General features: G+C 41.6%; 1 protein-coding gene and 3 long non-coding RNA genes across 10 annotated transcripts; 1 reads left to right on the forward strand and 3 right to left on the reverse strand.

Moving 5' to 3' along the window:
• Positions 1–36,697: 36,697 nt before the first annotated feature.
• RAPGEF5 (Rap guanine nucleotide exchange factor 5) lies at positions 36,698–179,425 on the reverse strand. Of its 6 annotated transcripts, none has more exons than XM_015853736.1 (26): positions 173,707–173,934; positions 150,717–150,767; positions 149,570–149,676; positions 148,441–148,562; positions 146,911–147,079; positions 140,818–140,884; positions 135,787–135,835; positions 121,865–121,941; positions 117,317–117,442; positions 94,997–95,106; positions 94,589–94,677; positions 70,877–70,955; positions 69,805–69,949; positions 68,597–68,694; positions 67,918–67,948; positions 66,890–66,968; positions 63,853–64,002; positions 61,133–61,230; positions 59,310–59,432; positions 58,006–58,184; positions 54,652–54,742; positions 52,914–52,964; positions 51,716–51,803; positions 48,567–48,631; positions 42,903–42,957; positions 36,698–40,237 (listed from the first exon to the last, which is right to left on the reverse strand). In XM_015853736.1, the coding sequence occupies exons 1-26, from the start codon at positions 173,917–173,919 to the stop codon at positions 40,119–40,121; spliced, it is 2,631 nt and encodes an 876-aa protein (XP_015709222.1). In that variant the 5' UTR covers positions 173,920–173,934; the 3' UTR covers positions 36,698–40,118. The 6 variants fall into 6 exon arrangements, with proteins under 6 accessions (XP_015709222.1, XP_015709225.1, XP_015709224.1 ...); XM_015853739.2 differs by lacking the exon at positions 173,707–173,934 and adding an exon at positions 179,201–179,425 and having other exon boundaries at positions 39,985–40,237; positions 94,997–95,103; XM_015853738.2 differs by lacking the exon at positions 173,707–173,934 and adding an exon at positions 179,201–179,425 and having other exon boundaries at positions 39,985–40,237.
• A 112-nt stretch (positions 179,426–179,537) lies between these two features.
• LOC107309177 lies at positions 179,538–181,031 on the forward strand. Its single transcript, XR_001553103.2, has 2 exons — positions 179,538–179,735; positions 180,764–181,031. It is a non-coding gene; the product is annotated as an uncharacterized LOC107309177 (long non-coding RNA).
• Positions 181,032–184,535: 3,504 nt separating this feature from the next.
• Positions 184,536–209,196, reverse strand: LOC107309178. The gene is made up of 4 exons (XR_001553104.2): positions 194,536–209,196; positions 193,982–194,057; positions 193,769–193,871; positions 184,536–187,688 (listed from the first exon to the last, which is right to left on the reverse strand). It is a non-coding gene; the product is annotated as an uncharacterized LOC107309178 (long non-coding RNA).
• Positions 209,197–210,995: 1,799 nt separating this feature from the next.
• On the reverse strand, positions 210,996–213,515 carry LOC107309139. Of its 2 annotated transcripts, XR_001553087.2 has the most exons (4): positions 213,003–213,515; positions 212,600–212,731; positions 212,042–212,159; positions 210,996–211,953 (listed from the first exon to the last, which is right to left on the reverse strand). It is a non-coding gene; the product is annotated as an uncharacterized LOC107309139 (long non-coding RNA). The 2 variants fall into 2 exon arrangements; XR_001553088.2 differs by lacking the exon at positions 212,042–212,159.
• Positions 213,516–223,159: the final 9,644 nt, after the last annotated feature.

A 223,159-nucleotide genomic window follows, 5' to 3' on the forward strand; every position in this document is an offset into this window, starting at 1 on the left:
AGACTCATTTTGCTGTTTGCTGTGGCTTGTTAGTAAGGAGCTCATCTTCTGTGCTGAGGGATGCAGTGGATTCAGTGCAGATAGTGTGAGCACTGTCTGCCTGTATGGGAACTGCTGAATCATGGCCTGAACCACTAATTAATCACCTGAGGCAAGGACTGGGTTAACCGTGGGAGCACGGGTGAAGGCAATTCATCTGTGTGACCAGAAGACCCATTTAAGGGCTGATTACCACTGGGGAGGATCTCTTTCTGGAGATCCCTTCTTTTTGGAGTTTTCCACAAGCCTAGATCCTTGACACAGGTAAGCAACACTTCCTTGATAGTTTCTTTTTCACCAACAATAATTAATCTTTCCAGCCGTAACACTTGTAAAGAACTACCCTAACTGCGCTATTCTTTCAACCATACACTGTCTCACCAATTTCTGTCAATCAGGCTGGTTATATGGCTTTTACCTGTGCTGCCAGAGTGCCCTGAAGCCTTGTCTTTTTTAGGCTCTGTTTAAACATGTAGGGGTGTTGTCTCTGTCATAAGAAGTGCTCTTGACTAATTCAGCATAGGTAGTGCTGTAACGTGTAGGCAAAGCATGAGCCAAACACCAAGGATACATAGCTGTTCTCTTCAGGTTTTGTGTTCGAGTTTCCCTCAAACCATTCCCCTTCATATCTACTTCTCTGTGCTCCAGGTTTAGCCTACACCAGCTGCCTAATAAAAAATCTGCTTAAAAAAATATCTGTGTGGTATTCTGTACGTGTATGGACACTGTGGACAGCTGAGCACTGTTAATGTTGGGTGAAGGCTGGTGTATGAAAAGGCTTCCCTTGGCAATGCATCTGTCCTGGACTCCTATAGGGAGAACTTCAGGATTTGGAAACATAAATGGGACTGTGACCTCTTTGAATTGTCAGATTCCTTGTTCTTACTGCATTCCTTATGGTGCCTCCTTTTTTCACACCGTGGGTGACAGAATACGTAACTGGAGTTTCTGGGAAGGATGAATGTAGAACACCTTAGTATGTCCTTGAGCCCAGGTCTGGACCTCAAGCAGAGTGCAGGAGATTAGTTTGTTAGGGGAAGCAAGCCTTTCCCTCATCAGTGCTCTGAATTACACCTCCAGTAAGGGCAGGTGAGAATGCGCATAATTCATTTAATTACTACCTTACTCTCCTCTGAAGTGTAGAACGAGATTTGTTTGTAATGAGTTCACTCCTACAATAACTGCCAAAAAAAAACCACCCTGTTCTTAACAAATGACAGAAACTCTTAAATACAGAGTAGTCTCCAAATTGTATGTTGGTATAAACCAGTATCTCTGTAGTAGGTATGCCCATGAGTCTTCCAACTAATGGTTTATCTGTTTATATTTGCAAAAGATAGGGTCTGATCTGGAGAGTCTTTGCTCTGTTACAACAAGAAGGATAATTCCAGTAATTGATATGTAGAAATAGAAAGAATGGAGGGGGGTTGGCTGTTCCTATACTAGGCTTGAATTTATATTCTTGACTTCCTTGAGCCACAGTGCTATACTGACTTGGGAAGGAAAGGATTTTAAAAGTAAAATCAACTTTGGGAGGTGTAGTTTTGTGCTTAATTAGACAAGGCAGAGGATCCCCTCGTGCTCACTTATTTTAGTCAGTGAAAGCACCCACTCATTTTCCCATAGGATCCTGCCCACTGTTGGTGTCAGCAGTGTGCAGAGCAGTTGTACCCCAGGGTTGCTACAACTTGATTTGAGGAGAAAGTCAGTTGTTGCTAATATTGCAGTGCGACTAACGGTATCAAAAGATTTCCCTTGCTCCATCAGTTCCTTGCCTCTAAGAGAGAAATCTTAGTGGTATGAGAGCACAAATGCAACCAGGACATCTCCTGAATCTGTGGCTCTTGCTTTCATTCCCCATACTGATCTGCATAGTCTGTTTCTTAGGCAGCCAGTCTTGCCTACCAGACACTGAGGCTACACAATCTTTGTCCTCCTCAGTGACAAGGTATAGGAGGTGGTGGCAAATGCTTTTTTGGTGCTGTGGCTCTAGCCAGCTCTTGGAGGTTTTAAGGCTTTTTGCTGAGCTGAAGAATTAGGCAATGATACTTGCTGAGGGAATGCCCATCAGACTGTAGCCATAATCTACATCTTCACCAACACAGGCTGCAGGGCAAAGAGCTTAGATGTTTTGTGTGACTAGGTGATACTTCTAGAAATGGACAAGAAGATTTTTTTGGCCCATGTGGTTGTAACAGATTCAGGTGGATGTGGCCAGAAGTGGAATGTGCCTGTCCAGGTTGTTACAGATCCAAGCTAATTGGTTTGCAACTGGCGAGTCACTCCTAAACCCATAGTTATGGATGATTGCTGGGGGTATTTATTGCTTTGGTTCATTTGCAGGTGGAAAAGAAGGGCAATATTCCTAAAGTACTTCAGGTTTTAGAAACCTGCAAAAGGGCCACAGAGGGCACACGTGAGCCCATTATTCACATCTCTCTGGAGATTGCCAGCAGGAAAGAATGTAACTCAGATGCTGTACAGGTGGAAAGTTGAGAGAGGTTTATGGATGCATACCCATTGGCTGCTTCAAAGTGCTATGAAATAATATCTGAGATGCAGCTTTTTTGCATGCTGGTAGTTTTTTACTGTTTGATTCTTTGGAGTATGTTGAGACGCTTTGAATTGCAGACATGCAGTTTTATGATGCCCTGAGCAGATGTGTGGTGCTGGCAGAATGTCACTTGACAATCCTACCCAACCTATGAGAGAAAAAGTGGTTATGTATTATTTAGTGTGTAGCACAATTTGCAGTTTTGCACTACTGCTTTCATTTCCTGTGTGGCCTCCAACAGAGACAAGGCCAAGAGAAGGAAAGGCGAAGATTTCAGAATAGAGAAGCTGCCTCCTTCTGCTGAAATGTAAACAACCTGGACAACAAAAAAACCCCCAGTCCTTCCTTTCTCCTTTCACTGTATACTCAGCAGTGATGTGGAGATGGGGATATTCAGAGGCAAACTCACAGAGTTAAGTGGCACAGTATGTGATGCTGAAAAATACACATATGTCCAATACGGGCTGAAGCTGATTGGTCCTCTAGACATATCCTAGGCATAGTATGGAAAAGAAGTGAGTGAGTCTTTTAGGGTTTAAACGAAGTAACATAATAGAGACTACCTGCTGTAATGTTGGCTGCATGAAATACCAGTGTAAAAATTATCTCAGAAGAAAGAGGAGGGGCTTTCTCAGGGGTGTCAGTGCAAGCATAGAACCAAGACTTCAATTGGTTCTGGATGTAGAAAGTAATAAGGACACACCACGAATGGAAGCTACAAGATAGGAAATGAACTCTAGTTTTGAGCAGACAACTGGATTGAATGAATGAACTGAGTTGTGCAGAATAAAATAGTCTATTTTCTTCCTTTTTTGTTTTTTTCTAATTTATTAAAGAAACAGGTCTCCAAGTGCATTGTTCGTAAAGGTAATGAACCAAAGAAACATCTCACTACATACATAGTGTTTATCTTGCTCCACAGCTGCTGCTCTGAAGTTTTTCTTGTATTCCCACACATACATGCCTTCATTTTCTGCATCTAAATGAAACAAGTTGTAATTGCCTGTGATTTTACTTACTGATTGAATCTTGCAGGTGATTTCCAAACAAGGCCCAGAAGCTGAGAGAAAAACTCATTGAGTCAAGATGCAATTCTGTTGAGAGACCTCTCAACTGTCAAGTTGTAGAAATGTTTTCAGAACTTAAAAACTGACCCATATTTGAAAGTAAAATTGAAACAGAGTTTACCAAAGGTAATAAAAATAACAGCCTGAAGCATCCCGAGTGATGGTCACCATTCATATGAGAGAAAAGCACTGACACAAAGATTTCATTGGGTGTAAGAAGTCAGAGCAGATTGCTCTCCCAGTTTCAAATATAAAGTGGACTGACAATTGATAAAGGCAGATAAGATTCTTGGAGGAAATCTAGGTTGCTAACAACAGTGATCTCTAGCAGGATTTACCAAACTGACAAATCAGCCTCCAGAAGACATTAGAAGGATGAGAGATCATAGGGGAAAGAATCAGGAAAACTCCCTAGAGAATGTGGATGGAATGGCATGTTGCCATACGTTCCTGGCCTTTTTTTAATCTATGGAAAGGAAGAGGGAAAGGTCAGATGATCCCAGCTCACACCATACAAAACAACACTTCCTCTGAAGAGAAAATCCAAAGTTCATTCTCTCAAAGAATAAGGCTCATTTGTCCCAGATGAATAGCTGGGAAGGTGGGGTACAGAAGGGCATTTCCCATATCCAGCTGAAATGACCAGCTCTGCTGATGCTGTGGAACTCACCAAGGAGGAATTAGGTAGTACTAACACAACCCTGCCATGTGCAGTTTGGAAGAAGGCACCAGTCAGAGTGGGTTGAAATACAGCCGGAAATTACTAAAAACACAACATACCCAAATAATCAACAAGCAATTTTAGGATCAATGGACTAGTGCTACCAAGGAGTGGTACACTGGCTGCTTACCTTGACCTCAGACTTGTAGAATAGATCAAGACAAGAATGCTAAGTATGGTTCCACAAACCTGGAGCATGGATTTATTTTATTTTATTTTATTTTATTTTATTTTATTTTATTTTATTTTATTTTACTTTATTTTATTTTATTTTATTTTATTTTATTTTGCTGTAGCAGTAATATGCTGAAAAAGAAACCCCCCAAAAAAAATCTTTTACTATGAAAATAACCAGTCCAATCGATGTCTGTACTTTACATTGGTTACAGAGAAATGAGAGCATAATACATGTGCTTGTTCTGTCTAGCAGGCAGCAACCCTGAGCCAAACAAATAAAGCACATGTTTTAAAAAGCCTTTTGCTTCCTGTAGAATACTGCTTTGTTTGCCATCATTGTTTGGCAGGTAGGAAAGGCCTTATCTCTCCTTCACAGAAACTATTGCAGCTATAGAAGAGCTCCAGAAACTTGTCAGTCATTACTAAGAAAAAAAATATATATACATATTGGTCTAATTGCATTTGCCAGGATATTATCTGAACCCTTAGAAAGGGAGAAGGTGTACAAATCAGTTTACTGGTCTATGCCATTCTTCCCAGTTTTTTAGCATTCCATCCAAAGTTGAAGATCTGATCAGGTACATTCTCAAAAGGCAGCTCCAGTAACCTTTATCATTAGGCCGTTCCCCTATTAGGTATTTTTTGGTTTGTTGCAAAATTAGCGTGCCCCTCTCCAAAGCAAAGTGTGCCTTATTTATGCTTGATTAATTTGTGATTAAAATTTAAGTGATTACGTCTGGTTTCTAGCAGATGGAGGTAAAGGCACAGCTTTGACCCTAGTTACAGTTTTGTTTAACCCCCTCTAGGGAAACATAGTCACCGTGCATTAATATACAGCCTTTCACCACCAGGCCTGTTAGTGTACATTATGGACTAATAATAATAATTATACTGTCAAAGAATTCAAACTGCATAACAATACAAGCTCCTCTGAAATGTGAAGCACTATAGGTAATGAAACCTACTTTTCTTTATGCAGTCAGCTCAAGCTTCTTTCTGAACAAACTGGCATTAAATAAATAGTAGGCCTGGTTGCTCCCTCCTCCAGGAGAAACCACAGGAGGGAGCAGAGTGGGAGGAAACCTCCAGGAAGATCATCCTTGTTGAGACTGTGCTGGAGCTTTTCTCCTCCCTGCATTGCCTTCTCCTCACATGCGTGTGAATGGGAGTGAAAAAAGGCGGCCCACCTGAAGGGGATGCTGGTGGGCACATTGGGCAGGTTGAGAGACACACTAGAGTGCAGTGCCCCAGCTCTCTGCACCACCCATCACATCAGTGTACCCAGATGTTCCTGTGATCACTTTTAGTTCATTTAGCCCCTCGTTTAAAAACAGAGCTATGAGAGCAGGCAAAGCTCACAGTCTCCTGTGACTGCAGTTCAGCAGAAGCCAAAGGAACTTGGGAGCCGCTTTCTTAATTCCGGGCACACATGATTCATTTTCCACCAGGACTCCATACCAAACCTCTCTCTCACGTACACCCAGGTAAGCTCAGCGTACCGGGTCAATCTCCCGACCCTCACCCCGCTGCCCGGCCCGCAGCCGTTCCGTGCTGCAATGGCACCATCTGCAGGAGCGCAACCGCAGCGCTCTGTGCCTTAAAGCCTTGGGCTGTCGCTGAAACCTTGGCTGCTGGTGTCCGATGCTCTGTGCCCCAAGAGAGAAGGCTCTGCCAGACTCGGCCGCTGGTCCCTGGGCTTCTCCTTCCCCTCCCTATGGAGCTGCCTGGCCGTAGTAATGCTGCACCAGGGAAGGAGGGTTGGCCTCGATATAGCAGTGAAGCCAGGTAAAAAGATCCACTCCTTCTTGAGCATGAGGCAGATGGAACTACGATCACTACTAGGCAAGGAAATAACCACTAACTGAAACACCTCAAAGAAAAAAATAATAAAAATCCTGTAAAATAATAACTAAAAGTACCAGAGAGACTGATTTAATCCCATCAGCACCCCGGCAGTCAGAGAAACAACAAAAAACAACTTGTCCTGCAGCACACTGCACTGTACAGTATGGCTCCAGTTTCTCCTCCTACTTATAATGGTATAAAATCAAGAAGGCAAGGGAATTACACAGGTATAAAACCAGAGTTATCAGCTCCTGGGCCTCTTTAAATATTACCAAACCCTACTGCTGATCCTTCTTTGTCTGCCTGTTAGACTGTTGAAAAGGCACTTGCATTTATCCATAGCCTGCTGTATCCTGTGAAGGGGTTCTTTTATTGGCTTTGATTTTTTTTTTTTTTTTTCCCCTTTTATTATTTCTTTGAAGAAATGCAGGATTATTACCTCAATCCAGCCGGCCTGCTGGGGCTCCCTTTGCTACATCAGGGATTTCTCTTTTTTTCTAATCCCCTCTTTATGGATAGTCCTTCTCTACCTTCTAACAACTCTTGGCTAAAGAGCATATTTTGTTATTACTACCTGTTGTTTAGAAATTCATTTTATTTGGTGTAGGTGTTGTTAATTGTTTGCTAATGAAAACCTTACTACAATCCATGCAGGTCAGGATTATGCTGGTCTTCATAGCAAATGACCTTTTCTTCCCTCCTGTTCTCACTTAGATTCCCTCTATCACTTCCCAGTTTTTAGATATCAAACCCATTTCTACTTTTTTGGGGGACCAAAGTTCCTATGCAACTACATGCAGCCCCATATGAGAATTTAGAAAGGCAGAGATGGATGCTTTGTAATTTGCAAGAAGTTTGTGAGTAAGATACATTGATGTCAAGGTACATCCTGGAGCAAAATGTGCAGGACAAGCCTACAGTCTTATAAGAAACTGAGACTGGAAATGTAGATAACCTCAAGGCAAGGAAAACTATGTACTCCTAAGGATTCCGTGTATTCCTCTATCTTATAGATGCTATTCAGATACAATACGCGCCCCCCACCTCACCCCCTTTACACATGTAGAATGATGAATATGCCACGCTTTGTAAAGTTTACCACATAAGAGAATAAAGGCATATCAACAACATTAGAAAGACAAAGAACAACAGCTGTACAATGCAGTAGAAACACAAAGCTTGTCAGGTATCATTTTCTCCTCTGTGCATGACCTTGTATCTCAGGAGTTTCTTTACATCCATGTCATCGAGAGGATGAATGGATTTAGGCAGGTGAATGTCCTCAGCCCACATGCTGCTCAGGCTATAGGATCTGTTCACATTAAGAAATACATTAAGGTAAAAGCTTTCAGGAGGAAGGTGCAGCACAGGACACATCTTCTGAGGCAGACATGCCCGAGCAGCAGTTCCCTTCTGTCTTTGCTTAGGAGTGGAGTTTTGCCTCCATTTTGCAACTGCTGGTAAAAGCATGAAGCTCCAGAAGCAAAAAGAGGAAGCTGGCTCTGCCACCCTCACTCTGACCTTACAGAGAGGAGAAGCAGCAAGACACTGATATGGGGCAGGCTCAGGGTTGCCTAGGGAATCAGCAAGCCAAAGCCCTGATCTTTCAGCCTGAACTGTGCAGGTTACTCATCAATGAAGGAATCACATACCTTACTTCCAGCTCTGCAAAGGGTGGTGACAGCTCAGCTATGGCCTCAGTATCATTCCTACACTGAGGAGCATCAGAGCATTTGTTTTTTTTACCTCAAACAAGATCTGTTTGTTTGCTTTTTAAACAGAGCCAAAGTATAACAAAGTATAATGCAGCGTATATTCCTGATCACAGGAAATGGCTGAAGTAAAACTAGGAATACTACATTCTGCTTCAGGAATATTGCTGCAAGCAAGGAAAAAATTAATATTGAAAAAAGAAAGAGAGAGAGAAAGGGTCATATATTAAAGGCCATATAGTCTTTATAGTTTGTTTGCTTCAGTGTTGTCCTGGATGCTCAATACTAAATACTAATACTAGTGCTTTAATTAACTCTAGACCTTCCTGAGTTCCTCTGACAGCTGATTCTGTAAGACTAAAGCATTATGTACATCACTAGGATGCTATTCAGCTGATCTCTCCATAATAAAAATATAAATGTCTTTATTATTTTTCCAGCCACCACTGCCAGTTTTGCTGGGTGCCAATAACACTGCTGTGTGTGATTGATGGCACCCTGTCAGTCTTGTGTAACCATATTACTCATTTAGGCTCCAAGCAAAACCAGGTTGGCACTACACAGAATCGCTCAGGTTGGAAAAGACCTTAAGGGTCATCAAGTCCAACCACAACCTAACCATACTACCCTAACTAACAACCCTCCACTAAATCATGCCCCCAGGCACCACATCCAAATGGGTTTCAAACACATTCAGGGATGGTGACTCAACGTTTCAAAGCTGGCTTCAGCAAAGGCTCCTTTCTTAGAGCAACTAGTGCAGAAGGAGTAAAAGGAAGGGCAGAAGGACTGTGGCAAACCAAGACTAAAACTAAATAACATCTCATCACTATGTTTGGAACGTAACTTATATTCACCACTAGTTCTTCTAGTCATCAGAACGTCTTTAAGATCTTGTTAGGTTTCTTTCATCTTCCTCTACTCATTACTTTTGATATTTCCTTCTCACTCTCCTCTACCCCTTCAGCTTGTCATTGCTAGGGCTCTTTTCCTCCCCCCACTCAAGCTTTACCTCAGCCTAGTTTCAGGGTTACCGCCTGCGTGCCCTAAGTCTAGACAGACATCCTGTTATGGTGTAACTGCTGCTAAGGGTACTTCAAAGGGGTCCTGCTTCTTTCATTACACCTGCAGCCTATTCACCCTGCTCACTTGTGGTCCCAGCACAACTAACAGAAACCTACAGCAAAAAGAGCTCAGGGAAGTGCCAACCTGTTTGTGTTTGGAGCTCTTCCCCATGCAGGCAACAAATCAGTGAAAGGCAACTCTGTTTAATGGCAGGGAAAAAAGACATGCGCAGAAAACCAAAAGCAAAAGCTACTTTAAAGCTTGAGTTTTGTCTTTGAGGATCACTAAAGCAACCAAAAAAACTGTAGGTAAGTTAATCCTGGCCTGATTTGCTCATTGTTCTGTATCACTGAAACTTGGGGTGCTAATTTTGGCACTGCACCAGCAAAGCTGCAGATACATTTGGGTACCTCATCTCACCAACTGCCTAATGCTCTTGCATTAGAAATTGACTGTTTGTTTTTAACCAAGGCATGATCGTGCAAACAGGATGCTGAAATCTTAATGGGGGGGAACAGTTGTTATTTTGTTGTTGCTTTAAAGAGTTTGCTTTAAGGGTATGATATGTCCTGCAAGGTATAGCATAAAGGCATCAGAAGCAGTTGCTGGTTTAATAGACTTTGGTTGGACCTCCTGTCAGGACCTCCTGATCAAATAACATGATCAAAATAATTTTCTTTTTCCAATGCTTTCACAATTCATTTGTCTGGATTTAACTCGATTCTTTCTTCTGAAGTTTGTAGTTCATTTTGGGATGGCCCTTAGAAGACCCTTAACATGGTCATTACCAAGAAATATTTGTCCCAGTCTTTCTTCTTTGTAAAAGAGATGTATTTTGGAACTCAAGCAGTAATGCCTGCTTGGGCATTCATAAACATCTGATATCTTTTTCATAAGGCATTGCAAAGTCAGTGGGAGCAGTATCTATGAAAGCCTGTACCTTTCAATCTGGTAAGGAGCTACATGGCTTATCTTCTACCAGTTTGCTCACTGAGAGTAACTATTTGTATTGTGGGAACTATAGTACAGAATCAGAAATCCAGCCCAGGACACACAAGGCATGAGTTTAAGCTCCAGTTCTACCTAATGAAAATTAGTCCTGGGGCTGATGCTGAAAGCAGGGATTATACTATTTCTTCCCTATTTTATCTATCAAGCTTGAAAACGTTTCAGGGCACGTACAGTTGTACTGCGCATTAGTGTGCACCAAACCTTGTCAGAGTAAAAACCACAGCTGCAGTAGGAACAGCCAGCTTGAGCAGTCACTGCAGTCAGTCTTTCTGAAGACTGACACAAGGCACATTAAGAAGTCAACATATAGAATCACAAGGACCTACAAGTCCAACCATCCTCCCAGAACCATTGCTACCAGAAGCCACTAAACCATATCTCATAGCTCCTCATCCAGACACCTCTTGAACACTGCCAGGGACAGCAACTCCACCACCTCCCTGGGCAGGCCATTCCAGTGCCTGCTATATATACATTTAGCACCTGGAAGCAAAGGAAAATGGAACAAGAAAATAGAGCAGCAAAGTTCCAGGCTGCAGTGAGCAATGATCTACTCAAACACAACAGCGGGCACAGAAATAAGGGAAAGAATCTGCTTGAAAGCCTGTAAGGTTCTCGGGTAAGTAGGGATCTCCAGCAAGATACCCTTATTTCCATTGCCAACCCTTAAATAAAGTCTGGAAAGGAATGGATCCTGGCTCCTCCCGTTCCAGTCAATCAGGTGCCTTGCATGCACCTGAACTCCCCTGGGTTGGCCCTGCCTTCCCACCAGGTGCTCAGTCACTGGTTCAAGCTGTGTGTTAGCATTTCCACCACAGCACCTAAGGGTGAAATTCCATATAGATGTCAGAGGGTTTTTTAGATTGCGTGCAAAATAAAGCACATAGGAAATGAAACAGGAGTGGTATCTGTGAATCCTAATTTCCAGGAACTTTAGATAGACATATGAACGCAAAAATCTAGCAGTAGTGGTGCTGGAAATAAAATGCAGCTAATTTAAAATACCTTTTTAATCGCATTGTCGGCCTTCCTATGTGAACACAAAGGCTTCTGAAAGGGGAGATTTAGTTTCCCATAATAGTAATTTTTCTTTTGCTATTAACTGCTCTTTTCATCCTTCTCCACTTCTGGATTAAATGAGTGATGTGGAGACACATGACTGGCTTGGTGAAATCAGCCACTTAGCAACACTAAGACCAGATGCCCATGCAATAGAATGCCAAAGGAAAGTGCTGGCATCCTCCATGGCTTGGAAAAATGTCTGAGTCTAATGATTCCATGGCAACCTCCTCTGCGGAAGTTTCAGGACTATAATCATGGCCCATGGAGAACTGCACCTAGCAGGAAACCCTCAGGTTGCAAGTCTGTGCTCTGCTGGCTTTAGTCCAGTTACTTTGGTGAAAGCATTGGGGTCTTTTTGCACATGTATCTGCAAAACAAAAAACACACCCCAAACCACTGTTTTTCTGTTCACCCCTTTTCACTAATGGGGTGAATTAGACCAAAGCAAAATAATATTTAAAAGTATCAGCGCTTCTGCTGTCAGACTGGTGACAACAAAGCAGTTGTACCACCTGGTTGGTGCCAGTTTCATATTTTGTCACTTTGAGGTTTTCACTGTTTACTCCGTACCACAACTCGCTTCATGTAGTAGCTCAGCGGCTTAATGTGATTGCTTAATATGAGCCGCTTACACAAACAGAAAGGTAAACTTTCAGCCTTTCCCTCTCAGAGGGTTGAAACTGTAACTAAACTGAATCCACATTTTCAAAGTGGAAAGGAAATACAAAAGCTCAAAGGATATTTTGCTTCTAAAGACTTAGCATTTAAGCCAATTTCTTGAGCCTTGGTGGTTGAGAAATGGTTTGTGAATACTGGGTGACAAAACTCTAGCATTAAGGGAAATTAACACATGGCTAAAAGATCCAGTTAACCCTTCTGTATGCAGGTTTTGGTTATCTCCATAGAGTGAAGCCACCTGAGGCTCTGAATAACCAACTATTTGATAGTGACCTTTGTCAGTGATGCCCTGCCATAATCCACCTGGAAAGACACAGCTCATGTCTTATCGCAGAAACTTTATATCAGTGTCATTTTCCAGCACATCTGGATCAAAGATCAAAGGCAACAGTGTGACTTCCCCCTTCACATTCATGCTAGGCTATGGGAAAAAAAATTGGCTTTATGGCTCATGCACTTGGCTGGCAATGAAATCAGGCTGAATTTCTGAAGTCTGCATCAGGTTTCCTGCCTACCCGTAAGCAAATAACCCCAGAGAAATCCACGTAGGAAAATCTTCCCTGTATCACAACAGCCTGGTCAGAACTTGTGGCTCAACTTCATCCCCCAAACAGGTGAAGATGGGCCACAAAACCATACTTGGAAGCACCACAAGGGATTAAGGACTAAAGGGACAGGGCTGCAGGTGGCAGGAATCAGAGCTGGAAAAGAAGTGAAAGCGGCCACTGGATTCAGAGTTGCCTACCGAGAGAAGAAGATGCTCAATCCTGAGGGCCAGGCCTGCATACACAGAGAAAGCTGTGGAGAGGCACATTGCTGGGAGCTCAAACACCCGCCTGTCATTTACTAAACTGTGAGGAGAAATCTAAATTGCAGCTGAGAGCAGTTACAATGGCTGATTATAATACAGAGCAAAGTATTTCTAGCAACAAAGGCCCTAAGCATATTAATTCATTCAGCTAGTTGCATTGTGTGTAATTCTTGCTTACACTTGCTGTCATGCAGTAGAGTTAAAATTTACAATCTTATTGATGTGAGAAGATATTTTTATATATACTACTTTGTTAGCCATTTTGCTTCCTAATAATTAATCAAATCCCCAAAGAAGTATCATGTTGGGGAGTGTGGATTTATTTGTGTTATTAAGCTATTCTAGCAGAGCGTTTCTGTGTGGTAACAGCTCTGTTACAATATGGCCCACTTGTTTTATGACAAGTTACAATTTTCTTGTAATGTTAGCTGCAATTCATCTCAATAATTATGCTAAATTAAGTACTCGTGCACATATAGAAATAAACATTAAATACATTAAAATAAAGTGAGAAACATAATTTAATCTCTCTCAAACTAAATAGAACTGGGATTGCTTAGCAGCCCTCAACTCACTCATCTCAGCTTGGCTGAAGAGCCCCACGACTCTTTGGTGTCTCTGGGGAGACAGTGGGTATGGGAAGGACTTTGTGTGTTCCAATTTCTTCCACTCTCCAGGAAAAATTCCTGCTTTAATGTGCTCAAGCCCTGCCCCTACCCAGGTCTGGCTGTACAGCCCCATGGTCCCTGTGGGCAGCTGTCCCAGAGCCTTTCTGTCTCCTAAAAATCTCCTTTGTTTTCAGGGCAGCCATGAGATAGGAGAGGCTCAGCCAAGGAGATGTGAAATCCAGAAGACAGTAAACACCATGGTCACGTCTCTGCTGAGTGAAGCTGTCCATGCTGCCTCTGTTCCTCAGTTGGGTGAGCCTGGGGAGAGTCCAGTGCTGTGGAAGGAGATATGGAGAACTCAGTGGCTGTCTGTTCGCCACACATGTCTCTCTTTTGTCCCCTATCAAGACAGTTGATTGCAGAAGGAAGAAGATGCTGTGCTTACTTTCAGCCAGAAGAGGTCTAGGCAAATTCCTCTTGTGAGAAGGAACACAAGAAGGAAGTAGGAGGGACAGCATACTGTCTTGTTGTTTTGAAAAGCTGTTTAGTCATCAAAATAGGAACCACTTAAAGCCTAAAGGTATTTCTTGAATCCATTGTTAGCTTCCTTATAAAAGGGTTGTGTGCTGCTATCTGCTTTTCTTGTCTTATTTTTTCTCTCTTTTCATCACTGTTGAAAATAATTGTATTAAAAAAACACTTACAGGGAGCATTGTGCTCAGGATGGCACTTCTTTAAATATCCATCACAAAGGACACCTCTGCTGGGGAACAGCACCCCAAACCATGCACAGTGTTGAGCACAGCTCCATCTTCACCCTTGGAGAAAGAAAGTTATAATGGAAAGGCACAAGAGACCCTCACCTATGGCAGGTCTGCTGTGAGACATTGTAATAAACAGCATGTTGTGGGTTTTTTTTTTCTCACTCTTTTGAAAAGAGGTTTCCCTAGAAACCATTTGTCTGGTAAATAAAGTCACTGTTCATAGGCAGATTTGCCTAATACTGTTGAAAATGCTTTAATGGCCTTAAAAAATAATGACAGGTTACGTGCCTCTGGTTGTCGCTATGGAATGGAAACAGTGGCCTAAGGGAAATAAGACAAACACCACCAGAAAAGCAAAATGCCTGGAGATTTTCCCAAGATCTCTTGCTTCACGTAGGTTTCCATCATCAGAATTATGCAGTGGGCCAGAAGCACTCCTGGTCCCAGAATTAGCTACAGCCACAGTGCCATGTAGTGCTATTGACTACAAGGCCACAAGTCAGGGCAAAGCTGCATAGTCTTGTAGCTGCAATGGAAACTATGCAACTGTGCCAAGAGCCACAGAAGACAGTGGAGCAATGCATAACATGATACCTTTGCTACAATGCAACATGTTCTTCTATCTGTAAAAATAAGCTGTTTGAGACTACTCCAACTTGTGAGTCTGAGATCTGGATGGTTTACCTGCTTTACTCATCATCACCTACCAGAAAAAGACAAGCAGATGTGTTCAGCATCTTAGGATCATCCTTCTTTGCAAGATTTTTGCTATAAACCTAGTTGCCTAGGAAAACCTATGTAATCATTCTTGACCAGTCAGTAGACTAGCCTTTTTACACAACATCTTTATCTACAATGAGAAGTAGTTATTAACCAAGTAAGATGGGCGTATGAACATAAGAACAGAGCATATTAAATATATCAGGTCAGGTGACCAGTGTGTACAGTACTCCTCTGTGTGTCCCATAGACACAGAGTTATTTGCTGTTTTTTTGCTATTTGCCCATATATGGGGTGATGCTGAAAAGTTTACTTAAAAACCCAACTTTGCAGGCAATGAGCATGTATCTTGATATGCAAAGTGTCCGTTTCATAACATAGATTGAAGAAGACTCTTAAAAGCATCATGTCTAGACAACAATCTACCACTACCAAGACCACCTTAAAACACATCCCTTTTAACACCAAATCTATGGTGGAAGAGCTACTAATCCAAATCATAGAACGGCTTAAAAAGTGTGTATTTTCTCCTCAGACCATTCTTGCATACAGGGATACTTTGCAAGGACAGTACTGCAGTGATCCTGTCCCTTTTCTTCTGATGAAAATTCCCAACCAGCTCAATTAGTATCAGAAAGATACAACTCAAAATGGGAAGGTATTTTGAATGGACAAACTTGCGCTTGTAGCCAGGTTTGGCCATAATGCACCAAAAGAGCTGTGCACACATATGTTTGCCTAACTTGTTCAGTTGCTTTGAGCACAAGGTTGAGACTAATCCAATGTATACCCAGAGCTAAATCCTACTAACGTCCATTTTCCATCACTGACACTCAGACCTGTAGGTAAATGAGAATTTTGATTGATACTGATTGAGACAATGGCTTAATGTATTGTATTTGTTTATTCCACCCACCTTTCTCACCCTTTTTGGCAGTTTACTAAGGTAAAGGCATCATTTTAATTAAAGGTGAATTGGGCAGAATGGATTCCTGCAGGCTATTATACAATGTATGATACTAAGAAGCAAGTGAACAAGCATACTACGCACCTTGTCTGTGACTGCCATGCTCGGCCATACAGAGCAGATGAACAGACTCTGCCTTCTCCATGTCTGTTTTCCACAGCATCTCCACTTTCTCTGTAGGTCAGTATCACCCTTCCCAGGATGGGTGATAAACTTCATTAACATAACTCCGATTGAAAGAAACGTCTGCACTGGGTAGGAGTTGGGTGGTGAGCTGGCACCAGCTGGGACCCACCAGCTGTCTGAGAGCACAACCCAGCCTTGGCCAGCTGAGGGAATGTGTGAAAGGAGAACACGTGGCACTTGCAGGTCAACAGATCATGTCACTGCTCTTCATCCCTTTGAAGCACGGGTTCACCTACAAATACTACCTGTGCAGATTTTTTTGCCCCTGCCAAATGACAATTATTTTGCTCTCTCAGGTTGTGAGAACAGCATCCAGAGATGCTGTTAAGACCAGCAATAACTTTTCAAGGCTGCTGCTCTACAAGTAATAACAAAATTAGTTATAAATATCTCATTGTCTTAGAGCAAGTTGTTAAGTAATTTCAGGCTCTGAATTTCATTTTGATGATTAACTATTCACCACTGGTGCATCCTGTTCAGGAATTCCAAACTAAGTCCTCAGATCACTCATTTTTATTTACTGTGTTGGATTAATTTGTTTTCCAAACTGAATTTGGCTGAAAACTGAAGCCACCTTCACCTTACAGGTGTTCAGTATACAGGAGTTCTGAAAAGCTTTGAATCAGTTGTGATTAGATTTGTGGTACACCAGATTATTTGCTGTCAAAATTAATTAAATAAACTGAGAGAGACTGAATTTAAGAAATCATTATCTTTCACAATATTCAGTTAGAATCAATGCTGTCCTGAAGTACTCCATGCTTTACAAATGCGGCTTTGTTATCTGAAATTATTTCAGTACCCAGAAATCCATATTTCCTTCAAAAGTTTAGAATGTGTTTCAAATGCAAATCCAAGTAAACAAAACTATTAGGTCTGAGCCTTTGCTGATGAAGCAGTTGTGAATTATTCTGATCTTCAGAGGCCGTGTGCAATCTCTCTCCAAACAATAAAAGGCATATTGAGCTGCACACCAGCGGCTAAACCACCATATAATGCTATGCTTCACCAATCCTAAATACAGTAATTTGATTATTTCCAATGTATTTGGAACTGGTGATTGCTCAGTGCAAATGAGATACTGAAGTTTACTATTTTTGATGCAATTTATTCATTTCTTCAAGCTTTGCTCAATTATTTTCATTCTCAGTGCTTGTTGATGCACATTGTAATGAAACGCCAAAAATGGGTGTCCAAATGCTTTTTCAAATACTGTAATTAACCCTACATTCACATCAAATGCACTTGGTGTGCCATCTGTTACAACACACATAGCATTTGATGTATTTCAGATGACCACTTGCACTATTGCTTCAGAGGCATCTTCACCCTTTGTTGTCCTCAGATGCAGTTTTAGCAACTTCACTAATTAATTCTTCCTTTAGTTCAGTGCAATGTCTAGATCTAGTTTTGGTCTAGTCAGATGGAAGACAACTCATATATATTTGACATATATTTGACTTAAAGACCTTGCATGTTTTTTATTTTTTTTAATGTAGTTGCTATCAGTAACGTTGTATCTATCTCTAGACCTCAGAACTCCTCATAGAAGAGGTACAATTGTTTCTTCCACAGGCAGCCATACAGCATGTAATACGGAGATTCCCAAAAGGCTGGTGGCAAAGTTGCCTGAGTCTCGGTTATGCTCAATGGGACACCTTACACCCCACAAACTCTGCAGCTCATCATGGAGGATCTGCAGCAATGAGCTAAAGATCTGTCCTTGTGATCTTCTCTGAAAAGCCCTACTTGAAGTCCAGAGTAGCTTCTGTGATGTAAAAGCCAGTCTGAATGTACGCTGCCATAAAGTGCAGGTAGAATTTAACTCCTGCTGATTCTTGCAGGGACCAAGAAGGGCCTGAAGACAGTCCGGTATCAAAATCAATACTGAGGATGTACAAGGCAGCTATGTTAGGGCAGAATAGAGATTTGTAACTGATTTTGGTGACTTTAAAACTATCTTCAGAAGGGAGGAAGGAGGGAGATTTTTCTTTAGACTAATTCTTAAAGGTGAGAATTTCGGCAGCTACAGAAGAAGGTCTTGTTAAATTCCCACAGTTCCAACTAATGAGCGAGAGTTAAAGAGGATAATGACTGCTTAGCCAACCTCTCGTGCAGAGCTCACTTTCCTGTTAGGCTGACTCACAACAGCAAGGCACCAAGAAAGGTGCTGCCGTGGGGACAGTTACAATAGAGCCATGTGATTCCTACAACCAATTTACTCTGTGGGAAAATCCCAATCCCGTAACTACTATTCTTTCCTGGAGCCTTGTTTTACTTTTCTTTGCCACAGCAGGGGTAAATTTACCCTCTCCATTACTTTGCTGAAGCTCTGCCTCTGAAAATCAGGAGAATGTGGCTGTGGAAGGGGAAATGGATGCTATCACTCCATCACACAGAAAGGTTCCCTTACTGATTGAATTATATTTTCTTCTTTCTTCAATTTAATTTCCACAGTGATGCACGTATAGGCTGACTCCTGGAGATGTTTAAGAGAGCAGGTAAACTGATTCAGCCGAGCAAATGCAGGGGCTGTGCAAACAGCTTATTTGGGTCAAACTTTATTTGTATTTTCTTTCACTGAAACAAAAAGAAATTCACCTGGATGGAAACATTCCTTCCAGCTCATAAAGAAACACCTTGGGTGCACCTGAAACGAGTGTTGGATTCACAAAAGTGGAAGAAACAATGACTCTTAGTCTTTCTGGCCACCTACTTGCAGGAAACACATTTATCCCATCTCAAAAGAGGACCTTACTCACTAGGGTTGGGTACCACACTCCTCTGTTGTTTAATGAATGCTGTATGCACAGCAGAATGGCTCTGTAGCTGTCTGTAACCCAGTGCTTAAGCCAGTCCTGGGAAATGAGTGAGTGGCTACAATCTTCATAGTGATGTAGGTAAAGTGGAAACATCAATAAGGGGCATTGTAATAGAATTGGAGGACATTTACTGGTATCTAACAATATTTCACAGTGTCCCAGATCAACCTGGCATTCATTTTACTCTAGTTCCAGTCATAAGGATGGACAGCCCTACCCTTGATTGCCAATCCTTCTGTACCTTAGAACATTTTTTAATCTTTTATTCACATTTCTGAGCTAATAAAGAGTGCCATTACTGGTGAGCACTACAGGTGCACAGATTACTTTGTACCTCCAGACAGTACTGTATAAGGATCACAATTCCAGGGCAAAAATGGCTCTTGCCTCCAGGCATCCTGATGGTGAACAGTTTGAGCTGTGCAGGTTCTCCAGTGGTTCACTTACTGACTGCACAATTACTCAGGACTTTCCTATGTTATGTTCAAGACTCTCCTACAGAGTGGGGCGAATATCTTCAGCACCCTCTGTCAGGTGGACTCAGGCTTCTCCGAGGTACTCAGCAAGATATATCCACATAGCTATAGAATTAGACAGGATATAGAAATACATATGTATAATGACTTCATCATGAATAATACGTTCAGTGCTTGAGAGGTGTATTCGAATATCTAAATTTTATTTTTCAAAAGACTTCAATTACCGTGGTACAGAATATGGAGTAGATGCAAAATATACTAATGCTTTTAGCTGAAGACAAAAGTGGCTTATAAAAAAAAACGTGGCAGGAAACATTGACAACCATGCAATTTGAGCATTGTACAGGAATGCTTGCAACAGCAGTATAATTGTTTTTCTAGTTTTTGTTTGGTCTCCATGCTGGCTTGCAGAATTAATCTCCATATGACTTTTTTTCTGAATTCAAATAAATAAAAGGAAAAAAAAAAACAAAAAACAAGGCTTTAGACATACTCACTGATTTTACTCGTTTCTTTGTCTAAATTGTGAGAGGAGGATGGGCTACAGGAATATGTAATACACTGAAAGTTGATCCGAAGCTATTTTGCTACAACTTGGTGGTACGGGAAAGAATGGCACCATTTCCTGGTTAGGAAAGTATAATGACAACCAGATTAGAAGAAAACATTTTTTTTCCCCCACCAAATTGCCCAAATATGCTATCATTTTCATTGTGATAAATAGAGAAAGACCTTTCATTGTTTAATCCACAGCAACTGAAATCAAGAGAAAACGTAACATCACAGAATCACCAAGGTTGGAAAAGACCTCCAAGATCATCCAGTCCAGCTGTCCAGCTACCATCAGTATTTCCCCATTAAACCATGTCCTTTACCATAGCATCTAAATGCTTCTTGAACACCTCCAGGTATGGTGACTCCACTCATCTCATGTAGTTTGGTACAGAGGTAAGTGCATTTATACCCTTAGGCACATCTTGCATTCCATTTCTTCATCTCCACCTTATCCAACAAGTTAGTGAATGGCTGGCAGTATCTATGTGAATATTCCTCAGTATCAGAGGAATCAAGCCTTAATCAAGCCCCAAATATTTATCTCCAAACTTTACAACTTACATAACCAGCAAGTGATATTTTTAACACCAATCATTTACTTCCCTTTACACTTTCTCTGAAACTTTACTGGCAAATCTTAATTAATTTTTCTTAAAAGCAGAAAACTTACAGGCAATTAAAATAGCATTCCTTTGGAGAAAAATTATGACTGCAAAAGTTCTCTAGAACATCAGTTCAACGGATGTAAAGCTGTCCTACATGTGGCCACTTACTTTTGCTGGCTGCCCCTCTATCACACTCTTAGGAATGGAGATAGAAATCAGGGATGAATTTCCAAGATGTCTTTGCTTACAGGAAACAAAATACAGGATACTGTTTGCCTGACTGGCACATGAAGAGATCTGATCAAGCAAATTTCATTATTAGGTCTTGACTTCTGGCTACTTTTTGTGTTCATGTGGAACTGTGTGGCAGTGGAGAGTTCCAAATGAACAAAGAATAAACTAGAATTATTTTGTTATCTACTGTATTTTGTACCATTAAATTGAAAGGGGGGAGGGCACTAACATACTTTGAACTAAATTCAAATTGACTTCTGAAAAAGAACTCGAAACTAAAGTATCAAAATAGTTTTCCCCCAAACCTTCACACCCTAAACTTGTCTTTCTCTCTTTTGACTCCATTTAATTATTTTGAGGGAAGTTTGCAGATAGCTTTGGTTGCTTCCTACCTGAATTTTGATGACCATGAATAATAGGACATTGGAAGGGTCTCTCCTGAAGATTCTGAAGATGCTCTGTGGATTCAATACGGTTTGTTATTATTTGTGCTTTGTTGGGTGTTTTGTTTGTTTTGTTTTTGCTTAGACCATTGCTTGCTTTTAAAAAGGAACTCTTCCACTGGAGATATTCTCAATTCAATGAGTAAATAAATCAACTGTAAAAACATTTCTTAAATATGAGTCATTATACACAGGCAGCTGCCAGTGTGAGAGTTTGTTGCTGTCAATTAGGATGCAGGGACTGCTCCTCACCATCTGAATACACGAAGCTCGCAAGCTTAATATGAGCCAACTTCGATTAAATATTTTACAACTTTCAGAATGATGACATTTGGGCTAAAAAACCACTCAGCCAGATTTTAATAGAATTCACCTTGCCATACTTACAAATGCCCATCACAAAGACAGACAATCAACATTGTTATATTTTTTTCTTTAAATTTGGATGGCTGAACAGTTTTAGGAGCTATTTCTGAACAGTGTTGAACTTCTTTTCCTGTCTGAACACAGCTCTGGTGAGATGCTGTGCCACTCCCAAGCAGAGATGCAAATAATTGCAAGCATATCCAGAATATTCAACATTTCTTAAAGCAATAAGCTGAAATTCATCAGGAAAACCGTGGTTACACAGTTCTCTTATGCCCTTCAAATCAAAATGATCATACATCAGTAAAAGACTGATTCTTTGTCTATCCTTTTTGTAAATGCCACCTTGTTTTCCACCCTGTTTTTTTTTTCCTTTCCCAGATGGAAATTCTGGTCTTAGATTTCGGATATTTGTTGATACATGCTATTGCCCTGTATATGGTGGATTGACTGGGATTGACCGTGCTTCTCTTTTACCTGAGATCATTTGTCTAAACACTGCATCATCTTCATACTGAAGAACAGATTGGCAGGTGGCCAGAAAACAGGGAAATGTTGAGTAGATGTAAATGTAGACCCAGTGAATCCGAAGCTAAAAGTAATCAAAGGTTTGCATACGGGGGTGAGCAAATATATCTCATAGTAAAGCAGTATGTGTAATGTCCTGCCAATCAGGTGACTTGGAAATCCTGGAAATCAAGCACGTGCCATGCTGCGTGCAAATGGTCAGTGGACTGTATGCTTCTGCCCCTGCACCATAAAGACCCCTTCATTGCTGATAAACAGAGAATGTGAAGCTTAATGAAGTAGATGCTGCAAGCTGACAGGAGTGTTGGAAAGGGATAGAGAGAAACCAGAGCAATCATAGGCAGAATTGGCAGAAGAGGTGGCTGGCTATTAGGCAGAGGGAAATAGAGTGTAGCTGAGCATTCACTGTGGCCAGCTGGTGAGAACAGAAAGAGAGCACAAGGAAGTAGTAAAAATCAAAAGCTCAGACAGGACAGAGTGTATTGGAGAAACCCAAGTAACTCTTAAAGAAATAAACATTAGAATTAAAAACAAACAAACAGAAAAACAAAAGGGAACTAAACCTGCCAATACTGTGTGTTATCACTAAGATGGTGAGAGAAAGAGACTCCTATAGCCTCCACAAAGTGTAACTATGGCTTCTGTAGGAACAAAGGAGAGACATGAAACATGAGGAAAACAATATCTGTTTACAGAAGATCTCTGGGCCTGAATTCTTTCTGTTGTGCTTTTTATGATCAGTTACATAAAGTGAATTTAAGATTCTGCTGAACAAATAGCAAAGCGCTTCACCATTAACTGCCATGCATTTAAGAAATTATTGCATTTTCCTTTTCAATTGAAAGTTCCAGTCCTTCCTTCCAAGACATTTTTCTTCCTAGAAAGCCCCGCAGCCTGCTAACAAAAATCATTAAAAATAACATAATTTAAAACTTGGTATTTTTCTGCGATTCAGTGCCCTGCTGAAGCCTTGCTTGGTGCAGGATTGGAAAACCTCAGACCGATAAATTTGTTGGAGGAAATTGTTGGAAGAGAAAATGAGTTCTTTGGGAGAGATGTTCTCTTGGCTTGTGGGATTTAACTATTTAACTTTATAAAAACACACCTCTTGCTGATTCATATTGTTTCACTGAAGGAATCCACATGCTCTTATTTTGCTTTTTACCGATCTGAAGAGATGGTGCGGCAGCGCGTGTGTGTATGCATGAAACAAAATGGATTATGAATTTGAAAATTGCCAATTATGTTGCATCACACAGCTCAGAGCACTGGCACAATGATGAACCACAATCCAGATTTTTCAGCTTAAATGGCTTTACATTCAAGCAAGCAAATTAACCATAAAATAAAGGAGGGGGGGTGTGGGGGGTACAAAATATCCCAAGAAAGAATAAACTGCAGATAATAAGCACCAATCTGGTGTTGAATGCAGCCCAAGATACCAATTGTTTTAAGTCACGACAAAGACAGCTGAATGCTCATCTTGTGGATATAGAGCATGGATGATTGCTTGCCATGAGTATCTTCTCTCACAAATAACAGTTTTTTCGCTCTTAATTTTCTGCTAAATTGGAAGCTAACTGCTTCCCACATTGTCGTCGGAGCACCTGCAGCTGTGCTGGATTTCTGTGCACCATTTCTTTTAGGTAAAACAGCACTCCACTTCCTTGAGCTCATCATTATGTTTATGTCTTCCTTTCATTGCACTGCCGCACTAATGATTCAGGCAGGCTGGTCAGTCATTAAGTGACAAGCAAATGATACCATATGCAACGTGTGACTAATCGGTCTGAACAAATGAAATCACAGACTTGCTTTTCCCATCATTCATTTCACAAACAGTAGCAATGTGGTGCACAGCAGGTAGTTCAGTTAAAACCAGCCTTGTAAAACAAATTTCCTGCAGCCGTTTAAGTGTGCTGTGATAGATTCAATACTTTAGCATGTAGATGATGCCCAGGGGAACTAAGGATGGTTTGGGCAAAGAGAAGTAGGGAGGAGGAGAAATGCTCGGTACATACATTACAGTAATTAAAGGTTTAGTTGTCTTATTGGTTTGGGCATTTTGTTTGTATGGATCACAGAAAAAAATGCAGGATTACCAACCCCAAAACATACATAACATACACAGAGCTTTTCAAGAGAGAATTCACAGCACGTTAAATAAAGTTCCCTTAAGATGCATATTTAGATGCAGATCTAAGCAGTCCCACTAGTTATAGTGGGAAGGTAGTGTGACATTTGTGTTTGCCAAGAAAGGACTGTCACATAGCTCCAGAGAAGTTATATTTTGTTTTTCTTACTGAAACACCACCTACAATCCTGCTTTCCCCAGTTTAAGACCTGCGGTGTTATATTCATACAGACAAAGAAATGCCTTGTGGTCAAACCTGCCACAGAGCTCCTAATAAGTATCCAAAGGACAGATCAGATAAAAACCTAATGTGGTACTTAAAATAAATAAATAAGATAAATAAAATAAAATAAATACTAACAGGAAAACAGTAAGAAAAGACAGAATTGGTCAAGGAAAAAAAAATAGCCCAATATTTTCCCAATATTTTCCTCTTCATAGGACCCAGAGTGGATGAGGGCATTGTGACAGATCAAATTTGTGATGCTTCCTTCTAAAACTCTCCTGCTTCCAAGGCATTTTTAGTTCAGGGACTCTGTGGGCACTCATGCTATTTCAATGCATTTAACATAATCAGTTTCACTCTCATGTGCTTGCATGGGATGGTGATAATAAACAAGCAATCAGAGACATCAGTAGAATCTGAAGTGGAAGATCAACAACGCATTTACAGTACGGAGAGCAACTGGTTTTCCCAGTTCAGATAATTCATATTTGGAATGATTTAACAAGGACTGTGGAAGACTGCACTGGGGGACTGATGTAAGACAAATCTGACATAAAAAAAGCCCAGCCATTACTTGTTTTTGTTGTATATTTATTTTTCTTTTAACACAGTTGGGAGATACATGATTGTTAGCCTTCCACGTGAATTTAAAACACTATGACAACAATGACATACATTATCGCATGCCTAAGAGTACCCAAGACCTTTGTTTACACTGTATCATGGCTACTGGGTTATAACAACATGCATAGCACCAATGTGAGCTAAAGACCTACTGGTTTGATCCTGTTCACTAACATCACTCCAGCACTACATTTTCCACAAGGTACCTTAATAGCGCTTACTTGCCAGTTTGCAAAGATGCCTTTTAGGAATCAAATATTTTTGAAACAGCTTTTTTTTTTTTCCCCAGGGACACCATTTGTTGTTTAAATCATTGCAATAGTGAGAAATAAATACATTGCCTACCCCTACTGCATCTTCATCCTTACCATGCCATAATCCAGAAGTCCCTTTCACAGCATGTCTCACTCAGATTTTTTTTTGTCTTCAGAGAAAATAAAGGCATTCATATCCCAATTACAACATATGTGGGATTTCACAAGGAGCCACATACCATCCAATATAGCTCACTGCTTAGCTAAATATACATTTATCTAGGCATTTATTGTTACCTACTCCAGGACACTTTTCCATATCCTGCAGCTTTGAAGAGTCTTTTAAATCATGTGTAAGTATAGCTAAAGAACAGTGAATGATAAAGTGTGGGACAACACAAAGCATAAATGAAAAAATCTTTCCTAGTTATTGCAGACTGTAAACCAATGCTCACATATTTCCTAGTGACTTGTTTCTTTCTCTCCTTTCCTTTAAATACTGCCATTAAAATAAATAAATAAATAGATAAAAGGATAACAAAGGAAGACACCCCCTGTGGCTTTCTGTCAGATACTCTTATTTGTATATGGGGTTTTTTGAGGTTTAATTACTCCCTTTGTTGTTTTTTTCCCTCTCCGTTACAGAACAAGTCTCCAGATTGTTCCATGATCTTTGTATCTATGCAGATTAGATTTGGAAATTAAGGCAACTTGCATCAGCTACATAATTAAATGCATAAAGAAGTCTACCATGTTTTTGTTTTACTCTTACTAACAAACACATAAAATTGGATACATTTGGGGGTTTTTAGGGTTCAAATAAATATTTTCTGGGAAAGCCCTACCAAAATTCCTTTGTGTTGGTAAATAATAAATTGCAGTTTTAAAAGTAAAGCCTTCAACCTTTCCTATCTCACCCCTCATGCCTGTTTGGCATCGTTCCTTCTGCCCTTCTACAATTCAATAAGATATGTAACTGTCGCTGCATATTACTTATGACGGCCTTTGTCAGAATAGTTATGAAGCCTGCAGCACACAGAGAGGTTTTTGGGAGGTTTGGACACAGATCTACTATTGCATACTTTGTTATAAAGTTACCAGTGGTCTAATTCTGAAAATAAGCGAGAGTGGGAAAAGCCATGGGTTGATGTGCTTCTCCTACTTCATGCTCTCTTTCTACATGAGGTGGCTTAAGGGTGAAAATTAGCTTGGCTGACTTAAGAAAGACCTTTCTGCTACGGTTAATTTCACAGAATCATAGAATTGTAGGGGTAGGAAGGGACCTCTAGAAATCATTGAGTTTAACCCCCTTGCCAAAGCATGTTCCCTACACCACGTTGCACAGGTAGGCGTCCAGTCAGGTCTTGAATATCTACACAGGAGACTCCACCACCTCCCTGGGCAGCCTGTTCCAGTGCTCCATCACCCTCACCGTAAAGAAGTTCTTCCGCACATTTGTGCGGAACTTCCTATGCTGTACTTTCATCCCATTACCCCTAGTCCTGTCCTCACACATCACTGAAAAGAGACCAGCCTCGCCACTATGGCCCCCACACCTCAGGTATTTATAAACCTGGATCAAATCCCCTCTCAGCCTTCTTTTCTCAAGGCTAAACAGACCCAGTTCGCTTAGTCTCTCCAGTTCACTTAGTCTCTCTTCCTTTCATCAGGAAGGTTGTCTTCCACCTCATTCAGCCAGCCAGAAATATGTTGAATGAAATAGTGTCTTCCTCAGGCCTAGGTACTTCATGGAGGAAACAACATAAAGGAAAAGCAGAAAAGCTCTGGCACAGACTTAAACCCCAGGAAGACTCCATCTCTGTCTGATGCACAGCTCACCTTAATTTTTACCCCATGCCAGGCCAAACATCATATCATCACATTTCTAAACTACTAATGAAAAGCTCAGCACTGTGCCCAAGAGAGACACATTCTGGAGCTGCTCTTCTCCTCAAACAGCATCATGGCGAAAGTGTGTGGTACCGCCACAGGGTGAAAGTGTCCGGTACCACTACAAGGGTGATGAGAAGCTCTAGTGTTTCCCAAGTTCCTTGTGTAGCACTACATGAACTTGGAAAGGCCATTTAGAAACTGACAAAAATAAATGAATTCGTTAGTGCAACCAAGTTCCTTTTCCATCCCTTATGCCACATTTCAATATCCTTGGACCTTCTTCAGGACAACAGACAACTACTCCCCTTAAATTTCCCTCTTGTTATCAATATCTCACACCGCCAGAACTACACTTTACTCATCTGTTTTCTTCATTCAGCATGCCACCAGCAGTTCTTCAAATGCTCTCTGTATGCTGATGTCTGCTCCAGACTTGGGCTTCTCAAGACATTTTAGCCTAGTTTTCTAAAGAAATAAAGATGATACTTTTCTTCAGCAAATTTGCTCTGGTGTGTTAAAAACAAATCACAGTACATTACAAGGAGCAGACACTTGATTATTTTATCCCTTGAAGACATAGCCAAGTTTATACACAGCAGTGAAATCTGGGTTTTCATACTGCAGTATCTGATTAAGAAAAATCAGATGTATCTACCAAAAACAGCAATAACCAAAGTATTGCTTCATCTTCCTACTAGTGGTGCCCAACATTTGCAGAGCAGCAGGTCAGATCCAAAAGTGTGTAACAGTATTGGTTCTGTATTAAATATAGAAAATAAATGAGAAGAAAATTTGCCTGGGCAAATTTTGTGGAAATGGGCAGAAGATACATTAAGCAAGGAAAATTCCCTTCAAAATTAGAAAAGACAGTAAAATATCTCTTTAGTTCCTCCTCTTTAGAAAATGTGCCATCCATGCTTTCTCCTCCCCTAAAAATGCCCTCTCCTTTTTTTCCATCTCCTGACATCCTTTAATTAATGCTCTTTTTTTCAGTGACACTGCACACAATGTGTTGTGTGCAGGAGTGGATGCCGACCCCTGCTGAGCAATCAGGACCCCCACAGCGCACAAACAAAAAGCCCCAGCATCTAACCATGCTGGCTTCTATGAATAGATGCCCTTTCTTTATTAAGATAAGAGATGTGCAAGTGCCCGTGCGCTGAATTAGGAGAGATATACATCTCAGCATAAACATAGCATAACTCAGGGCAGTTTCAGAAAGTGACAGACACTGATTGACCCTAAAAGTGGTTTGGGGCATGCAGTATCTGAGGCGTTTCTCAAGGAGGGCTACCATTACCCCTAAACAAATGGATGGAGAGCACCAGAAAAGTGTTGAGGCTGCTACAGTACTGCTGCTAAGGAGGCATTCAACATGTCTGGTGTGCCCTGCAGGGTGGTCTGGCACCAATCACAGGAAATCCAAAATCTCAGAGGCAACAGACTCATGGACATGGAGACAAGGGAAGAGGCTGAGCTTTTACCTTTCTGCAGTGAATAAGTAAAATCTGAGAGGCATTAGAATACAAACATATCACCCAAGTCAACGAGTTGGCCTGCAAAGTAGCTCACCTACACAAGTTTGTATTCATGTTTAGTACTTAAAATAACACAGTATTAAATTTCAGATAGCACCTAATGCATTAAGCTCCTCCTGACATTACAGCTGATGCAGCAAGCACAGCATGCCATTCAAATAATGCCTTCTCAGGTTTATGTCAGCTTAGCCCTTCTCATACCTGGCACACTGATGGGGGGCAGGTCATTGAGACCCAGTGATGCAGCCTGAGGCATGAAATGACACTTAGCTGCTTGTGGCACAATGGAGCAGGGTCTGTAAAACCTTGAATAAGTATAATGAAAATTGTTAAATACTCTTCATTCCAATTGTGTAAGCCTGTCAGTTTCAGGAGGATTATCTGGAAGTTAAACTGAAAAACAAAATGATCTAGCACTGCTGTATTCAGTCAGGTTACATTGCAAACATTCATAAGGATGCATGGTGCTGACTGGAGCGCAAGTTCTTGGACTAGCTCTCCTAATAAGTAAGGAAACACTTATTGCCTTAACAAAAGTTTTAGCAACTATGGGCCAAGCATTCTGACAAGCACATGGCAGAAATGCCATCAGAGGAATGCAGCAGACTCTGCATCTCTCCCCACTGAGCCCACATGCTCAGTGCAGCTGAAAGCCGACTAGTGGCAAAGATGCTGGACTGAGGCTCAGGATGTACAAGATCAACTCCTAATTGTTCTACGCTGGCTGCCCTCTTGGCAACCTCCTTTCCACAGGACTTTGTGTACCTTGGGCTGAATTTGCCACATAAACACAGAAAGAGCACAGAGTAGAGCCCCAGCTCCTCTTGCTTTTGCCCAGCACACAGCTAAGAGCTTACCAGGATGCAGAGTCTGGCTCCCTCTTGTGCTCTGTCCTTTTAATGAATTAATTTGGGAAATATGAAGCAGTGGAATATGGCAAATGGTCTGTCAGTGTCTCTAGCACAGGATTAGGGCCCTCATGCGCACTGTGAACTTGAAACACTTCAGGTAAGCAACTCAACCTCCCGTTCATTTGGATAAGCATGCTTCTAGTTTGAAAATAATAAGAATAAGAAGAACTTGAATAGGAATGCTGAAAAGATTCTAACATTTCTAACATTTTTACAAAAGCCTTCCCTTTTTCACTGAGCTGCAGCTTACAACTGGTCAGCCTCAGGCACATTTGTACCACCTGGTAGCAAAGCCACTTCTCTGTAGAGACAGCTGCTTCAGAGGGTGCACCAGCAGCTCCCTGCCAGCATCCAGCTCAGGTATTTCTGAGGCAGAAGCCTGAATGGCATTTCTGGTGTTTTACAGAAGGTGTCATTGTTGCGCCGCTCCATTTGATGAATTCCATCTGACTACTACAACACACAGCAAGACTCTTCAGAAAATAAGCCTTTCTCCTTCTCATTCAGACACAGACTGTCCCATGTTAAGCTCAAGATTAATTATTTCCTTCTGTAGGATATATGTACACGTATAGACCAACATTGCAGACTGCTTCTCTATTTCCATGCAAAGAAGATTAATCAAGCATGTGTAATCTCACAAAATTTAACCTCACATTTTTGTAATAAAAGGAAATCTGCTTTAACCATAAGAAGCATGTTGGAGCCAGCATGACCCTCATTACAGGATATTTATTATCTGCCCTCTTTTGCCATGTCTGACCCACTGTGCTCAGCAGAGCTTTGATCACAACACAGGTGCAGGGAGTACAGAGGCTCATGAAAACAAACGTGGAACATCTTTAGCAGCTGCCAGGAACCTGGCCACCCCTATTCAGAGATATCACACCAGTTATAAAAGATACCCCAATGTCATTCCTCTCTGAAGAATGCCCTACTTTTTGCTCACAGTATGAGAGCAGGAAACACTGTTAATGCATGAAAATAACAAGAACCTAAAATAGCTACAGCAGTTGAAGAGGAAGGGTATAGGAAGCCAAATGCCTTTGTCTTACAGTGATGCTATATGCTCCTGTTTTAGTCATAATGCTGTAGAGTCATCTTTGCCATCACTGTTGCAGTAACAATGTGAGGTGATACCTTTGTTCTAGCACATATGCTTCAGACGAACTACGATTATGATGATGCCACTTTCCCAAATCAAGTTCTGCCATGGTCACTCACTTCACACATAAATCATTTCTTAACTCTATGTGCTCAGAAAAACAATTGAGAAGCCAGGACAGGGGAATAAAGATAAAAGAACAAAGTGATGCATAGACTACCCTTCTTTGGAGAGAAATACATCATTTTACACCAACACTCCACTACTGAGTGAGTAACATCTGATCAAGTTGCCTGCCAGAACTAAGAATACTGTACTTGTTTATATTTGAATCATGGAAGCAGTAAACACTGCTCCAATTGGTTTTCAGATGTGCAGCTTACATAGGATCTCTCAGGTACCAGAGGTGAGTGCCATTATCTTTTGGTAGCGCACCTCTGTTGTGTTATGCTCTCCCTTATATGAGGAGTGAGTAATAAACAAAAAGAACCGTCCATTTTGGGGACTAATTTTGGCACGGTGAGAGCAGTTAAAATGTACTGCCAACTCCCAGCGAGGTGGGAACTTCAGCATCCAAAGTCCTCACCCAAACACAGAAGCCCCTAGATGGCACTGCAGGATTTTCTTCCGCTCGGCAGCACTGAGCGCTAATTGGAAAGAGATGGGTTCCTCTTTTCGTTTCTTTTATTATACAACAGAGAGGGAAGAAAAGGCGAAAAGGAAAAGCAAACAAAACCATGCCCTACCCAAACAGCAGTTCACATTATTTCAGATCCTTTTCGTTTTACTACTTGAACTCAAGGCAGGAAACTTTATCTGATTCTTATCCAATTTACTCCAGGCAAGAAATGTCTTTTTATTGATTAAAAGCAAGTCCAAAATGCCTTTGTAGTGAACCACGTTTGCACTGCTATCAGCACTGTGTAATAGCAGTTCTGCCTCAGACTGGGGCCTTTCTGATACAATCAAATTGTATTGTCTTCTTTGGACAGACAAGATTTAGGGCCTTTGTGGATCCTTTCTTCTATGAGACTTTAAAGCACTTAGCTTACACTCCTTAAGTGTGCTTCAGAAAAGATGCTGTAAGGTAGTCAAACGCTGGTCTCTGCACTGCAAAATATCCAGCAGAGAAATAGGACTGATGTTCAACTTCTTGTCCTCTGAGCTGCAATCTTTTCCAGACATAGAAAGCACGGAAGGAAGCAAAAGAGATGCATACAACCCAGTTACATATCTTAAATGACACTGGTGTTTTACTGGTATTCACCAGGTAGGAAAAGGGAAACAATAGCATTTGGGCGTCAGCCTCATGCACAGTGCTCACAAATGGTCAGTCTTGTGCCAGTAACAAGAGAGGATTCATTCTCTTTGCAGGGTGCACAAAGGGAAGGCTGGAAAAAGGCAGGAGGAAAGCACTATGATGTGAAACAAAGGAACATCAGCAGTAATGACTTGCTTAAAGTGCTGAAAGCAGGAACTAGATTGTGCCTTGCTGGCTTCACCAGCCATTAAACCTCCAGCATGAAAGGCAAGTTGTGCTAACATTGCCTTGCTCCAGCATGCCTACACAGCAGTTCCTATGACCTGCAATATTTCCACCAGGCACGAGCTAACACAGAGCTGGGCAGGAGCTGTCTTCATGCCCACCACAGGGCACTAAGGTGGCTGAGGAGCAGAGCCACTGTGGGACTCCTCATCTCTCCCAGCTGCCCTCCGAGCTCCCTATGGGCATATCATTTATTTCAGAGGCTTTCATTACACTTTCAGATTTGGTTGAATGAGTCTCACGTACTAGAAAGTCAACAAGGGATAAGACAAGGCAAACAAATGAGACATTTTTTGTTTAGAAACTAGGTTTAAAATGCTTAGTCTTCTTCTTCAATTGTACAAGCAGCAAGTTCTCCCACAAGCACTGCATGTTACTCCAGATGTGACTGCTTCATAAAGGAGAATAAAGCTCAAAAGCAGGATTAAGTCTCACAGTTCCCTGTTCTGCCAGTCATCTGATGGTACAATCTTGTACACAAGACAGGAGATGATTTTCTAGGCCATTATCTGCCTTTCAGTCATGGTAAGCTTTTGCTTGCACCCAACTGGATCTATTGTAAGCTACAAATACAAAAGTAACCTCCTTCAGCAAAGGTATTCATAGAAGAAAACAAAACCATTGCACCATATACTAATGAAACCCAAACCAGTAAGATCTCATTGCTGTTTCAGCAGAACAAGAGACCCAGGGAGCAAAGTGTGGCAGGCCACAAAGAAAGACGGTGATGCTCAGCCCAGGACCATGTCTACAGAGAGCAGAAACAGGCCCCAGAAACAGGGGGCTCATTGTCTGCCAAGGATTGCCAATTTCTTGAGCAACCCTCCACTGTGGGACATGGAAGTGAGTCTGGAGAAGAAGCAGTCATGGGGAGCTCACCAGCCAAGCCAGATGCTGTAGATGTGTGAGGGGAAGATCTATGCCATCTGTGGAAGTATATAAGAGATGTGCTGACAGGACACTTAAGTGACATGGTTCAGAGCTGAACTTGGAAGTGTTCAGTGAATGGTTGGATTTGACAATCTTAAGGGTCTTTTCCACTTGACTTGCTTATGGATCCACTAAATGAACAAGAGTTATCTGCTATACAAGAGTTATCCTGCATAACATGAGCTTGGTCCCTCACTCAGCTGTGTACATAGAGGTACTAAAGATAAGCGGAATTCAGTGCATCGTGCCCAGGGCGAAGAGGAGGTGACACACAATGGCACAGGGATTGCAGATCTGCCCCACATCACCGACCACAGGTACAGAAGTGTGCCCTGTGCCTGCTCCATAGGACACAGCCCAGCCGAGCTGTGTGTCCTGCCAGGTGGGCAGTGACACCTGAAAGATCTCAACCTGCAGCAACCCTTTTCCCTTTCATAGTGTGATTCGTTTGCTGCACACTGTATTTGGGATCAATGCTTAGCGCTGCTACACAGGCCAGTTTAACCTCCTCTTTTTCAAAGGTCAGGTGAATATAGCTACAAGCTACCAAGAGAGCAAGGTGCATGTGTACAACAGCACCTCCTGGTGAGAAACTGCCACGCATTCCCACAAAACCACTACTCAGATGAAACACTGAATTCAGCATCACACTATTAAGCCCAGCAGGCAGGGAATTTGCTTGCCTTTGTCAAATGCACGCAGACAACTCCGTGGCATGTTTGGAGAAGCTGCCCTGGGCCAAATGCTCACGCTGCAGCCAGCAGCTTTGGATGAGACGCTGACTCTGGGGACTACTGACAGCTGAGGAGGCAGCGGTCTTTATTCCCATTAGCATCTGTCCTAAGTGAATGTGCCCTCTCATCATAAAAGCTGGAAACTAAATCCAGGGGGAAATGTGCACAAAAAGGCTGAACAGATAATCCCATCACTCGACTTAAATAGGAATCTGAGCCAACAAATCTAATAAACTGGGATCAGTGGAACACACAGATGACAGAGGAGCCTCTCCTGGCTGCATGATACCCCAGTCTCTTGAGGCTGCACAGGCAGTTTTGATGCAATACGCTGCCACAGGATTTTACCACTAGATGTCAATGGTATCTGAATTTTGGAAAGGGAAGCTACTGCTAAGAGCAGGTTAGCTGCAGGAAAAGTTTGTTCCAGCTGGCTTTTGCTGGAAGCAACCATGCCAACCAAGCCCTCTGCTCCATCAAAATGATGATCTGCTCCTTGCAGAGAAAGAACGACATTAAACGTAGTTAGGTAAGCTACATTACATTATTCAGCAGAAACTCTTTATTTAAAATTAAAATGGAGCACTTCACTTAAAATGAAGTAAATCTCATCAGATAAACACTAGATAAGAGTATGTAAGTGAGTTGCAGGCTACCCCAGACAATCTGGGAATGATTCCAATCATTCCCAGATGAGCTCTATGACTCTTTGGCAGTTCCTGCCATCACATCATCAACTCACAGAGAGGCCTCCAACCAACAGGCAAGGTGTCAAGTGGTCAGTGTGCATGAGGAAGGAGAAGCTGAGGTGCCTTGGTTTGCTCAGCCCAGAGCAGAGGAGCTGAGGGGAGGCCTGATGGCGGCTGCAGCTCTTATAGGGAGCTGATGGGCAGCGCTGAGCTCTGCTCTGTGTGACAGCGACAGGGCCTGAGGCAACAGCATGGAACTGTGTCAGAGGGATCAGAAAAAGGTTCTTCACCAGAGGGCAGTGCCCACGGTACAGAGCTGCTAGAATTCAAGGAGAATTTGGACAACAATATTTTCTGGATCTGATTCAGCCCTATTTAGATTTCTTGGTAAATTCCCCTCCAGCAAAGAACAGCCCTGTGCTTTCAAGCCATCTGTCACAGCTGGTGGTGCTACTCTCAAGGGGCACTTTACCACTTAGGTTAAATGGATGAGTTGTGCCAGTGTCACTTCCCCCAGCTCAGTAACACTCTACCAAAATGATTTCCCCACAGAGCAGCTCCTCCCATCACTCTGGGCAGGAAAGAACTTGTACTTAGGAAAGAGCAACTGCAGGAGAACAGGAAAGCCCCAAGCTGCTTACATTTGGGAAGCCTTGAAAACTGCCTGCAGCTCTTGGTACAAGACAAAAAGAAAACCTGTTCTAAACACTGTGCAGTGAAGATATCCCATCTCCTTCCAGAGCCATCATTTAAACCTATCAACACAACTGTCCTTGCGTGTTTTGTAGGTCATATGGTTCTGTTAAAAGAAATCTTCATATCTTGCTCATTTTAGACACATTGCTTCTACAAAATGAAGAAGGAAAAGTTTGACTTTGCTACCAAACTATAATCTGAACTACACTGGATCCAGCATTTTTATCATCCCCAGAACTGCTCTGACTACTTACCACAGAGATGATGGCTGAAACCTCACTGGAATCCACTGTAGACACCAGGAGTACAACCAACCCACACAGAAAAGACAACAGCTCCTGCTTACATGTAAGCCCAGCACTCTATATATGTGGGTACAACCAATCATACCCAAGGAGAGCACACAAAGAGTTTCCCCCTCAACTGCAGGGTTTATGTGTCCTCCTGAACAGCTCTCCCCTTTCCCAATCCCCCTCTCATCCCCTCCCCCTCATTTTTATTTTTCAGGGTTTTACATATTTCCTGACTGTTAATTTTGTTGTTGTTGTTTTGGGTTTTTTTTAAGTGGTTTCCCATTGGGGAAGTGGGACCTGGAAAGGGTGAGCAGCGCTCTTCAGATGCTGCTACACATTTCCATGCTTCCAGGGGGATGGAGGGAGAGCCCTTTTGTGCAAAGTAATCTGTTTGCATGCAAGCTACACGGGGCTTGAAGTATCTGCAGGAGGTTGGGAAATGCTCACTAGGCCTCCTGAGCTGAAGTGTGGGGAGAAATGGTCTCATGGGAAGGACCGCGATCAACAGCTGGGAGCACAAAGTCTTCAGCACAGCTGGGCCTGGAAAAGGATGTCTGGCCATGAAGTATCTTTAAACAGCATTATAGAGCTGTGTCAACATTCTGAGCTTGCATTGCCTTAATTATTCCAGTTAAAATCGATCCTCCCTGCTGCAGACAGCTGAGAGAAGGCAGGGGGAAAAAAAACACAGCAGCACCAGTAGGGACAACTGAAGCAAGGGGAAAGCATTTACTGTCCTCACTAAGAGGATCAAGTGCTGATAAGCAGACTCTGGGGGATTGGAAGACAGGTTTACTCCTCCTTCTCCCACAGGGACTTCTCACAGTAGCTCCAGGCCCCTCTCAGTCTGCACAGTGATGATAAGGCACAGCTGAGACCCCCATTAACATCATCTGCTTCTGAAACTACCTGGAATATATCAGCATTAGCAAGTCCCACCCACCAGAGCAGTGCTTTGAGTGGGGTCAGGCTCCTGACACATGCTGTATTCCCCTTGCAAATGCTATGAGGGGTTTCAGGACTGTATGACTGAAAGTATGAGTACGAAATACACCAGTGAGGAACAGTGAGGGTAAGTGAAAGACAGGAAGGCACAGAGCCCAGCTTCATTAAGGTAGTCTTTATATTTTGAAAAGCAATATTAAAAAACACTGGAAAATGCAAGATAAATGTAACAGTTGCTTCTACAAGTTTTAACCTTGTATTGCTTGGCCATTTTGACATATAAATTATTGCTTACTAGCTCTCATAAATACACAACACAATTAATATGTACAGAGGCAGACAAGCATGTAAGATGAGAAGGAAAACATTGGCGACGTTGATTCTAGTAAATCAGATTATTTCATACATACCGAGTCTCATAGCGGTGGATAACTACTAGCTGTAGTCCCTGAGAAGTTAGGTAAACACCTTGGTTTGGGATTTTCTATTTCATTACTCTTAATGCAAGCTGACAGCATTATGGCACTCAGAGAGAACATAACAGGCAGGTGTTCTTCCTCAGCCCACTGACTTCATCCCAGTACTTCTTAACGGTGTAATACAATGACAATAAATAGGCTATGCAAATAAATATTACTCTGCTAAAATGTTTAGTATTTACAACTTTCTTTATCAGTTTACAGCCACATCTTTTTGTTATCAATACTCCCTTTTATTTTTTTCTTGCCAGTGTCATGCAAATGGAGTTAACTTTTACTTCAGATGGGGCTAGAATTAAATGTGTCATGGAAGCCTTTTCCTTTGTTTTGTCTAATTATTCCTCCTAGCTACTCATGCAAATAGGCCCAGTATCTAACCATAACCATAGGTGTGACTGCCGTAAACTCAGAAGATTCATTAATTTCATCCACGTAACATAAATTGGAGGGGGAAGAGTGACTTAAAACTCACAGTGTTACCTGTGCTGGGCCCTGGCAGAGACTGTGTGGGACCCCCATCTCATTCACTTTACTTCTCATTCACCAGCTACTCTTTAAAGTGCCTGCCTGACTGCAGCTCAGCTCTGCAACACTTCAGTTGTTGAAGGAAGACTCTGTTACAGATTACGTCTAGATTTGGGTTATTTGCCTTTCCTTTAAGGTAACAGTTGGAAGATCTATCTTTGCAATGTGACACCTACGCATCAAAGTTGGGCCTCCAGACCACAAAGTCATATTCAAATAAGAAAGGCCACTATGAAAATTAACTCATCAAGTTTTAAAGAATAGCCCAGTTAGCCATAACACAGATAACGTGCTTAGTGCTGGCTGTGTGCCTTCAAACTGGTTTTCTGCCAGCTATAAGGGCTGACAGCACCCAATTCAGTGTAGAGTTGCAGTGTGCAGAAAGCCAGCATCCAGCCTGGCCTGGAGCCCACTGGTGCAGCATTACCCAGCCACTGACTGCAGTCAGTGAGATGCCTTCAGGTTGGCTTCAGCACGCTTTCCAATCAATGCCTGAGCAGTCATCTTTTTTTCCCCCTCTTCTTTAATTTCCTTCATTTATCTCTGGCATTGCCTGTGGCTTCATCAGCAGTAACCACCACAGCTATCACAGAGCTGAATGCAGAGAAACAAGGTACTTTCTTATGCTCCCTCTCCCACATGTTTCAACAAAACAACTCGTGGAGCAGAGTATTGTATGAGCACAGTGCATGCAGTCGGGTCCAAGCTCTTAAAAATAATGCCACATAATGAGATTTCACAAGGGGGAGCTCAAAAACCAGCAAACAAAGCAAGTAATACATCAGGGTGGGGATTCAAGGAGTGCTGTAGCCAGGGGAAGAATTGCAACAAAACAAGAAGCAAACACAACCCGTGGTTTGTGTTCTTACACTGCAAAAGGAGCCCAGTGCAGGTAGTGTCCTCATCTGAACAGTTTTGGTCTGTTTGCACAAAAGAGTTATTTACAGTATGTGCAGTCACATCTACAGAAGAACGTAGCAAATTTTTACTCCATGGCCAGCAAGAGTTTATTTTTTCTTTTTTGTTCTTTTCACTGGGTAAAAAGAAGATTTTTTTTTTCTAAAAAAAACAAAACAAACCAAAACAAAAAAACAAACAAAAAATTATATAGGATTTGATAATAACAAAGTACAAGCAAATACATTTCTGAAACATCTGTTTCCTTTACAATAGATCTATACAGTATTTCACAGATGGGAAAACTGACTGCATTCTACAGATTCCCCCACAGACTACCTGTTAAAGCTGTTCTTTAATCCCTTTAAACCAGAGATAAAACTATGATGAAGAGCGTGCTACTTCAGTAGACCCTCATGTCAGTAGAGCAGCATCTTCTTGGAAGTCTTCCTCATGTGGAACACATGCAATAGAGAAAGGCAAAGCAGTGCAATGCATCCACCTCCCTGCTCTGCAAAGGGACTGTTACGTCAGAGTAGCACTCTGCCTATTGCCTGTGGCATACACCAGATTATTTTGGGATAACTTCTTCACACTAAAAACCAGAGCTGCGGTGATAGTGGTGCTTAGGCTTAGGTCAGTCATACATAGGACATTAGAAATGCCATCTTGGTATGTGCTCAGAATTACTTTCAGGTATGTGAAATTGAAGAGGACCTTAATAATGAGAGCCTGCTGTGTATGCAGGTGCTTCCCTGGTATCCTGTAAGGGGTACCCCGCTGCTCCTTAGAAACTGGAAGTGTGCACAAGTGAGGTGACGTTTTGCCTGATGGAGTGGAGTATTTCCAGAAGGTTAGTTAGGAAGGTAGGTGAGCCTAGACATTGCCTTGGAATAGACACAATGCAGGCTGTAATCTAAGCTGATAAAAAAAAAGCTCCTGCTATAACAGTTTATTACACATTATCTGCAGGACCTGATACTAAAACTGAGATAACTGAAAAGGAAGAAATTCATGTATTTTTTGTGTACAAACAATCGTGTGTCCAGAAACCGCAACAAAAGTGGATTGGCTCTGATAGTGTATTCTATAAAGCAGGTGCTTGAGGGGCCAGAACAGTATCAGCTCTTTAGTTCTGACCTCCAGATCATGACAGGCTTGAGTTTCACCTGGTGCGCTGCCTTTTTATGTTTCCATTCCTGGTTGTCTGCATTTATCTCAAACAAGATGTTCCGGTGACTCAGGGGAGCTGCACGGATTGCACAGTATTTTTGGCAGCCTTGAATTAGCGAGGTACGTACTGCGATGAACTGAGAATCCCCTTGCTGCATGTTGCTTGTGGAAATGTTTTGCTGCTGTGACACGACGCTTCCTTTCTTTCTAATACTGGCAAAATCTGCATTGAAAACTACACTGGACCAAACAATATTTTCACAGAAACCAAGCTCCTGAGCTCAAAGAATGCTGCTCCATTTGGTGACAAGTGGGGATGGCACCAAGCTTGCCCTGCAGCTCTGCGAGTAGCTCCTTTGCTTGCTCTGCCTGATTTTCCTGTGCATGTTGTGTGAGCTACTGATAAAACTCAGTAAACTGTTCTCATATAGGGAAGCAACATGCTTAGCATAAACATTCACTTAATTCAAAGTGCTGCAGTTACAAGGTCTACGAAGCTGTGTACGCTCACGCTCGCGGCTCTATCCTGTGAGAAAGCTCAAAGAGAGCTTGCTGGTTGTCGATGACGTGCAGGTGGTGGATGTATGGCTTCAGTTCGTGATGCTCTTTCGAAGGAACTTCATTACCTACAAGACAGAGAAAGAGACTGGGTCAGAAAGCCAACCCTTGCCTGCTTTGCATTTCTGTGAGCCATCACAGCACCTCCAAGTCCCCTGTGTGCCACCATGTCAAGTGCTGCACAGCGACTCAGAAGGCAGCTGTTCTTTTACAGGTGCTTGAAAGGTTAGAGGAGCTAGATTTGCAACTTACAACATGAAGGGTGGCTTAAATAGAAGATAGTTGTGCCTGGCATTAGCCTGGGGAACTCACTGCCTGTGAAACCTTCCAGCAGTGCTGGTGACCAGCAGAAATGGAACAGAAGAGCTGCATCCAAGGCTGCTGAGACACACTGAGTCAGGCAGACAAAATGATGAGATACATTGCCCTGTGCTGCTGACTGCTGACAGGCTGTCGAAGGTCGAAGAGCTCTGCTCTAGTCCATTAATAATATTGCCACCAATTAAAGAAGAAAATGCTCAAGACTTCCAGAACCAATCAGCTTAACCCACACACTCCCTCCCCCTCTCTTTTGTTTCATTATCATCCTTTTTTTCCACACTCTCCAGCTACACCAACAGGCTTTCCAGGAACCAACCATCCTCCTTGACTCTAATGAGCACTATTTGAGGCAGTGTAACACTGGATGTCAAAGCAGCAGCTTCTGCATACAGCTGCTAATGGTGCTCCTGGGCAGCAATTTTCAGGAGCTATTTCCAAGCACTTCTCTGACTTCAGAAATGTGGGTGAGAACATGAGAATGTGATAAATCTGTGTCAGAACACGTCGGTGACCTTTCTGTTCTTGGGGAATAGGCTCGCAGCAGCTGTGCTGAACACACTGAGGAACATTTGTATTTCTCATTAACACTTGAAATTACAAAAGCTTGAACTATGTTATTTGTTCAGGCTGCTTTGCTTGATTTTGGAAACACTATTATTTGTTTTCAGGATTTAGTATGTACAAATAAAATATTATTTCCATTAAAAAGGCATTTCAGTCTTCCTTGGAACCTAATCAGCTTCTAATCCGGAAACATTTTGGCCTGCACGCTAAATACACTTGATACAGTTCATAAGCAATAACAAAAAGCCTTGCTTGCTTTTGTTTGATTTTTTTTCCTACAGCAAGATGCCTGCCACTCTCAGGCCAATCTGGGAGTTGATGCAGTAGAAAGATTCACAATCCTAAGAGCAAAATAAGCCCACTAGAAAAGGAAACTGTCCATAAAGTCTCAATAAATATTCAGTGAATTCATTTCATGCCTAAACGAATATAACAAAAAATAGAATGCCTACAGGGATATTTGTAAAAGCTGCTTCTTAAATGCCAGCTTCGCAATAAATCAAGTCTGCAGTAAAATAAAATAACAATCATGCACTTCAAACTACCAGATTATAAGATAAATCTTGGGTATTAACCTCAGATTTATGTTGAAGTGTTTACAAAACCACTAAAATATATATATATAAACAATGAAAGATTTACAGAGAGGCAGCAAAACAAAAAGAATCATGAAAGGAACCAACGTTATCATTTCATAATGGCAAATAAGAGGCATTCTAACTTACAGAGGTGCAGTTTGGATTAATCACTATTTCCTTCAGCACCTGGTCTAACTGAATAAAAACAAAAAAAAAGGCATGCCCTTCTCCTTCTCCCATTCTTTATATATATCTATGTAACACAAAAACCATAATGGCAAGCAACCTTTGTTTAATAAAAACTGTGCATACGTGCAGTAATTTTATAGAACAAAGTGTTCAATGGAGATCTTAATAGTACCTATCATTCTCCAGAGTACATTATTAATAAGTACCAATTTTTAATATTCTTTTTGTCAGGGTCTGTGCTCTGTGCTGACAGCTGCTGAAAATACAGCTTAAAGGAAACGATTCAAATTCTTTTTCCCCAGCCATGAAAATCCTGCATTCAGGCTACAGCAAAGTTCTAAAGCTCTTTGGACAAATTGTTTTTAGTGGCCTCAGTTTTAGTCATTACATGTTTAGTGTTTCTGGCTTAAAAACGATAACCACTTCCTCAAATAGTGCTGTGTTTGTCCCCTTCCTGCACTTAACCTCTCTGCAGAGAATGAGAAATGCTGAGGAGGAGAAAAACAAGGTTTTTCCTCTGTTAGCAAAAAACAAATCAAGGTAGGGTCGTCTGGCATGGGTCCTTATGGTCAGATTCTCCGGTGTCTAATAGCACGGAAAGAGAAAAAAAAGAAGCCTTTGCTTCATAAGCTCTCCAGTATCAAAAACAAGCTGAGCTCATCTTGCAGATTTTCTCTGTCATGGGCGCAAATGCAGCCAACTCCTTTGCACCTAGTCAATGAAACCCAGAGGATCTTAGTGTCTTCAAGACTTCAGCCATTGCATGGAATGTCCGTTAAAAAAAAGCAAGCAAATACTGATGGTGGAAATCAAGTGAAAAGCCATGGTAGAATCATAGAATCATGGAATCATCAAGATTGGAAAAGACCTAAAAGATCATCCAGTCCAACCGTTCACCTATTACTAATAGTTCCCACTAAACCATGTCCCTCAACACAACATGGTAATGAATAACATCTTTCAGCATCTGGAAGCCAGGACATCTCATAGATTTACAGAAAATATTGAGATAACTCAGTAACCATCAACCAGCGCTAAGGCTCTAAAAAAGCAAAACAAGTAACAGATTCTGGCTACTCACCAAACTGGTTATTTCTGCAATGTCTCAATGATCGAACTGTATCTGCAATCATGTGCTGCAAAGACAAGACATAAAACATCAGTGTAAAAGTCTGAGAGGGTTTCCGTCATTAGAAAATTCTGAAAAAACTCCCTGGCTTACACTGTAAAGCAAAAAAAAAATCAACTATAGTGAAGTAGAAAATGAGGAGAGTGGGAGAACAGGTCCTTATTGATATTGCACAGATTAAATAACAACTCCCTTAGAGCCTATGGCAAGGAGTAATGAAAACAACCATATAATTACTTATTTTGTTCCTGCGACTTCTATTAAACTGAAAGCCTACAGGAGGAAAGTCTTGCAGGTTGGCTGGATGCTTCTGATCCATCTCCTGAGTCTTGTTCACTACCTGGGGTTTCCAGTATTCTGCAATCTCTCCCTTTGTCTCCATGTGTCTAACTAGGCTGCAAGCCTTCTATGGCACAGATAACACCTCTGCGTATATCTGCATGCTGCCTAGTGCAATCAGGTCCCAGTATCAGGCAGTTTTCTGTACTGTGATAACCAATACACAAAAATAACAGCCCACAGCCCTGGATTGAGGAAGCACACTGACAGCTCTGTAGATACGCACCAAGAAGGCGATAGTGCAGGTACACCATTTAGAAAAGGTTGGTGCTAACAGGGATACACAACTCTCTTGTTCAAAATAGAGAATTCTGTCCCATTTTGACAGGTCAAAGTATAAACAGCAAAACACAAGGTACTTTCCACACTCACAAGATGACTACCTGCAGATCATGGAACAAAAGACAGTCCTAGGTAATTGGAACAGCATGCTCCATTGCAGAAGAAAAGAAATGATAGTGAACTAGTCTTCTCCTTTGTGGCTCTAAGAAGGATGTACATCCAACCAAAGAGGAAAGATTTTAAAGTTCTGAGAAAACAAAGCCTTGGGAAAATGAAAACTTGAACTTTGATTCTTCTTTCCAGTGCAATAATCAGAAGTAAGAAAAATCAGGAAGATTCATTCTTAGCTGCTAGTTTCTCCCATTTTCCTGTGGTGACAATGTACGTGGTTTCAGCAGCTCACAATCTCATGCTCACATTCCCCTGTGGTAGCATAAAAGCCATCTATGGATCACTGTTAACAGAATCATTATTGATCTGGAAGACTACTGCAACTGCCATATAGTAATGCCACAAATATGGTGGGGGAGGAGATGAGAGAGACCTGCCTTGAATATTCACTGAAACAATAGTAGTAGTGGAACTTGATGCTACATAGGAGATTTCTCTTTGGTACCTCACAATACTCATCTGCAAATATTTCTCCTTTGAGTTACAAATGTCTGTCCATTTTACTGTTCTAACAAGTCATAACTAATGATACATTATTACTATTATTACTATTATTATTATTGCTCCTCCCCTTCCCAACAGGAATAGGGAGAGAATCAGAAAGAAAAAAAAACAACTCATAGGTTGAGATAAAACTACTTACTGAGGGAAAAGGATAAAGATAATAGTTACAACAACATACATATATATGTATATATAAATGAATGTATATAACAAGGGATGCACAAGCAATTGCTCACCAGCCCTTTACCAATGCCAGTTAGCCCTCCAAGCAGCAGAAGAAAGCAAGATGAACCCTTCAGAACTCCTTTTGCATGATGTCATATGGTATGGAATATCCCTTCAGACAGCTAAAGACAGCTGTTCTAATTCAGTTCCCTCCCAGTCCTTGGGCCCTTTGCTGCATATGCATTGTCTCTGTACAACACTATTTAGCAGCAACTATAACATCAGAAGTGTTATCAACTTTTCTCCTATGTCCAAAAAGTAACATCATACCAGACACTCTGAAGAAAACAATTCAGTCCCTGATAAAACAAAGACAATGCAGAGGAAATACAAAGGTTTAAGGTTGGTTTCTTTCAGGCTCAGGTCTTCAACTTATGAAAATGGGGATTGTTCACTATAAATCAGCGAAGTGTACTCATTTTAACTAGTGTTGAAGTATTGCTCTTTTTATTTATTTGACTGCTTTGGTGATCTAAAAGTGAAAAAATAGAATTTAGCCAACAACTCTTCACCAAATATGGTAACTAATTTAAGCAAACTGCAGCTAGCAGTAATGATGTAACATCTCATGTGAACTGCTTGTATTCTTCTCACATCTCCGTCAAAAATAAGCAGAGGTGGAATGGATTAGCTGTCTTCAGCAGATTATCTTTAAGATCAGAATGACACAGAACAGCTCAACTCTTACCACCCAGAGAGCAGCACTTTCAGGACCTCTCCACAGGAGAGAGCTTATCACAAGCAAAACAGCACATCTTTCTTGGAATCTTCTTCATATTCCTTCTGTCAGTGAATAAGGTGGGTTTTCTGTTGTTGTTTTTTTTCCCCCTATCTCTTGTGTTTCATTCACCCTGCAATCATGGCTAGCTATTATGCTGACATCCCTACACTGATTATAGAGAAGTTCCACCATGATGTCCCTGACTTCACTGTTAATAGTGTGAGTACTGAGAGAGATACAACTTCCACTGATACTGATGCTATAACATTTTCCAGCTGCTACCCTTTGAAATTGGCTTTTAGAATAGATCCCATTATCTCACAAACTGTCATTCTTTGCTGTTTCACTCTTGGTAGTCACTGTGGGGTCCATCTCAAGACTGATTCTGGAGGTGATGGTCTGGCAGCAAAGAATCTATTTGTGTAACACCCTCCTAAAGCAGAATCCAAATCTCCCTTCTTTACTAGTCTAATTAGACTGCCTGTCCATTACCAGTTCTCTGGGATCCAACTGTAATATAAAAAATTCAGCATATTCAAATACAGTTTCCTGACTGTTTAAACAAATGCTTGCATACCATTAGTGTGATAAGTAACACCTTTTTTTGTGGGTTTTCAGCCTACCATCTACCTTGGGATCATTCACACTTCTTCAGCTGATGAAAGCAGAAAAGAATGGGCTTGGGAGTTGCAAAGATATTTGGGGTGTGCAGGTTGAAAATCTTCAGCTCAGTGCTGAATGTACAATGTGAGATGTCATTATCTAAGCCAGTAATGGCCACTGACCTGTATTAGGGTTTGCTGGAGTGTGGCTAAGACATGTCCTTGTTAAGATATGGGTGATGGCTGCCCACTGAAAAAAAACTGAAGCTACATTTCAATGAAGCAGCTCAGTAAATACAATGGAAATATCTTGAGGTGAAACAGTAAAAGACTATCTTTTCATTTATTCCTTCAGATTTTGTATAGGAAGAGGGTATGGAACTAAGTATGGATCTATTGTAAACTAGAGTTTACCCAACACGGAGTTAAATAAACCATTGCAATTCCTTCAACTTCTGCTATTACTGCAAAACATTACAGAGATGAAAGATCATTTCTTTTTCTCTTTGCAAATTCACTTCTTTATATTTTGAATTAACTTTGTCTTCACTGCAATCATGTCATGTCAAATCAAGTTCAGTCACGGTAGGATTGTTGTGGCCATGATGGTCTAAGAATATAAAAGAAGCAGGGATTGCAGTAAAGGATTATATATTTTAATAAGCCAACTGAAATTATTGGGAAAAAAAACCAATGGTTCAGACAAATCTTTCTTCTGGTCAGGTGTCTAATGCAGATCTGAAATATTTCATAAATATCTACTCGATTGAAGACATAATAAACCATCTTTGCTTTGAAATTCCTAAGTAGAAACTCTACACATTTATGACAGTGAGTAAGTTTCTTCCCCAAAGCAGTAATCTGCTATGGTAGAATAATTCTTTTCTTCTTTTTCTGCAACAGTAAATTTGCAGGTGAGGTTCAGTGGCTTGATCCAAACTAAGCAGGAGCCAATGTCAACCCTAATTTTTCTCAGAAGCCAGAAAGAGCTCAGCACAATGTAAAACATCCAGGAAGACTTCCTTGGGACAAAGCCCTTACAAATAGAAAAGAAACATGAGCATATACATGGTGATGTGTAATGTTTCTTGTTAAGTAAGCTCATGCACACAGACCTTAACAAGTGAACCACCAGGATACTTATACTATCTGAGTTCCAATTACACCCATAATAAAATGTCTTCTAAGCCTCCACTTCCATTGCTTGTATTCATATGTATACAGGCAGCCATGAGACAGCAGGTTCCTCAGGGCGTGATCTGACTAACAATTCCGAGGAAGCATCAGTGTCAGCAACACTCACCCCATCAGCATCACACACACCCTCCCCCATTAAAATGCCCATTTATCTTTTTGCATCAGAATGGTGAAATCCTGGCTCACTGAAGTCAATTAGCAAAGATTCCACCACCTCTGGAGACACAATGGTGACAGCAAGGACAGGAAATCTTACCAAGCAAGCCCAGCACACATTAAATGTATACATGATTGAACAACAAACAAACAAGGTCTGGCTAAAGCTCAAATAAGAATCAGATCTTTCGTATTCACTAAATTAATATGTGGGCCAGTGGGGGGATTTTAGTAACAATTACTGTGCATCAAGGGCTAGTTTAATTTACATGTTAATTGGATGAACTTCCAAGAGGCAATGAAGAAGAACATGCTAATGAGTTTTATGCAAACACCTAAAGGTCAAACAGTTAATGGACTTGGGACAAGAAAACCTTTCATTAAATGCAAATCAGTGTTCTCCAATTCTGCGACAAGATAAGGTGCAAAAATCAAGTAGAAAACACAAAAAAGGGGTCTCAGGTTCAAAAGTCAAAGTCCACATCTGCTTATAAGTTGAAGGACAATGTACATTATGATGGGATCTGAAAAAAATCAGTTCAACATCTGGATCACGAATAACTCCCTGTTTGCATGATCATTCTCAAACAAGTGTAAACATGTGGAGAAAACAGTTAGAAACAACTCCCCAGCAACAGCCATCTGGACTCACAGTCTCATGGCGCATCAGGAAGCAATCAGGAAGAACATTTTGGTTTTTTGATCAAATACACCAGCCCAACAAAACCAACATGTCTCCATACCAGCAGTGTTCAGATATATAACCTATGGCTTTCAGTGCTACAAAATGTTATCAGCAAAGACTTGGAGCAAATTAGACAATCAAATGTTCATTGAGAATGTCATGGCAGCACAGAGGTCCCATCATGGCTGGTGTAGAAAAGCCCAAAGATATTGAGTGGTCTTCCGTATGAGTTAGTACAGTGGTGCGTACATTCAGTTTAATTTACACTTCAGACATTCATTTATTCATCATCTAACCTAGATTATAAATTTTACTTCAGTCACAAGTGGTTAAACTAGAGATACCTTTTTGTTAGTGCCTTGAGACAACAGAAATGAGAGAAAACTGGAGAATGGAACTGAAAAGAAAAAGCCTAGGAGGTGGTGCAAAGGAATAGATTCCCCTGGGAATAAACTGAGCTGACTGTACAGCACTGATGCTGGGTACCTTTGACTTACCTTACCCACTTTACAGAGAAGCGGGGAGGGAGGAGTGAGAAGAGGAGCAGAAGAAGGGGTAGGGGAGAGTTCAACTGTCAGCTGTTTTATCCTGTTTGCTCTTCAAAGCAAAGTTAACCTCTGTTTACTTCCTCCTGATTCACTCAGATTAAACTCTTTTTAGTCATATAAGATAAAGATGGGAAAGGAAAGAACAGGAATTTCTGTGAAGAACAGGAACAATAAAATAAAGCTTACCAGCTTTTCAAAATTAACAAGGTTATCCAGAAATGTTTTGTTTCCTTCATGAATGAATGTTACATCTGAAAAAAAAAAAAGTTAAAGGAAAAGAATTATTTTGCAGGATTTTGTTTTTCTGTACAAATAAGTGATATTTCTAAACAGCAACTAAAAGGAAAAGATAGGAAAACATCCCATTAAAGATTATCATAACACCTTACAAAAGGCGAAAAAACCTTAGCATAATGATAGACACTACATAGACATCGTAACAAGAGGGTTTTCAAGTCAGAGCCCAGAATTCTTATTAAATCTGAATTCCCCATGGAGTGCATGTGGTGCAGAGAATGACTGGGTGCAAGAGAAGTACCCAGCATGACACATGCTTGCAGGATAGATCCAGCCATGATACCTGGGGCTGTGCCCAGGCTGGGACTGAGTCTCCAAGCTGTGAGCTCCACAGGGGCAGAGACACCAGGCTTGGGGGCAGTTCTGACACCCTTTCCTCTTTCTTCATTGCAACTCTCTCAAGTACCCCCAGGGAAAGCAGTGAGGTTAAATGAGAACCACCAAACTGGAGTTCATTGGAGTTCAAAAGCCTTGCGTGAGGTAGGTATTATGGCCAGGGAAACCTTAGGGAATCAAAACAGCCTTACACAGCGTTGTAGGGGAGGATTTGCAAAGACAAAAAAAGGTCAGTGGGAGGAAACGGAAAAGGTCTATATTTAGCTCCAGGAAGGGAACTGAACGCACTGTAATGGGTGAGAGGGGGGGAAAAAATAGTAATTAAAAAAAATCAGGCAAAACAAGTGCTGCTAAGATTATGATTATAACTGGAACTGGAGGTCATTTTTGTCTGTTTTTCTAATGCATATGAGGACACAAAGCAAGACTTGTCTGGAACATGAGATACCGAGGTCACAGGCAGACTTCGGCAGTGCATCCTCTGGATGACACAAAGCAGCACCACCACCAGACCCTTCGTCTCTCACTTTGGCCACACACTGCATGGATGTGTGCATGCCTGTGAGAACCGGGATGAGAGAGCACTGATCTAACAACATGGCACTGACACCATTCCTTGGTAAAAACCACAGCTCTCCCTGCTGAGGTGCCAGTCCCCAGGACAGCTGTGTAACTGCACATCTCAGGATCTCTCTGGGCTCCCTCTCATATCTACTTGGTCCCCTAGAATTGGGGGATTTTAGATCACAGAACCTGCAGCTGACACTGGGGGCTGCTTTATTGTCTCGCTCATCCTACTCCAAAACAGCCAACCTGATTTATTTCCTTTTGTTTTAAAGATTAGCTCCGTGCCTGAGGGGGATTTTGTAATTGCTTAGAATGGAAATGTTAATGGCTTAATACCAGCCTGGAAACCCAGAGCTGGGACTCATTAGGCAGAGCTCTGCCTGAGGGGTGCTGGAGAGCTGGGAGCTACTCAGGCACTCCTGAGCAAGTGGGGTAAGCATGGGGACACCCTGGGCATGCTTCCACCACCTCTTGCTCCTGGGCAGCACTCTGAGCATATGGAGAAAGGAGGGCACAGGACCAGATGCACCTTCTCCATCTTTGAGCACCAAGGGAAATGGACAGGGAAAGGACAAGGCTTCATGACCCTGCTGGCAGGCAGGCACTACTTGTCTCTGTATCAGCACAGTTAAAAAACGTCACCTCTAATGAAGAATCTCTACTACAAGCATAAATTTCCAGACAGCTTTTAAAGTCTATGACTGCAATGGATACCTCTGAGGGTGGAAGAAACAGAAATTTGCTTTGTGGCCAACAACTATGAGTCTAGATAAATTCAATGGAGCAGAAAATTGCATCTGAGCTATGTTGTAAGGGTACAACACAGCATTTTATTGCATACTTGAAAAATCTGCCTGACTTTCTAATGCTGTGTCTCTCTGTAAGAGAGCTCCAGGTTTAAAGTTAATTAACTTTAAAGGGACACTCTGAAGCTATTTCTCATTATTAGAGCAAGGTTCTTATTTCAATTTTTTAACTTGAAACTACTTCTATTCCTCTTGTGCTAAAATATAGGATTTTGTTGATTTATTAATGATTTCTGTGCTAACGTCATATAAATTGTTTTGCAAATAGTCTTAATACAAGCATGCTTGATGGAGAACAAAGTCATAGAACAGCCTGGGTTAGAAGAGACCTTAAGGATCATCCAGTTCCAACTCCCAGCCACGGGCAGGGCTGCCCAGGGCCAAACCCAACTTGGCCTTGAACACCTCCAGAGATGGGGCATCCATGGCTTCTCTGAGCATCCTGTGCCAGTGCCTCACCACCCTCTGAGTAAATTTCTTCCTACATCATACGTACTGTGCAATACATTGGGAATTGTCAGCCCTGGCAACATTTTCTTCTGGATCACCATACTGAAGACGCTTGCTGTGTTATTTTGCAATGTCTCTTCACTATACAGCACACTTCAGAGACACAAGATTGCGCTGCATGAATGCTTCTTAGGTGCGTGTTTTTTCACCCCTCTCAGCAGTGCAGTGCAAACATCATTACTACAAGTTACTTGTTCAGGTTTGCCTTCCTTTGAAGCCCTGATAATTATATCCAGCTGAATTAATGCAAACAACTTAGAAGCCTGCCAAGAGGAGAAGTGCCTTGCGGCTACCAAACCGTCACCGGCTTATTTGGAGAACTGTCTCCAAACATGTTAAACTTGCAGCAGTAGCAGGTTAGCAGAAACAGCCTAACGAGAACACTTTCGGAACACAGGAATAATCAAATGAATTTGTCACGTTCTAGACAAGGCGATTAATAATTAATGACACCGATATAATGGAATAACCGAGATACCTGCCACTGCACTCGCTGCCCAAGACATTGCGCTAGCAAGCGGTTTTGTCACACCTTTCAGCCTGCAGCAGGACTGAGATGCACAACCCATTCTCTCTGCTTTACAAAATGAGTGATGTCAGCTTGGCAAGGCCAAGCAAACCACACCAAACTGCAGTGGGGCACAGCATGGAAAAAGCTGTGAAAATTCCCACTTTCTTGTAGATTTCATTGAGTGTGCCACATACTTACCTAAATTCCAAATGAAAGAATAATCTCCTTACGAGTATTTTAACTAACCTCCACAAATTTTTGCACATGCGCTCAGGTGACAAAGAAGAGCAGATAAGCTTTAACATTACCTTTCAGAAGTAAGGGCATGAAGGGAATCTTCGGAGATTTCATTTTCTTGAATGCATCTCTGTAAGCTTTATGATTCAGCGAAGGGTCCTACAAAACCATTTGGGTAATAGAGAGAAAAATCAATAGGCTATAAAAAGAGCAATTCTAAATCCATTATCGGCTTATGATCCGAACACAACTTAGATACAAGAAGGTTTCTTCAGGAAATGAGGTAGATAAAGGTTTTCAAACTAGGTGGCTTCCTAAGCTGAAGAAGAAATGTAAACAATGAGAAGAACTGAAGTAATTATGTTCCTCTTGATGAAGCAGTTCTAAAACTGGAGTAAGCTGCAGAACCGATACACCTCAACTACTCCGTAATTTCCCCATGATTTTCTATTAGCCAAATTCCTTCAGCTTTCTTTCTAGCACAAAATGTTCCCCTAGAGCAAATTGCTGATAAGTTTCTTCTTGCGAAAAATACCCACAAGCTCACTCCACCCTCCCTCACAAAAGCAAAATAACAACCAAACAGAAACACCTATTCTCAGATCGATGAAACATACTGGACATTTTCAAAGAAAATAAGAGAACATGGTTCAGTGGCGTTGTGCAATTCAAAACCTCATCTCAATTTCCTCTCTAAACAAGTAGTTTTGTACAGCAGCTCACAGACAATCTTGAAAACACATTAATTAATAAAGGACTCATAGTGCAGCAGCATGACAATCGTTAAAGGCTGGATTTCACGCTCCCTGCACTAGGCAGCGATCTCACCAGGCACCCAGCTCTGACAGCCAGAGGAAACACTTGTTTACTCAGCTTTGATAATGGAGACAAAGATGCTTAGCTTCTGACTACTTTATTTTTATTTTATTTTTAAGTCAGCTGTCCTCCTTGTCTGAGATCTGCAGCACATTTCTTCGGACAGAGGATTAACAACCAGCAATAGAACAGTTTCCAAACTGATGATAATGGTGAACAGGTGACACGTTTGCCTCGCTCTGCCCTTCCTCCAGCTGTCAGGAGTGCAGCCTGTTTCTTTTTTGCTTTTCCAAGACCATCTCTGAGCTCTGGAGGGCTGCATGGCCTACAGCAAACCTCTGATCTGACACAACCAGGTTCTAGCTCCAGTGACAGGCAGGCTCAACGTAAATTAGAAAGAAGGATGGTAGGTAAAGACACACAACTCTGTTTTGCTGCCAGTGCTGTACTTACTGTCAAGCTTTCCAGTTCTGTGAAAAGTTTCTTGAACTTCCCAGGAATTTTCTGAAGTGGGGAACACAAAAAAAAAAGTAGGGCTGGTAAAAAATAAAGGCAAACAAACAAGAACAGAGAAATGCTGATTTATTTATTTTTTTCCCCACAGAATGGATCTGTGGATGCCGGAGCTGCTCTACATCCTGCAGCCTCCATACACAGTGTCCTTTTACAAAAAAAGCATATTAAAAGTTGCTTTTATTTACTTCCCATGATGGTGTCAGAGAACTCTCATAAAAAATGAGTACCTCATCTCTGATATCTCGTTCTAATCTGACAGGGAAGGATTCCTTGAGAGCCTAAGCACAAAATAGCTTCTTCCTTCATCCCTTGTATGCTAACGCCTACTCTATTCCATAAGCATCTGCTGGCTGTATCTCTAAGATGCCTTAATGGATTTACATCATTACAGCCAAAGCAATTGTTCTTTAATTTGAATTTTACTGCTGGTATTTCAGTAGGGTTTGTGGGCCTGAAAACATGTCTATTTTTTCCAGCTGTGCTGGATAGTCCAGTAGAAGTTACCCTTTTACTACAAATTCTGCCTCACTCATGTACCTAAGTACACCCTGACAGCCACAATGACACTACCAGGGAAGAGAGATTCAGAACAATTAAGATTAAGTGGATGTGCCGTATGATTAAAATGCTAAAGTAACTGGATATGGAGTTGCAATTGCACATTTTTCATATCTTCAATCAGAGAAAGTTAGGGTCATTAAAATACCGCATACTGTATAAAAAAAAAAGGTAGAATATGCTTGGGAGTACAGTGCATGTTTAAGAATTCAAGTGCAGAACCAACATAATTTAGTGTGTAAATGGTTGCTTAAATTTAGGTGGCTTCATTTACATGTGTAAGTAATTATAATTAATTTATAAACATTGCTCTACTTTCCAGAAGTCACATTACTAATGCAAATAACCTTCTGCTTTTGAAATTTGCAGTGCAGTGAAGTTGTTTCTTTTTTTTTTTTTTAAATGCCTGTGACTTCATAAATATTTCACACTCAGGAACTTGACATATTTACAGCGATACATATGCAGAGACACTGCTTGTTCAGACAAACAACACAGTTTGTTCTTCACAGAGAAGTCCACCAGAGGCACATGATCCCTGGAAGGGTCTGACCATACAGGAGAGTTCACTGCTACGTGAGCAAGAGAATCACACACTGTTGCCAATAATACTTAGTCTCTTCCAGTCTTCTACCACAGCCTAGATTAAAGGGATGAAGACAACCCATAGTGTGGAGCGAGGTATTTTAGAAACCAGAGACACATGGGGATTCTGTAATGCATGTATTTTTCCTCTATACTGTTTGTTCTATCTGTTATTTAAAGGTAGCCTCGACTATCTGAGTCCCTGCAAACTTAATCCCAAAGCAGCAGTCATTTCACTGCCCTCATTTCTCTTCATGCCAAAGTCACTGGCATATTCAGTGCTGTTTACATATGCATGATTTCATGTTTTAGATAGCTCTGCAACCCTCCAATGGCCACTGGGTTTCAGCTGCTGGTACTCAAAAGCATCTCCAAGGTACGCATCTAAGGCTTTGGGTCACAGTAAAGTTTCTCTACTGACTGATTTCAGCATGAAAAACAAATAATTAGGAAGAAAAGGTAATTCACCAGTACACAACCTACAAGAGAAATGGTTTTGACAGGATCTAAAGGATACAAAGATGTGTCTTACCTCCCAGGTCTGAGACAGCCGGCTGACAGATGCAGTGTTGAGACCCATAACAATGGCAAAGAATGAATTCAGATTTCTTTGGGCTTTACAGCTGTGGGATAAAAGTATGAATGTTGTATTCTGATTTTTTGTCCTCAGAATAAGAGATAAATGGAAAGCACAGGTATCCTAGGTTACTGAGTCCAATTTCAGCTCTCAGCACTAACATACAATCATCTTCCACGTAATGAACTCATTAAACATCCTACCATGGCCACCTGCAGTCTAGGTGATGGGGTCTCTAAGAAGTTTTTTAGCAAGTGTTCCATGTTTCATCAACCCTGTTGTTGGCAGGTTATTTTTCTTCCTTTGCTGTCGGAAGTAATTTTCCCTTTTCACTGTTCAAGTTACTCTCTTCTGTCCTTTACCATACAGAATAAATCCTTGACCTCCACTCTCTTGTATTATAAATATTTTCATCCTCTTTCTCATTTTTTCTGCAAACTGTACATCATTGGTTCCTTCAATTTCTCCTTGTGGCCATGGATTTAAGTCTATTTCTCCATATTGCTATTATTTTTCATTGAATTCTTTGTATTTCATTTTAACTTCCTTCTTTCCTGCTTACTGAGGAGAGGTAAAGAGACAGTGGGGAAGGAAGGAGGAGCACAATTACTGCTTTCCCTCTAAGTTCTTACATCTTTCTCCTGTGCAAGTATAAAATAAACATAAAGTATATCTACTCGGAACAGCATCACACTTTATCCTTGTCTTTAATTTGTCATCTATTATCACCAAAGGACCTTTGTCACAGCACTGTTCTTTACAATCATGCATTTATTTCTTCAGCTTGGTATTAGAATTCCCGAGCTGAATTACTTTGCATCTATCTAAATTAAATCTTATCCCACTGTTGTTTGCACATGCCACAAGGAGTCTTTAGATCATTCTTTTTTTCTTTTTTCTTTTATCCTCCAATGCATTTGCAATCCCTCATCATTTTTATTGTCTGAAAATCTGATTAATGTTCTTTTTACATATCCCTATAAATTAGCTGTAGTTCACACTAGTTTCAGTACTACTCTCTATGGAATTCACTTGATACCTCTATTCTTTGACATTTCCCTACATACAGTCAGTTCCTCCTTATTTCTAGTCAATTAGAAAATATGATATCTGGAAATCCTGAGCCCTTGTCAAAGAAGATTTCACTTCCATAGATTCTTGAAGATGGCAATAGACAGATGTATATTTTTGTGAGTACGAGAAAGGCAGAATCCTAAGATGATTTTAAGTATGAGTGAATCCACTGTCCTCACTGGGATTCATCATCAGAGAAAAATATGTGCCAGTGCTTTAAACTGGAAACTCTCCAGCACTTGTTACAAGTTTGCATAAAGCTCACACTCATCACTGCATACCATCTTTAGCTGGTGCCTCTCACTTAATTTCAGTTATCTTGAAGTTAATCCTGACTCTGTTGTTTGAGTTCTTTCATCATTAAAGCCAGGCAGCTCTCAGAGGTAATCCTCTGCGAAACAACAAAGGAGTCCAACACAAACTGGATAAACTGCTATTGGAGGACCCAATTCTCTCAAGGAATGGCAGAAAGAAGCTATGTATTTCAGTCAGCCACCCCTTGAGCAGCATGAAGGCATCTGTTACAATCCATTTATTCCAACACTGTGCTGAAATGCTTCTCTAACTCCTCTAGATGCTCATTTCTAGCAACATGCTAACTCATTTTCTCTATCAAATCACTTGTTTTCTGTTTTAGACTTTCATCAACAGAAGAATAGACATCTGTGTGTCAGTAACTGTCTCTCCTTAAGTACTGACATACTTGTGTTAAGCCTTCCATCTTCTACAGGTGGAGTTCCCTCAACAATGAAGCACGCAAACACACACACACACACACACACACACACTTAACATAAGATCTCAGATCATTATAGTATCATAGTATCATAGTCTAGTGCGGGTCTGTTATTTTGCTGACAAAGTGGAAATCAGAGAGAGCCTCCTTGCTGATTCTGAGGGAGAAGGAAGCAACTTGAACTGCTCAGAGCTCCCTGCCTCCCTCCATCATAAATAAAACAGCAGGGCTGCTTGGATTGTGCCTCTGCTTGGAACACTATCCCTGTACCTTAACTGTTTCCCCTTTATCAGCTCTTCCAGAACTGATGAGATACAATCATATTTTTGCTTGGAAACATGCTTTCCAGAATTAAAAAACAAAAAAAGACCTCAAGCAAACTACACTTTGTTCTCTCTGCATATCTGTTATGTCAAAATCTACATGCTGGGTGATGGGTGCTTCTTGAATGCACTGGGAGAGCTTGTCTATCATTTACTGACAACTGTATTTAGTTTCCACAACTTGGACTACCCACTTCACAGACATGGAATTAACTGAGACAGAGCAACATTCTAGTCTAGAAACAAATGTATCTACACTCATGTGGGACAGAACCATTCACTTTCGATGTAATTGGGCCAAACATGGCCATTGATAAGGCATTACCATATACCATAGAACTTACAAACTAAATCAGATCACATTTATGAGTTACACAAGATTAGATTAGGAGAATTAATTTTGCCAAAGGCACTGCTTCAGCAGACAACAGGCTTTTGTATGAAACTGCCTTGCAAATTAAATCAATCCAGTTGATGAGGGGAACAAATTATACATTCTCCATGAACATGCATATTCAAATACTGCAAAAGACCAACAAGTGGAGAAAGAGGCAAAGAGAATGGCTGCACGTATTTAAACTGCTCTGTTCCCTTGGTTACCAAAATAAGAGCGATTTCAGAGGAAAAAAGCTCTCTGTGTATACTACATATACGTATGCTGTTCCAAGGCACAAAATAAATGCCAGTACTACTTACTAATAGTGCAAGAATAGACTGCCAAATCTCATTAGTGAACAACTGTCCTGCTCCAATAAATTAAAGAGTACTCCAGACACGATTGTATACAGCAACAGATTACTGCAGCTAGTTTCCTTGCTTGTTAGACCTTTCACATTTAAAACAGAAGGTTCTGTTTTCTTACAGTCTTCGGTGAATAACAGTGTTGCTACTCAAATAGCTTTATACTGGAGTTCCTCAGGTTATCCCTGCAAAGATCCCTTCTATGGAAGGAGATATTTCTGCAACATCATCTGCTGGGAAAGAGTTGTACATTGTATTTTCCACCACATCTAGCTTCAACAAGTCTGTGCTGTTATTGTTTATGGGCTGTTTCACCTAAGTATGCTTACTACACTGTAAACTGTTTTTTGCCTTTGCTCTTGCACCTAACTCTCCCAATAAATATTCATGTAATGCACATATTCAAGGCTTTGTATTGTAATTTTAGAAACTTACTGGGCAGCAATCTTGATGAACTTTTTGACTAGCTGTACACGTTTGCAGAGCTGGCTGCAGAGAAGTATCTCAGTGGCAACCCAAAGCTGGACTTCGTTGCATCTTTGAAGTAGAAGACTGAGATTCTCAGTGTTTTCAGCACTGCCCTGTCTGCTGAACGTGAAGTATATCAGCTCTTGCTGGAAGACATGAATAACAAAGAAAAACAGTTTAAATGTAAATAGGGCATGATTTAGTAACAGATGGCTATTTTTTATTGTCCACGGGCCAATCACAAATGATTCATGCTTCAAATCCGGTTTAGCAAAGTCTAGAGCTGTATTTCAGTATGTAAGTGGACTGAAAGTCCTGCAACACTCCTTGTGAGATTTCTTGCAGTTCCGCATGTGGTTACACCAATCTGTCTCTTTCTGTATTTCATCACTCCTACCCTAGTGTGAAAAAGCAGCCATATAAGAGTACTGAAGAGTCTGAAAAATTTCCACTCTGATTTCTTTTTAAAAATGACTGACTTTTCATGAATAGAAGAGCTGCTCTTGCCTTCTGTGCAATAAGCCTTGTCTAGCTCTAGTTTTTGTGATTAATCTGAATAAAAGAACATGAAATGAAATCTGATGAGAAGCAGAAGAATTCCCATGTTGTTTTCTCAAAAAAGCCATCACACTTTTCAGTGAGTGATATTTTCAAGTGACGTTTTGCAGCATGAGCTGTTTTACTCAGCAGCTCACACCAGAATCTATCAAAGTTGCTGAAATAATCCAATGGACACTGAAGTGGGTTATTATACCCCTTTATAAATCCTGTCCGATATTTTTTATCCCATTGAAGCCAAACCAGGGCAGTATTATGAACATCTAAAGTTGCTGAAATATTGTATGCTGTTGCAATTAAAGCCATATCAAGGATGCCTATTTGTGGAATCACATATTTAATGGAATAATGTTGAATGCAAAGCACAACCTGCATAGACAACACATGAATATGAATATTTTTTGAGAATAATCATGATTTTTTAATTTCTTTAGGCAGATGTCAGTAAAACCCATGAGATATGCAGGGGACATGAGATGCATCACCACAGGGAAGCTAAAAACCTTTGACAAACTTTTTTAGTATCAAGGATTACCGCATTGCTCTTGGATCTGATTCAGTTAACATCACCACAGAGAAATCACACTGTCATGGTGATGAACTAAGAGCCAAGAATGCTGATGCTCCAAAACACCAGTGCAACTTCAAAACCCAATAGCAACATAGTATTTTACGACAGTAATATATTCAGAAGTGGACATGATGCTGCTCACCTCATGAATTGCATTGAAGAGGCTCCAGTCAAAGTTGGTTAGTTCTAAGGCAAGATCCCAGGTGTTGATTCCCAAAATTCTCACAGACCGTTGCTGCAACTCTTCATTTTCAGCAAATGGGTTCTAAATTAACAGACAAGAACAAAAAATCCCGAGGAAGTGCCAAAAGGTTCAAAATGAAACAGATTCTAGACCAAGGCACAAAACAAAGCTGAGTAAGTAATGTTCCCTAAGTGCACTGAGGGTTTTTCTTCTTTCCACATTAATTAAAATAGGTGAGTGATAGCCTGTTTAACAAAGAGCTTGAAAAAGAAATGGGTCAATAGGATTGATTATGGCCTATCGGACTAGGACTTCCCACTCTCTCTCTAAACCTTGAATATAAAAAAAATGACCAAACAAGTAATGAACATAATGAAAATTTGATCCCTGAAATTATCAGAAAACAGATTTTGAATTAAGACACCAAAATTTCACTATCACTGCAATACCAGGTTTAGAACAAATTCACAAAACTTGCCACCAATAAACATATGCTTACAAACAACATAAATCCACCTGTTTTATGATTAATTTACTCCAGCTGCAGTTGCCAACAACACAGTACACCTTGAATCATAAACGTTACTCAGGTTATTACTGTGGAGTTCACAGGCACTGCTGGTACTAAGGGTCATTTGACATAGCCATTATTAGCTCTGATTTTCAAAGGTTTGTATTTCTCTTGGGTTTTTTACCTCATCAGTCTGAAACTTGGCACATGAACCATCTGTCAAGATGAAAAATTATTCTTATCAGTTAAGCCATTACTTTGGTGCTTTATTTTTGACAGTTACAGCAAGTTTTGCCATTTTTATTATGCAACTAATGAAACTAGATTGGTTGTCACCTGTCCACACTGCAAACCTTTCCTTAATGCTGGCATTTTTAGAGGAAGCTAAAATGCTGGAGATAATGGGGATGACGGATTACAATGATATCAGCATGTCAGCTCTTCAGGGCACATTGATCCAACAAAATGTAAATAGACATTTCTCATAGCTAGGGTGAATGCACAAATGCTAGTGCTGACAACACATGAAAGTCAGCTGCAATACTGTCCCCATACATTCTTTCCTCAAAGTGAATGAATAATTAGCAGAAAAGACTAATTATTGGAGTTACTGCCTCGCTGAGGCTTTAGGAAATCAGCAGGGAGAGAGATTTTGCAATCTCAGTTTTGGAGGACAGCACAAATGAGAGAACCGCAGCCCTCCAACCCCCTCCCCTCTCTGGCACCAGAGAGACAGAAGGAAGGGGAGATGACAGCAGCATCAATATAACCACATGGATACCACAACACCGTAGCCATGCCAATGCTCAGTAATTTTCATATAACTCACTCTGTATCTACATGGAGCAATTCTGTATTCACATGTTATGTAGAGTTTATCACTTCCTACAGTTCTGTACCAGCCATTTTAAGTACTGTACAGACACGAGGCCAAAAAAAAAAAAGCTATGTGAGCTCTGAAGTAATCCTCATCCCAGTCAGTCCTGTACAAGCACAAGCCAGCTTTTCCGGACTGACGTAGATTGAAAGATTTAAGCTCTATAGAAGCTTTGGTCTATTTGAAATTGATGAACAAATTCCATTACTGCTCAGTCAAATAACTGCTGTTAATGCAAGATTTTATTTCTTCCAGGTATAGAACAGCTCAGTAAGCTCCTCTAAGGAACTAAGAAATAAATTACATATTGAAAAACCCTTCTTACAGGAACACTAAGCCCACGATCTTGCATCAGACATTTCAAAAATGGGAATACAAAATACATATCCTTACCAAAGAATCAGTCAGGTCTCTTCGGTAGACAAACATACGACTGGATGACTCATAAGATTTTGAGATGGCCAAGTCATTTGGTTGTAGTTCATGTTTTTCTTTAAAAATAAAACACAGAAGCTTCAGAAAAGGAGTATAAGCTTTCTTAAGGAGTACAAATATGAGAAGAACATTACAGTTATATTTTAAAAGTCATATCAGCTTCTTAGAATGTAACTCAGCATCAAACACAATGCAATGCCAGGAATGGGTTCGTCATTTCCACAATATTCAGAACAATAAAAGTAAGCTGTCTCTGATTCTAGACTGTAGCACAAACAAAAATATATGCTTTCAACTTGGACTTATCTAGGATAAACCCTTAAATTTTCTGGCCTAACCTCCTATGCACTACTGAACATTTCATTTCAGCTGAATGTATCTACCACAGGCACAGTGACTTTAGTTAGAGCAGTGTGTCTCAGCCTCAAGAGAGCTGTCGTGTGTCTCAGGCAGAAAAGAATGGGGGTAGAGATGTAATCAATAGCCATTCACCCCATAGAGTAGAACAATGGGTGGTAAAGAAAAAAACAATAACAAACCCAACCTCTTGCTAATAAATTTACATATAGAAATTCCTCTAGACATATGGCAATTTGTTTGGTAACTATTTGAGTGAAAGAGCAGGATTTGCCAGACAGGCAGCAAGGAGAACGGACTTTTTTTCTCCAATGGGCAATCTTAGATGCACCAGAGAAAGGTGGGAGAAAAAATAAACAAAAACCCAGAACACAGCTAAAACATCCATGCTGTAGAAAAACTGTCTCTTCCTATGGGCTTCAAGTAATCTTCTGGAGAGCTGACATCTGAGATTTGATTATAGTCACTGAATTAATACAGACCAAAACGCACTGCAATAATACTGACAGCCACCTCAGACTGTTCATGGCCCATGAAGGAGGAGCAGTAACAGGCGTTCAGGGGCAAAGTATCACTAAAAGATACTCATTTTTGCCATTTCCTTTGCTCATACTGACACCAGATGCATTTGTGCTGAACTATCAGTATGTCTTTTCAAGGTACTTTTGAGCAAAAAGATATTGCTTGCTCATTTTAGGAGTATAATAAAAATGAGTTCTTCAATGCTCATCCTGCTGCCCTCCAAGCGGATGGCAGATGACAGTTCAGAGTCATGCAAAAGAGAAAAACAAAGAAAAAATAAAGAAAGCATGGCAGGCTGCTGATTATTGCACACAGTGAGCAAGTGACAATGCATAAGCACAAATTCGGTATCCTTATTCTATCTCCAATTAATTCAGTCAATAGAACCAAAGAGCATTTTGGGAATTACAATAGTCATGTACAGATGACAGTCCTGTTGTACCAGCTTTTTAATTATTATTTCTTATTCAACAGCCAAATGGCAATTATTTCTATTCTGTGGCTTTCTCAGGAAACAATGCAACTTAGAGATGATATTGTCTTTCATTATTTATGAATTGTTGGTTTTCTTTACATAAGTAGGCAGTTAGCACCAGATTCATTGCTAGCAGTGCAAAATTTACCCTATTCCTGAACAGGAGCATGAGACCTGAAGAACAACTGCAGCAGCTTGATCTTGCAGAGCTGCAAAACACACTGCATCTGAGTTTGGGAACACACAAGGGTAAATGCATCTGCCTTCAAGTGATGCAACCCAGCTGGCCAAGACGCCAACATGCAAAGCTCCCACATGGCCACCCTGTGCCCAAACTCTTGACTGCTGGGGTAAGGCTCCAGCCCCTGCCACTCACAGTGGAGACCCACAAAATTATTTAATTGTGCTTAGATTTGGGGAGGAGAATGTGGTCTTTCACTTCTGAATTTGTTATGTAAGCAGAACAACTCAGCATTTGCCTATATTTCATTCAATCACAGTGCCAAAGTAATAAGGATGAGTGACGTATACTAAAGGGCTCATTCTTTGCCTTAGGGGACTGACATCCAGTAATGCTGGCTGAGAATATGGCCCAGGTGTTCTAAAGGCTTTAGTGGCTTTAGGCCTACTTTGTGGGCCCACTTTCCTTTCTACATACTCAGTTGCATTGCTTTATTTTCAGTAAGAGCCCAATAAGGTATCACAGTGAGCAAAACAACCTGACCTGATCTTAAGAGCTGACAGCGTGGCAGTTCCCTACTATCAGCCTACCCTCAGTCTGATCCTCCTCAGAAAAAGACAGTATGCCGCCTCTGTTAAACAAGAAACATTAAACTAACAGGCAAAATACATCAGTCATAAACAAGTTTGCTTCCAAAATACTGCTAGGTCATGCCCAGTATCTCATCTGTGCAAATATATGCCTCCCTTCTCTCCACTGGAGAATATTCACTACCCATCCTGTAAATAAACATCCACACACTCAGAAGCTGTTATTCTCTTTTATATTTTAAAAGAAAATCCTTCCTCGACACCTTCTAAATTAATTTAGATCTGAAAGTTGAAGATTTATGTGTAGGCAAAAAGAAAATCTTGTAACACTGTTGAATAGGGAGAGTCTTTTTCAGTCCATTCCCAGCAAGGGAATGCCTCATCCAGTGTTACTCGGGAATGAGCTGTTTCCATGGGAACGGCTCTGGGAAGCAGCTCTCATTGTTCCATGGTCATCCAGCTGTGGGCCACAGCTGTATCCTGCAGTAGAGAATCCCAACCCTCCCCTCCATGCCGCACTTAAGAGGTGTGTGGTCAGATGAAGATTATTTACCACCAGAGAACGTGATGACCACCAGTGCCAATTCCTCCTCTGGGTACTGGATCTTTTCTGCAACAATCTTCAGTATCTCCTGTGCTGAAGTGGTTACTTGAGCTTTCACGCTGACGTAGGAGTGCTCCGTGATGTACACACGGCAGAAAACTGCACAAAGGAAGAAAGGCAGGCTCAGCAACAGCCAAAAGGACCCCACAGGAACAGAGCAAAGCCTTGCAGCCTCAGTCCCAGCTGCAAGACAGGCTACTCCTGCACCCTGCCCAACAAGGGCATGAAACTGAGAGCAAACATCACCATTTCCCCACTTTTCACTTCTTCTCTCTGGTGAATGACAGGGACACTCAAATGCATCTCTTTGGATTCTCTTCAGGGGAGCCTATTTAGGAGTTCCTTCTCTGAGTATTCAATTGTAGACCAATTCCTTTGCTGTGCACCTTTGCTGCAAAGTTAATGGTTATCATCTTTTGTCCTTACCTTCTAGGCCCAGATAAACTAGCATTCTTTCAGTGTGTCTCATACCTGCTGCAGAAACTGTTTTGCTCCTCCACTTTCACCTGGAACAGCACGCTCCTATAGAAGCTCCCCGCTCTGTAACCACTCTTGTTAGCTCATCTGTCTGGACACCTAGTGATGTGCATTGCCAGGGCATTTTTGCACTAGCAGAGGCTGACTGAGCAGCAGTGCAATTAATTCTGACACATCTACCCTGAGTCACTTGCAGTATGCTTAAAAGAAATTGGTTTGGACAAAATCCCTGGGCTCATAACTTCCAGTGAAGTCCTAGAACTGGTTAGGCTCTGGGGGTGATTCCCATCAGTAATGCTGCAGGAAGCTCATGTAATACTTTGTTGCTCCTTCAGAAGTGAGGTACACTCCCTCTGCTTCCCAGAATTTTAGGTTTGCAGTCTTTTTTTGCTGAGTTTGCTGTAGCTGGTCATTTGAAATACAGCTTCCATACTTAAAAGGGAAGAAACAGCTGCAGTCTTGCACAGATATTTCAAAAATAACCCCTGCTAATGAGAATCACCACAGCTCTGGATTTTACCCTCAGTTCTGCACTTAAACTTTCAATTTTCTTCTACTTTTGTACTTCTTATTGCAGATAGGCTGCTACCATGGCAATATAATACAATACTTTTCTCCTCCAGAAGTGCTGTATTTTTATTGAGAGATGTATGCAGCAATAGCTCCTTGTCTGACTGAACATCTTTTTGTGTGTGTTGTAGAAGAGAAAAATGAAGATAAGAAGGAAGGAGGAACTCAACATTTAACCTTGGGGAAGAAAAGCCATTTGATTTTATAATTATTTTCTTAGCCTGTCTCTGCTGACAGACAGTAAATCAGGTGCTCAGCATGTGTCAGAATCTTTCTTCAGAATACATATAACTCGTGAAAAGACAGATACATGAAATGCACTCTAAGTAAGAAAATAAATAAATCTGACACAAATATTTGCCCTCCATATGCAAAGCACAATACAACTTGCCTGCAGTGAATTTGTTTAAAGCATCAGCCTCTGTCATTTTGGAGAGGAAAATGACAGCAAAATATTAACTCATAGTTTGGCTATTGACATGTCCTTTGTTTCGCACCAAACTAAACCAACCTACCTGTCAGGTTCTTGAAAACAATCATCTCAGCAGTTATCACAAAACCTTCCCCACAATACACCTTTCAAATGTCCTATCAGTGGTTATCTTTTGGAGTGGGTCATGTCATCCCTTCTAGGAGTCTACATTGCTCCTCAGTGAAATGCAGCAGGGAACAGCAACAGGAGGACATGGGCACGGGCTGTAAACCACCCTAGAAACACTAACATTAGGAGGTAGAATGCTTCTGGTCTGATCTCTACCACTGAGAGCAGGAGGTGCTGGACAAACTCATCCTCTACAAGCACCATCACACAGTAGCACTCCACAGCCCATCCCATTTCCCTCCATTGTGCCCAGGCACCTGCCTCCCCTACCCCTAGTCTTGCGTGTTCTATTTCATTCCCTTAGTCCCAGCACATTCCATGGCTCATGCTCACAAGAAGAGAGAGCAAAGAAACTTATGGCCTTGCTGAGTCCAGCCTTTCCTGTCCCCACAGCCATTCAGTCTGTGCCACCTTGTACCAGTATGCTTTTCATGAGCTGTGTCAGACCTTTTAAGAAGAAAAATGAAGTTTGGGGGTTTTCATCCAGAAATGACATTTTTAGAAGCATCCTTGCCAGTCTAAACCTCAAATAAACTTAATTTTCCGGCACAGAAAGAGGCTGTCTATTTACCATCAGCACATAATGTAGGGAGAGACTTGTCACTACAGGAGCTCAGTTCTTAACCGTGTCACAAACAAGCACTAAAAATACCCTGACTCAGCCTGAACTTCTGGAGTTTCGTTCTCACCAAGAAAGGAAGATAATACTGTTTAAAGGGCTAGATGTCCCAAGAGGAGGCCTTTCTGCCTGTTCTCTGCTTGTGTGCATGTTATTCTCCTCTCTGCCTCCTTCCTCTCACAGGCATTACAGCAAGGTGAGAACTTCACTTTACCATTGCTTTAGCAGCAATAAAGGGAAAAATGAAATAGTTGACATTAAAGCATAGTGGCGTCTCACCCGCTACATGGAAATGTTTTTGTGGAGAGAACCTACGCAGGTTCTCAGAGTTAGCAGATTCTGCCCCACTTAACCTGACAGGTGCATCCACCTCTCGCACCCAGGATCTAGGTCAGGAGACTATTCCTGCCCTGTGTTACAGTTTCTGACTGATGGATAGACTGCAAGCTACACAGCTCTGTCACAGGACCACAGAGGAACCAGGCAGGTAGAAAGCCTGAGATCTCACTCCCCTGCTGAGCCCCTGCAAAGCAGGAGGCAGACAAGTAATCTTCACACAGGCAAATTTCTCTTCTTTCAGGTCCCCATGGTCCTGTTCTGAAGCTGTACACCTGGAAGAAGACCGCACCTTCACAGGCAGCTCTTACTAAAAAAGGTTGCCCTGACATTTAAAAGTGCCGTGCTAGGTTTTTTCCCTTTCTTAAGTAAGCCATACTTACTTTCTTCTGCTTCATTCACGGTTCCTCTGTGCTGCAGCCAGTTCTCCTTTAGACTGAACTGGTGGAAAAAAGTTTTGTTCTGCAAGGGAGTGGGAGAGGAAAAAAAAGACACAACAATGACTGTCGGCATTCCTTCCCTTTACAAGGCAGCAATTGATAAAATACAACATTCAACGCACACATCTGGCTAAAAAGGTTGCAGTATAGGAAATTCACCCACCCTTCCTGCATCAGTAAGCTGGAAGTTGCCTTACTTAATAATGGTAAAGGTGGGAATTTCTGAGGAAGTGAGACGTGCCTATTCCAAGCAGCATCCACGCCTCATGATTCTTTGTAGTTATGTGCAGAGGTCATTTCTTACGTACTTTTCTCATACACATTTCCTATGCAACAATTGGCCTATTTAGCAATTTCATGACAATCTCATGTTCTGCCTCCTGTATTTCCACTGTAACATTTTAAGCCTTTTACATGCTTCAGCCCAGAAGACTTCAGTAGGTCAGCAGTTCAGCCCTGCACAATTAATTCATATGCCAACGTTCTCCAGTAGCACCTTTTCCTTCTGCTTAAATAGACATATCCACGTTCCTCTTTCTTTCTCTCTTTCTTCACCCTGTCACAGCAAATTCCCCTTTACTTTGGCTGCCTGACACCTGCAGTTGATGCCTGAGCTTAGACTGGTTTGCCCAGGTTTTCTGCATCTATACAGCCAGGCAGGACATGCTCTCAGGCCTCTGTTATTCAAAACATTCAACACTGACATCGCAGGATGTGTTGTTAAAATGATAATACCGTCACAGCCACTGCAGGTTAGTTCACACAACTGATATCCAGGTGACGCTGCCAGAAATAAAAAAAAACTTTAAGCAATGTTGCAGCTCTAGCCTCACTGATGTATCCTGTCATGTTTTTGGTCACCTGTCACTTTCAATTGAAATGCCAAGAAAAGAGGTGAAAGTGGAGAGAGGGAAAGAAAGAAAGGCTGTTAAGTTAGCTAACAACAAGCAAAACAACAAGGTTTGTGTTACCTTTCGGTGTGGTGAATATTCATCCACAGTGCTGAAACGAAAAGGAAAATTCTAATTATTCTTTCAATCCAAAAAAACAAAACAAGTTTGTGTGCTTGTTTTACACAGTCTCCACAGAATGGCTGTAGAGATCCTTCAATGAAAGCTGAGGTCATTCGGCTCAACCACAAAACTTTCCAGGGAGTCACAAAGTCAGTATAGGAAAAAGAAATGCTGCCAGTCTGGGAGCTTCTGGAGAATATCGATACCAGTGGCAGACAAGGTCCTTCCAGTGCCCAAATGGACAAACCACAGAAATAACTTCCATTAGTTGGGAAAAAAAATGTGCCAAGGGAATATATTTTAAAAATACCATCAGATTAATAAAATAATAACCCTGACACAACCACTGAGAAATGGATTTGCTTCTCAATATTGCACGAGAGAGATAAGATGCATCATCTGAAATCAGAGACTGATGAGTGACATTTTGACAGTCTTTTCCACAAAGTTCCACACCACATGACAAATGCCAGATAAGATGCAATAATCTAGCTCTACTTTAAAGATTAATTGTGAAAATGAATACAGTACTTGTATCACTCATCCCTTTATCTTTACTGAATTACACCAAGATGCCAACAAAAATAAATTACACTAAGGAAAATGAGATCTGATCATAAGGATAACCAATACTTACTGACGACGATGCATCCCAAGTATTTTCTGAAATTCTTTCAGCTCCTTCTCAAGAATGGGATATTCATACACATCATCTAACACATTCCGGTATATTGTCTACAAAGCAAAATAAACACTTTATGCAATCATATGATAACTCAAAAATACATCTGAAGCATCCCAGCAATAGTTTTAATCAATCAGTCATTAGCATACAGCAGCAAGTTTCATCATAATTCTTTTGCAAGATCCATGAGCAGAAAATGTCCTCATTTATTTTTACAGGCTAGTCGGTGCTCAGTTTGTCTTAGAAGAAACATTTTCTCTCAACACCAAGTGAGCAAAATGTTGATGCTTATTAGTCTACAGATAAAATGGCACACACGGCTGTTAAAAATCCAAGTTAGTTCAGAGCATTCTGATGCTTGAGAACATAACACACCATCATTCCTCATTCAAAATGGTAAAAACAGATTAATCTGATTTAGACTCTTAAATGAACATTCTACTTTTCTTGACATAAGCATACATTTAAATCGAGCAACATCTCTCAAAAACAACAGCATACTCTTAATTTTAAGCCAATAAATAAATAAACCTTACTTCTTTCTGGAGCAGGCATTTTTTGACTGCCCTCAACTGTCCAAATTTTTTGGACAGCCACAAAACTTTATGGACAGAAAGACAGGCACTACATCAAAGTACATGCAACAGTATAACCTGGCTGGTGGCTGGAATGACGTCCAGTTTCCAGTACAGTACCATACAGCCTAGTACCAAAGAGCAAAAATCCTAAGGTCTCTGCAATAGCATTTTGCTCTTCCTAGCAAATGTGATTGAGACCACAAAACTTGCTTTTCATCCATGATCATCTGGATACTGAATATAGGCTCTGTTCTGGCAGACCAAGACCATTGTGTCCGAGGGACCTCCACATATTCATCATTTTACTTCTTACCTTCCTATTCTTTCCCATTTTCCAGGTGTTGTGCAATTTCAAAAGTTTTGCATTTTACAGTAATGTTGAACAAATAGACATTACAGATTTTACATCCAAGCTGACTAACTCTAATTAAGAAAAACACATGTGAATCACTTTATATTATAGATATCAAGGACTAAATCTGAATATGAAAAATTATGTCTTATACTTTTAGCCATTGCAGCTTCTTAGACACTATGTGCTAATAAAACAGAATTGCAATACATCAGGAAGTGATTCAGTACCTTTAAAAATTGTTTTAAATGCTCATCTTCATGTAACCAGTCTTTGTAGAGAGAAGTCCACTGAGACACCAAGTGCAAGACCTTTCGTTTCCTGCAGGATACATCAGAGTCGTCTTCTTTCCCTTGATGGTTCTTTGCACAATAGGTACAGTAAGTTAAGGGAAATAAATACTAAGAACTCATTGAAACTTCAAAATTCAGCAATGCACAACCATTTTGGTTGTTGTTTGGCAATGAAAGACTATTTTCACTGTTCTGTTTTAAATGCATATTTATCCTGTTACAAGCTTCGGGAGTTTCATCAACATTTTGGAATTAAGTGCTCAGTAAGAGAAATGTCCATTCTCTATGTCAACAGAACTTTTTTCCTTTCCATATTAGAGAGAAAAGTCTATAAAAAGTAAAATCCATTTAAAAGGAATTATACAATGTTGAGTCATAACTTTCCTGTGGAAGCTGGAACAAAACTTTGTCCCGCACACTGACGCCAACATGAATGTCTGCATGAAAGAGGACAATGCATCATTACAACGAGAGAAATATTGAGCAGAGGAAGTCAGTTTCTTTTTCCCAGTGCAAATTACACTTTAAGCTGAAATAACACTATTAAGAAAAAAAGAAAAGAATCAATTTCCACTATTGTCCTCTATTCACAAAGCAGAAACAGCAAATAATGACAGAAGATATTCACATTATACATTGTTCCTGTCTCTTCACTATTCTTTTTGTCAGTAGGTGAAATGACTTTCACAACAAAAAGAAAAGGTTTTGATTCACAGCTCCAAGTTCATTCAAGCAACATTCTATAGATTATAGAAATTATTGGAAATACAAAAGAAGTTATATACTTATCACGTGACAAAAGGTGCAGACATTGTAGAATATCTATTCTTTATATATTCTGCAGTGTATTACACACGTATTCTAAGAATTAACATTTATGTTTTGGATAGGATTTAACCTGATTTTAAACATTGTTTTGTAAAAGTGGAGAAGAGATTTATATAGCATTAAACAAAAACAATATCTATAAGTTTTGTGATGTGTGTTAACACAACACTTGAAAGGATATTGCCTCAGAAGTGCCTGGCACAAGTCATCTGTTGTCATGAAGACTGTGTATGTGAGAAGGAAATCATCCAGGAGAGTTTCTGCAGAGAAAGACAAAAGAAGTCTAAAGTACAATATATTTTTTGAGAGGAGGAAGACAGTATCTATCAGTTAGCGTCCATAGCAAGAAAAAAACCTAAAGAATATATCATTGATTTGAAGACTCCATTTCACACAGTTAATGATGCATTCACACTGCAGTGATGAGATCCTTATTAACAAGCACATCCTCAGTTCTCAGTTAATCAACAAGCAGAACTATGCACAAAATAAGCCATAGTTTAGGAATGAATACGAGTCCTTATCACAAACACCACATTCCAGTTGGCTCTTCTGGGTGATTCCAGCTATTCACCATTTCCACCAGTAAGTTGTTTCAGAATTTCAGAAGACAAACTTTTAGTAATAGAAAACTGAGATTGCCATGTACTGTGGTGAACATGTAGGCACAGTATTTGAGAAGCAAAAACCAAGCATACTTAAGTGTTTAGCTAGTTAAGATTTGTGTGCATTGCTAATTGCTGGGATACTTTCTCTCTGGTTTGCTTAATTACATTATTCAAAGTTGTTTTCTGCTCCTGATATTCCTGCACTTGATTTCTATCAGTACAACTAAAGGCACCTACCAAAAGAATACCTCTTTTGCAGCCGTAACACCTCAGGCTGTCAGGAAAAGCAGCACTGCCAACTCAGACCTCAGCACAGTTTTTCCATTCCTCATTCCCACATCAGGCTAATTTTAGGGTCTATCCAAATCTTTAGCATGCACACCAGGTGCAAGGGGGAAAGCTGAAAGAAGGTTTTCTACAAGATGAGAGAGCCCAAGGGAAATCTTGTGATGGCCTTCAACAACCCGATGGCACAGAAGGACAAGACTGAACCAGATTTTTCCCAGAGGCATGCAACACAATGACAGAGGCAAACATCAGAGAGTAAAACAAGGGAAAATTTGTCTAGATAAAAGAGATTTTTTTTCCCCTGTGAGGACAGGTTGGCCAGGAGAAGCTCCATAATGGATTAGTCAGTTATTAACAGGGTTATTCAGAGCCCGCCTGAGCAGGACCTGAGCCGCCTGGCCTAATGAGCCCGCTCCAAGCAGAGCTACCTGCCAACCCACATTGGTCTGTAACTCACACAACTGTGCTTCCGATATTAATTACTCATAAATTATGCATGATGTAGGAACGAATTCATACTTCATTCACAAACAAAACAATCTTTATGATGCAATTACTCTGTTTTACCAGGTGAGAACAGGAAAACGTTTCTGTAGTAATTCTGGTTATATTCATTGACATATACATATCTCTTTGAAGCACTGTAGAGCAAAAACACCTTAGCAGTATTATTAGTTGTTACTAGTAGCCATTATAAATTAAGTAGTGGTTCATTGGTGGACTTAGAGCTACTAAGACTAAAGGACAAACTGCTCCTTGCAGGAGGAAGAAGAGGTTGTGCCCTCATTTCCCTGTCCTGGTCTCCTCACTGTCCTGATCTCATCCAGCTGGTGCTTGCGTACATGTATGCAATCGGAAGCATCCCAGAAGCAATTCAGACTGAGAATGCAATTTCACAACAATTTAGGCCCATTCCAGTCACAGCTACCTTGGACCTTCTTGTCTGCAAACTGACCTCATAGATGAGGCGTAGAATGGCAATAAATTCATCCATGTATCATTCAAAGCCAGATATCATGTGAATATCACATGGACAGATAGATAATAACTGTCAGCATAGGACTCAAAATACCTCTGCTGCCATTAACAAAAGAAATGCAGCTGAATCAATGCCTTTAGCACAGCTAGAAAGACTCCTGATCTGAAGGGGCGTAACTGAAGCCGCTTGCTTAAATTCTTTATATTTCGCAGACATTACTTTAAAACTGTGGAAAGTATTATCTTTGTATGAAAGAAACATTCTGTCTCTGAAAATGAAAAAAATCTTGTGCACAGCTTGTTCTGTATCCAAAAGGTCTGCAGTTCCTTCTGTTGCACATCTTTTGGATGATACAATGCAGCTATTAAAATTGGAGGTTTCACAAACATTTATTTGGAAGCTGCAGCTCTTGGAGACAATAACCACAGCTAATCTCCTATTCTAGTTCTTGACTAAACTATGTGCATGGTGCTCACCAAGTCAAAAATACAGTTATAACAGATTATTTCCACAGAAACTTTCTGTTCTTTTTAGGTGATATCTTAGTTTCAGCAATAGATAGCCGTGCATTATTGTATTTCTTTTCCTTTTAGATGGAAAGGAAAGGCTAAAAAGAGAATTCCTTAAGTACTGATTCGTTTAGCTTGTGTATGGCCCAGATCCCTACAAACTGCCTTTAAACTTGTTTAGAAATTTATACCCTAAAGGAATGTTTTGAAGAAAAAAGGTCTATATTATGCATGTGGACCATCAGCCATCTGTTAAATTGCCTTAATAAATAAGCAATCAAAGTGCTTTTGCTAGATTAAATATCTATTGCCAAACATCATTTAAAGACTTCATGGTAATATTCATGTTTTAAAACATCTCTACCAACTAGTGTGTGCTTCCCTAAAGTACTACTTATCACTGTAGTTCCCTCGGTATTTTCTTCTCAAATGCACCGTAAATTATATAATTCCAGAATGGCTTTTTATGCCACAAAAAGGGGGAAAAACTGAGTATGAACTAATTCTTAAAAAATACTTTGTCCAATGCAAACAAACTCACACCTCAATTGTTTTTGAAGATATGCTCGCAGTTAACTATTTCCTGGTCTATGTAAATAGAGAGAAAGACTATTCACAAGACAATTTATTGGCATCAAATTATTCATTCTGGCTACAGATGGACACTTACAGCAGTAAACCTCAGTGAGTTTGAGCTTTAGTAGCAGTTCCTAATAACTATGAATAGAAGTTGTCTTAGGGTTTTCCCAGTTAGTTTTGGTTGATTTGGTTGAGTTAAATAAAAATAAAAAATAAAAAAAAAAAAAATTAAAAAAGGAAAGAAAAAGAAGGGATGGAAGGAGGAAGAGATGATAATAATTGAAAAAGTTAAAAAGAGGGGAAAATGGGGAAAAAAGGGAAAAAAGGAGGAGGAAAAAGGAGGAAAAAAGAGGAAAAAGAGGGAAAAGAGGGGAAAAGGGGAGAAAGGAGAAAAAGAGAGCAAAAAGGGAAAAAAGGTGAAAAAGAGGGGAAAAAGAGGGAAAAAAGGAGGAAAAAAGAAGGAAAAGAGGAAAAAAGAGGAAAAAGAGGGAAAAAGGGTAATTTCAGTCATCGTTAATTATTTACAGTGCACCATATTGCCATACAGAATGGGGGTGAAGTGCCTCAGCTTATAAGTTCTATTCTATTCTGTCCCTGTTTCTGCATAAATTTGTGGCCACCTTCCTCATTCTTCCTATAGAAAAAGTTCTTCTGGTGCTTGCAGCATTCAAGGAGAATAAAAACACGGTAATGGTTGACAAAGGAAAAACGCTTCCTGTGGAGGAAAAGTATTTTTTCATGCAGAAGACTGTGATGTTATTGTTTTAATTTCTCCTCTTCATGAATTTTTTATGTAATCATTTTCTCTTAGCCATCAATCTAATTTTTCTTTACTCTGCACGGTTTTCCTTTATTTGGTTAAGCAATTATTACGAAGTATGCTGTCAGCTTGCAGCTACGGAATATTTCATTCCAGAGACAATTTCAAGCATTTTAAACTTCATTAAGACGTGCAACAGAAACAGCATGGGTTCAATGGACTACTGCTCCTGAAGCTCTTCAGAGGCAGCCTTAGGCAGTAATCTCAGCACTGAATGTATGCTCTCAGTATCATATCATAGGCATAAGAATAACAAAAAAAGCAAGCAATGTGCTTCTTCATTATTAAATAATCAATTCAAGTCAGCTTCTGCTGAGGCAGTTTCTCACGGGCTCACCCTTCACCCAGGTGAAATAAGGTAGCATAGACACCAGCTTCACTGGCAGCTGTTAGTACCACATTTCCAATCTTTCTGCAGTATACGGGTCCTTCTGCAACATGCATGCGGGGTGGGTGAGGAATGGAAAGAGCAGAATATACACATGGGATGTTCCAATGCATGAGGATTTCCAAGGGAACATTTGCTTTCCATAGAGAAGATCTGCTTTCAGTCAGAAACTGGAGGACCCAGCAATGCTTCTACAAGAGAAGCTGCAGCTGAACTGTGTGGGCATGGGGATGGGCGCCTACGGCAACAATGGCGTGTTTGACTGGGAACAGGGATTTGTACCAGAAACAATTAATGATCATATATTTAGATGAACACCAAACTGCATATTACCATGTACTTCCAAAATCCAGAAGATTTCCCACTACTTTCCATGTGCCCACTTATATATCATACCCCTTTTCTCTGAGAGGGTAACTTTAAATATTTTGGAGTTTGTCCTAGACATGAGGGTATATCTTTACATATTCACAGTTTTAAATGGCAGGAGTATAGAATGGGACTGTCACAGGGGTTTGCACACTAAATTTTATTCCACAGTGGTTAATCTACTCTCCCCTCTACAGCCTTCTCTAGGCAGAATATCAATTGCCAAGGCTCAGAAAAGTAATTAATAAAGAGCTGTAGCCTGACACCTTCTGTTGTACATATTTAACCAACCAGGACAGGCAGTACACTTTATGTCATTGCTGCGTCCAACACCTGTGATCTATAATCAAATATGGATATTCTCTTAAATTAGCACGGTTGTAGAAGACATCAGGTGAGCACTCTGACATTAATAACTTGTTGCAGAAGTATAGAAAGAGACTTAAGCTAAAAGAAATGCCTTTGTTAAATGAAACAGAAGATAAATAATTTTTATTATTCTGTTTCAGAAATTTTTGAAAGTAAACATTCAGTTTGGACAGCACATAGAATGAGTAAACAAGGAAAATGAGCACAGAAATATTCCAGTGCTACATTTACCTACCAAACTGTATGTCCATGTATTACTTACTGGTATGCACGTGCATCATTCTCTTTAGACCATCAAAGCTTGAACAACACTGTATACATATTTGCACTATATGTTCAATAGATCAAACTGTTCAGAGTACACCTATTGCTCTATTGCTAACATTAGACACTCCATCCAGCTTAGCCAGATACAACTGCTCCTAATACCAGCAGTGAGTCATTAATCCCTTTATACGCACAAGAAGAGATAACCTGAAGACAAAATCCAGTTTGTCCTCGATTTCTGATCACAATGAAACACCCAAAATAGTTTTTGTCTTGATGCTTCTCAATGGCTAACAGCAAAAATACAAAGGTCAAAAATAAGCCAAATCAGTCCTCCCACTTCCATCACCAACCAATTGCCCAGATGAGAAGAAACACTTATTTTCCCTTAATTTCTGACAAAAACAATGTTTTGTTTTCATCCCGTTCTATGATCCTTCTGTTTCCATTAGCATTAAATGCTGATTTAAATATTAAGAGAAAATAAATCTATGCAAAACAATCAGGCCAACAGGACTTCAATATTCAATGTATAATTTCTGAAATCTGTTAAACTGTAAAGAAAAACTACTAATCTAGTTTGATAGAAAATGTATTATCATTCTGAATCCAAACCTCTTGCACACTGCACTGTACAAATCCTTTGTGAATGGTTGTGCAAGAATTACAGAAATATTTGAGGTTTCTTTAGACTCGTATTAACCGGATTACACAAAAATAGAGGTAAAGCCTTTTTCCACTTTATGCAAAGTAGATATTCAGCTTTCTCTGAGGATTTTCTAGGGGAGGCCAAATCTGGATGAAGAAGGCAAAAAAAAATTAAACAAATAAACAAAAAAAAAACCAACAACCCAACAGTTGTCATTTACTCATATTGAGTATCTATATTGATATAGATATATAGATAAATATTGACATATATAGAATATCATAAACAAAGTAGAAAGGCAAAGAATGCATGTGTTGAACTAAAAATTTTACTCTCCAAACTATCTTCCCTCCAAACCAAGGGAATCACTAAATGCACTTACTCCCAGTCTACCTCTCATTCTAATAAATGGATGATATAAGAGGAGACTGTAAGATCTCGTTTGCCCTGAAGCACATTAAAACCTGAGTATGAAGTATTTGGAGTGTGGGAGCTCCAGCAGCATGAACTGTGAATGGGGGTTACACACACGTTTCTCAGACATCAACACAAACTCTGGCTTTGTGCAGGAATTAATTTCTTTGGTGCTCCAGGGGGGATGGAGGAGGAGAGATGTGCTTTAGACAACACACACAAAATAAAAACCTGAAACTATAAACCTTCAGCCGTGCCATTTCCTATCTGCAGTTATGGCAAAGACATTGGCATGAACATATGGTTGGCTCCAGTCATCTCTTTATGTTAATGGATTAATCAGCATTAGCCAGCACTGTGAATTTAAAAATTGCCAGCAATTTAACTTTGGCTCTAATTTGCATTCACTCTGTCATCCTTACTTTGTAGGACCAGCCACATTTCTTTAGCATTTAGTGAGGCTCATCCTCCAGAGTATATTTGAAAAACATTAAGGAGTTGGAGTTAATAATGCTGACGTAGCTTGTGAATTCAGGACACACATCTACAAGTTGTGGGATTTTTTATTATTATTGTTTTGTTGTTGTTGTTATTAATTCTTTAAAGAAATATGAGTAGACAGGGTAAGCAATACCATAATGCTCAGAAACAGTTAAAACTTGCATTTCATTAAGCATAAAAGCAGCCCTATGAGATAGGGTTACAGCTGGGCAAACAGACAGATGAGATCCCTGTGCTTGAGTAAAATGGATGCTGATTGCTTACTGTTCTGTAGGGAATAGACACTTTTTTGCTATTTTGAATATGCACTTACTGACTTCAAATTAAACTAGATGAGAGCTACGGCAATGCATTTGCAAGTTTTCCTGCCTCTCAGTGCTGAAAGCTCTTAAGCTTGATAAATTCTTTGTCGCTCCTCTTACTCCTTTCCACAAAATGTGGAAAAATTATAATCACACCTCAAGGCTGCTACACAGAGCCTTTTTGGTTCACATAACGCTACGCAACGCTCTGAAACCTTTCAGCAATGCAAATGGCTGTCCAGTAGCTGTAGTTAGTAATCAGAAAATTGCTTGTTCTGCAGAAATGGAAAAGCGATTTGAGGGCAACTCCTTTCAAAGACGGAAGTTTCTCAATAATCTGTAATTCCAGAGCAATTTACTAAAAATGTCAGGATGTCTCTGAGTATCAACAGTAAATGCAAACTGCTATCATTACTATCTGATCCATCAAGATATCACTTGTTTTGGAGAGGGTGCTGAGTGGTACCAACCCCCCTCCCCCCCGCCCCCCCCGGCTCGCATTCATTCAGCAGATGGTACTGAAACTCAGAACCTCACAGAATTAGCCCTTAATCCAAAATAAGACACTCTGGAAATGCTATGCCACCATGGCATACAATACACAATACGAAGCCAAAAGATTATGCCGAAGAGGAAAGGTCAATGGAAAAAGGAACATCAATATATAATTTGCTGCTAATGTATTAAAACAATTATAGTAGTTATGTCATCTAGCCACTGAAGCACCGAGAAATCAATGCACAAAGGAATAAAGAGCAAGACATTTATTTCTGGCATTAGGTTAAGAAAAGAAAATATAGAAGGGCAAGATATTTAACCTGTACAACCAGAATTTTTATTAGAGCACAAAAATCAGAAGTAGGAATAATTTCTAAGGTCATCTCCCAGTGAATTCCAGCAGTGTTTTAACATCTGCAGAATGAATCAAACACATTCTGTCTGGTAAGGTCAAAGATCTCCTTAAAGTTGCATTCCAGTTGCTGCCATCACACATATTGGAGCAGCTTCATATTTTGTTAGAAGGACAAAAAGCCCTGAAACCACAGGCAGAGAGCAAATGTCAGACTTGTCTAGCTTTAATGAGGCACTAATTTTTTTCACATAGACATCTGAAGCTGGTTTTTTTGGTTTTTTTTTTTTTGTCTCTTTTTCTTTTTTCTCTTTTTTCCCCCAGGTAGGATGGATCACTGCTTAATGTGCAGCTATAATGGTCTGGATTACTTGAAGTTATTGGACAAATCTACTCTGCCTTATGTATTTTAAAGTGTTAGAAACAGCACCCATAGCTGTCACCCTAAGATACTGCTGCTTTTTGTTAGAAAAGCCCTTGACTACTGCAAGTAAAACACCCAAGCTTTCCATGCAGTGAACCTTCAGATGGCAGAAACTTGAGATATTTAAAGGTATGTGCGAGGTACTCAGGGTAGCTTAGCTACAGAAAGCAGCTAGTCCTTGTTCGCATCAGGAATCTCCCAAAGTACTTCAGGGGGAAAAAAAAAGCAACACCATCTTCTCCTTCCATTGATTGTTTATAATAAGCCAGCCAGGCCAGAAGTGCCTGCAGCAGCATGATGGAAGATAAAAGATTTAATGGTTCTCTTTCATCCCTCTGCCTGCAGCCAGCTGCCTGTGGGGCAGAGGAGATAGGCATGCAGCAGTAACAGCACAGCGTGCCTGCACAGCCCTCACTTGTGCTTCACCTCCAGCCAGCATACAGCCCGTCACCCCAATCCCAAAAGTCAGACAAGCAAACACAGGGAAATTTTCTTCTTTTTCTCTTCTTTCACCTGGACTTCTTTGTATCCCTGCCATCAACCCCACCTCCACCCCAAAGGGATGCAGTACCCTCCAGTGCAGATCCTCAATGCCACCTTGTCCAGGTGACACTGAGAGCTGCCACTGCCTGCAGGCAGCACTGCCCTTCCCAGGCAGCACGCACCAACAATGCAGTGAAGGGACTGCACCACCTGCCCCCACAGGCCCCATCATACCCAATGGGTGCAGTAAGGCTCCCATGCCTTCTCCCAGGTCCAGTAGTTCAGTATACACTTGAGTTTAAAGGGAACACTAAAGTTAGATGAGACATCTGACTTTCAGAAAGTTCATAGAAAGTAAAACATACTTAATATTCACTCCTTTCATCCATGCTGCCCGACACTCATTGCACTTACAAAGAACCAGGTTTCAAGCTCAACATGTCCTTCTCTTTGCAGAGCTGAAAAACGTTCTCCTGGGGAACAGTAACCTTCAGATCTGATATTCTATATAAATACACAAACATTGTCATCCCTTCTTGCCGATTCTTTACTTTTGATCTCCAACCTGAGATACTTTAAGAGGACTTAAACTGCAGACACATTTCTAAGAACAGGAATCCAGATTTTCTGTTGCTGACCTCCATACAAAAGCTACTAAAAAAGGAATAATTTCAAAACTCTTCATGACCAATATCTTCATTACGATTATATTATGCATATATGTTAAAGTTACAGCCACCCAAATTTTTGAAGGAGTGCCTAAGGACAGGCTCAAAGGTACACAGCATTTGGACAACACCCAGTCCAGTGGATTGCAGTGACAAGCAGTATAGAAACCACAGTGTGCTCCACTCTTGAGCATCCTATGGATAAAGGACAAGCCAAATGACACACACAAATGCCACATCACAAGCTCTGCAGGTCGGTGCAATGCCCTGAATTTGGTGTGCAGCATTATCCTCACATCCACTGCTAGCTGCTTTCCATACCAACTGGAGCACTAGGTCCCCGGAGGGACAGAAATGTACAGATCTGCTCTGTGTATTTTGAAAAGTGTTTAGCAAGAAACTTTGATCCATTATTTTTCCCCTACAAAGAAGCAACGGGAAATTTCTTTGTGCTTCAGCCCGGGGAAGGAGATATAAGAAGAATCTTGTTTGCCCCTGGGACCCGAATTATCATAAATATGCTAAGCAGTGAGCTCCACAACATGTGGCACTGGAGCATGTGCTGGAAACAGCTCACGTTTCTGCTGCCTGCCTTCCTCACCCTCCCCAGCACATCCCCATGAGATAAAATCCCAGAGACAAGCATCAGAGCATCCACAGAGCGGCTGTGGTTTGTCTTCTCACATGGCAAATGGGCCCCAAAAAAACCCCATACGTGTCATGGTAGTGGTGGTTAAACGCGTTGCATTAATTATAGACTTACATACATTATATATACGTGCCTAAGTTATGAACCTGAAATTGCACTTGCTATGCTGAGACACCCAAATCATTCCAGTGACTGGTTAACATGTAATTAAAGACAGATTTTCTCCTTTGATCACTGCCAACTACAATACAAGGCAGCATGTTTTTCAAGAATATCTAACAACTTCAAACCAAAGGTTTTGTCAGTACAACCTTGTCCTGACAGCAGAATGAAAGAGAAAGAAAAGGTTCCTGCCAGCACTCCTTAAAGATCATACAGGGCGAAGACAAAAGACAAACAAATGTTATCCGTCATTCAACTGCTTGTGAGCATCATAATACCTTCAAGGTTGTTTTATACCCAGCAGCAGAAAGGTGCTGCTGAGCAGTGACCTCTGGCTGCTGGCATACATGGTCATTGAGTGTTGCACTTTTGAAAAAGAACATCTTTATTTCCATAAATTTCAAATCATTTCTCACATTGGGGAGTTCAGCATTAGGTCCTTGACTCAGCTGTACCATAATTACTTGGGGATTTCATTTGATGGCTTTGCTTATTTCAGTTAAATAAATCTGGGATATTAAGCAATTACTGGATGAAAGCCCAGTAGGGTCATTTTCTAAAGGTAACTACTCAATTATGTCATTATTTCAGAATTTTCTTTTGTGCTACTTCATTATTTGATTACAAAAACTCCACTAAGAAAACAATTCTGGGATAAATACAACTTTGCGCATGGAAAAGTAAGAAAAGAGCTGTACTATACAAGTCTTAACTCAGCCCTGTAACTTCCACACACAACCTGTGAAACATCTAACACAAGAGATACACTCTGTACCCTGTAGAAATCTTCTAGTCAGCGCCCTGCCTCATCCACCCTGCCAGCTGCTCTAAGGATTCCCATAGGGCACAAAGGAATCTCCTTGGCTTAGATGCAAATCATGCCTTCCTGGGCTCAGGGACCATGTTTCACCAACACACACCTGGCAGTGATTAGCACTCAGTGCCATCTCCCATTCCTACAGCTCATTGATCTAAAGTATCATGCATGGGACACCAAAGCATTTGGCCTCCTGCCAGTCAGCTAAAACCATCACATTTATCAAGCTAGATAGCAAACCCAATGTAGAGTACTGCCTCTCTGTGCTTGCACAGCACCAGCCAAGGGCTCTGTGGCTGCTGAATGCCCATATATACAGAAAATGACAACTTACAGTGTCTTTCTGCATTTCTTTCTGTTCATTAAACTGCTTTGGTTATTCAGTTGCTCATTGAGGCCAATTATAAAAATCTTGTAATTTTTCCTCGAATCATTCCTAACTGTTCTAGAGAAAATCAGCAATTACATGATGACTGCCTCCATCTATATTCACTAACACACAGACAGGCACAGGCTGGTAGCCTATAGCTTCTTTCAACTTAAATACCAGTGTGTGTGTGTTTAAGAATCACAGAATTGTAGGGGTTGGAAGGGACCTCGAGAGATCATTGAGTCCAAACCCCCTGCCAAAGCAGGTTCCCTACACCACGTCACGCAGGTAGGCGTCCAGGCAGGTCTTGAATATCTCCAAACCTCCCCTGGGCAGCCTGTTTCAGTGCTCCATCACCCTCACTGTAAAGAAGTTCTTGTGCACATTCATGCAGAACTTTCTATGCTCCAGTTTCTGGCCGTTTCCCCTTGTCCTGTCTCCACACACTGCTGAAAAGAGTCTGGCCTCCCGACCTTGACCCCCACACCTCAGATATTTATAGACCTGGATCAGGTTCCTCTCAGTCTTCTTTTCTCAAGGCTGAACAGTCCCAGTTCACTTAGCCTTTCTTCATTGGGGAGATGCTCCCACCATCTTTGTGACCCTCCACTGGATTCTTTCCAAGAGATCCCTGTCTTTTTTGTACTGGGGACCCCTGAACTGGACACAGTACAGAAGAGTCCCTGTAGGAGAAGGTAGCAAGGCATCTTAAAGGAAGGCACTGAGGATTACATATAACTCTAGTTAAGTAGCTCCTATATAAGAGCATATATTTAACAGCAGTTTTCCAAATCTGCTTTTAGAAGCACATCAGCAACTACAGCAAATATACAGGAGTCAGAATCAATTCTACTAGGAGCGGCTGTTTCAAAGACACGGCAGCCTACATCCCAAAAGGACAATGAAGTACAATACGCAAGCTCATTTAATCACTGTATCCAATTACATGCAGGGATAAATCATCGCACACATGCCTATGTCTGAATTTTAAAAAGTAAATAAATCATGAATAGACACGCCGAAAGCTGTGAGTCTCTGCATTCACAGATTAGCAGGGGAAGTGGGGCATTTACTTTCCATTAGAAATGAAAATACCCCAAAACCACCAAAGCCACCTGATTATTTTAAGAGAAATACATAAGACATCTTTCATATTTCTCTTAAAATAAGAGAATTTTCCGGTTTTTGTTGTTTGAGGTCTGAAAGCATAGACTGACATCCTCTGCTGTCAGATAAATACATTGGGAGATTTCCAGACTCTCATTTCACTACCGTGGTGCTGGCTGAACAATCACAAAATGTTCTTCACTTTCAGACGCAGACAATCTGTTGATCTGTAACTGTAGGTACTCCAATTGCCTCTCCACCTCTGAAAATGTTAGTCCTAGATGAAATAACTTTATAAAGTTCTGCTTTATTTTGATAACCTGAAGCATCGCTACAGCAAACAAATGGGCTTGCTTCATACTAACTCCTTTCACAGATACTAGAAATCCACAGAGCCATATGTTGACAAACATTGACATCAATTGAGCTTGTACACGGCCTAATGAAGGCCCTCCTCAGCCCTTCTGCCCTGATAGATGACCAGCACTCTCTTAAGGCACAAAGCTTTGGAAGAGAAATAGGCTCTCCCACTAATGCTACAAATAACAGGACTTCAGGCAACAGCTCCCTCACCCCATACTTAAACAACAGTATTTTCTAGGAGGAACTGAATTCTCACCATTTGTCAAGAAAACCCAATACAGCAGTTTCCTGCAAAGTTGATGGCATTTTCATGTCTTTCAAAGCTTTTAGAAAACTGTTATTAAATATTTATTGCTCTTTGTAATCAAGTATATAGTTCTAACTTCCCAAATTGCATCTTACTAACCTGGATTCCCTGAACAGATTTGAGTCCTTTAAACTGAGATGTTAAACCAAATGCCCTATGGCCCATCCGCATGTCAAAACCCTCAACTGAATACGAAGATCAGACTCATTAACACCAGCAGAATCTGCATGCACACATCAAAGAAAAAAAAACAACATAAAACTGTTTGAAATATTTGCATAAGCTCCAGAAGCAACTCATAAGATGTGCCAAAAGTTTTGCCTAGGGAGATGGGTCACTAGACTGAAGACTGAAAGAAAATTTGGTTTCAACCAGTGACACCACACTGATCTCAGGATAATGCCTTATTGCAGCTTTGCAACAGAAGAAGCATTTGGGAGAGCACTGAAGGTTTCAGGAACACCTGGTGAGTCTTCATGCAAAGTATCTTTTTCTCCTTAACCCTCTCAGGACCATTGGCCCACATCCCAACAACTGCACATGGATGCTTTGGGGCTTCTGCCTACCTCAAGCTTCATGTGGGAAGAGGGCAGGGAAGGCAGATAGGAGCCTGCAGCACACAGCAGAATGGCAAAGAGATGGAGGAGCACAAGGAGAAGCTGTGGTTATCCTGAGAGGCTAAATATTTTTATTTACCATAAGTGGGGGTTTCCATGCTTTGGGATATGCAAAACATCACTGCATGCTCACTGCTTTTTGCTGTTGTTGTTTTTGCTGTTCTTTGTTTGCTTGCTGCTTCCAGCTTGTGGCTGTGCATCCCGTATGCTGTACCAACCACAACAACAAACAAAATCCCACAGACAAGGCTTGCATTGGGATGGGAAACAAATCCAACAGAGGCCTCATTATTGTATTGATGCTGGGGCTCTGATGTCATGGCTGGGAAAGAGAAAAAACAATATCTGCATTTCTGTTTGTAGCCACAGCATTTCCTACAGATCGGTCACATCGCTCTAAATCCTAAGGAGTGGGTAGAGGTTATGGGAAAGCAGGCTGTTGGATCACAGTGGAGCAGGAGGAGGAGGAGGGAAAATGACACAGAAGGATGCAGGGAACAGATAGAAGGAAAGAAACTGAAAAAGCGATTAGAAGTTGAGGTGTAATGGCCTCCAGCCATCCTGGGTCAGACGACATGATTTCTCTATAATTACACCTCTAATTTCTGCCAATTTGTATCTGCATCAAAACTCAAGTTCAAGCAAAGGAATGAAGTCACAATTCATCCTAAGTGCTGTCACGAGAAAGTGTAAACTTTATACTATTAGCTTCCATCAAAATGAGATCCATCAGAGCTGCCACTTTATTTACATTGATCCATTTCCCCCATCCTGTCACCCTCCAGTGTCTCTGTCCTCAGCGCCCTTGAAAACAAGGCAGCACATTTTCACTCCAGAGGCAGAGCACTGATTGGGTTTGGGGAAGGTCCCGCACTGTTTCTGAGTTGAGACAAGGTCATCTCCTGATCTCAGTGCAGTTCTGGAGACACTGTGTGAACTGCTGCCACAGCAACCATTCACAAAGGTATTTTTCATCTTGTCTGTGAGATGGGACAAGCAATTTACTTCATTGCGGTAACTGATGCTACTCCAAAAAGCTTTCTGCCAGCAGCAGCTGTAGTCCATGAGGGCTACTGACATGCCATAAGAAACCTTTGGCTGTCAGCGATGTAATTCTATTCCTATTTCAATCTGTGAAACACTTAAAACTAACTTAAAAAAAACATGAAGGATTGCCTCCAATGCCAACCACACAGACCCTCCCAATAGGTGCTACATAACCCAAGAGATACTCAACTGGATCTAGCCTCCTCTTCTGAAAGAAAATGTAGCAATTTAAAGCCTGTTTGTGCATCAGCTTTAATCTGCAAGCTTGTAAAGTTTTTGGATCATAAATCACATCAAAGAGCATTCCAGTTGAATGTTCACTTTTTAGACAGGCATCTGAGCCCTTGCAAAATTATTCCCACTACAACCATCTATTCCTGTATTCAATAGCTGAGCTTCTGACTTGCCTACTGAAAAGCAAGTCAGTCAGCAAGCAACCCAGCAAGACGACATTAACCACAACAGAATCCCAGCCAACCGCAGCCAGCAAAGTGCAAATGTGGCTGTGAGTTGCTGTTGCCACAGCTGCTCTTCCCCTTTCTTAAAGCCAGACACGGTAAAGAAAGCAGCATCCAGAGGCACAGCCAAGCTCCACTGTATGTGATAATCCAAAGCATGCTGCAAATGTTAGTAACAGAGAGCATAACAGGTAGCTTAGGAAGGTAACTACAGGCATAATTTGGTTGCAGTCAAAACCAGCCCAGCCCCTGCTTATTAAAAAACTGAGGCTGCTACTTCTGTAACACCATGAAACTGTCTGAGAAGAGGGCGTGCAAAGGAGTATTGTGGGGGAAGGAGGAATTAATAGCAGGAGAGTAAATTTAGTTCACAGGGGGAAGAAAGCAGCTTTGAAGAACAGATTTCCTTCAGATTTTTCATCCAGAACCTCAAAGCACAGGTCCTCAGTCTGCAGTGGCTCCAGCTCCCATCCTGTGGGTGAGGAATGAACACGTTCTTTATATTCTTCAGCAATTGTGAATCTCACAAAAAAATCATTGTGTTGTAGCAACACTGAGCACTGGAAACACTGCAATTCAGGCTCTGAAGACAGTGCATGATCTGTGTTCTTGGACTCGATGCAGCAAGTATTTCAAGTCAGTTTGACGTTTTCAGCATTCCCACATGAAAACTCTCCCACTGTGCAAACTTCTTTCCCTAGAAATTGTTCAGAGAACCATACCCACGATTCACAACATAACAGAGAGCCAGCTTTTGGGAAGGAGTGCTTTGCTCTGTTCTGCAAATGAGTTCACTCCTTAGCCACTGCAGAGCGCTAACAGTGTGACAGGAGTCGTTAACAAGGGCAGCAGGTGATGAACTGCAATGCTGTGGAAGACAAGTGAAAAAAAGGGAGTATTGCAGACAAGCATCCAGTTTTTTTTCAGCAGCCTGCAGCAGCAAGAGGCTGCAGATCAAGGTTTAATAGTGAAAAGCCTGAAGAAGGAAGGAAAGGAGGACAACACTAAGTGTGAGGATGAGTAAATGCTGAGAAAAGATGTGATGAAGTGCACCATGTGTATACGAGGCCATATGTAAGGCTGAGAGTATCCAGAAAGTTGTGTCACCTTCACAGCAGGGCTGTCTCCTTTCTTCATATATTTCACATTTCAGTGTCTAAATCCACTGCTGTATGGAAATGGAGTCCAGGCTGACAGGAAGCCAATATGAGCACAGTTCAGACTCATTTTAGTATCTGGATATGTCTCTGCGTTATACCCACACCAACACTGACTTTCTTGGCTTTGATAATCTTACTACTGACTCCCCTCACTGGTTTTGTTACCCTTCTCTGGACATGTTCCAGGGCCTCAGTGTCTTTCTTGTAGCGAAACTGAACACAGTATTCAAAGTGCAGCCTCACCAGTGCTGAGTACAGGGGGATAATTACCTCTCTGCTCCTACTGGCCACACTATTTCTAATGCAGGCCAGGATGCCGTTGGCCTTCTTGGCCACCTGGGCACACTGTTGGCTCATGTTCAGCTGAGCATCAACCAACACCCCAAGGTCCCTTTCCTCTTCACAGTCATCAAGCCACTCAGCCCAAAGCCTATAGCGCTGCATGGGGTTATTGTGGCCAAAGTGCAGGACCTGGGACTTAGCCTTGTTGGACCTCATCCCATTCACCTCAGCCCAGCAATTCAGCTTATCTAGATCCCTCTGAAGGGCCTCCCTATCCTCACGCAGATCAACATGCCCTCTTAGCTTGGTGTCATCTGCAAACTTACTGAGGGTATGTTCAATCCCCTCATCTAGGTCATCAATAAAGATATTAAACAAGACAGGCCCCAGTACTGACCCCTGGGGGACACCCCTTGTAACAGGTCGCAAGCTGGACTTAGCTCCATTAGCCACTACCCGCTGGGCATGGCTCTTTAGCCAGTTCCTTACCCAAAGAAAGGTATACCTGTCTAGGCTATGTACAGCCAGTTTCCCCAGAATACTGTGAGAGTCCATGTCAAAGGATTTGTTGAAGTCTAGGTAGCCTACATCAACAGCCTTTCCCTCATCTACCAGTCTGGTCACCCAATTGTAGAAGGAGATTAGGTTGGTCAAGCACAATCTGCCCTTCATGAACCCATGCTGGCTGGGCCTGATACCCTGGATGCCATACACATGCTGTGTGATCTCACCCAAGATGATTTGCTCCATAACTTTCCATAACTTGCTCCTAGACACACTGAAACCATGGTCCTATTGGTTCATCTCATGGGATGAACTTGCCTCATGAGAAGTGTTTGAGGCGATGAACAGAAAAAATACCACCAGTACCTCTGGAGAGAGTCCTGAGCACTATGACAACAGGATGTTCGTGGTTCCTGTGATGACTTCAGGAAACCTGCAGCGTGAACACTGGTTTCATGGGAACACAGCATCATGGACAGAACATGTTCCTGCATGAGCAGGGAGTGGGCTTGCAGAGCTCGCCAGTTACTGGGTTCATTGGTGCGGCATCCAGGAGCAGCATTTGTCATTCTCTGCCTTTCCAAGAAATTGCCCTAGACTAGTGCATGAGTGCAATAACACCCCAAAAACCTTCTCAGGCTCTGCATCCTCATTTCCCAGAAATAACTGTCTGAGCCCCTGCCAGGAGACAGCATCACAGACACATTCCGCTTGCTGGCATTTCCTATTAGCTTAGGCACCACAGCGTGTGACATGCTGTGTGTAGTGAATCCCAGACGTGGCACTCCTTCTGCAGGCTGATTCAGCTCACTAATGTGACAGAAAATAATCCCAGCAAAGGAAAAATACAGTTTCCTACTAAGATAGTTAGATCTACTCGGCACAAGGTCAAACTGAGTATATCAGGGGAGAAGGGCTACGTGGCACTGAACAGGAAGACCAATGGAGGATCTTGCCATCCCATTAGAAACCAGTGCCTGGTCTCAACCTAACCCCAGGCTCCCACTCTCCTTGTCCCTGCTCTAGGCACCATGGGAACACTGGCAAAGCCATATAGCACAATGCTATATGTACAGCACATATATATGTATATATATAGAGAGAGAGAGGGAGCGCACATATAGAGCACGTGCTATATATACAGCACATGACTGTAGTGATGGAATTTTTTGCCAGGATTACAGCCAGTTTCTCTTTAAACCCTTCCAAACTTTGGTTTCCACAAAATGCTCACAACATTGAGTCTCGCTGTTTAGCTGTGCATTGCATATAACATATATGCAATATATATAACATATTTTCTAGTTCTAAAACCAATAATGTCACCATATTACAAAGCACTGCATACATATAAGAAACAATGAATAATCTTTCCATATTCACCTTCCCCAGATAATTCATGGCCTTACAGACTGCACCATATCCTTTCTTTACAGATATTGCTTTCCTATGCTCAACAGCCCTGGACTATTTAGTCTCAGATCTATTTAATCTATATACCTGTAATCAACTTCATTGCCTTTTACGTGCTTTTTCTAGTTCATTTATAAGCTTTCTAAGCCATGGAGAAGGAACCATAGTATACATCTACATTACACAGTTATACAATGGTGTAACCATTGTTCTTGCTCATCTTCTTTCCTAATTGTCCCAAATACCATTTTCCTTTTTAATCAATGCTGAACAAATGCCGAACAAAATTTTCCAAGAACTATTTACACTGTCTCCAAAGACCTAATTTCTGCATGATATTTGCTAATTCAGCATTTCCACTGAATATGTATAACAAGGATTCATTTTTCTCCATGTTAGAGAATTCATTACTTTGCATTTATCAGACTTGGATCTCATCTGCAATTTCATCACCCAGTCATGCAGATTTTTGCTCCTTTTATCTTTCTTCAGCCATAGGGTTGGCTTGAGGGGGGCCTGCTTCCAGCTCATATTCCCAGTCCCACATTGTCCAACTTTTATTCCTTTCATGAGGCTATTTTTGTGTTGGACCAACTTCTTGATCTGACCTACCTTGCACAGACACCCCAGCAAGGCTTGTCAGTAGGATGGCAGGACGTGACTGCTCAGATGGATGCTCAGAGGCAGAGATAACAGAGTGTGCAGGAGCATAACGCTGCATGGCCACAGGAGATGAAGCTATGGCTTCACCTATCATGAAATCCTCAAACAGTATTATCAGCACATTCTGTTACCTCTGTCTCCACCCACACTCAGCAGCATCCTAGTCTTCCCTGGCAGCTTCTCTCCACATTGACTGTTGACAATTTACTACAATTTTCCTTTCTCTTGGCACTATAGACCTGCATGCCTTTCTTCCTCCTGCTTTTACTGTAGCGTTATAAATCTCCCAGCACTAAGTTACAATTTGAGGATGCAGTTTTGCATGCTATCCCAGTTCCTGTGAGCAAGAGAGACTGATCCCTCTGTCCTCTGTTCTGCTGTCCCCCCCATTTCCCACTCTGTGCTACCATCTCCCCTGGGACAGGGGCAAAGTTTGTGCTTCAGTAAACTGATCAGTCTTAACACCAACAACAATTTAGTATTTCTTGGGCCAGTGCCAAGCAAGACCAGCTCCCTGCTCAGAGCGAGCACAGAATGACACAGCAGTCTGGACCAGCACAGCAGGACCAGTGCAACCACAGTAATGGGCTGGGGGAGGCTGAGCAGCTGCCTTCAACCACAGTGCCAGTTTACGTTGGAATAATGCGTCAGTAAAATGACAGTCTTACTGCCTAGACACTCCCCAAATAGAACCATTTCTTTTAATTGGCATCACATTTTCCACCTTCCTCTACCACGGAAGCTGATTTATATGATAGATTATACAGCACCGTTAGGAGTACAGCAATTTCATATCTCAGTTCCTTTAGAAGTCTTTGGGGAGTAACATCTGATCCCAGTGATTTGTAACTATTCATTTTATTGATTTATTCTAAACCTACTTCTACTGACACTTCAATATGAGAAAGCTTAGACTCATTGTGCATGAAGAAACAGACCTGTGCAAAAAGCTCCCCATGTTCCTGCACACTGAGCACTGAGACAAATGATTGTTTTAGCTTTTCTGCTGTTGTCACATTAGCGTTGCTCCAAGCATGCTAGCTCTGCTAAAGCCTTATTCCTTTGCACAGGGCATGGCAGTAACATGCACCCAGTCTACTCAGACCACCAAATTTTCCCAGGACTTTGGGAAAGAGTTTACAGTGTTGGTCAGAATGACAACAGAAAGCATTTCAGTATGGACGAACAGTAGAAGGTGGGACTAGAGGGTATTTACTCTCTCCATCCTAAAAGCTGGAAAATAGGATCACAAAGTGTTAGGTAAATATTTGCTCCCTTTGACATCAGTCTCTATGAATCAGACATAATCATGTTGACTTTGCAGCCATCACCACAGCATGTTTTTAAGACGTTTTACTCATCAGGAACAAGTGTGCAAGAGTCCTAAGCATTCTTTACAACAAAAGCAATCAGATTTTTTTTTTTCCCTTAGATAATTAAACAAAATACAGTGCCTGGGAGAGACAAAGGTATATCCATTCAACAGCTCTCTGACTGCATCTGCCCACACAGAACAGCACTGCTCTCTTCTCACAGGTCACACACAGCTTCTCAGTGGGTGCCAACAGCTCACACCAAAGCCAAGTTCTAAGTTGGAAGGGACCCACGAGGACAATCCACCATCCTAATTTCTGTGGCAGCCTATGGGTGCTATGACCATTGTGTTATTCCAGAGGTGGTCAAGCACTGAATGCTGTCACTGCAAGGCAAAAGGTATGCTCAAACAGCAACCAGACAGAGGATACCAGCCCAAAAATAACATCCAAGAAAGGAAATGTTGCTCAAGTCCAGGTTAGAAAAGCTTTTGCAGAAGAGAAAAACACTTCTGAAAGAAATACTGTAGTCAATGAGATGGCTTTTGAGATCCTCAGATGCTAAGATTTGGCCTCTTGGAGATTACTCATTCAAATCCTGATCTTCAATGAGGATTAGCCAGGGGGCATGCCTAGCATTTTCTGCCTGGTTATTGACTTATTTCAGGGGCCTCACTGTTCAATTCTTAAACTGTGCAAGCAGCAGGCACCCCAGTGACTCCAACAATCATAGAGATTATTCAAAAAAAGTTGATAGTTATAGAAATGGAAGAGTTTCCAACCACCTCACAGCAGGAAATGAAAGGAATGGTTTTCTTGGGAGGTGGTACATGACAGGCCACAGCAACCCAATAAGAAAACTCCCTTTTGAGATGGAAGGCTGTAGGATTGTTAGTGGCAAGTCCCCATTTATTATGCTGCCACAAGAAATCACGTGTATTACTAATAAAGTCATTACCAAAAACTCCTGTCATTAAACAGTTATTATAAACAGCTTGAAGAGTATTGCAAAACTCAGGGCTGCAGTTATGGTTTGTTATAGAAAAGGCAAGAATGAAAACATCAAAATGTCCCTTTCTGTGAATCCACGCAAAGGGTCAAACAGAACAGCAGCCCCTGTGCACGAGGATGTTTAACAACAACCCTTCCCAAAATTCTATGTGTTTCAAATAAGCAAACCAGGTGGGGGCTGCAGGGAAAACAGGAAGCTGGGGAAGTCATCCTGGAACTGGAAAATCAGCAGCAGGAGCAGCAGCAGCTGGGTACATCATCGTCCTTTTCTGTTCCACTAATCTACATCTGCAAAGACACAAACCTGCAGGGCCCTGCAACTCCACCGTCCTCTGTGATGGGCTAGAATGAGCTACAAGAATCGCCCACAAAGAACAGGAAATGCAAGCAGACTAACAGCAGAAGGATGCCTTTAGGTACACATAGAAAGACGCACACTGCACAGCTGATATCCTATACCTCTATAAATACTCAGCCTGCAAAACAGACTGAACAAAAGCAATACAAGGGCATCTGTCACACAAACACTGGGAAACGTAACTCCAGAATTGTTTTATTTTGAAGAAGTTCTGTGTTGCCAGATTGATAAAGTCAGACAGAAACAGCATGAGATGATACACAGAATAAAGTGGAGTGCAAGGTTTACTATGCCTCTGAGCTGGCAAAAAACTGCAACCACAGCTACTTTGAACCTCAGGACCCAGTGAGCCTGGGCCACAAAGCAGAACACATTGTTTCTTTCTCAGAGGAGACGTGGTAAGGCAAGATAAGGTAACGAGAATCCAATCTACCTTTAAATACTTTGCCATCTGCTAAAAACTAGTCAAGCAGTGGCTTATAGCACTGGTTTTGAGGGCAGTTTACCAGCTCCTCTCTGTAACAAAAAGAACAGGCTTACAAACTGCCTCCTGCTGACAAGAGGAAGAGAGCAAAAAGAGGGAAAAAAAGGTAATACACGTGAAGATGTATTCAGCGCCTAATGCTTTGTGTAAGGAGTTCTTTGTATTTAAAAGCACTGAAATACAATGCAAAACGCTACTGAAGGTCTTGCTGTTTTCCAGTAAGATTATGAGCTCATAAAAAATAGCTGAGGCAGTCTGTAAGGGCGGGTCGCTGATGTCCCTCAGTCTGTGGGCAATAAACATTAATAGGGAAACTTATTCTGGATCAAACATTCAATATTCAAGGGCCAGCTAAGGACCCTCCCCACGCTGCCTATAGAACCAGGCTGACACCATCCACGGAAGCGAAACAATCACAGCCTCCCTCTGCACTAAATATTAATGTCTAGGCAGACAAAAGCAGCACCACGAATACCATCATAATGTCACTACCAGACAATCTATATATTTCTTCAGGGCATTCATGCATCTTCGCTAGGAAGATGCCCATTGTCCCACATTAAACTAATGAGTTGTTTCAAGAACCCAATCCTGGCACTCCTCTGGGAATCACAGATGTTATTTATATTTGCAGTCACTTAAAAGGATTAAAGCGTGTTTATTCTCAGTAATCTCATTTGTAGAGAGAGACATATGCAGGCACCAGGAGCATGCACGTGAACCCTGTTGGGGAGCGATGGAACGCCGAGCTCCATGCACAGCCTATGCCTCACTCGGCTCTTTGGGATCTGGGACCTGAGGAGCTTTCAGCATCCCCTCCGCTTTCATTAAGCTCTATGGGAATTGCAGGCGCTCCTAACGAACTACCGCAGGAGCTCCGGTGACAGTGAGCCATGCATGGAGCCGGGAGATCCCACTGAAAATTAAACTGCATGTCAAGTAGCCCGATCAATATAATCATTGCTCCGGGCTGAAACAAATTGCAATGTCTGGTTGAAGACACATAAGTACAGCATCAGCTCTACAGCGTTAGGAGGAAATTTATAAGCCGCACTTCAAGAACGTGCCGAAGCGGTGGCAAACCGAGCGGCAGCCCGGAGGCTGAAGCCGAGTGCCAGGCTGAGACGGGGGCTGCAGGCCCGGGGACAGCACCCTCTCCCCTCCGCACGAAGTTGCCCCCTGGCTGCCTGTGCCCCGAGGCCGTGTGCCCCGGTAGCTGCACTCTCTTTTTGGTCTCCCGGTTCCGGCGCCGGGAAGCGGCCGGCTTCGAGTCGGTACACCTTCATCTCCCCCCGCCCCCTCCCAGCCTCTCGGGACCCCGCTGCCGGGCGCGCTTCTTACCCGTTTCTTTGTCCTGCGCGGCTTCCAGGTGCAGGTCGCTCAGGAGATGCTCTAAAATCTTCTCCGGCGTCCCCGACACCACCACGTACCTGTCGGAAAGCAGAGAATCCCCGGAATCATCTTCCGTGGAGGACTGCGAGCGGCTGCTCCACTCGTCTTCCTCGTCCTCCTCGTCGATGTACTTGAAGTACGGCACGTCGAAGGTGGGCAGCGGTCGCTCCGCAGCCAGCCCCTCGGGCACCCGCGCCCGGCCGCTCCCCATGGCGCCCGGCTCCGCGCTGCCGCCCCTACGCGCGCCCCCCGGGGGCCATCGCCCTGCCGGGGCCGCAGCCCCGCCCGGGAGCCGCCGCCGCCGCCTCGCACAGCGCCCGGGCCGGCCCCGCGCAGCCCCGATCCGCGGTGCCTTACCTCCCGCGCCGCTCGGGGGCCGGGCTGCGTGACCACACCTTCCGCAGCACCAGTGCGGGGCCGGCCTCCTCCCGTGGCCGCTCGCGTCCGCCTCCATCGTCCGCTTGCTGCTAGACAGATAGACAGTGGTCAGTAGCCGCTCCGCGAGCAGTTCCCTGCCCCAGCCCCAGCCCCGGGTAACCCTCAGCGATAAGTCTGAATGCGGCCAGAGCTCCGCCGATAGCTTACGGCTGATGTACGTTCTATAGGGCTCCGCTTCCGCACTTAAACAAAGGCAGCCGCTGGGGAAGGCATGCGATTAAAGTATCTGTGAAAATGTTTTGTGCATAATTTCCCTTCGCTTGCAACAACTTTTGAACTCGGGCAGCGCGGTGGCACGGAGAGAGGAACTCGGCCATAGCGCCGGAACCGAGCTCTGGGACAGGTTGTGTCTGAGCCCCGGCTTTGCCCTGCTTTACTTTGCGCGTACAGCGTGTCAGATGAACATTTCGATTCTTTGATTTCTGCCAAGTCCTGCCCTGGACAAGTTTTGTCTCAGCAAACAACGTGTAGGGTTGATCTGTGGAATATGTGCAAGGGCAGACGTGGGTACTGCACCACTTAATGTCAGATGCTCACTGTAACGCTCTCAAAGGACAACAGTGAGGAGACACACTGCAAGAATACTGAAGCATAACTGCAATCTTCTGTCTCACAGCCACGGGTTGGTGCTGCCTACATGTACAGAAAGCCATGCTGAGAGAAGCAGCAGAAGAGAAAGAGCATGAGCAGGGAGCGTGCACAGCATTACCACTGTTCAGTAGGGAGGTTTATACACGTGCATCCACTTCTCTGTCTCTGTTCTCTGGCACCCACTGAGCCCTGGCACTCATTTCCCTGTGCTCACTGACACTGTGAGCTGCAACATGAATAGGACATGCATGTGCTTACACATCTATTTCACACGGATGGAAATGGCCAAGCTCAACCATAGACCTGGCAGCAAGTGAGCACAGAGTATCGTGAGAGAGAAAACTCTGCTGTACTGAGCAATGTCTGTACCAGAGGGCAGCGCTCCTGCTACAGCATCCCGCAGGCAGCATCAGGCCCAAAGAGCCTTTGAATAACTGTATGCGAATTCACTGTGTGCAGCACCCCAGTGGGGAGATTCTCACACAGCACTTCTTTTTGTCCTTGCCCTTTTCATCAGTTGTCAGGGAAGAGTAACAAACAACCCATTGTAGCAGGAATCATTATTTCCACAAAATAGTGGGGAGGAGCACAGAATTTTTTCATTTCTCTCTCCTCTGTTGTAAATAATTTCACTCGAGGGGAAGAATTATTGCCTCATTACAATCCCACTTACGTACAACATAATTCTGTGTTCAGCCTTTAATCGACACCACAAGCAACAACAATTAACCTGCACAAAGGAAAACCCAGAGACAAGTGCCGTGGATTCTCCCACTATTCACAAGTTCTGATTTCACGACAGATATTATTCTAAAATGACACAAAGGCACGCTCCATTTCTTGGAATCCTGAGCAGTCTGTGAAATAATTAATCTCCCTGGCAGCCAGCCGGGCTGCTCTCGGTGTGCTCCATCCAGCGGTGGATGAGGATGGGGTCACCAGGGCCCCCAGGTGACAGCAGCATGTGCTGAGGAGCAGGGCAGCACCCAGCTGAGCCCTACAAGTCACCACGCGGACCATGAACAAAACCTCCCAGCACTTGTTCAGACCGTTACACAACCCTCACTAGTAGGGTACCCTGCTCAAGCCACACGCAGCTCAGTGCTGCCACCGCTCCCACTATATCAACAGAACAGGATCTCACGCTCAGCTGGGTGCTGCTGCCCCTCAGCCTGCAGCCCCCAGTGCTGCCTGCTTGACCCTTTCCTTTGGATTTGTATTTTTAGGGGCACAACAATATCCATATGTGACCTTGAGCAAACCGCTCAGCTGCCTTTTCAAAAGCACTGCTCACTCCCACACTACACAGGTGCTAGGAATGTTCATTCCACATTTATTACAGCTTTTAATGAATCCTGACATCTCCTGATAGCTGATCACGGCACTATCAACCTCTATGCCATTCCCAGCAGGTGTTCTGAGCCAGTAACAAGGCCCTCTATACTTGGCAGCTTTTTTGACCAATATTATGGTCAAGTTTCCACCGCTCCCATCTATCTTTTTCCTACCGAGATAAGCTATTTATCTCCCAAGTAATATAATTTAACAGCAGACAAGCACTGCCTTTTTTTTTCAGTGTGAAAGTAGGCCTGGGGTGGTATAAATATTTATATGCTTACTGGAATGAAACATGGAGCTCCTTGTGGAGGGCCTTAACCTGTGTAGGTTACGCTTCACATGAGTAGGAATATGCCCATCTGAGTTACTGCTGGAGCAGAAGAAAGCAGAGGTACCTGTGCTAGCGCTGCACATAGCCCCGTTGTGCCAGCTATGTCATTGAGGACAGCTGGAATCATAGAATATCCCAAGTTGGAAGGAACACATAAGGATCAAGTCCAGCTCCTGGCTCCACACAGCACCACCCAAAACTCAAACCATATATCTGAGGACATTGTCCAAATGCTTCTTGAACACTGCCAGCTTGGGGCCATGTCCACTGCCCTGGGCAGCCTGTTCCATGCCTACCACACTCCAGTGCAGAACCTTTTCCTAACCCCCTCCTGTTGCACTTGGTATCTGTGTTTTCTGCAATTGGCATGGCAGAACCCAGCTTCCAGCCAAAGCAGCCAATAAATCTGATATCGGCCATTTCCATGTTATTTGAATTCCTCGGTTTGGACCTAATTGAACTAGCTGAAATGGGAACAGCACACACAGAACGTGCTGCCACCCTGCAAGCTGCTGGAAACATCCACTGCTGGAAATGGAGATGAAAAGCTCTGTGTGACCTGGAACTCTTGGCAGACCATCCATTCCTGCAAAGAACAGTGCTCTGCAAAGGAAATGGAATACTCAGAAGCCTCTTTCTTTGGGAACAAATTCCATTTTTCACATACATCTTTCTCAGGATAGGGTATCTGTACAAATATTTTACTATAGCCATCAGTGAAGCACCTGTAACGCTGAAACACCACTAGTTAGCAAAGCACTTCCCAGTAATAGAACTTTTCTTCAACCTTTCTACACTTGCTTTTCAAAAAGAAGAGTCAGAGCAACCCAGATACCAATAGACTCTCACTTTACTGATCCCAGTGGGTAAAGTAATACAGAAATTAAGAGAAAAGCTGAATAAAGGCATCTACAAACAGAGCACTGAAAAGCCAGCCCACGTACCATTTTCTTGCTGCCAAACAATGAGCAAAGGCAAAGGGGAGAATCCTTGAGCAACATGTAACAAAACAAATCTTATGGAGACTATCTACTTCAAAATCACATCAAATAACAAGGAAATTGTCTTCTCTGGGAGCTATGGAGTGCAAGAACATTTTGTTTTCATTGTGAAGTTTGGCAAAACTGGCTCAAGACAATCAGACAGTGCTGATCACATCTGCCTCTGTTTTGTGTTGATGCAGGTGCCAGGGCATGCCCTTGAGCAGTGGGGAAAACAGACGGAGGATTCCAAAGGCTGAGGTGTACCAAAGAGGAGCCTGTCCCACTCAGGGAACCCATAGAGCATCCCTGCGTCCAAATCCATGGACATGGGAAATATTTCTCTTTAAGAGGTGTGAAATTCAAAGCTGGAGGCTGGAAGGTGCTTGGAAACAGAAGAGTAAAGGAGGGCACACTGAAATGCAGGGAAGCTGCTCCAGCAGGTGGAAAAGCAGGACAAGAGATACCAAGTAACAAGATCCTCATTGCAGCAGTCTTGTTTTCTCTAACAGGTTTATTGGATGTTGCACAGATATTTATGAAAATGGCAAAAAAAGAAAATAAAGCCACAAAGACTTCTCCAGAGGGATTCTAAATCCCACTTCAGAAGTACAAGGGCATAGGAACGTTTCAGAGAGCTCACTGTCAGATATTTTTTAATGCAGCAAAACAGTATTTACATCTAGCCTTATTCTTAGCAGCATCTCAACCACATGGGCTCTATTTTTCATTAAAAACTGAGGCAGACACCTTTCGGAACAAGCAGATAAGATTTGACAAGCTCACACACAACCGAAGATGGATGTTCCCAATGTGAGGCGTTTACAAATGCTAGTAGTAGACAGTGAGATTAGTCCTAGCTATAAAATACATACTTGTATTACACACGTGGCAGAAAGCAGGAAAAGAAAAGCATCCTATCACCAGGTTCACCTACAAGCAACAGTCTTTGATACAGCATCTATCGAAGATTAAAGATGATTACCTACTTATACCTTGCTATGTTTTTCCTTGGAATCTGTAAGCAGATTTAGATCTGAAGTCACCTAATCTCACATAGCCATGCCAAAAAATGGCCCTGTTCTCTACAGGATATCCCTTGGGTTTTTTGACAAGAAACTGGAGATGAACACATCGCAATTAAAGTGGAGCTGGACTACAGTATCTCTGATCTCTGTGGATAACACATCTCAGAATGTGTTGCCATATTTCACTGAGATTTGAGAAAGACCAGTATCCACATTAACACCTGACCAGACTATAAAACCACAAAACACTTGGAATTATTCAGCTGCCACCTCCAAAGGGAATGCAGGAACCACACCAAAACTTCCCTGTGTCTCAAGCTGTGCTCCCTGTCTCAGTGATGCACAACAAAGAGCCCCTCGCTACATTGATCAGAACCTGCTCTGAATTAGCCCACCTCATACATGGTGCTAAAACAAGCACAAGCCACATCGTGACCAAAAATATCAAAATCTTTTTGAATAGCCAGTAATGCACAGAAAAAGTCCTTTTGCAAAAATTGTTGGTGCTGTCATCTGCATACTGAGTGTCTGCTGCAAAGGCAACGTTAATAACAAGTTACCCTTCTGGAGGGGTCAAACGGATAGTGCTGGTAAGACAGAGATGACAGACAACAGGCATCAGGGAAAAGATTAATATCCCTATACGGTCATACATCAAGGAACTCAATTTTTGCCTGTAATCCCAAAACTGCTGAGAGTAGGATTATTTCTGCTTTCCCTATTACTAAGAAGAAGGAAACCACTCACAGGAACAGGGCACTGCTAAATGCAGTCCTCATGTGAGTAGAAGGGAAAAGAAACCTCCATCACATGTCTTCCTGAGCTACAGCAGTGATCCCACTGCAGGCAAAACTGAGGCTTCAGTGTGCAGATCACTTTTAAAAGTCTATATAGTTCAGAAAAGACAAAAGGAAAAAGAGGAGAGCCTTCCACTGCATTCCACAGCAGGTTAGTGACAAGGAATGGCCCAAGGCCAGACCCCTGTTTGGCCTCCCGTTACCTCCAACTATCGCCATTTAAAACTAAAGCACCTTTGTGGATTGGAGGTCAACAAAAGGAAGCAAAATGTCTAACACAGGGAAAAAAACACACTTCCTAAAATAACATGAAAGAAAGCATTACTGGTGTCACAACCACCAAGGTAATGACTTCATAGCCTTAGCCCTCCACATCTCCTTGTTGGATAATGACAAATGTCTTTTTGAGCCAATTGAAGGCTGTGCATTTCGTTTTCCCCTGTCTTTGAGCACACACTTTTCACAGCTCTTTGGAGATAAGTTTGACAGCCTGACAGAGTGCTGCCACCTTGGCAAGGACAACCCAGGAGCCCTCCCCTCTGAAAGCACACAAAAGCTGAGGAGGAAAGGAGGGGGGAATTGTGAGAAAGACAAAAGACATGAGGACAACATTAATATTGTTATCATTCTCTCACAGCTGGCAGGGCAGGACTTATTACAAAAACACAAGGATAAGGAAGAATTGGAGGCCTAGAGCACATGTATTCATCAAAAAATAAAAATAAAAGACCCGAAACAAGGCAGGGCAGGTTAATGTGAGTGGAGAACAAAAGGGGCAGGTGCTAACTATCTCCTTCGGTTGCCTTGGGATTAATACGGCAGTGTGTGGAGCTGGCTGGAGGTTTTCCAACACAACTTCTTTTTCCTTTTGAAAACATGTGGATTCCCAAGAACTGACCCTCTGCCAGGACACATCAGGCCAAAGGAAAGCCAAGCTGCCAGAACCTCAGGATTCTGGCCCCTCGCCTGGGCATCCAAGTCCTTGGGCTTCCAGAATAGGTGGCTGGAGAACTAAATCTGTACTTCTGCTCTAATTTTGTAACTGCATTGTTTTCACCTGAATTGGAACTTTTTCCTCCAAAGAATTAAGTCTTTCCATAGCACAGAAAGCCTATTGCTGGATGAATGTGTCTGTCTTGCATATAAAGCACCAGTTCAACCCACCAGTTGAACTGACAGGAGCATCTGCCAGTGACGTAGTGGCAGAGGATCAAGCCTTAGCTCAGTGAAATACATGAAGGAAAAAACAGGATGACTACAGGACTTCTTAGTTAGAAAGTAGAAGACTGCAGACTTCACCCCAATACCCCAAGACTGACAATACAAACTGCAACTTCCACATGTGTAAGGAAAAATAAAAACAAAGATTATTTATACACAGAAGCTCTACTTGAGAATAATCTTGACATCAGAAGTGTTAAATTCCAGAAATTACTGGAATACAAGGGGAACTAGATAATAAATTGATTAACATCAGAAAAAGCAGAACTCAGCTTCCAAGGCAGTGTGCACACAACTCTCATGCAGCCACAAGAACTGCAGAAGATAACTCACTAACATTAGTTGGTTTAATTTATTCACGTAGACAAATATTCACCTTGGTAAGGACACATGTGCAAAGGCTTTACAACCTCTGTAATGGCCATAATAATAAATAAAGTCTCCTGAAGGAATGGAAGAGAGATGGCAGCAAATATATGACACTGTCAGCCTTATGTTGCTCTAATTACCTATGCTGGGCAACTACAGCTTCTTAGTCAAACAGACGAGGGTGTTAATCTCTTTTTTTCCCCCCTTTCACTCCAATTTATGGTGTGAATAAAATATTATTTGTAAAAACTGACTTGTCACTGTCTGCCAGGGAACCCTTTGCCTCCTGCCTTAGGTCCGTAGCACCTCTCAATGCATTATTCTAGTACCAAAAAAAATTAAAAAATGGGGAAATACGGGCATATATGCTATCTGTAATATAAGCCATAAATGCAAGAGCGGAAGATTAAAACTCTGCTACGAAACCAAGGTGCTGTTTGCATTTATCCCTGAAAAGCACATATCTTTTCCTGAAGCCCCTACGCTTACAGAAAGGAGCAACTGATTGTTCACTATCAAACACTGTGCAAAGAACCTTGTCTGGTTCTGGCTTCACAAAAGGTTTAAGATGAAGTCGAGAAACCAGAACACTATTTAAAGTCCATATTCATGTTCCGAAATCAACATTTCTCAAACGCGTCAATATTTAAGAGGAGCTTCCAATAGAAAGTGTGAACAAGCACTGAATAAGGCAGCAAAAAATGTATTGCAAAGATAACGTTTAAAATAAAACCAAGGTACTTATCTTCTAATCAAACAGTAAAAGCCACAAACCAGACTCTACCCTGTATTTCAGTGATTGCTTTTTTCCTGAGTTGGATATAACACTGTGATTTCTTCTGAGAGAAGAAAAAAAATTATCACCACCATGAATATAATGTCCCTGGCTTTACCTACAACCAAAATAGCCTGAAATGACCAGTCTTTTTCTAAACCTACATAATGGTTCTTTGGCTAATTAATTAATACATCTAAATCGGTCAAAAATAGGTAAGCCACTAAATACTTACAGACTTGATAACGTATCCTAAGAAGGCAATGAGGCTGCCAAAAAGAAAGGAAAAAAAGGGTAGAAGGTAAAATAAAGCTCACTCCTTCTATTTAATAGTAGGAAATTTGATTCTGCATTTATTAAGCAGCTAACTCCAACTAACTCCAATGGATAGCATATAACAGAAGTAGGTTGGAAGATTTGTTGTCTGCTTTTAGCAAGAATATGAAAGAAAAGAATATAGAGTGGAGAAGAGCAGGTTAACAATTAACCAGGTATTTATTGACAGTAATCCAGCCCAAAGTGGAGGTTACAGCACACAAGAGAGAAACTTTATTGCAATATTACAATAAAGAGAAGAAAAAAAGGTATTTCTTGTATAATTATGAGAAGAGTAATACTTTATAAAATTAAATTTTCAGGTATTGAGGAAAACCAAAATGTCAGAAACAATCACAAAAATATACAGTGCCAGTCATATGTGGTAACAGCATTTTATATTTCTCCTGTTTTATGAATTTAAATAATCACATATTAAGATACTTCAGGTTTTTTTTTTCTCCAGAGAGATGAATGTATATGATGCTTAACTAACTATACAGTCTAAAAATACATTTCAGTGTGAATGCTGGGAGTCTCCTCTCTGCTTCCTTTAGGTAATACAATCATGTCCAACTTTAGGAAGGAGGTAAGTTAGTTACACCAAGGGCAATCTCAACATTTATACAAGTTATTGAATAGAAAAATGCATAGTTACCATGGGAACTGGTAAATCACATGGTATCTGCAATGAGATGCAAGGCATCTTGAGTAAACACTCATATGTATGCCTGTGTGTCCTCTGCACAGAATGTTCCTTTGTTGAGGAATGTGCACAGGAGTGCCATAGTCCAGATTGTACCGTCTCTTCCACAAAAAGTTGGTACAAGTGATTCAAAATGTTATTTTTGCATGGATATTTTAAGTGGGCCCATCATTAGAACAGGAAGGAATACTAAAATAATAGTAATAATAATAATTGAATGCTTTGCTCTGAATCACCTCAGTCAAAACCGTGAACATTCAACACTGACAATATGCCTCTCAAGGTCACACTGGGCCTGTCACCAAAAGACTGCTCACAGCAGCACTAGAGGAGTGCTCCTGGCGGATGAGGAGCTGTTGGATGTGCAGCAGCACATCGCGGGCAGATGGAGCTGCTCCTGTCCCCAGCCACCTGCCCCACCCATTAGATGGATGTTCACTCCCACAAAGCAAGGACATCTGATCTGCCCTTGCCTCAGTCCCAAACCATGCTGCTGCATGCTTTTGCAGGCTCTGATACTATCAGCAGCCAACATTCAGCATCTCCCGAAGAGGCCTCCCCTCCTCCCAACTCTCTACAAAGACAGCTCTCCCTGAAAAATCTCCACATATTATATTCCTTTCCTGCCAGTCACATCCACAAAGCACTGAAATTTCCATCAGTCTCTGGGCTTTGACTTCTGTTCTGCTACCCCTTTTTTAGCTTTCATTCAACTACTATCATGCCCACGCATGGCTCCCTCCCCCCATCCTTTTAGTTCTCTCCCACAGCAGCATCAACACAGGATTCCCCAGCAGTCTTCCTTGGATCACTACCTTTCTCCTCCCTGAAAATGTCTCTTCCTTCTTGGACTCCCAAGCAATCTGATACAGTGTCACCTATAAGAAGAGACAGAGAGCAGCAGTGCAATACTGCATGCCAGAGGCTGAAATCACACTGAACACAGGGGTTTCTCTGGCCACTGGTGCAGACTCTCTTCTGACCCTATTCTCTGCCCCACATCACATTCCATCACCACCACACAGCAGAGCACAGACTCCCTGGACACTGCCAAAACCTATGGTGATGCTCAAGAAACAACAAAGCTCTTCCATATCTCTGATCTTCACCTCTCTTCCTTCATTCCTGTATGAGACTCCTTAGAATCACAGAATTGTTCAGGTTGGAAAAGACCTTAAAGATCACCAAGTCCAACCACAACCTAACCATACTACCCTAACTAACAACCTTCCTCTAAATCATGTCCCTGAGCACCACATCCAAATGATTTTTAAACACATTCAGGGATGGTGACTCAACCAGAGCTTTGTTCAGGCTTGCATTCTTTTTGTGTATAAACATGAGATCTCACCTAACTAACCTCTTCTTCCTTATTCAGGAAAGCATTTTTACAGCTGTATCTCTCTGTTACCCCAAGTCATTCCAGTAATAACTTCTTAAACCTGTTTACTTTGCCATTTCAATCCTGCTGGCCATTTGCTGTTTGACCTGAACCTTGACAGGTAAGGAGATGTCACAGCTGAAGAAGAGACATGCTCTGGAATTCATCAGCTGTCAGAGAGATTTGAGCAAAGGAAAGATAAAATGAGATGTGTGAACAAATGACCAGGTCTTACCTCCCTAATAGAACCCTGTGGAGAGGGTTACAATATCCAAGTACTCCAGGGAAATAATTAATGATCCTTTCTTCAGTTCAGTCATGTTTCAAGAAGCAATTGCCTGAGTTACTAAGTGCTTGAGACTGCCTCTGTAATTGCAGTGATTTATTTTATGCGTTATCCTAACTACAGCACTAGGTCAGGAGGACTTGTGCCTTATGGATGCCTTGAATTTTAACACAGCCATAGGAGGATTAAGAGAATGCAGTCTGAAAGACAGAGACCACAATAGTTCAACTGGGGAAAAAAAGAAGTCTATAAATCTCCGGTATTAGAAATATTAGGCTTCTGTTAGGTTTTTAGTAAAATAAATCGTTTTTTCAGGTAATTTGAAACAGAAGAGGCTTACATTTTCCTCTGCTCCCTTGAAATGCAAGTGATCACAATCTAATGTTCTTAAAGATCCATTAGAACTTTTTTCCCAGTGTTAGTAACAAATGTGTAACTATCCACTCATGTTACTCCCCACAAAAGGCAAAAAAGCAAAGAAAACATTTTCTCCCTGTATTATACCTCCATCTATCCCAGGGAAAAATCTTCAGAACTCAATCCTTCTCCACCCCTCTGGGTTTGTGCTGGCGCAGCACACAGTCTTAGGCTCCTGGGCAGTTGTATGACAAACCGGTACAACCATGCACATAGCTGCCCACTTGCCCTACCAAGAAAATGCTGTGCCAGAGAATATTTTGTGAGGACATACCTCCATGCTGAACGACCCAGCATAGAGGTCCTTTTGGGGGGACTCAGCCTCTGGTCCCCTACTTTTAGCTGCATAAGGCTCCAATGGCATAGAAGGACGTTGCTAGGATAATGAAAATTGAAAATGCTGTCATCACCAGAACATTCAGGCTGTTTGGAGACCTTGAAGGCAATTCCCCTTTGCCCCCATAAACTGTGCCCCCAAGATCACTGCAGCAAAAGTATTGCTAACCTGCAGAGCTATTTTGCCAACTGCTGTGCCTCAAGGTTAGCGGTGTAGAGAACGTGAAGTTAATTTCCAAGGTCAAAATAAAAAACACAGCAATGATAGTCCACAGTAACTTTCACGCATTTGGTATTCAGCATGCATTCTTTCTGAATATCACACCACAGAATCAGTGCCAATTCATCAGGTTTTAAGCTTTGTCTCATTAAAAGTTAGATTATGCTTTAAGTAAAATGCAAATTTTTATTTGATCTGGTTAAGATGTTTCTGTGCAGCACAAGCTAAGCCTCTAATTATCTGTATCTCTATATTATCTCAATTGTTATTTAAATATAAGCAAATTCATAACGATCCATTTGGATGGACAACATCCATGTACTAAAAAGGGGTAAAGTAAAAGAAGCCAAGATGCTGAACGTCAAGCTGCTAGGGCCTGAAAATGAAAATGTTTCCCTGTCCTGAGCGTGCCAGGAAAGTGAGAGCTCCCATTACATTTGGCAGCAATTTCCCATGATGAAGCAGCTCTCTGTAGCTTTCATTTTTATAAAAGCCCCAGTCAATCTAAAGTTAGCTCCTTGTCCTTTACAATGCAATACAGGTGAAGTTCATTAAACATATTGTCTAAGGTAGCAAAGGGAAGTTTTGCTATAGCAAGCACTTAGCGTGCACTAGAAGCAGAAAGGGAAAAAAACAAAAAACAAACAACAAACATAAAAAGGATTGGAACAAATTATTTGCTATAAAAGCAAAAGTGATACGGGCATTTTGATATTACTTGTTGTGCTGCATTAGCAAAATGGCCAATATGAAGACTTCATACCATGGGAAGAATTATTAGGATTTTAACCAACAGGATTTTTTTAAGCTGGCTGGGCACCCAGCTATTCGACGCAGATCTTCTCCATGCACGAGAGCATTGGAACACAGGAAACCTCAGCTTTAACGAATTAGAAGGAAAACTGCAAACACCTAAGAGATCACAGTTAATTTTCACAGTATCATGGTAAGGCAGGTCTTACAGCTCATTGGCATATCGGACTGCTAAACCCTCATCTCTTCTTACTGCAGGTAAGGCATTCTTTTCTACCATTCTACTATAATTGAATGACTAAACTGGTTTGTTTTTTTCCCACTCTTACGAGATCCTCACAACATCAGACACTGTGCATCAGACACATTAAAAACTAATAGTGTTTTAGAACAACGGATATATGTACATTTTACTGCATAGCCTTTGTCTAGTGCAAATATTTACTATTTTCATTTCACTGCAATTAAAACAGCAGATGTCAAATGATGAACAGGAAAGTACTAGCCAGTAAGTATTCTAAGAGTATTACAATAGCAGCAGACAGGGAAAAAAATGAAGACAAACTGTACTCTTCTTCCCCGCACAGCAGAAATGTAACTTTCGTAACAGGGAAAAGATAGCCGTATCAGTATGAATACATCAGTATGCCTGTAACATCTGAGGGTGGGAGTGGGAACAGAGGAGTTCCTGGAAGCATGCAGCCACCCAGCACAAGAACAGAGCATTTCCCTCCTGCAGATGGCTATGGATCCCGCACAACTTAGCACAGATGCCCACTGCTCTGCTGTACAATTGGAGCATTCTGTGCCAGCATAGCTTCCTGCAGGGAAACATCCAAAATGAAATTTAAAAGGTTGACTTTTAGAGGTGTCCTGCAAATTAACGCTGTCCCTGTAAAAAATAATAACAAAGATCACTTTTAAGGCTGCACCTGATCTGGGGCTCCCTGCCTAACGCTCAGGCTTCAGCACTAGCCCTGCACTTTGGGGAGCCAGCTACAGCCTGCACATCTCACTCTCTCCATCAGTGGGCACCAGATGGAGTGCAGGGAAGGTGACGCTCACAGCCCCCTCATACCTGAGGGAGGTGCACAGAAGTTTATACAGCGTTCAGACACAATCCCTGAGATCCAGATTCTGCTCTGAGCACTGAAAAAGACGTTCAGATTTTTCAGAAACTGCTAGAGGAACAATTGGTACCGTCTGAAGAGATGTAAAGGAGAGGGGTGTTGGCACAGATGGATCGTCAGCAGAAAGCAGCTTCTTTGTGTTACCAACTGAGGCTGTGTGCAAATGGCTGGTTATTTCTCCAACATGAAAAAAGGTTCCATAAGTACATCATGTAGGAGATCAGCTTTGCTTTCGACAGGTTTTTTGCAATCTACTTTACAAATAAGCATGAACACACACTGGCACTTATCTCTACAGAAGAGAGAACTGGGGTATCACGAGTACCCTGAGCTCCTTGGTGGAGAAAGCCTGCCGTATCCTTAATGAAACCTTAGGAAAGGCCCCAGATGTGAGATGCAATCAACTGGGTCTCCAGTGGGGCATTGCTCGCATTGCTCAGACTCCTCTGGAAAACCTTCTGACGGCAGCAATAAAGGAGGCAGAACAGTCCTCACCTCACTCAGCCCTGCTGGATCTCTACCTCTGTGGGGAATGGCAGTAAAGGACTTACCGCAAAGGGAGTTTCAGTTAGAAGCTACATATTTCTTTTACAGAGGTTCATCAAATCCAGGAAGCAAAAAAATATTTTAAAAAGAATCAATATAGCATAATTATTATTATCTCACTATAGGAACCATGTATGGGCTGACTATTTAGACAGACTGAATCAATGTGTTGATTCAGTTTGCACATGGGAAGACAGAGTCAGCATAGGCTTCAGCTGTGTGCCAGTCACACAAGGAAATCCAGGCCTGAATGTGGATGTTCTTTAGCTCCAAACCTAAACAAGAAAGCTTTGCATGTGACAATTGAAATCCTGACCCTTTCACTCCAGCCAGCTCTGAGTTGCTTTCCCTTCACCATAACCACATCAATTCTATTAGCTTGCTAAATATGGCTAAAAAGCATATTTTGCAAGCACCTCACTTAACTGTTGTAGTGTATCTACAGGTATATTTTTAATGTTTTATTTATAAAACAAAAAAATTTATTTTTAATGTCTTTCCCCTTACCAAACAGGGCAGCATTATCCCCTGTTCAGGGCTTACTCCAATACAGAGCTGAAATCCAACTTGGATTTCCTTCCAGCAAACCGCTCAAGGAAATTCCACACACTATTCGTGATCTTCCTGAGTTAGGTCACTATTATTTTCCAAGGCACCAAATGCGGCCTTTTCCTTCAACCAGCACCACCTGCTGCTCCCACACATCAGAGCATCCCCTGCTCCACCGAGTGACAAAAAAAAAGCTGGGAACAACTTGCCACATGCTATCAGAAAGCATATTTGAGGACAGCCAGGAGGTTATTGCTAATTTCATCTTTCATGTTTCCACGTGAAACATCTAATTAAAATTTTTCACCCAGTTGTTAAGATGAAAATAATGCATATGCACTTAAGAAGTTATTTTCACATGCTGTGAATTAGAATATAGAAGGTGCTGCACACAGCAGTCAGAACGCTAATCGAGGAAGGAAAGGGGAATACCTGCTTTGATTTAGAGGAGGACAGTCAGCAAAAATCCCCTAATCACCTGGGTTTTCATTCCTTTGCTCTTTGAGCTGCCACGTGCAACCAAGAAAAATGAATGCAAGTGGTGTATTAACTGCTACCAAATCAGCATTCTCCACAGGTGGCTGTGTGCCAAGCACATCTTGCAAAATGCCACCACCTTATGAGGCTACAGCACGACAGAAGCATTAGACCCCAAGGGCTATACCGAAAAATACCTATTAACATCAGCAGGAGCTGAATTAAGCTTTAAAATGCAGACAGGCACTGTGAGTGACAGAATGGCCCTAGCAGAAATGCAAGGTCACGTTGTCTTTCTTTTCTTGCTGTGGCAGAGGCTTCAACAATGTAGGCAATGCCATATACTTTACAGCTGCCCTTTTTCCAAAAGGCACTCGCTGCAAATTGACTGACTCTGGCAGAGTGGAGGCATCTGAATAAAAGGGAAAGGCAGACTGTTCACACCCACCACACTCCAGGTGATCTTGCCTGCAGGAGCAAATGCTGACAAATGCTGGTGGCATTTATTCCAGTGAGGACCTGTCACAGGCCACCAGATGTCAGCAGAAATGTAGGTTGCCCCAGCAGCTGGGAAGGGTTGTGATGTCAGCACAGCAGTACCTGCAATCAAAGGAGATTCCAGCTGGTGCAGAGAGTATCCTGTCACAGGAACCACACTGTCTACTGCAAGGGCAGCTCTTATCACAGAATGTGCTCGAAACAGGAGCAAACTGACTCGTACAGACATTGTCAGTTTGCAGGAAACATGGTTATCTGTTTAATACGTGTCTCCTGCATTACCGGCCCAAATCTACACTTCAATGAAGCTGCAAGTTCTTCTTAAATATATTTGTGAGAATATGAGGGAAAAAAGAAAAAAGAATAACAAAAGTGGGAGAGGGGAGTAAAGGTGATTAGAAGCCCTGAGCCCTTCTAAACGACTGTGATCTATGGGCATGCTACCAAATCTCAGACACCCTCCAGAGAGGACAGTGTGGTATACTACCATCATCTTCTAGCTTGGCAACATCTTTCCAGATACCTTCACTGTTTAATCTCAGCCAAGTTCACACTGTGAGCCAAAGCCAGATGTCCTTTATTGGTTTCTTTTCCAATAGAAAAGAACATAAAGCAAGAATGACTCAAACGCTCTCCATCGCTGATAGGTGAAGGTCAAATTATGTAAGTTGCTCCAAAAGTAATCACTACTATTTATTTCCACAGAAACTACAACATATGCAAAAAGCACAATAACGCCATTTGATTGAGCAAATTCTTGTGAATTATATTAATTATGCAGATGGAGAAAACTTCAGAGCAATTTGTAAAAAGAAGTTTTGGTGCCCCTAACTAAAGGCCTCAAACCTGTATAGAACTGGAAGTATCTGAGCTCTACATTATGAAGAGGTAGCATGCTGTCACTGTGAGGGTCTGCTCTGTCACCATATGTCACTTCCACCACATACCCACATCCTTGTACCATGTAGAAAACTGACCCAAATGAAAAACAGCCCCACCAAAAGGGTGTACTTGTTTTATTTTTCAGCTGTATTATCCCATCTGCTCACAAAGCAGCACCAGACAGGGCTGGGAACAAGGTGCAGGAACGGGACTGGCTCAAAGTTTAGTTGCTTCTGTCCTGCTGGGTTGCCCAAACCATCTCTCAAGGATCCCAAAGCAATGTATCAATACTCATTAACTACCAGAGGTTTTACAGCACTCCTCCAAGGTCCTACTGCTCAGAAGCCCATTTTATACCTGAGTAAACAAAGACATAGCAAAGTGATGGGACTTGGAGAAGGTTACATATTAAATAACCAGTGGGGTCAAAAATAAAATCCAGGCTTTGGGACTCCCAGCATTCACTTTTAGCCTGTTGCCAGACTTGCCCTAAACTGTTATCACTTGCCCTTTTTACCCCCCTCCACTCCATTAGCTAAGCTATTGTCACATGCAGGAATGAGTCACTGCCCCACACCAAAGAAAGCCCATCAGGCAAAATGTGCGTGAGGAATTTCCTTCTATACAAAGTTGTATAATGTTAGAGCATAAATCAAAGAGTAGCAAATTGGGCTTTCTTTTCTTTTAAACACTAGGCCAAGCATCTGGAGGAAAGAAAGTATTATGGGAATATATAACTTGACTCAAAGGAAAAGAGCAAGTTTTGCAGTATCCTGCACATGCTTCTATACTGCGGTCACAGCACGTGTTGTGAGCACAGGCATGACTCGCCTCAATTGTATTTTTACAGGAATAAAGACTTTACCATCTCGCTGCCATTTTGCACAGCTGGTAATAGAGCATTCTTCTCCAAACCTTGGGTCACATTACAAAGATTCAACAAAAAAGAATAGTAAGCCCACTTAAAAAAATTGTTAAAAGGAAAAAAGCATTTTCCTTTACTCTAAGTGTTTCAAGAGGTTTAAACAGCTTTTCCTAGCTGCCAAACAATTCCAGCTCTACAGCTGAGCTGGAGACCATTTCCTTATCTCTGTTCAACTTCTTCCATTTCAAAAAGATGCCTGTGCCTGTACCTCACTGAAAAAATCCGAGGACCTGCAGAAACCTTTTCTTCTCAAAAGATAAAGAGGTTGGCTTACCCAGAGCAGCTGATCACCTAGGGCTATGTATTCATTTCAGTACATGAAAGATCAACTTTCAGAATCATGACACTGTCCCGAACACGACAGAACTAATCCCAGCCCCTGTTGCTCCTCATTCAGACCAGAAACTTGAACTTCAGGTTACCTCTGCAGCACACATGCACCTACATCTTAATCACTTATGTTTTAATCAACACAGAGTGATAAACTGACAAACTCGCTGATAGGCTCATTTTTTCTTGGCTTGTAGTTGAAAACTATAGAGTCAAAATTGCAATCATCTTACTCTGGTGTAGTTGCCTGGCTAATACTGCAGGCCCTAATAGACAAAGAGAAACAGCTTAATTTTTTCTGCTCCAATGACCTCAGTCACCTGTACCATCTCATGGCAATCCAAGCCACAAAAGTTCCCATGAATGCTGTCTGTGCTACTGCTGTTATGTGTTTGATCAGCAGTTATGCTGCAGATACAAAGCAGACTCTGATATAATAGGAGGGAGCTAAAAGCAGTACATCTGCTCTTCAAGACAACCAGTAGATCCATCCCAGCAAGAGCAGAGAAAAGAAATGAGCTTTTTAAGAAGAGTAGCACATATCTCAGACTGGACATCATTTGTTTGAAACAATATTTTTCCATCAGCACCCCAATTACTGACAAACTAAGCAATACATCAGTGTGAGGCTGTTTATCAGGGTGACAAATACCACAGCTTTGGGCATGTCCTGACACTTGTTCCTTGTCTGTGTGTGTACAAGTGTCCGCTCCATTAGAAAGGTGCACCCTAAAATAGCATTGATGTCTCAGGGTAGGAATTTCCTCAAGAAATTCTTCAGTTGTGAGTAATCTATTCAAACCCAGGCTCTAAATTGTTAATCTTCTTTTGTAAGCCTTTTCACAGCCTCAGCCTGACCACTGCCCTGCTTCAATGTGCAAACCATCCGTCTCCTTAATGAGAACACTGATTACAAAAGTTAGTAGCCAGTAAATTAAGAAAACTGTTCTTAAATATCTCTTGTCCTTCAGAGAGAGTGCCTGCCCTGCTATGATATAGCTCTTTCATCTTGAATTAGCTAAATCACAGCATCAGGGCTTTCAAGCTCCAGATATGTTCATGCTTTTAAACAGTATGTAACTCTTATTAATACACACGTTAATCTGTAAAGGGATTACAAGGTGGATTTGGGAAACATTTCCCTACTGATGCGCTGAAGTGTTGAAATAGCCCCAGACTAGAATATCATTTATGCAGCTGAATAAATGAATTTGCATTCTTCAGTCGGTCCCCACGTATCAGAAGATCTTAAATTTCCTTTGAATATTAGTGGTAATTTGCAGAAAACTTTTTCAGTCCATCTGATTATGAAAACACAGCATAAAATAAGAGAATGTTTTCCCCCCATCAGTGAGACAAAAAAGATATATGAGTTCTTATACAATTTTTTTAAAGCAGTGGCTTTATAAACATGTGGGATTTTCTTAATAGGTGACTAAAATAGTAACTGCAAATACTGCACGAACAGCATCAAGTCTCTCATACAGACATTATTTAACGCTTACTAGACATGCCAAAGAAATACTGTGTAGTGCAAATATGCCTCAACGTATCTCAAGTTTATGTTTGAGCATAAAGAGCAATGGCAAATTATTTCAAATAGCTTTATGTACAGAGCTTGTTTTCTATAATTGATGCAAAGCAAACTTTTCAAAGACTCTCTTTATAGCCGAATATTTCAATTCCGATTTTTCATTTGTTTTCTGTCAAAGCAACTGTTTTAAAGGACTGAAATACTTAAATAACATAAAAATACAAACACTCCATTTTACATTTCCCTGGGCTTATGAGCACAACTTGCTTGCAATGATAATTTTTAATCCAGCCCACATTTGAAGATAAAACAATTTCTGTGCACCTTAGATAACCATTTTCTTTTATTTAAATTGCCAGTATGTTTTTACCTTGTAGGAATGAGACAGCCTAGATAAGAAGCCAATCTGTCTATTTAGAAGCTTATTTACTACCATTTACTCATTAGCAAAACTGAAGTTTAGGAAGTCTAACACATATGGCAGGTTCAGTGCCTTAATTAAGAACTTTATTGTAACACATTTACAAGTGAGAATGGGAAAAAAACACTATAATTCAGTTTTGTTTCTTTTTCCCTCGACAAGTCTGTAAGCATTATTACTGTTGGAGCACTTTGCAAACAGTACAGTCACCAGAGAGGAGTTTGGCACTGTGCTGCAAAACTGCCTTAAATTCCAATATAACTGTCTAACCTGTTCACAGTAAGCTTGAGGTGCCAGAAACAAATGAGGAGGTCACATACGATGCAGCTTGTAAACAAAACTTTCTAAATTAGAGGATTTTTTTATAACACTTTTTTAAGCAAAGCAAAAATCTGGGAAAAAAAAAGGATAGCAGCCAGGAAATCTTAAACCGAAGAAGTATAGGCTTTCTGACTTGGGTGTTTCAAGGATGAATTAAAAATATATGCATGTATAAAATCAGCATATATAGCCCAATTTCATGCCCTTCAGACCACATCCAAACTCAAGGAAGCCATTCTTTTTGACACCTAAGTTCCTCCAGTGAACCACCCAGCTGACACGTATTTCCTCTCTCCCAGACCATCTGCTTTTTCTCAGGAAAAAAATAATAATTCTACTTCACTTCTTTCTGAACCAGCAACTCAAACTAATCCACATTTTGCTTGCCTGTTGTAGGCCATAGACCACAGTTCCCAAATTTTATGTCTTGAAGAAAACAGACGATATTTTATCTGCTCCCAGACTTCTGCAATAAAGGAAGACCAGACTCTTTTGACACACTTGTTCCATATAAGACAAGAAGACCTGTCCTCAGAGTTAGGCGAGGCTGGTCATTAGACCAGGGTATCCTACCCTACAGACAAGATATCCACAACACTCAGAGTGCTAGAGATAGAGACAAGTGAAATTTCCCTAAGCAGCTCCACATCTCATCTGCGAGGTGTGATGAGAATGCTACACATCACTCCCTAAGAACACCATATCCCAAACCGAATATGTTCTTCCTCTAACATTTCAGCAGAACACAAGGGACTGGGCACTCAGCTGATGCCAATGCCATCAATTCTGCAGCAGCAGGATGGAGGGAAGGCTGAAATCCCATATACAGGCAACGCTCACTGCACAGCCTGCCCTGCAATACCCTGTCACAGTGCTCCTCAGAGAGGAGCAGCAACAGCTGCAGGCAGGAGAAGGCTGCCCAGAGCTGACTCCTGCCAACACACACACCAGAGCAGTCTCAGATGAGAAGGGAGGAAGGGAGGGAGAGGAAGGGATGGAGCCTCACATCTTCCTGAACGTCTATGACCCGAGCTCTCACTGCCCCCACCTTGCGAAGCATAGGTTTTTGTTTGTCTTTTTTTTTTTTTCTACTGATAGCAAAGTACTTGAGTAAGCTGAATTGAGAAGCCTGTGGCACACCTTGCCCATTTTCAGCTGTACCTTCTTGGTGCCCATGCTCAAATAAAGCACTGAGCTTAGCAAATAACCCACACAAGAAATAAAGTGAGCAGGAGGAATGACCTGTGTTTTGTCCATAAAGGATCTCTAACAACTTTCATATTTCCTGGCACCTCCTAGGTCTAATGACACACAGTTGTTCAAGAACAGTAACTGCTGCATTATACCACTCAGTCAGCTTGATTGCACTCCTGCTAAACTGGAGCTATTTGCCCCCTAAATAGTAGCAATTGCAAAGCATCATACTTTTCAAATGAGAAGAAAAGCTGAGCACTTCTTTCCTTTCCATTTATAGAGCTGTGCTATAATCTGCATAGCTGCAGAACTGCAGCTGGCATACTCTGCAGTGACTGGAGCAAGCAGCAAAAACACCACTGAATTTCTGGAGTACCAGTCCACCTCTCTTCTCTACCACAGAGCCTGCGATCTTGCTTCAAAATCCCAAAACACAATTAGAAATCTTTCCTGGATTAAAACCTTCTTTACTAAAGCTTCTAACCTTTTTAATTGCACTTTGCTGATATGATTTGTATATACATGGATATTCTGCCAGCTGTCCGCAGCTAGTGGATCAGTGAGGAACAATTCAGTCTCAGGGATCTGAGCCTGGCTAAGTACTCTTCTCCTTTGTGCACACCTACTGATACAACCACATTTTTAACTACACAAGATTAGAACTTCTATGCTGCTGAACAGAATGGTGTGAAGCTCTGAACTAAGATTTGATTCTTCTCTTTTCTTTTATGCAGTCTTACTACAGTAGGAAGGAGCTCGCAGATGAGATGAAAGTAATTATTTTCTAAAGCATACGTCTTTCTTCTGCTGTCCAGTGAGTAGAAAATGGAAGAAATTACATATATATTACAGCAAGATACATGAGGACAAGGTAGGATTTTTGTTGTTTCTTGAAGTTATTTGCCCAGGATTGTTTAGCTGAATATGAAATCAGAATATAAATCTTTACCAGGAGAATAAAATTAGGATACATTGTGCTATAAGCAGAGCAGTCATATTTTACTCCATTTTCCAATCCAGTTATTAGCATCTGAATAAATGCTTTCAGAAGCATTACATAGAATAGTACCTTCTTCAGTGTGACTCTTGGTAGGATGCACATATTTTTACGAAACTTCTGAATTCCCTACTCTTTTTAATTCACACTGAAAAGTACCACTCAATACTTCCTTCCAAAGCAGCAAAGTAATTTTCTTTAAGACAATTGAAACTGAGTACTTTAAGTACTTGTATACCTTATCCATTATGTCAGTACATCCACAAAAAATCTCTAAAAAAAAATAAAAAGACAGACATCTCATATTCACTAGCAGAGATTTGATGGAAAGCATCCTGAAATTACCAGCTATTTCATCACACATATGATATTTATAATCATAACAAACTTAGAGACAACATAACAATTTAAATGTGTAGATTATTATTGAATCCAGTGCAGTTCAGAGAAATGCATATGACAGAAGAGAACTGCTGTAGTTCCATGACTAATGCATGTCCTCACCATCAAGCTTTACTATCTCAGCTTCCTAACATAAATCTCCCTCCCTACCAGAAACAAACAAGAAAACCCAAACAAGAAATGTCTTACTTGTTCAGTCTTCTCTGGTTGTTTTCTATCCGTCTGCAAAAACTGACAGTTTTCTCGTGCCAGCTTCTGGACCAGCTCAATTCTTCCAATGTCATCTCTCTCCTGAAGCTTGCACAAAACCCCTGCCTTAAGGGTGGGAGAAAGAGCAAACAGATACTTAAATCCACAGTCCCAGGACATGGCACTGCCACAAGATTTCAACCTTAAAAGAAACGCATCTGTTTGATCATATTTACTGAACTCTGTGCCGCCTGCTGAGCACAGACTAACAGCTGCTGCCAGGGAAACTACTCAAGAAGAGCTGGGGCACATCTGAGTCTCCAAATGTATCTACTCCAGAGGAACAAGGCAGGGCTAACTAAATCAAGTGCTACAATGTGTGTGACTGATATGCTGTGTTTTGTTTGTTCCTGTCAGCCTGTTTCCTGTTACATCAGAGAACAAGAGCAAGAGGTTAAAAACTCATGGGAAAGTTAGCCAGGAACGGCCCTGGAAAAAGAAGGAAGAGCAACAAAGTCACTCCTAAAAATAACATGCTGCAACTCCCAGCTCTGCCTCCAACAATGTGCCATGCATTCAAGCTGCAGCAGTTAACATGTGCAACATCTATTTATTATCCGTGTAACAAATTACATAGTTCAATTCTGTTTAGGGGGAAAAAAAAAAATAAATCAGGTTTTCTTTCTAAAAAACACTATACAGCATTTTATTTTTTCTATTCTCTAATATTCTGCTGGTTAGTCAAGCTATGCTGATAGCCTATCACCATAAAACCCAGCACTGGTTGTTTCACAGAAATACTGTATATATAAAGACAGATTCATGCTTACATACAGGTACAACAGAGCCATCCCTCAAAGTTGGCTGACAAGGGCTTAACTGCTCACAGCAGAGCTGATGGCTGACACAGCTTTTGCATCAAGAGCTGCATGGCTTTATTTGCCCAGATGTTTCCTGGTGGAAGAACACATGCCTTGGGAGTGCTGGGCACGTGACATGGCTACATTACTGCTATATGACTTCAGAAGCAGCCTCCAAATAAACCTTTTTCCTCCACTCTTTTCTTTCTACTGCTCACCCTGAGTTTTACTGAATCAGTATTTGCTCAAAAGCCCATAAAACATCTTGCAAGTCAAAGCCAAAGCTCTAGGATGCTCCACCAACATGCAGTGCCACACAGGCTTTGGTCCAATGGCCTTTCGAAAACTTCCCATGACAGCCAAAGGCAGGAAAGTGGCCATCCAAGCTACTGATCCTACAGTCCACTGTTTTCTCCAAGGAAGAGGGAAACGTTGAGTAAGGTTTCAACAGCTGGAGCAGGTAACAGTTTCACTGCTTTGATGCTGATGGAACATAAAGGCTCCCCTCCTAATTCCAAAGAGCCATGCCCACTGAATTATTTGAAATAGAAACATTACATGCCTTTTTTTGTACTCTATAGTAGACATTTTAAATAGTCAGATGATTTGTTCGCTAAAATTCACATTTTTGTCCAGTAATATGCATGGGTAGTTCGGGCCGTTATCACAGACTTGGCTGAGGTCAGACAACAGCACTACAGAGATCTCTGATTTTGTGAGGACATCAGCTAAAGCCAAACCTCTTTATTTCATGGCTTAGGGATGCTTCAAGCAGAGTGTAGCATCTGTATGCTGTAATCCCTGTAGGCTAAGGACAATGCAAAGTGTTACAGCCAGTCAAAGCTTTGGGTCCATGAAGATTTATAGACTCTAGATCTGGGCTATAACTACTGGAGAGGCACTTTTCACACCTTCCACCCAGACAAGTCAGGCCACGATCTATGAGAAGCAGAGATGGTTTCAAGTCCCTGCACATCAAACGTCAGATGGACAACAAGCAGAAATGCCCTGTTCACTCTGCTGAACAAATATGTATTGATTCCCAGTGTATGAAGCAAAGCCCAAAGGTTAAAAACCCTTATTTTAAGCTGAGAAAGGGGAAGGAACATTGTGGAGAATGGCAACTTTCTGAACACGTGGTCCTTGCTTTTCTTTATATGTTCAGATAGAAGGTACTGTTGCCTTCCATATGGATGAGCACCCCAGCAAAAAATAAACTCCATGCCACAGACACTGCCTGTATTAAAATAAGAAATTTTTTTAGAGAATTGTATCTTCTGAGTCCAACTCCCGGGATTCGAGCCTCTGTGTAGCAGAGCAGCACTTCTACCACTTGTGCCACAGGGGATTCAGACCTGGGCCTCCGGTGTTGCAACGCGGCATTCCTACCACTGCACCACCGGGGCACATGATCATCTACTTTAACATGTTCCTCCTCCACCAGTGTTCCAGAAGATGTCTGTGTCAAGCAGAGCAGTGTTTAGAGCAGGCACCACACCTTTAACCTTTGCTAACAGAAGAGATTTGTTTTGTTTGAACTGTACAAATATGTTCTTTGCATCTGCTGAAAACATAATTATTGCAAGTTTCTCTTTTGATCAGCCCAAAAACTAAATACCGATATGCCACTGCCTCAACAGATCATTTACTTTGCTCCAGTCACTTGCATAGTCTCACTAAAGTGAAAAGAACATTCACACCCTTCACCCAAACTGTATCCGATGTTTGCAGAACACTGTTTTTATGGGACTCACAAACAAATTAGAACAACAGCTGCTTCGATAATGCCACTATTCTACTCACAGTTGAGTCCTTCAACACTTCTCTTAACTGCTCAGTTAATAATTAATTGTAAATGTGCTTCAAATTCTTTCAAACTTCAGAAGCTGATCTGCAGCTGTATTCTGTATGAGAGCTGAATAAATCAGTATTAACAATTCTTTTTCATTATCATCTGCCCATGTAATCCTACTAGCTTACTAGCAGTCTACTTATAAGCTTTGAGCAACCAGTGTAGTCTTTCCTTTTATATCTCTTATATAAATGTAAACGAGCATTTCCCAAAAATAGCAACTACATGGCCTGCTCCAAAAGCAATACCCCCATTTCATTATGTTGGCCAACAGCTTCAGAAGCAGATGTTGGTGGTATGGCAGTAGATGCTGAACATTCCTAACAGTATTCTGTTACACATCATTGCTGCATGACAGATAGCAGCAGAGGGGTATTCTGACAGAATGGCATTTGACATGGAAGTGTGGAATAAAGGGCACCCACTGACATTCACTGATGCTTGCTGAATGTTTACGGAGATGAAACAGTGGATGTGAGCACAGTGAGGTAGTGGGTGGTACATTTCAGCAGTGGCAACAGTGGTCACCTCCACTGGTACAGATTTTTACTAGTGCGGCATGCAGGCTCTTGTTTATCACTGGTGAAAATGTACAGCTAATGGTGATGACTGCTGAAAAATCACGTTCTGTAGCACTATCAAAGATTATCATTATGCTCTTTGTATCTGTTTTAATTTCCACGGAAATATATAGGAGGCACTACTTTGACAACATCTGTACAACAATCAAGCAGAACAGAGTTTATCTGGAAATAACTAAGAATAGAAAAGAGCAGGTCATTTCAGAACACCTCGATCAATATTACTAAGTATTACTAAGTATTATTATGTGAAGAGTGTGGTAAATACCCAGTTACAAGCCGACACAGGAGGCACATACACATGGTCTCCATTCTGCCTGTGATGTCTGCCATGACCCAGGCCACCTACAGAAGCTTTCTGAAGACTCTACTCTCTAGAAGGGTTCAGGTATTGCTAACATGTCTGCATAGAACAAGGTTGCTCACAGACATCATTGCAAATCCCATCTCTCACATACTGCTTTTCAGCTGGCAAAACGTTAGGAGAGAAATCAGAGACAAGAGCTACAATTTGCATTCATCAGGGGAAATAAATGATGACAACTGGTGGGAAGCAAAAGATTTTCAAGGAGAACAGAAGAAACAAACAAAGAAAAAACAGTCAAGACTGGGAGAAACCAATTTTAAATCAAAAACAGTAATCAGCACCAATACAACGAGCAATATAATTATGCACAGTTCGAATGTGTGAACTTAATAATTGAATGAGCTGAAGATTAATCAAAAAAGATTCACAGAATCAACAGGGAAAAGAAATCCCACAATAAATTACTGGAGAATGTAGATTTATTTCTTCTGAGTAATATCTAGAAATATGTGTTGGTTGTAAATTGGGGCAGTTAAGGAAGGAAAGAAAGCGGTTGCTGCTTACACTCAAGTGACTCTTAAGTATCTTCATTTCATTGTATGTCTACTTACAGTGATTAAAATTCAATCAAAATGTCATATGCTCTTGCCTTTTAAAACACAACTCATTTTATTTTCACATCTGGTATGTGCTATGTGTATCATCCAGAAAGAGCAGAGAGATCTCAAAAATGCTGTCTGATTTCAAAATCATGGGATTAATTCTCAGAGTGACCATCAATCTTATTCTAAATAGCCACATAAGACAATATCCAGCAGACTTCTATGTCTCCCTGCTCAGATCATTGAGGGAAATTCAATTTCCAGTGTGAAAGAGCTACCAAAAGCAGATCCTTCAGCTTGCAGACCTGAAAATGTTTCTAGGATGCCATTAATCTTACACATTTACCTGAGCATCAGAGGCACTCTTGAGTTCTTCCAGCCCTCTTATTTCTTGACTGCTGTTTTCTTCATTCTGATGAATTGCTAAAATAAGAAAGAGAACATGTTGGAAGCAGGCATGTTCAAATCAGAAGCAGCACCAAAGCAGCACATGTCCATTCTAGATCAAACAGGATGGACATTAAACCAACATAGTTCCAAGTTTAGCTTTCTAACCAAGTCACTGAGTAGTTTTGGAAAAAACTTCTGTATGGGCTTTTTTTATCTATGCAGTAAAATGCAGTACTGAATAGTTATATTTCTGCTACTGAGTTATTCCTGATAAAGCAGTGGAATTTAAGGGAACTCCCATATTTTCTATATATTATAACACGACCCAGTGACTCACAAAGAATGAAAAACATAAATCCCTTTATTTTAATTTTATTGCAGAAGGTCAACACGGACTAAACAAAATAAGCAGATTTATCCTTCATCTCAGCCTTGGAAAATTCTTTGAAAGCAAAGTGATCTTAATCTCAATAACTACCACTATTACTCATGGAAGTCACCTCCTCCATCCTAAATATCTGAACCAGTCATCAGTCTGCACCTGAGCTGCCACCGCTTGTTGGAAAGCAAGCATCACCAATCTTGCTTTGCCTTAAAATTACGTTTGTAAAGTGAAGCAGCCTGTGATCTGACCACTGAACAAATCAGTGTGCAGGCAGCAGGAGAAGGCTTGGCAGGCAGCAGTTGAAGCCTCATCAGTCACCCTCACCCAAGCTTTCCTTAGCCTGACCCTTCAGACACAGCCAGGTTAACACAGTCAAGCTGATGCACGGAGACATGAGATCTGGCAGGCTAAGTCTGCTGCAGGCCTGAGGCACAGTCAGTCCAAGCCTCAGGCAGCATCCAGCAGCTTAAAAACAAAGTAACTTTAGACTGTTCTTGAACTCCAACTAAAGGATATGGATTTATTTTCTTCTTTTACTACTGGCTTTCTGCCATCATTGCTATGCTAAATAGGGTATGATGCTTCTTTCTCCCCACTTCACACAGTTACATTATAAAAAAAAAATAAAATTAATATAGAGGTAATTACAAAAGGAAGAAAAGTCATTTTATCAACACAATTTATTCTGTTCTTCTTCCAGCAATTTAAAAACAAACAAATAAATAAATAAATAACAGAAAACAACCAACAACAACAATCAGAAGTCTGGTAAAAATCTTCACTTGGTTTGCTGACATCATTTGACTCTCTACAGCTACCTGAAGGGAAGCTGTGATCAGGTAGGGGGGGTCAGCCTCTTCTCCCACGTAACTAGCAATAAGACCAGAGGGAATGGCCTCAGGTTGTGCCAGGGGAAATTCAGGTTGAATGTTAGGAAATATTTCTTCTCCAAGAGAGTGATTAGGCACTGGGGCACTGGAACAGGCTGCCCAGGGAGGTGGTGGAATGACCATCCCTGGAGGCATTCAATAAATATTTACTGTTGTACTGTTGCAAATTGCTCAAGTCTGTATTAGCAGATATAGAGCATTTCCTCAACTCTCACTTTCCTGGTTTCTCCTAGGATCAATTTGATCTAGTCACAAATGACCAAAACATCTCTTCAGATGTTGGCTAATCATGGTATTTCCAGGGACCAGCACAAAGTAAATCCATAGGTCCAGGCAGCTTCACCTAGGCATGCTGCAACCAGTTGTGATGAGGAAATGACAAGCAGCCCACAGTCAATTCCTTGTCCCCAATACAGGTGTTCCCATGCCCAGCACCAGTTGGCCAACTATAGAGGAAGGCACACACCATTGCTGCTTAGGCTGGCAGAACAATGAGAGGACAGCAGAGGAATTATTAACAACAGCAGTCACAGAAAGCTCAGGGAACTGCATCTTTCAGCAGGCACAGGGGAGGAGGGTGCACACCCCCAGCCTGCACAGCACTAATATCCTTGAAAGTTGAACAATTTGAGTGTGAGAAATTTTAAAGCTGATGAGAAAATGGCCTTGGTTAGGACATACGCTAAACAAACCCATTGGTTTTTGCTGTTGTTTGTTTGTTTTTTTGTTCTTAAGTATTTTTTTCAGCAATTTCACAGCTCAGCTTTTAAAAAGCTGAAAAAGTTGATAATCCAAACCCAGCTCTCCTTGGCTGCAGTGTTGTTTAGACTGTGTAAGGAATGTAGGAAAGAACCAATAAATATTTTCTTATAGGAAAAAAAAAGGAAAGTCCCAGACCTCACACTGATGTGCTCCTGACCCTCTTGGGAGGGAGGGAGCATTCAGCCTCTTTTTCATGAAGTTTCCATGACAAACTCAGTTGTTGCATCCTCTCTGTCTCTTGTCCAAATACATCAGGACCAGCCATGGTTTGAGCCCTTCAGCTACATTCAGGGGGTAATACTTATGGAATTACACAATCAATACATTTTTTCCACCACAAGGATACAGCTCCTTGAAGGCTGAAGTGGCCACACTGGTGAATAAAAATCCTTAACTCTATTTTGATGGTCCCCATGCAAAAAAAGGTTACTACATATTTTGTCTATAAAACAAAGAAAAAAATAAAACAACATAAATCTCTTAAATATTCCTATCTAGCTCAGAAATGTGTGTTCACATGGGTCATCAGATGCAGCAAGAAACAAACTGCTGCATTTCCTCACCCAGTGTTATCTCACAGACAGCCCCTCAATTCCCACCCAGGAAACCAATTTATGGCAGTGGCTTTAGTACTGCCCAAAAAGGCTCTTGCGCATGCAATACACATTCAGCCATAAAATGTAAGAATCCAAGGATAATTTTCCACTTACGGACAGCTGGCCTTATATTTTTGAATAAAAAGGCTTGACGTTGCAAATTCAGCCATAGGAAAAGTGACAGGAAGGCTAGGGTGGGATGGGAAAGCATTTCCCAGGCAAGTGTTGATTCTGGGACAGTTCCCTAAAACTGTAGCATTTACACACAAAGAAGTCATGAATTTTGGAGCTGGGCCAACCACTGCCTTCTCTGCCAGCATAAACCCTGCTTCTACCCTTGCCACACAAGTACTCCAGCTCATCTGACAAAGCAGCAGCTCCAGAGAAAGGCAAAAGCAGTTTACCCTGATCTGTCATTATCTACTTAATGTTACATTTGGATTCAGCCTTGAAGCCACAGAGGAAAAAAAAAGCACACAAATGTGCAATGGCCAGTTCCCTTTTCTACCTACAGCACTTATACTCCTTTGGTCAATAAAAGAGGTCACCGGGAATGAAATAAAAAGATATTAAATGAGCATTAGCTTGTTAACATGCAGTTCAAATGTGTCCATTTGCAAACTATCCTAGGGAGTTTGGGATGTTGATTTTTTATGATCACTTAAGGATCACAAAGGACCACTATCTGATCCGAGTCCCTTGTGTCCATATGGACCGTAGCTGAGCTCTATCTAGAGGATTCTTCCATAAAACTAACATTGGAATTGAAAGTACTTGTAGAAGGAAGCTTTGTCCTTTAGCAATTTGACTTCAGCTCATTAAACCAACAGAAAAAAATGGCAAAGTAGTAAATCATGCTGTACTAGCTGTATCAGCAAGATCAGTCATTACAAAGGGGTTAGAAGGGAGAGAGAGCATAACCATGGCTGATGCAGGAGCCAAGCACAACCTTCAAGTCAACAGTACTGACTGCTGCTCTTCCCGCTAACTCAGCCTCACTTGAAAGTTCTAAGTAGGTTTAAGACACAGGAAGAGATTTGTCTCCCTCAACAGCACTACAGAACACCAAAGGGCTCTTCACAGCTGGACCCAGTGTGCAGCACTGAGGTCCTCCTAGCATGCAGGGGAAGCACCCCACCTGGCTCTGAGGTTGCATAGCACTCTGCTCCTAATCAGGCTGCTCTTCACAGCCCCAGACCTGAAGGTAAATTGTGTTTGACTTTTAAAAGTCATATCTTACAATTTACGCTATTGCATTTTTCACATTTTGAGCCATTCACATAGCAGCATCTTTCACCTAAGTGAAATTGGAAAGGACAATTTAAAAAAAAAGAAAAAAAGAAAAATCCACCCATAAAGCAACTCCTGGAACCCAAAGCATTCCAATCTTCCCAGAGGCTTTGCTCTATTGTGCAGCAGTCCAGCATTCTTCCTCTGCTATAAATGAAGTTTCTTCTTTCTGCCCTTTCTGGCTGCCAAGATAACCTCCCTGAGACAAACCCCTGCGCTATCGCATGAGCTCTGCAGCCAGCCCGCCTGAACAATAACACCAGCAGAGGTGTGAACTTCCTCCCTTTGGCTCCACAGGGTGTGAACTCCAAAAGCTAATTATTTAAATGATTCAGTGGGGACCCACCATCCCCACCAACCATTTTGCTGCAGGACAGAGCAGCACGGCAGACACAGATATCTGTCCTCCACCCGTGGCCACTCCAAAACCAGCTCAGCTCCACACAAGGCAGTCTGTCCTTCCAGCTGTAATGCATTTGGGGTTTGTTCAGCTGGTGATGGATTGCTGTAAGTCTGGCTGTGTCTTGGTTGAGAACGGAGAACCCTGGCATCAAGCAGCAGAGGGGACAAGGCATGTAAGATCACTGTGAAGCCCAGCCATGACACCAGGACTGCCTGTCTTCTGGGAGCTCATAAACACCGCCTTTGGCAGATACACTGCTTACATCGCACTGCCCTAGGCTGCCCTCTAGACTGAGCCCACTGAGCACTATGAGCCCCCAGGCACAGCCTGGCAACACCTGCCAGCTAGGACAGAGATGTACCCACAGTGGTGTGGAGGCAGCTCTGCCTCTGCAAAAAGCTTGGTCACCCCTTAGACTATACCTTTCATACTTCAGCAGTGCACCTTCATTTCAGTAAGAACACCCATTTATTACTTACTGTTGTTCTTTAACCTGCTAATATCCTCCAACATCAAACTACTTCACATAGTAGGATTTCAGTCCTACTATGTGATTAAACTTTTCATGTGTATTTGTAAGATAGATATACGTATATGCATATATGTACATGAATATATAAATACATACAGATGGACCAGATGATCTTAGAGTTTTTTTCCAGCCTTAATAATTCTGTACACACTCATCATTCATACCTATAATTTCTTCTAGCTAATAAGGCACCAACATGCCCTCAGTAGAAGGAATGTTGTTTATTTGACGAGCCAGCAGATTTTCACTATCCCATCCCTGTTGAATAGTTATAGGCTGTTTTTCTGTTCCTATTCGCTGCTGAAAAGACCTTGGGAATCTCCAAGAAAATTCCCTGGAGGAAGCATTCAGTGTTCTGAACTGCCAACAGTCTGCACCACTTGATTTATCATCTGCTCCTGGGAAGTCCACAACTTCCAGCATTCTTCTTATAACCCAAATTTTTTAGAAGCATGTTTCTCTTTTCCCCCCTAAGGAAGCTTTCCAGAAGTAGGAAAAAAAAAAAAAAAAGTGTTTTTTTCTAAAGAGAATGTAATTCTAAGCCCATTTCATGGTTTTTGAAAACTTTCTCATTCGAACAACTGAGCTTGTTGTTCTTCATGGAGGGGGTAGAGAGGGCTCCGGAGAGGTTCGTTACTATGGCAGCTCTGAGCTGTATGACAATGTTATAATGTTTGCTGATGCTTATTAATTTATCAGGGTGGAAAATAAAAAAAAATAAAATGAACGGCTTGTATTGATTCCACTGGGGAAAATAAAATCCACATCCTCTAGCTTATATAAGGCACCAGTGCTGAGTGGTGGAAAGAAGCTGAGCCACAAGTAAACGCTTCACAAACCCCAGGCTTGGGGGTCCATGTTAAGGCAGACCAGGCCTTCACACAGACATATTGCTGTATTTTCTGAGTCTTATTTCTAGACAGAAACAAGAAAAACAACAAGCGGTGAACAACTCTGAAATCACCAAAGGCTACATACATAGCACAGCGATAATCCCAGAAATAAAACCCTCCAACTGAGAACTGGTTCCTTATTTACCATGAAACTGTTATCGTTTGATAGAAATTACTGAAAAGAGAAAGCTTTTTAAGCTCATCCTTAACATGATTCCTTTTATTAGCAATACAAAATTTGCCTTTGAGCTTTCTCATTCCTTCCCACTATGTCTGCATATATATATGCAAATTATTGTGCAGATTTCCCTTCTCTGAGTACATCACATATCTCTGAAACAGTTGGCAGGCCCTTGGGGGGTGTTGCCCAGACAGCTGTGCAATCAGCTGAGTAAATCAGCTAATTAAAGAAACAAAGAGAATGCAAAAATTATTAAAGAGACGCCAGTTTACAACGTTGTTCAGCACCTCTGTATCTAAAAAAGCACAGCAAGCATAGGACGGAATAAAGGCGCTCGTAAATTTGGGAACAAACTACTGCCAAAATGACAATGATGCCAGTTTCACTCAAACATTAACCTGGGATTCATGGTTTTTATTCTCATTTATTCTTTGTAGTTTAAATTAACTTAGTATAAATTAATTCAGCATTTTGTTTTAAATGGATAAAAACACAAAAAGTGATGTCGGTTCCACAGCCGATTTCAGTATGTAAAAAATGGTCATTAACTTCTCCTTGACCTTAGGTGTAGAACTAATATTGAATTTGCACAGAGGGTCCTCGTTATGCTTGTCTATCTTCCATCCAGAAGAAATAAGTTTCCCAAGGGTCTTAGTGCTACAAGCCATTCCTCGGATCTCAAATAGGAAACAGGGCTCCTTAAAATTATGCAAAAGACATTTCCTCTCATTGCAGAATTTATCAAAAGGAACAGATAACAGAAAGGGTAGGAATCTGAAATCTAAACAGAGCAAAGCCAGGCTGTTAAGAAAGGGGGCTGACATGTAGATTTGGTCTGTCTGATCCACACATCATTAAAGCACCGTTCCTTTTCACTGCATCTCAACAACCACAGGAAGGGCAAACCTCATTCTGAATGAGACTCAGGACCACCTACGTTACATAGCCATTGTAAATTAAAGAATGAGTAAAACAACCAATATTTCCCAATTTTCCAATTTCTGGCTCAGAGCCAGAAGCCTTGGCTGCTGTTCTTTCCAAATTCTAGTACAATGTTTCTGCTAGAAAATTCTGTTTATTTTAACTGTCCCTTTCATCTGGTTTTGAAGGTCCATACATCCATACATACATTTTCACACAAAATGGCGCTTCATCGCAAGAATGGGATTTGTAATCTCTGGCTAAACAAGAGGGGTGCTTCCTACCAGATAGCCTGGCCAGGGGAGGTTTGGTTTTCATTGCCAGACACACCATGATACATACAAAGGAGAAGTTACATTTTACACATGCTTTGTGAATAAATGAGCTCATATAATCTTCTCTTTTTTTAATTAAGGTGAAAAGAAGCGCAGAATGAGTAGCAAATAATATAGGATTACTATAGAAATAGACAAAAGTGATATCCTTCATAGAAACAGCAGTTCAAGGGAAACCATTCAATGGCTGAATGCAGAAAGCTTTACATTTTACCCAGTGCGTTTAAACATCTACTCTCATCAGCATATTTAAATGAAAATAATAATAATCAAGCAGTAATGAATGGATAGCTTGAAACAAGGTGCTAAAAAAGGCAGAGGAGATCCTAACACGTGGTGAGCACACATGGGGAGAAGCTGGGGACAAGTTGTTCAGATGGGGAGGAGCAGGCATGCAAAAGGGACAGTGGCAGAGTAGGCTGGCGCAAAGTGAAACACCGCTCTCTGCTCCATGGAAATATCCTACGTGCATGGTCACGAAAGGAACAGGAAACAAAGAGGACTCTGAACAAATACATTCTGCGTGCTCTACAAATGCCTCTCCCAATGGACTGGAAACAAAGCATTCACCTAGGGACTGCATTTTCACACAGTTCTTGTCTTTTTGACCTTACTGCGCAATCCCTTTCTGCGTACTTGCAAAACATCTGTCATCTATGCAGCTACTTTGCATTGCACATTTTACATGCAAGCACCTTATAAATCATGCAGAAATAACAACACAAATTCTGAAACATCTACAAAAGAACTGACCATCTTGCCAAATCACAGGGTGGCACAATCCAGGTGGTCACTGAGCCAGCCACAACACAGCAGAGCATGATAGAGTGTGTCCTGGCTGTGCAGCACTAAGAGCAGCTTTCCTCAGTGCCAGAGGCAGCCTGAGCCCACCTTCTCGGTATGCCTGAGCTCAGAGGACAGTGAGAGAAACCTATAGGATGTATTGGGCTATAAGAGTAAGCATTCCCTTCAATAAATAATGAAACTTTCAGAAAGGATCATTTAAAGAAACCAAACAAATTACCTCCCTTCGTTTAAGGCATCCTATCCCTAAAATACAATGTAGTTTTTGAAATACTGGTGTTTTCAGGCACAACTTTTTTGCTTTTTAATCCCATTTAAATGGGAAAAGTAAAGATAAAGTTGTTGCGACCAATCTAAAGCGCGACTCTCCTGCACCTTAGAGTGGACACTACTCCAGGATGACTTATCAACACCTGCATAAGATCTCCATCTTTTTCCACACATTTTGCTAAGTCTGACCCTTCCTTTCACAACAAGAGTGCTTGGAGGAAATGCTGTAATGAAATACAGTATTACATAAATGAACCCACTGCAAAGAAACACAAAGGGATGTAAAAGAGTAGTGCACTTGCTGATATCAGTGTTGCAACTTTTTCCCACCTTTCAAACTCAATTTTTCCACAGGGGAAAATGCACACCTTTATGGCACAACTGCCATTTCTGTAAATGAAAACACATCCTTCCAGTCCCTAAGGATTTTCAATAGCAGAAAACTAGTGACAATCATACGTGCCCATTTCACACCGGAGATATTGTACATTCCCTTGTTTACAAGACCCGTGCATTCAAAGGGTACTTAATGTGTTCCAGATTCAAACATGGTGTTGAGCTTCTCCATTCTTCTGTGACCTTCATTGTGTATTTGCAGCTTCATTTTTCAACCACATGTATAAATCTGACTCAAATTCTTAAGGATTTCTGAGTCTATATAACAACCCTAGTACAGGTGAGTAATAACATTACATAGGACATTCACATAGCACAGGCTGATTAATTATTTGAAATTATTATTAGAACAATTCTAATAGCATTTCTAATTATTGTAAAGGAATGTTACACCAGAAAGTCTCACACAGATCTGTGCTACTTGAGGAAAAGGGCTGAATGGGAATGACATGACTTCCTGAGCTAACAAAGCCGATAAAACAGTGGAATGCTGCCAGAAGGGTCCCCTAGACTCCTTCCCACACCACTCCCCACCCATCGATCAGAGCTGTCATCCTCACTTTGTGCTGGTTCCAGCACCTCTCAGCCCTGAGAAGAAGGATCTAAGGATACTGAGTACCTGGGAGGACAAGTTGTACATAAAATGCTATATTGGTAAATGCAAACTCATTCCCATAGGAAAAATTATGTGTAGCTGTATGCAGGCAACAAGCAGGTATCCATTATAGCTCTGAGCAGTTTCATTTTCTAAACTTAACGCTCAGTAGGGATCAAAAAGAAAAATACACACAGACAAAAAATGGAAGAGGATTAGTAATTAATCGATATGTTACCAAACAGAAAACAAACAGAAAATACCATAATTGTGCTGCATAAGCTGCTGTGTTTCTGTATTTTAAATACTGCATGCTGTTCTGGTTGCCTCATCCCAAAATAACATAATAGAAGATGAAGCAAAGATGATCAGCTTTAATGGAAGAGATTTAGAATGAGGAATAAGTAGTGCTTTAGCCTGGAAATGAGACAGCTCACTGGGGATATGACAGAAGGGCACAAAACAGTAAGAAGATGGACTGGGGATGGGTTGTTCACCACTTGCATAACTGAAGAGTAGTATCACAACAACTACCATCATGGGGATTGTGTTTTAAACAAACAAAAAATGCTTTCACACTCCTCAAACTCTGGGACTCACTGCCACAAGATGGTCTGAAGTACCAATGGGTTCAAAAAGCAATCTGACAAATCAGTAGTAAGAAAGTTCACCAGGGGCTACCCATCACAGCAGCGTGAGCACAGCAAAATCCCTCTTCCACAGCCTGGTGGATGCCGAGTGAGTACATCAGGACTGTCAGTACTTATTCTGTTTCCCTGCCCTAAGCATCCTCTGCTCATCACTTACAGCAGGATCATAACTGGATGCACCTTGAGTTAATAACCCAGCCTGGCTGCTGCTGTGTTTTTAACCTGGTGATGTTGCTCCAGGTGAGCTCAAGTACGACCATGCTGTGGCTCTCAGGGGGTGCTACAGCTGCTGCCAGGAGGGAGAGCTGCTCACAGCCTGCAAGGCACAAGCCTCATTGGTGAACTCACACTAAATCACCTGCCCTTCCCTTCTCAGGAAAGAGAGGAAAACTCCCTGTCCTGTTTGTTGCCCATGCCATGGTGTGCAGCACATGCTCAGAGCTGCCCAGCTTCTTGCTTGTGGACAGGATTAGCATGAGCACAGAGCATCCACCTGACAGACTTTGATCAGATGTGATGTACGCGTGTATCTCCACCACTGGCTAAACTTACAGCCTTAGGCTATTCACTGCATTTTCTCCCTGCTTTTGTTGCCTTCTCTAACGCATAAGGAACATGTCATGAGCCATGACAAGGAATTGAGATAAATGCCAGCCCTTGTAAAGCTTTAGAACAGAGGCTGCCTCTCTGTTCTGCTCCAGCACACTTGTGGTAGCGATCATAAACCAGCAAGGTATAAATAAACACAACAATTCTAATTGCCAAGTGCCTACAATTAAAAACAAAGTTATCTTCTGCTCCAGTTATTTGCTTCCCAAGACCTGTTACCAAATCAAGGATGACAGCATTTAATCTATTTATTTCTGATGTTAAGCAAGAACAATTTTAATGCATTTTTATATGCCACAGAGAAGTGCACAGGCTCATTTTTTTTCCTCTTAGGTCAACTTTATTATGAGAGCTTCATTCTAGTGAAATATAAATGTGCTTTGTAGTCAACAGTGTGACTAAAGATCATCAAAACTTCTGGATTACAGGCATTAATTTTAACCCTTTTGCATTGCTCAGTTTCATTTGCAAAGAAACTACCAGTTTTAAGTTCCCTCTGCATGAGGGCTCACAAGCACCTACCTACCTGCTTCCCCCTTGCTATCAGAGTGTTACAGATGCAGCATACATTTTAAATACAAACAGGCAGATCTCCAGAGCATACAGGTTTTTCATTTCTCAGGTTCTGCATTTTTCCTTCAGCCATCTGACAATTTTATGCTTGTTCCCATATTCTTCCTCCCCACAAAAAAAAAGACCAAAGAACACCTCTGGAGGAAAAGCATTCTAGCTCCACCTTACAGACTTCACTTTCTGCTGATGACGTCCATTCAGTAAGAATCTGACATTCTGCCCTACCCCGCATCAGGCTCATGACTCTGTCTTCATTCACAGAGCATTTTGTCAGCAGATATAGACAGTGTCTTAATCTCTGATCTGAAACAGCTGTTCCAGCCCAAGAACTGAAACAGCCATAATTACTGCTTCTGAATTTCTTCGATTGCTACATAGAAGCCCAAGCTTTATTTCACTGCTTGTTTGACCCTGATATTCAAAGGCAATGTTTCCCCTACACAGACCTCAGAAACTGCAGCCTATTCAGGACGAGGGCTGCAGCCCACACTCAGGCTGGAACCAAACCAGGGCCACCAGCCCGCCTGATAGCCATGTGCCATAGGTTTTAAGCCAAAATAAACTCTTTGTCTGAGGTTTATTTCCTGGAATTATATACAGTCTTGGACAAGGTTAGAAGAACAATATCTTAGAAAGATCCTGTGGCTTTTAGCTCGAGAAGCACTTTCTGTGAAATATGCTTCACTTCAGCAGGCACAGCATACCACAGCCTGATTGTGCACAGTAACTGCTATGCTGTGAACTTAGCCATCAGCAATAAAATAAATAAGCATAATCAACCACTCTAATTTACTCTGTTCCTACTGAAGTAAAGGCATTAACATAAATTAGACCTTACAGTTAAGCCTATTCATGTAGCCATTTATTTTTCTAACAGTTGTCCATGATGAAACACAAAGAAACGCACATTTCAAAAACAAGTGAGCCTGGTTTGGGCTAAAACTGGCTAAAGAGTTGTCTTTCATTCAGATCTAAACTGATCTTGCTCGTGTTTCCATTAACATGTTAGGAAGGGCCTGTCAGCACTTCAGAGTTCTGCAGGTAGCTTTGTTTATTTAAGGCTGAAATTTTTAACTAAACCATTCTATCTGCTCGACATGGGCTGCCATTCTACCAGCACAAGGGAGACTCCAAGAACTGCCCTCCTATCTCATTTTACTCCCTGCAGCTCATTCCCAATTCAGTTGCCCCTGTCTCACACTGCAGGGACCCAACGGTTTATGGAGCCATCCATGGAACAGAAATAAGATGCTAATTCAGGTTAAAACAAACTCTTTTGGAGGAACTTTTATTCACAAACAGTTGCTGCACTTTGTCAAAAGAACTGAAACTGAGACACAGGGACAGAGATTTCTTAGAGCTGTATAGCTACTAAGTAGAAGCTTTGTGGAACCATACGCTTGACCCATTTTACAGTAAAACAAAAGGAATCCTTCAGTCTCCCCTTAAAATAACCCTTTTTTTTCCTGCACTGAACCAGAGCAGAAGCATTTCCACATTCAGCCATCAGAAATCAGGTGGGACTGGGCTGGCACCAAGTGAGGACAGCAGCAGAGGGCTGCTGACACTGCCAACTACCACAGCAGCTCCAGAAGCCAAGTGCAGATACTCACAGAAGTACACAGCTCTGAATTCATATTTACATGTAATTATTTTCTGTGGATTTACAGGTGACCCTGGATGCAACCTATGGGTATTTCTATTTCTGGCTAAAGATGCATCACACCATCTGAAATATTTTTTTAATATGGAAGTATTTGCAGATATACTGGCCACATCTTCTAGTGCATTGAGTTAAAGATGTCATTTTATGCACAGTGGTGTGTTGTGTATAATAACTTTTTGCTGTACTTGCAAGCAGCAGGTAGACAGACTGATACAGATCCTATGACACCATATCATTAGCAAGTCAGAAAATATCTTGAAGTGCAAGATCTATTACCTCAATTTCTGGCAAAACCACAGAAGTAACGAGATGCTCGGTGAAATTACTCCCAAAGACCTCTAAGGACTTGGGAACATGCCAGTAATTTCAGTCAACTCCATTTCTGTTTTGCTCTGGCAATACATTCATCTCTCCCTTTGCCAAAGGCAGTTTGCCCTGACTGCATGTTAAGAGGCAAAGACACCTAAGAGTTAACCCTGTACAGGGGAAGGTTTGGTTAGTTCCTATGCAAAGCCAAGGAAATGGCTGTGCTGATAAACCCTAACAGAGGTGAATGACCACAGATTTCAGTACCTTTACACTGTATTGAGCACATGCTGTAATGCTCATATTCTCAGATTTTCAGTTACCTTTCCCCTTCTTCTGGCCTCATAACAAAATTGCTGCTATAGTCATTTGGGTGCATCAGACACGTCCTCAGGAAAGAAAGCCCTCATGCACAAAGTTGGACTTTTGCTTAAGATAAGGAAATTCAGCTGATCAGGCAAGTAAAACACGGCAAAGATGGCACAAGATGCCAGGCCATACAACAAACACAGGGAAACCATCAATTTATTTGTCTGTTATAAAGTGCAAAGCCAGAGGTAATAACATCAGCCAGCAAGAGATCTGTGTTCAATTCAAGCATGGCACTTGAGTTTTACCAGCAAGGCCATTAGATTTGATGGGAAGAAAAGCTAAACTTCACACTAATTGCACAGTGCCCTGTATGCAGATTCTCCAGTGAGAGGGGAGCAAGCTCCATCTTTGCTTCCCAGTCTTAATAGGACAGCAACAAAAATATAAACACTTTAACAACAAAAGAGATCAATGTTATACAAACCTCTCCAAAGTCCAGTCTGACTCACCTGACTTCCTGGCTTTCAAGGCAATGACAGCAGCCAGCTCTCTCTGAACCTAAAACACCGGGAAAGGAAGCAATGGTTATTGTTACTGATATGCAGTAAAACAGACAAAAAAAAAAGCAACCTTGGCAGGATACAGAGTATCAGCATTTTGGAGCAGTAACTGGAGGCAGCCTTACATAGAAAGTCTCAAAACTGCGGTCACTTTTCTAGGAAATCTATTTCTTGTTTTCAGCTGGGAATCATGCAACAATGATTTTGTTTCAACCTTAATTTAATGTAAATATTGCACCTTCCTTAGGGAATGGCTAATTCAGTAGCTCGACATGCAATTTATTTGTGCAGCATATCTCCTTCACAAGCACACACTTAAGGCTTCTTCCTTTCCTTGTTAAATGTTTATTTTATCTCTACTGAGCACCCTTGTAGCCTTGGACTTATGCGTGACTGCAGCACAGGCACACTGCCCATGCTGGGGTTTGGCTAATGTTTGTAGATATAACCGACATTCACTTTTGCAGCTTCGAGGAGGGAACAACCTCTTCTACATGCACGACTGACCATTTCAGGACCAAAATTTAGCTCCAGGTGAACGTGCAGAAATAGGAGCTATCTGGTTTCCACATTTCCAGGCTACCTTACTGGGATGTGATGAAATGTCTGCCATGCTAGACAACTCCCTCTCTCAGCCTCTTGTCTCTGCTTTTCTGCATTCCCTCTATTTTCCATGTATTCTCTGTGCTACCAGACACATTTTCTTTAGCCACCTCACCCCTATAATATTTTCCCCTCATAGATGTTTTCCTTTAAAAGAATAATAAAATATAGTAAATTTCTACATTATGCATATTTCATTTATGCTCTGTTATGTTGCTCTGAGCAGAAAGACAGACTGCAGTGGTTACCAGAAGACAAAATTGCATGGGACATCACAGGACAACGGTAACCCTGCATCCGCTGATCACACAGCTGCCACCCAGCAGCCTGCTCCATGCAGAGCAGAAAGCAGTCAAACCAGAGGCCACATCCTTCCTCCACTTGCATCCTTCCTTCCCTTATAGCAAGGGAATGGACAGTTTTTTTTGTTGTCTCTGCAAGGTACAAGGATCTTTTCTACTCCTTATTGCTGCCCTATGGAAACGGACCTACTTTTCTGCCTCTCCAAGCAGGAAAGTATGAAGGCAGTGCCACAGATCTCTTAAATGCTGTCCCGTTTCCAGCACAATTGTGCAAGCTGGCAATATCACCTTCCCTTCCTTCCTTCCTGTATACTCATTCCCATGTCTGGAGAACTGTTAATCATGTTTAATATAAGCACAAACTGTAAGCATGATAGGAAAGAACTTTTGTTAATTTTTGTTTGGTTGGTTGGTTTTTTGTTTTTGTTTTTTTTTTGTAAACTTGCATGCTTACTCACAACATTTAATATACACAAGTAGTAACATACACAGGCCATCCAGAGAGATTTTCTATAAAAGCCCAAGCTGTGTCTGAATAATCCCACCAACACTTCTCTTGGATAAACCGCTCAGACCTTGTGCTCTTCGTCAACCTCAGCAGAAGGCACCAATGTCAGCGCCCCAGCCCTGGTCTATTCTCCCAGGTGCAGACAATATGAAGCAGTGCCCCGATGACTCATCTTTATCTTTTAGTGTTTAAAAAACACATTATCTCAAGATTAGCCTTAGGAGACATAACAGTCTTCAACAGTTGTAAACATACCAATTAATCCAATCAAACAGAATTGGAAAAATGCAAATCTCTTCGTAAGCATAAAAAAACCCCAAACACCACCTTCCCAGAAACAGGAGAAAAACACAGCTTTGAGGCATCCTGCTATTCTACGTACAGTATTGCTTTCTCTTACAAGGCAGAACTTTCTAAGTTTGAGCAACATTGTTACCATCACAGGCAGTAACAGAACTACTTTTCTGTATTTTCTCTATATTAAGTAAAAAATCTTGTTGGTTGTTGTGTGCCAAGAATGTAGCTGCCATTGAACTTAATCTGACCAAACTATTAAGCTAAAATAGAGGGGGAGGGGGGGGAATGTCCCTCTAGTCTTAATATTAAGCAAACATTCCTTCCTCAAAGGGTTTCATCCGGTCTGTCTGAGCTCCCTCTCATAGGATTCATTTCAGTCACTAAGAATTGGTACTGCTAAGTATCCTTCTGGATTTGCCTGGTGCCCCTAGATTTCATAGTCTATATGCTTTTGTCTATTTTAGCGTAAATGCACTTGACATCTCTGCTGGACGTGCAATTCCTATGCATCATTACACCAATGGAAATCAGTGTACAACATTCATTCCTCACTGCACACATGCCACACATTATCATACCTCTTCCTAATAGGATTTCAGTTACTGCCTGTTTGACAAAATCGATAGTCGCACATCACACTGCAGATAATAATCTAGACTCAAAGTAAAATATCTATTCAAACAAGAGCTATACCTACCGTAATAAATGGAGATATTTATATATATATTGTTTATACATGTAGCTTGTCACCACATAGTGAGCACTATCCAAATAGTATCCCACTTTGAGTAGCAATGCAGATGTTGAGACTGATTCAGCTTTAAGACCAGCTCCCCACATTGTATTCACAGAAATATTATTATTATGGTCAAAAGGGAATGTCTTGTGCGTGCACCTTGACACAACTTATTCAGTTTTCTTTTTGCAATAAGAAAAAGCAAGAGTATTCATATGGATTTGTACCCACTTGTATGTCTGCTTCATCAAATACAAGCAGTATATTTATATGTTTAATCTTTCCATGTGAAGAGTTCAATTCACATTTTTGTACCTCAGATAATGACAGTATGACAGACCGCAAATAAATGTAGCACCTGGATGACTTCTTAAGATACCGGGAAACTGAATTTCCCAGATGCACTTCATTAACACCTTAATATGCTCTTCTACCTTATCACAAGGTGATGCAACAGAAACACTCAGAGACAACTCAAATTGCTCTGGTTTTAAAAGTGCTACAAGACCTTCTAGATGCAGCTCCTTTTTTTGGGACATCACATAGAATTCATGGCAGCTCCAAAATGCTTCTGTAAACCCAGGAGTGATCTTTACATTTTTCTTAAATTCCCATTGCAATGGAGAAGATAATGAGAGCATGAATCTCAACAGGTTCCATTCAGTTACCTTTACTGATTCTGCTTATTCCACTGTCGAGTAAATCGTAAAGAGAAACCAACACATGACCAAGTTAGTTTCTTGTATTTTGTACCTGACCTGCTTTTAAAAGAGGTGTATTACATGGATTATGTACACATTAAGATGAGAAAATAACCTCTGCAGTTTTCTCCGATTGCCCTTCTGATTTGGTATCATTCACAACAGCCATCACTCATCTTCTATGATCTCCATTATCATTGTTTAAAATTAAGAGTGCATTTCCTTGTCTAATCATGTCAGCTGGCTGAAGAAATAGACAGCAGTAGCATGTGCAAGCTGTTTTCCTCTACTGCCTGATAGGATTTGAACTTCTGTACCTAGAAATGCATGAAAAAGTAAAATCTAATCTCCAGCTGCTTTAGTGCTAGTTTCTTAAGGCCATGAAGCTTTAAGAAAATTTTAGATCCCAAACTACTGGATGGAAGAAATGAAGTAAAGCAATATTCCAGATTATATTTCAGCTTCCCCTAGAGAGAGAAATTAATAAATGTAAATGTTAACATTTGAGGTATTCTGCTCAGTTCTCAGGCTTTTTATCCAGAATTTGAATTTAGAATTTAGAAAACTGATACAGAGAACCTGTACAGTTTTCTGAGAAAACAAACAAAAAAAGCAGGAAAAAAAGAAAAAAGAAAAAAATCTTTTTTTGACACCACCATGGCAATGAATGGGCCTCAGGCCATCTGGAAATGCAATTGCCTAATTTTTCTTCAGTTAGTTAGCTGCAGTGGTAAAACAGCTCATTAAAAATAAAACAGAATTGAACACGTGCCCTACTGCTGGAATCACCAAGGATGTCGTTCAAATGTTTGACCTTGCAAGACAGATGAGAAGCACTCTGAACTCAGTGTCAATTACTCACATGTTTAGAGATGTGCATTCTCCTCCAATGTATCCATCAACAGTTTGAGCCAGTGCTCTCAACATGTTTTGTTGAGGGAAAACATATTCTTTTAGTTTTGTGAGAGGAAGCTTGTGATGGGTACTGGCAACGTTCTATAGAGAAAGTGGTTTTGTGGGTTTTGTTTGCTTGGTTGTTGTGTTGCTGCTTTTTTTTTTTTTTTTTTTTTTTTTTTTTTTTTTTTTTTTTTTTNTTTTTTGTATTTTTGTTTTGTTTTTTAAAAAGATGACTTTGCAGTAAGTATGTCTTTCTATTTTTTACTCCAAGAAAAAGTAAAAATGGAGGAAATCTCATTTCTGAGTTTCCCACTCTTTCATTTTTAGTGTCAGGGGGAAAAAGGAAGGAAAAAAAAAAAAGGAGAAAAAAAGATAGAAAACAAACAAGGAATTTGAATATAGGGAAAATAAAAAATAAAGAACAATTTACAAACAGGATTTTCTAACCTCATAATTTTACGCAAGGTGTTGAGCAAAGAGAATTGCTGTCTTTCTACATTTTTTGTACATGTCTTTTGTAAAGCCATTTGTCTTTAAAAAGCTTTGCACTAAATCTCCTTCCTTTCAGTTTTTCAGAGTTTTCAACATCCCACTTGATTCATTTTTCTCTTCCTTGTTTCCCCCCATCCTGCACTCCACTTGACCAAGAGGATCTGATATAAAAATCAGCATGATTCTCCAAATTGACATTTCCTGGGACATAAATAGTGTGGATTATAAGAGAGCAAACTGCAGTCCTTCCTTGGACTGATTTTAATAGCTGTGTAATTACACACTAAGACTCTAATAGAGCTTCCTCCATTCAGGGACCAAAAAAACCAGTAGTTTGCATTACAAACAACTCCTCACTAAGACTTGGTTCTTTAATTTGAAAAGATCCAAAACATGACAGTATTTCAAACATGATCAGTACAAACTTTGATGCAGTGACCTTACCGCAGAAGTGAGACGAGCAAGAATTTCAGCATTGGTTTCTGCTGTATCTTCTATTTTTTGATCAGGCCTTAAAAACAAAAATAAGATTATATTATTTCTTTCATTCTGTTTCAATATCTTTTGATTCCTGAAAAGCACAGAGCTATGTGGCCAGAGGCTCTAATGTAAAAGGGCTTTTGAGATTCCACATCAAAAAGATGACTGCAACGTGACAATAATTAATTGTGTCAGTAACTACAGAGCACACCCTTTGTACCTTGCTGTCAAGAACTTTTGTGATTGGATTGACATAAATCAATGAGAGAATTCAACTATAAAGACATGATGAAAAACTGAAGAACACGGGATATACAAGATATTCTTAACTCAAAGTTGTTTATGTGATTGCATATTTTGCTGTGCTAAAAACATATGGGATCAACAGAGCAAAGTCTTCCATCTGCCCACCAACCAGCTTTCCTCAAGAGTGGAGAAATAACTTTAATGGTACACACACTTGTACAGATAAAAGCAGGCAGCATCAAAATTACTATGGGCAGCTGTAGTTTGATATTTATGAAAAAGTAAAAATGAAAAGAATAAAGATAAAAAGCCATAAATTAGCAAACTAAAGTAAGAGCTGAGAACACTGTTAGGTTGCAATGACAGTAATTCACAAAACAGAAAGACTTGATGCATCTTTAGAAAAATGGGGCAGTGTATGTCAAACTCTTTTGAAGGCTGTCATAGAACCTGCCCATGTGGATGAAGCCATATTAACACTGATGTAGGATAGAAGTATTTTGTCCTTGAAACAGCCTAATTCTTACCAGTAAACTACCCGTGAGACTTTCATAAGTCTTACAGACAATCAGAAGATCATTCAGCAAAGATACTAATATGATGGGATTATAACTATGGAAAGAAGAAAAGGACATGTTTTACTCTTGACAGTTTTCAAGAGGCATAGCATGTCAGCAAGATATGCAAAATTGCAGCTGCTCTACTAAACAGAAATCACAGGTATTAGCAGTTCCTTCTGTCTTTGGCTAAATTATTTAATTGCTCATTTGCCTTGATGTGCTGTGCTTAGAGATTACTGACAAGATGCCTGGAATAAGCAGCTGGAGAATTTGTGGTTCTTACAACCCATGTCCAAAAATTTCTTTCCCTAATCATGGAATCATAGAATTACCCAGGTTGGAAAAGACCTTGAAGATCATCAAGTCCAACCGCAGCCTAACCATAGTACCCTAACTCTAACAACCCTCTGCTAAATCATATCCCTGAGCACCACATCCAAACAGCTCTTAAACACATCCAGGGATGGTGATTCAACCACCTCCCTGGGGAGCCTATTCCAGTACCTAACTACCCTTTCTGTAAAGAAGTGCTTCCTAATATCCAACCTAAAGTTACCCCGGCGCAACTTGAGGCCATTTCCCCTCGTCCTGTCACATGTCACCAGCGAGAAGAGACTTGCCCCACTCTCACTGTAAGCACCTTTCAGGTACTGGAAGAGGGCGATAATTAAAAAGCTAAGGACAGAAAGCACTGGATGACACATGCATCCATTCTCTGACAAGCATGTTTAAATCAAAACAATAATTTGGATTAGAAAGCACACCACTATCAAACCAGCCTTTCCCATTCAAAGAAAAAATGTGATTTAATGTTTTAAGTGTCAGCCCAAAATAAATTTTAAAAGTTTGCATGTACTGATTTATTCAGTCTCTCTCTTCCTAATTTGGGATGAGATGAAAACATCTGACCACTGTCTATGCCTACATTTCCCTGCACATCCAACCTTTTCTGATCCTCCCAGAACCAGGATGGAATGAGGCTCTTCTAAATGGGAGGCAAAAGACAGCAGCTCTATACACAGCCACAGATACAGTTCATCAGAAAAGCACATACCACAGCTATTTCCATCTTGGGTTTTTATCTCTTCATCTTCTATTTTAAAATGCTCTCCATATTCATCTGCATGTGAGCTTCAAATTCTTATGAAAACATTAATGCACTAAAGCCAGCTTCCCAGGATTTGAGAGGAACATTGTATTTTTATACCCAAGCTAATGATAAAAAAAACAAAAAACAGTAGGGCTGGTACTGAACAGAGACCACAAAGCTTATGTAAACAAGTCTAATGACTATGCTGACCAGCCTTCACATACTTGAACAGAGCAAAACACAGGGATGCTTGCCCCAGATCTGCAAACAGGCAGGCCAGATTTGCACAACCACTACGGTGCACCACCTGGAAGCAAGTGCATTGCTTCCCAAGCTGCTCACAGAGGAAGCAATACAGCCATGCCCGTGATCCCATGCCTGGACAGTACCTCAAATATCTAATGTAGAGCCACAACTTCTGCTGTACGCTGGCTGTACAGTCCACCTACGATGCAAATAAAAGACCCAGGGATACCTGAGAGCTGTCTCCATTCAGCAAAAGCTTTCCTGGAACTCCTAAAGGCACTGCATAAACGGATATCCCATCCTGGGTATCTGTATTAAAGCCAGTTTACCCACAAATAGGGCTGCTTTTCCAAAGTTAAGAAAATGTATATTACTTTTGGACAGAAGATACAGAATGTAGTATAAATAAAATAAAAATAAAATAAAAAACAATATAACGGGGAAAAATCCCATTTCTAATTATTTCTTCAAATAATTACAGAAGTATTGTTCATTCTAAAAGTTCAAGGCATCCATTGTGTTCTAGAAATGTCCCAGTGGCACTAGGAATTAGGTGTCGTTATAAACATCTCCATTTGCAAAGAAGGAAGTAGAAGCACATAAAGATTAAATGTCTGATACAATGCCACCTCAGTCACTGGGAAAGAATTCAGGAGGCATTGAATGAGAGCCTAAGTGACTGCTCAAGGCTGCAATTAAGTCCATGGCAGAGTTCTGAATACAAATCTTTTGTTCCCAGGTTAAGCCAATATTCACTTATTTTCTATTCAAGTAGAACTTGGCCATGATTAACATCGTGTGTTTAATGACACCAAGAGGCTTCTACATCAGTCCCACCTCATCTGGCAATATCTACAGTAGCTCAATACTGAGAATACATGCAACAGCATGTTCCTGGGTGAGCAGCTCCTAGGTGCTCCTGGGATCCAAGGATACTGGGATCCACAGTAAGAACAGCTCTCTCCCTGTTAACAATAGGTAAAGCCAACAATACAGGCTACAAGAAAAAAAATAAGAAGAAAATGAATACAAAAAATTAAGGTACAAAAAGACAATGTTAATGGTATCAAAAACAACTAAATGTGTATTTAGTCAGATAAACACTCACTGTATGAAAAGATTTTTAGAATTGCCTTTCTTCATTAAAAGAAACACATCAGTTTATTTAACTTGAAGGAATGACTTTAACACAGACCTCATCACATCTATTCACTTTCAGATTGTTTTTTAGCATTTTATTATGTGTGTCAGGCACGGAGAATTTTGAAACTGGAAAACCCACCTTTCCCTTTAAGTATCACCTTCCCTAGAGACTGTAACACTACTTAACATTCATATCCTTCAATATGTACTTTAAAAAAAGCACCTCTTCAATCTGACAGGTAAAATCTCCAGAAAATAACTCTTCAGTGACAACATCCCCAAAAGGAATCCAGCTTTGACTAAAATTTGAATAATGTGAGCAGGAAGGAGCTGGAAAGGTACATTAAAGAATAATTGTTCAATTTCTGTGACAGGGAGCATCCTCCACAAGAAATGCCAGTTACAATGAAATGATGAAAGAGCAAAGCTGGCAGTAAAATGGAGGAAATCTGGCCAAGGTCAGCATGTCTGGCACATTTTTAACTTGAACCTGAAAAGTCTTGAACCCATTCTTTTATCCAGCATCCTTTGTGTAACATGTCAGTACAAACTATTTGGTTTGCCTTTTTCAGTGAAAGCCTTTCTACAAGTAGTCGTGAACCATGACAAGTGGCCTCGTTTGCAGTGATAATGAGGAAAACCACAATTCCCACTGAAATCAAGATGAAATAGCCCCGATTGCTTAAGAAACAGCAAAATTGTTTACTACTCAAGTAGACCAGATGACAAGAATTTCTGTTTCCAAAACTATTCAAAGGTTTTGTTCCACATGAGTCATCTGCTTAGAAGATCACACTCAACTCCTACTTTAGACAATTTATGGGCTTCATCCCTTGTCAGCGCTCACTCGAGTTGACCAAATAAATGCATTTTCAGAGAAAGCTTCACCCTAGAACTGCCAGTTTCTGGTCATGAGGGCAGTCAGCAACAGGAGCAGTGATCAAGATTCTGCCTTGAGGAAAGCACAGAAGTTATTGAGTTCTTTTGCAATCAGCTCACCACATTTAAGACACAGACTGAATGCCTCAATTTAAGAAACTGAGCTTGAGACATTTCCAGGCACTTTGCACTTTATGCTCTTTCTGATTATTTCTGTAATACATTTATTTGAGTGTGTTTTTAATGTCTGCCACATAGAGAAGGAACATTTTGTTACAAATAAATAAATAAATAAAATTGTATCTGGCATTAAAGAGAAGAGAAAATCATTCTGCTGCCAAAGTAAGAATTCTCCACAGCTTAAGTATCATGTTTGAGGCTTCATCACACTAGGGACAATGAAAGAATTTAACCCAGCTCATCAACTCTAGCCAGTTCCTGCAGCTCAGCCAAGGCATGAGGGGTCATGAGCCTCCAGACCTCTCACTGACGCCTTTTTCTGTATTTTGGCCTCTTGCTGGGACACAAACAAGTACGGCTCTTTCTAGCTGCTGTAAATAGACAACATTTAGCATGCAGCTGTTTTAGCACAGAAGGTATATTAACACCCCATGGTGAATTCAAGGGTTGCTGAAAACTCCCACTACCCCTCCTCAAAATTAGAGAGGGAGAAAATAAGGAGGAAAAGGGCTTGAGGATTGATATACAGACTGGGAGATCACTCATCAGTTACCATCAAAGGCAAAACAGACTCAGCATAAGGAGATTAATATAATTTATTGCCTACTAATAACAGACTAGAGCAGTGAGAATTAAAAGTAAACCAAAACCACCTTCCCCTCAACCACTCCCTTCTACTTCCTCTCCGTGGCAGCACAGGAGAATGGGGACTGGAAGCTGCAGTCAGTCAGTAACACTTCATTTCTGCCACTCCAGTTGGGGTACCCATGGGCTGCTGCCCCTTCAGCCATATCCACTGTCGCACTGTGGATAGGGGAGGTTTCTCCTTGGGCTGTAGAGAACCCCTGCTCTGTACCTGGGGCATCTCCTGCTCTCCTTCTGTACCGACACTGATGGCTGCAGGACTATTTCTTTCACATTAATCACTCCATTCCTACAGTTGCAGTGCAGCATTCACTCTTTCTTAAATAGGTGCAACCAGCATTGCTCATGGCTCATCCCTAGCCAGCAGCAGGTCCTTTTTTTGGAACAACCAGAACTGGCTCTGAGCTGACATGGGGAATTTCTGGATCCTGCTCGAAGGCTATCCCTGTGTCTCTCCCACTACCAAATCCCTGCCACATAAACCCCATACACATCCATGAGTTAGGTGGAAGAGGAAACATAGGAAGGGAAACTCTTAAATGGAATATATGAGAGATAAAAACATGAGACAACAGAGCTCTGACAAACATGCAACAGCAAACTAAAAACAGATGACTGGAGCTATTACATTCTTAATCTTTCACTCTATCCACCTGATTGCTGAAGATGACCAAGGACAAAGGCATCTAAGCTGCTAGTCAAACAGCTCCACAGCATGCTTACTGTCAAATTAGTGCCAAACATCCAAATGCAGGAGGAGACACCTCCAAAAAATAGAGCAGCTTGGGTAGGTAGTATAGCAAGCAACAGTCGCAAGGTAATAAAAAAGAACCACAGTATCTAAACAACACCAAGAGGAGTGCTGCCATTTATCTAGCACCAACGACTTTCTCAGATGCTAATCACAGTGCAGATAATTGAGAGACCCGTTTCTACAAAGCTTCTCAACCCTGAGTAGTAGAAAGCTGGCTCATTTGCACAGTGGTTTGGTGGTAAATAGTGCCATTGACAATTCAGCTGTATACAAAAACAATCCTAACTTTAAAACATATGTAGATGTCTACTTACAGGTTGCACATGTCAATCCTGGGAGGAGACAATGGCAGTAGTTGAAGTAGGAGCTTTACAGCATTCTTCCAACCTCCCTCCTTCTCAAATTCACAGAAAAGGTAGGTACATTCATCCGCTGAGAACTGGTAGAAAGCATAAGTGTCTCGAAAATAGAGTTCTCGGTCCACTGTTAGAAAAAAATAACATTAGATTAAACTTTTACCACATAAGGGTTCTGTGTTCCCAACTTGTACTGTATTGCACCTGGATTTAATTCTGAGTTGCACCACCACACAGGTCCAAAAGGATCACAAACAGTATAGAAACAATCCTGCCTTCTAGCATTAATTTAGTGCCTCCAAACTGAACAATTCCAAAATCTCAGCATGTAGATATTCAGGTTCCTGATATTGAAACTTTAAAATTGCTGACTGAACTGTTTTGGAAACAGTTTGGAATGAGGAGATATGGCTTGAAGAGAAAAACTTTTTTTTAAAAAAAGAGTTGAAATGATTTCATGATGAACATCTTCACAGCACGTTCATAAACTCACTGCTTTTAATGGCAATAATCTAATGCTTGGCCCATCATCATCCCAGCCCCTGTTACAACTCAAGGGTACTGGTTCTGTAGAACAGTCTTGAGTAGGATAATGTAGCAATACAAACAGCTGTCATCTTCTCTGGCATATCTGCAATTAAACTGGGATCAAATGACAGGTTCCACAGCCAAAAGAGGGAGTTCCTGCTGAGGGTGTCACTCAACTCTTGCCAAGGCTGCATTATCAGACATACTGTCAGTGTAACTGGATAAGGATAAAGCTTTTACACATACACTGAGTGTCAGCTTACATACAGAGAAGTCTTCTGCAACACCTCATCCTCTTGCAAGGAGGAAAAGGAAGCGTCTAGCACAAATCCCAGTGCTGAGAATACACCATGCTACCCAAGTGGTGCCACCAGGAGTGGAGTCTGTAAGGTTTCCAGAGGCTGGTTACCAGTTCTGTTGTCACAAACCACAGAATCTGGACCAGACCCTTAAATTTGGAGGGGAAGGAGAGGCAAGTGAGTAGAACCTGGCACCACAGTTTTCTCCAGGAGCTGAATCTTCTCTCAATCTGTTGTACTCTGATCTATGAAAAACAGTGGCAGGGGAAATCCCTAACTGCCAGACAAGTCATCTAGTGAACTGGTGATTTGCAGAGACCGAACAGCCAGTATCTTATGAAAAATCAAAAAGGTTGAGAAGAAAAACAAAATAGGCCAGAAGAGACATGCACCCTGACTGCAACTTGGCAATAGGCAATTATGTTTACTAAAGGAGAAGTAAGGAACTTGCCTGAAAAGAGAGATTCATCTTTGGTATTTATGAAATGAAAGGTCACAAATGCAGGCCTACCAAGGAAGTAGCAAAATAAGCAATTTAGTCACTAAGAATTGACCTATATGCTTTTTTTCTCCCTTTTTCCTTTTCCATCAAAAATGTGATTACACAATGCAGAAAAAAAGCTCAATGGTATTCCTTACTTACAAATACTATCATACTCACCAGATAATATAATGCCCATATCCAGAAGCAGCTGCCATACTCCAACTGCAGTAGATCTGCACTTAACAAAAGGGCAGTGCTCCAATAGCCAGTCTACCAGTTCTGATCCAACACAGCTTCTCCTGAAAGAAAACAGGCAAAGCATTACTGCAGTATAAGAGATAATGTTAAAATGCTGTTCTATAATACAGTGGTTTCTTTAAGTTTTATAGAGGTAATCCTCTTGCTCAGCAGAACAAGCCCTTTGTCTCAATTACTTCTTTTTGTAACCCTAGTTACTTCAAGGAAAGAAATTGTTCTGGCAAGAATGCCCCCGGTTACAACGAGAAAACTCATATTAGATTAGTAAGTTCCCTTACATACGTAAATCATGTGGCAATTGTCCCAGTATAGAATATTTCTTTTTTTATCTATTTGTGCTACATACAGACAGTCATCTGCAAACGTGCAAGAGCTACATAAAATCCCGAGGCTAAAAGCTGGATCTTATTTTATTTCAGAGCATAGTCACAAGCAATACAACCACACAATATCTGTGTAAGACCTTGAGTGTTGCTCTAGGATGTACTTCATCTTCCATATTATTGGTAAAATTCTTTTTAATTCATTTAAAAAAATTATGGCTTTTCTTAAATATATATGAATGGTGTTACAATAGCAACACATATTTTAGTGTAATTGAAAATAGGAGGAAGCAATTATTCTGTAGTGTAACACAAACTGAAAATTACTTTGTTACAGAAATATTCCATAAATTACATGCAAAAATCACTGTGCACATAAATCCTAGGAATCCAATTAACCTCTTCCATAACATCAGATCACGGCTGAATCTAGCATTCTTTTCAGCAAGCAACAAACAGAACTGTATACGAATCTACAAGCAATTAAATTAATGGACAAGTCGGGCCACTGCTGCTTTCTGACATGTGAAAAAGTAACACAAGAAAAGATGCTAAAATACATTTTTAAATGATTAAAAATACATATATATTTGACTTCTTGGTAAAACACACAAGATCTCACACTCAGAATTTGGTTTCTTATCAAATCAAATCAAATATATCAAATCAAGATATATGTAAATAAAACCCCATCCAGTTGGTTAAAATGAATGACCTCAGGTTACCTGCAAATTCCAGTAAGGTACACCCTGTCTTTAATCAGATCAGAAGCTTGCAGTGTAAAAATATTCCTGAGAGCTCTCCCAGCACAGGAGGAACTTTCTCCATAAATCTGAATGAAAAAAGAAATTGAAAAGTGTGACAAACAGGGACTTATTCCCATTGTAGCGCATTGCTTTTGCCACTCTCTGCTCCCTCCTCCTGAGCAATACCTTCTCCTCGGATAAATGACAAATAAACAATCAAAGCCTCACAGAAAACACACCCTAACTTCTACCATACCCAGTCTTATCACTAGCTGTGAACACCCCCATGAGCTGAAGATATGTTCAGATTAAAACGTTACTCTAGGAAGTCAGAAAGACTATCAACTTTTGAAAAATCACAAACACAATTACAGTTATTCCAGATGTTTTTGTGTTAAACAATTTAATACATGTCAAAATGCCATTTCATTGTTGTTGTTTTTTTCTTTTTGTATAGAAACTTTCAAGGTACAGTGTGACAGCTACAGGTCAGTTCCTCTGTACCTTGACACAAGAATAAATGAATGTTTGGGTTCTCCCATGCCTGATTTTCACTTTACACCTTAAGGCTGCAGATGGGTCGATCAAAACAGGACCTAATTCCATCTTCCATAAAAGCATGTTTTACTAAGATTCCACTTACTACTCCTTATTGACAAATTTAACTTAGTCATATGCGGCCACATTTCTTCCCAGTCCCAACAAACCATAGCAGTAATACAAATAACTAACTTGAAAGAAAATCAATATCATGGTTTCACTTCTTTCGGTTCATATGTCCTTGGATCTTTCAAAGAACATAAAACAATCATTTGGCATTAAAGTACAGTGAGATGTAAAAATGCAGAGTTCTCACTCCAAAACAGTACAGAACTAAGTTAAGTCATGGGAGTAGCTTAGGTGGCTAGGAAGCAAGTGCATACCAGACTTCACAGCTTCGCTGGAAAACTCAGTAATAGAAATGAACCATTTCTAAGACATTCAGATTATAACTCATTAACGGGATTTAATGGCAGGCTACATCCACAAGGGTCTTCAAAGCTACAATGAAGGGGTTGAAACAAAGCAAAGATATTCCTAATACACTGTTTTACAAAGTGGAATCAAAATGAAGCTTAACAAATACCTTGTTTGAAGGAGTTTCCAGGTATGGATTTGAAATTCTTCTGGACAGTGTCTGTAAGACAGTTTGGTAGAACTTTAGTTTTTTGTTTTTGTTTTGTTTAATAAAGGTATTTTAGCTGTTGAAATCTAAATAAGAATTTATCAAGTTATTTGAGTAGTCAAGCAGAAGCTTCAAACTAAGACATTTAATATTAGGGAAACGGGTAGGTAAAGTCACTTCTGTATTTTTAGCTATGTTTATTCTGGATCTGGAAAAGAAAATGAGCAATAACAAATTCCATAAAGAGCCCTTATTATTTCGGTCAGAAATGGCCAGAAATGACAAGGAAGTGTTTCAAGATAAACCTAAAAAACTCTAGATGAAAAGACCATCATGAAAGCAGTATGTACCAGAAGGGGGAAAATGTAATTACGTTTGCCCTAACATCTCTTCAAACAAACTTTATCAATTCAGTAACAACACCTCAGGGTCACAGAACCTCTCAAAGAATATCACTCTTCTTAAATTAAACTCTTAATTACATGAAAACACTGCCTTGTATAAGGATAAACGAGGAATCAAATGGTGACTAACAGGGAAGTAGCACTGCTATAACACACACCAGCATTATCTCTGTTGTGCCACATACTGCACTGGTAATAGTACCTCAGAAACAGATGCTCCAAAGTAAGACGGGATTCAAACAATGATATTAGTAGGAATAATGAAGGACTTGGATACATTATAAGATGAGATGAAAAAGAAAAGACTATGACCTAGGAGAGATTAGGAGAGATACCATTATACAAAATGATGAAACAGCACAGAGAAAAGATAGAATTTCTGTTCTCTATACAATGTGATACATATAATGTGAGAATAACAACTCAAACTGTGAAATTAGAAAAGTTTCATATTTGAAAATATAGAAAGGAAATAGACAAGTAACTCTTTAAGGAAACGCAATTGCCAAAAACTTGCTGCTGTTCAAGGACTGTGGACTGAAAGTTATGAAATCAAGAGTATATTTCTGGAAGGCAAATAGGGATAAACATCTATACTAGAGTCAGGTTATCTCATCCATAGTTGTCATGTTACTTCCACATCCTGCCAGTGTTAAAAGACAAGATATTGCCTACTCTGCTGTTCACTGGCAACTTATATGTCACTACAAGCTACACAACATATGAGGAAACGCTGCCTAGAAGAAGCCTGGAACTGGAACAAAAGACATTGTGCAGGTGCACTGGCAGAACAATAGGAGGACCATGCAGTGCTTGCTTGCATTATTCCAACTTGCAGACCAGGTAATCAATTCTTCACTTTGAGAAGGATCCAATTCACATGTGGCACACTGTAATCACAAGAAAATCATCCTTCTCACACTGTAAGAATTACAGAATCCATATTTCAGTACTACCACCTGCTTTCTCACCTCATATTTCTGGAAATGTATTCTTATAAAGAGAAGGGAAGCAGCAAGGAATGACAGAAGTATCTGTTTACAATTCCATGCCCATCACAAATGTTAGTGTAGTTCCATGCATAACAGCAGCTCCATAAAGAAATACTACAACATAAAAGCTTCATTTCTCACACCCATACACAACAAATATGTTGTAAGACCACAACATTGCCTCCAGAACCACTTAGTCTTTCTAGCAGGCATGTCATTAACACCTCGATGCTGCAACAGCCTTATATACCAACACTTCAACTGACTTGTGTCCAAGCATTTCATTCAACAAACCACCCTTACTACAGCACAGCCCAAGTTTAGATACTGCTGTGCCCCTTCCCACTCAGTCCCCAGGCTGGCATTAATGCCGGTATCGTTATAAAGCCAATTCCATTTAGCATCTCAAAACAGACACAGAGAAGGAATTAGACATAAATTTGCCCACCTTCCAGGGTTTGCTGCCTCAGCCACCACGGTCTTGCTAAGGCAGTGCACCTGAGGGGACACTAAATTGCTGTGAAGTGAGAAAGCATGAGGCTGCAAAACTGACTTTCGACTTGCAGTGAAACATTCTGTTGGGCTGCACTTAACTAAGCCCCCCCACATAACTGCACACACACAAAGCAATAAAAAAGAGGTAGGTATAATGGCAGCATCTCTTTTTCTCCAGACTACAGAGAACTAGGACATAAGGAGAATTGAAACAGTGCCCACTTTGGCACATACTCAGCTGTTAGATGATGGCTGGAGTTATGAATTACTTCCAAGGAGTTTGTAAAAAGCCACTCAGCCTGAAAGCAAGTAGTGCAAAAAATGTTTCTAGTTTATCCTTCAAATCACACAGAGCTCTGGTGCCCAGCAGAAAGGATTCACAACTCTGAGTGATGGGAGAGCAGGACAGCATAACTGCTTCTTTTGGTGGTAGCCTGAACCCAGACAAGTTCAGAGTAAGCATAAATTATAGCCTAAGACAACATGCTTAGGTGGGTATCTGTCTACAGGACATTTCTGCAAATACAAGAAAATGGAAATTGTATAGGAGAGCCACAAGTCCCCCCCAAAACTTGGAAGTGGTATTCTGGAATAGGACAGGAAAAAAAAGATCTTTCTTGTCAATGCTGAGGGGATGTGCCACTCCTCTCTGAAGGTATCTGGTAAATAAAAGCTGTTCCTCCACAGTGATCACCCACTTCTACCGCAAACAAAATTCAAAATATGTTTGTAAATAACTCCTGGAATGAGCCATAACATGCTTTTAAAGCAAATTCATGTCATCAAGCAAACAACTCATCTGTACTGAAAACCACTTTGAAACAGCCACCGCAGCCCACGCCACGGGCCACATTCCAGGCCTGGCTTCTCCCATAGTTGGCTTCTCTCAAACCTCTGCACCAGTCTGAGGAGGGGCTGTGCCAGGCCTAGAGGTGGGCATGGAGTGGGCATTCCCATTCAGCCTCAGGATGGGGTAAGAGCTGCCCCAGCACACTGGGAAGGCTCTCCTATGACACTCAAGTGGGGGATATGCCAGCATAGGAACATTACCAGCATGAGACTGAAGAGGACAGCAGGGACAGGGCCCAGGAGCAGGTATTGGAACAGCACTGCTAGGATTCAAATATGTGTATACCACCAATAACACATTCTGAAATTGGGAAGAGTTATAAAGGATTTTACAGCAATATTTAAAACCTCTAGAAACACAGGGAGTAGAGCGGTAGTATTAACAGAACAAGAGGATTCAAATAAAGTGACTAGAGATTAATTTGAGAAAAACAAACAGAACACCCTCCTTTCCAACACAAGTGATCAGCTCAAGCACTCCAAGCTGCCTTTTAAAAGCAGCCACTAATTTAATGACTGCTACTTCCGAGCAAGGTCAGTACCTGGGTTTAAATTAGTACTGCATCAACTGGAGAATTATTTTTAAAGATCTTGAGAATCTCTCCCATTACTTAAAGATTAGCAAAGCTACTGATGATAATATTTAAATATGAAAGCACAGTCTGACTTCTGAAAGGCTCAGAAACAAGTTTACCCACAGCATGCTAGACAACACGCAAGGTATTCTAAGAAGGGCACTTTGGTCATCGTTTGGAAGACCAAGCATTACATCAGTGCAAGATGCTGAGTTAGTTTTTCACTTAGCAGTGCATCAAATTGGCTTTACTAATGCAATTCAATCTGTATTTACTAGAAAGTGGTTAATATTCTAACCAAGGGATAAGTTTACTGCAGAGGGTGTTCTCAGACACACTTTCTGGAGATGCATTTATATTTTCTCCTAGTTTTCAGATCTTGGATTCTGATTTGGCTTCATCCCTGCTTCAGATATGTTGCCTCCAGGTTTCCTGTGCTCTCCCTGCCCAAGCTGTTCCAACAACTGCTGATGTTTCTGCCAATGCCAGCAGTGCAGTTGCAGTAGCATCAGTGATGCTCCATACATCTGCTAGCAATTTAATCTCCATCATGCTCAGAAAGACACAGAGCAACAGTGCTTGGAGCTCAAATTTAAGTGCTTTCCTCCATGGGGATTTAGTACAGTGGCAGCAGCCAGCAACCTGTCTGCACTAGAAGCCAAACTGTAACACCACAGAAGAGGCCTTAGACATAATAGGGAAACAGTAACTTCAGATATAATATACAAGTGTTTTGTTTTTCTTCTAAGAGCTTCAAGTATCCCTGTGCAGCTAGCAAGAAAAGAAAGCTTGGGCAAAAAATTGGGAAGAATTGTTTAGTTGGGTTTTGTTTTGTTTTTTTATACTAAGATTGTAAAATATTTAAACGAAGGAAAAAAGGGATTTACTTTAAATCTCAAAGTAACAAGAGCAGGCAGAATCAGAGATCTCCCCCTCCAGCAAAGTGCTTAAGCTTCCATTCCAAGTTTTTCAAATAATTAGTTTCTTAACTGGCTGTGTTACCAATACTGTGCATAATACTGTCAAGAGCTTGCAACGTACAACCAAACTTCACCTGTTACAACACATTTGTATATATACGTCTATTTGATCAGAGCTTAATTTGCATACACACACACATGCTCACTTTCACACTGATAAGTAGCTCTCGGTACATTTTTATGCATAAATATAAGAAAAAATGTGCTCATGGTTTCAGGGCACTACCACTATGTCCCTAAAGAATGTCGTATAGTACTTCATGCATTCCAAATTGGATTACTTGGTATGCTTAAAATTAAATAAATGTTTCAGCACTGCGCTCTATCAGGGCTTATTTCCCCAAATATAAATAGCCTGCAAGAAAATCATCACATTTTGAAACGCACGTGGTGCAGCACAGGCTACCTAGTAATGAGACCATCACAATTCCCTGACTGGGGGATTTCTGCAACTGCTCAGCACCTGAATCCTAAATTGCCTAATGTGACCACAAGGGAAATCACGCATTCTGAAGAATTCCCAAAAAGCATTTAAGCATCCAAGCTTAAGATACACTTACACAAGTATTCATGCTGGAGAGTTCTCACCTTCCAACCACCAGAGGAACTGTACACAAAAGGATCAGAAGCAAAGCTGAATCCACATTCACATTCAAATGCAGTAAGATGTTTGTGCTTTTCTCCCTCCGCTATAATTCAAATCTAACAACACAATTGCTCAGAAAAAAAATAATTAATAAAAAAAGAAAATCCACCAGGGGTATTTATTTAATTTCCCTCAGGCTTCTCTCCCACTCCACACAAATGAAAAAGTAATTATTTTTTTCCTAGACAGATTTCTTTCTCTCATTATGAACCCTGAAAATGATAATGTCCTAATAACGATAGAATTGACTGAAAACGTTACAACTGATGAAAGGCAGTGAGTTTTTGTCTTAGATAAAAATGTGCTTGATTTGCTACAAGCAAACAGCTAAAACAATCAGCAAGTTCCCACTTTCAGTCCTGATCTGAAAACGAATTCTGGCACAAGGCAGGACTGCACCTTCCTGACACACCCGGCCCAGTGTGCAAGGTAAGAAAGCAACAACCTCTGCACAAGTAAATACTCATTTATTCCAAGTTCTTTGTCATGTCGGGCAAGGACTGGAGGAAGGGAAAGAAAATATGTGCCCAGTTTGGGTTACTGCTTGGCCACCTTCAAATGTTTTGCATTTGACACTGGACACTTCTATAGGATTCTTATGCAGAAATAAGATATAAGTGCTGTGTTTAACAGATGAGTTGCTACTGCTGCTTGGCAGTAGCTGCATTTAGGGAGTATCGTCATGAATCCCAATCTGTTTCCATGTGGCAGCAGATTTTTGCTCATGGTTGCTAAGGCACAGCGAGCAGAGTTGGTTCCGCAGCCAGCTGACTTTCAGCAGATAGTGTTCATATGAAATGTAGAATACATCTGACTTTCTGCCAGATAACATTCATAGCAAGCAACCTTCCCCCACTGCTCCTCTGAAAAACCATCAAAATCCATATGGATAATAAAGAATAATCAACAGCACAGCTCCCTACATTAATATTTATTTTAGATTCAATATAAAACTTCTATAAAGAAAATCACTTTGATCTTACATTTCGTATACTGGGGTATAGCCGAAGAAGGTCAGAAAGCTATGGCATGAGAAATCTGTACTCAGCAGAGCTTGGAATTTAGGGTTCCCAGTAAAGACCAAAGAGCTGTTTAGAGACACCCCAAAAGGCCATTAGGAAAGAAAACCCAGGAGTTTGCTCTCACCTTTTCTGTATAAAATGAACTTGCAATGAAGCTGAATGAGTTATTTCATGAAAGGGATGCCTACTAAGCACAGCTCATCCTTGCCTCCCCAAAAACAGAAAGGCAATTGAGAAAATGGCTGATGTTTGTAAAGGCTGGCAGTGCTATTCAGGTTTACACTTATTTCTGAGACAACAGTCACTAAAGCAATGTGTTTAGAAGCATCTTTATATTTCCCAAAACACACCAAACTAAACACAGCTGAATGTCTTTATGCTTCAAACAAAACTTTTCTAGTTAATATTTCATATGACCCTTTAAAACTTTCAAAGCTTCTCTATTCTAGCAAGGAGAGTAATTCAGTGCATTAAAGGCAGTTTTGTCTGCAATGCCTTTTTCTCTGCCCCAAACGATTTAAGAATAAGGGAGGAAGGGAAAAGAGCGATAGAAGACAGTACAGACGGATGGGTCAGCCGTTCTCTTCCCTTTTGCCCAGTCAGAGCATGGGAGAAAAACCAGCTTCAGAAAGAATCTACACATCCAGGCCTCTCTGTATGACTCCACTGAATGCCTCCAATGCACTGCAGGATGCTGACTTTGAAACCAGATCAATTCAAGAGAAAGAGAGGAGCACTGAACTGCTGGAAGGGAGCAGCTGGATTGGAAGAGCTTTATAATCCTTAAAAAAAGGAGATGACCGCTCTTCTGCTAATGATGCATTTCCACAACCAGACTAAGGCACAACTGAACAAGACTGCTGACAAGCAGGTCATGCTTCTCCTACACCTCCAACCGCTCCTTCCCACCCCTGCCACTCCTCTGCCTTAGGCCACATCTCGTGTTAATGAAACCACATGCTCAACTAAACCAAAACACTAATAGCTTAAAACTGGCTTAATGAGAAATGATTGACTTTAACCTAGATTATTCCCCACTGCTGATGCTAGCAAGATGGGTGAGAGGTGCACAGTCTGAAGCAGTGGGATGATGAGGGAGGCAGGAAGGGACAGCTGAGCTCAGAGGAAGAACTTGTTTATGCCACATTAAACTGTTCAAGGAACTATGTCTAATAAATCCTTAGTGTCTTTGCTCTGCTAACGCAAAAAGGAAGTTAACTATACCAACAAAAAAACAAGACAAAATTCACAGGTGTTGGAGTACAAGTAATGCGGAATGTTACCTCCCACCCACAAATTCACGTGAGTGCGTCAGCTTAAGAAAAACAGAAATCCCACCTCATTTAACCAACTGTAAACTGATCAGGCTAGAAGCATAGCTTAAAGGATAGAAAAAGAGCCAAAACATGCTTGCTGTTCTTTCTTATAACAGCATTATGGATATTTTAAATTCATATGCTAATACTTACAATTAGAATGGATTTAAAATATGAAAGCAGAAATAATCAGAATTTTACTGCTTTTATCATATTTTATATGATGTGAAAATATACAGAGCATTTTAATTGACTATTTGCATTCCTCCATTAAGATAACTAGCTTGCAGTTTCAGTCACACATTCCCTGAAGTTACCAAAAATCCTCTCAATGCATTTCACTCTTCCTTGCTGCCAGTATTTCACAGCCAAGCAGCATATTCCCTTTTTTCAGTACAAAACAGGCACCGTACAGTAAAAAACTTGCAATGCTGCTGTATTTATTTTTCTTTAAACCTCAGCACTTAAGTTCAGTAGATGTCCTTTTTAATCTACCACCATGTTTCTGACCATCAGCATCGGGTTTGGTTTTGATTTGAAGGGTACCACAAAAGAGCAGGTGGGTATTTTCTCATGATTATTAAAATACATCTTTAGAAATATTAATTGTTGCATAATGTGATAGAATTTGTTAATAGATTATTGGGAACTTCCAAAAGAACACACACAATAAATAAACCACATTCCGAGTGACAGGTTACAACTTCTTGTCACATAAATCCAAATGAAGATGTCAACATCTTGAAGAGAGATGAGGAGTGGGAAAACGTGGATTGTCTGCATATGCAAAGCTTTTCAAAATCTCTCTGCTGGCACATCTCTTGGGCTGCCAGCCAAATACTTTCTCATGACATTTCCAAATTTAAGAAAGAAAGAAAAAAAAGAAAAAAAAAAAAAAAAAAAAAAAGAAAGCAAGCAGGATGGCACATTGACTTAGTAAAGAAATAACTGTGAGGCAGGCAGCCTGACTCACAACCTCGTATCAGTAAAAATAAATTTAGGAAATGCAAGGTGAAGGATGTCATCATTAGAATGGCAAAGTGACATTATGGAAGAAAAACACCATGTAAAGATTGTGAGGAAAAGTGAGGAAAACCCTATGAGCCCCTGACAGATGTCACTCCTCAAACAGGGTCCCACTGTCAAATACATCTATTTCTCCAATACCTATTTTTCTAATATCTTCATATTTAATTAATACCACTTCTTTAAAGGTATTAAAGAAGATTGCATGAGCAACTGCTCATCACAATTCCCAGTGAATGTAGGGCTAAAGTCAAAGTTAGCATGTTAAATCATTACTATCATCACACTGGCAGTAGTCAGACTATTGCTACATATGTCAGCAGCTGCATCATAGCACAGGGGTTCCTGCAAATTCATTTTCAGGCTCATTATTATGGAAAGAGGGAAGAAAAAGAAAAAACCTTAATAATCTCCATGCCGCCTTCTCCATGGAATTGGATTTCAGGTTCAGAGAGGGATAACCTTTCATGCAGTCATCATGACTGCTATGCAGAGCTTCCTCAATCATCAGCCCAACCCATCAAACCAAGCAAACCAATTATGATTTCTACTAGTTCTTGGAACAAGCTAAGAAGATGCTGGCTCTGAGGCTGGCAGAGGCTGGTTGTGCAGAGCCAGGATCTACAGGAAGATCAGCAGCTGCCCAAGCTCCTTCCTGGAGCTTTCATTATTTGTCTGGATGAGATCCTGCACAACCACTCTAGCTTTCAAGTTTCTACTCAGAACAGGGGCTGAACAAGAATGCCTTCAGTAGGTCTCTTCCAACTCAAAGAATGTTATAATCTCCTATCCCATCACTCCCTGATTCAGCTGATCAGCCTAATGTTCCTCCTTGAATCAGCTTCATCAAGCACAGGAGAAAGTTCATAGAGCCGCAGAGCAACTGCAGATGCTTCTGTAGACACAGCCATGGCACCGAAGATCGCCTTTCACCAAAGCTTCTCCCAACAAAGAATCACAGAATCATCAAGGTTGGAAAAGACCTCCAAGATCATCCAGTCCAACTGTCTACCTACCATCAATATTTCCCCACTAAACCATGTCCCTTAGTACAACATCTAGCTGAAACTTGGCCTTGTTGAATTTTGTCCTGTTAGCCTCAGAACCTTAGGGATCCAGCCTGTCCAAATACCTCTTGTAAGGCCTTCCTACCCACAGGTAGATTAACACTCCTGCCCAGCTTGGTGTCATCTGTGAATTTACTGAGGGCACATTCAATCCCCTCATCCAGGTCACCAATAAAAATATTGAACAGGACAGACCCCAAGACCGACCCATGGGAAACACCACTCACAACCAGAACATATCACCCAAAGTGCCAGATCTCAGCCACTGAGTGACTATAATATCATAGAATCATAGAATTGCTCAGGTTGGAAAGGATCTAAAGATCATCAAGTCCAACTGCAACTTAACCAAACTACTCTAACAACCCTGTGCTAAATCCCTAACCCTGTCCCTGAGCAAAAAAAAAGGACCTACTTCTACCATCAATGTTACTGAAGGCAATACTGATGCCAGAACTTGGCCTTCAGTAACCCTCATTTATTAGACATTAAATATAAGTTAACATTTAGAGCAGATAATCAACTAACCAGATGATTCATCTCACCCATTACTAACAGCCACTCATCACACAGACAGAAATTCTACCACTCCCCCTGCTATGTGAGGCTCTCCAGCAGGCAAACTAGCTTTCCTTTGTACAGACCTATGGGCATTCCCACGAATTGCCCTGATGACCTTGCTGCAGGGAGACTCACCTCTGCTGCATGAGATGTGACAAGCAGCCGAAAGGCAAAAATATCTAAAACCACTGCCACTATTACAGAAAAAAACCTATCCACAGACAGAGGAGTAAGTCTTCAAATACTGGCAAATACTCAGCAAATAAATGTGAACAAACCTGACAGAATAAATAGCTTAAAATGTCAATACAAAGTACATATTATTGAATAAGAAAATCCACTAAAATCTTAATTTATTCAAAAGCAATTTACAAATAAATAAACAGTTTTATAGATTTCAATAACAAGAGCATATTTAATTCATCACGTACAAAAAGACAGTTAAAATTCAGTGCTTTCATTATGATTTATGAAAATATCTTTGAGTAAATTGCATCAGTTTAGCTTACTTGAAAAATGGCTATATTTGAGATTTATTTTTTCTGCATGAGCTGCACGTTGATGTTACATGAATTACTTTACAAGTGTAGAAAGAGTGTAGAAAGGTATGTTTTAATGTTATTTACTATTTCAGGGAGTTAGTTCCACTTTCACCACTGCCTGCATACATCGATCATACAGTAATTTCCCAAGCCCTATTTTTTAAGAGTGCAATTATTCCTTTCAGGTACACAACACAAACTTTGCTTTTGATGAGATACCTGAACAAAATGTTTAAGGTCTTTGTTCCTAAGAACTGACTATCTGATTTTGCAGTGTCCATCCTAGAGGATTTGGTGCTCCAGGGACATCTCTGCTTCATTGCTGCATCTCTCACTGGCTTGGTACCTATCTTCTGCACAGGAAGGCAAACAACTTGCTGTGGGAAGGACAGCGCTCTGTTCTGTCTTTTTGTCACTTTGAGACCTGATCATAGAATGTCTTGGGTAGGAAGGGACCTCAAAGATCATCCAGTTCCAACTCCCCTGCCACAGGCAGGGTTGCCAGCTACTAGATCAGGTAACTAGCTCAGGTTGCCCAGGGCCCCACTCAACCTGACCTTGGACATCTCAAGGGATAACTGTCAAGACTGCCTGTGCTGATGGCTTGAATTAAACCATTAATTTCTGCTTTTCTTACTTTTTAGATTTTCAAGGAGTAGGAGCAGCCTCCAAGCCGTATGAACAAGCTACAATGAAATAAGCTCACGCTGCAATCTTAACAGTTTGAGAATCTGCAGTCATGTTATTTGTATTGGCAGCACTCCACCACATGACCTCGTGGGAACAATATTAATTTCACTGACAGTAGCTCTTGGCACAAGACTGTGCCAACCAGCTATGGACTGAATAGTGGGAGTTCTTAACCACTTCCAGAAGAACAGCTGTAATTGACTTGTCTGTAGGAAAACTACTGAAATTTAACTATTTTAGTGTCATGAGGCAGTCAAGGCTTCACTGTGCAAGAAGCTTAAGAAGCACTCAATTCTCAAGAAAAAATAAATAAATCAAGAATTGTTGTCACCCATACAACTTCTAGGCAAACTAGCTCCAAGAATTCCCCACCTGCCCTCAGCAGGTGCAACTCCATTGCAGCTTTGCACAACACTTTCAAACGCCCTGCAGAACCTAACCTTGATAACATTTTCTTGTGCTTGGAAACCTTTGGTCTGGGTGTTGAAGCAGGAACAAAAGAAGACTCAAGAGCATTCCATCTCCAAAAGGAGACTTGTTACCACTAAGACACAGAGAGTCTCGAAAAATAAAGGTAGTTCACCCAGTATTTAATCTTGAATATTTAGCATCTAGAGTAACATGTAAAGAAGAGTGCAACAACCACTAAATATAGGATTCGAATTTGAATAGGAGTTTAACATACCTGAACATATACTAAAAGAAGTTTAAGTAAATGTAGCTTTCAATATACTGAGATGTTGAAAATCCTAAAACTGTATAGATGCAAGACACAGATAAGCCTTGTAAATTTTTATGCATGGAAAAATAGCTCGAGCGCCAAGTACTTAGTAGACACAAGTTTTACTTGAGTATAATAAGATCGTATCCAAATAACACAAATAACATATCTTGCGCAGATTAAGATATTAATAAATAAACAGATGTTCTCAGCACCTCATTAGGTTATACAAGCATTTCAGGAATTTTTAGATGGGGATCTCCTTCATGAATACAAATCTAAGGATAGAAAAACACTCTGTCTCAATTTATGCAAGATTTCTGTCCCAGAGAGGCAGATTTCCCTGCTGGTACTCTTTATTCTTAATTTTAATTATCTGCCTTTCTTCTGACTTACATCTTTATGTTCATTCTTCATATAACATTTGCTTCCACACAACTGATATTACTGAAGCACTGATGTATGTCAGCTTATACAAGTACTGCTCCAAAAGTAATGCCTCCTAGTTCATTATGTTGGCCCACAACATCAGAGGAGGATATTGGTGTTATGGCAGAAGAGGTTGAACATTCCCCCTAATATTTGGTTACATTTTGTTGCCATACAACAGATGGTAGCAGAGAAGCAGTCTGATAAAATTCTTGTCTAACATGGAAACAGATAAGACACAACAGCACAGAACTGAACTCTTCCACAGAGAAAAAAGCACCTATTGACATTCATAGATGCTCACTGAACATTTATTGTGACCAATTAGTGGATGTGAGCAGAGCGAGGCGATAGGTGGTGCATTTCAGCAGTGGTGATAGCAATATGAAAGGCAACCCATATTCCAGAAAGCCATGCACAGCTGTCAGACCACGAAAAGACAAGCATCTCGATTAGCTCATCCACACAAGTTGGTAGATTAAGACCAGAATGTAAGAAGCCAAATATCAGTTCCAATGTATTGGAAACAACTGTGTCAAATCTGGAATAGTGCAGTTTGCTCCAGGTGAGTCTCCCACAGGAGCAGAAAGAACACTGTCTGCAAGACTGTCAGGACATACTGAACCAAGATGAGGCAGAAGGTGATGGTTTCCTGGGTCAGATTATTACTGGTGATGAGACAGGTTGTCACCACTATGAGCTAAAGTCAGAACATCAGTCTACAGAGTGGCAACATGCAAATTCCCATCAATGAAGAAGTTCAGGTAAAGTGATGTGCACCATCTTCTGCAATAGGAAAGGAGCAATGCTTCTGGATTTCCTGGAACCTGGACAAACCATCAACTCTGACTGCTGCCTCGTGATGCTGACAGAGATGAAGGCTCAAAAAGCTGGAGAAGAAGAGAACCTTTCTCTTATATCACCATAGCACCAGGCCCCCTACCAGTTTGAAGATCAAGGAGCATACTGAAAATCTTGGCTGGACTTCTCACCACACCCACTGTATATTCCAGATTTGGAATATAAAAGTGCACACTTTTGAAGGGCAAGACCTCACTCCAAGAGACATTTGAAAATATGAGGGTTACATACCTTATAAGGCTTTTTCAGGGAAGCACTGTAAGAGCTCACTTCATTGACTGTTTACTTCCTACACATCATGGGCAAGATCAGACAAGGCTTGTACAGGTGCTCCCGCACCTCATATTCGGTTTATAGAACACAGGTGTTCAACCAAGCTAAAAAAGTCACAGAATTCAATAAGCTACTCTTTTGAAATTAATGCCTTTTGTAGTGAAGTCCCACTCAAAGAAAAGGAAGTATTCAACTGTATTGCACTAGATCCATTCAGGAGACAATATATACTTCACAAAGCCTAACTCCAAAATAAACAAATAATGTAGATCTTCCTTCAACTGGTCCCACAGCAGTCTTTTTTTCCACATTAGGTTATTAAACCTGATGATTTCCCAGCTCCTACAACATCTCTGGCAAAACAAGACCTGTTATGAGCAGAGTTTCTCTCTCTCTGGTTCACATACATATATACACATACATACATATACATACATACATATATATATATATATATAAAAGGAATCCTTTAAACATATATAAAGGCACCTTAGTTTTCCCCTTACAAGAAAGATTCTGATTCTTAATGAGGAAAGAAACCGTTTGAAAGTCAGTGGATTATAAGATGTTTCTATCTTTAAATCTGATTAAATGATCTGAATTAATTAACCTTTAGCTGCATTTGCAACTATTATCTAGTTCTGCATCCCAACAGAAGTTCCACCATATGACATGTATGTCCCAGTCAATCTTATTCCCATATTCCAATGCATATGGGGGGAAAAAAAAAAAAAAAAAAAAAAAGGAAAAAAAACCTACTACACTCTAAATTAGCATTAAAAAACACGTACGTAGTGTTCCTATCAGAGGAAAGAATGCACACATCAATGCTTTTCTACAGGGTCACATTTCCACAACCTGAGGACAGACAGCCCTGGCAGACAGTGCAAGGAAAGGCATATCCGAACAGCTTCTGACCACCAGACTAAGCAGCAGCTCAATCATTCCCTGTGCTACTTAGTCCCGCAACCTCCATGCTCTACCACACTCATCACAGTTGCTTTCAGGAGCCCCCTATGCACATGAAGTGGCAACTCCAAACTGAGCCACCTTCTTCAGATTCACCAGACTGAGTCAGAGAATTATGGTATCATCTACACTGGAAATGAACCTTAAGATAGTCAAGTCCAGCCATCAACCTGACCTTCTAAGTCTCACCACTAAACCACTTTCCTGTGCCATATCCACCTGTCTCTTAATTACTTCCGAGTATGAAGACTCCACCACTTCCCTGAACAGCCCGTTCCAGTGCATGACTACTCTCCCTAAGAACAAATTCTTCCTGATACCTACTCTAAACTCTATCACAACTTAAAACCATTTCCTCACATCTTATCACTTGCCATCGGAGAGAAGAGACTGATGCCTTCCTCACTTCAATCCCCTTACAGATAGTTGTATAGAGAAACAAATCAGAATCTTAAAACTGTAAGATCCCTAAAAAGATGCACCGTCCACTGGAAATTAAAGTCTGAGCTAAAGACTGACCACGTTTTGTAGGTGTTGAGGCAACAAGAATTGACCTTCCTCATGTTTAGTAATCTGCATCATAGCCAACACTTGCAACACTGATCACTTCAGTATGCTGTTATCCTCCCTCCAGTTGCCCACTGTATCCTGGTTACCAGCCCACCCACACTGAGAAGTTAAAGAAAAGTCAAGAAGAGAAGTTAAAGACAAGTTAAAAAAGAAACTACAATCATTTCAAGACAGAAAGTATCAAAAACATGGTCTTCACCAGATTGATGCATGCCAACAGTGTATCTTTTTAGTCACCATTCAATTATTAAATGAAACTAGCGAAACAGTTTAAGCACCTCTTTGATATTTGAGTACACACACAGACAATTCTGATGTGGAGACATATAAAGAATGAAGAGAACAGGGATGAAGAATAGTTATATCTGGGAAGCATATGGTTTAACCCTACAGAGCAGATGTTACCATCATCCTCATGCAAGGAGCACCTCATCAGGACATTCTCCCTTTCACCCTATTCTTAAAAGACAAGACTAATACCTGTCTGGTGTGACTTGGGTTTGAATCTGCTTTGCTAAATCTAGTATGTTTTGTCAGCTTTTTCAAAGCACCGGAGAAGGCAGCTGCAGAGGATCTCAGACACCAAGCAAACTTTTGCTTTGGAATTCACATCCTTGCTCCATCAAACAAGATACAATCAAAAGATCAGGTGGGTTCATCAGCAGCAAAGTAACAGGAGGGTTCTGGGGTTTGGAAGATTACATGGGAGGCCCAATTGCATGTTTTTCACATGCCTTATCCTTGTTGATGTTTTGAACTGCTACGCTTGTGCCAAGTGATAACAGTGACTAACTTGGGAGGGAAAAAGTCACGTTACATAGAAAGAAGTGTACACATACTGAAGCTGGAGTTAGTTGGCACAGGCTGAAGAGAAAATGACTCGCAAGCCCTCAGTATTTAGCTTTGTTCCTGAAAGTCAGATAACACCAGAAACTGCTACAGCAATGGACAAAGAGCCAGTCTGGTTTTTATCCTTAATTCAAGATAAATAATTAGAAAATAACAATAAATCTCTAGTTTTGGAAGTCTCATAAACCTTACCCTTAGCTCTTCAGAGCCATGAGGTGGTTTTTGCCTCAGGTTTATGAAGAGTAATCATTACTGCCTCTGGGCAGCTTCTCCAAAATTAATTTTATTTACAGAATGGAAGAATGTTTCTTCATCCACACCCAACCTCTCGCCTTAAACTTTCCTGTAACACATTTTGCTGCTAATTAGCAACATTTTCTACAATCACAATAAATGGGTTTTTAAAGAGCATAATTTTACTAAGGGCAGGGCTTTTATTTGATAGCAGTATAGCTCTATTAGCTCTGCTTTGTGCTTAAATGCAACAGTCCACTAATGAAAGACTTCAAACCTACAATCTTACTAAAGAATTTTACAAGTTTAGAGAACAGTCTGTAACGCAGTGTTCTTCAGATGTCTTTGTCACTGATTTCAGTTAGATAGCTATGCTCAAAACAAGTTTTGCCTCAGAGTTGTCAAATAAGATGAAAAACAAAGAACAAAACACTTTTCTTCCTCTTCTCCCCATTCATTCTTTATTTATTAGATGGGCAGCTACTTCTTAATAAGCATACTCTCTACTCCCTCACTGCAGCTCTTAAAGAAAATACTGATGTTAGCAGAGCCAAAACATGCACTTGTAGGATATTGCTCAATGATTATTTGACAAAGTTGCTGGTCTTCACAGTGTCTTCCAAACAGTTGCACACATTTCATAGGAGTTTCACCACCCATGACCACTCTTAATGGGGGGTGGAAGGAATGGGCTGAGTAGGGGGTTGTTTTCTGTTTTTTGCTTACAAGAAGAACAGAATCTTTGACACAGTATATTGGTAAAGACTGGCATGAAATTAGCTGGCTTTCTTGCATGTTCAGAGATCATCTATACTGCAATCCTTCATCGCTATATAGAGATAGTAGGTTCATCTTAGCATGTAACATTCCCTTGAAGAAACAACAGCAGGCTTTTCTGGCGAGACAAAGTATTGTAATTGGTCAAGCAATAGCAAACTAATGAAGGATAAGAACAAGATTAAGCAGTCTGTTTTCCTTCTGAATAAAAAAATACAAAGATGCCCCAGTGTTACATCTTCAGCTGAATGCTGTTTAATAAAACACAGTAGCATGATAAGTGAGTTTTGCTTATATTATTTTGGTCAGTCACAATCAGAAGTCTATAAGTAAGTTCAGATGGATCTAGTCAAGGTGTGCGTGGATAGCTCCATGTTAAATAATCTTCAGTTTGAAATACAAAGCAATAACCAGCAGAAGGAGCTGAATGCTGACATCACATCTGGTTTAAAAACAACTCTTCTAACATAAAGAAAGCAACGTGAACACCTGTGAAAACCTAAGGATCTGCAAAGACTAATCTATGCCACCAAAAGCTCTAAAAAGATAGCGAACAGTTTAGATGAAAAGCATACATGGAGAGAGGAAGGAAAGTGCACGATGTGTATAACTCAATAGTGTAGTTCCACTTAGCATTCAGCACAAGCCATTACGAGCTCAAATGGACACTGACACAGCAGACAAAGTTCAAAACTAGGTGTAACACAATGGAAAGTGCCAACAGTGACAGCAGAGCAGCAAGAACCCAGGCCACAGCAAGCAAGGAACTGCTCAAACACAACAGCAATGGGCACGGAAATAAAGAAGCTGTTTACCTTCAGAAGGCCTGTAAGGTCCTCAGGTTGGTGAAGGTGTCCAGATGAGATACCCTCACCTCCACTGCCAACCCTTAAATGGGGCCTGGGAAGGGGTGGATCCTGGCTCCAGATTTTCCAGTCACTCAGGTGCACGGAATGCACTGAGCTTCCCTGGGTTGGCCCTGCCTTCCTACAAGGTGCTCAGTACTGGTTCAAGCTGTCACTCAGCATTTCCAATACGCTAGGTAACAAAAACTACCCTGAAAAGGGGGCTTTCTTCAGATGGAGAGAGCCATGTAGAAAGAATGGGACTTACTGCTTTAAAAGACTCCCCTAAAAAAGAATACCTAACAACAGATTGTACAGAAGACAGGAGTTTCCCAAGCTAAATGAACAAAACGGTCACTGAAATGAAAGGTGGAATATTTGAAACTGATCAAAAATAAACGTTTGCATAAACACAGGAAAAGAAAACCCTGTTCCTTCCACTGTAATGTCACTATCATCAAACATCATACAAGCTCCATAACTGCGAGTTTCAACATGAGCCTGAAGCCAAAATACCAGACAGGTTCATTTAAAGGCCGGATTTCTGTATGAATAGCATGAATTGCTGGAACTACCTGTAAGCATCAGAGAATATAAGGTACGTCCAGCAATTAAATCTAGAAAAAGACCTTATTAAAAAAATAATAAGGCAGATTATATAGCATTTGCCCAGTGCGATCAGTTATTCTTGGAAGAGTAGGAAACTTTTATTTGCAGTTATCTTTACCTGTTAAATTAACCTTAAAATTTATGGACGTACAACTAGATGAACTAACATGTTGATCCACTACAACGTTTTCTACCTGCACTAGCTTCCTTTGAAAAAAACTATTATTTTTTAGTTTTTTTGTTTTTTTACATAAAGCTTCTATCAGTATAATGCAAATGTCCACTGCCACATTGAATTACAAATGCAAATCCCAACTCATTGGGACTTTTTGAGCAGGATTTCAGATAAATCCTCAGTTTATTCACACGTTGTATTAACTGAAAACAGATATATCAATGAAAAGAAAAAAACCAAGAGCATCACACTGCTGCTATTGAGTTTGGAGGCTCACCAGTCCTAATGCATGTCCTGGCAACCTAAGAGACCTATTGATTTGCAACCATTCATTCAAGGGCAGTAAAAGCCATAATTAGATAAATAGCTTTGGTAAAACAAATCTGAAACTCATTTGTTTGGGCACTGTCTGTTTAACGAGATAAAACGAGAAATTAAATATCTGCTGAATGTTTTCCTTCACATCCTTGAATGCAATAATAAAAATATAAATAGATGTACTCATTTAACTGCCACTATTATTTATGCATTTTATGTGCTTTGTTCCAGTAATTGCTGCTGAAGATAACGTTTACAAATGGCTATGTTCTAACAGGCTGACCAGTTCTACCCACTCAGTGGATACCGAGTTAGAAAGAGAGCAGGTCTTTTCATCACCTGCAAACAGTCTTTGAGATGAAAGAAACATCTTTACAAAGGCATGTATGCTGTAAGTTTTTCAAAGTATCCGAGTTCCATTTCTGGAGCTGATTATTTCATTCTCTGTGAAAAGAAGTCAAACTCTGCTTACATTTTCTAAGTTCTTCTAATACATCTAGCAGGATAGAGCTGAAACATACTGGGAAGCATGGGGTATGCTATGCCCACACCTTCATACTTTGGCAGCTAACTGCTGGACTCTGCTTTTGTTCACTTTGGACTGGCATCTCCCATGCACTTGGCCTTCCTTCACAAACACTGTGAACCTTGGTTCGTCCCAGAGGACAGATTCAGCAACAGACTGCCCAGATTTGCTGTCACTGACAAGGGCTTCGGGCGATGCAGAAATGACTTACTGCAACCAAACACTGGGCTGTGCACAAACAGGGATCCAGATCAGATCTAACAGATTTCTCTTGCTCATTCCTTCAGTGAGCCAGTACACAAACAACAGCTCTGCATGTTGCATAGCCAGCCATGCATGCACGTTGTTTTTCTCCCCTACTTTCCGTATTTAAAAAAATCAATTTATGCATCAGTGAAGTGCATTCACCTATGAGACGAAATGGAGCATCTGCTTAACAGCATACAGTAGTATTCCATGACAGTAAGTGACTACCACATCCAACTGAAATCACAAAGTGTTTTAGAATCATTTAGTAACTATCTATGCCAGAACTTGGCCAGAAAAGCACAATTAAATGCTTATCATCTTCAAAAAAATAAACAAGTAAAACTCAACCACCTGCTCTCTTTCCCTATCCTCCCACAGAGATACATAATAAATTATTGAGGCTCACAAGTGGTCTGGACCTCAATTTTCTGTTGTTTGTTTTTAATTCAAAAAATGCAGTACTTCCACTGTTTGACTGCTCCTCAGCACCAATCTGCAGACTATAATCCATCCACTGCAAGGGCCTGATTTGCCATGTACACCTTTGGACAGTGGCATCTTTGCAGGAAACCACCACCTTTGTCCTTGGTGCTGCTTGTTCCGTGGTCTCAGTAATGATACTGACAAGCAACCCGCAAAGATGCTTACAAGGACCAGCAGCAAGAAGAGCTACCAGCAAATGAAGAGCACACATTGACAGAACTGATTCTATAATGAAGCAACAAGACCACTGGCCTCTGAAATATTTGTTTTCTTACTTCTCCAGCCCATGTCTCTCAGTGAAGTGTGGGCTTTGCTATGAGCAAGGACAGAAAGGCAGCTCCCTTTGATCAAAGGAAGTCAAAGAGCACTCTCAAAACAGGACTGCCTCTCCTCTAGAGCTGTGAATACAGCTCAGCTGGGACGTATTTATATACACTGAAGGTTTTCTCATAAGTTAGCAGAATATTTTCACACTGCAGAAACTACACTGACTTTTTCAGCCGTCTTCTCTCCAGGACAACATTCTGTGAAGAGGAATTCATCAAATCAGAAATTATACTGTAGAATTTTAACATTAATCATTGGCCCTAGCTTAATACAATAGCCATAAATAGGTCATTTTGAAGGTCAGACTAACCCAAGTCAAACCACAAGTTAACCGAGATAAAAGATACTGTGACAATTATGAATAAGCATTGCCCTTTTCACTGGGAGCTTAAAGAGGAAAATATTCAAAACCTGCCCCCACGGCTTTCAACTTGAGACCCTCAGTGACTTCATTTTTATCCTTAAGCTCTTGTGAAAAACATAGCTGCAATGGAAAAGTTTAAATCAAAAGGCGTCACATATATATTACCTATGCAGCCAATACTAAAAACATGAAACACTCCACTGAAATTGATCCATACACATGGACCCCAAAAGATGTGCAAGAATGAGGGAAAGAGAGATTTCTGAATTTGTGCACAAAGAATTGCAGCCAGTCACCTTCAGCAGAGCAGTTGTGTGTATGACCTGCTATGGGGGCTACAGAGCAGGGCACTCACACTGACCGAGGTTAGAAGGCATCCTGTTTTCTGTGGTGTGCTGCAGCTCCAAACTGAGCCTTGACCAGTGCTAAGGCTCATTATCCAAACATGAATGCAAACCCCTATGATGTAAGAGCCCCTCTTCATACATCTGGCCCTCCAGACCCTTCACCATCTCCATAGCCCCCTTTAGACCCTCTAATAGCTTTATGTCCTTCCTACATCGTGGCACCCTAACTGCACCCATTGCTGGACATGAGGCCGCACAGCAAAGAGCAGAGTGGGACAACCCCTCCCCTCACCAGGTGGCAGTGCTGGGCCTGGTGCACCCCACTTACAGTTGGCCCTTTGGGCTGCCAGGGCACACTGCTGGCTCATGTTCCACTTGCCATCAGGCAGAACGCCCAGATCTCTTTCTATGGGGCTGCTATCCTGTCTCTCATCCCCCAGTCTGTATGCATAAGAAGGGTTGCCTGTCCCAGGTGCAGAATTCAGCACTTACTCTTGTTAACCTTCATGTGGTTAGTGATTGCCCAGCCCTCTAATTCAGGATCAAGATGTCTCACATCACCAGGAGACCGCCACGTGAACAGACCCACAGAGTCTGTTGTCTCAGGTACCCAATGCATAGATATGGAGAGACATCTCTAGGATCTTAAGGCATTCAGCTGAGCCAGTGAACCCACTGTCTCATACATGGCTGCCACACCACCTGAGGCTGTGTCAGAAGCCATGGATAGACTTGAGCATTTCAGATACAGCCCCATAGGCAATGTCTGTTTATTGGGCTGCCAGGTGCAATAACTCTGCAGAGGTAAATATTCCACCTTTTAGTGGCCGGGTTTAAACCTAGTTCTCCCAGAGAAACATGTAATGAACACAAAAGCAAAACATAAACCATTTTAAAGATACGTAATCTTAAGTCTAAGGACCACAGTTTCCATAAATAACTAACAACTTCTTTTCCAGTATGTGAAATATTACTTTAATTATATATTAAAGATAAAACGTCTGTCCTATTGCAATGGCTTTCCATGAGTTATGTTAAAAAGGTGCCATATTCTGCTTTCCTATCTTTGTTCCTTTTAAAAATCTATCACCTCTTATTTTCAGCATTTTCATTAGCATAAAAATGGACAGCTTGTTTTGTTATTTCCTCTCAGTACAGAAAGGCATTCAAACCACTGGGGCTATACGAGTAACAGCAGTTGAATACAAACCTTAACAAGGTTTGTCATAATTGTACAGCGCTGTGCCTGTTCATTCATCTCAGCATCTGGGAAATCTAGTGTGAATTAACCAATAATGCAGGTTTGCAACGGAGGAAATTAAAGAATACCACTGTGCAAAGTGAATTGTTTAGTTCTGACTAAGGAAACGCCATCAGCTCACAAGTAAATCAAGCCTTCTCCTCAAGGTGCATACGTTTGCAAGTATTTAAATACATTCCTTTTAACTTCAGTGGAGCTGATCTTATTTGATACATAGATTTCCTTGATGGATTTCTAAGCCACACACCACAGCACCCACCCAATGCCATGTCCTACAGAAACAGAAGCAGAACCAAAAGTGAAAGTAGGAATAGCCTCGTTAAGCCAGAAAAACAAAAACATGCAGGATTTTCACATTTTAAACAGTTTCTAACTGATGATTCTATTCTTAATACAGAAATACACAAAAAGCAACACTTAAAGCACTTTTAAAATGGGTAAAATCTACTCAAGGTGTTTTCAGCTTGAGCTGAATTTGCAGCAAGGCACAGGGGTTAAAGGTAAGGCCATGTTTTCTAGCAGTTGATTATGGGTGAGGGAGAGATTTATCAGGATATGTTCCAGCCAAAACAAAACAGAAAAGGAAATTCAGAACCTACCCCATAGCCTGGAGCACAAGCATGCATTTTCTGCAACAAGAAGAAATGTTGCACATCTCCCATGAATGGAAGCCACACGATGGCACCTATTCCCTGTGCACAGACAACAGCACCTGCACCTACGCAGGGGCACCAGAAAGCAGTGCAGATGCCAGCCCAGGCACTACCAGCTGCTCCTACAGTACTAGAGTAGCTATAGGCAGCAAGCACCATTTGGCAAGCAGGCTAACCCCAGCCTCGAGCACAACAACAACTGAGGGTTCTGCATTGCTTCCTGAGTCACTTGGAGGGGCAGAGGGGTGGGTTTGCCTTAGGTCTCATTCAGCTGTAGTTAATCAAACGCAGGCATAATTCCTCAGATGTCATAACACATGGGCTAATTAAGAAGTATTCTCAACTTAGTAATTCACTGAACACTGACTATGAAACAAATTATTATGCAAAAAAACACAAGAGACACTGCAATTCCCCGTCAGCTACCATGGTCACTGTCGCTAAGCTATTTTACTCATTACTCAACTTTTCATGTGTCACCAGTCACAGCCCTGACAAGCTAAAGGATACTGTTAAAGACAATTATCTTAATCAGATACATTTAGCAGGAATACATAATAAGCCTGATTACAATAGGAAAAATTCAGGACTACTTACCAAGTCTATTTTTAGTCCCATAATAACTGCCAAAATGATCAGGGTATTAACTTACTAAGTAGAACCCCAATGGCAGGCTTTAAAGTAAAATGCCACCAATATCAATCAGCCCACTTTGATAATAGCTGTGACAAGTAAAACTTTCAATTCACTGAGCCAATCCAGCCTTCCTGTGCCCTGATTTCAATCCATATAGTGCACACGCACGACAACACCACATCCTTTTAATACAGGAAAAACTCCAAAGGTAAATCCTCTATAGTATAGACAAATATAGGTACCAGAGTAATTGTTCTCCTCATTTTTTTTTTCAACTCTCTCATTAACACCCATCAAACAAGAATAAATGTGCTAGTGAAATGTGTTGACGATGCGAAACACGAGATGTTGCTGAAATAAATGAAAACAAAATGGCAGACTGGAAGATGAGGTGACTCTGAGGACTGGAATAGAAGGAGACTCTGAAGACTGGAATATAAGGAGAAGGATGTAAAGCAGCAGCCTGAGATACAAGGTCACTCCAGCAATAACAAGATGAGGAGCTTCAAAGAAGAAGAATATGGACTGCTATAAATGTCAGTTGTGGGTGGAATATTAACTGAGTATGAGGCAGACCTATATGCTTGGCTCAATCAAAACGTATCTATGAACCACCAATATATGGTAACCATGAAAAGAAGTATGGGACATTCTGACTATTTCCAGCAGGGAATTTCTAGTGTCCTGGAGAAACCTCATTTACAACACTATGGCTTCTCCAATCCTGGCATGAACTAACTCGAGGAAAGTAACTTGAATGAGGTAAGCAACTGAAAGCTTCTTATGAGAGATGGATAAAAATTTACCCAAATGTAGGCTAAGAGGGGTTAGGATGCTTCATTTAATTAAAACAGATTGCATATAATTTGACTTTTCTCCCTGCCAAAGAAGAGTTCTCTGCAATAGCACAACAGCTGCCAGTGCCAGAATATATGACAGATCTCTCTAATACCCTCCAACCCTCCAATTATTTTCAGCTCGGGAACTTTCCAAGCCTGATGAGGATTATCTATGTTCAATAAATTTCCCCTTTATGAATTTCCCCAGTCTCCTCTGAACTCATGTAAACTCCCAACCTCCATATCCTAACTCCTTGATCTATTTTCAACCTGTAACCTTTCCGTCAGTTAACATGCTGATTTACACGCAGGACCCAAACTGAGACAGGTTTTCTTGGTGTAAGAGCACCTGAAAATATTTACCCAGCAGAAGACCACTGGGAACCTCACAAAAGTCACTACAGGATCTCAGAAGAGAAGACAGTCATGGTATCTCATCAGCCAAGCAAGGCAAAAGGCCTGGCCAATGGTGAAGATTTATACATGTCAGTAATATAAGAGAGACAGAGTATCCAAGCAGCTCTGTGATATGTAAAACATTTTCCAACTGCACTATTGTGACAAAGAGCAACAACTACACTCGCTTAACACTGTATCCAGAGAGGACAGCAAAACCAGTTAGTAGCTTAAATACTCCTGCCTGCTGACTATACCTAACGCAAGATTCAAGGAGGTAAACTGGAAAAACAGAAGGCTCCTACTCTGCAAAGGTTGTGAGAAAGCATGCATAGGGGGAACAGCTGCACAAGGCACACTGAGCCAACAAAATGCATCCCCTCCTTTGCTCCTGCATGAGCCCTAGTGGGCTGCGACATGCATAAGGGTCCCACCGAGGAACCAAGCTAAATCCACCCACCCGCCTAAAGGCAAAAATAAAAATAACATAAAATAAAACCAGCACAGCAAAAGACTGGGTCATTTTCTGCTGTTTTATCTGGCAGGAACAAAGCACCAAGCAGAGGAAGAGGAATAGAGCCCATCCCTCGCTCAGCTCACTGCAGCCAAACCTCCACAGCCACCGCAGACATCTGTGCTAGACCTGCCCTTAGACCAAACAGAAGGAAATCCACTGTCAGGGACAACGCCAACATCCAGTTCAAAGTTCAGGAGCTCTAAAAAAGCTTTGGGCCGCCCAGCAGAGGAATTAGTTTTATCTAAATGATGGGAGTAGTGCAGGGTATTGCTATTTACCCAGGCCCACCAAACAGGAAAGTGCAAACAGGGTGGCTGCTGTAATCCTCCTACAAGGTGCTTTTGCACCTCTGTGTTCTTCACGTGTATTAAAATCAGCTGTATCCTTACACAGAAAGCCAAAATGCCCACTGGTATCCTGGTATTTGGGCTCACTGAACAGAGAGAATGCTGGTTTGCTGAATTTATTCCATTTTTCGTATACCACTCAATGCTTTCCTACCCCCAGCACCACAGGAAGTATTCAAACAGCACGCAGTGAAGTGCATCCTTAAAATAATTATAGCACCCTTAACACTTCCATTATATTTTATTATCCATACCCTCCAAACACGCATGCATACAGATTATCCTTGTTTTATAGATGAGGAAGCAAACTGCACCGCAGGCGGTACCTCAGCAAGTCAGCACCAGAGGCTGCCCCCCCCCCCCCCGCTCAGGGGTCATCATATTTTTGCTAGGAAATTAAACAAACTGGAATTTCAGCTGGTCAGCACTTACTTGAAAACAGCACACCTCCGTGAGCGACATTCCTGGTGAAAGCAGCTGGGCAAATAAAGCTCCCAGCTCAGTGTTTGAACAAGCAAAAAAGCACAAAGGAAAAGTCAGTGGAGACTAAGTTCAGGCTGCACTTTTGAAGGAGGGGGAAATGGTGATTTCCTAAGCAAATGGCAGCAAACATTGAATTTGGATTCACCTGAAATGCATCGTTGAGCTGAAACTGGGAGATCTTTATTTCACGTTTGTTTTAACCAACCTTTCCTCAGCCTTATTTTAAAGCTTAGCTAATTGATAATAGCTAATTGATAATAGCTAGTCACTATCAATGCGATAGTCAGGTTTAAAAGTATATCCTAGGACACCTCAGCAGACACCTGCAGGAATTCTAACTGTATCCTGGGGAAAGGCAGAGCCCTGTAGACCAGGAGGTGGCAGGGCAGACAGTCCCCTCCTCATGTAGCGCTAAGTCACTGCCAGGAAGTCCTGCATGGCATCTCCACACAGCATCGCCCATTGGCCCTAGAGCTGCTGGCTTGGCTCCCAACTGGCTCATAGCCCCACTGTCCTCCCTTTGGCCATCTCCCTCCCTGGATGGACAGGTTAAGAATAACTCTGCAAGACAAACCACAGGGGACCACCATGAGGCAGGACCACAGATGACAAAAGCACTAAATCTTATTCTCTGCCTCTGCAAAACACAGCACATCTGTTCATATGGGCTTCAGCTGTCAAGAAACAAGAAATAAGACCAAGGCTTCAGCAAGGACGATCAAGGAACTGTGTGACCCAGGAACCACCCTGCCTTCTCACCAGGGCGTAAACTCGCCTACTCCAAGTATTTACAGAGTAAGTGCTCATAGTAGCATCGTAGAATTATTAGGGTTGGAAAAGATCTCTGGAATCACCACCAAGCCCATGGAGCCAAGTCCCCAGGTGCCACATCCACCCTTTTTACACTTTTTAAGTGCTTTTGGTTGCAATGAAGAGCAACCACAATGATGGACCTGAGCCTGCTTTGCACAGCATGTCTCTGAAGTGCCAACAATCATCTATACCAAAGCTGTGTTTAGACATACTCCAAACGAGCCAGACTGCTGCCCTGAGATACTCCTTGCCTCCTCGTGGGCAGCTCAGCCCACTGCTCCTGCAGTGCACTTTAGAGGTGGAATAAATCAAACTCATTTCAGAATACAGAAAATATCTCATCTTCACTAGAAGATGGATACCTGTCGTAAACACCCTGCTATGGCAGAGGAGGCTCGGCCATTGAAAACTGATTAAATCCTCTTAGCCCTGCCTTGGATGGGCAGTTGCCAGGTGGATTACAATTTAACTTGAGCAATAAAAATCATAACCTCCTCAGCGACCAGCCTTTATTCTGTGTGTTAGACTCACTTCAGAAAGAACCTTACTCTCTAAGAGGGCTATGAATCAAAACATTACTCACAAATAACCATTCTGCCATGATTGTCTGCTATCTTAGCCCTGTTTATCTTCCTCGCGTGTATATCTTCCAACAACAAAGCAGAAAGTTTCACTTGAAATTCACTCTGCTATCTTTCACACCACCACCCTTGTGTGTGTGTTCACGAGGGTAGAGCACCACAACACCAATGTGGGCACAGCCACACACTGAGCACAGAGGTGTGGGTCAGCACATCGCAGCCACACGGCATCCATTCACCCCATTCCCTGCACAGATGAAGCCAGCCCCCTCATTTTGGCTGTGGGATGGAGGGGCTGAGGTTTGGCCTGTCAGTGAATCTTCTGAGACTTGACAGCAATGCCCCCCCCGTACAGCTCCAAGCAGGAGCGAGAGGTTCTCGTGGTGGAGGCCACGCCGTTCATCGTAAGGGCGCTGCACCCACCGAGCCGGTGAGCTGAGGTGGTGCAGTGAGCCATCCCTAAGCCCGGAGCGTCAAACCAGGGCTCCCTGCGGCGTTCCCCGCCCCACAGCCTCACTCTCCGTCAGAGACGCGGACGGCACCGCGAAGCCTCTCGCTCCGGCTTCAAGAGCTCGAGGCCGCGCTGAACTTCACGGCTCCGGCCCCACGTCCCCACGCGTGCCCGCGGAGAGGACGAGGAGGGTCGAGCACGGAGCGCGGGGCACGGCCGGTCCCTGTCACGGCGCTGCTGGATGCTCCCGAGGGTCTCCCCGCGGGCACCTCCCCCCGGGTGCCGCCCGCCTCCCCCGCTGCCCGGCTCCGGGCGCCGCCCCGCCCGCCCGATCCCCGCCGCGTTGGCCGCTGCCCGCGGGCTGCCCGCGCACTCACCCGCTGCCCGGCGGCGGCCGCGCTCTTCCTCCGCAGCGTCAGCCCGCTCCGCAGCAGCGCCGGCAGCTCCCGCAGCTTCTGCCGCAGCTGCACCGGCTGCGGTTCGTGGGCTCCTCCGCCGGGGCTCCAGCTGCGGGCCAGCTCCGCGCCCTCACACGGCGGCGGCATCTTCACGGAGCCCACAGCCATGCCGCATCCCGGCCGCGCTCCGTCGCTCACGCCCGCCCTCCCGCCCGCTCTGCCCGCCTTCCCCCGGCGGCGCCCCGGCCCCGCGCCCACCCACGGCCCCCTCGCACCGCGGCCCCGCCGGGCGGGCGGCCCCGGCAGGCGCAGGAAGCCCCGCCGCCCGCCACCTTGCCCGCCCGCCGCCGAGCTGCCCCCGCCCCGCGCCGCCTCTCCGGCAGCGGCCGTGAGCAGGTAATGGCAGGGCGGAGGAGGCGCGGGAGGGAAGCGGCAGAAAGTCCGGTTAACTCCTTTGAGCTCGGGGCCGGCTGCGGCTGGAGGCTGCCCGGGGTCGGACGGAGGGCTGCAAGAGGTGAGGCTCTACATCTCCGTGTCCCGGGCTCGGAGCGCTGCCGGAGGAGCCGGGTGGCTCGTCCCGGTACTTCCTAGAGGAGCTGAGCAGGGAGCCCTCGATGCCAGAAACCGATTAATTTACTGATTGTATAGAGAGAAAAGAAGCATTCTTCTGCCTAAGGTACTTATCTAGAACGTGGTACCTTGCATTTCTGGGGCTTGCACCTCTGGAGTCTGCATCGACCACCTCAGTGGCACAGGTGTTTCCTTCCTTTCTGCTGGGTTCCAGTCTTACCCGTGCAGTTCAGAGACACTAATGTAAGATGGGGTTCTCTTTATGTACATCATCTGCCACAGCCACAAATAAGGCTGACCTGTTCCTCCAGGTTAAATTCACCAGGTCATAAATGACTCAATAAGTGACATTATAGTCAAGGCAGTCACACAGAAAGATTGTGGGAAGCTGTCCCCCTGACCCAACCGTGAGGTCCGAGCCTCAGGGACCAGCTCCACCAGTCAACCAGCCCCACAAGGAGCTGGATTCTCCAGCAAAAAAAGGAATGGGATTGGGTGAGATAGAACAGAATTGAATTGAATATTTTTCTTCTCTAGTTCTTCCTAAACCAACTTAGCTGGGATTTCAGAGGTACCCATACTGGAAGGGAGGTGGCAGATGTATCTGGGCACAGAGGTACAGAATATGGTACCTTCCAAAATCAGTATGGCTTGTTTGCTGCATGGATACAGCAGCAGCAGTCTGGACTTCCTTAGAAATATAGAACGATAGAATCATCAAGGTTCAAAAAGATTATCCAGTCCAACCATGCAACTCATCCCCACCGTGGTTCTTGATCACCTCTGGGAACGATGAACCCACCACTTCCATGGGCAGCCTGTGCCACTGCACCACCACCAGCGCATCACCACTCTTTCAGGGGAAAAATAACAATTCCTAATATCCAACCTGAACCTCCCTGGTACAACCTGAGGCCATTGCCTCTCATCTAATCGATCAATCAATGGCATCCCTCCTTTTCACCTTCACAGATCCGACAGTTGGCTGCTGCAAAAAAGATGATCCTGCCTGCAACCTGTAAGCGTGTGCTCTGCTGGACCTGGTGCCCATCTGACTGCAACTAGCTGGTCAATCTGCTGGAAAAATTACACTTCAGAAAATAATGAGTTTTCCATTGAATTGATCCAACTTGTGACAACACAGCTGCAGGATCGAGGCAAGCAGCAACCTGCAAGTGATGGAAAGCAGAAGTGCTCCTTTCAGTAGCCATCTGTCATTAAAGAGCTCTGTTGCATCCTGTGTGTGTGACTTTGTGAGTAGTGCAAAGTGCTGAGCCAGGTCCTGCTGAAAGGGCAGGGTCTGTGCAGCCACATGCTGCTGCCACCTCCTTCCTGCTAGTACCAACAGGCACTGGCCATAGCATGAGCCAAAGCAGGGAGAGCAGGGAGCTAATCCATCTGACAGGTAACTGTAAAACATTTTCAGCCATTTTACTTGCTTGCTATGGCCCATTACATGAGACCTATTGCTGATATAAAAGACAGAAACAGGGCAGGAATGTACTCTTCGGTGTCAGACCTAACTTGGAGGATGTGTTCCTTAGACACCACAAGCCTCGTGGGATTATGCCATAAACATGTTTTAGCTGAGGCTGTGCTGCACAATCAGATATGAGGAACACGAAGAGCTGTTCTGTGCAATGCCTCGTGTCCCAAACATTTCTATTATTTCCTTCGACTTGTGCTCTCCAGCTGCCCTGCAATGTGTTTTTGACAGCTCTGTTGCCTGGCAGCCACTTTGTCACAGCTCATGATGCAATTACAGAGAGAGATGTATCTGCACCCAAAAGAATAATGGATCCTTCGTGTGTAGGATTTACGAAAGGCACACAGTCTTTGACTGAGTCTATAGACACCGCTATGTCACAAATAACAATAAGGTAACTCAGTAAAGCATGTCTTAATGCGACAGACCGGGGTATAAGCAGAAGTAATTTGATTATGTTCACAAAGGATAAAATCGTGCCAATGCTCAGAATATGTTTCATTTATTTTAAGCCAAGCAAGGTAAGCGCACCTTGAGAGCAGTATCTAAAGAGAAGTAAATATGCTCTGCAGGACATTTTAAATAATCAGCTGCTTGATAATATCATTTGGACAAATAGTGATCACAAGAGTGGAGTAGGTAGCAGTTCAGTCTTTCTAGTTTGGATCATCTAAGTTCTTTGGAATATCACGATAGCAATTGTCTAGAATTCAACAGAGTTTTGTTCTCCCACTTTCAAAAGACTTTCTACAAATATAGGGACATGTATGTTTAAATCAATACAGGATGGACTCCGGAGAGCTAAGCAAGTCTACTGAAGCTTAACAGATGTGGGGCCTGAGAGTGTCTGATTTTTTGTTTGGATGTTTGCTTCTCTTTCAGATAACACAATCAAAAGAAATCCTGTGAAAACAATACAAGCCATTTCATGCCTGTATGTGCTTAATATCAGTTCTTCAGTGGGTGATTACAAAAAGAATTACACGGAATCAGAGAGTTTGTTGCAAAACATAGTAAACACTTATTTTGGACTGTAAATATTGAGAGTTCCTGACTCAGTCCCAACTAACAGTAGGTATCACTTTGTTTTTCTCCTGCACTAAGTGCAGATAGATGGTGCAGGAGAAGAACTGGGATGCATAGGGGTGAAGGGGCCAGATGACAAACTGTGATTCTGAGCCAGCTGCTTGCAGCAGGCCTTTGGAATACCTGTTCTGACCTGGCAGGAGAAATCAATAAGAAAGCAAACTTTTCCAAAGCAGCAGCACCCATCGTATTACAACACCCATCATACAACCAGCCATACATCGCTCTTCCCCAGATGGTCGATCCTGCTGGAGAAGGAAGCAATCGTTTCCTACCTGTTCAGACAGTGTACTTCTTCCCATCCCTCCAGAAAGCAAGCATGGCTGTTCCCCTTAACACCCCCTCACCCCTCACACAAGGGCACCATGGCTGCAGGCACACACAGCAGGATGCTGGCGCCTCTCCCTGCAACCTGCTCTGTTTTGGAAAGTCTTCTTCCAACTTGAAAACCAAGCTGTTCATCTCTCTGAGAGTTGCTAGGAGTCCCATTTTGGCTGAATAACTTACTGCAGACTTCTGAGTTTTCCCTTTCACCTCATCAGTGGGATCCTAATTATGTTTTAATTATTACTAACTTACAGTGGGTATGTCATATACTTCAAGGAGCTGGCCAAGCTGTAGATGGCTCTTTGTTGCAGGGGAGTTGGACTAGATGACCTTTGAGGATCCCTTCCAACTCAAACAATTCTGTGATGCTGGTCATCTCTACATTTTGTGTATAAGTCTTTGATTTTGTTTCTCAAGTTTTGGTTTGTTTGTTTGTGAGCGTTTTTAAGCATCATTTTGAATTGGTTTAGCACCATGTCATTGCCTAGATCAAATATATGATGAATTCAGCTCAAAAGCACTGCTTGCAGCATTTCAGAGATGTGAAAGGCCTGCAAATCATAACATAAGCTCAGCTACAGAGAGATCCTAACCTGGAGGAAACAGGGTGTGACTTGAAAGACAACTGAACTGGAGAATAACTGCAAAAAAGAGGGAAGAGGTGAAAGATAAGGAGATAAATGAGTAGTTTAATGATTCGTGTGACTCAGAGCTGGAAGGGCTGAGGCTGCTGGTATTTACACAACCTCCAGCTTTCTCCTGACAGCCCTTTAATTCTCTCAGTGCAGCATCCAGCCTGCTCTGCAGCACCCTACAGGCCTATATCACTGTAGGGTGCTGTTTTAGACTTCAGGCTTCAGAGCCTGATGCATCTTCTTAGGACAGCTTATCCCGTGCCATGCCAGTCACTCATGCAGAGAATTAGGCCTCACTCCCCACTTGTGGCCCGTCAATGCTCAGAAATGAGGGAGCTCCTGAGCACCCTGAGCCTCAGAGCCTGTCACAGCTGCAGCTGAACCCCTTGTCAGTGGCCATGGGGCTGGCAGCTGGGGTGGGGGTTTTAGTCATCCTGAAGAGATATCTTCTTGCATTTCCTTTTGTTGTTGGGTCCTTTTCAAGGATCATGTGGCCCCGGTGACAGGGGGGTAGGCTAATATAAATACAGCCCAAAGTATTGTTTGATACATAGCAAAACTTTTGGCTCAGTACAAAGAAAAGGAGCAACGTGTTTGCTTTGCTAATTGTGATTGCCAGAGCTAATGAACCTGACTTCAGTTTGATTTGTCTTTTTAACATACTTGGAAACAGGGGACCTTATGACCCCTTCGGGAAATTAAAACCCTTAAAGCTCTCACGTTGGCCTTTTCTGTCAAAGCAATGTCATTGAGCTATTGCTCTTATTGGCCAAAATTAAACTCCAAAGCCAGTAAGATTCTCAGTGGAATTATTCAGTATTTCTTTTCTTTTGTTTGTTTATCAAAACACAAATCTCAAAAAAAAAAAAAAAAAAAAAGACACAAATCAGTATCTTTTAATTAAAATATTAAAAAAGAAAGAGAGGAACAGATGAACCCATGAAATCTGGATGTTTTTCTGCAAGATGCCACCAAAAGCCAGGTTTGTTTACTCCCGGGCACCGCAGCATATGCATGAGATTTTTAAATGATGTCATTTGTGAGAAGTTTTATGTACTTTCACAGCAGAGATTGTGTGATTTTGAAAGACACAGCTTGCAATTAGGTGTGAAATTCTCATTGCAAGTTAGTGGAAGACCTCCCCTGAATGACTGATTTTTAATCTGCATATTTATCTTTTCTTCCTTAGCCATTATATTCCACATTCACATTTAAAATCATGTTTTCTGCTTTATTTCATGTTTGTTTTTCCTTTCCATAGTTATAAATGTGAGGATGCAGATCTTGATTTTACAGAAATTGAGTTTAGGTCACTGTGCTGTCTTTTTGTACATCTGAGACCTCTATATGAATCTTCCAATGCTTAGGCCTATATCAAACGCATTTGGCAAAGGTATAAAAATCCAGCCCTCTTACATCCTTAAAAGTATTCTGAAACCAGGCAGTCAGCTAGGAGCAATTGTTAGTGTCTCTCTGAGGTAAAAAGTGCAGCATCTCATATGACACAGTGGAAAATCTGGATAGGGTCATAACATCAGGGCACAAATCCATAGAAAATCAAGCTCCATTGATTCTCCCAGTCACAGAACTGCTACAGAACTGTGATGTACACATCCTTGTTTCTACAGTATATACATCCCCACAATATCCACACAGCTACCTTAATATGCAAGTAATGACTTTTTCATTATTATATTATCATCTGCAAAAGGATATTTGCATATAAGCACATGTATTTAGAAAAGGGCCCCTCTTGTTTTGCTAAGTACGCTGCCAGTATCTCTCACTGCTTTCATGTGAACAGACCTTCACCCCACATAATCTCTTTGACGAAGGAAAAATACAAAAGCACGTGCCAAATATTTTGAGTTTGCAGCGTTAACCTGGGTCAGTGTTGACAAACTGTTCCCAAGGATGGTAACATCAGTAAAATATTTTCATTCCAGTTTCTTGAGAGGTTGGAAAAATCAACAAGAAGATATCAAGAGACTGGTTGCCAGAAATAATATTACGGTTTGAAACACATGACCATCTCCCGTCTTGTGAGTAATGAAATGCTTTAAAACATTTTCTTTCATTTGGTTTGTTTGCATCGTGTTCTGTTTTTTGTTTTCTTTTCAACATCTTTGCTTTTTCCTGCTGAATAAGAGCAGCACAGCTGTCGAACAGAGAGAGTGAGGCAGATGACTGGACCAGGAATTCTGATGGGGCTTCAGAAGAATCTCTGCCTGTACAAGGGATGCTATAGGTTTGCTCAGTGACTTGATAAGCTCCTCTGGTTTTATTAAAGATAACATTTCCTCCTGTTAGAGGTGGTTAACTACAGCCAAGGTAGCTCCATCAGAGTTAACAGGGCCACGGACAAGTCCAGATGGCTTTTTCATTTGCCATTTGGAGGCTTTGCTCTAGTGAGTCTGCAGGTCCACAATGTGTGCAGTAGCTTTAAGGTCACATGTGTGATGTCCAGGAGTCAGAGCCAAGGTAGGAGCAGTCCTCGTTTTGCATTTGTCCACAGCAAAAGGTCAGGAACAGATTGTGTCCCCTGCATCTGGCAGTGCTGCTGCACAGCAGCTAGTAGCAAACATTCACAGGCAGTGTGACCTCCAGGAGACCAAGTGCTCACAAGGTGAATATGTGCCTGCGGTTTGTTAAGTGGCTTTTCAATGGACCCACACAAGGGCACTTCGTGTCCAGCATTCTGCTCTGATGAGCCCTCAAATCTCTATCCAGTAGCCCTCCTAGGATTCCCCCATAAGCTCTGACTGTTCAGCTGCCCTTAAGGGATAATATTTTTTCATTAGAAAACAAAGGAAACCTTCAATTATTTTTGCGATGATCTGATCAAGGAAGTAGTAGACAGCAGGGATGGAGAAAGATGGGTGAGTGACAAGAACATCTCTCTCATTGCTGAGATATCCAGAGTACCCGGAGAAAGGTAGAATTGGGCTTTGTCCTCCCTACCTTTTCAGCCTCTTCAGTTTTACAACACCCTGGATACATCTGAAAGACAGTATGAGTCAAAGAAAGGCAAACCAGTGTGCTTGGCCCAGTGGAGAGGGACCATCCATGAGGGTTATGGATGTTTACTTGTACAGGGGAGTGGGTGTCACTGAGAGCGTCAGCTGCAGAGGCTGAAGATATTATGCTTTTTGATCTTGTCAGGTGTGCTTCTATGCCAGAACAGTACTAGCTCTGGGGCGTGCATGTATTTAGCTGCCTGGAATGTGCAAAGGTCAACTGGGAGCACCCAGAACCATATGACAGGACACCTACAGGCCAGGTCCCTGACAAACCACATCAGCAGCCATGCAAAAACCAGCCAGAGCAGTAAATGCATAGCATTCTTCTGGACCTATGCACAAGAAAAACGTAAGATAAATTTTCTTTGCCCATGAGAAAATACTGATATTTCTCACTGAAGCCCTGGAAAAAAAGACCTTTTTTGTACTCTGACTGTGAAACATTTGCAGTGTTTTCTGAGCCTTGGATACACTACGATTGTAAACAATGTTATATCTGTAACTTTAATGAAATAAAATTATGAAGTCATATAAAGGTTAAGCTATTTCTAACAATGCACTAAACCAAATTAGCCTAATTGACTAAGTTGATGTTAAACTTATTAACTTATGGACAAGCAATTCCTGGGCTATCTAATGATGTATTTAGCTAACCACACAAACAACAGCATGTATCAAAGCAAATTTAAGACAGACATTCTGCCAACAGGAGGACTTGGCTAAACCAATACATTTGTAGCTGAGTCTAATTTTTGAATTAGAGCTTCAATAACCTTATGGCAGTCTGCCTAGACTGTTGTGGTTAGACAATAGTAATTCTTCCCTTTTCTTCTAACATTTTTACTCATTTGCAACACAATTTGTGAAGAATATAACTTGAAAGCTAGCCCAGCAAGACACATCACAATTAACACTCAAACCTTTAAGATAATAATTAAGAGAAATTAACATATATGTGGCCTCATCGACACAGGCAGATGTTTACAACCAAATGCTTATCTCTAAACACTGTCCTCAGCAGTACTCCTAAAGAACCCTAACAGGCATGAAGAAAAAAATAAGCAAACAGAAAAATATTTCAGTAGATGTTAGAGTTTCTGCTTCCCAATTTGTGCAAACCTGTGTCTGTTTCAGGAAGACTGGCTTGATGTTTTGTTAATGTATAAGTAGCTTGCTGGTAATGACAGAGCAGTAAATTACTCTTACTGGCTTGCAGTGGTTCTGTTTCTAGCATTGTTTGGTTCTTCCAACCTCTTAGAAATGGAGAGAATAAATAAGTGGTTGGTGTGCCTTCCCATGGTGTTTCAACAAGCTGGTACGAGGCACCTTTTGCAGGAAAACTTCTTAAAAGAGAAAAAAAGAAGAGTGTATGTAGTTAGTGAAAGCTGATAAAAATAGGATGAAATATAGTGAGACCTTCTATGATTATACTGGGCCTCTACTGCAAACCATGAAAATCTTCCTAGTGGCTTTTATTGGTGCTTGCAGTAAGTACTGATTACTCATTAAGTAATTGATGGAAAATTCTATTTTGGCAAGCTAGAACGCTGTCTGAGTGTGAAATTACTACAACTACGTGGAACATGCAAAATCATACGACTTGGCCTGTGAGCTCCACAGACAAAGCTGAGCCAACTTTGAGAATGTCTGAGAACTTCTCACTTTAGCTGAGAGCTCCTAAGCGCCTCAGATCTCATTAAAGAAAACAAACAAACAAATTCATTTCAGAAGTGACAGAAAATGAAACAGAACTGCTTGTCATCAGATTGTTCCTATTTACACCTAATGGATGAAATCTTTCAGAGGTTAATTTCCTGGTGGAAGACATCTACTGCTGCTTACTATAAAAACATTTGGTGCTTTCTTTCTTTTGCTCATCCCACTCGGTGACTCAATGCTGACTTTAAGCTGACTCTAAACATTTTACAAAAGTATTCTTTCTGTGGGAAGATCTGGTGGTTGAAGTGAAATCAGTGTTTGTGGTCAATGTTACAGCCACAGCAGACTGGTATAGACATGTCTGTATAGAGGCTAAAGTATTTGGTGGTGGCGGCTATCACTCTTTACCTTATGTGAGGCTTTTGTGGTTGCATTGGACATATCTTTTTCTTCACTTTCTAAGTCAGTGTAAGAGGTTATGCTTCTATCCATTTATACCCAATTCCGTAAGACACAGTTCAGTGTGTCATACAGTCAGCAATAGCTTCCCTCACCATTTTTCATTTTTATTTGCTTCAAATTGTGGATTATTTCTACCCTGGATCAGTTCAGTTAAGTATGGCACAAGTGTAGCACGAAGCACCAGGGATGCAATCATTCAGAGCTACTTCATCATCTAGAGCATCCAGAGATGTAAGCATCAGGGGCTTAAATCTTGAGCAGGAAATCATTAATCCAACTCCGGAGATAAACATTACAGGTGAGGGTCTCAAGGGAAACCTTCCTATCAACACTACTGGAAGAAGGAAAAAGGAAAAGAATGGTTTTTAAAGTGGGGTATGGTATCTTCATGACATCATGCGGTCATGTAACCACAGACAGCTCCTTTGATCCACAATGGGCACCTGCAGTCCAATACCTGATTTTCAGAGATCTCCCACTTTCGTCATATTGATTTTTCACCTTAAGGTTTTGTTTATCTATAGTGTATCTGCATGTGAAGTGACTAGCCAGGCTCCCTTTACTGTCAATGAAGAGACCGGTGTTTGTAGTTTGGATGAAGTATATCTTACAAATAACTTGTTCTCCACCCACTATAAAGCAGACCAAGGCAAGCAGCTTAAACCTAGACAGCTGTCCTTCAGACAATCTGTGTTTTCATTCACACATCTGCAAATGGGCATAGAAAGTAACTAAGGTAGGCAGGAATACTTGCATCACCCATGGCAAGGCAGATTGATCATGTACAGTGCAAGGAAATCGACAAATAGGCATTGAGGGCTGTTCCACAGTCATTCTGTTCCTACCTGAAACTGCACAATGTGTAAAGACCAGAACCCAATTGTATTGCTGTTTCATGTTATTGTTTCTTTCCTTTATCAAGTCCCAAATTTCCTGCCACTGAATGTTCCATGATACAAATCCATAGGCAAATACATCTGTGATTTCTAATAAGGATCGTATTGATTTCATATAAATTGCACCCAAACTGTGGCTGGTAGTTATCAGCATATCAATTGTTTATGCAAAATATAGCGTTTGAAAAGCCAAAGTAAACAAACCTCTCAGGTTAACATAAGTTATGCACACCTACCTGTTCATCATCTTGAATAACAATTGCATGCCTTAATTAAATAAACAGGCTTTATCTTTTATTACATCACAAGAAAATGATACACATCTGCCTGTAAAACTATTCTGTGGGACCCACATGACAGGCTCAGACCTGAACACCTTTGTCCTAGCTAAGTTACAGGAAAACAGTAATTTTCAGGAAAGCCATATATAAGTGGGTGGTGTGTTGTTTAACCCATTCCCTGGTGGCTGTATTGTTGTGGATGAGCAAACAGCCCGCAGTCTGAGGATGCTGCCCTGACTTGCTGCATTGGCCACACAGCAGGGAGCCGAGGAAGGGGGGGATAAGTCACACATTTGCATGCTGAGTCCAGAGTGTTTGAAAGAAGTCAGCAATCAAATTCACCGTGAAATAATTCAGACATTTCATCCAGTTTAGACAACACTGTGGTGAGACTGTTGAAGTAAAGCCACCAAGTGCTTCCCTCTTTCTTCTTTAGGACTGTTACAGATCATCTGTGGCCTTGTCAGATCCTACTTGCCAGCTCAGCTATCAACATTACAGACATCACAATCACAATACCTACAGACCATCATTTCATTAGGGCATTCAGCAGAAGTCCAGAGCTTCTGTCTTTACCACCAAGACCTCAACAGAGGCACCAAGGTTTGCTAAAATGCACGCCTTCTTTCCCAGTCTCAGTGGGATGTTACCAGGAACACCACTGGCTATCATAAGGTTCTGTCTTCCTACCAGCTATATACGCCTCCACAGCCTCCTGGCACTGCACGTGTTCCCCTGTCAGAGGCATGCAATGTGAGTGCCAAATGGCTGAAAATAAAAGCTGAAGCTGTCCCACCCTCCCACGAAACCTTTCTGCCCACCTCTCACTACTGATGCTGCCAAATCTCTCCCCAAGCCTCCCTGTGATTCACAGATGGTTTAATCAGTTCTGAACAGTTAGATCTTGTGATTGAATGAGCGCTTGAAATGCAAGGCACTGCTACAAAGAGTACCAAGCATTCCCAGTGGTCTAGCAAGACTCCGAGGGCCTGGTACTTTCAACCAGCATCAAGTTTTACACACTCAGGAGAGGGCATGAGCCAAAAACAGTGAATACAACAGCTGCTTTTTCCCTACCATGATAAGCAGGTGTCACTTGACCAAAACAGCTGAGCTAGAAATCATATGGAAAAAAAAACTCTTCTTCAAAGGCCTTATTTGGCATGCAAAATGTCCCAGGTGCATGGGTAATGGCCTGCTATCGGCTGTGGTCAACCCATCTCTGCTCTGTTTCTGAGCTCAGAGAGAAAACAATGTATGATCAAGAATAGCCTTTCATAACTGAAGTTTTCTGTCTGTATTTAGAGCCAGAACATTGATGTGAAACCATTTCAGTTGATGTGAAACGTCCACTACTCAGTAGATACTTTCTCACACTCCTGGTACTGCATTTGATGCCACAGTTACTCAGCCCCTTTCACTGAGAGACAAAGACCTGGCCCAGGGTGATGGTCTGAAATGCTCTAATCTCCCTCAGGAGCAACGCTTTCAAGATTAATGATAGAAATTTGCAGCTTTATCACAAACAACACCACCAATATTTGTGTGAGATCAGTTCACAAATGAATGACTCATGAAAACTACATGCAGCAAGGCAGAGATGACAGGGGAATGCATTCAGAGAGACTGCAGCCACAACTCAGTGTTTCTAGCTGGAGGTGCACGTACACTTGGTCAGTGCAAACTTGCTGCTTGGAAAGTCTCTTTTGTTACCTTGCTGAAACCAAGGCCTCACATAACATCATTTAACAGTCATACTGACTGGCTAGGGAACTCATCCCTGGTAGACAATAATTGATTTTAATAAGTCATGCCTTGATCATTTGTTGTCTGATTATAGCATGCAGCATGTCTTGGCAGGAAACTGCAATTATTACAGCATACTGCTGGTTATCTTCTCAGAAACACAGACGTGCTAAACCTTCCTACCACAAGCTGCTCTGCTGTACACAGCTCTCCCCTCTGGAAGAACACACACTGAAAGCACAACATAGACCTGTTTTTCTCAACACTTTACAAGAAACTGCAGTGCAGTTGCCCCATCAGAGCCCCGTGTAGGTGGGGAGCCATATGTATTTGTGAACATCCACACTCAGCTGAAAGACTGCAAGTGATGACAAATCGAAATTACTTTTGAAATCAATTCAAACAGTTAATTATGCTCACAGTTAAAACTTTGCTCTTTAGAATGATATTTATAACAAGTGTCTTAGTCATCCAATTAAACTGTGATTCAGAATACACAAGCTTGGGAGCCCGAGTTCCCTGCATGTCCAAAGGGAAAGATACAAATACAAGCATATGGCTCAGAGAACCTGAGTAGACGCATAAAATCAGACAGCACGAATGTCTGTCTTGCCCTTTATTAGGTTAAAATAACCTAAAGCCATGTTCTAGTTCAGATTTATCGCATACACATAGTTACTTTTGATACAGCAGAAAAATATTCAGGCAGAGCAAATCTGCTTGTGAATGTATTGAGAATCACAATGCTGCAACGTGCAAGCAGTAGCACGGCTGGAAATTCAGCCCACGCTTCTGCACTTTACTGGCTTGAGATAGGCTTAAGTACGCACTTACGTCCTGCACAACTGGGCCTGTAGGAACAGATCTCAGCTGTTATAACAATGGTTTTGACTCTGGCACACATCCCTGTGAGGAATTCCAGCTTCTCAGATTTCCTCAGAATATTCCTCATTTCCTGGAACATTTGGAAGGGTCACAAAATATTTTCCATTTCTTTGCCAACCTGTCTTACAGGGCAAAGAGTTCAGGTGGCTTTGTTTGATTCACTTTTTCCAGCGTTTCTCTCAGTCAGGTATATGGGATTAAAAACCAGCCAACCAACCAACCGACCAACCAGCCCAATCAACCAAAAAAACCCTCTATCATTTATTTTCTGCCTGATGACAAAAGTTAATGCTACAAAATATCTGCTTCATGTTCACCCTTTACTGTCTTCAGTAGCTACTCTTCCAGCCATAAAACTTGTAGCTGTTTTCCATCATATCCAATGCGGTACAACTTTGGGGCACCCCTATAGGCTGTTCTCCAGAGGCACAATGCTGCTGTCTTCTAGCAGCACAGCACTGGTTTGCACTAGTGTGAACAGGCAGACCAGGAGGCATCCGAAAGCTGCTGAGATTCCTACTTTATTCCTGCTGCAATGGCTGTGTCCTCCCTTCTCCTACCCTTGTAATTCTCCTGTTTTATTCCAGCACAAGCTTCAGCTTTCTGAAGAATTTAATTCTACATCCTGTTTTTTTCCAAAGAGAAGTTCATATTGTTTTGCACTTACCTGCTCCACTGATTATAGCATCAGTAGGAAACACCAGACCAGGAGTCAGCACAGTGCACCTGCTGCAGTTTCACACTCATCCAAGCAAAAGCCTTTGGCTGACACAGGAAAGTTTTCTAACCCCTTCACATACACTCAGGCTGTGGTTGTTGGTTTGTTTGTTTTTTCCCCTCACCTGAAGCTTTGTAAGTGAATTGCCAAAAACCATCTGACTTCCCTCATGCATCTTTTAAGCAGCTGAGCCAGAAAATACTTTGTATCCGAGTCTTGATGAGCAAAAGAGTTAAAACACATTGATAATGCACGGATGCACTCACAGAACTTATGTACATGGAAGTGTGTTAAATTTTATTCACTCTTACTTGGCTCTTCCTGGCATGTTTGATTATGTGAGCTCACTCTGTGCAACTCTATATATGTTTGCAATGCCATTACAAATCTTTCTCAGTGGTGTCTCTAAATGATTCAGCAGGCTACCCATTACTACCCGTATGAAGTGTCCACAGAATATATAATGACATTACCTTTTATACACGCATTAAGCCAGATTATGTCACTGGGTCCAATTAATCTTCTGTCATAAACAACTTTTTTAAAAGACCGTATTTCAAAGCTTTATAGAAAATGGTAAGAAGAGAGGTACTTAGTTTAAAACAGCTGAGCTCCCATGGCACAGGCAGTCCATCAGCTGAATCACAATAATTGACCATGAGCATGTTCTTAGCATGCCCCAGTTGCAGAGTAAAATGTGTTAGTTTAAACCACCATGAAGGTGCCCGCACTCTCCAATAGTCAATAGGCTGCAATGTGGCTATTGCAGTACTTACCACATCTTAGGGCAGGCTTAATTGTCCCACTGGTGTAACTTAGAATCTTCTGTTGGTACATGCCAGGCCATAAAGAGACACCATTCATTTTTATGAGATGAAGCTAAAAAGAAAGAGCAGGAATCGAGAACAGTCCATCAATGTTGCTTCAAGCAATAAGGCATAATATATCTCCATCACCACACCGTGCTGGTCCAGATGGTGAAATCTCACCCTGTCATGGAATGTGAGTCTTAGGAGCATGTAGTCCACCTCAGATCTCAGCAGATTCCTAGAATTTTAATGCTGCCTGAAACAGAAAATTAACATTTCAGAAGACCTCAGTGAAACGCTATTTTTCACTTCTTGTTTTTACAGCATAAAATTATTTCATTTTGGCTACAGATACTGTTTATCAAGCAGACAGGTTAGGATTTTATATTACAGTAATGCTGCTACTACTGTTTTTCCTAACATTCGTTAATACAAACCTAAACGATACTTATTTATTCATCTAGTGAATCAATTTATTTGACACTAATGAGAAAAGCTGCCCAATTTTGATGAAACAAGCAGTAAGGTGATTTTTTCATCCTGATCAAAAGCTACAGCAAAATCAAAAGGATTCTATGGAAAAAAAAAAAAAAAAGAAAAAGAAAAAAAAAATTGATTTGAAAAAAGGATGTACTGCAGCAGGGGAAATGCCTCCTTCCTTAGCCAAACAGTGAAGCTATATATAGTGAGTAGTAACAGTGTTTATAGCAGTTAATAGCTACAAATACACGTACAACAATGCAGGTCTTATCCCTGTAGGAATCCACAGTGGTGTACTTTTACTGGTCTTGGCTTCAGTTCTTTCTCTTCAGGTTTTAGTCTTTCTCACACTCCGCTTCCTCAAAGTTGTCTCACAATCCAAAGGAGATTTAAGCAACAAAAATAAACTTGCATTACTCTTTATAAAAAAGAACTATGGTCCAAGGAGTCTCAAAGGTGAAACCAGTCTGAATAATCAGAATTTGATCATTACTCAGAGAGCTGGTTACCATATGAAAATCCTGAATATCTTCCTCCAAGTTATCTCCATCACAGAGGAAAAGAGCAGCAGTAGAATTTACTCCTAGTTCTGAATTAGCAGAAATGAAAGAGAAATCTCACCTCTGACAATGACGAAAACATCAGACCATGCTGACTGAAAAAAAACAAACAAGTAAAACGGATGTTTGGACATTCTGCGCATACATGGATGTTGTTCAAATTGAGTTTTGACGTGGATTCCCAGAGTATCCTTGTATCCAAACTGAGAAGTTACAGGCTGGTGAATTAGAATACAAATGGCGGATGTGAAGCTGGATCATTGGGTTCAAAAGACAACACTCAACAGCCAGTCTAAGTGGCATCTGGTTATGAATAGGAATATGAATGCTGGCAAGGGAAGAAGAGCATGAATGCTGAAGGGATAAGAGCAACAGGCGCAAGCATTGACAAGGGAAATTTTGACTGAATGAATGAAAAACAACTTCACTATAATGATGGTTAAGCAATGGATAAGGTTGTACAGGAAAAATAAAAAGCTATCTCCATAGAGATGTTCAAAATTAATTAGAGAAAGCTGTAAACAACCCGATGTAACATTGAAGCTAGCCCCACTCTGAGCAGATCAGATCAGGAAACTTTCAGAAGTCCCTTTCAACATCTCTGTGACTATTTATGTAGTAAAATTAATTTCTACTCTGATATACTTCACATAAGTGTATAAAGAAAGGAAAATGAAAGCCTTAGGTCATAACCTTTTAAATCATACAATCAAGTAAAATGAAATCATTTATGATTTAATGTAGAACTACTACACAATTCTTTAATCATGCAAATGTCATCTGTGTTCCCCTTCTATACAGGTTATGAGCTATGCTTATCAACATGGTATCTGATCAGCTCCTTGTACTGCTGCTCTAAGCAGCATAACATCTGGCGCATAGCTTGTTTCATGGTTACTGGCATTCTCTTCTATCTGCTTAGATCTTGACTCTTTTTGTTAGGGACATTCACATAAACAGGATGTTTCTCTTTCTGCCTGTACTGATATCACATTGATGTGAGTTCTCCTGCAATAGCCATTTTTAGCAAGGTAACATTAAAGGCTGTGAATCAAACCCGCATTCAAAATGACAAAATAAAATGGAATCTTGTCCAGCTCTCGTTAAAGAAACTGCTCTCTGCCTCCACTTGGTCTGATAGCAGCAAATGTAATTTGCACAGCTGTTCTTCAGGGACTTATACAAAGGCTTCAGGCTCTGGGAAGACCTAACCTTTGTTTCTTCTTAGGTTGATTCTATCTCATTTTTATAAGGTCATAAATCAAGGGTAGAGAGAGAGAAAATATATTTGGGCTTTTGAATGCAAAATGAGTAAGAAAAAAAGCTGTCATTTAAAGCAAATTCCTTCTCTCCCCCTCTCCTTTTTCCTCCCAAGTGCAAGCTCCCTGCTGTACAAATCAAAAGTATGCACTGAGATGGTTCCTAAATCTTTTATGAAATGGGCCCTTCACTTGCACTTCAGTGGAGCTTGCTGTGCATTAAAATTTCTTTTAATGGCAGAAGGAAATAATTCTATGGTTACAGTTCCGTGCTTCCCACCACACCTGATATTTGGGCTGAATGTGGGACAGATGAATTATGGAAATTACAGAAGGGCAAGAGAAATTGTTTTAGTGCCCTCTCTGCTATATTTGTATGAACTACAAAACCTGGAGGTCTCCAGCTATGGTGGGAAGTAAGCCAGCAAGGGTGGCCAAGGTCAGCATTGTCAGGCTGCTCAGGGGCCCAGCTGTGTGCCAGACCTCCCCCAGGGAGTGAGCACAAGTGCCCAATGGAACTCATGACCATCCTCCTTGGATGAGCACCTCGTAGAGTGCCCTCAACCCACTGGTGTGCTGTCATGGCTCGAGGACACACAGGGAATTTGACATGAGACACGCTATGGACATGTATCAATTTTCCCAGCCATGGACAAGCGGACTCTCAGACATCAGGAATGTTCCTTCCTGTTACTCAGCCCTCTTGCCATTTGTCACCTGCACAAAAGCTCCCCCCTAACCACAAGGCAGAGAATATACAAGTACTACTCTGTTGCCGTAAATCCTCCCTCTTGCACAGTATCCTCTATCCCATAGGAGGCACCCCTGCAGTTCCCTGCCCTTGTGCAGACAACTGAGGGCCAAAAGAATTGATTCATTCTTTTCTTAAGTTGTTGACATTCATACAGACCAGGCAAGACTAACTCAGATCAATGCAGCTCACAAGGGTACGTGCTGGAAAACGTACTCAGCACCAGTCTTCAAAGCAACCCCTCAAGCCCAAAAACAACAAAAAGAAGGCTTCAAAGGAGCTGTCTACCCCCTCTACAACATAATGTCCCATGCTCACTGCAAACAATGGTAACAGAAAAATCTGCCCTAACAAGGTTCAAGGAAGACCTTGAGGTAAACTCAGCTGGATTCCCTGGGAAGAGCAGATTCTTTTACCATGGAAGAGGGATTTTTTTTTTTTCCTTAATAGTAGGCATGTTTAATAATACACAAGCTGCAGTACCATCATCCAAATATTTGTTTTTATCCATGTGCAGGCAAGTCTGACTCTGTTCAACCGTCAGCTCTTGCTTTACTGTACACTTCCTTAGAGTTTCTTCCTTCCTTAGAGTTTTTTCAGTTTTATAAACACATATACTACCTCATATACACCCTTCTACTTACTTTTCAGGTACAAACTCCAATTACAGACTTGTGGGCCGGGTAGAGAGAAACCCTCATTTCCTTATATTCTAACCCAGTTTAGTTTAGCGTCAGAGTTATTGCTTTCTTTGTTTTTACTTGGCATCAGATATGAGATATAAGTTGAGCTTATAATAATTCTTCATCATTGTCTTTTGCATCTGTCTGCCAGTGAGTTTATTACAACCTGAAAAATTAATACCACTTTTCATGTATGTTGTTTTCCCTTTGCAGTGCCTTCAGTCTGAATCAGAAGTCATCGTATTTAATCAGTTTTCTAACTACAAGTTTAAGGAAGGAGAACTAGATGTACAAACAGTGATAAAAGTATTTTCAATATCATGTTAAGTTTGCTACATTTCTTCCCGTGCTGCACAGGTACATTCTGTATCCTATTCTATTTCAGCCTGTTACCCTGAGTTCAGAAGCAATTGGTGCAGTGTATCAGGACTAGATGTTCTTGTGAAGACTTGCACATAAGTACACAGCTAAGAACAAAGTTCACTCATGCTTTCTAGGTGCTCCTGAAGTATTATATTTGCTACTGATAGTATCAAGAGTTTTGTAATGCCAGGAAAGATGTTTTCATTCTCAGTCCATATTGTCTGGAATACTATAACAAGAGAAAAGCTTTTGGGAATGGCATTGAGTATCTTGAATTACAATTGTATTATTCTTGTTGCCTACTCACTGCCAAATCACTGAATCTCGCTTCCTCCTCTGAAAAATAACCAAGAACCTCCACACCATTTTTGGAGGCTTCATGCCACAATCATTCTCATTTTCTCATGCTGATTTACCCCAAACTCTGTCTGCACAGCCAAGTAGCGACTGCTGTACATACTAATTGATAGATGAGTAGCTCTTCCACGTGTCTTTTTATTTCCTTATCTATCAGATTATGAGCTCACTACCTGGAATGTCTTTTCCTATAACCTTGTTCACTAAAACACTTTTCTGTTCTAACATCAGAAAACAACAAAATGTATCTCCTAATCTGCAGTGCTTGGCAGATGGCCATTACCAAGTACCTACCACTCCCTGAGAGATGTATTTCAATGCTTCATTGATGCCATTCTCTTTTTAATGTTAGAAGACTCAGGCCTGCTGAGCGGGGTTTCTTAGTCAGAAATCAAAGTCTGTCATCTCTGCAGTCATTGTTCATTCTCATCTTCACATAATTGCTGCTTTATCAAGTAAAGTATTTAGAAAATTCCTCCCAAAACCTTTACACCAACTGCTCTTCAAAAATTAAATGCTAACAAGTTCTCCCCCATCACCAGAGGAATATCAACTAGAAGGACTGTTTCTCTACTTCACATTTTTTTAATCTTCTCCCTGCAAAATTGCATCTGACAGTTAGACACCGTAGTGATGTGGGTGATATAAGAGCTAAAGAATTAGAATAGCACAACATGAAATAGCACATTGCTCATCTTAGTGAGGGTAGGCAAGAGACACATGAAAGAGGAAAAGGAAGAAAGGAAGAGAATTTGGGGGGTTTATTCCTTACCTGGTCTTGCAGATTCCTGCTGCTGGGGCCATACTCTTCAGATCAGAGCCCATAGCTTCATATGGAACAGAATCACATTAGGAGACAGCAGAAAAGCAAACCGATACTGATGCCATGTCAAGCAAACCACAGGAGAAGATTCACATATTCAAAACTATTGTTTTACCTCACATAGGGAAATGAATACTGCAGTGCTGGCATTCATAGACTTACGTTGATGTTCTGCTTGCTCAATTTTAATTACAGGCAGACAAGTCAGGAGCATGCACAAAAAAATAAAGTCTTTATTGCGGAGGTTGGAGTGCAGCTGTTCCAGCAGCAGTCACTAACAAGAGACACCATTGCTGAAAAGACAGCACCTTTACAAAGATGCAGGAGCCAAGAACCCAGTAGAATATCTTGCAGTGAGAACACGGACACAGAGGAACTTGGACATTTCTTCCACCCAACTCAGGACAAAACACCACTCCAGAAAGGTGTTTGAGAAAGAGGTGACATAGTTCAAATCCAGTGGTCCACAGAACCAAGCCACATAGTTTGCTGATGAGGACTGACATGTGTTGCCATGCTTTTACTCACACAACAGCCCTATCATTGTGCATGCACTGCTTTGCTATCTCACTATGTTCAGTATGTACTACAGCTTTTGGCTAATGAAATCCTGGCAAACACAGATGTAATTCTTCTGAAACACAGAACTCTATCCATTGAGAAAATTTCTCTTGATATCTCCACTACACCTTGCAATCTTTGCTGGAGGGGGTGGGCAGAGGAAAAGACACAGCTTAAAGGAACATGATTAAAATGATAAAAATATATCTTACAGGTGTATTACAATGTGCACTTAATAAAGAACATGGTGAGATTTCTTTGACAGAAGAACTGCATTACCATCAAAGGAAAATTTCCTTCCAACAAGCCGTGGATGTTGAAAATAAATAACCCTTCTCACTTCAAGCATTTGACATACTGCCAATCTTGAAGAGGTATTGTTATCCCCAGCGCTGTGTTTTTTAAGGATTTTTTCAAAATTCCATTACCATCATACTGTCAGCGTTCACACTTCATAGAATCACAGAACTACAGAGGTTGGAATGGACTTCAGGAGGTACCTAGACAACCTCCTGCTGAGATTTCTCATAGTTTTGCCTCATCGGATCCTGAAAACTTTCAAAGGCACAGATTCCACTGCTTTTCTGGGCAATATCTTCAGCTATAAATGTTTTCAGTTTCCTCTTAAAATAAATAAATAAATACATAAATTACTCAAAGAAAATCTGTCACATTCTAGGCAGCACAAAAATTTTTTCTCCTGATTTACTGACATGGTTTCAGTAGATCTGACAAGTGATGACCAGCCAGGAGGAAATTCCAAGCAGCAGTTATATAAACGTTTGAAAACAGGCATGTTTAGAGAGGGAAAGTTGATGCTGTGACAGGGTTGTGTGGCTTCAGGCATTGCTAGGCATCAGCTAGACAGCACAACAGTAGTAGATCTCCTCTGAACAGCTCCAGATCAGTTCCAGTTGGATGACACATACATTTAAATATCTTCATGCCAAAGAAAAGGGAGAATTAATTACACCTAAAACCACCATTTTTAATTTTAAGCCAAATTATACATTGTAGTTTTCCCTATTCAAAATATCATCTCCAAAAAGCTTAGTATCAAATATATTTTTCATACCAGGCAGAGCAATCCCTTCCTCCTTCTGTTGTGAAGGAACAGATCGTTCAAGACGGGAGGCAGGGCTGTGCTAAAGACAACTAAAATAACAGCCAGTTCCCAAAATAGCTGTCAAAAACTCAGCAGGCTCCTCTTCCCTCCATGGCTACCCACACTGTGGGAACTGTTCCATCGGCTCATTACACAGCACTTCTCCCACCTCCCCAGGCCCAAAGAGAAGATCTTGCCTTCTGCCCCCACATTCCTTGGTTTAACATCAGAATTTAGCCTTGGAGAGCATCTGCAAAATCAGGTAGTTAATTTGCATAGAAGTAAGAAATACCATTGGCTGCTTTTTTATTTCCAGGCCACTGCACGCTGAGGAGAAACTCAAGTCCACATAGGGAAGCAGATTTTGAACCACTGGGGTGTGAGCACGAAGGTAACGAAATTGAGATTTCTACCTTCAGCAGATGGCAGCTGAAAAGCTCCTGTATTCATCCATGCTGGCAACAAACAGAGGCTCTCCTCATCCTTCAGTGGGCACAATTTGTGTTGACACAATCCTCCACAAACCTACTCCCTCTCTCTACTTGCAGTAGCTCAGCAGGGTTGAAATCATGCCCTATGTACATAGAATCAGAGTCATCTAGGCCAGAAAAGACATTCAGAATGGTCAAGTCCAGCCATCCACCTAACCTACCTGTCACTAAACCACATCCCTTATTTCCACATCCACTTCTTAAACACCTCCAGGAATGAGGACTCTACCACTTCTTTGGACAGCCCAGTCCAGTGCTTCACTACCCTCTTAGTGAAGACATTCTTCTTAATGTCCAATCTAAACCTTATCTGGCACAACCTGAAACCCTTTCTTCACACTTTAGTATTTGCCATCTGATAAAAAACACCAGTGTTCTCCTCTTCCTAGGTAACTGAGGCCCTGTGGCTTCTGTAAATATTTCTCAGTAATACTAAATATCTTCAGGGTGAAACACCACACAGACTACTGCAGTTGGGCTTTCAACTGTGGTCCCAAGTTATAGTTTTATGCCTGCACTGAGGCAGTCACTGAGCTGGCAAAAATAGGTATACATGCAATCAGCCAGATAGCAGATCTTGTGAAGGAGCTTTCTCCTTTGCACCCCCTCCAAGCCTTTTGCCAGCACCATGGCTTGCTCCAAGGAGAGAGCTGGGAGCACATGCTGGCCTCTCAGGCTGAAGAAAGCATGTCCTACAGGTGCTAAAGCCCAGAAAACCCATCTGCACCAACAGCTTATTGCCAGGGTATGTACCCAATTCCAACTGCACTGAAAGTCCCTCTCTCTCCTTTATCCATTCCAGGATGTTTTTAAGAGCATCAACCCTGAGGCCACCTACGCCCAGGCTTTCTCCCCCAGCTTTCTCCAAAACCACAGTAATGAAGCAAACAGGACAGTTCAGCAATCAGCACCTTGTTATAATCTTTCCTTTTTGATAGTTAGTGGGGAATAAATCACTGACTGGAGCTTACTACAGATATGCTATATAAGCACAGATAATATCTCTAAAGAAAGAGATGGAAAGTACAGAATAATCAGGGATTCTGCAGCTAGCAGACGAAGGCATTTTCTCTGCCATAGAAAATGCCATATTTTCCTGAGTATTTCCCATGCAATTTTACCTTCATTCAAATGTAAATATAGAGTCCAGAACACAGGAGTTCTCTAGAGGTTCTGTGAATTTTCAACACAACTAAACAGAGACTTAAACAAAATTGGAAGCAAAATATAGGGTTTCTGGTGCCCAGTGTATACAACCTTACATGTAAGTCAGACAAGATGACGGAGAGAGTAATGTGACCAGGAGAAAGGCTACATAAAATTCCATCTTTTAACACAATCTAAGTGGAAAATCTGGTATAGAGATTAAAATAGAAAAAAAGAGCAGCCTCAAAGCACTTATTGATAGAAATAGGTTTAACTTAGAAAAAGATTCTTATGCTCCAAATATTTTTGCTGATGAATGAATGCCTTCGAGCATTTGTTTTGACTTTCTCCATCACTACTTAGGAGAAGCCTCAATAGACAATGGATCAAACCACGGAGGATCTGCATCAGTGTTTAGGAAAATACTGAATATTCTTTATTATGTTTGAAGACAAGCATTAACAATTCCTTTACAGCTGTTACCAGCACCTATTGGAGCCTGACACGGACATGTTCACATTTAAATTCCAATTCAGTAGGGTTAGAAATCTATCAGAAGAGCTCTCAGTCCAAAATACGTGACCTATTGCTGCTCATTTCTGGAGCATGCATTGATTTTAAAAAACTAATAAATGTATTCTCACTTCAATTTTTAACTGCTTCACTCTGCAATTTATTTCATCACTCCCCTAAAAGAGCTGATGAGAGTGACAGCTCATTATTATTTTTTATCATCCTTTTAGTGATAATAGCATTAGAATTCATCACCTTGAGAAGACACAGGGCTATTCAAGTTATAGGAACTTATGTTTAAGGTTATAATTTTTCTTTGAAGCCCCGTGTCCAGAGACTTCAAACAGAATTTTCCTCTGCAGCAAGGAAGGGTTGGGATAGAGGAAGAAAAAAGGCAGCTCTAGTATTGCAAGTTAAGGTATCCAGTCTCATAGTATAAAAATTGCTTGGAATCTGTGCTTAAATTTATCTAAGTATTTACAGAAGCCAGACCCTCTACTCCCAGAAATTTAGTAACTGCAATTTGTAAATGACTACAAATGATTCTTTGATTATCAACCATATTTCTTCATACTTACTGTCATTGTACTTTGTTGCACACTGCTAGAGACAGGCCAATTGAGATGTTACAAAAGAATTTGATAAGACTTTCCGCTCCCTGGGCTCCCTGCTCTTATTCCCATCAGCTGACTAATGAATAAGCAGGACAACCTCAAATCAGCCTCCAATTATCCTAGTTAATTAGTTCCGGTAAAATAAAACCCAAACCTGCTCACTACTGTAGAGAAAAAGAAAAAAAGGTAATTTTGTTTCCCATTCCTTGTCCCCCCAGTTAAAACTGAGCTCATCTCTTGTGTTTGCACACCTTATAGCCCGCCAACATTCACACCCCTAGGGAAGTTTAACAGAATCAAGGAAACTGGGAGATCCATAGGTGTGAAATAGGCAGCAAGTATCCAAAAGGATGATTCTCCTTTACATCTAAAGCACATACATGTGCCTGTAGCTCACCCATTAGCTGTTTGATTCTAATTCCTTTGGATGTAGAGCCTATTGTTCTGATAACATCTATACCAAAACCAAACCTTTCTTTTTTTCCTACATTAAAAGCAGATTGAAAGTTCTTTAAAAAAATTGAATGTTTTAAGTCTAGCATTCATTTCTTAGTAGTCAAGGTAGGTAGACCTGTGACTACCCCAAGACTTAGTCATATCCCAAACTGCTCCCAAAGACCCTGAGTGGCACCTGACCACCCGCAGTCACAGCAAAGGCTGTGCACGTGGAGGAGGCAGCAAAGGCAGCTGGTACTAGTCCATGGAAGTCTCACGGGTGGGTAAGTGGATGCAGACAAGGGTGTCAGGCAGGAGGTTGCCTGGTTGGTTGCAGATAGTGACGATGCCTTCAGAAATGCTGGGGAAGTTCCCAGAGCATGAACTCGTTTCCAACTGTTCCCGTATCCTTTGTGCTCTATGCCGTGGCCCAGTGAGGTCATTCCCCCTTCCTCCTTCCTCTCTCCTTTTGTGGTGAAGTGACATCTTTGGCTCCAAACCGGATGAGGGCAGAGCAGGCGGGAATTTGCTTCCTTCCCAAGGCAGGTCACGGAGTACAAGACTGGGGCTGCCTTAAAACTTCTCAAGGCCTTTGGCACAGAGATGAGGAAGGACCCACAGCTCTCACAAAGGTTTAAACTATGTTTATGCTAAGCAGTTTAGGCAGTTCTCATGTCCAACACACAACCCTGCAAAAAAGGTGTGCTCATCAGGGAAACACTGCCCTCTGGTTGGTGGTGACTGTGGTTTGAAGGGGCAGGAGGCACAGCTCTCCATACATGCAAATGAAGCAGTGTCTTTCAAAGTTCGCTTACATTCAAATATTCATTTGGAAATCTCATTCCTAACACACCTTGAGCAATTATGGCAAAATAAACGGTAGCCAGTAGGGCTAGGAGGTATGAAGGTTAGGCTAGCAGAAATGGGTATGTGACTTTGGGCACGTCCAACCTGCACCTCACAGGCTGCACGCGGCCTGGCACACCAAGTAATGCCCCCTGCCCTGTACTGTAAAGGCAGCAGCTCTTCCCCCCTCTTCTTCTTCTGGTGCATGTGACTGTGAACTGACATTTAGTCAGCAAAAATTCATTGTCAAACAAGCAAAAAGAAGTAGGGATTAGGGAGAGAAATTAAGACCTGTTGCATCCTGTAAACTTGGGCGCTAAGTCACCGAGGGCAAATGCTAAAACCATAAAATAAAAACAAAGCTGTTCAAGTCAAAACAAGACCTGACAACACATTTTGTGTATCTGAGAATTTCTCTAGAGGTTTCACTACATGAGAGACCAGAGGAAATAAGCAAAATATGTAATCAGTAATCAGCTAATATAGTTTCAGAAGATGTGATGCTGCTTACATCCAGAAACATTTCTAATCAATCTCCCCCCAAATTACACATTTATAAAGCCTCTAAAAGGTTTAGCAGTTCCATGACGGAAAAGAAAAAAACACTTTTATAACTATAAATCATGAGGTGTGTCAGTGGCACTTCAACCTCATAAACCAACCCTCAACTGCTAAATGAACAGGATCCCAGCTGATCTGATGTGCCATTTAACTTGTCTGGTGAAAAGTTGCCATCCATCTTGCTCTCAAGTAGCTTGGAGGAGACTGCTGAAGTCTGAAGCTACAAACAGAAAAAAGCTCTCTTCCAAGCAGGAAGGCATGGATGGGGATTTTCAGAGCTGAGAAGATTTGTGTGCAGGAAAGAGCAAACACTTCAAGCCTGGGCAGCACCAAACAGGGACAAAAACCCAGCCTGGAACAAAAGCTAGGCTAAATCAAGCCAAATTTCAAGCAGACAAGATGCCAAGCTGACATACCTGACGTAGTGCAACAAACTGATCTCACCTGAGACCTCATAACTTTTCACAGGACTGATGTTTTTCTTAGTGGCATCCTTTTTTTTTTTTTTTTTTCCCTCATTTCTGTAAGGATTCACAGAATTTTCAACTCCATTTAAATGTAAAGTTCCCCTACTAGCATATTGTATTTTGCCACTTAACACTGTACAGCACAAAGCTGGTTTTCCAGCATGTTGTTACATGCAAACCCTACGGCACTGTAGGAGAAAAGCAGTAATCAATAAAGCACTACTATATGTGGTGCTCCAAACAAAATGCAGTATTCTTCTGAGGGCAGCTTTGAGAACAGACATCTTCTGTGAGCATGCTGGTACTCAGACCTCATTAAGTAAAAGCACTACTGGATTAATTAGTTAATGTCTCTGCTAAGCCCTCTGAAGTGATATGGTACTCTACGTATCAGTGCCAGCTGTTATTTATTTCAGAGGTAGGGGGGTATATTCTGTATTTGTTCCATTACAATCCCTTTGGCTTGAACCATGAGATCTGAATAAAGGAGAGATCCAAGGTCAAAACAGAATTTGATCCCTAAACTTTAAAAACATCGCTTTTTCCATCTGCCTCAGACTTCAAATTCTACCCCTTGTCAGACGAAATCAAATTTTCTGATACAAATAAGAGGCGTATTACACCCACAGAAAGCAGTTCTCCCCTGTTTACTATCTTCTCACAAACTATAAAACTATACATTATACTCAGAAAGAAGAAAGCTTAGCAGCTCCGAGAAGCATGGAACATGAAAATGCCAGAATTGCTACATAGTAGAGGTATGGACAACAGGGGAGCTATTACTCTATGAAGAAAGCATAACCAACTATATCAGCTCTAAACAGTTCTTCACAAAAATCAGAGTTAGTCACATGTGTGCCAGTGTCAAAAATAAGAAGGATAAACACCCTAAAATGCAACCCATACAGTCTCATAAGTGTACTTGAGAGGATTTTATAGAGAAGAATATAGACAGAATAATACTGTCTAGAAAGCCATCAATAAATCCTCCTTGAAAGATAATGTTACATATCACCTCTAATCCTCCTTAGTATTTACGCCCTCCTTCAAGTTTGCTTTCACATGTTTCCTAGCCAAAAAATTGTGTGAAGCTGTCCATACAGTAGGATGTCTGAAGCCCAAAATAAGTAAGGCATCCATAGAGGGATGATGAGCTTGGTTTTGTCCCCCAGAGAGATGCTGTGAGAGTGCAAACAGATTCCTCCTGCCTGTAAACACAGCATCCCCATCAGCAGACTCTGCTCATACAATTGTGACTCTATGCTGCAGAAACCAGCTGTGCAATTCACCTGAGGGCACCTCCTCAGGCATCCACTTTGCTTATGCAGACAGACAGCGATCTGAAAGCTCAGCTCCCTGACAGTTCTGCACTGTATGCAACTGTGAATGAAGTCAGTACAGATCTCAGTTCTTCTGAGGTGGCAAAAACACCATAATTATGAGCACTACCTTTATATATTGCAGGTTACTTCAACCATTTACCACTTACAACTTGCCTATATTTACAATACGTACACATAAATTAAGAAAGTTAATAAGTTGCAAATTTTAAGTTCTGTTATTCAGTAGCACCAAGAAAGGACAGCCCAATATTGGACAATGAGGAAGTTAAGTTAAACCATTATGCTGACTCATGAATAAATGACTGGCCCCATACAAAGCTATATCTGAGTATGCCTGGATTCATAATCCTGAAGATGCTATGCGCACAGAAATACACCTCGCTGTTCATCCATCTGTGTAATCACTCTGCAAAAACCTCAAAGAAAGCAAAAACCACTATTTGCTTTTAAATGCAAAGAGTTAAACCAATCAGACAACTCAAAAAGGCCGAACTATGAAAAATGGATTTCATTACTGAACCAAAATGTAGCACCACTCAGGAAACTGGAAGCACAGGTTATTACCTCGAAACACTCAGAGTCTCCTTTACTATCCTAGCTCTTCCCATCCATTATTCATCACACATGCCAAACTAGCCAGGGAACATCATGGCTGGCACAGCTCTGGTTTGTGCTGGAGACAAGGGGCTCTGTCATTCTCAAACCAGTACAGCTATGCCAGGTCTGCAAGGTCTCAGTCACACAGATCCAGTACTTGTCTACCATTGCAAATAGCAACTCAAATAAGGCACCAGCCTTAGAAATGAGCTGAATGGGACATATGGAAGCAAGCTTGTCTCCTTGTCATGGGTATTTCAGAACCATCATTTCCCAGATAATTCTAGTTTGCTTCACGAGTCGATCCCAAGAGCAGAGGGAAATTCTGCTTTTTCTCTTAACGCCGTTACACAACATTGTACTGAGATACATACATGCAGGCAGAAGGAAAACCAGTCTTAGCAAGCACTTCTTGGCAATCAGTTTTTTAACAGATGTTCAGCTGTCGCAAACTGTATTGTAGCAGTGGGCTGGGCCCGAGCACAATGCGCAGCCAAGGATGTAGCGACAATTGCACAGGATTAATTAAACTTCCTGAATGACCTCATTTAAAGGCTCTGCAGAGACCAGATAAGAATCACATAGCTTGGCCAAGAGCCTTAAAAGGGAAAGGAAAGGGAGGGAAGAAGACTTTCCGTAAATGCATAATTCTTTCTCCAGTCAAGGTTTTGGAGCAGCACCTGCATGGCCTGGCAGAGAGCAGGGCACGGCTGCTACTCATGCTCACTTTGAACAAAGGGAGCCAAACAGGTCAGGCAAGAGAGCAGATGGCCATGGGCAGCCCCATGACCTTATGGCTGTGCAGGCACTCCCACTTCCCAAGTGATCCTGTTTCCTTGCCCTTACAGAGCTCTGTCCACTCCCCAGAGAACCCCAAAGCACCCAGGGCCCAGAGAACCTGTGCTACAAGTAATGTGGGTTTCTGGCTTGCTCCCACAGTCCCCCCAATCACCACATAAATGCATTAAAATCTGGCTCAGTCCAGCTGACAATCATCCCATACTCTGCTCCCTACTGAAAGGATAAGAGAGACCATCAGTAGTTCAGCTCCTTCCAACTATTTCGATCTTCCAACACTACCTTAACTGACTTTACAATCTGAAGACACCCAGCTGAAGCCTTCTTGTAATGTAGCCTAGTGTCATGCTGGGAAAATATCTAAAATCATAAAATATCCAGGATTGGAAGGGACCCGCAAGGATTACTGAGTCCAACTCCTGGCTCCACACAGGACCACCCAAAATTTAGACCACATTTCTGAGAACATTGTCCAAATGCTTCTTGAACTCTGGCTTTAGGCTGTGACCACTGCCCTGAGCAGCCTGTTTCAGCACCCAGTCACCCTCTGGTGAAAAACCTTTTCCTAAATCCCAGCCTGACCCATCCCAACGCAGCTCCATGCCATTCTCTTAGGTCCTGTTGCTGTCACACTGAGCAGAGCTCAGTGCTGCTCCTCCACTCCCCGTGAGAGCTGCAGCCACCATGAGGCCTCCCCTCAGCTCCTCTGCTCTGGGCTGAGCGCACCAAGGGACATCAACTGCTCCTCATACACCTTGCCCTCCAGACTCTTCACCATCTTCATAGCCCTCCTTTGGGCACTCCCTAATAGTTTTATGTCCTTCCTATATTGTGGCACCCAAACCACATGCAGTGCTTGACGTAAGGATGCACAGCACAGAGCAGAGCAGGACAACCTCCCAGTGCTGGGTGGCAGCGTTGGGCCTGGAGCAGCCCAGGGTACAGCTGGCCCTTTGAGCTGACAGGGCACGCTGCTGGCTCATGTTTAACTTGCCATCAGCCAGAACTCCAAGATCTCTTTCCCTGGTGTTACTCTCCAGCCTTTTGCCCTCCTGTCTGTACATATATCCAGGGTTGTCTCATTCCAGGTGCAGAATCTGGCAGGCTGTGACCCAGTGCTCACTCAGGCAACTGCAAAGTTTATGCAAAATAATAGCGGTATCTTGGTTCATAAAGAAAACACACACACTAGCATGCTAACCGATGCCAGGGCACCAATTTGAGCACTCCCTTGACTGCTGAATTTCCAACAGGCTGCCTGACCTGATTTTACCTCTCAGGCAATGAAGCACTTCAGGCAACACCATGAGCTAGCAATTGTTCTTAACAGAGCATGGTCAAGACTATCTTGTTCTAGAGAGAAAAAGAGCTTATCCATAGATACCAGCTGTACAGCACTGGAGAAAACTTGCTGCTATAGAACGTCATCTGCATACTTTCTCCATCAGCATCCTGCCTTCATGTGCAGCAAGTATCAAACAAAACCCTTCAGCTCTGTTCACAGAGTCCTGCCAGTGATCTCAAAAGCAGTTTTGCTCAAAGGATAGACAGAGAGAGATCAGAAAGCTACCCATGGAAGGGAAAATATTCTCTGCATAGATTTTATTTCTCAATACAGGAAATACCTTTGAATTTTCCTACTCTTGGTCTTGTTACAGGGAATCAGTGATTACAAAGAATAATCACAGAGGGATGTTTGGTCATCTTTGCGTTTTAAGTACTACATGTTAGAGATAAATTAGAGATTTATGTCTTGCTATATTATAAATAATACGAAGGGTTGTAAAACGCTGCTGCAGAAAGTAAAAGCCCAGAACAGTTAAATAACTTTCTGAGGTCCCAGAGCAAGTTGTTGATAAGAATCAAGAACAAAATCCATGTGAAACAGCAAAACAGCACAGAATCCAACATGGCTGTCAAGATGCCTATCAGTTTCAAGTGGACCATGATTTAGTCCCCAGAGTCTTGACTTCTAACCTGCCATTCCTGTGGCACAGTAGATTACCAGCTGAGAAACTCCTCCATTTCAGGCTTATCACCACGATGAAGCATGTGAAATGCATCTTGATAAGCAAGTGATGATAAATGTATTTCTAAAATATGGTTTAAAAAAATAAGCCTAGTGACAGGGAAAATGTTTTCCTAGATTTATGTGCTCTATCAGATCCTGAAACCATGTCACTGCTATTCTTACGCAGTCCAGAAGTCCAGAAGATTATCACTAGCTTCAACAAAACTGAATGAGTTTGCTTCCCAAATGAGAAGTTAATCATAAAAAATCCAGGGTACTGCATCAAAACAGGGTTAAACAGCTTCATTTAACATTCAGCATAGGTTTAATTACTGTACAGCTTGATCTCCTGGAGTTTTTGCTTCCTTCTCAGACACTGCCAGAGATAATCAGGGATAGGAAGAAAGAAATAACTGTTGATGTCACCATATACTTTAGAAGATACATCTCTTCAATTAATTAATAAAGAAAAATGGTCAAAACATTGCAATGCTCCCATGACATCAGATGAGGAGAGCCAGCTATAGGCAGCAACATATATCTTATACAAAGATGGCTACAATGGCTTCCAAAATCCCAGCCCATGAGAACCTCTGCACTGAAAAATCCAAACTTTTTCTCACAGACTAACGTACCCTATGGTAACAGGCAGAGACAAAGCTGCCCTTATCAGCTGCAGGGCTTTCTATGTAAAGAGACCCAGCCAGAGGACGAAGCTGAGCTCCCTGTACCGGGCAGAGGTGGTTGAGGGACACCAAGAATAGCAGCAAACAATGGGGCTGCACCAGAGGGCCTGATATGCAGCAGTCATTGTTTGCTTTGCACAATGAGAAAACAGCAGTGTCACATCCTCCCTGCAGAGCAACGTAGCTACTTCTGTAGCTTTTGTTGTCTGCTGTTCAGAAGATCTTGTTCTTGGAAAAGCGTGCTGAATTATACACATTCTCAACTTTGCTTTCCTCTTACGGGGCTCAGTTCAGCTTTAATTCCTCTAAAGGCACACTCAAAGACCTCATGACCTTGCTTATATTCCTCCTGAATGCTTCTGCACAACACCCGGGCTTTGCTGATAAAAGTGCATCCAAACTGAAAAACTAACAGTAGGAAACAAAAAATATTAATAGTTCAATCGCAAGCAGGTTGTTAAACCAAGTACATTAATCTGCTTACAGTGGAGGAACAGAGCACTCCCTTTCCCACAGGCAGATGTGCTGATGAGGAGCACAGCTCCTCCAGCAGTGCCAATGCAGCGACAAAGTAATCCCTCCTAAACATGATGCTGACAGGTGAATCCATGTCCTGTGATAGAACACTGCTTACAGAAGCCTTTCCCAGGGCAGAGTGGAAGCAGTCCTCAGGTCTGGAGATCTCTAAACACCAGGTCAGGCCTGCAATTAAGAAAAAAGAAAGCAAGATCTTAATCTTACAACAAAAAGCATCCACACTACAAACTACTGTTTGATCCAAAGTGCTTACAGCATACAAACAGGATCCTTTAGGACTTACTCCACCTAGATTAAGTTCTCGCAACTTCAGATATTTACCAAGTGATCAAAGCAATTATTTTCCTTCAGCGTGGTTTTAAGAAGTACATCTATAATGAAAGAAGCAGCAATAAAACACACAGAAAACTCGTGGGGAATTTAGAAAAAAAAACAGCCTCACCATCTGTGCTCAAATTGTTTGGATAAGATTAGCCTTAGAAATGATAAAAATTGCCCAGAACTAAAAAATATGGGTTGAGGTGGGGGGGAAGAGTATGGTTTATTTCTTTCCACTAATGTTTGTTGCTGTTGTATTGGCTTTATTGGTTTTGTTGTTGTTGTTTTAATTCTGTGAGCTTTGGTTCTTTTAAAAGAAGATGAATTTGTTTAAGAAAAAAATAGTTTCACTAAGACTTTCATCCCAAATTTGGCAAAGCAAATCAGATATTCCAGACAAGCTCCTGCGCAGAATGCTTATCAGCCCCCAGCCTTAGTCTTTCCCATCAGTCCTCTTGCACCCTGATGTCTATGTCCCAACACAAGCACTCACTTTCATTTAGATAAAGCCCTCTCCATGCTGTAAAGTGCCAGTATAGCCCCAGACCAATACTCATCTGCTGAATGGCAGCTTCTCTGGGGACACCAGTAGGTTTAGTCCATCCTTAGGCAGGAGGACCCACTCCTGGCAGGAAGAAATCATTAAATCCACATCATCAGTGTAAGATAAATGAAACATTCTGATATTTTCTTGTTGCTTAAGGAGCTAGCATTCTGTTATGCCAAAGTCTTGCTTTTGTAACTCAGAAAGCAAGTATTTAGTATTACTATTTAACGCAACATTATATTATCTTTATGGTAGAAAGCAAACTTGTATGAAAAAGTAAAAGATACTGACAGAGCAGGTGCTCTCTGCAGGCAGAAGAATGCACTACTCAGAGCAGTTATATCCTTACCTCCAACCAATCAGCTGTTTCAACTGCTCTGACACCTCAGAGGAGATAATCCCACTAACAAGCACCTGATTATGCTCAGTGCTCCTCTGGGCAAGGGGGAGCAGCACAGCAATCTGATTTCAAGCTGCAACCCTCCCAGCCTCATCTCCAGCTGCTACCCCCAGTAAATACCATCTTGGCTTTTATCCAGTAATGTGAAGAGGTGACCAGTGATGACTTTCTCCTCCTCATAGCCCAGCTAGGATTAGAGCACATGAAACCTGCTGTTTCTCAGCCCCCCTGCAGCCTATTTGTAACCTTTGTGCAACAGCCCACATTTATTAGCTTCTCCATGTCCTACAGCACACCTGGCTCTCCTGCCACACTCCTTAAAGATGCTGGCAGGATACAAACCCCCTTCTGAGGAATAGGAAAGCCCTCTCACAGCTGCCAACAAAAGCTGTGAAATGAGTATCTTACCTTTTAAATTGACATTGCAAGAAAAAACACAAAACATTTTCAGTGTATTTAAGTTAAAGACAGGAGGGGAATACATTCATATTTTAGACCTATTTCTCAGAAAGAGGATAAAGCATGTGCAGGAGCAGCTTCTGCAGGGTATTCCTTGACTCTAGCAACATGTTCTGCCCTTCAGGACTTTGGATACCACCTCAGGAAACAGGGTGCAGTACAATGAAATCATGAAACACTGATAGAGCACAGGAAATGAGGGGCAAAAGAGATAGGGACCAACTAGATCTTAATTCTATACATATTGCTTCTGCCAAGTAGCACAAATTTTAAGGGAAAACAAACCAGTTTGTCAGAGGAAAACACCTGCAGCTCTATGAGAATTCAACAGTTTTGAATTTGAACTTTTGTTTCACTGGTTTAAATTAAGCAGTTGGTAATGTGCTGCCAAGTTTTCCTTATTGTGCCTCCACACAACTATTACCCGTGAGCCTCTGAGGAAACCATGGCACAAAGTGGTCACAAGGGAGGCTCTACAGGAGAACTCTGAAGTTTATTGTCACAAATGAGGCATAAAGTGCCTTTGCTCTGTTCTCGGGAGCCTGGAAAAGCAGAGTATCTGAATCAGATTAGCCTGCTGGGTACCTAAGAAAAACAAGAGCAAGTATTCAGAGCATACTGACCACCTACTGCTTATGCATGGGGCTGACAGGGAACATATGTGAAGACACTGTGGTGCTGGGAGGATCTGAAGACCCCCTCCCTACCACAAGCAAGCTTTCTTTTGACTGCACAGTTTGAGCCTAGATCACTCCCAGTTCTCCTGTGATCTCCACCACAGTGACTGTGCAACTAGTAGGAGTTTTCCCTTGTGCAAGCAGAAAGTTTTACATAGCTTTTTTCCCCTGGAAACATTCATCTCAGCAGTCCTCCTCCACCCACCTACATCTTCTCTAAATCCTGCTGCTCCTTCTGCATTCATTAATTCCCCAGATAGTTTTGTGCTGGCTGAACTGATAGCTGGGAATAGGAAGTTTTCCCCAGTGGGGACAAGGGCAAGAAAAAAAAAGGAAAAAAAGCTTATTTTCTTAATATCTGGGTGACAGAATCCACTGAGACAGCATCAAACTGTTTCTTGTGCAGTATCTTGTACCAAAGCCTCAGCTCCTTGGACCAGGGAGCTTTGTGGAACAGAAGACTTTTCCCAGGAGACCCCACTTCCTGGGAAGGTTTATTTCCTTACAGCCTGAGATCTGAGAACACGTCTGGAAGCCCAGGAAGGCGCCTTCCTCCACCTCATCCCTCAGGACGATGCAGATCATCAACCTGCCAGCCCACTGTGTTACCCCAGCTGCACTTTCCAGGATGCTGAAGAGGCCGTGGGAGCATTCTGTGAATCAGAAGGGCTTGTGCTGTGCTGCTCTACTGATAGATTTGAACACCCCCAGTGCATCACATCAGGCAGGAGCTGCAATGGGCTTGTAGCACGCACAGTACATTGCCACAATACAAATTCCACAGGGCACACATCAGCAAAATCAGGCCCACTGACTGAAATCTGCATCCATTGGTGCCTGTGCAGAGGTCATTCAATCTTCATCCTGCTTTTAATCCATTTTAAAGCTGTCTTTTCATTAACGTGACACAGCTGCAAATTCAAAACCTTAAGCTTCTGTGCTGAGGATTTAAGAAGGGCAAAAAAACAAATGCTGGGAGACAAATATAACTGGAGTGGCAACTAACGGAGAGGAATTTTGAGACCACAGGTAAGGGTATTTTTCAGACTCATTTTTTGAAAGCCGTTAAGGAACAAAGATCAAGTTGGCCCCACACACAACTACAGAAACAAAAGCCATCAAATCCAAGTCAGAGGAATGGAAAGTTGTGTCTCTGCATGCTAGTTTTGCCTGATCTCTGCCCCAGGATAAAGGAACCACTGCTGCCTCTGCATTTGCCCTTGGGCAGGAGACAGGCAAGTGCAAACAGTCAGGCCCAAGCAGTGCCCAGAGGCAGGGCCAGGCACTGTCTTCCTCTATTTGCTGTTGCTTCATGCGCCTGCCTTTGGGTTTGCACGCCAAGCACACCTGCAGGCCTGGCAGGTTGGGCTGAACTGTTCCGGAGGGACAAACTGCATTACATCTCCAGGCCCCAGGCCAGGGATGATTAGCCAGGGGAAACAGAAGATTTTTCCAGAGGAAAGCCCTTGGAAACAGCTTTTGAGGAAGGAAGACAGACTCAGATTTGTATCTATTGTCTTAAGAACAAAGGGAAACTCCAGGCAGTTTAAGAGTGACACTGGCTGAGCCAACATGCATCACCTCACACTTTATACCCTCCAAGGGCCCCTGCCCTCTGCAGTTCTCAGCCCACCACCAAAGGACTTTGGTTCTCCTTCATCACTTTCTGCTGACATCTGGCAGATGACTGATTCAGGAGGCACCATTTCTGAAGCATCAGAACCATGATCCCCTCAAGAACTCTCTCACAACAGTACTAGGACATCTGTCCGGCTTACACAAGCCCAGTGTGCACAGAACAAGATCCTGTTTTGACATCCATCTACAGGACAAACACTGCCTCCTTTAGATGGAGGGCAAGGCTCCTGCACACAAAGTGCTACTGACTGTAATGGAGATGATGAATTGTCAACCCTAATGGTCCAGAGTAGCTCCCCTGCTCTTCCTCTAGGCTACAGATGTCAAGGGGCTTAATCACTGGTAAGCTTGCCTTTTTCTCTCCTCAGCTAAACTCTGGATATTGCCTGCTATTAGAAAAATGGCTTCTCCTACAGCTCTTTTACCATATGGCTACGTTAGCATTATTGCTCAGATTAAGGACTTCCAGCCATCTGCTGGGCTATCTGCACCTGTTCCCTGCCTGTCCCTACCACAGCCCAGTCACTGCAGACTGGAACAGGGCACACCCCTGGTTGCAAAGGGATTTTTCCACCTCACACCTCAGGGCTGTGAGCAAGGTGAGCAAGCAGTGCAGCCATTTATTTGTTCAGGATTGGTCAAGATCTCAAGGAGGCTTAGAAACCTCCTCTCACTGCACGTGGGCCAAAGTCAATGCTGGAGAATGCTAAAAAATCTGGCCTTTTTAGCATAAATCCCATCGTTCTTCAGGTCAGTCTTGCATAAAAAACTGTTCCTCTCTCACTCCATTAGTGCCCCTGTTCCCAAATCTTAATCTGATTACAAAATCAGATTTGGAATTTCTTTTGGAATGAACAAAATCAGCAACACACTTTATAAGCTACTGGAAAGGTGAACCTTTGGCAAGGGGACAAATCAAGACATACAAAGATTTTATGGCTATTTTTATAAAGTTCCAGAATAGAACAGATCCGGTTGGAAATAAAGTCCAACCAACTGGCCGCTTGAGGCTAACCAAAAGTAAACACATCATTAGAAGCATTCTCTAAAAAGCTTTTAAATATTGACAGTTTCAGGGCATCAATCACCTTGTTAGGCAGCCTAGATTGCGATGATTTGCAGTGAAGGGTATTCCAGTTTGCACGTGCAGCTTAGCTTGTTGACAGGAGCCATTATTAAATAGTATACAATGCAGCCTGAATACAGTCCAGTCAGCATTAAGGAACAAAAATGCTAATGAGGCAAAACAGAGGTAGTTCAGCCTAGCAACATGGAGATCCATGACTAATGAAGCATCAACATTGCATCTCGGGTGATCAATCTTGTAACTTTTCAAACTCTTTATTCTACATTTAAATATTTTAATATTAATTTATTCTAATGCCGTCTCAAATGAATTGTGAATTATATCAAAATTGTGGGTTTAAAATAAATTCAGCAACAACAAAAAAGAAATAAAACAGACTGTTGTTGATCAGCCTGACATGATCATTAAAATACAGAGTGCCAACCTCTGAATAGGAAATTCATAAAATAGTTAACAGTGCTTACCATGGCCTATTTCAGTTACTTTCCAAACTTACCGTTCTGCTGCTGCAATTAGATACAGGGTCAATATATACTGTTAGATACTACAGTAAGTCAGCATGGTGTATGCAATGTATGCAATGCGTGGTTAACTTGTTTATGACCATCAGAGGGTTACACCCTTGCAGGCTCACAACTCTTTATGCCAATTTTTCTTCTCCGCATAAAGAAAGTCAGACTCTCCTGCACCTGGGCACAATGCTTCACCCACACCATCACTTCTCTGCTGGTTTTTCAGCCTGATTCAACTGAAAGCCAACTAAAGCGGTCAGCTCAGAAACCAGCTTCCCCTTCCAGCATGGCCTTTTGCTCACATCAGGCTGGAGCATGGGGAGTGAATGAGGATGAAATCACCACCCGTGCTAGCAGTGCCACATTACTTTCATTTAAAATAACCATGCATGCGGAGCAGTTGGCTCAGTATGCTTTTCAGGGTATTGTACCAGATTAATAACATGACATGTAAAATGCAAATACTGAAATATTTTTGGCCAGTGATATTTAAAACAGTGGGACAACACAGCTAGACACAGCTGGATGTTTCATTGAGCAGCTCTGCAGGGGCATGGCCAGACTTGCTCCCTGGCTCCATTTGTCAACCAGCTGTGCATCCATGTTCCCCAGCAGAACCAAAAGAGTTGCCTATGACAAAAGAACCCAGGCCAGGCAGATACCAGTCAAAAGCAGGGCAGGAAGCATCCGTAAGATGCTCCTAATTCCATAAAACATGACAGCAACTGAATATCACTTGATTCTGGCTTTTTGCTTCTCATCCCATTCCAGACACTGAAGAGGGCAGCAGCTCTATCCACTGTAGGCTTCAATTTCACTGTTGCCACTCTCATCTCTCCTTCCTCTGAAGGACATTGATGATTCCTGTTCAGGCAATAGTTCCTTTGTATATATTACTAATGTTCCTGTCAGTCATCTCAATTTCTTTCCTGGAATAGAGGGATCTAATTAAAAAAATAAAGAAGATTAAAAAAAAATCTAAGCTATGCCTCCAGCCTTCACTGTAGTATAGCCTTGATCCTATTTCAGCATCTTTTGAGTTACCTGGATTCTAAGAAACCTCCTTCATTTATCAGGACATGTTCTGTTTGTTTGTTTTAACCCCTCTCCACCACAGCTGAGATGAATGTGCAGTCCTACAGCAGTCTGCCTTCATATGTGTTAAACTACACACTCTGAATGAGGCTATAGGAACTGCTGGATTGCGTTGTGGCTTTTGCTGCTGCCTAATGTAAGGCTGACAAGTTTCTGCACAGCAGCAGCTTAGCAACTAAATAATAAAGACAGATATCAAATGCAAGTCATTCAGCCAAAGCATTTCTCTTCCAAAGGTGAGGAGAGGAAATCAAGGAAACTGAAACAAATACATAAAAAACAAAAACAAAAAAAAAACCAAAGCTATCTGTCTCTCTCTATACACAGCTGAAGTGTCAGTGTACCTAAGAAATCAGTATTAAGCAGTCCAACATTACTATCCAACAGCATAGAATATCATAAATATCCAGAACCTAAATGCCTTTACTACTGCAGGAATCAAAGCACTCTGAAATGGATCAAATGGATAACAGTGCTGAGGTACAGGCCATGCAGATGCTTAGCAAGGCAAAGAATAAAGGAACTTTGCAGGAGTGTGATTAATCAGTGCTACTAGTAGTTGAACTCCTCATTTCCACAGACTAGTGAGTATTGAGTTACTCTTCTTCTTGGACCCTGCATAAAGATGGGCAACAACAAAAAGCAAATGATGAGTAATCCAATCTGGAAAGGTCAAGATGCGCCAGTTTGGACACCTGAAATATGTGAATACATTGTATGTATTCTGTCCACCTCTAAAATACATTTGAAAATATCATACACGGCAACTATCTGTTATGCTTCAGTGACCAACAGTAACACTGCTGATGTTAATCCTTATCTACTTGGTATTGTTTATCTCAACATCAAAATAAGCTTTAGCACAATCATTCCTCATTGGAACTTCTGGATTTTAAGACTTACCTGAAAGACAACACAAACTGTAGATAAAGCAGAAACATCTGCTTTCCCAACAGAAACAATTTCCTATTTATTTATTTATTGGAGTTGGGGAGCTCCCAGCTTATATAAGGAATAAAAACTGAATTCTTTCCTAAAACAGCTCTACATGCAACCCTAGGACCATTTATGGATGTCAATGATAATGTCATTGACAAACACCTTTACTTAATAAGGACTATAATAATGACTTCACACTCATCATCAACCACAGAGGAAGCACTTTTGGTGCCTACAGCCTTTCACTTACAGTTTCTTCACATATTTGAGAACCCAGCAGGGGTCTGCAGATGGGTAACCGTGCACTGACAGAGAGCAGAGAACCTGGGACAGAAGTAACTGATGTTTTAAAGACTTGGCCAACACTACTGAAGTCTAGAACATCTGCCCACATTTGTGTTCCACTGAAGGCACACACTACATTTTCTAGCACATTAGACTTTAAAGCTCCCTGTGTATGCAATGATTTATGCGGCATTTTCTATTAAACAATTTTACTAATAAGCCATCTTAAATTTAAAGATATTTTTATATGTGAGGCGTACAGTAGAAGTGAGTCATGCATCTGAAATGCCTGGAGCAAAGCGTACCTCCCTTACTGGGAGCACACAGCCAAGAGTTTACCAGCTCTGCATAAGAACAGAGACATAGAAACAAAATGCCTCTGGTTCCTCTGCCATTTCGACCAGTCTACAGCCAGCCTTGCAGCTGGAGCTCAGGACTGTAAATATGAGATGTGTGAGGCTCATCAATGCAAGTAACGAGAAGCACTAGCTGGCAGCCACAGCAGCAGGTCATTCTGTGATGTATTATCTACTGCTGAATGGTGCCACAGATAGAAGCTGATGAAAAACAAATGAGAATTCTATGATGGTGAAGAGACAAGCAATTATTTTTTTGATTTTGGTCCCAGTAAATGTGGATCGTCCAAGTACTCCCAGAAGCCCGTTGGAAAGGAAAACCAGATTTGTTGCTCCATGCGCTTTAGAATCTGAATAGCTTGTATATTAATGTATGGAATATTATAATTTGCTGCAATTATAGAATTACAGCCATATTACGTATTATACTGCATCAAATTGGAATCAATGTTGCATAATTATCATATGAATAGTATACAAATTAGTTTGTGTATTATATGTAACACTATGTTATAATGTATTCTGGCATTTCCCATGCTCCAAATGCAAGTTGCCAGTTAAAGCATTTGCTTAAATCCCAATCTACAGCTCACTTTAGATTGCCAACCTACCTTAATTTCATTTCTTCATATCTTGCACAGTCTTCATCACTGCCTTGGGCTCCACCACAATATTTTTGCCTCGGCACATGTAATTATTCAGATCTTGGCCTGACAGATTTTAATCCATTCCACATTAATGCAGAATTGTTGTAGAACAATCACAGAACTACAGAAAAATACAGGAGAGGGGGGAAAAAAGCCAAATATTCAGTAGCAGAGAATCTAACTAGAAAATAAAACTTGCTTGAAACTGTGAGTAGAATGTAGAAACATTCCTTAGCCTGAGTGGTTTATTGCAAATCAGCATGTCTAGTTACTAATTGTTGAGTGTATCTGAAACCAATGGATCAGCTACAGTCTGTAACAGTCACCTTATCACTCTATTAGCTGTGATGGGTTGTCGACAAATCCACAGCCTCTGTTCCAGCCTTACTGTCTGCACTGCGCACCCCTGGCCAAGTAAGCAAATCCCAGAGATACACATAAATTGTTCCAACTTTCCTGCAACATCAAGTAGCACTTGTAGCTTGGATGGCTGAAAGCCCTCTGAATTAAAAGTTGCCACAGGACTGTTCTTGCTGTCAGGCACAGCCAGTGTGTGCCTGAGCCAGACGAGATGTGTGGTACCACCCTCAGCCACTAAAAGAACAAGCCAGATGCATTTCAGTATATTTGAAGTTTTCCATTTTAACACAGAAATAGCATTTCATACAGATTTCTAATGGTCTTCTATCTGAAAGCCTTTTCTTCATAGAATCATAGAATGGCCTGGGTTGTAAAGGACCACAATGATCGTACAGTTTCAACCCCCTGCTATGTGCAGGGTCACCATCACCAGACCAGGCTGCCCAGAGCCACATCCAGCCTGGCCTTGAATGCCTCCAGAGACGGGGCATCCACAACCTCTTTGGGCAACCTGTTCCAGTGCGTCACCACCCTCTGTGTGAAAAACTTCCCCCAAGTATCTCACCTAAACCTCCCATGTCAATTTAAAACCATTCCCCTTGTCGTATCACTATCCACCCTCGTAAACCACTGTTCCCTCTCCTGTTTATACCCTCCCTTCAAGTACTGGAAGGCCACAATGAGGTCTCCCCAGAGCCTTCTCTTCTCCAAGCTAAACAAGCCTAGTTCTCTCAACCTTTCTTCACAGGAGAGGTGTTCCAGCCCTCTGATCATCTTAGTGTCCCTCCTGCGGACCTGCTCCAAGAGCTCCATGTCTTTCTTCACCTTAGCACTTCCAGTAACTTCTCCTGAAGGCGAAGCAAGTAGCCCAGCACCCCGGAGCGCTCCACATGGTAAAGCACAGGTTCTAATCAGAAATGATTCAGCGTTTGACAAAAGGGTGTGACGAAAAACGTAACTTCGCATTTCTCTCTGCTCTATTTAATTTCCTTTCAATGTTTCTCTACTGGTCTCTACCTATACAGTCTATTTTGCTTTTTTTGCAAGACCATTTTTGAATTTTCCCCATTGCTTATACCCCATTCATTGGAACAGATAAGGACAAAAAAAAAGAAGGGAAAAGGGAAAGAAGAGCCCTCTTCCTAAGGGCTCAGGGTCCCGCAGCACCGCGGGCAGCTGGCACCACCTAGTGCCCGCCGCGGACCGAGCATCCTCCGCTCGGAGCGGAGCGGAGCCGGGCAGAGCTCCGGGTAAGGTGTAGCTGGAAAACAGCGAGGGGAGCTGCTCGGCTCAGAGTCCGCCCGCTGAACCTGCACATCTGAAGCTACGAAGCGCAAAACCCGCTCTCCTCTCTCCCCCGAAGCGCACCGTGCTGACTGCCGCACTACGGGGAAGCTCTGCAGCTCCGCTTGGGGATTTTGTTTTCCCAGCCGTAATTACACGCGGCTGTATTTTTAGCCTCTCCTTTAAATACATATTAGCACTGCGGATCCCCTGAGAATTGTAGGGATTTTAAAATAGAGTTTAAGGGGGTTTCTTTAATCCTTTTTTTTTTTTTTTTTTTTTTTTTCCTCCAATTAGCTGTTATCCACACAGATCGCCGTAATACCCAATGAAAGAAAACACACTTCTTTATGGAATTCACCTCAAGCAAACTGCAGCATCTTTTTTGCTACGACTCCTGTGGAATTAGGGCTATTTTGTCCTTATTCCCAGCTGCCTGATCAATGATCTTCTGTGTGCAGGTTTTACTCAGTACAGCCTCTTTGCATTCCCAGCTCAACACAATTGACGCCTGAGATGTGACCAGCAAACCATGGCTCACAGAAGCACAGCAGAAAGTGGCAAAGATGCTGCTATGTCCAAGCAGGAACAGCCACTAAGAGCCCTTTGGTTTTGCATTAGAGAGGATGAGCAGACTAAAACTAAGAAAACCTGTCATATTTCCTGCATAGTAAATCAAACCACAGCTCTGCTTGCAGACCAACTCCAGCAGAATCACAGAATTATCAAGGTTGGAAAAGACCTAGAAGATCATCTAGTCCAACCAT

Source organism: Coturnix japonica, chromosome 2 (assembly GCF_001577835.2).
Source record: "Coturnix japonica isolate 7356 chromosome 2, Coturnix japonica 2.1, whole genome shotgun sequence".
In the NCBI taxonomy this organism is placed as follows: Eukaryota; Metazoa; Chordata; class Aves; order Galliformes; family Phasianidae; genus Coturnix; species Coturnix japonica.

Coding starts and splice junctions, on each gene's coding strand:
- RAPGEF5 (XM_015853736.1), bottom strand. CDS start 173,919: ATGGTGCTTGCTGCCTATAGCTACTCTAGTACTGTAGGAGCAGCTGGT. Junction 149,677..150,716: donor TGGAAACTCCTTCAAACAAG/GTATTTGTTAAG, acceptor TTTTTCATTCAG/ATTTATGGAGAAAGTTCCTC. Junction 68,695..69,804: donor ATTTAAAACAATTTTTAAAG/GTACTGAATCAC, acceptor TTTGCTTTGTAG/ACAATATACCGGAATGTGTT.